Source organism: Acinonyx jubatus, chromosome C2 (assembly GCF_027475565.1).
Source record: "Acinonyx jubatus isolate Ajub_Pintada_27869175 chromosome C2, VMU_Ajub_asm_v1.0, whole genome shotgun sequence".
Classification (NCBI taxonomy): domain Eukaryota; kingdom Metazoa; phylum Chordata; class Mammalia; order Carnivora; family Felidae; genus Acinonyx; species Acinonyx jubatus.
The window spans coordinates 54562112-54815437 of NC_069384.1; the positions used below are offsets into that span (position 1 = coordinate 54562112).

Below are 253326 nucleotides of genomic sequence, written 5' to 3' on the forward strand. Positions count from 1 at the left end.
AACAAATTCAAATAATTTCACTACTGAAAGGCAACCAGTTTATCATTTATATTTATACATACCAATATATCTTAAAGATATGCAGATATATGAATCATTACTTAGTCTGGTTTTATGCTTTTTCCAGGATCTCTTTCCATGTGCCTACACATTATTTTTTTCAAAAGGCTGTTATTTTATTGAATGTATTTTACACTGTATACATGGGTTGCTTCCAATTTTGTTTTTCAAGTGTCAAAATGCACATTCTAAATCTTGTTGAATATCCTTAAATTCCTAGAAGTGCAATTGTCCATAATACATGTTTATTTATTTAAAAAAATTATTTATTATTTTTGAGAGTGAGCGGAAAAGGGGCAGAGGTGGGTTGGGAAGAGAGGATCTGAAGTGTGCTCTGTGCTGACAGCAGAGAGCCTGACATAGGGCTTGAACTCACAAACTGTGAGATCATGACCTGGGACAACGCTGGACGTTTAACCGACTGAGCCACCCAGGTGCCCCTCCAGTACATGTTTATTTTTTAATCACGTATCTGTTTGTGTTTGACTCTCCGGGCTTCTTTTCTGAAAATGTAATATAAAGTTTAAATCTTTTTGAAACACAAGGGGTCTGGGTTTACTGTTCTTTAAGAATCCTTTCAGCTCTAACATGCTGATTAACTGTGGGTTTTATACAAATTAGTTTGTTGTAGTTAATACTAGTTTTTATTTGTGGGTAAATGAAATCCTGCCTAATTGAACGTGAAGTGTTGTCTTTTCCTAGGGTAATCATAAGCCTTTTTATTTGAAGTTTGAGAAAAGCATAAGGCCACTCTAATACATTGTATCTTTTGGCTCTTTGAGATTAGTGAGATGAAATATAATTCTTGGAATAGTGCAGATAATGCAATGGAGAGGCAGAATCATGTTCACTACTAAATCCCTGCCAAATGCTCAGCTACTTAGTGGAAAATTAGTTTTTAATAACATAATGAAACTGTAACCCAACCTACTCTATTGACTTTGAAAATGTCACTTTCTGTGCAGCACTGGCTAGACCTTACGTAAAAAGCCCTTTGCTGTATATTCTAAGAATTATCCATCGTCTTTAAAGATACCAAGAGCATATAAACACTGGGTCCTTGGAGAATTAACTAAAAATGTGCGTTTACTTGAGAGGAAAGTTACTTTGCCTCACATCTAATGACCTTTACAATGGGCTATTTTAACGTGAAGAAAAGCTGGTTTCTGAGAAGTATGGTACCTCTCATTCCTGGTGATAATTAAGTTTTCTTGGGGTATTTTCAAATGGTTAGATGAACAAAAGCATAAACAAAACAAGCCTCATGACAGGCATGACAGGAAGAAAGTCAATTAGCTACAAAGTGCTGAACAGAGCAAGATTTTTTTAAGATTTCAAAGTGATTTGCAGATTCAAAGAAACCCATAATTTTTGTTTCCCCTAAATGTACGGATTACGAAGCATACAATTTCAAGTACTTATCAGGTTCATTATGTACATTATAAAAAAATTAACCATTTACCTTTCAAAGGCATAGGTCACATTTTCATGTGTTCATTTTTAAAAATTAGTTATTTTGAATGTTAAAGTGAATGCAGAAAATACACAATTTGTTTCTTAATCCAAAAGACTTATCATTATGGGTAATATGCATTGAGTATTTACCGGTGATCATGGAGAGAACCAAGGCAAGTGAACAATATTAGGGGGTTTGGGAAGGAAAATACTATCCAAAGGGCCCTGTGGTTAAAAAAAAAAAATTCCACATGCCTAACATACCTATTATTTATTTTCTTAAACTACAGAAAGCAAATCTCAAATTCTTGGCTTATGAGAAGATGCACACACAAAAAGTACACATTCTGTTAAGTGTAAACCTGTAAGTACTATATTTTAGTTTTGTCAGTGATGTAATAGATGATGTAATTTTGATTGCTTTTCCCAGTATATTACAATATTACCAAAATGTCCAATTTTTTTCTATTAGAAAGTAAAACAAGTTAAAAAATGTGGCAACCATCAGAGTAACTTATAACGTATTCAAGGCAAGAATTATCAGTGGATGCTGAGATTTGTAGGTGAAAGGTATAAGAAATAGGGTACTTGCAGTATCTCCCCACAAATTACTAATTATTTCAAAGTGTGTAAACAGGTAAATATATTATGATGTTGAGAGCCAGATATATTTCCATATAATCATTTAGAGGAAAAATTATAACATTGTTTTGGGCACTAATGATACAGATATATGTCATCTATAGCATAAAAGAAGAGGAGAGGATAAGAAGACCAATGCAGTTGCAGGTTTTCTCCAATTTTATACTAAGTAGTACAATATTAACTCCAAGCAGACTGTGAAAGTTAAGGACTTAATTGTCAAGATAGATTAAAAAAAAAAAAAAGCAAGACTCAACTATGTATTGTCTACAATCATAAGTTTTATATATAATGATACAGGTTAAAAGTAAATGGATACAAAAACATATACCAGACCAACAGAAAACATTAAAAGGGTGGAGTGGCTATATTCATATCAAATAAAATAGACCTCAGACCTTAAGCCTAAGTTTACCAAAGATAAAGAGACACAATAGCAAAGTTTTGACAGTTTTGTAAGTAAAGTTTTATTAGAACACAGTTCTATATGCCTATTCTAAATGCCTATTTATTTACCTGCTGTCTATGGCTGCTTTCTTGCTACAGTCACAGAACTGGGTAGTTGTGATAGAGACCATATGTCTCACAAAGCCTAAAATACTATCTGGTCCTTTACAGAAAATGTTTGCTGACTCCTATAAAGTAATTAAGTCACAAACAAGGTATGTGTTTGATTCATCAGTAGGTAAATCAGAAGCAAGGCTGTAAACACAATTCATAACTATTTGAAAAGAGGAAAAGAAGTTAAAATAAGGTTATGAGATTTAGAGAATATACCTTGATTAGACGTACTTTAACACCTGTGCATGAGCCTTGGGTAGAAGTTGAAAGTCAAACATTTTCATTTAACCAACAGTCTTAAGACAGTCTCATTACATCCTTAACATAAATAACTAGTCTTTATAACAAGTAGAAACAACTAAAAGGACATTAATCTGACAATCTACCCTCAAAACACAGGATTAAGTTTTAATGAGTATTTGGTTTTGCCCTGACATTAGGCAGTTTAGTATAAATTTCAATCAGCCAAATTTTAAGAGAAGCTCATATCTGTTCAAGTGGCAAATGTAAATGGCAAAAAGAACTGTGTAATGTACACTTGGACAAACTCTTCATAGCAAATTTTTTTAAGAGAATTTGAGTAATTCTATGATAAGGATGCATTTATTTAGTTTTATTTTCTCTACTATGAAGTGGTCATATATACACAGAAATCATTTGTAAAACTCTGGTAGTGGCTCAAACTTGCTTAAACTAAAATTTTTTAAAACACACACACACACACACACACACACACACACACACACACACACACAATTTTAATCTGAGGTATGGACCTAAAAAGAAAAAAAAAAAAGAGAAAAAGTACTTAACATACTAAGGTTAAGAAAAATAATAGCAACAATATGAAAGATGCTACAAGAGAGAGAAAGACTAGGATAAACAGAAGAAATGAAGTGGGTGATGATTAGTATTCACCTTTAAAGCTGAAGTACAATTTTTTCTCTTTAGAGAAAAAAGATAAGGAATAACTCATTAAAATTGTTGTGTTAAAAAAAGGTTACTAAAAAATACATGGACTCTCTGTCTATATAGATCTTTAAGAATAGGCAAATTGAGTGGCTTAAGTAAATGCACACTTGGAAAAATGGACTAGATCTGAACCATCCAGCAGTATGGCAGTTAAAATTTTAATTCTTCAGTTGCACTACCCTTATTTTAAGTGCTCAAAAATCACATGTGGCAGGGGCACTTGGGTGGCTCAGTCAGTTAAGCTTCCAACTTAGGCTCAGGTCATGATCTCATGGTTTGGGAGTTTGAGCCCCGTGTCGGGCTCTGTGCTGACAGCTCAGAGCCTGGAGCCTGCTTCAGATTCTTTCTCCCTCTGTCTCTGCCACTCCTCCATTTGTGCTCTGTCTCTCTCTCTCAAAAATAAACATTAAAAAAAATTTAAAAACAATCACATGTGCCTAAAGGCTATGATACTGGACAGTGTATAGAACATTTACATCATTATAAAAAGTTCTATTGGGCAGTACTGGGCTAGGCTCAGTGTCTTAAAAGTGTCTAAAGCGTAAAGATAGTTTGATTTTCCCTAGAGGTTTGGTTTGTTTATTTATTTTATTTATTTTTTTATTATGTTTCTTTTATTTTTGAGAGGCAGAGAGAGACAGAGCATGAGTGGGGGAGGGGCAGAGAGGCAGGCTCCAGGCTCTGAGCTGTCAGCACAGAGCCTGACACAGGGCTTGAACTCACGAACTGTGAGATCATGACATGAGCTAAAGTCAGATGCTTAACTGACTGAGCCACCCAGGCACCCCTGGTTTATTTATTTTATAGAATTTTCTCTTTTATTTTACAAAGCCTTTTATTCTTCAGTCATATTTATCCATTTAAACACTTTTTCATGTAAAATTGAAACTGCATGCAATTTCAAGAGAGAAACAGAATGTACCCCTTATAAAACAACAATCTAAAATGTGTTACTCTGTACAATGCTGTTTTTAAAATCTGCAGAACTATACAAAATGTATCCAAGTATGTAAAACTATTATAGTTTGACACTTAATGTAATTAGCAAATTATGAAAATATATTTAATTTCTAAAGATAATTTCAGGTATATTATGGTTGAAAAATAGAAGTAAATATAAGTTCACTTAAGTCACAGGAAGATATAAATAGGGAAGAAAACACTAAGCAAAATTAATGGTTATAAAAAGTAGCAATAAAAATCAACCAAAATACCGATATAAAAACTCTTCTGTTTTAAACACCACTTAGAACATTTGATTCAAATGAAGAGTACTGAAAAAATCCCTTTGTATTAAAGAAATAAATGTATAAGGATATTTAAACTATGCCTTAAAATTAAATGGCCAAATTAAAAACTATTTCAATGAAAGGCAATATATTAAATGCAACTGACATTAGAATCAACAACAAATAACAGATTTCTGAATATGTAGCAAGGGTGGAATCCAAGTTATCCTTATGTAAATCAAAAGAAATTCATAATTGATTGGAAATGATATGGGCATACCAACATAGTACATTTTAAAAAGATTAAAAATTAAGGCTATTCATAATTGTACAAACTATAGTGTTTTTTATGTGACAATGTATTCATTTAACACATCAGATATTTTCTAATTTTCATACATTATTTTTGTAACTATTCATTATATTTTTTTCAAATTTAGAACTAATACCATATATCATACTGTATTTTAAATGCAGTAACAAAATTATTTTAAATTCACTGAATTTTCTTTTGTGCTATTTAGAAAAAAATTTCCCTGGCAATAACATGCCTTCTCTTTTTATACTAGTAATTGTATTTTCAATTTATTAATCTTTAGGATTGTTAAATCAAGAAAGTTTGATTTAAAATCTAATTACAAATGAGAATAAATTAAAAATCAGAAGGAAAATGGAAAAACTTTACAAAAACAATAATGGAGGTCAAGAAAAATATTCTAATATAAGAATGAAAGATAGCTTTAAGCAATAAAAGCCAGAAACAGAAAGTAAAACTTTTAAGACCAAATAAAAATATTTATCAGATCACATTCTTTACTAAATTAATAATTAGACAATAATCTACTACTGTTCTGGGGTCACAAATTACCTTCTCTACCACACCTCCCCAGGAAGATAAATACATAACTTCTATATGCTGAGATTCACAGTTTCTGGACTTATTTTCCCACCACTTAAACTGTGGATCATTGCGATCATATGAGAGTGTTTGTTCAACTCCTCTTGCTGAAGTTTCACCAGCGACTCCTTCTCTTCCAAACGACCTTCTAATTGGGCCTTTTGAACCTCTAGGGAGGAAGCCTAAAGAATTGAGGAAAAGGGGAAGATTTGAGGAAAACAACTTAGCATGTCTTCCCTTCACAGGTATCTTAAGATGTTCTAATTTTCATTTGTAAAACAACCATGTCAAAAGACACATTACAAATATGTACTACATTTAGTTAAATTATATGGTAAGTTTAAGATAAGGAATTATTAATAATACAGATTGGAAAAACACATTCAATGTATCTTTTTAAGTCAATATTAGCAGCTGAAATTTTGCAGAAAATATTACACATTACAATTTGGAATCACTATTAAGATAACCACATTAAAAGAGAACCAGGAAATTGGTAAATGTGGCATTAAATTTTATGCCTCTTCTGTCATTTGTGCTCTGTGGTTGTTCAAATGGTCATTCAATCCTAGTCCTCATCTTCCTGGTAGCAGATGGGCCAGAAAGCACTATTCACAGCTACCACACATAAACAACCAGGACAAGGTGGAATGAGACTAGACCAGATTCAGAATACTGCATATGTCTACTGTTCCACTTAGCTTTGTGACTGACCTTGAGCAAGTAACTCAAGACTCACTTTAATTTGTAGGTTTAAAATACTTATTGATACTTATATATTAATATATGTGTTAGGAGGATTCAGAAAAATGTTTCAAGGGGTCCTTTGCAAATTATAAAGTTCTGAACAAATATGAACTACTCCTAAAAGAACAGAGATGCAGCCATATACAATTATACATGTGGATGTATTTGGCATCCAGAACTGGGAATCCCTTTAGGTATTCTTTGCCTACTTAAAAGGAGTTAAGTGCTGGCACAGAATATATATTTAATAAAGTTTTGGTGATTTTAGGAAATCACCTTTCACATTGTGAAGAGAGTCTTTATAATAAAACAATTGTCAATTTTGAGATTATAGTATCTTCTAAATACAATTACTAAGTAGAACTTTAATTTACCCAAATTCATCTTTTTCACAAAATCAGACTTATTATAAATGAGAACTCAACAGATTCTTACCTTAATGCTCAATTCTTTTCTTATCTGTTCTGTTCTGTTTAATTCTTTTCTAAGGATATCAATGGTTTCTTCCTTATCTTCCCTTTCTTTTTGCAAAACTTTAATCTTTTCTTCTTGTACTTTTGTTTTTTGTTGCATATCTTAAAAACAAACAGAGTCAGCTATATGCCCAGAAGTCCTATAACTGATGTTACCCTGAAAAAGTTTATTAGGCAGTAGGTAATTAGGGCAAAAAAATGACAACTAGGAAGATGAGGAAATATCTTGCTGGAAATAAAAGTTTTACAGTATTTGATTAATAAAAAACACCACCTAACTCTTCCCCTATGCCAGTATTAAACAAAAAATGCCAAATCTCCATGTCTTTCCCTTTTCCTCTGTTCCTATTATATATATATATACATATAGTAATGAGGGGAAAGACAAACCTTAGACCTCAAAGGTTAGAAGAGAGATGGAGAAAAGTATGAAAATTATATAGGCAGATGTCTGTATTCTAAGGCAAGTGAGTTAGAACAAAAATGTTTTTTTGTGGATTTCAGAGCTACTACTATTGAGAAGCTGGTAACTAAAAATTACCTAGCACTGCCACCTGCTGTTACATTCTTTTAAAACTCATTTTAAAAAGAATCCTTTCCTTAACTCCCAGATTAAAAAAAATATATATTGCCTTTTCAATTTAATCAGTCTAACTAAACTGCTCTGTAAAATGTTATGGCAAGAAAAGGGGAGCTGTTTAAAATGTGATTTAATGTTTAAAACAATGAGAGAAGTCGAAAATAATGAAAAAGCAAAATAAAAACCATTCATGCTTTGATTTTTCTTCCAACACAAGATATGTTAAAATATAGACAATTTATTAAATAAGAAGCTACTTACTTGCTAGCTTACATTCTCTGTCTACTAGTTGGTTCTGTACTTCTTTTCTCTGTTCTTCTTTCTCTATTAATTGGGCAATAGTCCTGAAGTTATAAAAATATAGAAGAAAACATCAAGGAAACATTTCATTTCTTTTTCTCTCCAAAAAGTATTTTATGAGACAGTTAATAAGAATAATAATCACCTTCACATTTTGCCAAAAATGTATTTTATATCTAAAATAAGTTATAATTCTATTAATTTATCTGTAAAAATAATGTTCTATATAAAGGGAATCATTGTTTTTGAAAAATCCAAAATAATTAGAATTAAGAACTAGGGATTTTACTTTTCATTTTGTTGCTTGAATGACTCATTCAACTTTTTCACTGTCTCAATTTGTTTATTTAGAGAATCACATGTGATCTGTAAATCTTTATTCTTCTTTTCGGTGGTTTCATTCCTGAAAAGACAAGATGAGTTGATATTTTTATGGAGGAAAACATATGATGAGGAAAACACTGTGTGTCCTTTTATTATTTCTTCAAATCAAACTGCATACACTGAAGGAAAGATGAGGAATGTTATGAACAAGCAAGACACGAAGAAAGAATAGTAACTCAAAAAGATATTAAAGATATGTTTTGGGCGATGTTGGAGGTAATATTTACTATGAAAAGAAAATATGCAGGGCATTTACCTCATATTTATGGATATAGAGCTTTATTTTACAGATAACATTGCCTTACATAATTTGCTATATAGTTATCTTTATAGTTAGGTCCAGAAATTTTTTAAAAACTTCTCTAAAACGATGAAGTCTATTAAAACATAAAACTTAAGTCTGCCATCATTAGCCTCTTGGGCATAATATATGTTTAATTAAAAATGTCAAATTAACAAAGTGGTTGAGGACACAAAACTTCTCTGGTCTCTTTAGAGCTCTGCATCTAATAGTCCTGCTTATTTTACCTGCAAAGTAAACACAGAAATACTTTCTAAAGTGATACTTTGACACCCAAGTATCTTAAGTATAAAATGTCCTTTTCACGTCATTAAGTACAAACTAGTGGCACTGGGCAAATCTGGCCAGAAGTATTTTATTTGTCCCACACAGTTTTAAAATTTTGAATTTGGGGGCACCTGGGTGGCTAAGTCAATTAAGTGTCTGACTCCTGGTTTTGGCTCACATCATTATCTCACACTTCTTGAGTTCCAGCCGTGCTTCAGGCTCTGCACTCATAGCACAGAGCCTGCTCGGGATTTTCTCTCTCTCCCCCTCTCTCTCTGCCCATCCCCTGCTCATATACTCCATTTCTCTCCCAAAATAAGTAAACTTAAAAAAAATAAAATTCTAAATTTGAATGCCTTTAGGTAGTCTCTACCATTATAAATGATCTTTCCCCAGCCAGCTTCATTATTTGTTACCCATATGGCCCTTTAAGGCAGGAGTTTTACCTCTTGGCCCCTTACTCACTATCTGAACATCAGCAGTTCCTGGAAACCACGTATTTCTCTGGGACCACTGCTTACTTTTTCTCACACCCTGACTTAACAACAATAGTCCACTCTGTCAGGGCTGCCTAAAACAATCAAACTTTGGAGCAAGTTGTTGGGAGAAAATATCCCATTTGGGATATTTTAGCATCACAAATTTTCTAGATGCTATACATTTTCTACATTTCATTTTAGCTGATGGGCAAATGAGCACATGGACCTTGCAGAGTTAAAATTTTCTGTATCTCTGTATTAATAGCATAGACAAAACATTTTTTCAAATCTTACCAATCTTAAAATATAAGTTAAAACAAAGAACACATTAAGCAGAATGTTTTAATTTTTATTGTTTGGTAGAAAACACATAACTGTTCCTGGTCTTCCTTATATTTCAGAAGTTTTAAAACTGACCTAAAAGATAGAAAATTTCAACAGAGGAGGAAAACACAATCTCACATTTTGTTAGTGGGCATGTAAGTTATTGTAGCCTTTTTGGAAGGAAACTTGGCAATCCATCAAAAATTTGAAGACACATACCCTTTAACCAACAATTCACCTATAAGAATTTATTCCACATATATAGTCATACATATAAGTAAACCATATTCAACGACATTAAGAAGAAATGCTGACAACAAATTAAGCAATGATTTAAACACTAACATCCGAGTTTCCATGCTATTAGGCTGAATACTATGCAATATTCAACACATTTGATCTGCAGAAATGGCCCATTAAATGGTTCAACTTATTACAAACTGTGGTAACTATGTACTGTTTCAGACCCTAAGGATTTGTCAGACTCGACTTTGTCAGACAAAGCAGACTCAACTTGTTCTTGTGGTGCTAACATCTCAGATGACTAATGACTGCATGAACACATGAAAAAAGTACAGTCAACTGGAAAAAAAAACAAAGAGACCTGAATTGTTTCTGACTTGGACCCAGAGTTTGAGTAAGCAATACTTCATTTACCTGTGATGTAAGTTTCCTGCCAATTACTTAACTTATGGAATTATCAGAACATAGGAATGCTTACAAAAGGATTTTAGGACCACAGGAAAAAAAAATGCTGTGTGTTCATTCTAGATTCTAACTTTACACAGAAATATTTACTTTATTCATTTACCTCTGAACAAGTTCCATGTAGGATTTTGTGAGTATTTCATGTTCTTCAGCCACAGACTCTAATTTTCTATTATGTTGGAAGAGATGCTCAATATCACTCTGGGCTCTTTCTGATTCAACCTGTTGTGCCTTCAGCAACACACCAAGCTCTTCATTTTTTCTCTCAACTTCTCTCAACATACCAGCAAGTGTCCGTGCCTAAAAACAAACAAAACAGAACAGAGGCTTTTCTACCATGTATATAATATGCTCAGTTTCTACAATTTAAAAGGTTTACCAAATATCTAATAGGCTAGCATCTATTGGGTTATATAAAGTTTTATTAGTCACACATACTTATTATTTAACTAGTTCTAACAAATCTGACACTGTTATAGTTTTTTACTTAATAGATTGTTCTGACCAGAACAATCTTGGTATGGTCAGATTCACAGAAATGAACACAATTATAACAGCATGAAGGTACCTCTACACACATTACTCAATTAAAAGGGTAAGTGTGCTCCTTGGGGCTAGCCATCAACTCCAAACCATAAAATTTATACAAATCAGTTTTCTCCATTTTAGGTAGGAATTAAGAAAAAGATCTTAACCATATCACAGATGTTTAAGAAAACACTTAAAATCAGCACAGAGAATACAATCTAAATTTAATATGAAAGTATTTGTGACATGAAACATTAAAGAAACAGAAAACTAGAATGAGAAGTGAACTCTCCCCACCATTCATTAGCCTGAGAAATACTCTTATTTTGAAATGCCAGATAAAAACCTAAGCCCTTCTATATTTTTATGACAGTCTATAAAACAGTTAATACCCCATTATTATTTTTATAAGTCTTTCCAGTAAAATGAGTAAAACATTAAATTCTCCAATAAAATGCAAGACATGTTCAACAGATATAGAATGTAAGAATGCGCTATGGGAAGGGAGAGGACAAAATGATTTTAATATCACTAATTTTTTTGTTGGAATTTATGATAAATTCAACATGCTATTAGTCAAGACAAATGAATCTATGTCAAAAGAAAAGGAAAGCATATGGTTATATTTATTCATATTTTTAAAAATATCTGTACTTAAGACTGTAAAGGTATTCTATGTGTCATTGATTTTAATGCTTCTCTCAAAAGTCAAATGACTTTATTATAATTCATTACAAATGATATCAAACTGTTGAGATTCCATTTGTGTCTGTTAGGAAATTTCATACTACTGCAGTAAGTTCTTACTCCTAGTGATGCACACAGCACAATATCGAACTTTCTGAGCACCTGAGTATGGTGCTTGCTGGGGCCGGGAGATAAAACAGTCTCTGACATCAAGGATCGAGATGGGGTTATACAATTTTCACAAGTGTGGGAAGAAGAGGACCAGAGAAAGCTTCCTAAGAAATGGAGGTAAACTAAAACCTGAAGGATTATTAGGAGTTAGGCAGAGAAAGAGGAAAAGTGTTCCAGACATGGCAGAGCAAGTAAAAAGACAGGGAGACCTAAGAGTATGCCAAGTAACTGCAAAGTAACAGAACTGCGTAAGAAACTGCAAAGTAATCTAATATAGCTGACTGCAGAAAATGCACAGAAATGCCAGGAGATGCGGAATGAGTTAGAATCCTTGTGTGCCAAACTAAGGAATTTAAACTTTCTTCTGAGTAAAATGGATAGCTACTGCAGAGTATTTAACACAGAAGCAATAAAATCAGATTACAGCCTCAGGGCTCACTGTGGAGGAAGAAGGGAGAGTGGAACAAAATACAAGACAGATGACTTGGGATGCATGGGGAGGGTGGTTGAGAAGAGGGCTCCAGCCTGAAGGTAGAAAGTATAGGCTCTGCTATGTTTTCATATAAAAAAATGAAGGATTTGACCTGTAGCAAATAGTGGCAAGAACAGAGACAAGGCAGAAAAAAGTAATATTTAGAAGGTAGAATCAACTGGATTTGGTAAAGGACTCCTTACAGAAGGTAACTGTGTGACTTCCAGGTTTCTTGTCTGGAAAACCCTTCAGAACAACATACAAAAAAGAATAAATTTTTAAAAAGGTTGCTGAGTTCAGGACTGGTTATACAGAATGGGAAGTATTTGCTATTTTTTAAACAGAGCTATATAGGAAGCATTTACTACTGAGCAAAAAGGATCTTGGCTCAGCACATAAAATTGGCGGCATTAACATTCTGGTAATGACTGGAACCATAGACTACCTAATAACAGCAAAGGGCTTAGAACATAACATGGGGAAAAGCCAGTATTTTAGGGTTGAGTGGAGAAAAAGAAATTCATAAAGGATACAGAAAAAGAATATCCATTAATTCAGAAAGAAAACCAGAAATTGACGTTGTGACCAAAATTAAACAGGGGAGGGTTTCAAGATGGAGGGAATAGTCGTGTCAAATGCTGAGAACGGTTTACTTCAAATACAGGAACAAAAATAGAATCACAGTTTTGTACATGTACTACTTAATTTATTTTTCCACTTATCAGCTAGATCTTTGTATTGTCCACACCTCGGTCTCAGCTTGAGTTCTTTGGCAGCGGTACTGAGCAATCAGTCGATCAGCCTGGGCCAAGGCTAGAGCTTTTGCTTCCAAAAGATCTTGTAGCCTACTTTCTTTGGACTATAAGAAAACATACCATCAATCTTTATCACCTCCCAGAAAACACCTTTAATAAAGCTTAACAGTTACATATAGTTAAAACAAGCTTGTACTCACAGCTAATGTGGACAGTTTCATTTCATATACATCCATTATGTCAGATATTCTCACATCATTAATCTGATCCTTTACCTAAGTTTTAACAGTCAAAAATCAGAAAGCTTTCACATTCAACAAAATAAAAAAAATAAATGTCTGTGAAACTAAATCATTAAAATTTAATGAGTAACAATGTAAAAAAATACGAATGTCCTATCAGGTGGTTCACAAACATTTCACTAACCTGATTATTGCAGAAGAGTATCTGGGTAGGATTTGATATGCTTGTGGGATATATTTCTTAGATGGGAGGTAATAGAGGGGTAAGGGTGGGCTGCCCGGGGAAGACTAGGGGGAAAAATGATTGCTGTGCTAAAATGTTATAATTTTATGGCTAATGTTTTTCTTTCTTTCCAAACTTTCTAGAATATTGTTATTTTCATATTAAAAGAAAGGTTTCGGGATGCCTGGGTGGCTCAATCAGTTAAGCGTCTGACTTCGGCTCAGGTCATGATCTCATGGTTCGTGGTTCTGAGCCCCACATGGGGCTCTGTGCTGACAGCTTAGAGCCTGGAGCCTGCTTCAGATTCTGTGTCTCCCTCTCTCTCTCTGCCCCTCCCCTGCTCATGCTCTATTTCTGTCTCAAAAATAAATAAACGTTAAAAAAAAAAAAATTAAAAGATAAGTTTCATTGCTCAAATTTGCATCTAAAGTTGCTTAAATAAATATTATAATCAGGGCTGATATTTAGTTGGTATGTACCACGCAGAATCCCATTTATAACGGCTATTTGCCACTCACCACCATTCCAGCCTGTAGTTTCTCTATTAATTCCTCAATGTTCAATCCAGGAACTCTAGCTTTCAAAAGTGGAGGAGTTAAACATTTTACCGATCTTGGAACACTGTGATTTAATGATTGCAAGGGCATTCTCCTGGGCATGTGTTCTGTTTCCTGTTGTCTATAGGCATTGTTTGCTGCTATGCTTTCTCCAAGTCTGAATTGGAATCAAAAAGAAAAACAAATGATTACAAAAAATAGAGCAAAAGGCAAAGTTAGTATAGAATTAGGGAATCTCTAGAATGGATCTTTTTGGGAATATAAGCCTTCACATGTTTTTGAAATAATCTTGGAGTTTATGATGAAGCCAAATTTTGGAAAATATCCTAAAAATTTGCCAGAAGAAACTCTTTTCTAGTTACAACCCCTTATAATGACAATTCCACCTCTGGTTTGGAGGCACCTGAACTGGTCTTTGAGTGTGGATTAATTGTAAAAATTAAGTACAGTGATATTGCTATTGGTAAGAACATCCTTCTTACCATGGACAACATCACCCGTCCTTTACCTATGTCCTTCAGTCTTGCCCTTTCTCGTCAGTACTTTCTCGCCAACCTGACTATTCTGCCCCTTCTACTTACCATATCTTGTTCCTGCCTCAGGGCCTTTGTATGAGCTGTTCCTTTACCAGATCTGCATAGACTTGGCTCCTTCTTATCATCAGGTCTCAGTTCAAATTCACTTCCTCAGAAAGGCCCCTCCATCCACAGTGAAGTGCACATTATGAAACTTAATTTTTTAAACTTGTATCCCAACTAGAATGTAAACCACATGACAGTGGCTCCTGGTCTAATTTACTGCAGTATCAAAAATGCCTATTAGAGGGGTGCCTGGGTGGCTTAGTCGGTTAAGCGGCCGACTTCGGCTCAGGTCATGATCTCGCAGTCCATAAGTTTGAGCCCCACGTCGGGCTCTGTGCTGACAGCTCAGAGCCTGGAGCCTGTTTCAGATTCTGTGTCTCCCTCTCTCTGACCCTCCCCTGTTCATGCTCTGTCTCTCCCTGTCTCAAAAATAAATAAAACGTTAAAAAAAAATTAAAAAAAAATGCCTATTAGAGGGCCTGCACATTGCTGGCCCTCACCAGATGTTTGTTAAATGTCTAAATAAAACAAACATACACCAAAAACCTACTTATGTACCCACCCACCCAGCATATGAATTCACCTTATTAAACTAAGATGATGTAAACAAAGGCAAAAACAGACATAAATAAAACAAATGAATACCTTAAACAGTGTCAAAAGAGAAACATAGACAACACCAGTAAGAATGGGGCAGCCAAGATATAAAGTGGTAGATTTCACATACAGAGACAGAGGATAAGACTCCCACTTTCAGTGAAGCTGAAGCTTTCCATTCTGAAACACAGGGGCTTTCCTTTATATCAGATTACCAAAGTTGGAGCAACCAAGCCACCACAAAATGAAGCAGCTTCACAGACCACTTTTTAAAAAAAATTTTTTTAACGTTTATTTATTTTTCAGAGAGAGAGAGAGAGAGACAGAGCTTGAGGGGAAGGGCCAGAGAGAGTGGGAGACAACAGAATCTGAAGCAGGCTCCAGGCTCTGAGCTGTCATTCCAGAGCCTGATGTGGGGCTCGAACTCACAAACCATGAGATCATGACCTGAGCCGAAGTCAGACGCTTAACCGACTGAACCACCCAGGCGCCCCCAGACCACTTCTATCTTTAAATTGAGAAGCTCTCTATTTGTCCATTTATTTGTTTAAAAATATTCACTATAAAATGAAGACAATTTTGATTATGTGGTCTTGTTCTCCATAGTTCTTAATCTCTTAATTTAGGATTACTTAAATTATTAATTCTGAAAAATGAGTTTGCTAAATTAAATAGCAGAGGTTAGCAAACTTTTTAAAAGACAATGCAGTAAGTATCTTAGGCTTAATAGTTACAACTACCTAATCCTGATGTCATAGCATGAATGTAGACACAGAAAATACAGACAATATGAAAATGAATGGGTATGTTCTTGTTGCAATAGAACTTTATTTACAGCCTGCCTGCTGGCTATAGTTTTCAGAACGCCAGCATACAGTAATGTCTTACCTGCTTATCAACTTGCTTCAGTTTATTCAAACCACTTTTACAAATTCATTTATACTAGCCACTTAAATGTTTTTTTTTAAGTTTATTTATTTTTGAAAGAGAGAAAGTGAGTGAGCAGGAGAGGGGCAGAGAGGGAAAGAGAGACAATCCCAAGCAGGTGCTGCACTGACAGTGCAGATGTGGGGCTTGAACTAATGAACTGGAAGATCATGACCTGAGCTGAGACCAAGAGTCATATGCTTAACCGACTGAGCCACCAAGGTGCCCCAAGCCCCTTAAATTTTTTAAAATTAAGGTAGACACAACTGGACATTTGGTTAACCATTTAGTTTACAGAGAGCCCAAAAATCTCAATTTTTTTCAAACATAACAGCAAATACTCTCTTAATGTTTGAAATTAATGAGTATAGCGGACAATTCTGCCTGGCCATTATCTATTCCACTTTCTGAAAAAAAGCACAGGATTTTTCTTTAGGAACACTACCACCGCACCCAACCTTTCAGTCCACATAGTTCTTTACGGCTGAACCCTTGGTATCCGTAAAACAATCCAGATCTGGTCAATGAGAGTGATGCTTAGACTTATCATTTATACAACAGGGAAAGTTCTTTGTTTTCTTTTCTGTTTTGTTTTTGTTGGTAGTTTTTTAGTCCTAAACGCTATGTTCTTTATTAAGTGTTTAATCCTTTAGAGCAGGTTCTCATCATATCCTCTGGCAATTCTGTGGTTACCTACAACCCTTAAGCTGAGGAAGTTTTTCCTCAAATCTAACCTAAATGTCTTTTTACCTTTTTTTTTTTTAAGTACAGCTGACACAGGGAAACGTGTTCTATCTTGTAAGAAATAAACTGATAGGATGTAAAGCATGGTTCAGAAGCTGCTATGTTAATAGAGCAACTGAGAGAGAAAGAGGCATAGTGCCTGGATAAAATATTTAACCACCTAAATGTAGTTTTTCCCTGAGTATACACCTGGTCTTTTCAGTTACTGGAATCAAGTTTTCTTTTAGTCACTTGAAAAATTACTGACTGTTACAATGTCTTTAATTCACAAATTTTCTAATCTATCTGTATTGAGGACTACCAAAGAAACATAGCAGGATATTCTAGAACCACGAGAGATATACCGCAAATGACTACAACTCACACTAAGGCAGGAAAATCTGGCAGTGGAGCAGCTTCCAATAGTATTCCCAATCCACACTGTACTTGTTCTCTATTATCTGATGTTAAAGCAAAAGCCAAGGGTGTAATCAGGCGTGGATCCTAAGTAAATCAGAAACCAGAAAACAAGAAGCAGAAAGAATAATGTCAGGCTTTTTAGAGCAAGATGAGTAAATAGAGCTAAATCATAAAATAATTCTAGGCAAATTGTGAACAGTTTCTACCTGATGTTCGAATGTATTTATTAGCCTTTACCTAGTTATAGTTATCTACACAGTCAATATGAACACTAGCTTTAAAAATTTCTGGCAAAAGTTTTGAATGGTTTTGTTGTGCCTATGAAAATCATATTTTCAATATTTGGATGAATTTAAAATATCATCCATAGCTGACTGATTTTTGAATTTTGTTTGTCCAGCTACCCTTAAAAAAAAATCTGGCTATAAGAAATAATAACTAATCATTTCCAAGTAAGAATAAAATTCAAACTAAAAAAATTCTAATTTAGTAACTGAAATAATTATACTTAAAGCATAAGTCTTTCATGCCAGCAAGTATTTTTTATTAGTACTGTAAGCCCCAAATAATTTATTCTGAAAAACATCTCCTAAAGGACATAAAAATCAGTTTGATTCAATTTTTAAGGTGTTAACAGAGAAAAATACTAAAATATGAATCCTTTATAATTATCCACATTTTACTATGTTGAGTGTCTTGTAAGTACTCAGTTACAATTGAAGGCCACAGAACCATGTTAAGAGCTGGGCTTTATCTCCATAACCTTCATGGTAACTCTTTGTAACTGCTCCTATGGAGAGGGATCATTATTTTCATTCTGTAGTTACGGAAACTGGAGTTCAGAGAAGTGAAATAACTTGCTCAAGTCCTCAAGTCCACACTAATAAATGGTGGAGTCAACATCTGAACTCCATCTCTTAAGCATTATGCTCTCAGAGTGTGTAAGTGGCACCTGTGTAAGGTTTCAGTTTTGGCTTCTATACAGGCCCCGGAGCCATCTTTGTTAAATCATTATAGTAACTTAACTCACACATGTAAGTCAGGTTTTGTGGCTATCAAGGTAAACATTTAGAGCTCTTATTCAGCTACTACTATCATCAAAATTTTTGAGTTAGCTATTTTCTGCACACCCTCTCTCATCCTGTTATCATTCACAATCAAGTCCTTTTCTTCCAGATGTGTCCTTTATCCTCTTAATATCCTACCTCATCAACGCCAACCAAAACCAAAACTCCAAAACAAATACCACCCCCTCTTCACTGCAATACTAGTAGAAATAAACAAACATGAAGTAGGACACAAGAAAGGAAAAAGGCTGAGGAAGCACTACTATCATAAACAGCCCATACATTAGAATCAGAAGCATTTATGTTCAATTTCTGCAAAACTATGTAAAATCACCATATACTGGGAACATTACAGCTACTTAAGACAACTAACAATTGTCTTCTGATAGCCAATTCTAAGAGAAACATTTTCTAAAGATTAAGAATATTAAAACAGAAAATCACACATTAGGAAGCATTTATGTATGAATAAACTTCAATATTTGAAGAGTTTAAACTCACCTGCAGGATTTTGTAGAAGCTTACTTCCATGCCAGGAACCAATGGTTTAAGCTTGTTCATCAAATCAAGAGTTTTCAAAACTACATCAGCAGCAAGTTTGCTTTAAAAATAAGTCATATTTCAATTAGATAACTAAAAAACTGCTTAGAGATTTATTTCTGTCATAATTCTAAGAATATTCTGAAAAACCAACACTTTTGTTTCTAAACCTCAGGAAGATGAAGTATTTTATTTATTTATTTATTTTGAGAGAGAGAAAACCCAAGGAGGCTCTGCATGCTGAGTCCGACATAGGCTTGATCTCATGAACTGCGAGATCATAACTTGAGCCGAAATCAAGAGTTGGACGCTTAACCAACTGAGCCACCTAGGCGTACCAAAGTATTGTTTCTTTTGGGAAGTAAAAATACAATAGAGACCAGCATCCTTATAACCCAAGTCCAAAAAAACAAATTGGCATTAATAGTCTAAGTTTAGACAGTGTTTGTTTTTCTAAACTCAAATACCAGCATGCTTCAGTTTTCTGCTCCAAATTACTAGTAGCATTGACAACATGACCTATTTAATTCTTAGCTCTGTCATTGGAATATCAACAATAAAGGGCAACCTTAAGTGGTGTAGAATACCTAATATTTACCAATACACTAAACCATGTTTTCAGCCTTGTACCACAAGGCAGTATAAAAAAGTAAAAAAAGGTAATCCTTGTCCTTGAGGACCACAAATTATTGACAATTTCAACATGGAAATCAGAACAAATCAGTATGTAGCATTTAGCAGGTCCTCACTAAAGACTTGTTAATGGACTTAATTCATGAGGGAGGAGGGGGATAAAATAATCTCATCACTATCAGAGAAAATCCACCTTTAAATGAAAGTCCTGACATGCCAGTGAAAAGAACAACCTTTGTAAGTACAAAAACTACTAATTTCCTCATAATAAAAAAAATGACTGTTTTTCCATGCTTTTTGGTTAAAATGAACATAAAAATAATTCCTGAGGCAATGTCAAAAAAGCCTCCTAAAAAGGAATATAAAAGACCCTTAGATAATAACAAATTAAAACAACACAAAATGAACAATGGAAAACAAATCACATGTTAAGATTATCCTTTCTTTAGAAGCATATAAACTATGAATTGAATGTTTTTAAAATTATGAAAAAACTTTTGTTAATTCTGAGCCATTTGGATTTCATATACGCACCACAAATCAGAATCTGCTACCTTTGTTCCAAACCCCAGATCAATCTTGCCATATGTAAATTGTTGTTCTATCAGAGTGGTACATTTGACAGTAGTCAGAATTTTTGCAACATGCATTTTTAGAGTATCATCTCCACACAGAGGTAAGTTTTGTTAAGGAATATAAAAAATTTTCAAAAAACCGCTTATATTTGTATAGCACTTTATAGTATTTAGAGTGATTTCATACAAAGTATCTTGTCACTCCACTTCCATACAATTATTATTAGCTCAATGGCAGATTAGAAACTAGACCTCAGAGAATTTAAGTGACTGATAAGTGGCAAGAGATGGGACTGAGACCAAAAGTCTGTTACTCTGCCAGATGTTAGTATTAGCAGGTTATCACAATGGTTCAATATTTGCTGAACCAAGGAAAGTTATTTTTTCCTATTTTGTATACTACAAGTTAATTTGAATATCTATATTAAAAAGGGGTCGGCTTTGGCTCAGAATAGTACCAGTTTTGAGGTTTGCATATAACAGCTATCTCTAGGATCAAGCAACATAATCATGTGTCTCTACAGCAGTGGTTTTCAACTTTGGCTGCATGTTAGAATCACCTGGGCAGTTTGAACAATCAATCACAACACCTCCCCCTCCCCCCCCCCCCCCCCCAGGGTTTCACATTACTCCAATTAAATTAGAATTGCTGGAAGGAAGTAAGGTTCAGGTGTATTTTTAAAACATTCTCCAGGTAATTCTAACACATAGCCAGGGCTGGGAATTACTGCGGTAAAAAAAATTAAGAAGCAGCAGCTCAGAGAAGAGAGTAAACAGATGTGGAATTTGCTCTAGGGCAGGACAAAGTTGAGCAAATTCTTGTTGCTCTGAGATATAAAAAAGAAAACCTGACCAGGTATAATATAAGAGATATGGTTTAGATATAATGGCTCCTTATTGATAATAGAAAGCATTAATGAAATATTTTAAAAATGGAACTTGGGCTTCATATGGACATAGAATCAGCTGATCTAAAAGAAAACAGCTAGCACAAGGAAAGACCTAAGAAAAATGCATGCAATATGGAAGTTAGGCAGTGACATTAACTGAACTCAAGCTTTTCTTTTTTAGAAATAAATGAATTTGTCTTGACAACATTTGTCTTTTCTATAACCAAGTGTGATGTCATCTTTATTAAAACATTCCTAGAGACTTTAATTTTCAGTAAAAATTATAATATAAACTAAACTATAATGACTCTACTGATGTTTGTTTATTCTCTGATTTGCTGCTACCAACGGTGGCACCACAAATCGCCCAGGGACAGCAATTAGCACTAGAGTAACAGAGCGGTTCTGTTACTTTAGAATATATCTCCTAATCTCAAATTATGATAAAAATGTCCAAATTAAGTTTAAAAAGTATTCTAAAAATATTATTTAGTTCAAAAGTTTTACAAAGAAAAATAAGGAAAAAATAAAGTCTGGATAACTTTTTTCACACTCTTTATTGAGGATTAGTTCTATAGTTTAAACTTCAGTAATTCTGAATAGATGCAAGCGTGAGAAATGACAAAATTACAAATAAAGACAAAAATGCAGTAAATGTGATGCTAGAAAAAAATGAGCGGTTAGTTTCCATGTTTTAACAGCAAAGGATATTTAACAAAACTTCAGTGGCCTTGACCATTCTTTCGCATTTTTTTCTTAGTAAAGCTTCATTTAGATTTTGTTCTGTGAATTGAAGTTGATCAAGGATTGTAGGCAGTAGAAGGGTCACAAATCGGTCAGCTGAGGAGCAGTTAGCAGTATCTACAACATCCTGGAGAATTAACCACCACCAATGATTAAAAATCAAAATAAAGATGGAATAAAGAACACAGAGCTAGTCATCACTGAGCTGCAACACTCTCATCACATTTCTTATAATTACTTCAATAGTTGATTGACCTGTGTCTCCTATTTAAAATCTACCCAGTTTTGATGGCTATGACTTTTTTCTTAAATGGAACAGGAAGGTTTGGGGTTATTCAACTGTAAACAAGACTTAAAAAAAAATTTTTTTTTTAAATGTTTATTCTTGAGAGAAAGAATGAGTGGGGGAGGGACTGGGAGAGAGAGAATCCCAAGCAGGCTCCAGGCTTTGAGCTGTCAGCATAGAGCCTGATGAGGGGCTTGAACTCATGAACCACAAGATCATGACCTGAGCTAAAGTCAGATGCTTAACCAACTGAGCCACCCAGGTGCCCTTCAACTACAAAGAAGACTTTTAACTAGACTGTATCTGTGATTTCAAAACAAGAATCCTGAATTTGCCAAGTGAAATTACATAATTAAATAACAATCACTGGTCTTAATACTTTACAACCATAAATAATTCCCATCAAGGATCTTGAAAGGCTTTTTAAAACGCTAAAACTGATTAACGGTCAAGACCAACATAAAACAGAAAGAATAATTTGTGCATAATCTTTGACAAATATATTTAATCACTCATATACATTTTTGTTTGTGCCTAGGATCCAGTCATGAAGGGAAACACTCCAGGAAGATACTGTGTTAGGCAGAATGGTATAAAAACAGGGAAAACAGTAGAGAATGCTAAATGACCTAGATAGTAGAAACTACCAGAATGTAATAGCCTCTACAGAAAGAATTTTTGTCTGTATCCTAAGTGCCTCGCATTGTCTGGCATGTTCCACTCCATCTGAGTGACTGAATCCAATGTTCTTATATTAATCCACTCAAAGGATAATAAAGATGGTCAACAGTATCCACTGAGACGGAGAAGCTGAATGTTACTACTGCAAAAAACATAGTCATACAACAATAAACCATACAAATCTCAGCTAATACCTTTACTTATTACACTGAAAGGAATACATATAAGTTATTCAGTGTGAAAAAAGAAAACAGTAATGTCCCTGACTTTGCCCAAAAAAAGGAAATTTAGTAGGTCAATGGTAGGGAGCTTGTTACTTGAAAAGTTTTCATAAAGTATATAAACACTTTGAAATTTACTGTGAATATTTTTGAAAGTAAACTGTTCACTGAGAATCATAAAAATGAAGAGGCATTTTGGTTATCATTATATTACCTCAAATATTTCCTTGAACAAGTCCAAAGCTAAAATAGAACAGTTTTCTGATCCATCCAGAGGTTGGCTTGACCAACGAAGTAGAGCCACAGTAGGATCTAAACATTTAGAACGGCTTCCCAGAATGGTGTTGCCAGATGGAGACTGCTCAAATATCATCTGAGTGAGCACATGGCGCAGCTGAGTCACTGAACAGAAGGCAAGAAGTAATTCTAAAACCTGTGCAATATAAAGTCTTCGTTAAATGTCAATTTCATTGGCCTGTAATGCACAAAGCAACCAAATGATGAAGTTGAAAATGACATATTTTTAAAGAAAATATTCTAAAACAAAAATTAAAAACAGCTTCCAATTTTTTTTACTATTCTTTTTCTTTCTTTCTTTTTTATTCGTTGGTGCAAAAAGGTGATTTTATTAAAGCAGGGGGACATGTGTGCAAGCAGGGGAGGGACAGAGGGAGAGGGGAGAGAAAGAATCCTAAGCAGGCTCCATACTGGGAGTGAGATCATTACCTGAACCGAAATCTAGAGCCAGACACTTAATTGACTGAGCCACCCAAACTCCCTGAAATGACCATACTTTTAAGACAGCACTGTATTAATCAGGAGACCATATGCTATGGTTTGGTTTGACACTGTACTGTGTTCCAGTCCATCCTTACGACAGTATTGCACTGTTTTAACTATTACAGCTTTACGTTAAGTCTTAACATCTGGTAGTGTTAGAAATCCTCCAACTGTGTTCACTTTTTCCAGGATGGCCCTGGTTATTTTTGGACTTTTGTATATCCATGTGAATTTTATAATTAGCTTCCCAATTTCCATATACACCAAAGACAAAAAGAAATATAAAAACAAAAAAACCCACTAAAGCCTGCTATGATTTTGCAAGTGTTCTAATCTATGAACTTAGTATATCTGTATTATTTAGGTCTTTTATAGCTCTCAATGTTTTGAATTTTTTAAAAATATTTATTTATTTTTGAGAGAGACAGACAGAGCACAAGTGGGGGAGGGGAAGAGAGAGAGGGAGACAGAATCTGAAGCAGGCTCCAGGCTCTGAGCTGCCAGCACAGAGCCCAACACAGGGCTTGAACTCACAAACCATGAGTTCATGACCTGAGTTGAAGTCAGACGCTTAACCTAGTAAGCCACCCACGCGCCCCTATCTCTCAATGTTTTATAATTTCAGAGTAGAGACCTTGTGTGCGTTGTGTTGAATTTACCCCCTCAGCATCTGATGTTTTAAAAAATCAGAAAATAGGAGTGCATGGGTGGCTCAGTTAAGTGTTCCACTCCTGATTTCAGCTCAGGTGATGATCTGTTTGTGAGATTGAGCCCCATGTCAGGATCTGTGCTGATAGCATGGAGCCTGCTTGGGATTCTTTCGCTTTCCTTCTCTTTGCCCCTCCCTGGCTCACACACAAGTGTGTGCACTCTTTCTCCCAAAATAAACAAATAAACATTTAAAAAAAAAAAACCCAGGAAATCGTGTCATTTTTAAAGCTGCATTTTCTATGTAATGTTTTGTACATGTCTTTTGATGAGCTTATGGATATGTCTCTCTTAGCTATGTAGCTTAGGAGTGGAAACGCGGTGTCACAGGGTGTATGCATATTCACTAGGCACCGTGAAACAATTTTCCAACGGGAATGTACCAGTGAATGAAGATTTGAGGGTTCTAGGGTATTGGTAATGCTCTATTTTCTGATCTAGGTAATAGTTATATGACTGTGTTCAGTTTGTAAAACTTCAGAGCTGCACATTTAAGATTTTTCTGCACATTACAGTTTTCAAAAATTTAAAACAAAAAAGTTATGTTTTTACACACCTTTGAAGAAGAATCAGGATCCTTTCCATTAAGAAGACCTAATACTTGACTGAGACATGAAGAAAAGTGCTCATACCTAGTTTAAAATAAAAATATACATCAAATGATAAATATGAAATTGATACATCAAAAAGGATTTATATACAAGACAAATATAAAATTTAAGTGATTTCTTTCATCTATTTATTTTGAGCTTCTAATATAGAACAATCTTTGCAAAATTTATACTTGAATGATACATCCTGTATTTGGGAGAATGACTCTGTCGGAGAGCAATGGTTATATGACTGCTGCAAAGAGTTCAATTAGTCCTTCACAATGGTTATATGACTGTTCACTTTGTAAAACTTCAGAGCTGTGCAGTTAAGATTTTTCTGCACGTTACAGTTTTCAAAAGTTTAAATATTCAAAAGAATAAAGGGAGGCAGAACATATTATGTAATGTAAAATGCAACATTATAATGGAGAAATGTATAGGATGCTGGGAGGATGAGTATCAAACCCATACTTGCTGTGGTAGGCCAGATCAGCTGAGGTTTCCCAGACTTGAGTCTCAAAAAACAAACAGGAATTAGACATCAGAAGGGGAAAGTATTCCAACCTTCCAGCAGAAGTACTTCAGAGGGAATAGCACATGGTTACACAAAAGGCATTTCTAGCAAGTTGGGGATTCTATTTATCGTCTGAAATGCTTAGACAAAAGTACCTACAAAAATGTAAAGACACAGGGATAAGAGCTTACCAGAGACCAGATTTTTGATGGCTATGCTGGGAACCTGGATATTTACCTTGAATGCAATGGGAGATCACACACTTTAGCATTTTATTTTTTTTAATGTTTATTCATTTTTGAGAGAGCGAGTGAGCGAGCGTAGGGGACGGGCAGAGAGAAAGGGAGACACAGAATCTGAAGCAGGCTCGACGCGGGGCTCAAACTCACGAACCGTGAGATCATGACCTGAGCCAAAGTCAGATGCTTAACCAACTGAGCCACCCAGGCGCCCCAAGAACACAGACTTTAAAGGGGACATACGGTTGAAGGAAAGTTGAATATAAGTAAAGGGAGGCAATAGAATGGGACACACTGAAGAGACAAGACACTTGAAAAAGAGGACAGAATGAGAGTTAATGCACAGAATAACAAGATGTGTGTTTATGAGCGAAACAGAATGGCACCAAATAAGAATTGGTATAAACACAAGTAAATTGGTTCAGGAGCAAAAATTTGAAACAATTCCAATCAGGTAGGATTCAGGTTGTTGTTGCTGTTGTTCTGTGAAACAAAGATAAGGTCATCTTCTGAGTGAAAAGTGTCAAGAGGAAAGTAGTAAATATTTGAAAGACCACTGTAGATGGGGTGCCTGGGTGGCTCAGGTGGTTACACATCTGACTTCTGCTCAGGTCGTGATCTTGCAGTTTGTGGGTTCAAGTCCCATGTCAGGCTCTGTGCTCACAGCTCAGAGCCTGGAGCCTGCTCCAGATTCTGTGTCTCCCTCTCTCTCTGCGCCTCCCCTGCTCATATTCTGTCTGTCTCTCTCTCAAAAATAAACATTAAGAAAGAAAGAAAGAAAGAAAGAAAGAAAGAAAGAAAGAAAGAAAGAAAAGTCCACTGTAGGAAATGTAAAACAAAGCTGGGAATAAATATGACAGGTGCTGTCCAGATAGAGATAGTGAGTATATGGGATACAAACTCATAAAGTGTGATTTTCCCAGGTTTTGATTGGGAACCCGGCCATTAGACTTTGGGACAGATTCAAGAATAGTTTGCTAAATGGTATAGCAAATGAACAAGACAACACAATTAAATACAAGTTCCTTTCCAGAGGTGATTCTGGAGTTCTAGGCTAGACAGAAAATAGATAGTGAAACTGAGAGATTTATGGAAGAAGAGATTAAGCAACCACTTACTAATGCTAAATCAGATTATCTTTTGGTCCTCCTGCAGAGGTATATCCTGTTTACTTAGAAGTTGTTAAATAAGCACTATTTGATGGCCAGAATGGGTATACTGGGAGGACTCTTAGAACAGATAAAGAGAGAACAGGTAAAGGAAGGGCACTCTGGAAGGTTTTCTTATCCACCTATGCTTAAGAAAAAAAAAATGAAATGCTAACATGAATGCTTCTTGGTTCTGAAAAACATCAGTTAACCACATGGATAGTAATCAACCTTGCCCTAGTGGTTAGCTTTTTAAATTTTTTTAAATTTAAATGTTTTTATTTATTTTTGAGAGAAAGAGAGTGAGAACAGAGAGGCAGAGAGAGAGGGAGACACAGAAGCCTAAGTAGGCTCCAGGCTCTGAGCTGTCAGTACAGAGCCAGATGCGGGGCTTGAACTCAAGAACCATGAGATCAAGACCTGAGCTGAAGTCAGATGCATAACTGACTGAGCCACCCAGGCGATCCAGCTTTTGTTTTTTCAACTTCTAGATTCTATGTTCCTTAAAATTAGGGACTATGTCTTTATACAACTTTTGGATTCTACATTCCTCAAAGATTAGAGACTAAGTCTTCAAATCCCTGCCTCTGCTAATAATCCCTCCTCCCCCAATACTTAACCACAGGAGGGGCTCAATAATTGTTTTCTCATTTGTGAACGACTAAATGAACTCTGAAGCAATCCCTACAACTTCCTAATTCATGATTACAAAGTAGCTAAGGCATTGGGAAATTTTAACTTCAGAAATTAAAAGGCCAGGGTGCCTGGGTGGCTCAGTTGGTTAAGCAATGGACTCTGGATTTGGCTCAGGTTAGGATTTCACAGTTGTGTGATCCAGCCCTGCTTTGGGCTCTGTGCTGACAGTGTGCAGCTGGCCTGGGATTCTCTCTCCCTCTCTCCTCTTTCTCTCTCTCTCTGGCCCTACCCAGCTGTGTACATGCAAGTGCTCTTACTCTCTCTCTCTCAAAAATAAATAAATAAATATTAAAAAAATATTAATGACAGAATCAACATGTAACAAAAAGATGGGTCTGACTAGCAGTTATCTGAGATGTTTATTTAAGAAAAAAGATATAAAAAGGCCATGAGCTCTTTGGAAAACAGTCGCTAACTGATCTCAAAAGATAAATGATTACATGAAATGTCACTGAGATAGAATGGGCATAAAAAATGTGTTCTCATTTTACCTTAAGACACAACAGAGGCAAACAATAATGTTATCCATTTTTATGCAGAAAACAAAAAAAGGACAAACACACTGACATGAATGTTCTTATGGTAACAGTATTCTTTCAAAGAATTCTAATGTCAAGATTTAAAACTGGTGTTGGAAAAGATTAATCAAGATGTGTATATTTAAGAGAATGAGACAACTTTATTCATCTAAGAAACACACACACCTGCCCTGTTCTTACACTTTTACATTTCAGGCCCGAAAAGCAAAATGACTGGGAATAAAGCACATCAAAATATTTCAATTTTATTCCTTGTTCATCAGTAGAATCCAAGTTCACTAAATCTGAAAAGGCAGTTTTATTAATAACAAACATATGTTGGTTGAAAACAAAAAAAAGAAATACCAGTAAGTCTTAAAATTTGTCAGAGAGCCATACCTGGTAAGATAATCAGCAATTTTGGGATTCTTAAGGAGATCCATCAATAGATCAACTGAATACTTCCTAGTAAGTGTGCCATCACCGTTTATGAGAATATTAAATATTAGCTGAAAAGTCTGATGAATGTTTCGAGCATGGAACAGCTTAAAAACAAATCAGGAAAACTATATTATACAAAAAATTTAGGTCAACACCATTCTAAAGTTTAACAGAGTCTCAATGACTTAAAATATCAGAGAATACAAATTCCAGAACTATTTCACAAATAATAAAAAAATCATATTTACCTTTTCCCCAACCTCTTCATTTAATGTCAAACTGGACAATATTGAAAGTGCAAACACAACCACAGTTAAACTACTATGGGCCAGGAAGCTTATAAGAGTTCGATAAAAAGATTTCACATTATTCTGAGAAAGAAAAAAGTTCAAAAAGATATTAAAACAAAAATTAGTATTATATTTTGGTTTAGGATGTCTATCTTGAACAGAGTAGGTAATCTTTTATTAAACATTATCAAACTTGATAGATCATTCAAAAAGTGAGATGGCACATTTTCCATATTGCTTATAGTAATAAAAACAGGTACAATCTCAGTGGAAAGTTGAGTCCCATGTTAAGATATGGAACTATGAGGAAATGTTTATCTTTCCCAAACACTTCCATGGCTCAAGATAACCTTCTGTCTCCAAAGCACCTCCAGTACATGAACAAATGAGATACTGTTTAATTTAACAACAGGAAACAGGTGATACTGGGTACTGCACAGCAGGGAAACTGTTCACAAACTAAGAATCAAAGAATTTTCTTGATTTAACATATTTCTAACAGTGGTTCAGTTAACCTCATTTGTTCACCTTCAGTGATCACAAGGGCTGGTGATTACTGCTAGTCATTTATTCATGGATCTTTCTAGCGGAGTTGCCACTAATTTTGTGGAAATAGAAGACTGAGGTAAACGGAATTGCCAGTGATGTGCATCCTTCCTATTAGCACAAAATAATTTAGAATTTCTCTTATTACTTAATACAAGAAATAGTGGGATGCTATAGAGAAGGAAAACTTTTAGTACTCGTTTATTAATACTTATCATCTTAAATACAACATGTGCAAAGGGTGGAATACTTCAAGTTAATTATGTGTCAATATGATTGTTCCTTAATTCTGATGAGTCAGCTGCATGAGACATGAGAATTCTTGTTAATCTATTTTTAATGAAAAAGATGGATACAATTTTCTTTAAGTTTAGAACCCACCACAAATAAGAAAGATTTTACGCAAAACTTCTTACCAAAGTCTTTATGTATGTTTGAACAGAAAGATTGTGTCGACAAAGATTTGCCAATAATCCTAGACAAGGCATTGTTAACTCATCTTCAGGAGACTGACTGTTGTTTTAAGGAAAATAATAAAAGATAAAAGCATTAAGTTCATTTTAAATTACTCTTTTATAGTAATTCACATTTAAACTCCTTTTTATATGCAAAAACAATGTGAACACAGTCAAGCTTTGAGTAGTATTTGGACCATTTATTTCATGTTTTGAAACTAAATGATCTTATTGAATTGTAGCACAGAAATATGGAAATAACAGAATGACCATGTGCTATCTCATCAGTATATTCTCCTATCAAGATTAAATATAAGCATACAATTTTCAGGGTTGATAGTTTTCTGTCCAAATCAATTCATTTTATAAATTTCTGTTATGAAGACTAAAGCCGCTTTATGCACTCGATCCTTGAAACTATCTAAAAGGAGTAAACAAGAATCAGAGTCTCACTCAATTTAAAAAGCTGGAAAAAATTATCTAAGAAAAACTGAACTATTCCACAGTTTTAGTTTGAAAATAAATCAACAAATTATTTGGTTACATGTTTGGTTGCATACTCACATATGATCTATCAGGAATGTAATTAACTCATCTATATTGGCACCAGAATGGAGAATTTTGATGTTATATGTTAATCTTTGTAGAAGTTGAATGCACTGAGAATAAAAAAAAATAGTAATAAATATAAACATAAAAACATTTCATATGGACTCCTAATCATATTCTGAGTGTGTCACCATTTTAGGAAGCAGAGTTTAGAGCAAGAACTTTTCGATTTCTTAAATGGTTCATTTTTATTTTTAAACATAAAGTAGTGAGACTACTAAGAATTTTAGGGTTCATTTCCTGATTCCACACATTTCCACACAATCTATTTTAAACAGAGCATCTTGTCATCAACCTGGTTCACTTAACCATCTTAAACAAATATGCAAGCTGAAACATATATATTCCATCAATTCTAAGATATATTTTTTCATATTTTTGCCACTTTTAAAACTGCATGTCAGTGTAATTGGTAATGTTTTCCTTTCTTGCAACTGATGGCACTTTAGGTTCAATAAAATATTATCTGTATGAGAACTTCAAGTCTATGCTAAATAAAACTAAATCTATAGCTTCAATTTTTTTGTAGAATGTTTCCTCAACAGACTGAGACTAGATGCCAACTCATTTGCAATTTTAATACGAATAGCTTACATCTCAAAATGCTGACATCTGTGTTTATAAGTCTGTCAAAGCAGTTATAATGTAGATTTGTTTCTCTTCAAAATAATGCTGGATGTGGATAAGCTTCCCTCCTCTAGAAACTTTTAAATTAGTAGTACATGTGTAATCAACCAGCTCTTAAATTTATTAATGGGGAGAACTGGGCCTATTCATGCAGTATTATGCCAGCACATATGCTATAAGCTAGCAATTTCCAATAGATACTGTGAATTTTGATCTGCAAATAAGGAAGGAAAAAGAAGTATTAAGTGAAAAGTACTGTGTGGGTGTATGTACCTGCAAAAACACTGAATCACCATGGCAAGTGCTGCCCCGACAAACCATTCCTGCCAGCACGCTATTCAGGTTGTATGTGTTCTGAAGACAGTCTCTGGTTTCATTGTCTACAGCTGTAAGTTAAGATAAAATGGCACCAAATATTTAAAAAAAAAATTTTTTTTATGTTTTTTAATTTTTTTTTTTGAGAGAGAGCAAGCGAGCGAACAGGGGAGGGGCTCCCTCTCTCAAGAGGGAGACACAGAATCTGAAGCAGACTCCAGGCTCTGAGCTAGCTGTCAGCACAGAACCTGATGCGGGGCTCAAACTCACAAACCATGAGATCATGACCTGAACCAAAGTCAGACGCTTAACCAACTGAGCCACCAGTTGCCCCAAAATGGCACCAAATGTTTTTATTCATGGTTTTCATGAATAAAAGAGAAATAATCTTTAAGTTTATTTTGTATTAAAGTTACTTATCAAGTATGATATGGCTATTTTACTTATAATTACTTTCCAATTCAAAAGTTTAATCAAAGAAATAGTATAAGCTGTAAAAGGGAAGGGAGTATAAGCTTTTCCTTTTCTGTCAATAAACAAATGATTTTTCTATGTAGACTAATTTAAGGGAAAAACTTGCTTTACATACTTGCAGAAATTTTGCAGTTAAAAGATTATCATCTCAATTTTTCTGTAACTTAAAGCTGCTCTAAGGAATAAAAGTCTATTAACTAAAAAGTAAAACTTAAAAAATAAAGACTGTAACTTTAAAAATTTCTAATATATTTAAATGTTGAAAATGACTGCCATTCTCACACAAAAGGTTGGTGGATATTAGAATTAGCATAGCTTTTTTGGAAAGTAATTTAGTAACGATCATCAAATTGAAAAATGACCTGAAAATTCTGAGAATTAACTCAACAGAAATATACTAATATTTGACCAAAAAATCCATAAAATGTTCATTGCACTATTGATTCTGATAGCAAAAAAAACTTGAAAAAGAGCATACATGAGTTTCCACCATTAGGAGCATAGCTGAATAAATTATAGTACTCCACAGTGTGGTACAAGGCAGCTATTAGATAACAACATGGAAAGATAGCTAAGATAAGTGAAAAAAAAAGAAAAATCTGATGCTCTACAACACCATTTTTAAAAAAATAACCAAAATTATCTGTTATAGAATAGAAAAGATCTAGAAAGGGACACCTGGCTCAATTGGTTAGTGCCGGACTTCACCTCAGGTCATGATCTCATGGTTTGTGAGTTCGAGCCCCATGTCTGGCTCTGTGCTAACAGCTCAGAGCCTGGAGCCTGCTTCGGATTCTGTGTCTCCCTTTCTCCCTCTGCCCCTTCTCGGCTCACACTTTGTCCCTCTCTCTCTCAAAAATAAATACACGTTAAAAAAAAAAAATTAAAAAAAAAAAATAAAATATCTAGAAAGACACCTGTCAAACTCTTAAGAATGTTATCCACCAACGTAGAAATGATGAGGAGGTGGTGATGAATAAACACTCATTCTATTTTACTCTGTATCTGTACTAACTTGAGAGATACTGGGCCACAGTGGCTATTTAAATTTAGATTAATTGAAATTAAAGATTTAGTTCTTCAGTGTACTACTCACACTACAAACGCTCAATAGCCTTAATGTGGCTAATGGCTACTATAACAAACAATATACATATAGAATATTTCTATCATCACAGAAAGTCCTACTGGGCATGTTGGTCTATGTTAGTATTTTTGGATCACTGAGATTTTTTTTCATAATAAGCATGTATTAATTTTATAATCACACTCAGAATTATCTCCCCCCCACTCGCAAGCACACATTAAAAAAAAAAAGTACCCATTAAATGAAAATTTAAAAACTAAAGATAGAAGTAGAAAAAGCAACACCTACATTTTTACCCTTAGCTCTGAGTTCAGTGTAGCCTATCGAAAAAGAGTGATTTTTTTCATCGCTAGCTATGACTTTTCCGAGTGATGTAGTTAGCCGAGGTAATATGTGCATGTATTTTTTTTTTTTAATTCAAAAGTAGGCCAGCATGTCTCAAGGTATTCTTTTCTGTAGACCACTGAACCTTTGATATACTTCAGATTCTTTGTTCCAATAATTTTAAGAATGGATGCATACAATATTCTCTTTACAAGGGATCCATAATGCAAAATAGTTTTGAAAGGTCCCACAAGGAAGAAATCTTTTGAATGCGAATCATTCTCCAAAAAATACTATAACTAAATCCACCTTTTAAAAATATTAAATTCAACATCTTCTAAAAACTGGAAAAGAGAAACTAAATACATTACCTAGTTGAGACAGCAAGCTGATGATACTTAAGACCAGTGGTGCACTTATGCTTGGGTCTTCAAGTAGCTCCACAAGGCAGCTCAAGCATTCACTTGGTAGTATCTGATTTGGTGTAAACAATCGTGTGAGCTTCTGCCCAGAAATTACCTACAAAACAGTCATTAAAATGTGTTAGTTAAGATTTGGCAATTTGCATCTCTTCTCCACTTCAAACAAGAACTCAGTTCTTCCAAAGTACCACTGCCTCGCTTTTTCCCAATTTAGAAAAGTCATAAATGCTGTTCCCTCTGCCTGGAAAATTACCCATCTCTTCTCCCACTGGCTAATATAATCATTCAGATCTGAGTTTTAATCCGTTTCTGCCTGAAGCTAACCCTCTTCCACCAACTAGGTTAGGTTTGCCTATTACACTATCCTATTGTCTTTTATACTTTTATTTCACAAGCTGGCAAACTTTGACAACCCAGCAATACTTACCCTTACTACACAGAACACTCTATTAAGTCATAGGGTTTAAATCAACACTCTACTACCAACATATTTATTGAGTCAGTAAGTTCCAGTATATGCACTCCACCTATTTTTAAGGGAGACAATGCAAAGTGAAAACTAGCTAAATCCAAAGGCTTACCTATGGGATTAACTACGTGATCACTCCTTTTGTTCCCTCCAAAGACAGTTGCTGAGCCCAGAAGTTAGAGATGACAAAAAAGGAAGGTAAAAAAAATTATTTTAGGGGCACCTGGGTGGCTCAGTCGGTTAAGCGTCCGACTTCGGCTCAGGTCATGATCTCACAGTTCACGAATTTGAGCCCCACGTGGGGCTCTTTGCTAACAGCTCAGACCCTGGAGCCTGCTTGGGATTCTGCATCTCCCTCTCTCTCTAACCCTCCCCACTTGCGAGCATGCTCTCACTCTCAAAAATAAATTTAAAAAAAATTTAGAAAATTATTTCAAGTAGTCAGGTCAGGCACAAATTTTCTTTTGGGTTATTCAACTTTTTTACTCCCCTCTTAAAACTCTATAAACCACCCTCTCCTTTTCCCCCTGAAAAGGTAAAGCTGAGATTGAAGGCCAAAAACAGTTGTCAGCCATGTATTTTCAAAATGCTTTTTGAATGTTATTAAAAGCCTATTGTAAAAATAAGTATCTTTTCTATAAAGATGGAAAAAGTTATTTTAGAATTAGATAAAATTTTTTTTTGTTAAAAGGTCTAAGCAGGAATCCTTCCTTTCTATATCTCTCTTTTATTTCCTCACCCAGATGTCAGTTTTTCTTCTAAAGCTTTGCTGATAAGAAAGCTTCAGGATATTTATTCCTAAGGAATATTTTTGTTGTTGTTTATTTATTTATTTGAGGGAGAGAGAGAGCGCACAAGTAGGAGAGAGACAGAGAGAGGGAGAGAGAATCCCAAGCAGGATGCCCACTGTCAGTGCAGAGCCCAATGCAGGGCTCAGACCCACGAACCCGTGAGATCATGATCTGAGATGAAGTTGGTTGCTTAACTGACTAAGCCACCCAGGTGCCCCTGAAGAGTTTCGACATTAAAGTAAAAAACAAAAAACAAAAAACATTAAAGTAAATTTGAAAAGACAAAAAAATTTGATAGATATTTGGGGGTAAGGAATCTTCTTATTGCCCTTTTGCTTACTTATATAAAGCTAGTCCTTTAGAAGATAAAGACATTTTCTGCTTTAAAAACTATTTGCCTCAGGACAAGACCTGTATTTCAACAGCATAAGTACTCCAACATGTAATATTTATTACAAGGTAAAACGTAAAAACCACTTTACAAATTTTCTTTACTTGGATGTTTTCATGCAAACAGATTTTAGTAATAACTAATTTTAGCACTTACTTTGGCCTAAGCATTGTTCTATGTACATATGTTAATTCTTTTTATCTTCATAAGAACTGTTAAGTGCTGTTTTGCAGATGAGTAAACTGAGGCATACACCAAGACGCAGCATAACTGAAATTCATTGTTCCCGAATCCATGCTCATAATCATTATGTAACATTAGCACTATAAAAAACCACCAAAAGTGAGACCAGCCCAGCTCTGCCAATCATAAAAAAATTCAAAGCTCAGGTCCTGCATGGGGCTACAAAGAAAAAATATAGAAGTGCAAAATAGCAGAATCAATCATCTCCTTTCACATGATAGCCACTTCTTTGTATCCTCAGATGTTGCTCTCATGAAGTATGAACAAAGATATTCACCATTAGTATCACCCATCAAAATGGTTAAAATTTAGAAATCTGAAAACACTAAGGATCTGTGTGGATGAGTGACAGCAAATTTCACATATTGCTGGTAGGAGGGTAAAAATGGTGCAACCGGTGGAAAACTGCGTGGCAGTTTCAACAAAAAATGAACAAAGATCCACCAAAAGACCTAACAATTCCACTCCTAGGTATCTAAATGAGTGCATATATCTCAAAAAAATATAAAAATGTTTATAACATATTTGCTCTGAATCCTACCCAGAACTGGAAACAACCCAACTGCCCATCATCAGAATGTAAGTAAGCTCTTGCCCATTTATACAGTGGAATTCCTACATAGCAATAAAAAAGAATGAAAGTACTGGCACATGTGCAACATGAATAGATTTTATAGATTTGTAGAGTAGAAGCCAGACACAGAAGTACATATTATACGAGTCCACTTATCTGAACCTTATGAAACGGGACCACTGAAGAAACCTTATAGGGGACTGGAAATGTTCTGTGTCATGAAACAAGTGGTACCTACTTGACTATATACGTATGATAAAAACTCAAGCTCTTCACATAAGATCAGTGCACATTATGTGCTGTATGTATGTTATCTCTCTAAATGGCAAAAGAGTTTTCAGTAAAACCCTTAAAAGTTCCGGAATGCAGTATCAAGCAGTTTCTAAGCCTCAAATTTCTTTGAGTTTCCTTCACTGCAACATGGCTCTCAGATTCAAGGCATGTTTCTGATTAGTATTTAAAATGATGTACTCCTACTTCTTAAATAAAACTGCTTACTCTGTGGCTTCTGGAGCCCACTATCACATTTTTATATTCTAATTGAGAAGCAAAGCTTTAGCATTTAACAGCTAACACTTTATTCGTTTTGCAGAGATTTGTTGAGGTAATGAATGAAAAAAGAAAATGTAGGCACCTGATGGGCACCTGAGATGGGCACCTGAAGTGATAAGAAGGAGCATCAGTGAAGCTGGAGGAAACAGGCACATTTAATGCATTCCAGTATCACAACAGTTATCCAGATTGATGTTGCTGTACTATTCACAATAGTCTTTTCTCTCCAGTAGTAATTTGCTAATCTTTGTAATTTAGACTTTATCTCATAAATATAATAGAATATATTTTAAAATTATGTTCAGTTCTATGTTAACAGAAGCTGTGACAGATGGAATTAAAATAAGCTTTGGCTGAGCTTAATTTTTTTTTTTTAATTAAACTGAGGTTATTTTTAGTTGGAATTCTGTGAATGTGTAAGAAATGAGATTAAAAGCCTAAAAACAAATAGGAACACAGAAAGCTGTGAATAAGTGATCTAGCCATAAATTAGTGGGAGCTAACAGAAAAAGTGAAAGCAATTTAGCAATTCAGGTTTGAAAACTGGGAACAGTATATTTTGGTTAAAAAAAATTATGATTAGTATTTTGATTGCTTTTTAACCCAAGGAAAGTTAAAAAAATTTTTTTCTTTTTCAAATTCGAGTTCAACATGAGTTATAAGAGAAGCAGCAAGCAATTGGTTCAGATTGTAAGCTGCCTAAGGGACAGGAATAAAACAAGTTTTAATCATCACTCCCCATCACCTTCACTCTCGAGAATTGCTGTGTATTCTGCAAGAGCTCTGCTGCGATGGAAAAACCAAAGAAACGAAGGAAAAGAAAGAGCTCCGAACTTTCTCCTCTACCAATCCCCAAACAGCCTAAATCCCCCAACATTTTGTCCCACCCTCCCTCTTCCTAGGACTTCGAGTATCAGTCACTATTCCCTCAAGCTGCAGCCAGCTGAACACGGATGGACTTGGGCGGAGTTAAGAGTGGGAATTCAAGGCTGACTTTCGCCTTCCTTACTAATACAAAAAGAGACCTAAGGGAGCGATGGGCAGACCTTTGCAGGCTGGAGCCGCAACACCCTGGCCGCACCGTGAACTAAGGGTTTCTACAGGGAAGCTTATCTAGTCCCCATCCCGTAGTCCCTCACCTCCAAGTGCCGCAAAAGCTGGGTGGCATTCGCCTCCGACTTAACGGCTTTATACTGACTGATGGTCAGGAGCAAGGACTTCAGGCAGGCGGTGGAGTCCATTGGCACTCGGCACAACCCCACCTGGGGGCCACTACCACCCTGCCGGCACCAGCCTCCAACTTTCGCGGCGCTTTTTTTGATTTTTCAGCCCCACCCCCCTAAGTCCCGATGCTTCCGGTTCCGGTAGCGCTTCGGAAGTCCCTGGGTACCCTGGGAGAGCTGCTGTCAATGAAGAAAGGAGATGCGAGAGGGTCTAGTGGGTCTGTGGGTTCTTCAAGGGGGTTGGAAGCTGTCCTTTCCCGAACTTCTTTACCCATTCCCTCAACCCACCGTCGCTTCGAAAAGCCGCGAGCTTTCAACTTCGAGATCCCGTGGAGACGATAAATCTCGCGAGAAATGCGATTGCGACTCAATTTACGAAGGGGCGGTTAGGCGCAGGGGGGTCCATATTCATTAGAGCTCTCAGTTTTCGTTTGCTTCTTCGGCCTTCACGCTGGATGGCCGGTTTTTCTTTGTGCATGAACCTCTGCCTGAGAAATGGTCGCTTCCCCGTAGTCTAGACACGGTGAGGAGCTCTGAGGAGAATCTTGGCCTCTAGATTTTGAGGGGGCCTGGGAGGGACCTCTTTTTAAATATTTTTCCTGCGTCCACCCTTTCTACCCAGAAATGTTTGTTTTTCAGAGTAAGCCTGGGGCCATTGGGATTCTGTGGCGAGGTAGTCATGCCCTTAAGGTAGTCGTCAAACTTTTTCCAGAAAGCTAGCTCCTGGTGACTTCTGGGCCAGGTATTGCTGCGGAGAGTGTTCTCATTAGCGTCAGTTTTTGTAAGTGAAGGTATCTATTTTTATTTGGCATGATCCATTGCTTTCTAAGCCTCGGTGTCTTCTATGAAACACGGCACCGCCCTTTGCGTTTTTTGTAAGAGATAATATTGTGCGTGTGTATATAATGAAATGAGTTGCTGGTTTTGGAGCTTTTTTTGCTTGAAGTATGCTAATATTGAATTAAGCTTTAAAAACCAGTTTGGAAACAATTGGAAGAGCAAGGCGCATGTCGTTTTAATTAAATCATTCGTCATGGATCATGTTTTGTCAGTTCAAAAAATGTTTTTACATTACATTTTTAAAATGGATTTTTTATATTAAAAGTTTTTAGTTTGCAAGCTTACAATAATCCAGCCAATTGAGACATACATGTAAAAATAGGTAATTAATGTACATATACATTCATTCATTCTGTAAACAGTTATCGATTGTATAACGTGGGTTAGAAGTCGCAGGAGAACAAAGATGGTGAAGTATCCCTGCTGGGAAGCAACTGTCTAATTGGGGAAATGTACTAAATAGGTAGTACATATTGAATTCATATAAGTTAGAGGCACCATGCAGTTATGTTGACCAGTGAAGCCAGGCTTTATGTTTACAAACTCTGGTTCCACCTTTTACTATGTGACCATAAGGCAGATCTCTCTGCTTCAGTTTCTTAAAATCCAGCTAACGGTAGTACGTGTTCAATAAGTTAAATAAATCAGAAATCATTGAGAGCCTACAGTGTACCAGGTACTTGTCTAAGCACTAGGGATTTAAGTGAATAAAACCTATGTTATGGAAATTATGGTCTGATAGGAAAAAAACAGCTTGTAACGGAGGTGAGATGGAGAAAAAAATTTAGCAGAATTATTCTTGGAGAATAATGGTGGTTGGGAAGAAGGGAGTTGGGAGGTCAAGATAGAGCAAGCAATATTTGAGGAAGTGCTTCAAGGAGTTGAAGGAGACAGCTCTGCTCTCTAGGGGCAAAAGTAGAAAAGCAAGGGCAGAGATTCTGAAGTGGGACCATGATGTGGGTCAGGAACACCAAGGATGCCACTATGACTAGGGTAGACAGCAAGGGTGAGAGTAGCAGTAAAGATGAGGTCATGTCAGGTGGTGCAAACCATTATAAAATGAGCTAATCAACTTACAAGAATTTAGAGCAGTTGCCTGGCATAATTACTTTCTCAGCAGGTGTTAGTTACATCTTAGTTCATTAGCAAATGCAGTGATAACCTTTTGGTTGGTGTTAGACTTTTCACTAATAATGACAAGTGTCTCATCTTCATACTCATTCTCATCCAAGGGAAGAGGTCAAAGCTGCTATCTGTAAATGCCATCTTTCTTTACACTCTTTCATTTTAACATAAGTAATTATCCATCTTTCTTTACAATCTTTCATTTTAACATAAGTAATGATACAAATTTTGCATTCTCATCTGTAAGATACTCATTTTAATATGTCTTTCTTAAAAAATCGTTTTCAAAAATTGATGTTGGAAGTATAGTAGGATGTACCATGATGGTAACTGTGAGAAGCCCTAACACATTTAGGCAGAGATACTTGCACATCCTAATATGAGAAACCGTCTTATTTTAGGCACCAAAAAATGGGGAGGAGGAGGAAGTGGTGGTGATGATGGTGATGAAGCTCGGTCCAGATGACTGAAGACCTTATTCTTGATACTGAATTCAGTGGTGATCTTTGGCTTTTAACTGGGGCCTGATCTATTTAGGTTTGTGTTTTAGGTTGATTACTCTGGCAACTGGGCAGCCTGTGATTTTGATAAAGATAAGGGTACGAGTAATGAGAATATTTAATTTGCTGAGTCTTTGCAAAGGATTACCAGGGGTAATTGAAGTGGAGATAACAAAGAGGTGAAAAATTGGAGAAATAAGTAGGTGAAATAGGCAGGATTTAATGACTTATTTCAGATGTGAAGAGAAGCATGAAACTAGAAGGGACTCCAAGTTTCTAGTTGGGGTGACTGAGAAGATACAGATACTGCTGAGATAGTTAATACTATTCAGGTTGTATTTCATGTTCAGTGAAATTTTATGTAATTTATCTTCTAGTCTTGTATTAAGTTTGTTCCAGGGCATTGCATAATTTTTGTTAATGTGAGCGGGTTCTCTTTTTCTCCTTTAAAATTTGGTATTGCTACTGTAAAAAAAAAGATGCTGATTTTGATACATCTTTTATCCAGACCCTGACTAAAATTTCTTATTAGTTTTTATAGAATTTTGCTTACTCTCTTAGACTTTCTCACTATATATCATCTATAAATAATAATTTCATCATGTCCAGTATATGTTGTCTTTATTTCATTAGTGCAAAAACAAATTGGAATAATCATGGTGATACTGAACATCTTTGTCTTATGATTTAATTGAATGGGAATGACCAGTATAATTTGTGCTATTGGCTTGTAGTAGTCTTTCAAATGTTTAGATTGCCCTTTATACCTGTTGTACTTAAAGACTTGCCAAAGCGTCTACTTAAAAACATTATCAAATACCTATGTTTATAGATCACATTTTCCACTTTGACATGATAATGCAATGTATTGTGTTGCTTTTTTGTTCTTGGGATAATAATAGCTAACACTTATTGAGCATTTGTTAGAAGCCAGGCACTATTCTAAGAATTTTGTACTTACTAATTAATCTTCATAACAACTTCATACTTTAGGTACTATTATCTCCATTTTACAGGTGAAAAAACTAAGGAGAGGTGAAATAATTTGCCCAAGGTCATACAGATTATAGTAACAAAACTTGTATTTGCTATGATGCAAATATTTTATTCAGGATTTTGTATTTAAAATTTTTGCATTAATTTTTTCTTTTCTCTTGGAATTTGTGAACTTTTGAAAAATGAATTGGGTGTTTTCTAATCTTTTTTTTTGTGCTACAGAATGAGAATCACATAGGAATCAGGTGGTCCTTGTAGATTGTATACAACTGGCCTATAAAATCAAGTAGCTGATTTAGTGGTAGATCTTTTGAAAATATTTGAATTGGTAATATGGTTCTAGATCTGATCATTTTTTCCACCTTTCCTTAGGTTTGGAAATAAAAATATTCTAATATAGCAACTCTTTCTTTAGATTTAAAGAATTAAAAAAAATTTTTTTAATGTTTATTTATTTTGAGAGAGAAAGTGCACGTGCGAGCAGGGGAGGGGCAGAGAGAGTGGGAGGCACAGAATTTGAGGCAGGCTCCAGGCTCTGAACTGTCAGCACAGAGCGCCATGCAGGGCTCGAACTCACAAACGGTGAGATCATGACCTGAGCCAAAGTTGGACCCTTAATTGACTGAGCCACCCAGGTGCCCTAGATTTAAAGAAATTTTGATATGAAGTTGCATCAGTATTCTAGTAATTTTCTTAATCTCTTCATTGTAGTTTTAAATTTCCTTTTTCATTTAAATGTTACCTATATTTTTCCTTACGGAAAGTTCCTTACTGGAACCTTCTAGGGGTTTATCTACTTCATTCAGCTTTTCAAGAACCAACTTTACTCTTTTCCTTTTTTGTCAGAATCACTAATTTTACATTTAGGTTTATTAATTCCATCCATGTACATATTTTCCCTTTTTTTTTTTTTTTTTAAGGTTTAAGGCTTAGCAGATTTACATATATATTTTTTATAAAGGACATTTATGTCCACAGATTTTAAAAGGATAGTAGCTAAAGTGAGCATCTGCATTTCACTTTTATGTTTTTTAAATATTTGTTTATTTATATTGAGACAGAGAAAGATAGAGGGAGAGGTATCTAGAATCCCAGTCAGGCTCCACACTCAGTGAGGAGCCTGATGTGGGGCCTGGATCTCACAACCATGAGATCATAATCTGAGCTAAAATCAAGAGTCAGACACTTAACCCACTGAGCCACTTAGGTGCTCCTGTATTTTACTTAAAAAAAGAAAAAAATCCAGTTAAATTAGTTTGACCAACCAGGTAAAAAATTTTTTAAATATGAATATTCCTTCATTCTCAAAGAGCTTAGATTCTGTTACACAAATCAGAGTAAGTGTTATTAAGAGAAATGGAGAGTACTATAGGAACACATTTTTTAGGGCAAAATATTAATATCTTCAAGGTTTGGCTTAAAATCCCTTTTCTCCATAGATTTTTTTATTGACATCCTTTGTATTTGCACAGACATTTTCCCTAATTTATAGTTCCAGAAACATATTAAAGGGAGTTAAAAAAAATTGCTTAGGATCTTAGAACTCAGTATTAGGGCTGTCTAGCTCCTTTATTTCTTTTAGAAAAACTTAGCATACCTTTAAGAGTAAAATAGATTTTTTTAGAGAGAGAGTGCTAGCTGGGAAGAGGGGCAGAGGGAGGGAGAGATAGAGGATCTCAGCAGGCTCCATGCTCAGCACAGATCCCATGACCCTGGGATCATGACGAGCCGAAACCAAGAGTTGGAACACTCAACTGACTGAACCATCCAGGCACCCCATAAAGTGGAATTTTTAAAAACGTTTATTTTTTGTGAGAGCGAGAGAGAGCATGCACAAGCAGGGGAGTAGTAGAGAGGGAGAGAGAGATTCTTAAGCAGGATCCATGCCCAGCATAGAGCCTTATGGAGGGCTTGATTTCACAACTGTAAGATCATGACCTGAGCTGAGATCAAGAGTTGGATGCTTAACTGAGCCACCTAGGCCCTCCTGAAAATTTTTAATGTCTCATGACCAGAGCTTAAGTCCTGTTATATAAATCAGACTGAATGAAGATATGAATTTGTGACAAAAGTGCAGAGTTTATAGAATACTGAATGTTGTAGTATGAGAATTATACCAACAGTGTGAACACAGAGCTAATTGTTCATTCACCCACCATACATTTAATGAGTGCTTGAGTGGTAAGTACATTTCCAGGCACTGGGGTTATGGCAGTGAATCAGATAAAAAATTTCTATCCAGGTGGAGCTTTTATTTTAACGGGAGACATAGACAACAAATAAGAACTATAAAAATGTACGAATGTAGTAAGTGCTATGGAGGAAAACAAAGGGAAGAGGGAAAGGAAGTATCAGTCAAGATGGAGTGTTGGAATTTTAGACAGTGTGGCATATTGTTCAGTATTTGCTGCATAGCAAATCACCTCAAAACTCAGTGGTTATAAATCATGAGCATTTATTTCTTGCTCACCAGACTTTGAGTTGACTGCAGTTAGTCTGATCTAGACCTGGCTTGGCTGAGTGGCTCTGCTTCAGCCATTTTGTGGGGAGAAGGCAGTATCTAGAGCTCAGTTTCAGTTATGTTTCGATATCTACTAGACATCCAGGAGATGCTGAATGGGCTGTCGAATATATTATTTGTAGTTAAGGGAGAGGTCAAGGCTAAAGGTAAAAATTTAAAGCCTTGAACCTAAATGATAAAAGGTGAGTGTGGATAGAAAAACTAAACCACAGGGTACTTAAATATTTAGAGGAAACAACAAAGAACACTGAGTAGCTGCCAGAAGACAGAGGCCCTGTCTTGATTCCATGGTTATCTGCAGGGATAGTTTTACAGTAGTATATGGGCTACTTTTGACCTGTAAAGAAGGGCTCAGGTTGGCAGAGAAGGCAGTCTTAATTTACACACAAGCTCCGTCTTCTGCCTTCTGAGGACTTGCGGTATTCAGAAGAAAGGTGGCTTCATTCTTTAAATTAAATATTGAGTGCTTGAAGTGTACCAGGTGCTGTTGTAGGCTCTGCAGATATATAGCAGAGGGATTAAAAAAAAATTCCTGACTTTGTGGAGCTTCTATTCAGTGGAGATGTGAGGCCAGATGTAAATTAGGAGATTATTAAGTATGCATAAATAGCAGGTAGAACAAAAGTTCTATTGGCCCGGGTTCCAAAGATTCAAGGCAAAGAAATCTAGTGGTAGAAAATTGGCAGAGGTCTAGGCATGGACTCATTTGGATACCTTGTCTCTACTATAGTTAAAACAATATTAAATATTCAAATATTCAAATATTAATATTAAATTGATTTTGCCCTTTATGCAGAGCCAGAAAACTAAGTCTGTAGAATTAATGTCAACTTTGATTTTTGAGAAATGTTACCCTCAACACAAAGGCAAAAAACCTGTTAAGCCAACATTGTTCTCTTTTCAATTATTCTTCCTGTTTCTTTTCCCAATCAAGTGTTAAAATTCAACTTACCTCTAAATGATTTGCCAAACCATAAAATTAACTTTTTCACTTTTCAAACAATTCCTGTTTTGTTTTGTTTTTTTTTTCCATGCACATTTCACAGAATTCAACTTTAGTTTAAGTACATGGTTTGGGTAATTTGGGTAAATGTTTTTTACCCCAATTTCACATCTAATTTCATATCTCAGTATCAGAAGGTTGCCTTTTTTTTTTAAACATAAATATTATCCATTGTTTCTGAATCCCAATTTTGCAGATAAAGGTAAGTGACATAATTTTATTTTAAATTAAGGTACAATAATCATTTTTACCTATAGTATTTATTGAAGACCTACTTTATACAGAGCCAAGTCCTTTGCATATCTCATTTTTAAATTTTCAGTCTTTCAGAAAGTAGATATTACTATGTTCATGAAAGATATTATTATGTTCTGTTTCTTTAATTAAAATGTGAAACCATTTTCTAAGATAGTGGCATCCAAAGTGGAATATGCACACCTTGGGATATGTGAAGCTATCAGGGTGTGGGAACAATTAGAAATTTTTACTTATTTTGATATCATTCTTTTTTATTTTATATTATAGTAATATCTGTATATAATTCATAAATGAATTGCTTTTCATGTATTGTCAGTGTATTCTCAGACTTATTGCTTTAGATACATGGTGATCAAAAAAAATTTGGAGACTTCTCCAAAATTGTTAACCTTAACAGAGCATTTAAACACATATTAATTATTGTTCATTTTAGTAGCACGTGTAGTACTGGCATTTTTCTGAGTTGTTTTCTTGAACAAATGGATTTTCTTCGCAAAAACTAATGAGAATAATATATTATGAAATTATCAGATGTCATGATTATCTTTACAGTATCATTACTAGTCAGTAAGGTCACATAAATAGTTTTGTTTCTAAGTGTTTGTCTTTATGCATATTACTCGGTTTAGCTCAAAATTGAACACCACGCTTAAATAGTTAAATATTGCACTTAATGGGACCTAGTGGAAAGAATATGGAATTTGCAGTTAGTGAAACTTGGGCCTGAATTTCTGCTTTTATTAATTTGTTAGCAATATGAACTCTAAATCCCTCAGTTGCTTACTTTTTAAAATGAATTACAGTAATGTTTATTTCACAGTTGTGTGAGGATCAGATGTGTATTCACTGTACATAGGTACTTAGCCTAGAGCCAGACACATAGGAGCTGATGAAAATTAATCTTATTTTTGATGAAACCACAGTTATTTACACCCAATTAATTTTATGAGAGAAAATTCTTCATAACCAAACCTTGACCTACCTTCTCAGCTAAACTCTTCTTACAAATATATGTCTTTCTGAGATAATGAGTCTTCTTACATTGTGGATCAGTCTGGATTTGGGTATTGTAGGCCTTGTCATTGGTGGTGAGAGAGTCAAGTGCATATTATATACTCTACTTCCTGCTTGATTATCATCTCTACATGTGTCATGTGTCAACATTCTGCCTTGTTTCCTTTTTCTCATCATTGTCTAATAACAGTAATGACAACATTGCTGAAAATATTCTGCTTTGGAAAATTTGCTTAGTGGTAACATGCTCCTTCCAAGGGTTTCTAGCTGTGTTTCTGAACAGTGTGATTTTCGCAGTGTTACCTGTAAATAAAAGGAAACTGATGGGTATTTTAATATCTGGATTTTTTTCCCCAGGTAAATCCTAACCTGTGCGTATTCATTATAGGTACATTCCAAATATTAAAAACAAATTAATATATGTTCTTTAGGTTTGCTAAGTGTTGAAGTAACTGGATAGGTCTGAGGGTCTGAGGAAAATTAAAAACCTTCTCCAAACAAACAAAAAACAAACCTACTCCTGACAAGATGCTGGTTTTGACAAGGATATTTCCTATTTTGGCAGATTTATAAGGAAGGGTGCTGGGTGTACATTGCAGGGTTCTTCCTTTCTGATATAAGCTGCCAGACAGTGCTAATAATGATTTTTTTCAAGATGACGAGCTGAGGTATGACAGTGAATTCCCTGATCTTTTAGGGCAAGAATGCTCTTCAGTTTATGATAACTTTTGCAACGATTTTCCAACCATTATCCATGAGTCCTGGAGTTTGCCTTAAACAAACTTTTTTCTTTGTGGTAAAATAATGTTTTGGCTACTTGTGTCTAGCTAGGTATGTTCATTTTGTGGCCTTGCCAGGAAGTCAGATAAAAAAATGGAAGAAATTAATGGAAAATTAGAAAACCAAATAATCAATATATTGTGTTCACTCTTAACACAGTAACAAAATAATGGTATAACCTGTGTGAGTCTAACCTGATGGTCCTAGCAATTCTTGTCTACCTGGAGCTCACACTTGAGTAATAAAGACTTTCAGAGTGCTAGAGTCATAGAGCCTCTACTTTAAAAGCCACCAAGAATGGCTGTTGCTGCTTGCATAGTAAACATAATCAGATCAATAATATTTAAAATTTTGGTTATAAGGAAACTCCCATTACTGATGTCTTGCCTTATTCCTAGAAAGCATCCTCTTCATAATGTTTTAAGCCTTGAAGTAATGACTACTCATATGGAGCAAAACATCTCACATCTCTAAGGAATTTTTTGGAATTCTTTTGGGAAAATCTAGCAGAAGTGTTAACAAGCAGTGTCAGAGACCTGCTTTGCTAACAAACCAATGAACTTCTGAGATACTTCTGTAATTCAGTGCTGATGTCGTAAACCAACTTTTCTGTTCTTGTTTTGAGAGAGCGAGCGAGTGTGAGTGGGGGAGAGGGGCAGAGAGAGAGAGAGAGAGAGAGAGAGAGAGAGAGAGAGAGAGAATCTCAGGCAGGCTCCACTTAGTGCAGAGCCAGACATAGGGCTTTATCTCATGACCTGGGATCATGACTTGAGCCGAAATTAATAGTTGAACGCTCAGCCTACTGAGCCACCCAGGTGTCCTGTAAATCCAGCTTTTTAAAATAACTATCAAGATTTTACCAAGTTGCATGTTCAAGGTTGTTTATTGCAGCATTGTTAGTAATAGCAAAAGAAAAAAAGGGAAGACCAGAGAGGAAGTGTTTATCCATAGTTGTCTGGTGAAATGATACATTTATACAATGGTATATCATACTGTTTAAGGAATATGACATGTGTCATATGTGCTGATGTGAAAAACCCAAGATGCCAAATGTGCAAACTAAGCTGCATTTGTGCCATGTGGGATATATTTGAAAAATGTGTTTTTTGTCCCAGCTCTTAATCTCATTATTTCCTTTCCATATGGTAGCAATTCTCCATCAAGGTAGAGAATTGGAAGAAAAAACTGATTTTGCTACAAATTTAAACAAAATTTGTTGATGATAATGAAGGGATGATAGTAACACATAGTAATTACTATGTGCTAGGTCTTGTTCTATTACATATTTTAAACATTTAATCTTGATGACCCTGTGAAGCAAGTACCATCTTTTTTGTTTTGTTTTGTTTTTTATTTATTTTTAAATTTGCATCCAAGTTGGCATATAGTGCAACAATGATTTCAGGAGTAGATTCCTTGATGCTCCTTACCCATTTAGCCCATCCTCCCTCCCACCACCCCTCCAGTAACCCTCTGTTCTCCATATTTAAGAGTCTCTTATGTTTTGTCCCCTTCCCTGTTTTCGTATTATTTTTGCTTCGCTTCCTTTATGTTCATCTGTCTTGTGTCTTAAAGTCCTCATGAGTGAAGTCATATGATCCTTGTCTTTCTCTGACTAATTTCGCTTAGCATAATACCCTCTAGTTCCATCCATGTAGTTGAAAATGGCAAGATTTCATTCTTTTTGATTGCCGAGTAATACTCCATTGTGCATATATACCACATCTTTGTCCATTCATCCATCGATGGACATTTGGGCTCTTTCCATACTTTGGCTATTGTTGATAGTGCTGCTGTAAACGTTGGGGCGCACGTGTTCCTTTGAAACAGCATGCCTATATCCCTTGGATAAATGTCTAGTAGTGCAATTGCTGGGTTATAGGGTAGTTCTATTAATTTTTTGAGGAACCTAAAGTGGGTCCCATCTTTATTTTCCAGATGAGGAAACTGAAGCACAGATGTTAATTAGTTTCAAGCAAGGTTGCATAGCTAATGTGTATCAAAGCAGTTCTGTATACCCTTGCAGGAGTATTCCAATATTTTTTGTGCTCTTAACTACCAGTGCTATGCAATCTCTCAACTTTTGACATTGATATGAAATCTAAATGAGGTACTTTATGTCATTTTTCTTTCTTGTAGACAAATGATTGTAAATATTACATAATACCAGGATAGTCTTAGTGTTCTTCCTCAGAACAATCTGTTATGTGTTTACTTAATTAACCTTTGTATTTTTTTTTAATGTTTGTTTATTTTTGAGAGAGAGAGTGGGAGAGGGGCAGAGAGAAAGGGAGACCAGGAATCCCAAGCAGGCTCCACACTGTCAGCACAGAGCCAGACGCAGGGCTCTATCTCGCAAACCGTTGGATCTTGACCTGAGCCGAAATCAATAGGCAGACGCTTAACCAACTGAGCCAACCAGGCTCTTTTCATTTTAAATCATTTAGGTGGTTCTCAACTGGGGCATTTTGTCCCCCAGGGGACATTTGGCAGTGCTTGGAAACACTTTTGGTTTTCACAATGGACCTGAGAGGTGGGAGAGAGTTGCTTTTGGCACCTATGAGGTAGAAGCTAGCGGTGCTCCAAAACATCCTTAAAATGCAGAGTATATCTTCCCATAACAAAGCTTCATCTAGCCTAAAATGTCCATAGTGTCAAGATTGAGGAACCCAGATTTAGTGGGCACAAGAGAAGTTCTCACAACTGAATTTCTCTCTTGAAAAATAACTTATATTATTTTGTTTTCAAACTAATAGCATTGAGAAAAATGAGTTGAATTTTAATGTTTTTGCACACGATAACTCCCTTTTTCCATCTGGCATTGTGTGATCTGTAAGGGCCAGAACTGACAAGAGTAGTAAATCCATGGGACATCTATCTACCCACACACTGAAATGTGAATTTTTGGCTAGTTAGAGCCTCTAACTTGGTCAGATGACTTACGATGAGCACTCGAGTAGATTTAAAAAACAGTGTGCTTTTATAATGTTGAGGTGACAAGTGCTGTAAGGTAAACATTTGAATGAATGATTAAACAATTAGAAACAAAACTGTGCCTGCTTTGTTGTGAATAAGCCACCTTTAAAAGTAGGGGGAGGTGGAATACTTTTGCGATTAAAAAAAGTTTGGTACAATTTCAGTAGATAAGAGGGAGCTGGGAGCTCAGAGGGAGCAGTAAGAAAGGCATTTTACTGTTGGATAAGGATAAAGATGGCAGGACTTTGTTTTTGACCAGTAAAACAGCCTGTGGATAAGATCATTTTGCTTGGTGGATAAAGGTGTGCTAGAAATTGACACTGACCTTTAACTTGCCCTCTGATCAATTAGCCAGCATCTGAATAGGTTCCTGTGGACAAGCAATCCCTCAGTTCCAGGAAGGGAGGTAAATTTTTAGTTTCTTGCTGACAGGGAAAGCCTGTTGAGATGAACACACCAGGGGAAACCAGATTCATCCTTTATCCCATGTTAACCCTGATTTTAAAGGTTTCCTTCAGCCTCTTCTAGAATGGTAAGAACCTCTGGATTATTTTAGAAGCAGTGTGTTAATGTTTCGGGCTGGCTACTTCCTTTCTGTTGCTAGGCACTTACGCCTTCCTTCCCAGCAGAGGCTGTAAAGTGCCACCGTCACCGCGGCTGCTGCTATTGCAGTAGGGTTTGCCACACATGATCTGCTTAGCTCCTGGGGAAATGATGGGGTTGATGATATTCTCCTGGAAAACCTTTCACCACAGAGATTCATCTCAGGTTGTATTTCTAAGCAGACTAAAAAAGCCATTAGCTTTTCTTAATTCTTAATTCAGGCTCCAAATATCTTCTGATTTATTAATTAATACTATATCCTTTTCTTTTTCAAGCTGAGCACTGAATAGCTTAGCAGAGGCCTTCCATCTTCTCTACCTTGTTGCCAGAGGACTTTCTTCCCTTTTCAGCCTTGTGATCTGTGCAGACAACTGACTGAAGGAGAGCTTATCAGAGGGGGAGGTATCTGTGTCTGGGCTTTTAAATTCTGGAAATGAGGGGGACTGCTTTGTCTAGAAAAGGTGTGCTTTTGTATAATCTGTGAGATAATGCCTAACTTTTTATTAAAATAAGCAGGGAGGTTATAGAAGCTATAAAAGAAAAGCAGTTTGATCACAGTCCTAGAATTCCCAAAGCCACGTCCTTTTTTATACAGCTTTATTGAAGAGATGAAACAGATCTGATCTAGTGTGAGAGAATAACAACCTCTTCATCATTAGTGTTAGGTTAGATCTTTCATTGGTATTGAACAAAGAATGCAAATTTAAATTGACATATTTGCTTACTGAGTTTTTAAAAATAAGAGTAAAACTATAAAATATCTAGGAGAACTGGATTCTGCATAGGTGAGATATACTGACAGGCATTTTTGTTAGGGATGGGCAAGAAACTAAGAGGTGTTAGAAAACTGTCTTTTAAATGAGGAAATTTATTTTTTAATCTTTTTTTTTAAAAGTATAGTTTACATTTAATGTTATGTTAGTTTCAGGTGTATAACATAATGATTCATTATGTCTATAGGTTATGCTATGCTCATCACAAGCGTAGCTGCCATCTGTCATGATATGTTATTATAGTATTATTCACTATATTTCTATGCTGTGCCTTTTATTCCTGTGACTTATTCCATAACTGGAAGCCTATATCTCCTACTCCTCTTCATGCGTTTTGCCCATGCGTCTTATCCCCTCCCTCTGGCAACCATCATTTCTCTGTATTTATAGGTCTGATTCTGTTTTTTGTTTATTCATTTGTTTGAATGAAATAATGACTTATTTCATTTAGCTAATACCCTCTAGATCCACCCATGTTGTCACAAATAGCAAGATCTCATCCTTTTCAAATATTGAATAATATTTCAGTGTGTTTATGTATATACATCACATCTGTATCCATTCATCTATTGGTGGACACTTGGATTGATTCCATTTCTTGGCTATTGTAAATAATGCTGCAGGGGTGCAAAGATCTTTTCAAATTAATGTTTTTAATTTCTTTGAGTAAATACTTAGAATTATTGGGTCATATGGTATTTCTAATTTTAATTTTTTGAAGAACCTGCATACTGTTTTCCACAGTGGCTACACCAATTTACACTCCCACCAACAGTGTATGAGGGTTCCTTGCGTCCACATCCTTGCCAACACTTGTTAGTAAACGAAGAAATCAGATGGGTGTGTGTGTGTGTGTGTGTGTGTGTGTGTGTGAGTAAATGTTTGCATTTGTGTTTTGATTAGGAAGTATCCATTGGATTGTTGAGAGAATTACCCTTACCTTTGTAACTTAGAGCTGGTGTGAGTCAAATATAGAAAATATCTACAGGCAGTATCATAATTAGGAATATTAGTTTTGCAGATGATCTCCCAGGACTTCTTTTAGTCAGGCACCAAATTGCCCCCTTCCCTATTAAGCTCACTAATGACAGGATACTCAGGCCTCAAGGCTTATGAAGGTTCAGGTCCAGCCGTTACTTCTTTTCTACATGTTTGGTTGGCTTTTTCTGGCTTCTAAGGGAGAGTCAGTATCATGTAAAATAGTGTTTCTTTGAGTAAATACAATCTGAATGAATAGATGACTTGCAAACGATCTTGTGGAACATGTTTTCTTTATTTGCGAATTACCTATGCTGAACTGCATTTTAATAATGGGCCTTCAAAAGTTCTGCTGATCTAACTTACGGCTGTATATTACACATGCTATTAGTGGGGTTTGTTTTGTTTTGTTTTGTTAGTTCTAGTTAATATATAGTGTTCTATTAATTTCAGGTGTACAGTATAGTGATTCAGCAATTCCATACATCACCTGGTGCTCATCACAACACGTGCACTCCTTAATCCTCATCACCTATGTAACCCTACCTACCTCCCCTCTGGTAACCATCAGTTCTCTGTAATTAAGAGTCTGTTTCTTGGTTTGTCTCTCTTTTTTTCCTTTGCTCATCTATTTCTTAAATTCCACATTTGAGTGAAGTCATGTGGTATTTGCCTTTCTCTTGGCATAATACTCTCTAGCTCCATCCATGTCATTGCAGATAGTTGGATTTCATTCTCTTTTATGGATGAATAATATTCCCTTGTATACAAATAGCACCTCTTCTTTATCCATTCATCTCTCAATGGACACTTAGGCTGCTTCCATAATTTGGCTATTGTAGGTAGTGCTGCTATAAACATCTGGGTGTAAATGTGACTAATTTTAGAAGAGTTACTCTTGGAATAATTGAATAGAGAGTTATATAAATAGATGTACAAATGGATATTCTTTTTATTTTCATTTGTGTGGTGGCAGTTTTTTTTTTTTCTTTCAGGTAACATCCACGACATTCATTGATATTTGAACCAGAGAGTGTACATCTCACCTTTCCTATTTTATGAAGACATAGAATCATGATTTTGGGGGAAGGTGGCTAAATGTTACCTTTAGAATAAAGAAAACAAAACAATTAGTGTTAATGAAGATTGCATTAAACAGAAACTCATGTACTCTGTGGAAAATAAATTAGCATAAACTTCTGGGGAAGTAATTTAGCAGTATGCACCAAGAGGCTTAAAATATTTGTCTTTTGACTGAGAAATTCTACTTATGAGAATTTCTTAGAATAATCATAAAGGTGAAATAGGAAACAATCTAAATGTCCATCTATAAATTAATGGTCTAGGAAATCCCAGTCAGCCAATTCTTGTGTAACCATTGAGAATACATACTAGGAGTATAATATCACATGAAAGATGCTTTTGATATAGTGCTCAGTGGTGAAAACCATAATGTAGAACATTTATCCAGTATGATTACAAGTTGGTAAAATATACGTATGCTGGAAAAAGTAAAATATTAAAATGTAGGTAGTGACTTTGGATGGTCAAACTATGTAATTTTCATTTTCTTTACAACTATTTCAACTATTCCAACTATTTCTTTAATGATCATATATATTTTTATAGTGGGGGAAAAGAATGTAATCCTTCTACTTGACCATTAAAAATATTACTTTTCTTGCAGCTTTAAACATCAGTAGTAAAAGTCTGTAAGCATTTGAATAAGACTTTTGCAAAACACAGTCTGCAGCATGGATTCTCTACCAGAGCAGTTTTTTATGAGGTAAGGGATAGGTTGACAAAAACCAACCATATTTGTTGCATTTGAAGACACAACATTTGTCCTTTCCATATAATCTTGGGAAGCTAGTATTGATGAGACACCTTTATGTTTCAAGACAGTTTAGCAACTTTGATTAGTGGGGGATGTAGATGGGGGGAAATCTAATTTCAGGAAATTTCTCTTAAGTACTATACTCTGGCTAAACTCTAGTTCCAGCTTTGCTACTTTCTAGGTATATAACCTCTCTGGACATCAAATTACCCATCTTAAAGTGACTGCCGTAGGGACTGTTGATGTACCTTCCTTTTCTAATATATCAGGAGCATGGTTTGATTCTGTTAATGTATATTGTTCTGTATTAAGTATTATTAATAATAAACGAATAAGATGAATGAGAGGAAGAGGGGTAGTCAGTGGTACAAACTGAGGAGTAGAGAGCTAGGAGGAGAACCAGCAGCCACAAAGAATGCAGAAGTTTCCACAGGAGGTTGGAGGGTATGATGGGCAATGTTAATGCAGAAAGGCTAGGTAGAATGAAGAACTAAGACAAATCTGTTGACATAACAAGCAGGATTTCATTAGTAACCTTTAATAGAGCCATTTTAATATTGGGGAGGGAGTGAGGATTAGTTAAGCTTACATACCAAATTTGTTAGGAAAACTGGTGAATATAGCAGCCCACATCCTACACTTTGGATTAAGAAGCTCTGAAGTAGGGTTTGGACATCAGGTTGTTCAAAAGCTTCACAGGTGATTTTAATAAGCATGTGAGACTGAGAACTGTTGGCTTGAACTCCATGAAATGGAGTTAGCAAGTAGGGTATGCATTTGAGAACTTTATGTACTCTTCTACAAAAATTGAGAGGCTTCAGAATACTGGCGCACTATTTCTTATTCCTTGACAACACAAGAAAATTCCTTATGTCCTTTTTGGAGTGGGGCTTAGAAGTGGATAAAAAGATAGTTAAGAGGTTTTTCTTTGCGATGACATTTTAAAGAGCACTGAGAACCATCTTGTGAAGTATCGTTTGTGTGTATAAATCATCTTTTGTTGAAACTGTCACTATGTGGATAATACTGTACTGTTTATCTGTCCCAGTTTCCCCTGACAAAATCTGTTGGCATAGTGGAAGATGATAAATGATTGTCTATGAAATGAATACATAAATGTGAAGTAAAATGGGATAATTTTTATAAAGTATAATGCTGAGTAAATGAATTGATATGTTTCTCACCTCAGTTTTATCTCTGCTAGTGTATAGAATTCTTATGGGCCCAATATCATGGTTCTGTATGTAGGCAAAAGCAATAAATTTTTTCAGTTCTGTATGTAACACCATATATGTTCACATTTTAAACCAATGCCAGAAGCAAAACTTGTCAAGTTACTCCTTTTTACAAAAATAGTTGGTTTTTAAATATGATATTCTCCCTCAATTTTAAAAAATTATTTTGGAAAACTGGATGACTATAATACCAGGAACCTGAAACAAAATATAAAAGGATCTACATAAGATAGATCCTTTCCAAACCTTTATTATCTTAATAAATGCATGCACATATACACACACACAACATGAGGCTTCTTAAGATCCTTTTTTCTTTATACTGAAGCAGTGCTATAAAGTTTAAATTTCCCCATTATTTTGGTCTATTGTGTGTCTATTCAAGAAAAGCTTTTTACATCAGCCTTCAGTTCTGTTTACCACCATCTAGTAAGGGACAGCATAATTTTTTTCTTTAGCTTGAGTCCCTAAAAGATGTGACAACTACCACTATTATCAGTCTTTGCTATATATTGTTTACACTTTTGAACTTTCAGACAAATTCACTTGTTAGATTCTTTACTACTGCAGTTTAATTGTGTTCTTTGTAAGGAGACCCTCTGAATACACCTTTATTTTTCATTTAAAGTAGGGATCCTCCTGTGGAGGAGCAGATTAAGGAGGACATCAAGAATAAGATAGAAAAATCAACTGATCAACTGGTAAGAGAAGATTTAATTCTCATTGTTAATTAGTAATGATTAATTAGGTATGACAGCATAATTCTAAATCTAGTCAGTTAAAATATTTGTTAAAAATTTGGGGGTGAGTCTACTTTCCTTCCTTTATAAGTAAAAGTATGGTCATAATGAAAGCTCTCTGATAATTGATATGTGTGTCTCAAAGTTATTATAAGCACCAATTCTAACTAGAAGTTAAAATTAGTAGGTGATTGAATTGACTTTCCCAGAACATCCCAACAATCAGTTTTAAGAATCTCTTATTTGTCTTTTAAAAGCAAAATCCAAATAAAATAAAAACTATACACATGAAGAGAAAACACACACACAATTTTATTTAGTAAGGCATTTCAGAGTTGTTTTGAAATTCTCTTTCCTGTTTTTATCTTTACTGTTAGAACTTCCAGTTCAAAATGAAAGAGAATAACTGAAGTATACATTAACATATGGCTTATATTGGCAATGACAATAAATTTTGTCGTAGTTTAAAAAAGACATATATATGTATACACACATATATATATAAAAGCACACATCCACACACATACATAAATATCACATGTGCTTATATTTAACTAAGGTTGGATGAAGAGCTATTTGGTTCCTTTTAGTGCAATTTTAACCATACATAGTTATATATGATTATTGATGTGCACTGTTAACAAAGCTTATAAGATTATCAAGTAATATAGGAAGAGAAAATATAAACGTAAAATAATCATATTATTCACCTGCATGAGGTTATCGCTATCAAAGCTGTTGCAGAAAAAAATACAATATATGCAGATGTACATAGGGAAATATACTTGAACCAGGGAGATTAGATCCAGAATAAATTTTTCTAACTACAGAACTGGAAATACAGAAATGAAATGCAGTAGAAACTTTGACCTGAATTTGGTTTAGAGGCTAGATTAATTTTACAAAAATGATTTGAGCATCAAATATTTTGATATCTGACTTAAAAGATGGAATTTATATAATTTATAACAACTAACTGAAATCATATTTATAGATAAAAATACTTAATAAGTGTGAAGCTTATAGTATGCCCTATTAAAAATTTTTATTCATGCCATAATCTTGCTTATCAATTTGGTAATTAGTATAAGATGAGTTTGTGGTGTTTTTTGACTGCAGAATTGACCTTTAGTTTGAAATGTGTGCAGTACTAACAGTGGTTATTCTTTTTAAGGGTCTATCTATTGTGGAAGTTTTGTTTTTGTTTTTTTGAACTTTTTGAAAAATATCAAACCTACAGAAAAGTTGCAAGAATAATACAAAGGATACTTATATACCCTTCACTGAGATGTAGCAAACTGCTAACATTTTCCTTCATTTTTGGATATAATTTTCATACAATGAAATATTATAAAATGTAAGATTATTTGTTGGGTATTGATGGGAATGGAGGAATCTTAATTTAAGACTCAAATCCAGAAGGGGAGAGTAGGCAGATAGGACTCTATTGTGGACTTTGCTGATTCCTAGTCACTTTCCTGGGTAATTCTAGTCTGTTGGAGACCTGATGGTCAAGGAATCACCCCCACCAGGGCATTTCAGTGACTCAAGTTTTGCATGGCCTCTTTAGTAAGAAACTGTCTGTTCTGATTATCAGAGGTCAGCAACAACATATTCATATTCCCTAAGTTTAAACAGTGTATAGGAACTGAGGTATCATGTTAAGATTTGAAGGAAGGCCATCATCCAGGCACATCTCCCTTTCTGTCGCCCACTCATTCCTCACAACTAATGTTAATAAATAATCCAGCAGGACTTGACTGTATAGCTATTGATTAACCATTAATTATGGCTTCATTAATTTGTAAGAATGAGTTCCTGTAGACCCAAGATTATTATGACTTACTCAGTTCTGACTGAATTAAGAGTCATTCTATTTTACTACTTTGTTTATAAGTATGATGTTTTCTAATTCACTACTCTATAAAAAATAGTATAATTTTCACATCTTAAAATATCTACTTTCATTTATAATTTTCAAATGAATTTATGATGAATGTATTAAATTAATGTATTAAATGAATATATTAAAACTTCCTTAGTTTTGGTCTTAAATTTCCTGTTATGTTTTAAGTTCCTTGAAAGCAGAGAGAATGTCTTATTCTTACCTGGATTTTCTATAGGTCTGTCACAGTGATCTACATATAGTATGTAAAGGTACTTTTTAAAAATATTTGGTCTTAATATTAGAGTAATATGAACATGTGTAATTATGGAAAGTTTTAATAATGTCTTCTAGGATAAACAGGAAAAGGACACACCTACAGATCTTGTCTCTGTTAACCTACTAGTAGAGATGAAGAAGTTATTGAATGCAATTAATACTCTACCAAAAGGTGTGGTCCCTCACATTAAGAAGTTCTTACAAGAAAATTTTTCCTTCCAAATCATGCAGGTAAGATTATAATTTGTTCTTTGAGACAGAAGTGCAACTCTTTGTATAGGACTCTCCAGGGAAAACATACTATTTTCCTTTACTCTCACACTGCTACTACCCTTACAGCACTTTTGACACTAGATGTGTGAATTTATTCCCACACCAATTCTCCTATACTAACTAGTCATCCTACAAGTCAATTCAATTCTAACACTATCTACCTAGAGTTAGTATCAGATCCCACAAGTTAAGGGCTCAGTCCCAGTCCCACAAATCTGCCCCAATTCAGACACCAGTCACAAGTCCTAGGTTGTCTCTAATACTTCTAGACCAACTGGCTATAGATTGGGGCTCCCATGACCCCTTTTGGGTCCCACAATTTGCTAGTATAGCTAGCAAACACTTAATGTTTACCAATTTATTATATAATAAAGGCTATGATAAAGGATTTAGATGAAGAGCCAAATGAAGAGATATATACAACAAGGTCTGGAAGGGTTCCAAGTAGAGGAGCATCTACCTCTGTGGAGTTGGGATGTGCCACTGCTCCCCTGGCATGTGGATGTGTTCGCCAAGCTGGAAGTTCTTTGAACCCTATACTTCCAGGATTTTTATGGAGGCTTTATCATATCATATCATCATTGATAATTACTAATTCAGTGCCCAGCCCCTCTCCCTCTGGGAATGGGGGATAGGGCTAAAAGCTTCAAGCTTCTAATCATGGCTTGGTGTTTCTGGTGACCAGCCCTATCCAGGAGCCTGCTGAGTGTCATCTCATTAGAACAAAAGATACGCCTATCACCTAGGAAATTCCAAGGGCTTTAGGAGCTCTGTGTTAGGACCCAGAGTCAAAGACCAGAAATTATCAGGAACTAGGAGCAGAAATCATGTATGTATTTCTTATTACTTCACGGTGACTCTTTTCCTCCCTCCTTTCTTTCTCACAATAGTGTAGCTACAGTCTTGAAATCTTCATCTTACTTTTTGCGAAGGGCCTTGACTTACAGACTTTTATTAATGAAATAATTTAGTTGGTGCTAGCCTTTCAAGAATAATGGTGGGAATATGGGTTAGTAGCCAGTAAGCCATTGACTGTGAGGTCTAGTGTTTATTTTTATTCTACCAGTAACCCATAACATGCCATCCTGGGACAGGGAATTGCTTTCAGTTTTCCTAATTTGTAGAACGTTAACAACTTTTTCAAGAATGTAAGATGAAGAAAAATAATGTCCTAAACTTTTTTATTTATGAATAAAATAAATACTATAGAGAATATACTGTAGATTTTCATTTTGGAAATAGTTTTTTTAGATAATTTGTGAAACTTTCAGCATAAGATGGATATCAGTTCCTAAATGAATGGAGTTTTTCAAAGTTAAAGAAAATGTTCTCATTTCTTTGTAGCCTTTAATTGGGGCAATTCCACGGTTGCCTTTTCTGTGGAAGAATACATTATTAATTATTTCCATGAAACAAATCAATACTGTTATGATTAACAATTCAAACAAGCTCTACAAATATCCAAAGACTACATACAATTATAACCTTAACTGAGATAATTTTCCAGTATGAATTCTGGTTTGAAACTGATGGAATTATGCCACTGTTTTCCTCTTACCTGTTGGAAATCACCCAGAAACAACAATCAGTAGCCTTTCTATATGCAAACAACAACCAATTAGAAGATATAGATGAAAGAGTACTTATTTATAATAGCAATAAAAAAGGGAAAATACCTAGGAAAACACTCAAGAAATATATAAGATATAAACTAGTATTTCTCAAATTTTTTCCTATACCACCTACATGAGACTATCTGAACCCCATACTAAAATCCTAAAGAATCAAAATCTCTGGGGGTAGGTCTGGGAATCTGCATTTTGGCAAGTATCTACACATTGATTTTTTTCACATTAAGTTTAGAAATCAATACTTTATATTAAAACTAAATAGAGATTTATAAAATTCTAATAAAGGTAAGAAAAAAAGACCAAATGAAAAGCAATACATGTAAGAAGACACAATGTGATAAAGCTTTCTGTATCTCACATAATTCCAATAAAAATGACAAAGTATGTTGTTTTTGGTTTTGTTATTACTGAAAGCTAATTCTAAAGTTCAGATGGGAAATAAAAGGAAAAATAGCCAAGAAAATTAGAAAAGTGTAGGGGAGACAGGCAGGGAATTTGCCCACTTAGATATTGAAACTTAATGTGAAGCTCTCATAAGTACAACATTGTATTACTTGCTCCTGATTCAGTGGACAAGTCTAGAAAACAGAAGAGAAATTCCAGAAGCAGACTCAAATACATACAGAACTGTTACATATGAGAAGGTGAGTAAATTGATAATATTGAATGGGAACTGGACAAATTAATAATCCCAGTAGATTTTAACATGACTCTCTTAATAACTGATAGAACATGGACACAAAATAGGTAGAATGATAGCAAAGTTGATCTAATTGACACACACACACACAAAACATGAAACACGATACCCAACAGTGGCAGAATATACATACTTTTTAAGTGCATTTACAAAAATTGACCATGTGTTAGTCACAAAGCAAGTCTCACCAAAGAATCACAATATATAGAGCATATTCTCAAACTACTGTACAATTCACTTATAAATCAATACAGAAAGATTAACTAAAAAAATCATTGTTCTTAAGAGTACCCCATGGGTCAGAAATCACAATGGAAATTAGGTAAATTTTTGAACTGAATAAAAAGTGTATATCAAAACTTGTGTTATAAGTAAAATATGTGTTTCAAGGAATACTTATAATTTGAAATACATGTATTAGAAAATGAAGCAAGGTTGAATATCAGTCATCTAAACATAAAATTCAGGAGATTAATGGAAGAACGGTAAATTAAAAACAAAGTCAAAAGAAGGAAGTAATAAAGATATCTAAGTTTATTGAAATAGAATAAAAAAAAGAAAGTCAATAAAGCCAAAACTTGGTTTTCTTTTAAAGATCAGTAAAATTGATAGCCCCCTGCTAAAAATCTTAAGAAAAAGGCAAAAATAACTTAAATCATGAATGAACATGAAAACATCAAAACTAATTCCACAGTCATCTAAAGGAAGATAGAGAATTCTGCTACCTGCAGTGGCTGCTAGAGTTGATTTAGAGCAACCTTGCTTTGAGAAGTACTAGAAAAACTGGACAAAATCTTCCCTTAGTAATGCTTCTTTGTGCTTTTCTGGCAGATCACTTCATTCAACTAGGGATTGAGATGTTTCCAAGCTTCTGTTCTGTGAAGAAGGGTCTATTTATGTTTTGCTTTTGTAGTAGATACTGTGAGTGTCCTGCACATAACTCCTGGCCCCTTGGACTCATTTCAGTATGCTCTGGACAATCTCCAGTTTTCCATGTGTCTATGCCTCAAGGTTTTTTTTTTTTTTTCCCCTGAAACTACAGAAGGCTGTACTCATGGCAGTTCAGAAATCCCAAGGAATTAATATTCTCATGTCACCCCATCACCACTCAATAAGCCTTGGGAGTTGTGCAAATATTCCAGTTTTCTCTCCCCTTGAGTTGAATAATACTGCAGCTTGTATTTTTCACTGGTTTACAGAGTCTCTCTGTTCTATTAACCCCAGCTTCCCACTGTGGGTAACTAACTTAATAACTCACCCATTAATTTAAAGCTTGTTTTTCCTTCCCTGCATCACATCTCTATTCTCCACCATTGTTCTCTGAACCTCCCAAATAAACTATTTAAATTCAAACTGGAACAAAAACAGACACTCTTACTTTAAGGGTATATTTCTTCAGGGTCTGCACCAAAGGATGAGGTGTTTACCAGGGTCCCTCATCCTTGATAGGTCATACACTCTGTTTTTTCCCCCAGCTTTGTAAGTTGGCTAAAAGCTACACCTAACATGTTAGCCACAACTGAAAATGTCAATTGCCTTATGGAGAAAAGTGGCTCCAAAAGTCAGTCTCATGTCTGAATGTTGGCTCCAGAGATTTTCAGTGCCTTCATAGCTTTCTGTTGCTTTCAAAAAATGACTTTTACATTTTTTCCAGCTTTTTTAGTTCTAAAGGAGGTGGAACTTCAGTGTTAGGTTTTATATGCCTACTCAAATTCAAGAGCTAGTGTTGAGTGACTGGTTGGATATATGAGTCTGGAATTAAGGGGATGGTTCTGAGCTGGAAATATAAACTTGCAAACTGTCAGTATGTAGACACTACTTAAAAACATGACAGTGGATTACTTTAGGGAATGTATGTGATGATGGGGAAGACGTTCATTAAATTGAGTGCTAGAGAGACGGAAATAAAGTCTCTAGTTATCTAGGAGAAAAACGGAGCAGTATCGTATACTAGAAACCAAGTTAAGAAAGTGTAGGTTAAATTTTCCACACAGATAATATATCATTAAACAGATAATGGAATTTAAGCCAAGCACTTGTAGGTACAAGGCTTGGGAAATGGATGCAAAGATAACACACAGTCCTCCTTTTCATTTCATCCATGGCAGTAACAAACTGTGATATAAGTCATATATTAGCTTGGTTCCAATCAGATCGTAGCTTAAGATGCCTTGCCCTCGTGTTGGTATTAATGCCAAGCATTCCTGCTTACTGCAGGGTCAGGGCTGGAAGATTTTAGCTATGCTTAGAGGATAGAAGGTATGAGAATAAACTGGGATTACTAATAGAAGTGGTTGTGGCCAACCCCTCAGCAGGCTTAGGAATGCTTTTTAAGTGTTTTGAGGAAATAGTTACAGAGAAGATTTGTCAGACTGAAAAATAAACAAGAAAACAATTGTATCTCGCTGGCGTGGATTTTTTCTTTAAATCCTCTCCAGATTTTCTACAACGAGCATGTTTTATTTGTATAATAAAAATAAGTGTAGATATTTGCTTTAACTTAAATTTTGGACCAAATTATTTTCCACAGAGAGAAGTTGCAGCTAACAGTCAGAATGGGGAGGAAATTGTTCCTGTTTTAACTTTACGTTTCTTGATAACACAACTGGAAGCAGCACTTAGGAATGTTCAGGCTACTAATTATACTGTAAGTGTTTTCTTTTGAAAGTTTGAAATAATGGGTTTGGACAGCATTTCTCAATGAGAGGGTAGCCAATGCATGCTTGTTTTAAGGTGTAGACCAGTTTGTATTTTCCTTTTACCTCTAGAGAAAAAGTATGCATAAATTTATTTCCTTCCTGTGTCTTGTACTTTTTGATGACTGCATGTCCATAATAAGCCTAATCTAGTCCCTTCCTTACCATAAAATTGTTCATCTTCAATAAAGAGAAACTTCAATAAATAGTAAAATTGGACTTTCCCAATTGAAATAGTTATAAACTTGAGAAACTACTACTTGCTTTCCTCCTAGTTATTAATCAGCTCCTCTTCTGGTAACTATATTTGTAAAAATTGGAACTTCTGTCATCTGTTATTGAGTACTCATGAGAGATAAAATTAACAAGATATATTTGTATGTTAGAAGTAAATAGAAAATCTGAGGAAGAATAAACCTGGCATCAAAAATCAGAACCAATATGGGGCGCCTGGGTGGCTCACTCTGTTAAGTGTCCGACTTTAGTGCAGGTCATGATCTCGCCGTCTGTGAGTTCAGGCCCTGCGTCAGGCTCTGTGCTGACAGCTCAGAGCCTGGAGCCTGTTTCAGATTCTGTGTCTCCCTCTCTGCCCATGCCCTGCTCACACTCTCTCTCTCTCTGTCTCTGAAAAATGAATAAACCTTAAAAAAAAATCAGAACCAATAGTATAGGACAGTAAAAGGAAAAATCAGTTGCTTGAATAATTTGGATCAGTAAACTAAATTTTGTACATATGTAGAAGATGGATTAGAGTTACTCTCAAGAAAGGACCACCCAGGTACCAACCAAGGTACCCAAAGACACCAAATCCCATATTATAAAGATGTGGAGAAATCATCTTTATTTAGGACTCTCGGGATGGGGGTTCTAAGTGGTGATACATACCACCCTAAAGGAATTGTACATGGAGTCAAAAGAGCCAACAAAATGGAGTTTGTATTAACAAGTATTCAGCAAGAACTTCTGGGATGCTGAAGATGTGCTGTTTCTCCCACTGACCAGGTTGCCAGGAAGTGAAATAAATGAGCATTAACAGATGCTGATTGCTTAGCCAACTGTACTTAGGCATTATTTCAATGATGAGTCTTACGTTAAGAAATGGAAGAGATCCCTCTCCTGGTAGCATTGTTGAGCAGAATTGGAATCGTCATGATCAGAGCAGCCTACTGCTGTATCCTATAGCTCTCACTGTTCCTCAAGGCTACCAAGGCCACCAAGGATAGGTGGAGCAACTTGGTAGGAGGTGGCAGTGGGGTGAGGGCAGGGGACAGTTGCCAATAATATCTCTATATCCATTGAGTTCCAGTACTTAGAATAATCCCTGCTAATAGTGGCGGGGATTGTAGGAAGGGAAGGGCAGAGTCATGTCGGTCAGAAACCTACCACTTACATCTGTAAATTCCTGAGTTCTTTACCTTTTATTTATGATTATAGCATTACCACAATTCCACATCTTATCCTGTTCTCAAAATGTTCTTTTTAGACTTGTGTGAGCCAAAGGCTCTGTTGTATTTATTTGTGAAACCAATTTTTTTAAAGCTATAAAATAATAGCTTACACTTATTTAGTGTTTGCTATATGACAGACACTGTTCTAAGCACTTTTTGTAAGGATTAGCTCATTTGCTCTTCATAACCACCATCCCTCCACCATTATTCCCATTTTATAGATTAGAGACTGAAGCAAAGAGGTTAAACAACTTGCTTAATTCAGCAGGTAGTAAGTAGTAGAGTCAGGATACAAATCCATGTAGTCTTGGCTTTAGAGTCCATTCTCTGAACTGCATTTTACCTCCTCTGCAGAAATGGAAATTTTAAGATGGAAACCGGTGTGTGAACACAAACTCACTTGGTCCATTGAGCGCAAACATGCACGTCTATTTGCCCTGAGATTAATTTGAAGCCAAATTCTAACACTAGCCAGTTACCTCATAAATGTGTACTGTTGGCCATGAGAAATATGCTAAGTAAGAGAATACAGTTAGATCAGTAAAGAAAAAGACTTCTGTCCTGCAGATGCTTATCATCCCTATGTACCTGCAAAAGATCTTATTTATGGGACAGTCTTGTAAAAAGCTAATGTGACAAAAGACAGGGTTATGATCTTAAGTCAATAGAGAGCTTACGAACAGAATGTACAATATCGTTCTCCATGGACAATGTTTAAACTTTTTATTTGAGGTAACTTTAGATGCACAGAAGTTGCAAAAATATAGCTGTACAATACAGAAGTGCAGAAAGGTTTTTGAATACCTTTCATTCAGTTTTCCCCAATAGTTAGATGTTACATAACAGTATATATTATCAAAACCAGGAAGTTGGCGTTGGTACAGTGGGTGTTGTGTCCGGAGTCTCCAAGACCACCCTCCTGTTTTGAAGGACTTCAGGGACTCAGAATGTAGTTGTACTCACTGCTACATCTGTATGGAGATCCTTAGCCATTTGTAGCATGTGGGGGCAGGAGGGGGAAGGAGACAATAAATCCCGATGGCTTTCATTTTCTTTAATCACACTCTAGTGTTTTATTTTGAGATTATCAATTACCCTCTTTCTTCTTCAGGGTTGAATTATCAAATACATCTAGTGTATTTGCTATTTCTCTTATTAGATGATCGATAATATGATAATTTTTACTGTTTTTAATAATTACTGAGTAGCCTAGGATATTTAATTAAACTTACTATACTAAAAACTATTTTCGTCTAAAGAGCCAATTAATTTTTTTTCTTTTTAGGCACATCAGATTAATATTGGTTATTATCTGACATTATTATTTTTGTATGGAGTAGCACTCACTGAAAGAGGAAAGAAAGAGGTATGTAGTATGTATTATTGCCCATTGTAAGTGTTTTCACATACGATGACTTGATTTTAACAAAATGTTGATTTTAGAAATTCTCTAACTCTTAAAAACTGAGAACAAACTGAGGGTTGATGGGGCGGTGGGAGGGAGAAGGGTAGGTGATGGGCATTGAAGAGGGCATCTTTTGGGATGAGCACTGGGTGTTGTATGGAAACCAATTTGACAATAAATTTCATATATTAAAAAAAAAAGAAATTCTCTAAATGTTCATTTTGAAATGTTGGCTAGGGAAGATCTTAAGTTCTTTTGTGAATAGGTATTTTAATCACTGAATATATTATCTATATGATCACATACAGAGATGCTAGGATTAGAGATGTGAATAAATGGCTGCATGACTGGATCAATATTAAAGCTGCCCTAATTTCTCCAGTTTGGAAAATAATTCTTGTAATAGAAAAAAAAATGCTTTTTACATCAGCCAAACCTAGTTTTATGTTACTACAGGATTATACAGAAGCAGAGAATAAATTTCTAGTGATGAAGATGGTGATCCAAGAAAATGAAATTTGTGAAAACTTTATGTCTTTAGTTTATTTTGGACGTGGTTTGCTTCGATGTGCTCAGAAGAGGTAAGAGTTTTAATAAATGGGTAAATCTTTTCTTTCAACCTTTAGCATTGTGACATGGATAGTTTTTGCACTATACTAGGTATGATGACATTTGTGTTCTTCTGGGTCTTCTTTACCTGTTCCTATAGAAATAATTTCTTTAATGTATTTGAGAATATTAAATATCAAATCTAACAGATCATGGCAGTAAAAGTCAGTGTAGCAAAGACATTAGGGACCATAGGCTTTGGAATCTGACAGAACTGGGTTTAAATCCATTTTCTACTATGTATCTAATCAATGACTCTAAGGAATGTAGTGTTGCTCAGCCTTATCTTTTTTTTTTTCAGCCTTATGTTTTTTATCTATAAAATGGAACTAATAATAGTGCCAACCTTATAGGGATGTTGCAAATGATTAAGTGCTCAGGCATCTGGGTGGCTCAGTCAGTTAAGCGTTAGATTCTTGATTTCAGATCAGGTTATGATTTCACAGTTTGTGAGATCAAGCCCTGCATTGGGCTCCATGGTAACAGCATGGAGCCTGCTTGGGATTCTCTCTCTCACTTTCTCTCTCTCTCTCTCTCTCTCACTCTCTTTCTCTCTCTCTCTCTTTCAAAATAAATAAATAAACTTTAAAAAAAATTAGTGCTAAGAACACAAAAATGGTAGGCTTAATAAATAAATGCTGGTTGTAGTTATTAATACTATCACCAGTTGAATAGGTGTTTAAGGTATAAATGAGCTTTTAAAGCATTGAAAGAGTCTAGATGCTATGTTTGGGGAACATTGGGGATTATATGTTTAGTGAAATTGTATGGGGGAACTGATATGGATTGTTTCCTTATTTGTACCCTTAGCCATTTGTAGCATAATTCATTAATTTTATTTGCTAAGAATGTATCATATTCTAGAGACTGTGCTAGCATCTCTAGATAGCATTGGGGATACAATGATGTGCAAAACAGTTCCTATCTTCATGTAACTGACATTATAGTGAATCTTGTAGACCTTAATCAAATAATCAGTTATACAACTAATTAATTTGGAAATATAATAAAGAGCTGTGAAGGAAAATACAGTGAATAATTAAAGTTTTTACTGGGCCCCCAGTCTAGTTATGGGAATCAGAAGTCTTCTTGAGGAAATAATGTTTGAGATTTGAAAGATGAATTAGGCAGTTTAAATCCTTATGCAGTATTACTGCTGTGTCCAACCATGGGATTCCTAGAAGAGTCATCTCTGTGGTAGTTACCTGATTCTTTTGTAAGGTTTATCGTCTATCCTCTGGCATGCTTGTTTTTCACTGGGGTACCCAGAAGACTTCCTGCTTCCCATTTAATAACATGATGTCATCAATATAGTGGACTGGTGTGATGTTTTGCAGAATTTTAGGATGATCAAAATCTCTTTATATTGTAGAGAGAATTCTCATAGCTGTGAGACAAGACAGAGAATGTATATTGCTGTCCTTCCCCCAGATGTGTGAACTATCCTTTAGTCTCTTTACTGATGGGTGTTGGAGAGAATCTGCTTTCCATATCACAGATAACTAGAAACCCCAGTCACACGACAGCATCATTGACTTTCATCCCTGGCCTATAGAGAACAACCACCACTGAACTGCCTGAAAACACTGCTTTAATAGTTAGAGTGTCCTCTGTGCCTTTCCAGGGAACTGTGTTTATTGGTGGCTTCTCTGGTCTTAGGTAGTAAGTCCATTATAATATCCTTACCTCCTTGAACTTTCTTTAATACTCTGCCTTCAAATTTCCTGCATTTCCACCTTAATTGCTATAGGTCAATGTTGGATCCAAGCTTCAAGTAGCCTTCTCAGCAGCATGGTGTCTCAGGTGTCCTAGCTAGGAAAGTAAATCTTGAATTGTGGAAGAGTCCTCCCATATCAACATACACTTCTCTATCCAGTTGTATATTTGTCTATTGGGTCAACACTCTTAAGATCCACTCCCACATGTTTCTGCCAGTACATACTGGTCAAGTTCTGCAATTCTTAGGCTGACTAAGCTTTTTCTTTCAGGGCAGGAACTCTGTTTTCTTACATGGGCTCTGTTTATACCTGACCCTAGAGTTATTGCTCTATGGGCAGTAAGCACAGATGGGAGAGGATCTTGAGAAGGAAGGGCATCATCTTTTGAGATATGAACCTCAGATGATACTTGGTCAGTAAAGGGATTCTGATACTCCTTGTCAGCCAGAGGGTTGAAGGCAATTTAAGGGTTTTACTTAAATGTCTCCATTTGAGACCTCAGGGTCTACTTTCTCCCTGATCAGAGCCCTGATTTTAGCATAATCCACTGAGGCAGTGTTTTTAGTTTTTGCTGCTGTTTTAACCTTATGATTAAATACTGGGCCTCATTTTCAGCACAGTTTGCCCTTATTAGAGTTGGTAAGGGTTCTTTAAATGTTACCGTAGAGGCCTTTTAGCTTTCACAGGGTGTCCTGAATTGGTAATAGACCTGTCAAGGAGGTACATTTGGTCTCTTTTGCAGTTTGTTTCACCTTGTGACTAAATCTGGCCTGATTTTCAGCACATATTATCTTTATGGCTGCAGGAAAGAGTCTCTTTAAATGCTGCCATAGAGTCCTCTGTCTTTCACAGTGTGCCCTGAGTCAATAGTTGGCTGACCTGTGACTGTCATTCTCTTTCTTCAAGGCTTCCAAGACAGTAGACAAAAGCCAACCAACTCTACAATCCCTTTAATTACCAAGGCCCCTATACTGTTCAAGCTTGAGCTACTACATAATCTATTGCCTCCCCTTCCACCTGTATTTCATCCCAATCTACCACAGGTGAGAGTCCTAGTATTTGTATTTCTATAGCATGCCAGAGGTTATCATCACCCTACTTACCACCAAAAAAAAAAAAAAAAAAAAAAAGAGTTGCTCATTGTCTTATTGGTAAACTATCTAGTTAAAGTCCCATTCAAACTAACCTTATTTTAAAATAAATGCCTTACAGATATAATGGAGGACTGCTAGAATTTCATAAAAGCTTACAAGAAATAGGAGATACAAATGATCATTGGTTTGACATAGATCCTGCAGAAGATGAAGATTTACCTACAACTTTTAAAGTAAGAAATTAAGAACAGCATTTCATCTGTGACTAATCAGAATCCTCTGATGAAGTGTGGTCTGTGCTAATTTTGTCGTATTCTATAGCAGCATGTTCTTTTATTGGAAATTAGCTTTTTGTATAAGAAACAACATTAATCCCATTACTTTGTGCAGAATGTATGATTCAACACATAGAAGTGAGGTAGCTGTGTTAGCAAATAAGATTTGTTATTTAGAAACAAGAAGATTAAAAGCTATGCAGGTCCGGTACTTCATGGGGCTATAGCTAAATGTGGTAGTTAATTAACTTACTTTTTTTTCTAATTATACTTACTGTTATTTTGTTGTTGATTTAAATTTAAAAAGCACTAAGAAAACTTAAAAAAAATTATTTCAGAAAATTTGAAAAATGTTTAAGTACTGAAAGATAAAATTTATCCATGTTTCCTCAAAAGGAGAAACTAATACTAGTATTTTTATTTATGTTTTTCCAGACACACATTTATAAACACTTGTACCCTTTATTTTTAGTAAATTGGTATGTTATATACATTGATATATAGTTTAGAAATATATACTCTGAGTTTCCCAGTAATTAGATTATTCTACAGTATGATTTGTTTTCATGGTTCATCATAAAATCATGCTTTAATTTGCATAACCAGTTTCCTGCTGTTGAATATTCAGTTTATCCTAAACATTCCAGTTTTTCATTATTATGTAAAGTCATCTTTGTGCATGTCCCACATAATTCCCATAGGACACATTTCTAAAGGTGGAATTGTGAAGTCTTTAAAACAGTTGTAAACATGTTGGTATTTGTCTTCATATATCCTCTTAGAAAGTTTGTACCAGTTTGTATTCTTAAGGCAAAGTATGAGGGTTTCCATTTCCTCATACTTTCTGGGCATTCTTTACTTTTGGGGTAACTTTCATCCATCTTTTAAGTCATATTACAGTCACTTTTTAATTTGTTTAATATGAAAATAGCTACACTGAGTTTCTTTTGGTTAGTGTTTGAATGACATACATCTTTTCAGACTTTTACTTTAAACCTTTCAGGATCTTTATGTTTGGGCTGACTTTAAAGCCAAATGCATTCCTCAAATAGGTCAAATTGTATATAGCTAATAATAGAGCCTCGAGATGTATGGGACAAAAGCTAATATAACTAGAAGGAGAGATAGAAAACTCTCCACTCTCAGAGTACTATTTTAGTGTAGCTCTCACAGTAATCAATAGAATAAGCAGTTTTTGGCATTTATCAGGATAATCACATGACCTTAAACCTAGACTTAGTAATGATTTTATATATTATTTTTAACATTGAACTTCACTGCTTGCCTAAAGCAGGCCCTACTTGGTCTTACTTTTCTCTTTTTCCTCCTCCTTTTAAAATATTTTTTGTTATTCAAACTTTTTTTAGTGAATTTTTTTATTTCATGCAAAATAATACATGTATGTAGTTTGTCAAATATTAGAAGACTTAAACATTAACAGTCTGTGGTACATCAGCTTTAATTGTAGTTCCTAACTAGAGAAACCTTCTTCCAACTCTCTAGACATTTTTCTCTGATATTTACCTATATTTTTTGAAAAGATGTGCTGCTTTTTGAATATTTCTCCATGGTAGATATTATCTTTGACTACCCATGATGGCAGATGAGGAGGGTTTATTAGTTCTTATACCTCCCCTTTACACATACATTTCCCTTTCCCCATCCTACCAATAGTCAGTCATATGTTTTTATTAAATGTGCCTTAGGTTTTTTTTTATTCCTTGGAATATCCTTCACTTCTATGTAGAATCGTCTGTTTCTTTGATCTCAAGCTTTCTTTTTAGGTTTACTCCCTTGTTTTGGTGGTACAGCTCCTTCAGCAGCTTCCTAGAAAAGGGTACTTGATTGGGAGGTAAATTTTTGAGATCTTTCAAGTCTTTGAAATAATTTCTTTTTTGTACACTTTATTTGTATCTTGCCTGGGCATCCAATTGTAGGGTGCAAATTATTTTCCTTTATATTTTCAGTGTGTTTCTGTTACCTTCTTTGCTTCCAATAGTACTTTTCAGAAATCTGATGCTCTGATTCTCAATCTTTTGCTGGTAACCTGTTTTGTTTTTTTCTTTCTGGGAATTTTTAGGATATTCTGTGTTCTCTAGTGTTCTGAGATTATATTTTGAAAATGTTCTGGTACATTCTAAAAATTTACTTATTTGATAATTTCTTCATTTCCATTTTTTCTTTCTGAAATGTTTATTATTCAGATACTTGACATCCTGAACTGAATCTCTGATTTTATTATTTTTTTCCTTATTTCTTACATTTTATTTTTTTGTACTATTTTCTAGGATATTTTCCTCAGCTTTAGCTTTCTGTGTAGGGCTGATATTCAGCCAGTGCACACTAGTGCTATTATATTAGTTATTATAATGTTAAAATATTTATATACAGCTTCCAAAAATATTTGCTGCCATGAGTTTTTTGGGCACCCAACCACCATTCCAGCTGCTTTGGACTTTCTACCAGCCCTCACTCCCTTACTTCTTTAAAATCCAATAAAGGTTTAATGTCTGACAGAGCAGAATGCTTCAATGACCCTGTTCTGGCTGCAGGCCAGCATGTTCTTAATTTGTTAAGATTGATGCCTGGCAACCCACTGAAAGTCTTGCTTCTCAGACATTATGATTAGTTTCTTTTTAGGGCAATTAGAGGGCGACCTGTACCCCTTTATCCTGGGTGAGTTCCACCAGAGGCCTTCCCTGCCCCAGTTGTTCCCGTCCTCATATATCCCCTTAGATAAACTCATCCTGGTGGGGCAATATAGCACCCTTAGAGATGCTGGCACCCTAGCCAGGGTGGTGTCCTTTGAAATGCTTGTTATTTTTTAACATTACCATTGTTCCTATCCTTCTGTTGAAATTTTAATTTCAATGACTATTTCAGCTATTATCTACTAAGAGTTTTTGTTGTTGTTACGTATTATGTTCTTTGGTTTTTTTTAAATGACCGTCTGTTCTTGTTTCGTAAATGCATAATATAACAGAGGTAAATGTCAGCCACATCATGGAAGGCCTTAATAAGCCAAGTATGGGGTTCAGACCCTATCTTGAGTTTAATGTGAAACCCCTGAAGACTTTTAAACAGTAGAATGATATAATCAAATTATAATAAAATGAGAAAATGGAGAACACGCACATATACACTTGTATACTGTATGTATCTATATTTGTACGTATATATGCGTATGTATATGTGGCCTCTCTGGGAGGTGATACTCAAGTTGGAACCAGCAGATTGAGACTAGAACTAGCTCTGTGAAGACTGGGGGAAGAACAATTCTAGGTAAATGGAATATAGTGTGGCTTTCACAAGCAAGTCTGAGGAACTGAAAAAGATAAAACTGTAAATTTTATAATGAGCAAGGCTAGAGATGAATTTCAAGAGATGGCTAGATATACTGGGTTCAGCAGCACGTTCTGCAGAACCTTGCAGTCCTTGGTAAGGGTTCCCCACTTTGTTTTAGGTACAGTGGGAAGCCATTGATGAGTTTTAAGCAAGTAACTGACATCTTTTGCTTCTGTGTAGAGAGTACCTTGGAGCAGAGTAGGTGGGGAAAAGGGGGGCAGTTAGGCAGCTGTTACAGTTAATAATCTAGGTAACAGCTGCCTAACTGTTAGCTCCAGTGGTAAAAATGGAGATAGAAATGGAAAAATTTGCAATGTATTTTGGAAGAAGACTCAGTAGTTACTTGTTGATATATTACATGCAAAAGGTGATGGAATCTATTATGCAGTGGCTGAGTTCAAGATTTCTGGCTTGAAGCTGAATAGATAGTGGTAGATGACATTGATGTGAGTCCTATGAGGGCTAAGTCTTAGCCTGCTAAGTTTACTACTGTTACCATTAACATACATAACTTCCATAGCAAGCTGGCTTAAAACAGGCATTTTGTAAATATGTTGAATGAATGAATGTCTAAGATGGGAGGCAAGAGATAAGGAATAAAGAATAAGGAACAAAAGGATTAAAAAGGGAAAAAACCTAATAAAATAGTTACAAATTGTAGTTAGTGTTCTAAAGAAGACAAGGGGCTGGCGTAGAGAAGATGGAAAACACAGAGATACACACCCCTGTAGCTAGCTGCATATATCCGTATGTATATATGCCTATAGGCATGTGTGGCATATATTTGGTGGGAGTATCAGTAGATCAATATTGAAGTACTAAGTTTAAGATCTGTGAAACTGCAGTAGTTATATATTTTCTGTGAGTCCTTTGTTGCTGCTGTTGTTGTTTTTAGCATTTCCATTTGGCCATTGGCTATGCTGACAGGATATACTACCCTCATACTGAAAGGTCCTTAAACGCCTCTCATTTCTTTCTCTCTCTTCTTGATACTAAAATGTTTTAGTTAATTTGGTCAAAATATCATTATTATTCAATATCAGCCATCAATTTAAAATTCTGAATGGCATCAAAAGAATGTTATGGTGACTAGATTTATCAAATAGTCTATAGAAGCTTATTAGTCATGTTGTATACTCTCAGTATATTAGAAATACTGCTATTTGAAATCTTGTAATACTGTCTCTCTAAGGGATAAGGATTAAGGACTTGGTGAAAGGACCTCTTTAACATAGACCTGGAAATGTGTTTCATCTACATTTAATCAGCATTTTTAAAATAGGAAATTTCATTCCAAGTTGTAACTCAACATTGGAAGCATATTTCTGTACGCTACTTCTGCCCATAATGGCAGCAAGCAGCATATTGCACCACTCCAGGAGTCCCACTACCAATATGGTGTTCTGGAGACCAGTTCTAGCAGACCCTCCTGGGCTCCCAGTGATTTGTTGTCTCTCTGTATGTATATCAGAGCAAGTAATTTTTAACAGGAACATGCTGGGTGTCGTGCCATGAGTTAGGATGGTGAACAGAGGTATAGACTCAAATAAAGACTTTTTCCTTTCTCCATGTTTATGTTCAGTAAAAAACCCAGTATTTCTAATTTAGGGCCTTCTCATGTATTGTTTACTTTGAATGAGGGAAATATGTTCTATACTGTTTTTTAAGAAAACATACAATGCCTTCAAAAAGGGAGATAATAAAATGGACATATTATTTAAGGTAAAATATTGGAAGTGTTGCAGTCTTGTTACTAATAATTCATAAAATTAAAAAAACCTTTTAATCTAGGATCTTCTTAATGATTTTATCAAGACAACTGAAAGTAATATAATGAAGCAGACCATTTGCAGTTATCTAGATTGTGAGCGATCTTGTGAAGCTGACATTTTAAAGAACACCAATTACAAGGTAATATAATTATTAACTGATTTTAAATTAATATAATTAAAAATTAAACTGATAATTATTTTTATCATGCATCAAAATATTGTTTAAAAAGAGTACTTAGTTTAATTACAGTAGTAATTCATGCAGTTAAGAAGTTGAATATCTCTGAGTACTTAGATTCATAGTGAGCAGGAATTATTTAAATCCTGTGAATCAATAAAAAAATAATCGATTTTGCTAAGGATTTTGTAATATTCAAATGCCTGTAATCATACATGAAAAATATGTGAAATATTCTTTATAGTTAGAAATGTTATAGGTTGAAAATATTAGCATTTTACTAAGGAGAAAGGTTGTTACTCCTGAAGAATTATGTTACTAAGTAAGCGATCATTATCTGTTGTATGGGTCTTGGTCAAACAAAATGAAACCAACCTGGATTTGAAGAAATTTAACAAAGTACTTCAAGTCTAGTTCTCTCTGGATATATCAGAATGAGGCTGTGGGAAATCACAAGATAGGATGAGATGTGACCGTCAGTGCCACCCTGACACCACCTCTGTCATATAGTGGAAATCCAGTGGCAAGGCATGATGTATACAGCGAGTGATGGGGGAGAAATCCAAGATCTATTCATTAGAGTAACACAGGTTTTGGGAAGTGGAGTGCTCAACGTGGGGCAAGTTGGTCTTGGTTTAGGTGATATGGTGATAAAAATCTAAGGTTTGCCAGGGAGGCTTCCAGGGTTCCAATCACAGGGACAGCATGTAGCAGCAGAACCTCCTGGCCAAAAAATTTATGCCATTCATGTAGTTTACCTATTTAAAGGATGCAGGGCTGTAGTTCCCAGGGAGCTCACACTGGGAAGGACAAGAAATTTAAACACTGGGATAATGCAGTAGCTATCACTAAGAGAACAAATCAGGTCTGGTGGTTATTAGCAGAGATGCAGGAGAAAATGGTATGAAATTGGGGCTGGAGGAAAAGAGAAATGTAAAAATGGAGGTGAAGAAGAGGGACAGAGAGCATGTTCCTCTGAAAAGATCACACATCAAATTTTGGATATTTTGTTGTATGCGGTATATGGAAGATGATTACATGGACTTCTTCAAATTGCCTTTTCTTTCTATCCTAATGCACTGTCTTTAGTGATGGGAAAATGGACCTATGAAAAATGACCTATAAAGTTCTTCGATGACCAGTGATCTGTTGATAAATTTTGAATGCCATGTAAAATTCATTTAGTTATAGAATAGTTTTGAAAGTGACTTAAGGTATTCATGTATAAATAAATAAATGAATGAATGAAATGAATGAATGAGACTTATGGTAGTATTTTCTATATCTGTATGAACTACTATTTTCATGTCAACTGCTTACTTTTATCTTTTCCAGGGATTTTTTCAGTTAATGTGCAGTAAAAGCTGCTGTGTTTATTTCCATAAAATTTGTTGGAAAAAGTTCAAAAATTTAAAATATCCAGGTGAAAATGACCAGGTATTTGTTTTTCCTTCAAAGCTTCACAGCATTTCTTCCTTTATCCATTTCTCTTCATTTCTTCCTGTACATATCCTTCTCTCCTTTTTCTTTCCCCTCTATTTTTCTTTGCCTATTGTCTCGTGCTTTTTTCCTCATTATTCTTTGTTCATTATCACCATTTATTAAACACGTCTGTGTTGGGGATACTCTGCTAGTTGCTTTGTTTAGTGATTTTTATCAGTTTGTTTCCTTCCTTTTAGAAGTTTACAGTCCTAAAAATAGAAATATTGTTGCGTGTATTCACGTAAAGAACATAGATTCAAAGGATATATATATTTGGTAAACCAAAAAAAAGGAAAGGGTACATACAATTTTAAGGATAGTTTCTATTTTAAGGAGCGGGGGACAATAATAAATGTTATAGTCTTCAATTATTTATTTATTTGTTTATTTATAGAGAGCACAAGTGGGGGAAGGGGGCAGAGGGAGAGAGAAAAGAGAATCTCAAACAGGCTCCATGGTCAGCACAGAGCCTGATGTGGGCTTGATCCCATGACCTGAGCCGAAATCAAGAGTTGGATGCTCAACCAACTGAGCACCCCTATCTGTATTATTTCTATTTACCTAAGCTAATATAATTAAATTAAATTCTTAAGAAAGTAGAATTCCAAAGCTCAGTTCTATATTGGTTACTCTTTAGTGACCTAATGGCCATAGGTTGGGTCTGTACTGTTTCATTCTAGAGTGTCTATATTGTGCAAACAGCAGAAAACCCCTTATAAAGGAATTGTGGTATAGTAGAAAGAATATTGTATATGGTGTTGAGTGATCTGGGTTCATGTGCAGATTGAGCCACTACTATTTTTTTTTCATTAGGCTGGTGATTTAACGACTCTCAGACTCAGTTTTCTAAACCATTTGAAGTGAGAATAGTAATACCTACCTCTTAAGATTGTTGTGAGGATTGACAGATAAAAAAACTTGCATCGTACACTAAACATCATTGTATGAAGTTTTATGCTTATTTATTTATTTATTTATTTAAAGCAACATGTGAATAATTTTCACCTTCTTTGATTGTTAGGGCAATCAACATAGCTCAACTTCAAGAAAGAGAAGTAAAAGAACACTAAGTAACTTAACCAAGGGAAATAGTAAGGTCAGAGCCAGAGAAAGGACTCAACATTTTTATTCCTTTCCCTGGAATCCTCATATATCTGATAAAAATTCAGTATTCCTTTTTATACTTGTTTAATCAGTACAGTTTACTTGAAGTTGCTTTCCCTGTGGGGCAGCAGATACATTTTAGGCTGTAATATAGCTGCTTGAAGATTTTGAAGTAGAAATGATGAGAGAGAAAAGTGTGATCATGCATTTTAAATAGGAAATCAATTGATACACAAATTGGACTATCTTTATTTTTTTAAAGTTTTTATTTATTTGAGAGAGAGAGACAGTGTGAGTGGGAGAGGGGCAGAGATGGAGAGGGAATCCCACCCTGCACCGTCAGCATGGAACCTGATGTGGGGCTCGAACCCATGAACCATGAGATCAAGCCCTGAGCAGATACCAAAAGCCAGATGCCCAACCTACTAAGCCACCCACGTGCCCTATGGACTCTCTTTAAACAGCTAACTCTCCAGTGTTTGTTCACATCTTTTATCATCTAGCAACATCTGCATTGAACTTTAATCAATTTTGTACATTAGTGATATTTTAAATTTTTATTTGTATTTTTTCTGTTAATAATTTATTGTTTTTTCTATTGAAAAACTCTTTAGAGTTTTAGTGGGAGAAAATGTTTGAAGGAAGGATGTACAGGTGACATGGTAAGGATGCTACAATGTGATGTACCTGGAATTGTTAAAATTTTGGTAAGTATCTTTTTTCTTATTTTTCTTCCCTTCACTGAAATGATATTTTTTACTGCAAACAGACTTGGGAATCATAATAGTATTCTAGTCATATTTTTTCTTTTGATGATGACAAGCTCCCTGACCTTTCTATTGCTTTGATTTCTCCAAAGCAATAGATTTGGACCTTAAGAACAACAAAAATATTTAAAAATAAAGATGCACACAGGGGGAGGGAGGGAGGGAAACAAAGCAGGCAATGACTGTACCAAGAGGGAAAGTCTGTCATAAATCAAAGATGATAATCTAATTCTGTGCCACCTAAGATTAAAATAATTTTAGACTTTCTGAACTTTTTTTAGTTTGTAAACATTTTCCCATGAAAATATCTGTAGAACATCACATATTGTTCCTATTACATACAACGTAGTCAAATTGTATCTACTTAATTTTTTCTAATTAAGGAAGTGTCTTGTCACATCTTCAGTTTACAAGCTAATGGACCAAAATGATAAATATGTATTATTTCTTTTTTTGCATATATATTTTTGTGTGTTTTAGATTTGGCATTTAAATCCTATACTGATATAAAGTTGGACTGCTTTTTAAGATCCACTCGTTTGTTGTTTGATTAGGATTGCGTATGGTTCACCTTGTTACTTCTGTTTTACTTGTTTTAAAGTCTGTTTAGCTTCATTCTCATTGTCTTTTTTCAAATGGTAAGGCAAAGAAGTAACATTAAAGAATTTTGAAAATTGAACTACTTTAGGGCTATTTTTTTCTTTTTCCATCACTTGCAGTTTGAAGTTGTGAGAAAGGATGAATATATAACCATTGAAAATTTAGGAGCAAGGTAAGCTTGAAATAAACTCTTCTTTTTCCTGAGCATGTACATATTTTTCAGTTGCTGCTTTTTTTCTATTTCTGTCCATTGTTGGAGCTCCATTAAGTTTGTGTATTAATTTCTTTTTTGGAGCTCTATTAAGTTTAAAAGAGTATTAGTTGTATGAAAAAAATTGAATTTGATTGACGTTTGTCTTCTCCTCTCTCCCTATGCTGTAGACAATTAAATTCTAAAGCAAGTAAGGGTTAATTATGTGAATGCTTTTCCTCTAGGTATAAAGATAATCTTTTCCTGAAAAGAAAACATATTTTTCTTAAAGTCATTTAAATTAAGTTGTTATGATGTAAAAACTTTCTCCTAGCTTTCAAAACTTATCCAGGCCTCCAAGCTTGCTGGAATGATTAGAATCATCTTATTTCTTGGATGAGAAAACTGTAATGCAGAGGAAGATCTAGTGTTAGTTGGGAACTCATAGAGGTAGAGAGCATTATTGCTATTAAAATTAGAAATTTCGATAGAAAAAGTTCTCCTAATTCATTGATTCTGTTTTCTTCTGTTGAAAGTGTAAACGTCTACCATTTTTCAGACTACCAGGAATATGGCATTGATATCTAAGGCATCAGTTTTCCTTTATAAGATAATGAAACCCAAGTCTTTATCTCTGGCATAGGTTCCACTCCTAAAATTAGATCTATCCACTGGCATACTAAATAGCTCCACTTTTAGTTTTATTTTTTAATTTTTTTTTTAAAGTTTATTTTGAGAGAAAGAGAGGGGAGAGAGAATCCCAAGCAGGCTCCACACTGCCAGCGTGAATGAAGCCTGATGCGGGACTCAAACTCACAAACTGTGAGATCATGACCTGAACCAAAATCAAGAATCAGATGCTTGAGCGACTAAGCCACCCAGGCACCCTCAAAAAGCTCCACTTTTGTTTCCAGAAATAACTGTAGTTCAGCATGTCCATAACTGGACTTAGAATCTTCCTTCCCAGCACTGCTCTGTAATTTTTAAGTCCTTCAATTCAGCTTCTTAAAAATATTGTAAATGCCTCCTTACTTCCACCCCTACATTTGCACTAAACTAAATAACATTATTATTTCTCACTTGGAATTCTGAAACGGCTTCTAAACTGGTCTTTTTGTCCCTAGCCTTACCTTCCTTCAGTCGGTTGTTTACATAGCCATCAAGAATACTTATCAAAAATGAAAATTGAACTGTATCACTTAGGCTTCTCATTGCTCTTAATTTAGTTCGGACTTCTTAGGTTGACTTTTCAGACACTTCGTCCCTGCTGCACTCACTAGTGTCATTTCTTGTCATTCTTTTCTTAGTGTATATGCACCAAGTATACCGGGCTTCTTTTAGTTCTTGAGTATACCATCTATTTTACCTTCAGGCCTTGCTTGGAATACTCTACTCCTTTGGTTTTGCCTGGTTAAAAGTTTTGGAAAGACATTAGACATTAGGTGTTTCTATCACGTGTTCCCTTTACTTCTATCAAAAAATTTAATATTGACCCTTGAACAGCATAGGGGCTAGAAGTACCAACCCCACCCCTACCGTCAGCCAAAAATTTTCATGTAACTTTTGACTCCCCCAAAACTTAACAGGCTACTAATTGCCTGTTTTTGACTGGAAGACTTACTGATAGCTTAAATAGGCAATTAACACATATTTTGTATATGTTTTATATACTGAATTGACTGGATTTAAAAAAAGTTACAGAGCAGTATATTGAAATTTCTAAGCTAGAGAAAAGAAAATGTTATTAAGAAAATTGTAAGAAAGAGAAAATACATTTACAGTACTGCATTGTATGAAAAAGATCCATGTAGAAGTTTGAACCCATGTTCAATTCAAAGGTCAACTCTATGTACTAAGTTTTATTATACTTTCTTGTCTGTCTTCTCCATTTGACTATAACCTCACTGAAGGCAAGAACTTTATCTTGCTTACTAGCATATTTCTAGTGCATAGCGTAATGGCACATGGGTACCTGACATATAGCTGGTACCCAATGAATACATGACAGATGTAAAGGTTCCGAATTCCTGCAATAGGTTCCGTTATTCTGCAGTAGGTAATGTACTTTTGTTTTGACAGTCAATTAACTTGTATATGGACTGTGAACTCTTTTTGGGGGGAGGCAGGTAGTGGTTCCAGTCTCCATTCAGTTCTTTTGCCTTCACCTGAGCTGCTTTGAGTCTGTTCCAAACATGTGGTTCAGCAGTCAGAGGTGTGGGCAGAAATATTTGGGGATCTCTTTCTCTTCTGGGATTCCCCCACTCTCTTCAATAGCCATGGTTCCCTGGCTTCAATTTTCTGGTTCCTACAGCCTAGGAGACTTGTTTTCTGCCAGGGTATAGTTAGCCCCAGGTTAAAAGCTCTAGGATTGGTGAATTTACTAACATTTCACCCAGCCCTTACCTCCTCTCCTCTGAGCACGTACTCTCTCAGCAGAGTTGGTCTTTTACTTCTACTATCCAGTGCCACAGGGAGTACTTTTTGTAATTTGCCCAGGTTTTTTTAGTTGTTATCTGTGGGAGAATCCTCTGGTAACTTGATCACAATACCAAAATTGGAAGAGCTACTTTATGGAGTTTTACGAATGAATAACAGAATCATTCTTTTTTAAACTTTAAAATGTTTTATGGTTATTAAAGTATAAGGAAAGGCTCACAAAATATAAATGCAGAGTTTAAGGAATATTATAAAGCAAACACTCTCATAGCCCTACCCAAGATGGGATTTTGCCCGTACTCCAGAAGCACTCACTTGGGCCCTCTCTCCCTGACTCCTCATCTTCTCCCTAGGTAACCTATCCTGACCTTCACAGTAATCATTTCCTTGCTCTTTTTTATGAAAGTGCCAATTATAAATGCATTTCTAAACACTGAAGTTCTTTCTTTTAGGTCAGTTTTTTCAAGCTGTAGTTTATATACAGTTAAATCCACTCTTTAGAACTATACATTTAAATGAGTTTCTTTGTATACATTTGGGTAACCACTACCATGATCAAGATACAGAATATTTTTATCTTCCCAAAAAGTTCCCCCCCAAATCTCTTTTTTAGTCATTCCCCTTGCCCAACCTCTAGACGCTGGTAACCACTCATGTGATTTCTGTCCTGATGGTACTGCTTTTTACTGACTGTCCTTTAATAGGGAAGCCTTTTGCATTTGAAGTTTTTCACTTAGCATAATGTTTTTGAGATTCATCCATGTTATTGCATGTATCACTAGTTTTTTTTTTATTAAAATGTTTATTCATTTTTGAGAGAGAGAGAGAACGAATGAATGAACGAACCAGAGAGGGGCAGAGAGAGAGGGAGACACAGAGTTGAAAGTAGGTTCCAGGCTCTGAGCTGTCAGCACAGAGCCCAACACAGGGCTCAAACCCACAAACCATGAGATCATGACTGAGCTAAAGACGGACACTTAACTGACTGAGCCACCCAGGTACCCCAACACTAGTTTATTTTTGTTTATTGCTAAGTAGTCTTCCATTGTATAAATGTACCACAACTTATTTATTCATTCAACAGTTGAGGACATTTGAGTTGTTTCTGGCTTGGGCTATTATGATTAAAGCTACTATAAATTTCACTTACATACTTTTTGTATAGACGTATGCTTTCCTTCTCTTGTGTAAATTCCTAGGAGCAAGAGTGATGAGTCTTATGGTATATGTTTAATATTATAAAATACTGCCAAATGGTTTTCAAAGTAGCTATACATTTTCATTCTCACCAACAGTGGAGGAGAGTTCTAGTTTCTCTGCAGGTGTCTAATAGTATATTGTGGTTTTAATTTGCATTTGCCTAATGACTAATGAAGTTGAATATCTTTCCACATGTTTATACATGTGTTATTTCACCTATATATCCTCTTTGATGAATTGTCTATTCTAATTTTTTGCCCATTTTTACATTGGATTGTTTATCTTTGAGTTATAAAATTTCTTTGTGTATTCCAGGTACAAATTACCTAATATGTATTTTTGAAATATTTTATCCCAGGCCATGACTTGTCTTTTTATTTTCTAAAAGGTATCTTTCAAAAATCAAAAATTAATTAATTTCAGTGAAGTCTTAACATTTCTTTTATGCTTAATGCTTTCTGTGTTTTAAGAAAATTTTTTCTGCCCCAAAATCACAAAGATTTTCTCCTATATTTTTTCTAACAGTTTTTTAATAAAACTAAAAACAGTTTTATATTTAGATTTATAATCCACTTCTTTTTAAAAAATTTATTCATTTTTGAGAGGTGGGGAGGGGCAGAGAGTGAGGGAGAGAGAGAAGCTCTGTGCTGTCAGCTAGGAGCCTGACATAGGGCTTGAACTCACAAACTGTGAGCTGAAATCAAGAGTTGGACACTTATCCAACTTACCCAGGTGCCCCGGATTTATAATCCATTTCAAGTTAATTTTTGCATGTGGTATGACATAAGGGTCAAGGTTCACTCTGTCCCATCTATATCTATCTGTCTATCTAAAATCTATAGACTATATATAGTCATTTTTGTATTCCATTCATTTGTATATTTGTCCATTTAACAATACCATACTGTCTTCAATACTATAGCTTTTTATTATCTTTTGAAATTAGGTGGTGTGATTTCAACTTTATTATTTTTCAAAACTACTTTTTTCTGTTCTAGATCCTTTGCTGTTCTTTATTAAAGCTAAGAAACATCTTATAATGTTTGCAAACTTTTTGCTGGGATTATGATTGGGATTATGTTGAATCTGTAGCCCAGTTTGGGGATGATTTGTGTCTTAACAGTATTGAGGCTTCCTATCCATGAATGTGGAGTGTAATTACATTTAATTATAACTTCTTTGATGTCTCACAGGAATGTTTGTAGTTTTCTGTGTATTTGTTTTTTTATGCTGTTGCAAATAATACTTTTGAAATTTTAACTTCTAGTTATTTGTATTATGTGGAATTGGTTTGTATATATTGGACATGTATCCTGTGACTTGGTATTTAATAATTCTAATATCATCTTATAGATTCTTTGAGGTTTTCAACAGATGATCATGTCATTTGTGGCTAAAAACAACTCTATTTCTTTTTTCCAGTTTATATACTTTTTGCTTATTTCTCTTACTGCACTGGCTAGATCCTCTGGTACAATGTTAAATACAAGTGGTGAGAGTAGACATCGTTGCCTTTTCTAGATCTTAGGGAGAAGACTTCAGTTTTTCTCCATTTAGTGTGTTGTTAGCTATCAACTGTAGTTGCCCTTTTTCTGGTTGAATAAATTCTTTTGTTTTCCTAGTTCTCTTACATTTTTTTTATCATGAATGAGTATTGAATTAGTGCTTCTCTGCATGCATTGAGATGATCATATTGTTTTCTTCTTATTCTTTAATCTGTTAATATGCTGAATACATTAATGTATTTTCACATGCTGAATCAGCCTTATTTTCCTGGGGTAAAGAACAGTTGTTCGTGATCTATTTATTTTTTTCTATATTGCTGCTATTTTCTTCTTAGCTTTTAAAAGATATAACTGACATAGAACATTGTATAAGTTTAAGGTATAGAAAGTGATGATTTGATTTATGTATGTATTATAAAAAGATTCCTACAGTAAGGTTAATTAACTGTATGAGGTGATGAATATGTTAACTTTTTTCTTGTGTGTGTGTGATGAGAACTTTGAAGATGTTTCTTAGCAACTTTCGAGTATACAAAAAATACTACCTGTAGTCACCATGCTTTACACTGGAATTTGACCCCTTATTCATTTTCCCCACATCCTTATCCTTGGCAACCACCATTCCACTTTCTGTTTTTGTGAGTTTGGGGTTTTTTAGCTCCTACATTTATGTGGGATCATACAGTATTTGTCTTTCTCCGTCTGGCTTACTTCACTTAGTATAATGCTCTCCAGGTTCACCCATGTGGTCACAAATGGCAGGATTTCCTTTTTTTTATGGCTAAATAGTGTTCTAGTGCGTGCGTGCGTGTGTGTGTGTGTGTGTGTGTGTGTGTATAAAAATCATATTTTGTTTATCCATGCATCTACTTATAGACATTTAGTTGTTTTCATGTCCTGGCTATTGTAAATAATACCGCAGTGAACATGGACATGTAGATATCTCTTCAAGATAGAGATTTCATATCCTTTGGGTATACAATATATACCCAAAAGTGGGGTTGCTGGATTAATTGTATTTTTAATTTTTTAAAATATTTTTTAAAATTAATTTATTAATTTATTTTAATGTTTATTTTTTGAGAGAAAGACAAAGTGCAAGCAGGGGAGGGGCAGAGAGAGAGGGAGACACAGAATCCGAAGCAGGCTCCAGGCACCGAGCTGTCAGCACAGAGTCTGATGTGGGGCTTGAACCCACAAACTGTGAGATCATGACCTGAGCCCAAGTTGGACACTGACTGAGCCACCTAGGCGCCCCATTTATGTTTATTTTTGAGAGAGAGAAAGAGAGAAGGAGGGAGGGGGGAAGGAGCATGCTCAGGCGGGGGAGGGGCAGACAGAGAGGGAGAGAGAGAATCCCAAGCAGGCTCCAGGCTCTGTGCATGTGGAGCTGGAACTCATGAAAGAGATCATGACCTGAGCCAAAGTTGGATGCTCAACTGTCTGAGCCACCAGGGTGCCCCTACTTTTAATTTTTTGAGGAACCTCCATACTGTTTCTCCTAGTGGCTGTATCACTTTGCATTCCCACCAGCAGTGCACAGGGTTCCTTTTCACTATATCTGGCCAACACTTACTGTGTTTTCGGTAACAGACAATCTAACAAGTGTGAAATGATCTCTCATTGTAGTTTTGATTTGCATTTTATGGATGATTACTAACGTTAGCATCTTTTCATGTACCTATTAGTCATTTTGTGTCTTCTTTGGATTAATATTTGCATGGTATATATATTTTTGCATCTTTTTACCTCAACCTATATATGTCTGTATTTAAAGAGAGTTTCTTATGGACAGCATAGGTCTTGCTTCTTTATATCCAACCTGACAATGCCTATCTTTTAAATTTGGGTGTTTATTCCATATAAATTTGCTGTAGTTCTTGACATGGCCAGATTTAAATCTACCATCTTCCTGGTTGTTTTCAGTTTTTCCCATCTGTTCCTTGTGTTTTATTTCCTGGGTTTGTTCTTTCTGTCTTTCTGTCTTTCACCCTCTCTCTCTCATGATTGCTCTAAGACTTACAATATATGTTTTTAACTTGTCAAAGTTCATTTTCCAATACTATACTATTGTATGTATAGTATAGGTATTGTATGAACCTTACAATAATGTTTCCATATCATTCCACCTTTGTGCATTTTGTCATGTTTTACTTCTGGATATAAATTCCATAATATATTGTTATTTATAAGTATAGTTCAATTTTTTTCTGTTTACACTGGTAGAAATACAGGTTATTTCTGAATTCTGACCATAACAACAGTGCTATGATGAACATGCCTGGATGTGTCCCCAGATGTATATGTACAGAACGTTTCCCAGAATATATCCCTAGGAATAGAATCAGTAGGCCATCTGACCATATCTTCAACTTTTCTAGATTTTGCTGAATTGTTTCCCACAGTGGTTTTACCTGGTTACACTCCCACCAGCAGTATAGAATATTTTTTATTCAGTATCTTTGCCAGTACTTCATATTGTTAGAGTTTAAAATGTTTCCATTGTAGTGTATGGTGGGCAGTGTTTTGGTGCTGGAGATAAAACATCTCTAACAACCTCCAACACCTAAATCTCTGTCCTCATTAAACTTAAAACATTCGGTTGGTATTGCCCCATTTTTGTTTTATTTTGTTTTCTGTGGGAGAGTTTATCTCAGTGCCAAGTCTCAAGTTTTTCATGACAACGTTAGTGTTTAGTCTGTTTAATAAATTTTGCTACTTTTACCCCTCATTTTTTTTTGGTCATTTGTATTGCTGTTATGCTAATTTCTTTGTTGCCTTTTTTAAAAAATCACTAGTCCTTACATGAGTTTTCTTCTTGGATTAGTGATTGATAAGATCTTATGTTGGAGGAAGGTCTGGGGGGAGTTATAGTTTTGCTGGCTTTTTACAGTATTTCTGTTGCCACACAGCCTTTTTTTTTGTTTTTTTTTTTTTTTTTTTTTTTGTTTTTTTAGTATGAGATTTAGCAGTTCTATTTGTCTGGTAACTCCAACAAAATTGACAGTGTGGGGTTATCCTTGTTGGTGGGTTTTGTTTGTTCATTCCCTTTTTTCCTTTGCTTTTAAATTTTTCCCAAAGGAGGAGGAGAGGACAATATTCACTTACTTAGCCATGCTGATATCAGAAATCTTAAGTAACTTTGGTATTAATTGTAACTTAAGTTTTTTCTACTTGCAGCTATAAAAAGTTGATGTCTCTGAAAATTACTGATACTGATATAAGACCGAAGATCAGTTTAAAATTTAGTGCAAAAGGTACTGTTTTATTCTTATATGTCTCCTCTTGAAAAGTATATTAAAAGTTTTGACTTGCTGTGTACAGTATCATACCACTGACAACCATGTGTTTATGTTTGTCATTCACTGGGCTTATGTTTACACTAAGTAAGCATCACTTGGCATGGGCTGAAATTCATGGACGAAAAGATCAGCAGGTGTATGGGTCTTACATTACCTTGGCATCATAGAGAAGTTTGCTGGGTCTGGTGTATAACTGTTGACTACACAGTGAGATTAGACTCCAGCAGGTGTTCCCTACCAAACCCTCCTCTCTTGTTGCATTCCCTGTTAATAGAGCGAAATGGAAGGCATGACAATTTGGGACTCAAGGCCAAGTAGTCTAAACTTAAGTGCCAGCTGTTTAGGAATGCCAGCTGGTCAGCAATGCCACTTAGAGGCTTTTAGGGCTCATAGTCCCATGGAAGAATAGTTTGATATCAGTCCTTGCTAGAGGGAATGAGTGTCCTTGATCCCAGCCAGCTTCTTACTAGGCTACCCAGAGAAAGTTCCCTGGGTCATTTGCTTTGTAACCTTGCTTGCTTCCATGGTATATGTCAAGTATATCAAACAAGAATATTAGTTTCTAAATTTCTTGAAACACAGAATCGTGAAGGATAAAATAATAAAGCTACATTTTATGATAAATACATATTTTGATATTCATACAAAAACTATACCATCGTATATCAAGTTCTTACTACTTTAAATTCACCTCAGTCTACTTTCCTCCTTTGGAAGTGCTATTAAACTAGAAAAATCTCAAATAGTTCATTCTCATGCCTTACTCCATTTCATTGATGAATTATCTACTTAATCATTAATTTATCTTTTGAGAGGATAAGAATATCATCATCAGGCCAGTGTGCCTTAAACTTTAATGTATATTCAAATCATCGGTTATACATTGTTAAAATGTAGGTGCCAATTCAGTAGCTCTGGTGGAGTGGGGGGAGGTGGTTGCTAAGATTCTGTCTTTCTAACAGGCTCCCGTGGGGATGTCACTGCTGGTCTGTGGACTACACTGGGATATCAAGGCATTAGATCACTTTATGTTTTTTGATATAGTTCTGTATTGTCTGATATGGTTGCCACTAGCCATATGCAGCTATTTAAATTAATAAAACTTGGATATAATTTCAAATTCAGTTCATTTGTTAGAAAAGCAGCATTTCCAGTCTTCAGTGGCTAGTAGGCACTACAAATCTAAAACATTTTTATCATAGAAAGTTCTACTGGGCAGTGCTGATTAAAATAAAGTTGCCTGAATAAAATATAATTAAACACTGGCAGTTACCATTCTTGAAAGTCTTCAGAATTTCCAAAGGCCTAAAGTTTTATGCCATTTGGTTGCCAAAGTCATTTACTTGAACAAAACCCTGGATGGTTGAAAGGCTTCTGTGGTGATTAGTCTTTGTGATTACTTTTGCTTGGGAACATATTGTTTTTGTTGGGATTTTTTTGATAGCTAGAAGCAGCATGCTTATTGAGCACTGGCTGGGCAAAGCACTATACTGTATTTCATTGTTTTGGAATCGTCCCTGTCCTACAGGAGCTTAGGATGTAATGAGACAGACCACATAGAAAAAAAGCATTAATGTGGAATGTTTTGACTTCTCAAAATTCATTTTCAGATGAAATGCCTATCTTCAAACTTGATTATAATTATTTCTATCATCTGCTTCATATAATTATCATTTCTGGTACTGACATTGTCCGGCAAATATTTGATGAGGCTATGCCACCCCCTCTTTTGAAAAAAGAACTTCTTATACACAAGAATGTGCTGGAACCCTACTACAACCATCTTTGGACCAATCACCCTTTGGGTGGAGCATGGCATCTGCTTTATCCCCCAAACAAGGAGCTACCGCAGTCCAAACAGTTTGACTTATATCTCCTATTAGCTCTCATAAAACATTTGAATGTATTCCCTGCACCCAAAAAAGGCTGGAATATGGAACCACCATCTTCTGATCTCTCTAAGTCTGCCGACATCTTGAGGCTGTGCAAACACAGGGATATCCTCCTTAGTGAGATTTTGATGAATGGTCTCACTGAGTCACAATTCAATTCAATTTGGAAAAAAGTTTCAGATATTCTTCTGCGTCTTGGGATGAAGCAAGAGGATATTGACAAAGTGAAGGAGAATCCCATTGAGAATATCTCCCTTGATTACCATCAACTGTCCATCTACCTAGGCATACCAGTACCAGAAATCATCCAGAGGATGTTATCCTGCTATCAACAAGGTACAAAATAATTATTTACTTCAGCTGGTAAACCTTCACTAAATGTCTGCCATGTGCCAGACACAGTGCTAAGGCCAGGAGATTCAGTGAGCTCACATCTTGGGAGGATAGACTCATCAAGAAGCTACTAAAAATTATAGTACTAGAGATGTTCCAGAATGCCATGGGAGATCCTACCCTGAGAGTCCAAAAAAGCTTTCTGGAGAGTGTAATATTTAAGGAATTCTTAAATGACATGTAAAAGTTAGCCCAGTGAAGAAGATGGAGAAGGACGTTTCAGAAGGAAACAAGAACAAAGGTATAGAAACATAAAAATATATTGTAATACAGGGAACTAAAAAGTTTGGCCTTACTGAGATCAAAATAGGGGAGAGGTAACAAAGAGAATACATTCAAGAGGATTTCCCTGGCCATGTTGAGGAGTTTTTGTTTTCAGAAAGGAATTGTTGAAGATTTTTAACTAAAGGAGTTTTATCACTACTATAAAATTAAGGATGCCTAAAACCATGAAATACAGGTACTGTATGTTTCAAGTATGGCCTTCTAGATAACATGGGTATATGTTTTCTCCTCCTTGCCAGCAGAACCATGACAATTAATTGAAAATTTGGCAACTATTCATTGGCCATGCCCATGAGTAATTTAAAAAATCAGGTAATGTCTAAGGTCAGCAGTAGCCATTGTCCAAATGTCCATGAAGGACATTGTCTCTTCATATAGGAAAGACTTCAGACCTCCTCTCCCACATTCCTGGATAGCTTCTCAGTTGTCATCATGGGGAGTGGAGTTCAAGGCATGTCAGCATCACTGAAACCTTTACTTTGCTATCCGGGGTGACTTTTCCTGGTCCCAAGTTATTAGTCGTACTACCTAGTGAGCAACTGATGACCACACTGATGCTTTGTAAGCATACAACTTATCAGGGTTCTTGTAATTGTTGAGCTACTATTGTTGATAATTGCTAGGCCTCAATAACATTCCTTTTACTAAGGTCCTGGGATACTGTCGTGTTTTCCTGCTTAACCTTTAAGAGCCTTCTCTGAGTGTAAGAGGAGAGAATGCTGACTTCGATAATATGAGAAAGTCATGCAAGAACCCTTGACTTAAAATAAGAGGCTTTTTTTTACATTTACTTTATGAATACTTTATTGTTTATTCATTTATTTATTTATTGAGAGAGCATGAGCAGGGGAGGGGGAAAAGAGGGAGGGAGAGAGGGAGAATCGCAAGCAGGCTCCACTCCCAGTGCAGAGCCTGATTCGGAGCTTGATCTCACAACCACGAGATCATGACCTGAGCCAAAATCAAGAGTCAGAGACTTAACTGTGCCACGTAGGCTCCTCACTTCATTAAGATTTGTATTAACAAATGAGAATAAAGGTAATATTTGGGAAATATTTAAGCACTAAATAAATTCAAAGCATTTCAAGCAATTCCCACTCAGACCCAAAAGCTTTGGTCCCTAATTTAATAGAGGCTTTCCTATCATCTTCTCTTTCCTAGTAGTTATTACAGTTGTTGTTTTCATTTGTTTAATATCCATTGTTCTCACTGAATCACTGTGAAGGTTCTTATTTCTTCACCATTCAATATCTAGAGCTTAATACAACCTTATGCATTGTACATGCTTAATAAATATTAATGGACAAGGGAGAGGGAGGGCTGATCAGGATAATTAATATTGCTAAAACATCCTGACACTTTCAATGGAGGTTTGCTTCATAATTGACTATTGTTACTTTATGACCTTAGATTTTTAAAATTTTAAGAATCTTCTGCTTGTTTTAAAGTGCTTATATTCTAGGCATTATCTATTATGAACTACCAAAGTTTTGTTTTCTTTGCCTAAACATGAATTTATAAACTTTATATTATAATTTAAAGATTATGCCTTGTTTAAACTAGATTTATGAGTGAAACTGGTTGTTTTTACAGTTATAAAAGTAATTGGTACAATGTAAAAATCTTCTAACTTTTCTTAGTCCCAGTCAGATATTTGTTGGTTCTATTTCCAATTGTACATCTAAATTTTTTCTTTATGTATCATAGGAATTGCTCTACAGTCAATAACGGGCAGTCAACGTAAGTATGTTTAGAAACAAATTGCCTCGGTGACCTTTCAACTCGGAATAGCTAAGGGATACTTATAGGAATTTTACTTGGTCAGATAACTATATGATAAACTATTATTTGTTACAAGCTTGGAAAATCATGTGACCAAACTACTACTGGTCAGCTGAATGTAGTATGAGCCTTTTTCCTCCGCTTTAGTCTTAATGCATGTCTCCAGGATTTACCCGAGCATAGTTTATTAACTTTTGACACACTGGACACTTCAACAGGCAAAAATGCCTACCTGCTTGCTCTACCTGCTCATATATGCTACTCTTCAGCTTATGTAGCTTTTATCTAATTAACTATCCACTGTTAGGCTGTATACTTTTTGCCAGGTGGTGAGTTGCTAATTTTTTTAATTTCCATTTTTGTGCTGTGGTTCTTTAAATGCAATTCGTATTCTGTGATTAAAATTATACTTTAGAAAACAACACCATGGGTTTTGTTTGAAGTAAAATTATACTTAAACAATAAAAATATTTAAGTTAAAAATAAAAAAAGATATCCCTATCCTAAAATTTTACTAGGTAAAGTATTAATAGGGTCAATGTCAGGATCCTCAAAAGACTTAGTATTTAGAATCAACTTAAGTTGTACAATATCTAATATTTAGAGTCTACTTAACATAACAGTAAAGTATCTTAGCATTTGGGTTTGTACTGATTGGTTCTAGGCTAGTATCAGTACCTATTTGGTCACTGATAAATGGGCATTTCATTTTCACCTAGTAATTAAAGAGAATAAGATGTCTTTCTGTTCCCGGGATGGTGTTTTTTAGTGATATGAGGGTAAAACTAAATGCGTCCTGATTTTGAGTGTTTTTTAACATTTAGGTATTGAAATAGAAGAGTTACAGAATGAGGAAGAAGAACTAAGTCCACCTCTCATGGAGTACAATATAAATGTGAAATCAAACCCTGAAATACAGTTAGCAGAAATGAATAAAGATGGAGCATCGATACCCAGTGAATCTTCAACAGAATCTACTAAGGATCTCCAGGAAGTATAAGCTCTCATTAATATTTAAATTAAAAGAACTTAATCAGGGCTTTTACTTTGTTACATGTGCTGTATTTACAGCATCCTAGACAATCTTAGTTTATATTTATCAGTGTTCACACAGAGTTTGAATTGGAATGGTTCTTTCTCCAGTACTTCTTCCAAAAATCTTTCCTGCCTTAACCTTTATTTTGTCAGCATTTACCAAACACTTGTTATGTGTCAGACACTATGCTAGATTTCTGAATGTTTCTTCATCCTGAGTGATGGCAATAGAAGTGGGAAGTTAGTAGAAAGTAGAAGAAAACATAATGGGGAAAGAAGAGAGAAAAGAGAAAAACGTGATATTTCAGTGTCATTTGCATGGGAGTAAAATTAAAGTCATGCAGGGTGTAATCTCTGTATTTCTTTAATGTTAATTTTATATGGTCACTAAATTACTCCTGGGCTTAATTTTTCATCTTATGGACTTGAATGTGTTGATTTTTTGAAAGTCCCTCCCTTCCTCCTTTGTTGCTCATGCATGCATGCACATGTGCAAGTGAGGATCTGTGAGCTTTTTTCTGTAGCCTCCTCATTGATATTATGTTATTCCTTTAGAGATCAATGATCTCTCAAGAGCAGAAGACTGAGATTAAAATAAGAGTGAAACTGAAAATAGTTTTCTATAGAATCTAGAATAATGAGAATAATAGAATAATAATCTATAATATTAGAAGATGAAAGATTTCAGTGGTTAGAGGAAATATATTTTGCAAAATAACTTATTGTGTGATTTGAATTGCATATTAATTAAATTATTTATTTCTTGTCAGGTTAAGAGTAAACCAAAGAAAAAGAAAAAGACTAAGAATAAAAAGGTAAGTGACTGTATTAGCATTATAATAGAGAGATGTCTGATTATGAACACTTAGGTTTACATATGGATTCGCTGTTAGAACTTAGTTCAAGTGGGTATATAGCATAAATGACTTATAAACATCAATAGCTTAGGGGTGCCTGGGTGGCTCAATCAGTTAAGTGTCCGACTCATGATTTCAGCTCAGGTCATGATCTCATGGTTAATGGGTTCCAGCCCCGCATTGGGCTCTGTGCTGATAGTGCGGAGCCTACTTGGGATTCTCTCTCTCTCCTCCTTTCTCTGTTCTTCCCCGGCTTGTGCTGTCTTTCTAAATAGATTATAAATATAAATATAAATATAAATATAAATATAAATATAAATATAAATATAAATATAAATATAAATATGAAATATATAAATAAACTTAAAAAAAATAAATGTCAATAGCTTATTGAATATGTGGTTATATATGGTAGATCCTGAATGATTTAAGCTCCTAGTATGTCCTGCTTCACTTCCCTCAATCATAATTATACATTTAAATATACAAATAAGAAACTGAGTTACTTGGAAATTTCATTAATTTCTGCATACCACTCTCATTTAAAAAATGCCTACTCAGTCTTTTATAAAAAGCTTCTCATCATATTTCCAGTGATATATTCAGAAACATTTTTCAAAGCCTTTAGAAATGTTGATTTTCTTCCTGATATCCAAAATTCTGGCAACAGTGCAATAATGTACAAAAATGGTACAAATGCAAGAAGCTTCCTTCATGCTTTGTCTTTGCTTTTTGCCAATTACAAATGAACAACTTACTGTTACTATCTATGGCGGAGTTTTAGCAAAAAGTCTCTTAATTGCTTGGAAAATTACAAAGGAAAGTTGAGTCTTTTTTAGTTTTGTTTTGTTTTTTTTTAATTTTTTTTTAAATAAGACTGTATTTGTAGGGCAATTTTTGTTGTTGTTCAGAGCAAAATTGAGGGGAAGGTAAAGATTTTCCATATATCTCTGACCCCCACATATGAATAACCTCCTGCATTATCAACATCCCCCATCAGAGTGGTACATTTGTTACAATTGATGGAACTACACTGACACATCATAATCACCCAAAGTTCATACTTAATGTTTTAATTCACTCTTGATGTTTGTAGATTCCTATGGATTTGGACTCAAGAGTTTTTTGTTTGTTTCTTGGTTGGTTTTTTTCCTTTAAATCAACCATACAGCTAACTACTATGCTATGCAAACTTTATGGTAAAAAAGAAAAAAAAAAAGTGTTGTTTTTCTGGCCTGAAACATACACTTAAAATCTAGGTATATTCTGTAGATTATGTTATAAATTAATGCAATGAGAATATTTGACCAACTATACAATCTGGTAAGCCAATGTTATTTATTGGAAGTATACACAAATTTTAGTCATAAATGAAATTTAACACAAGGTAAATTTACAAAATGCTTAGGTGAAGAACAGAATACAGATTATTTATGCTGTGATCAATAAAATATCAATATAATTTTCATGTTTATCATAATCATTTATTATAATTTATAATTTCACTCAAAAGTTATTTTGAAAATTAAGATATGTTTTTAAAAGACATGAATAAGAAGACTTACTACTGGTCAGTTCTTATATAATAAAACACAGACTGATCTATTAGTTTAACTGATACTTTTTAATTCTTACCAAAACATTAGTAAATCCCGGGTCTAATACTACAGAAAGCTGGGCAAGTAAATCTGCAACTGTCAGACTATAACTTGGTTCCAAAGGTACGTAGTTTGTCTCTTACAACAAATTAAAATATGATTGTTCAGATTTTCAATTCTAGTTAAATGGAAAACCCAACTTTTATGTCAAATTGAAATGAAACAGGTAATAAACACAATGGAAAAGAAATGTAAACACGACTCAAAAATTCATATGCTAATAATATTAAAAATGTCTTCTTAGGGGTGCCTGGGTGGCTCAGTCGGTTAAGCGTCCAACTTCGGCTCAGGTCATGGTCTCACGGTCCGTGAGTTCAAGCCCCACATCAGGCTCTGTGCTGACAGCTCAGAGCCTGGAGCCTGTTTCAGATTCTGTGTCTCCCTCTCACTCTGACCCTCCCCCATTCATGCTCTGTCTCTCTCTGTCTCAAAAACAACTAAACATTAAAAAACATTAAAAAATAAAATAAAAATGTCTTATTAAATGTCAAGGAGTTTTTTGTTATTGTTTATAACAACCTAAGTTTTAAAATTTTTTTAATGCTTATTTATTTTTGAGAGAGAGGGAGAACATGAGTGGGGGAGGGGCAGAGAGGGAGAGAAAGAGAGAGAGAGAGAGAGAGAGAGGCATAGAATCAGAAGCAGGCTCCGGGCTCTGAGCTGTCACCACAGAGCCCAATGCGGGGCTTGAACTCATGAAGTGTGAGATCATGACCTGAGCCAAAATCAGCCATTTAACCAACTAAGCCACCTAGGCACCCTACCTAAGTTTTTTCTAATTTATTTTTTTAGAAGAAGTTGAGATACTTTGAAAATAAGATAATTTTATGAAGATAAGATGTGAACATTAGAAGAGAGATCTCTCTTTTATCTAAATTTTAAAGTATGGGACCTAAAAATGCTGAAATTTTTGCATATGACTATTTCATATATAGTAGTCCTATTAATATACTTCATTATTATTGATACAAAGAATTGTCTAGTTATAGTGTAAGCAACCAGTTGTCTAGCTAAGTCCATCACATCCTCCAATGAGTTTTCCTCATGAAAAATTCTAGCATACAAAAAATTATCTTGTGTTATACAGAATAACAACAAAGTTTCTATGAATGAAATTGTGTCCTCTGTTAATTATTTGTCTTGTAATATCTCTACCTAACATTAGCTGAAGTCCTGAAAAGATCTTTCAGGGACTCTGGAAGAATATGATGAAAAAGAAATATTTGTATAGCAAATAGAGGAGACAGTACAGATAACTTCTAACCAGTATATATAGAGACATTGTAGTTACTTTTTCTTCAGTTAGGAATTTAGTATTTAGCTTCTAATATATCCAAATTATAAATAACTCTTTTGGGAGTTAATTAGCTCCTCCTTCCCACTCCTACCTCCCACCCAGGGGAATTAAGGGTTAAGAATAGAAAAGGGAGGTAAAGCAGATGGCAGAAGAATAGAAGGCTTTGTGATGATGCCTTGGGGAAGGAAGGAAACATGGCAGGAAATAAATCTAGCCCTTCAAATTGGATGTGCTGTCTATAGCAGGGAAGTTGCTGAGATGCATGTAAAACAGGCTGCTGCATGTGTTGACAAAAAGTTGTCATGGGAAGAAGTAAAAAGAAGTTTCAGAAACTATGCAGCTACACTAGATGTTCATTATGAACAACCAAATAAATGTCTTTCAGTTCAGCTATTCAGGTATACTGGAACCAAGGTAGGAGTTGATAATTCTAAATTGTAGAATCAAATTGGCACAGGACATTGATCAGATGCTGAAATGCAAAATTCTCTTAGTTTATAGGCAATAAAGCAGAATAAGTTTGTAAATACATCATGGAATCTATGGGGAAGGAGATCCAAAAGTTTCTTGTAAACAAGAGGTGGTGGTAGAAGTTAATACTGTAATTTATATAAAAGTAATTAATACTGTTAATAGGGTAATGTAGAAGAGCGATTAATACTATTAATATGTGTTGAGTGTCATTGATATTACCTTTATCTACTATGTAGCTTTTATAGTTTTACTTTAATGAACATAAAATTTAGGGTTTTTTAACATTTCCTTCCAATTGTGATCTCCTTGACACTTCCTTTTCTATAAGATTTCTTAATATATCAATCTGCTTTTACCTTGTATGTAGATTTTCAAGAACTCTTATAGTTAGTATAGTATTCCATAAAGGAGAATTATACATGTCTGTCCCAAGATTACCAGTAGGTACAAACTCAACCCCAATATTTACTTTCAATATCTGAATCAGTGATTTTTAAGTTATTTCATGATTCAGTGGTAGATTACAAAATCAATGTAGCAGGTCACAACTACCATTTTATAAAATAGAATTAGAGTAAAAAAAGTTTCAGAGTTCATTATGTATTGTCTTAGTTTGGGCTGCTATAACAAACTACCATAGACTGGGTGCTTTAAGCAAGAAACATTTTTCACATGTTTGAAGTCTGGGAAGTCAAAGATAAAGGTGTCAGCAGATTCGGTGTCTGGTGAGGGCCCTCTTAGTTTGCAGATGGCTAACTTCTTACTGTGTCATCACAGCAAGTAGAGAGAGAGCACACAGAAGAGCAAGAGATCTAGCTCTCTGGTCTCTTCTTAAAAGGGCACTGATTCTATCATGAGGACTTCATAGCATCATCTAAACCTAATTACTTTCCTAATTAATTTCCCCCTTAATTGGGGGTTAGGGTTTCTGCGTATGAATTTGGGAGAAGCATAAACTTGCAGTCTATAACATATATAATCTGGGTAAAGATTATTTAGTGTGACTTCAATTTCAGTTTTATATTCATGGATAAAGATCTCTGAATAAGTGCATTTACATCATGATGTAAAATATATTTCTTATTTTGGTTGTGGTCAAAAAAGGTTGAGAAACACCTAAATGCAGTCACATCACTGTGCTGTACTGGCATAGTTGATATAGATTACTAATTCTTGATGTTGTTTTTCAGAATAAGGAATCAAAAGAAGAACAAGTGTAAGTATTTATTTAATTTTTAAATTTTTCCTAGTATTCTCAAAGTGTGTTTTGCCAGTATGACACAGCCTTGCCTTGGGAAATGTTCTGAAAGAAGAAAGTACAGTTACTTTTCTTAACTTGTCACTTAAGAGTAACAAAAAGTTAAATTATCATTTACTTCGGGAGAATAGAATCTCTCACCATTTTTCTGTAAGGCTACTCAAAAGTCAAAGACTAATTTGGATCCAGCATAAAATCTTCTACAATATAGTCTAGATTGTGGTTAGTCAAATCTAAATTTAAGTAAGAATTAACCTTAGAGAACAGATCAGTGTTTGTCCTAATGACCTCTTTCCAAAAAGTTTGTTTTGTTTTGGTTTGTTTAATTAACGCATAGGTGGTGGTGGTTTTTAATTCCAGTTGTTTACCGTGAATTTTGAACCTACTGGAAACCTTTTAATGTCTAAAGATCACTGTGTTATACAACTATGTGACTGATGACAGTGCAGTAGTGGATGGAAGTAAGGGAGATAGTAATGAAGAGGCTCATTATACCCAACAGAAAGTTTAATTGAAAGTTGGTAACTTTGGAGAACTCACTGTGGGGACATAAATTATTAAGATATCTTTAAAATGGTAGCAAGAACATATTTTAACTTGAAAGTCATCACTTGTAGTTGATATTTTCTCATTGATAATGGAGGTGATCTACTTGCTAATAGTTCATCATCTAAGGATGAATATTCACTTTCTCTGTCAGTGAGTTGAGCCACTAGAGTGATAGTTTTTTGTTCTACTTTTTTCAAACCATGTCTAGAAACCATAAAAATAACTTACTAAAGAATCATACAGTGCTATCAATCATTTTGCTTATTTTACCTATAGTGTAGACACAAACTGAATGATCATCAGATCACCCAGGGAGCTTTGTTTTTGTATGAGAATTTTCACATATACACAAAAGTAAAAATAATATATCACGTTAATATATGTACCTAATCATCCCGGTTCAACAATTACACTGTTTTTCCACATTTGCTTCACTTTTTTCCCTTAACATTTTGTTCTTTGTTGGTGTTTTCAGTCCCAAATATCATGTAATTTTACCTCTACATGCTTCAGTTTGCATCTCTTACTGTAAGAACATTTTCCTATATTATTACAGTGTCATTATTAAACTTTAAACATTTAGGAATAATCATCTATAGCTTTTCAAAAATACAGATTCATCTATGTATTTACAGTTGTCAGGATACCTGGAAAAATATAATTTTAAAAAGCTCTTCAGGTAATTTGGAAAATTGGGTTTGGGAACCAGTGGTCTACACAAGCATTTGATTTCATTGAACTTTCCAAAATGTTTGAGTCATTCTAGAATACCTCAGTGATACCTAATGAGTGTTTTATAGTGTTTTACAAGTTACTCTACAAGCATGAGATGCCATATTGTTTTCTAGGTCTCCGTGGCCTAAAAGAAGTAATAACGTATCCTAGAGTTACTGATTTTCTATTCACTAATCACGTCATTTATATTGTGTTATAAGTAAAAGTACTATTTCTTGTTACCATTTAATGAGATTGGGAAGGAAATTTATAGCCACTCACTACACCAAGTTGAAAGGATAGTAGCATGCATTTATATTTTAGACATAGGTATAAAAATGAGTTAATTATCATTGCACTTACAGTATCTTCATTCTTTTTTTTTAGTGGTTTCTAGTTACTGAAATCCATGTTACCACTACAGTTTTTTTTTTTAAGTCCTGTTACCAAAGAATCTCCATTTTTAAATCTACTTTATGTTGATATTTGCAGCCCACTATTTAAATGTACACTGGACCTAAGCAATGAAATTGATTAAACCAACCTACTTTTCAAGAATGCTGTGATGATAAAATAATATAGCAGATGTAGAAATGCTTGTCAGTATTTCCCAAAGTATTGTTTCCCAAAGTAACTGATGTTAATAATTATAATTTGAAATATGAACTCTATGGTCTCATAATTCTTGAAAACACTAGGATGAACTGAATAGGTACCTTGATTGAGTGCTGTCTTATATATGATAAATAAATTCATTATGAATCATCAAGAGAAATACACAGTATAAGCATGGTCTAAACTTCCTTTGGCCATGAGCCCTCCTTTCTCATGAGACTAATATAATATTAATTAGGGAAACAGTGGCTTAGATGAGAAACACTATACACCATTATAAAATATTACATTGATTGTCATCACTGTAGCCCAAATATGGTAGGAAAGGAAGAGCCATTGAAGAAAGAGCAAGCACATCTACACCCAGTCAGTAGATTTATGAAAGATGATGCAAGTGATATTCAAGAGGATTCTGCAACAGAAGACAAGTTCTATAGTCTGGATGAATTACATATTCTGGACATGATAGAGCAGGTAAGCCTGACTGGAGAGGGTACAGACCTGCCTTCCTTTTTCTAGAAACCATCGTTAACCACTGTTAGCCTAGTGTTTTATGCTGTGCTTGTGAGGGGCAATAAAAAACAAGAAGGGAGGGTCAGAGGGATAGAGGGAAAAAGAGCCTTAGGAGCTGAAACTTTTCACTTTGGCTCTGAAACCATTTCCTGGATTTAACTATTGGGCAGTGTTGATTATAAATGCATTCCTTGCAAAAAAAAAACTTGGATTAATATTCATGAGAAAAATAGTTTTGTTTAAAAAAAGGTACTTGCATTTTTAAAAAATTAAACTGGTTATAGACATGAAATGTCTACAAAAATATTAACATACAACAGGTTTTTTCCACCCTCTGGTTCCTTTCCTTGTAGCGGTCACTGCTGAGAATGACCTTCCTATATATGAAGGTACATGTGAACATGATTTAAGTGCTCAGCAGAACACTAAATCCGACAAAGCAAAAGACAGATTTTTTTTAGTCACTTGATTTAAATGAGAATTCTATACTAAGGTAATTTTATAACCTGTTCCATAGTACATAGGAATATTGATTGTCTAAGGGTACGGTTAGTAAAAATGATTCTCTGACTGATAGTACAACATTCATATAATTGTCATTATCTTCTTTTTACCATTGCAATTAGAATATTAGGATATTAGTATATTTTATTTGAAATGACATATTCTTAGCTTTGGATGTCAGACTAAAGTTTAAATATGAGGCCTTTGGTTTTCATTCAGTAGCTATGAGAACTCCAAAATAGAATAAAAATGTCACACACATTTTGGAAAATGTTAACGCCCTCATATATTCAAAAAAACATTTAGCACATGCTTTTTGTCAGAGCTATGCTAAGACATTGTTCCTGTGATTGTAGTGTTTACAATCTGGTGGATAAGTTGAATATTGAGCTAAAGTAGTACTGAGTAATAATTAAGTGTTTGGAAATAAAGACTGCCTGAGTTGGAATTCAGGCTTCTCTACTTTCTGTGTAACCTTGGATGAGGTACTTCACAGTTTTATCATCTCTAAAATGGGAGTAAGTGTCTACCTCAGATAAACTTTACAACAATAAAAGTTACCAAAAAGTTACCAAAAGTAACCAAAAAGTTACCAAAAAAAAAAAAAAAACCTTAAAAATATGGTAAGCATGCAGATAATGTTATCCACTAGTAGCAGCAGTAGACGCATACCTGTGGTACTATTTAGTGAATGCTGTAATTGGGGAGAGGTGGGTTTATCTGAACTAATCACAGAAGTGATGTTTGTATTGAGACATAAGCATGAGTAGGAGTTAGATGGCAACTTTAAATCTCCTTTAAAGTCTTAGAGCTCTTTTTAGAGGAAAATAAGGCATGTGTATTCCATTTGCTCATTAGGGCTCAACCAGCAAAGTAACCACAGAATATGGAGAAACTGAGAAGGAGAAGCTTGCTCGGCAAAGGCAGCTTTATAAATTGCATTATCAGTGTGAAGTAAGTACTTTTGCCATTATATCTGAAGCAAGTCAGAGGTAGTTCAGTTGTTCAGTTCAATGGTAGTTTCTTTTTTTTTTAAAGAACACATTTTCTTTTTTCTTTCAATATCTGGTGATTTGAACAGAATTAACTATGAAATAATAATTTTCATTTTCATCAGGATTTCAAAAGACAGTTGAAAACAGTGACTTTTCGGTGGCAAGAAAACCAAATGCAGATTAAGAAGAAAGACAAAATCATTTCATCTCTTAACCAACAAGTGGCTTTTGGAATCAATAAGGTTTCCAAGTAAGTGCAAATCTGTTGTTCACAGGTAATTCTGGATTTGCTCCGTAATGAATGCCATCTTTAAAAGATAATCCTTGTGTAGCCACTAGGTGGCATTGTGACTACACATTAAGAATAGCTGACTACAGGTCTGTACTTGCTTAAAAACCAACTATATATTTGTCTTGCCAGCTGCATTGAAAAATAAGCAACGGCTCACTCTGTATATCAAGCTTTACATGTATTGGCTGAACAAGTGTAATTATAATAGAATTACATGAGAAAGATAATTAACTTTCAGATCATGATTCTAATTTGTAAAAATATGACCAATGATTTGCTGTTTCTTTATAGCATATGATGAATACATTCCTCAAAGACACTGTGAAATCACTTGAATCCTTTTTTATATTGGTCTCTCAGAGTTTTTGTGTTCCAAGACCAAGAGATTGAAAATGAATCAAATTCCTGAAGATTGCTCCTTCCCAACACTCTCATTTTCCTTAACAATCTTTTTTATTTGTATGTACTTTTTTTTTTAATTTTAATTTTTTTTTTAATTTACATCCAAATTAGTTAGCATATAGTGCAACAATGATTTCAGGAGTAGATTCCTTAGTGTCCCTTACCCATTTAGCCCATCCCCCCTCCCACACCCCCTACAGTAACCCTCTGTTTGTTCGCCATATTTATGAGTCTCTTATGCTTTGTCCCCCTCCCTGTTTTTATATTCTTTTTGTTTTACCTTCCCTTATGTTCATCTGTTTTGTCTCTTAAAGTCCTCATATGAGTGAAGTCATATGATATTTGTCTTTCTCTGACTGACTGATTTCACTTAGCATAATACCCTCCAGTTCCATCCATGTAGTTGAAAATGGCAAGATTTCATTCTTTTTGATTGCTGAGTAATACTCCATTGTGTATCTATATAGCACATCTTCTTTATCCATTCATCCATCGATGGACACTTGGGCTCTTTCCATACTTTGGCTATTGTTGACAGTGTTGCTGTAAACATTGCGGTGCATGTGTTCCTTCGAAACAGCACACCTGTATCCCTTGGATAAATACCCAGTAGTGCAATTGCTGGGTTGTAGGGTAGTTCTATTTTTAGTTTTTTGAGGAACCTCCATACTGTTTTCCAGAGTGGCTGCATCAGCTTGCATTCCCATCCCTTAACAATCTTAAGTATTAAATATCTAAGACTTAAAAATTCTGACTTAATAGGAGAAAATGAGTGGCCTTGCTTTACTCTTTTTATACTAGTCACTATCTCCAACCAGTATCATTTGGAATAATAACATGATTTATAACACATTATTTTAATAAATAGTAATGCAACAGATACCAGTTGTCCACGAAGTCTAATTTGAAATCCATTAGTTGCTAGAGCTAGTAGGGAGAATAGACAAGTTCTAGGGAATATCTTACAATAAGGAGTCTACAATACTAATTATGGAGTTGCAGAAATATTTGGCAGATTTAAGTCTTAAATTTTCTCCCACATATTATATCATTCATCCTTGAAGGAATTTTTAGGAAGAACTGGATGCTATAGCATTTGGCAACATAGTATCAGTTACAAACACTTTGTAACTTATCCCTGCTGGAGTTAGATCCTTCAAGTTTAAGGAGGTGAAGACCTAAGGTAGCTTGGACAAATCTAAACTGGCTACAGTCACTTGAGAACCCACACTTCAGGGTTCAAAACTTTGTATTTTAGCTTAGAAGGCAATGACCAATCCAGATATGTGTTCTATAGTATCAGAGATCAGAAAAGTAATGTCATCCATGCAGATGAGCTCTCTCTCTCCTTTACCATCTGAGGGTATCCTTCCTCAACTCTGATAGCTGACCCAGGTGCCCTTGTATGCTTGACCATTTTAGGGGACACATATATCTTCATACAATGAGCCCTCCATGTAGAATATTCAACAAACATTTATCAAGGGCCTACTGTGTGAGAAGAATTAGGGAAGGCACATGTAGAAGATACCAACACATGTCAGACATTGCTAGCTAATGGAGAGTAGAGATTAATGTGAAGGGTTTAAAATTACTTATAACAGAGGGACTTCTAGTTCTACTAAGAAGTAGCTCTATTCCTTGCCATTCATCCTTTTTACTACTAAACTACCCAAGACATAATACAACAAACAACCATAGGAAGCTCTAAAAGGTAGCAGAAAGCAGACTGTCAAGAAGCTTTGGTACTTGAGGAATGATATGGCATGAATTTTCCTTATTTCCTCCTATATATCCTAGACAGAGTGCTGCAGAAATCACCAACCTGGAATAGCCAAGAGGCAGAGGTGGTGGGGGGAAGCCCAAGAAAAGCCTGTTTGCTCTAGTCAAAGGATCAGGAAAAGGAAAATATAACAACAGAAAACTTTTTTGGCACTATCCAACTTACTCTAGTCAAGCACCAATGGCCCCATACCACCCCTTGGAACCAGGTGGTATGATAGCAGATAGCACAAACCAGATTTCTTTACTGAGGTAGTATCGCAGCTGGTCTTCCATTCCCCACGGGACAGAAGTAGGTAGTGTTACAGTTCCTCTGCCAGGATAGTGTCAATGTGATCTAGCAGCAATCTAAGCCTCTGCCTCTACTCAGCATCAATGAAACTTAAGGTAATCTAACTTGGGACTACTCAATATGGGTTTCACTTCTACTCTCCTCATGGGGAGCTGAGTTTCCACCCTTGGTGCTAGCTGGCACTCTATTCTCTCCCCTCACCCCAGGTGGTGCCACAGGGGCCCAACAGGGAGCCCCTGCTCTCCATCCTGTAGAAACAAAGTGATATGAGTCATCCCTCTGCTTTCTCTTTCCCTAGTGTCTGTCAGTAGGGCCGAGCAGGAAGCTGATCTTATACCCTGCTGAGGCAAAGAGCAGAGTAAGTTGGTGCCTCACTTTCATGGGAAATGTCATGGACTGAGGGGACTGAAATTCCACACCACCCATCTGCATCGAGGCAGTGTGTCAGTGTCCACAATTTTGGTGGGATGTTGTAAGCAGGGCCAGATGAGAAGCTAAACATACACACCCACTCAGCCCTCACACTACACAGCAACAGGGGGTCTTCCTGCTAAAAAAAGATTAACTAGAATCCAGAGTCTCATAATACCCAGAATATCTAGGCTACAATAGAAAATCCTCATTATACCAAGAATGAGGACAATTAGAACTTGAAAAAGAAAAGCTGGTCAACAAATGATAACATTAAGACGATTCAGATTTGAGAATTACCTGACAAAGTTTCTAAAGTGACCATCATAACAATGCTTCAACAAGAAAGTTGAAATCTCTTTAAACAGATGAGAACCTAGAAAGTCTTACAAAAAATATATAATAAAGGATGGAAATTATAAAACTAAAAAATACAATAACAAATAAAACCTTGCTGGGGGCACCTGGGTGGCTCAGTTGATAAGCTTCCGACTTCGGCTCAGGTCATGATCTCACTGTCTGTGAGTTCGAGCCCCACGTTGGGCTCTGTGCTGACAGCTCAGAACCTGGAGCCTGCTTCAGATTCTCTGTCTTCCTCTCTCTCTGCCCCTCCCCTGTTCATGCTCTCTTTTTCAAAAGTAAATAAAGATCTAAAAAAAAATTAAAACAAAAACCTTGCTGGATATAATCACTAATAAAGATGACAGAGGATTGAACTGGTAAACTTGAGGAAATACAAAAGACATTACCCAATCTAACAGCATAGAGGAGATAAACTAGGGAAAAGATAAAAAAGAGGACAGAGTCTCAGTGACTTGTGGGACAATAATAAAATAAGTTCTTGTCAGAATCTCAGAAGGAGAGAAGAGAGTGGGGGGAGGGGGAGGGAGAAGCATTAAAAGAAATGAGGTGAAATACATAAATTTACAAATTCAAGAAGCTGAATGAACCCAAAGTAGTATAACTGAAAGAAATCCATGCCAAGACACATCATAACTAAACTGCAAGAAAACTAAAGACAAAAATCTTGAAAGCAACCAGAGAAAACACACATGGGAACATTAATTCAAATGAATCAAATTTCTCATCTGAAACCATGGAGGCCAGAAGGAAGTGGCACATTATTTAAGTGCTGGGAGAAAAAAAAAACTAAAAGAAAACAACTATCTTGAATCCTATATCCAGCAAAAATATCCTTTAGGATTGAAGGGAAATAAAGACAAGTCTCAAAGAAAAACTAGAAGAATCCATTGCTACTAAACCTATGATTAAGGAATAGCTAAAGGAAGGTGTATAATCATAAAGGAAATGATAATAGAAACTTAGAACTTCCAAAAGGAAAGAAGAACATCCAAGTGAGTAAAGGGAGGGGTAAATAATAAGAGTCCATCCTATTCTCATTAATTTTTTAAATCATATTGATGTTTGGATCAAAAATTATAATACCATCTTGGTGAAGTTTATGTAGAGGAAGTACAGCAATTATATTTTAAAACTGTAGAGGATAAAGAGACCTATATGAAAGTAAAGAAAATATCAATACCAGTAGATTACCATATACATATTGTAATACCTGGTGCAACCACTAAAGAAAGCTACAGAGATACATGTATTCAGATACACTATAAATAAGTCAAGATGGAATCCTAAAAAAAAAAAAAATGTTAAAATAACCCACAAGAAGGTAAGAAAAAAGAAACAGGAAACAAACAAAAAATAATGGCAGACTTAAGCCCTAACGTCACTGATTACCTTACATGTAAATGATCTAAATACATCAATTAAAAGACCATGGCAGAGTGTATTTTAAAAACAAAACTGTTGGCACAAAAACAGACACATAGACCAACGGAATAGAATAGAAACCCCAGAACTAGACCCACAAAAGTATGGCCAACTCATCTTTGACAAAGCAGGAAAGAACATCCAAAGGAAAAAAGACAGTCTCTTTAACAAATGGTGCTGGGAGAACTGGACAGCAACATGCAGAAGGTTGAAACTAGACCACTTTCTCACACCATTCACAAAAATAAACTCAAAATGGATAAAGGACCTGAATGTGAGACAGGAAACCATCAAAACCCTAGAGGAGAAAGCAGGAAAAGACCTTTCTGACCTCAGCTGTAGCAATCTCTTACTCGACACATCCCCAAAGGCAAGGGAATTAAAAGCAAAAATGAATTACTGGGACCTTATGAAGATAAAAAGCTTCTGCACAGCAAAGGAAACAACCAACAAAACTAAAAGGCAACCAATGGAATGGGAAAAGATATTTGCAAATGACATATCGGACAAAGGGCTAGTAACCAAAATCTGTAAAGAGCTCACCAAACTCCGCACCTGAAAAACAACCCAGTGAAGAAATGGGCAGAAAACATGAATAGACACTTCTCTAAAGAAGACATCCGGATGGCCAACAGGCACATGAAAAGATGCTCAACACTGCTCCTTATCAGGGAAATACAAATCAAAACCACACTCAGATATCACCTCACGCCAGTCAGAGTGGCCAAAATGAACAAATCATTAGACTATAGATGCTGGAGAGGATGTGGAGAAACGGGAACCCTCTTACACTGTTGGTGGGAGTGCAAATTGGTGCACCCACTCTGGAAAACAGTGTGGAGGTTCCTCAGAAAATTAAAAATAGACCTACCTATGACCCAGCAATAGCACTGCTAGGGATTTACCCAAGGGATACAGGAGTACTGATGCATAGGGGCACTTGTACCCCAATGTTTATAGCAGCACTCAACAATAGCCAAATTGTGGGAAGAGCCTAAATGTCCATCAACTGATAAATGGATAAAGAAATTGTGGTTTATATACACAATGGAGTACTACATGGCAATGAGAAAGAACGAAATATGGCCCTATTTAGCAACGTGGATGGGACTGGAGAGTGTGATGCTAAGTGAAATAAGCCATACAGAGAAAGACAGATACCATATGTTTTCACTCTTATGTGGATCCTGAGAAACTTAACAGAACCCCATGGGGGAGGGGAAGGGAAAAAAAAAAAGAGGTTAGAGTGGGAGACAGCCAAAGCATAAGAGACTCTTAAAAACTGAGAACAAACTGAGGGTTGATGGGGGGTGGGAGGGAAGGGAGGGTGGGTGATGGGTATTGAGGAGGGCACCTTTTGGGAAGAGCACTGGGTGTTGTATGGAAACCAATTTGACAATAAATTTCATATATTGGAAAAAAATTAAAATTAAAAACTAATCCAACAATACATTGTTTACAAGAATCTTCAGTTTCAGCAACTGAAATAGATTGAGAATAAAAGGATGGTAAAATATATACAATGTAAACAATAAAAAAAGAAAGCAGGAATGGCTATATTAATAACAAAATGGACTTCAGAGCAAAGAAAGTTCTGGAGACAAAGAAGGACATTAAATAATGATGAAAGGATCAATCTGCCAAGAAGACATAACAACCTAAAGATGTATGTGCCAAACAACAGAGCCTCAAAATACATGAAGCAAAATTTGATAGAACTGTAAGGAGAAATAGAAAAACCTGCTATTAGAGTTGTTGATTTCAACATCCTACTCTAAGCAATTTATAGAACAACTAGATAGAATCAGCAAAGATAAAGAATTTCTACAACCCAATCAACCAAATAGTATCTAATCAATATTTATAGGACACTTCACTAGACAATAGCAGAATACATATGTTTGCAAGTGGCCATAGGAAAATATACCATAATAGAACATATGCTGGCCCATAAAACCTCAAAAAATTTGAGAGAGTTGAAATCATGCAAATCATGCACTCAGATCAAAATGGAGTCAAACTAGAAATTAATAACAAATGTCCCTGTGTATCAGCACTCCTGTATCCCTTGGGTAAATTCCTAGCGGTGATATTGCTGGTTCATAGTGTAGATCTATTTTTAATTTTTTGAGGAACCTCCACACTGTTTTCCAGAAGGGCTGCACCAGTTTGCATTCCCACCAACAGTTCAAGAGTGTTCCCGTTTCTCCACATCCTCTCCAGCATCTGTAGTCTCCTGATTTGTTCATTTTGGCTACTCTGACTGGCGTGAGGTGGTATCACAGTGTGGTTTTGATTTGTATTTCCCTGATGAGGAGTGACGTTGAGCATCTTTTCATGTGCTTGTTGGCCATCTGGATGTCTTCTTTACAGAAGTGTCTATTCATGTTTTCTGCCCATTTCTTCACTGGATTATTTGTTTTCCGGGTGTACAGTTTGGTGAGTTCTTTATAGATTTTGGATACTAGCCCTTTGTCCGATATGTCATTTGCAAATATCTTTTCCCATTCCGTTGGTTGCCTTTTAGTTTTGTTGATTGCTGATGCATAGGGGCACTATAAACACCCCAATGTTTATAGCAGCACTTTCAACAATAGCCAAATTATGGAAAGAACCTAAATGTCCATTAACTGATGAATGGATAAAGAAGATGTGGTTTATACACACAATGGAATACTACTTGGCAATGAGAAAGAATGAAATACGGCCTTTTGTAGCAACGTGGATGGAACTGGAGAGTGTTATGCTAAGTGAAATAAGTCATACAGAGAAAGACCAATACCATATGTTTTCACTCTTATGTGGATCCTGAGAAACTTAACAGAAGACCATGGGGGAGGGGAAGGGAAAAAAAAAAGGGAGAAAGCCAAAGCATAAGAGACTCTTAAAAACTGAGAATAGGGGCACCTGGGTGGCTCAGTCGGTTGGGCGTCCGACTTCAGCTCAGGTCACGATCTCGCGGTCCGTGAGTTCGAGCCCCGCGTCGGGCTCTGGGCTGATGGCTCAGAGCCTGGAGCCTGTTTCAGATTCTGTGTCTCCTCCCTCTCTCTCTGCCCCTCCCCCGTTCATGCTCTGTCTCTGTAAATAAAAATAAAAAAAAAAAACACTGAGAATAAACTGAGGGTTGATGGGGGGTGGGAGGGAGGGGAGGGTGGGTGATGGGCATTGAGGAGGGCACCTGTTGGGATGAGCACTGGGTGTTGTATGGAAATCAATTTGACAATAAATTTCATATTAAAAATATAAAGATAACAGGAAAATCTCCTGCTGGAAAGTACACAAAACACTTCTAATTAATCCGTGGGTCAAAAAAGAGTTCTTAAGGAAAATAAAAGTATGTTGAACTGAATTAACATCAAAATACAATAGATCAAAATCTGTGGGAAACAGCTAAAGCAGTTCTGAGAAGATTTATAGTGCCAACTATACACATTAGAAAAAAGGAAAAGTCTCAATCTAATCTAAGCTCCCTCCTCAAGAATCTGGAAAAAGGAAAGAAAAAAAACCCCAAAACAAGCAGATTAAATTAATAAATATTAGAAGTAATGCAATTACTTCTAATGAAATTGCAAACAGAAAAACAATAAAGAAAATTCATGAATTAAAAATCTGTTTCTCTGAAAATATCAATAAAACTGATAGACCTCTACCAAAACTGACAAAGAAAAGAAGACACATATCACCACCATCAGGAATGAAACCATGGTAACACTACAGACTCTGCAGACAGAATTATGCTGAGTGAAAAAGCAAATCCCCAAAGCTTATGTACTATTTGATTCCATTCCTATATAATTCTTAAAATGACAAAATTTCCAAATTTAAAATTTTTTAAATGTTTATTTTTTTATTTACAAAAAAATTTTTTTTTTTTACATTTATTTATTTTTGCGAGACAAAGCATGAGCAGGGGAGGGGCAGAGAGAGAGGGAGACACAGAATCAGAAGCAGGCTCCAGGCTTGGAGATGTCAGCACAGAGCCCGACGCAGGGCTCGAACCCACGAACCGTGAGATCATGACCTGAGCCAAAGTCAGACGCTTAACAAACTGAGCCACTCAGGCGCCCCTGAATGTTTATTTTTTTGAGAGAGAGCTAGCAAGCACGCGTGAGGGATGGGCAGAGAGAGAGGAGACAGAATCCGAAGTAGGCTCTAGGCTTTGAGCTGTCAGCACAGAGCCTGACGTGGGGCCAGAACTCACAAGGCATGAGATCATGACCTGAGTTGAAGTCAGATGCTTAACTGACTGAGCTACCCAGGTACCCCTCAAAATTTTTGAAATGACACAATGATGAAAATGGAAAACATTAGTGATCCAAGGTTATAAGGAGGAAATGGGAATGGGAGCAAAATGAGGTTTGTGATAAAACTGTTCAGTGTCTTGACTGTATCACTATTCAAAATACTGGTTATTATACTATAGTTCTTCAAGACATTAACATTTGAAGAACATGAGTAAAGGGTACATGGGATCTCTATTATTTCTTGCACCTGTATATGAATCTATGATTATCTCAAAAGGCTTAATTTAAAAAAAAAGTACAGTTGACACTTGAACATGGATTTGAACTATGTGGGTCTGCTTATATGCAAAATTTTTAAATAAATATAGTACAGTACTATAAAAGTATTTTGTCTTTATGATCTTAGTAACATTTTCTTTTTATTGTAAGAGTACAGTATATAATACATATAACATACAATATATGTATTAATTGACTACGTTATCAGTAAGGCTGGTCAGCAGTAAGCTATTAGTAAAGTTGTTGGGGAGTCAGAAGTTATATACACAGATTTTCAACTGCGTTTGTCAGGGATAGCTATCAGCATCCCTAACCCCTATGTTGTTCAAGGCCCAGCTGTACATGTAAATAACTGTCAAGTGGAGCTATACTTAATAGGGATTTTGTAGGGTAAAAAGAGTACTTTTGATTGTTGTGATAAGGAAGAACTTCATTGAAGATAGTATTGAACCTCGACTACATAGAATGAGATGGGAGAAAACACAGGGCATGTAGGCTGAGCGGAAACATGAGCAAGCACAGTGTGTGTTCTCATATAGCTTTTAAGCCTTTGTTTTATTCACTTGAACATGTCCCAAAAGTATATGATAAATGTATAAGTATTTTTAAATTATAAAATGTTGATTTCTTTTACTTTAGAACATGATGCTTATTGGAAAGCAAAGAAATCTTGTTTCTTTGGCCTAATTCAATGTCAGTCCTACACTAAATGTTTGGTAAATGTTTGTTGATGATAATTGCAGAATTAGCAGAAAGATTTATATAATAGCAACATATTTTGCACAAATTACAATAAGCACTTAATAAATGTTAAGTAACACTGTCAGTAAAACCCATATAAGAAACATGATAGCCAGCCAGAGTAACTTGAGATCTGTCAGAAAAGAACATCTAATCCTGCTCTAATGTTATTCATGAGAAAATAGGACTAAGAAGTTATGACTGCTTGAACATAGATAGCTGTTTCCTATCCAAGCTGGATGATAGAAACTATGCCTACCTTATCCTCTATTATTTGAGAATCCAGGTCTTCTGAATTCCCCACCAAGCTCTGTCAACTCTTTATTGCCGTCTAAACTATAGTTAGGAAAAATATTGACAAAATGGAAGCGTACAAAGGAAAGGAGGATGTCAATTTAAAAAATCTTATTACCTCTTTTTCAACTCTCTACATACTCCTGCATACCTTGCTTGAGTAACAAAGCTTGTCTTTCTTATTCTTTACTTGAGAACATGATCTTTTTTGTATAGAAACAGACCTGATTTCTTTTCATTGCATTTTTAGTTCAATAGAACATTGATTATAAGTCTCTATAGCTTCTAAAAAGCTTGGAGTAAAGGTGAGTGGGTAATCTCTGAAATTTAATAGTAAGCAATACAACCAACATTTAAAGTCATTGTTTTAGGGCACCTGGGTGGCTCAGGCGGTTAAGCATCTGACTTCAGCTCAGGTCATGATCTCATGGTCTATGAGTTCGAGCCCTGTGTGGGGCTCTGTACTGAGACCCCAGAGCCTGGAGCCTGCTTCGGATTCTGTGTTACTCCCTCCCTCTATTCCTCCCTGGCTCATGCTGTCTCTTTCTCTCTCAAAAATAAATAAACATTAAAATATATATTTAAAAATAATAATAAAAAAGTCATTGTTTTAAGGCTATCATTCCAATAATTTATATTAACCAGAATTCCTATGTATCTCAAGTGTCTCAACATATCAGAGACTTAACGAGAAATGCGCTTTTGCTGTAAATGTCTTCATATTGTAGCAAATTAATGGGTTAGTGTAAAAACTTAGTTGTGAGGAGAAATACAGCAACACAATGAAGGAGTATCAGAGATGGTTTGTGAACATACATCAACTAAAAAGTATTACTTTTCACTTCTCGTAGTAGCTTCTTGCATATTAATATTTAAGCTAACTGCAAATGATGTTTTCTGATTTATTTTTACCCAGTCTTCCCATGATTAGGTGATGTCGGTGACTCCCCTGTTATAATTTACTATTTTAATTAAAATTCTTATTTGCACACAGCAAATAATATCGGGTTTCTTTCAGACTTTAACCCTTTAATAGTTTGTATGAATTTGTATGACTTGACATAACAACTTTGTAATCAAGTTAAAGTTACCAGTTCTATCATAGGCCTAGAAAATTAAAACATACCATTGGTGTTTTCTAGTGGGTAAACTAAGGTACAAAGAGCTAAAGACATTTTTCTGAGTCTTTGAAGTGGGGGTACAAGTTCTCTTTAGCTTCTAATTGATGGGGTTCGACCTTAGTACTTTCTTTGGGAAGTCAGTAAATCAGACATCGGAAGATAAATTGCAGCAGGTCTAGTTGTAGGAGTCTATTTTCAGGCTTAATATTTGTGGTTCAAAATGGTCATATTTAGTCCCTCCTCAGCTACAAGTAGAGCTGTTCTGACTGTATTAATGACAATTTCTAATATTTATGACTTACATTTTTTCTTAGATTACAGCGTCAGAGCCACGCTAAAGATCATGAAATCAAGAATCTTAAGGAGCAACTTTCCATGAAAAGGTATAAACTTGGCTGTTGATTTGGTTTAGTATATGTGCATCTCTGAAACTCTTAGGTATTCCACTCAGCATGTTCTGGCCAGGGTAGCCGTATAATTTATTATCCAAACTGGGGCACTTTAGAGCATAAAATTGAGCAGTAGCATTATTAATAATTACACTGGGACAACAGTTATAAATTGGAAGTGCCCTAGGCAAATTGGGACATATATTTGCCTTAGTTCTGGCCCTAGAAAACTGCTGAGGGAGATTAGATGAGCAAAGTTGTAGTGCCACAATAAGCTTGCCAGGGACTAGAGCTTATGTGTTCTTATCGCTCAATAGTGCTAGGTGTGACTGATTTATGAAACTGGCTGAGTTTTATTCTCATTGACATATTTTTGCCTATAGGTAACTTTTTGGGAACTTAGATTCAGTAAACATAGCATAAAATTCACTGTGTTAAGTTATACAATTCATTGACTTTCAGGATGTTCACAGAGGTATACAACCATCACCTTTGTATGATTTCAGAACATTCTTATCACCCTAAAGAAATTCTGGATACATTAGAAATCACTCCTCCTCCCCTCCCCTAGCTTCTGGCAGTCATTAATCTATCATTTGTTGCTCTGGATTTGCCTTATTCTGGACATTTCATATAAATATAATTGTATAATAAATACCCTCTTATGATTAACTTCTTTAACTTAATGTTCTCCAGGTTCATCCATATTGTAGCATGTTATCAGTACTCATTCCTTTTTATGGGTAAATAATATTCTATTGTAGGGATATACTAAAATTTGTTGACCTTTTCATCAGCAGATGAACATTTGTTTCCATTTTTTCACTATTATGAATAATACTGTTATGAACATCTGTAAGTGAATTTTTGTATGAGCATAAGGTTTTCAATTCCCTTGGGTGTATACCTAGGAGTGGAATTGCCGAGACATGTAGTAAACTCTGGTTAAATTTTTGAGGAACTACCAAACTATTTTCCAAGTAACTGCACATTTTACAATCCCACCAGCAATGCATGTGGGTTCTGCTTTCTCCACATCCTCACAGATACTTGTTAGATTATCTGTCTTCATTTTACTCATTGTAGTGGATGTGAAGTAGTTGATCATTGTGGTTTTTTATTTGCATTTTCTTAATGATTAAATATGTTGAATATTTCTCATGTGCCTGTTGGCTATTTGTGTATCTACTTGGAGAAATGTCTATTCAAATCCTTAGGCCATTTTTAAATTTTATTTATTTATTATTATTTTTTTTTAATATATGAAATTTATTGTCAAATTGGTTTCCATACAACACCCAGTGCTCTTCCCAAAAGATGCCCTCTTCAGTGCCCATCACCTCCCCTCCCCACCCTCCCACCCCCCATCAACCCTCAGTTTGTTCTCAGTTTTTAACAGTCTCTTATGCTTTGGCTCTCTCCCACTCTAACCTCTTTTTTTTTTTTCCCTTCCCCTCCCCCATGGGTTTCTGTTAAGTTTCTCAGGATCCACATAAGAGTGAAAACATATGGTATCTGTCTTTCTCTGTATGGCTTATTTCACTTAGCATCACACTCTCCAGTCCCATCCATGTTGCTACAAAGGGCCATATTTCATTCTTTCTCATTGCCACATAGTACTCTTGTGTATATAAACCACAATTTCTTTATCCATTTATCAGTTGATGGACATTTAGGCTTTTTCCACAATTTGGCTATTGTTGAAAATGCTGCTATAAACATTGGGGTACAAGTGCCCCTATGCATTAAATTGGGTTGTCTTTTGTTGAGTTTTCAGAGTTCTACACATGTTCTAGATATAGGTCCTTAATCAGATACATGATTTGCAAATATTTTCTCCCATTCTGTGAGTTGTCTTTTTACTTTCTTGATAATGTGCTTGAAAACACAAAAGTTTTTAATTTTGTTGGAGTCTAATTTATTTTCTAATTTATTTTTTCTCCTGTTCTTGTAGGCGATTTTGTACAATATTCAAGGGCATAATAATTCCTTTTGGTTGAATTAATATATGTCCTTGAATATTTTTTTTCCCTGAAAACACTGTAGCCTTAGTGGTATTAACAATACAGTATATTGTTTTATCAAGCTTCTCATTAATGTTTGTTAAGTATGCAAGTATCCAAGTGTTTCTAATAATGAAACAATGAGGATAGCCTTTGGAAACATCCCTATTACAAGATTATATTTCCATTTGTTTCCTTTAAAGTCATAATTTAGTTTGTGTGCTCTAGAGTTTGGGGCTCAGGTGGGGCGCCTGGATGGCTCAGTCGGTTGAGCAACCGACTTCGGCTCAGGTCATATCTCATGGTTTGTGAGTTTGAGCCCCGTGTCGGTATCTGTGCTGACAGCTCAGAGCCTAGAGCCTGCTTCTGATTCTGTGTCTCCCTCTCTCTGTGCCCCTCCCCCACTCATGCTCTGTCTCTCTCTCAGAAAGAAATAAACATTAAACAAAAATTTTAGAATTTGGGGCTCAGGTGTAGGAATCTGAAATGGGATGGGAAAAAGTCAAACCTTATAGGTAGTCTTTCTCCATAATGTCCTTCATAAGTAGTGTCCTCATCATCTCCCTCTCTCCCTCTCAAGCTGTAGGATTTGTTTTCATTCTAAGGTGTTGAATGTGAGCACTGAGGCAACCAGTGCAATATTTTAATTCAGTGATGGCAGGGATAATAAAAACCTTTTGTAGTTGCTATTTGGGGATACAGAAAGGTTATAGAAACTTTATGTGAAATTTATAAATAATAATAGCTTACATTTATTTAGTACTTAATGTGTATTAAACACAAAATATTTTTATGTATGTTATCTGAATGAATTTTCACAACAGGTCTTTGAGGTAATTACTACAGTATTCTCCATTTTCACATGCAAAGAAACAGGTATAGAGAAGTTAAGTAACTTGCCCAAGGTTTCACATTTATTAAGTTTCAGAAATCAGATTCATCATCGGACAACTTTATTTCAGAGCCAAGTTTTATTTTTTTTATCATTAAAAAAAAGTTTTTAATGTTTATTTATTTTTGAGAGAGAGAGAGAGAGAGAGAGTGAGTAGAGGAATAGCAGAGAGAGAGAGAGGGAGACACAGAATCCGAAACAGGCTCCAGGCTTTGAACTGTCAGCACATAGCATGAAAGGGGCTCAAACCCACTAACCGCAAGATCATTACCGGAGCCAAAGTCGGATGCTTAACCAACTGAGCCACTCAGGTGCCTCTCAGAGCCAACTTTTAAATCATAGCCCCTATATTGACAACTTTAAAACTTCTGCACTCTTAATAGTAAAGGATAACAGTAAGGGTTAAGTAAATGTCTTCTCTTGCTTTAAAAAAAATTTTTTTTTAACGTTTACTTATTATTGAGAGACACAGAGCATGTGCAGGGGAGGGGCAGAGAGGGAGGAAGACACATAATCCGAGGCAGGCTCCAGGCTCTGAGTGGTCAGCACAGAGCCCGACGCAGGGCTTGAACTCACGACCCTTGAGATCATGACCTGAGCCGAAGGGCTCGAACTCACGAACCTTGAGATCATGACCTGAGCCGAAGTCAGACGCTTAACCACTGAGCCACCGAGGCGCCCCTCTTCTCTTACTTTTATATGCTGTAAACTTTTACAAGAAATTATTTCTTACTCATTGAATAGTTTTGTATCTTTCTCCCTCCTGAATAAGGTAGAAAAGCCTATCCTTGCTGCAGTGTTGTTAATTCTTTAATGGTCATATATTTCAGATCTCAGTGGGAAATGGAGAAGCATAATCTGGAAAGCACAATTAAAACATACTTAAACAAACTGAATGCAGAAACTAGCAGAGCTTTAACAGCTGAGGTAATACATAAATACATAAATAACATAAATAAGGAGAGAGAGAGAGATGGGGTTGGGGAGGGAAGTTTTCCTTGTATACTAGTATACTAAAGAATTGAAAAAAAAACCTTATTTCTGAATAAACAAATAAGTCATCTTAGGACCAACCAGAAAACATAACTCCAACTTCTGTGCTCTTTGACTCATTGCAATTTTGTACATGATTACTTCATTGTTGATGATCTTATGTTGTTTTCCTCCCCAGATGACTTCAGGAGATTGGTCTGCTTCAGTATATATAGGAAATACACACATTTTGGGAAAATTCTCATGAAGCCAGGTCACTAAGCCAAGTTTATAAGAATAACATTTTACTGCTGCTGGAGATAATATCTCCTTTCTTTGTTAGTTCCTATGTAGATCTTCCCAAAACACATATACATCATACACTCCCAATTTCAAAAACCAACTTACCTTCTAGACCCCCAGAATGTCACTCACAGTTTGTTCTAAGTTAACTTAGAACACCACAACTAGGGTCTCTTCTAAAAGACATGTGATTGATTATCTGTATGGATGTAATTTTTATTTATAGATATTCAAACTTGATATAAAATGTTTTATTTCAAACGCTCTAAAAATTTTTAGAGAGTTCACTAACATTAAAAGGATTATATATCTTCCTACCTCTGTCATGGGTGAGCTCTATTCTTTAGCAGAATAATTGGGAATCTGGAGGTCAACAATCAAGGAATGATACCTGAACCAAAAATAATCTGGAGAGTAAAATGCTAGCTATAACTGAAAAACCAAACCCTCAGATTACTTTAAGAGCTCAAGTTTGTATATTTTGTTTCTCACTACTTTTACTCAGAAAGTTTCTTTCTGCTTGCATGATTAATTTTATAAACCCTTAATGCTATCCAAGAATATAATCTACTTTCAGTGAATATTGAGTGATTACTGAGAAAAAACAGAGGCCAAGTAACCATGCAACAATAATGGTGCAGAAGGAATTCCTGCTATGGGGGAGACATTGGACCCATTGACTTCCCAAAGTCCATTTGGACTGCATGCTCCTCCTGTGTGGTCTTATTATTTTCTGATCCCTTCCTCAATTAACAAAACAAATAGCAGGATCTTTTGAGTTTTCTTAAACTTCGCTGCATAGTAGAGTTACCTGAGAACTTTAAAAAATCCTAGCACTCAGGCTCTACCTGGTATCAATTAAATTAGAATTTCTGGGACCAAGGCACCATTTTTTTTTTAAAGTTTCTCAGATGATACCAGGGTATGTTCAAGCTTGAAAAACTAATGTTCTGGAATGGTTACCAACTCAGTAACCATTGACTAAAAAAGTTAGAGTTGCAGAATTAGAGTTTTTCTAATGTATTATGGATGGTCAAGAGGCTCAGGTGCTGGAAGAGATTGAGAAATAGTTTCACCTTTACTAGAAATGATTTAGAAAACAACGTGTTCATTTACAAGGACACCTTCAACTTCTTTGTCTTCCTCTCAAAAATCTGTAGGTGTACTTCTTACAGTGTCGTAGAGATTTTGGTCTGCTCCACCTAGAGCAGACTGAAAAGGAATGCCTCAGTCAGCTTGCCAGGGTGACTCACATGGCGGCAAGGTAACATTTTACTCTTCCTTAATGCTTCTTTATCTCAGAGATACTAACAAGAGGCTTTGAGGTCAAACATAATCTGTGTTTTACATGTAAGACACCAGAGTCTTTGGAGTAAACAAACCCTTATTTTTTTTTAAACCTCAAAATTCATTTAATCACTTTGATACCTTTGCTTGGTTGCTTTTCCTGAAGCACTGAGAAATCTGAGCACAGTAATAGCTGCAGACAAATTTTTCCCTTCCCCTTAAGTGAAGTAGATGAAAAATCTCAGAAACATGCATCCAGACTAGATATTTACAAAACGGGGTGGATTCTAAGTGGAAAACCTTTTTTCTAATAGATTTCTCTTCTAATGCTTGATTTTAAATACTTTCGGAATACATTGAGGGAAAGATCAGTATTAACACCTGAAATCCTAAGTTAAAGCCAATTTCTTGCTGTGTGATAATAAGTGATTTTTAAATTTGGGGCAGGTTGCATGAGACTGTCCTTAAATTTATAATTTTATGGAGTATACCTTCATGCTTAAAGAATGAACTAAATTAGAATTTCTGGGACCAAGGCATCATTATTTTTTTAATGATGATCATTTTAATGATCATGATTATTCTTCAATTCTAAAGAATCAGACTCTCTGATGTTTAGCAAGATTCCCAGGATATACTGATGTGCATTCAGGTCCGGGAAGCACTGTTGTAAGTGATCAGTCTATCTTTGCTTGCTAGAGGGAGAAGGGGCACTCTATAAACTAAAATATTATCAAGCCTCTTTGTATAAGATGATCTCAGTGATAACTTATTCTGCTCTTTTAAAACTGGTGTGCTGGGTGACACTGGGGTGGGGATATTTTAATAGAGCCTTTTGAAAGGCCTCATGAAATCTCTTCTAGAGATGGCAGACCTTCCACACCTCAAAGGTGTTCCTACTTAAGTCATCTGGTGGGCATGTTTGGCAGAGCTGCTGTGTTTGTGTAGTTTATGCACTGCATCGAGGCAACAGTCTAATTCATCCTCGCAGAAGAGGTAGTTCTTTCTGATTTGCCCTCCCGTAAGGGTATCTTTTAGGAATTTGCACAAGAGCTGATAGGCCACCTATGGCCCTGGGATGTCAGGGCTACTGTGAAGATAGTCTAAAACCTGCTTCCAAGAGGAATCAGCATCTGGAAGGATGCTCCTGCTTTTGATGGCTAGGGCATTTCCCTGTTCGGCCTTCTCTGCTTCCTTACTTCAACAGAGGGATTCCTGTGTAAAGATTTCATATGTCCTAAAAAATATTGCCACGATAGAAAACCACTTGGTGTTGTGGAAGCAGAAGTTGTATTTGCTCTTGAAAAAGAAAATATATTCCCCGTCTTTGTTTTATTTTTAATAACAAAACCCTTCCATACAACTTTGTGCCCATTTGAGGTAATTGTTGGTGTCGGAGGTAATTTTGTTGCTGTTTTATATTATTTACATACATGCTAAAGAATATAATGGAAATTTTTAGAGACCTATGTGGTATATAAAAAGAAAGAACTTTCTCTTGTGTCTCCTTTCCTACATCAGTAACCTGGAATCACTTCAATTAAAGGCTGCAGTAGAGAGTTGGAATGCCATTGTAACAGATGTTAGAAATAAGATTGCATTCCTCAGGGTAAGTGCTGAAGTATCTTTAGAGTAAATTGAATGTTGTAGGAGGTATATACATAAAGAAAACATGTAACATTAATAACAATTACTGGAGAAATTTAAGGAAGAACATGGTTTTTTTTCAGTTATTACAATTTGTGCCTTTTTAAGGTTTGACATCGATATTTCCATGTAGTTGATTGTAGACAGACTCGTAGGCTAATACATGTGAGTTTTTCAGGTCTTTCAAGTCCTTCATACAATAAAGGAACTCAAAAATTGTGTTTCACACCTAATTTTCCTAGAATTCCAAAGCTGATTCTGCTGTAATCAAAAATAATTGTCATAACTTGATCTGAGTAATTCTGTGTTTATATAATTAAAAGGACAATCAAGCAGACCTGTCTCGGTTTTCAGTCTTAGATTTTATGTTCTTATTCCATAATGCGAAATATTTATTCATTATTTAATAGAATTAGGACTATGCTTAACGTAATCTAAAGAGATAACCTACTGAATATTTAATAATTTCTTCATTTGGCCTTAGGATATTTTTGTATTTATATCTTCAGGTAAATATATAATGTTCAGTGTTTTGTGATTTCACAACACTGCTAGCAAAACAATGACATTTAATTGTGACAACTGCCTCAGAGCATTACCTATTTGTCCAGCTTTTCCGGTGGCTGTCTTGACTGTTTCTTTGCAAGACTCTTGTTATGAGGTCTTCAGTGATGCTTAGCATTTCTGTTGGGTTTACTCACTGGCCTCACAAGAGCAGCTACATCTTTGTCTTCTTTCATGCACAGGTCTTCTGTGTGAAGTTTCTAATGTTTCATTTCTTTTCCAGTCTCTGTGGGTTGTTTACAAAATAATACTGTGAAGTAACAATGCCAAAAACTTTTGAGAGTATGTAGTTAAGCTTCAGAGATTGGAGTCTTAGTTTTGGCAAAATCCATGTGATAAAACAAAGGTATATATGATACTAGAGAAAACTAGAGGTATAACTCTGAGATAAACAAAATGTGGATATTTAATGAGTATTCCATAAAATTTCCCCTCCAATTTTTAAAGTGAACATTTGCAAGTAGCTCAACTCTTCGTTACAAATACTGTTTTCCCATATTTATCAGCCCGATATTACTTACAGCTTCTTAAATCTTTAGACACTATTCACTTTTTATCAGTGATTCCCATTTTGGGGCTGAAAATTATGGAAATACTGAAGAATTATCATAGGATCTGTGAATTATGTGTCTTTGTATGTTGCCAGTACATTTGGGGATAGTGTGTTACAGAATTACTTTATGTCAAAAATTGTTTTTATGTTATTTCTGACATAATTGGTTGAGAATCACTGTTGTGTGTTTTATTATTCAGAACTGCATCGAGTATTCCCATATGCTATTTCTTTGAGGTTTATTTTGCTCTAAAATATTGTTTCTCTTGTTCTACTAGACACAGTACAATGAACAAATTAACAAGGTGAAGCAAGGGTTTGCCTTGAGCACCCTACCTCCAATCCAGCTTCCTCCACCACCACCTAATCCTGACATACTGGTAAGAAATAGGACATTTTGAAAAATTGCCATCTTCATCTTGATGAAGTGCTAAGGGCTATATGTTTAATGTGTGTTCAAAATAGAATAGGCACATACTGTGCATATTGTTTGTAATTATGTCTATTCCTGCTATATTATTTCCAGATGATATAACTAGTTGACTGGCTTAGCCATGCCAATACATAGGTGTATCACTGGATTTTAGTGATGTATTTGGTAGCTAAAGAGGTAATATATTCTCATGCATCCTGTCAATCTCACCTGTAAGGTAAGAGAAAACTGATGGATGGGCAGAATTCCCAATGCTCTCAGGTTACCCCTAGATGACTAAACCATCTCAGTATAGTACCCTAGCAGTTTAGACTTCACCCCTCCACTTCTACTTTGAACATTCCGTTCCTTAACTTTTATCCCTATTCTGCCTTTAGTAGCTTCCATTTATGCCCCTTTCCTGCTTATTGCTGGGAATCAGTGAGTCTCAATCAGCTATCTCTCTGTTGGACTATTTATATTATCCTTCTGGGAAACATAGTACCTTAGCCCAATAAATTCACACAGCTTTTCAAAAGACCTTTCAGGAAAGAACCATTAGGTGATCATTTTTATTATCAAAACACATCTGGGAATAGGAAAAGGAGAAAGGTGTGAGATATTTAGTGGCCAATCACTTTCAACCCCCGCACTTCTGCTTGTAGTAGAACTTTGAAAATGTTATTTCTGTAATTAGTTGAGTGTATCAGAGAACTTGAAAATTATGTGAATTGGGTGGAGTTACACTGTGTTTCAAAAGCAGGATCCAAAGCTAAAAGCATTATATGGTGTACACCATGGTCTTTAGAATGCAGTATTGCCTTTTATATTTTTAGTTCAGTTTTTATAGGAGCACTACATTATGAACATTATTATTCTAGGGTTGGAACTTCATCATACTCAATTACCTCGATAAGAAATATTATATGCAAATGATGGAGAAATCCAAAGAGTCCTTGTAGTTCTACAGGAAGTAACACATATGCTTGTATGATTTCTAGAAACTCTGCTTTCTGCCCATTTTCAAACTACCACCTATAGGTTGTAGTTAAACTCTCCGATAACTCTAAATATAAAATGGCTCCAGAGACTCCAAAGCCACATACAGAGTTGTTCTTTGAAGTTTCTTGAAACCAGATCAGCACAAGCTGTCTGATACCAGTGATAACTCCATAGCTGACATATGTAGTTAAACTTTGACCTCTAGATCCTCATCACTTTGAAGGCTTTCTTATGTCTGATGGGGCTTAACCCAGGTTTAGTCAAGGGCAAAACCCCACTGGCAGTTAAGCTCTGTGCGTCCTTCTGCTAACATCTGAGAGGTACATGTTTATCTTTTGTGCTTCCTAACTAGCATCACCGCTGTGTTTGATCAAAACTAACAGTTGTGTTCAAGTGCAAGCATCAGCGACCACTAAACATTAGTGGAACAGTTTGAGAGTGCAAATGCTAGAAATGTAACGATGCTATTTGCCGTAAGTTAAGATTATTCAATGGAAACATACTAGAGATCTGGGTTTAAGTCCTAACTCTCTGAATAACTATGTTATTCTTGGAAAAATCAGCTATGCTGGACTTTGGTTTTTCCATGTATAACACCAGGAAATTATACTAGATGACCTGGTTACTGAAATACATCTATGGGTATGTATGTAAGTGATGAATCACTAGATTATATTCCTTAAACTAATATCACATTATATGTCAACTAGAATTTAAATAAAAACTTGAAATATACATACATACATACATACATATATATATATACATACATACATACAGAAAAAGAGTTCATCTATCTCTGAGATCCTAGTATTATAAAGAATAGTCAACAGGCTTTAAATGTATAGTAGTCTAACCTGAGAAATCTGAAATAAGGGGTACTCTTCCCAGTTTAACCCAGTATTTTTTATATGTTTTTATTATATCTTGGGTTTTGTACCCTGGCTATCTAATTCTCCCAAGTAGTATTAGGTAGTGGCTGTCTGCAAAGAGAGCAGGAATACTGACTCATACCCACCATCCATTCATTCTTTAAAAACTGTACATTATGAAAATTGAAACACAAAAATAGAATAGTATAACAAACCTCTGTGAACTAAGAGAGCCAACATTTTGTTAATCTTGTTTCATGTCATCCTCTTCTTCCTACTGGGATATTTTAAAGTACGTATCATATAATCTCATCCATGTATAGTTCATCCTAAAAGATGAGGATATTATTATTGTTGGATATAATGATAACACCATTTTTTTTACCTAAGAAAATTAAAAAATTTAATATCTAATATCCATTAGATATTATTATTAGATATAATGGTATCACCATTTTTTTACCTAAGAAAATTAAACATTTTAATATCTAAAATCCAGTTAAAATTTATATTTCCCAGTTGCCTTAAAAATGCCTTTTTCTTACCTTGTTTGCAATATTTCCAATTTGATTATAATTACTCTTTTAATAACTTATTTTTAAAAACAAATAAAGTTTTAACTTCGCATGTGGCTCATTGTTCTTTAAATCTCTAGCAGCTACCCGACCCCCTCTCTTTTACTCATGTCATTTATTTGTTAAAAAAAGTTCAGATTCCCACATTATTGATTTAATTGATTGCATCCTTGTGATGTCATTGTACATGTTCTATTTTCTATAAACTGTTGATTAGATCTAGACCATTGCTTAGAATCAGGTTCAGTATTTTTAGCAAGAGTACTTACAGACAATGATATACACAATGTCTTTCCTTTAGTGCTACTAAATAAGAATCTGGTGTCAACCTCATGTATTCATTTTATTGTTCCCTATTAACCTATGATCTGTGTTGATGTTCATTTTTTTTCCAATTCAAAAAATATTTGAATTTCTGTTTATGCCAGTGCTAGACTTGGCACATAGTAGAAACTTAATCTGTCCTCTTCTGTAGTCTAGTCAGTAAGGTATCCATCCCATTGCTAGATGCTAAGAAGGGCTAGCTTTCCACAGCCCCCTGGAAGGTGCAGTAACACCTATAAGCATGTCTACAAGTCATTGTAAGGGGGTTTATGCCCCAGGCCCACTGCACTTCAGCTTTCTGCTCTCATTGGAGCTAACCATAAAGTCAAAATCCATCAGGTGATACAAGTTCCCTCCAATGCGTAACCAAGGAAAGTAATATTTTCTATAGTCAGCTTTGGTTCTTTATAATTTCTGAGTATCAGTATTATTCATCAGTGTGGACAGTACTCATTGAGGAGCCTCTTAGCATAGTCCTATATTATTATAGTTGGGAGGGAACTTTAAAAATCACTTAACCTAATAACCCTCTGCTTTATAGATTAGTAACTTGGCATCCCTGGTTACCCAGCCAGGTAGAAAGAGAGACTAGAACTCACTTCTCTTCTCTCTCTGCTCTTTTGTATATTCACTACCCTTTGCTTTTCCAAAAATGCGTACATTTAACTGTTATGACAACACCAATTCTAATGCTAGTGCTTTGTATCTAGATTTCAAGTTGTTTTCCCCCAAACATTGCTCTATGAATTTAGATCATTGACTATTTAATATATAAATGTATTGGGTTTTTGTTTTTTTTAACCTTTTCTATTTTAGATGCAGCAGTTCTTGGGAAGACCTCTTATGAAAGAATCTTTCTTTAGACCCATACTCACTGTTCCTCAGATGCCTGCCGTTTGCCCTGGAGTCATCTCTGCACCTGGCCAACCTAGAGCCCCACTGGTACAGATCCCTTTTTGGTGGAATAGTTTTTATCACCACAGTAGACTTTGTGAATGAATGTGTTCTGTTTATTTGATAGGTGGTGATGGTGGTGGTAGTAGTGGAGGGGAGGATAACTGAATGACAGGTAAATGAATAGTTCCATTTGAAGTGCTGTGCTAAGAGCATTCCATATATTATTTTGTTAGCTGATACTGGTTTAGCTTCTGGAGACAAAGATAAATACCTTTTTATAGTAGACAGTCCTTATAGGATTTTATAGTTTTGCTTCTATAATAGGCAATATAGGGTAGATTGATATTTTTAATAGATAATTTATATTTAGCATGTTTGATGGGTAATTAGAAAGCAAAGAAGCCAATTCATAACAAAATTATGCCACAAAGCTAAAGAAAAACTTTATTTGCACAAACATACACACATATGTATAGTAGCACACAAACAATATAATTTGCATCACCTTGGAATATACTATAAAGTGATGAATCGTCCTCCTAGCTACAACTAGCCAGATAAGCCTTATCCAAATCTGAAGAGGCAATAGAGAAAATTTAAATGGCCAGGATTATTAGTTGTAATCTTGGCAAAGGTAAATGTTTTTTAATAAAAAAAAATCTTGTCCCAGAAGATTGATGTTAACTAAGGAAAATTCTCTAATCTTGACTTTCCATAAGTGCATTCTTGTCAGTTTTTTATACCTATAAATAGTCTCCCTTTGAAATATATAGTCAGATGGACTCTTATTTTTGTAGAGGCTGACTCTGCTAATAAATATGTACATAGACCTTAACATGTTAACTGAGTACCACATCTCTTTATTCCCCATGATATCACAGTGTTGTTCATGTGGTTTGCTCCCCCACCATTATATTAAAGATAGTTTTGTGTGTGTATACATGCACACACACAGACACACACACACACACACCCTTATTGAAAACTTTGTGAAGTACCTCAACCTAATAAGATTATTTTCTGATTCCTGGGGAAAAGGTTGATACTAAGGCAAACCCAGATGTCTGGGCAGTTTTCTCCTCTAAGTAGGCTTTGTAGGAGTTACTTCAGTAGCTGTTAGTAATTGCTAATCTTTCATGAGTAATCTTATATTTGAAAATAACCTGTAAAGCCTTAGGTAAAAGTTGTCATGTTTATAATTATCCTAGTAATCAGCTAAAAGTGTTCACTTCCTGATATTAATTAGAGTCTTAAAGTTTCTAAGAAGAAATGCCATAACATGTGGCAAAACTGATGGTTTCATGGCTCAGAGGTGTCACTACAACTTGCATACCACCTTTGTCTGTAACATTCATGAGACATGGGGCAGACATTCTAGTAGTAGTCTCATCTTTATTTCTTTGAAAATTCAACTATAGCATAAACTACTTTTATAATTAGAAAAATCATAAAAAATGGAAATGCAAGCTAGTGCAGGCACTCTGGAAAATAGTATGGAGGTTCCTCAAAAAACTAAAAATAGAACTACCCTACGACCGAGCAATTGCACTACTAGGCATTTATCCACGGGATACAGGTGTGCTGTTTTGAAGGGACACATGCACCCCCATGTTTATAGCAGCACTATCAACAATAGCCAAAGTATGGAAAGAGCCCAAATGTCCATCGATGGATGAATGGATAAAGAAGATGTGGGGTGTGTGTGTGTATACACACACACAATGGAGTATTACTCAGCAATCAAAAAGAATGAAATCTTGCCATTTGCAACTATGTGGATGGAACTGGAGGGTATTATGCTCAGTGAAATTAGTCCGAGAAAGACAAATATCATATGACTTCACTCATATGAGGACTTTAAGAGACAAAACAGATGAACATAAGGGAATAAAAAGAATAAAAGCAGGGAGGGACAAAGCATAAGAGACTCATAAATATGGAGAACAAACAGAGAGTTACTGCAGGGGGTGTGGGAGGGGGGATGGGCTAAATGGGTAAGGGACACTAAGGAATCTACTCCTGAAATCATTGTTGCACTATATGCTAACTAATTTGGATGTAAATTTAAAAAAAAATTTTTTTTTAAATCATAAAAAAGCAAATAACAAATATACAAAGTAGAAAGTAAAATTATTTTGCAGTTAAATCCTAGGAAATAATCAGTTTACAAGTTGTTTATAACTTGAGACCTTTTCTATGCATATGTATTTTTTTAATTTAATATAAAAAGAGCCCTACCGTAAATACTATACCACAGACTTTTAAAAAAATGAAACATAATGGGGCACTTAGGTGGCTTAGTTGGTTAAGTGTCCGACTCTTGATTTCGGCTCGGGTCATGATCTCACAATTGTGAGATCAAGCCCTGCATCAGACTCCGCACTGGGCATGGAGTCTGCTTAGGATTCTCTCTCTCTCCCTCTTCCTCTCCCCTGCTCATGCATGCATGTGCATGTTCTCCCTCTCTCTCAAAAAAACAAAATCAAATGAAACAAAACAAAAACCTTTCATGGGCATGTCTTCTTCTCAGATATATAGATATGTTTCTAAGGACCTGATTAAATATGCTATAATTCACTCATTCCCCTCTTAGCACACTAGTTGTTTCTTTACTATTCTAAAATACAGCAGTAAATACTCTGTATTTCTGTAATTTATTCATATACGGAGACTCACATGTCTCCTTTTCAAAATAAGGGTAATTAAAAACAAGAAGTATTATTGTGCTAGTTAAATTTTTAAAAAAATTCTAAAAAGGGAATGTATAGGTCGATATTCTTCCTCTTCATTCTACCCACTTTCTGAGGTATGGAAATACCATGTTGTCATGGAATGTTACTTCCTAATAACTGAAGCTGATGGGTTATAACTGTGTTCCTTTCAGATGACTGGTATAGCCTGGACTGTACCGGCGCCTGTGGGAGATGCTGGGCCTCCTCCCAGTGCAGGTCTGGGAAGTGACCCCCCCATGATGAATTGGGAGAGGATTATAGACAGGCTGAAAACTGCTTTTCCACAACAAACCAGGTACCTTAATTTTTATTTAGTTGTGAGTACAGATCATACTCTACGTTTTCCACCACCATAATTAGGGGAATGAAACAAACATACACACAAATATATTTCCTTTCCATTGCCTTGGTAAGGAAAATGAAATTTAAAGGGACAGTGTTCAATATAAATGCTAAGCCTCTTCACTAAATAGATTAGTCTTAAATTATGACAGAATAGATTTTTAAATTTAGGTTTGCTCATTTACTAAGAAGTATAACTAGTCATAAGCCTATCCAATTTTAATGCCACCAGTTACAATAATTAATAACCTCTTTCCAAAATGAATTTTGATTGTATGCTATATATATATACATATATATATATATATATATATATATATATACATATATATATATATATATAAGCCCAAACATCAGGTTTTACTTTCCTATTTCCTTAATTTTATTTAGGGCTCTTAGTTTTTGTTAGGGAACACAGTTAAATGCAAGAAATAATTATTTTGCTGTGGTTTTCACAGTTCTGACTTTAGCAGAAAGATATTTTTCTTCTCCAGAAATGAAGTTTTTAATCCTTTTGTATTTAAGGAAATAATTCTAGTTTTTAACCAGTATTTTCATTTGAAGGCTAACACTTTTATTTAATGAACATATTGTTATGTTTCAGGATTATGGTTTTCTAAATATAGTGAACAGACAATGAAAATAGAACTGTAATACAGTTATAAGTATATGTACATATAAAATGTATAAAATGAATACATTCCAAGGTAGTTTACCAGGCTGATGACCTGACACTTCATTTGGGAAAGAAAATATTTCATCCTATTCTATCCTACCAAAAATGTATACAGACTTTGAGTCAACGGAATATGGGATTTGAAAAGGAATGTATTGATTGTGTGATAAAGAAACCTACATTATTTTAATGTGTCTTTTCTGTTCAGTTTTAATTTTGTAAAATTAACAAAACAAAGATTAAATATTAACACAGAAAAGAGACCTATAGTAACCCAAGTTAAAAGGAGTACTTTAGTCCTGAGTAAGAGCAGTTAGAGACATGATATAAAGAGCTTAGTACATAAGTAAGTAGATAACAACCTCAATTTTCATACAGTAAGTTTTCAAAAACAGTTAAAGTTCTTTTTTGGAAAGAATAAATATTAAATAAACTTGAGTTTTCATTTTGGTTTAAGATAAATTTAGGTAGACTTTAGATCAGAGACCTAAAGGGCCACATCTCTATTCTACATACCCATCATACGATAGGATTTTGTAACTTGTATAGAGGGCATGCTCTCAAGGCAGTAGGAAAAATCACCACTGCTCTTTATTTGACCTCTTCCAGAAAGGAGCTTACGGATTTCTTACGGAAATTGAAGGACATTCATGGGAAATCCTTATCTGGACTGACATTTGATGAAATTGTATACAAGATTTCCCAATTTATTGACCCCAAGAGATCACAGGTAAAAAACAAAAACAAAAACAAACCTGTATCAGGTAGTTAGCAGTCTTAATTATCTTCATGTCTGTTCCAATAACCTGTAATCACATTAAACATCTATTAAAAATTGAACTTCAACTTAAATGGTATAGTAAGTCTTTTTGAAATACTACCTGATCATTCTCAAATAAAAATGATCCTCTTGGAATTGATTCTAGGTTACTTTGACTCTAAAGGAAGACATTATTTCTAATTTTTGTAAAGACTTGTTTTAATTAAAAGGGCATATAGAGTTGTTTTTAACTTGGCTTTGAGTATACAAGTAATATTACTAACGTTTTATTTCAGGATTTTTCACAAATCTAATTGACCTTTATCCTTTTGCTAATTCTCACTGTACCCTATTTTCTATGCTATCCTACCAATTCTTCCTGTTTTTGAACACTTCTGAAAAAAAAAAAAAAAGTAAGTATAATATTCTTATTTTCAGAGTCAAGGAAAATCTGTGCCAAATGGTAACTGTGTTTCACCCAGCCACACTCCTCCACAGTCTAATGCTGCCCAGCCCCCCAAACCAGCCTGGAGGCCCCTTAGTTCACAAGGGCCTGCCACATGGGAAGGAGACAATAATTTGGTGAGAATGAGACTGTTGATTCTAAATACATTTAAATTTGGGAGAAAGAAAGGAGCTGAATTGGGCCTTCTGTGTGTATTTTCCCTAGGATGAAGAGGAGGAAGAAGAGGAGCCTTGTGTGATTTGTCATGAGAATCTCTCTCCAGAAAACCTCTCAGTTTTGCCTTGTGCTCACAAATTCCATTCTCAGGTAACCCTTTAAACTTATCTTTTTAAATATTTTGCCATTTAATCAACTAAGCAAGATTCATACTGCCTTACCTGAAGTCATTTATATGTATCATGGCTATAGCTGTGTTACGAATTCCATGGGAAAGAACTCCAGGCTTTGAAGAACCACACAGAAACATTGATGCCTGTTTTCCCCATACGTAGCCCCACTTTGCACCGTGCTTTCTCAGATCTCTACATACCTTACACGAAAAGAGAGACAGTGATGAAATTGAAATAATACAGAGTAGTTTCAAATAGAACTGGAGGGAATGTTGATTGACACAGCAACTGTGTCACTTCATCTCAATTTGCTATAAATAACATATAGTGTCCTTTGTTCCCATTTACTGATGACCCCTTCCCTTAGAAAGCAAAAGACTCACCTTAACAGTCTTTCTGGGCCTTGTATTTGCTTTTTAGGTGCTCAAGTTTCAGTTTTGATATTAGAAAAATCTGAGACTGGCATATCTTTTGTTGATTCTTGGCATTTGTATAGATTAATTTCTGGTGTTGCTGTGCAAATGCTATTGATATACAATTTATGATCCAAGTCTAATGGTGCAAAGATGTAATTTGACCCAGGAAAAGATAATCTTACATACACTTCTCAGGGAAGTGAACAGTAAGTAGCCAGCTCATTCAAGCCGTATATGTATAACGTGACACATAGTTTGTATCTACTCTGATATGAAGAAGTAGACACAGAATGGCTACTCCCAAAAGACCAGGAAAGATACTTAGCCATTTGAAGCTTCCATTTAGAAAATAAATGTTTAATGAAACTTCTTATTCTTTGCCATTGCCTGTAGAATAGAAAGCAGGTGACCCACTGAGGTTACTTTTCTAGGGTTATTACAATTAGTGAGCCTAATATATAGTGCCTATTCTTTTTTCTGTTTGTTTTTAATTTACATCCAAGTTAGTTAGCATATGGTGCAACAATGATTTCAGGGGTAGATTCCTTAGCCCATCCCCCCTCCACAACCCCTCCAGTAACCCTCTGTTTGTTTTCCACATTTAAGAGTCTCTTATGTTTTGTCCCCCTCCCTGTTTTTATATTATTTTTGCTTCCCTTCCCTTATGTTCATCTGTTCTGTGTCTTAAAGTCCTCATATGAGCGAAGTCATATGATATTTGTCTTTCTCTGACTAATTTCACTGAGCATAAAACCCTCCAGTTCCATCCACGTAGTTGCAAATGGTATAGTGCCTATTCCTAATCTTCTCTCATCTGACCTGGCTCTCATTATTTATACAGGTAAAATTGATTTGTTTTTGGAGAGTTTTTACTCAAGCGAATGACTTAATAGATAGTTCATAGCTAAAGAATACTTCCATTTTCACCAAAAAGACATCTGAAAAGTATATCCATCATCTAGGGATTTTAAATTCAAAACACCATTAGCACTTGGTACAGGGTATTAGTCACTTTTGTATTTTTTTCTGGATTATAAATGAGAACAATATATAATTAACTAGAGGAAAAATATGTGGCAGGTTTCCTCAACCTCTTTGTTAGGAAGAATTGGTACTCATCCTGAAAATTGGGTTTGGAGAAAGGATCCTAATAGAATAAACTGGCCAAAAGGTGTTCTGCTATTACCAGCTATATTGCTTAGTGAATCAGAGAAGGTGCCATTATTGCAGCAATTGGCTTGGCAATCTACTAGATAAGGTTTTAAGATCCACCAGAAGACATGTTGGCTGGTAACTGATTATATAGTGTAGCAGTTACCTCTGTTAGTCTAACTCTGAGAGTCTGACATGAATATTTTTGCTCCTTAGTGCATTAGACCTTGGCTGATGCAACAGGGGACGTGCCCAACCTGTAGACTCCATGTTTTGTTACCAGAAGAATTTCCTGGTCACCCCAGCCGGCACTTACCCAAGATCTGATCCAAGAAGGTGACTATGCAAAAGAAGTTCAGTTATCATATTCCAGAATTTAGTTTTGCCTTTTATTATGAGCTGATAGTGTGAGTGGTGTGAAGAAGTGTGTTCTTTAGCTAGCTTCTTTTGCACGATACTAATCTCATCAAAGCTGCAGCCAAAGAGGACAGGATAAATCTTCAGGACTTGGAACTGAACTGAAAGGGCTTAAATTTTAAAAGTTATATTATATTTGCCCTTATCTTAGTAAGCATTTTCTTCTGATGGAAACATCACTGTTAACATAAATCTTGGGATGTTTTTTCTTGTCTTTTTCCTTCTTATTCCACTTACCCTTTACTGAAAACATGCTGCATTTTAATTTTCTGAAATTAAAAGGAAAAGTGGAATAGAAAACAAGTACAAAAATTACACAGATTTTGTTCCTTTTGAGTTTTAAAACTGCTTACAAATTCTGTAATTGAATTATTTAAATTTTATCCCTATCTTCCCTGTTCTTGTCTAGCCTCTTAAGTGTGTACCCACAAAGAGATTACGAGCTACTTGAGGGTGGGGACCATACAGTAGTGTATTGGAGCTTAGCTAATAATAGTTTGTAAGAGATGACTATTGAATTGTTAGGAATTTTGTGAGCCAGTTACCAGATTGTTGGTAGCTTGAAATGGGACATAGGAGTATTTATACCATAGGGATCCATAAATATTATAAGTAAAGGATTCTCTTCCCAAGAAGGGGTTTGTTAAACGTATACCAGCCCACCACTGAAACCATGTCCGATCCTCCTCTGTGTTCTCAATGCCTTGCACAATAGGGTAAGCATAAATATTCCCAGAATCTGAAACAGGAAAGGAGTTAATGTGTAAATTAAGTCACTTGCTCAGTTAATAATTGAGATCTTATGTTCATTTGTAAACATTGTCATTGGACCTTACACTTGTAGGATTCTTTTTTTCTGCCTTAAAAGTTTCTTAATATCACTTTTGTCTTGCTGCAGGGTATGAGGGACTGTTTATATGTAGCTGCTTCTTAGAACAAAGTTAATATCCACTGGGCTAAGCTGCTGCCTAAAGTTTGTCACTAAGAACTTTTATTCTTAGAGGTCAAAACCCTATTTTGAAAATAGTATTGTGTAAATGTTGTAAGTGTTATACATGTCTCTAGTTAAATCTAAAGAATTCAGTTACCATGTAAGATGTTACCCGGTTCATATTTAAATAGTTTCCATAAGTTAATGAAATTGAGACTGTGAATGCGTGTTTTGACTCAGCTATTTTCTCTGTATATTTCAGTGTAAATGTATCTTGAAGTTACTTTAAATCTGTTTGATTATCTATTTCTGTAATTGTATGCTAAATGTTTTCTTCTGTAATGATAATAGACTGGAAAATGTAGAAGAAAATATCCAAAAATGAAGGCAGTCTTCTAGACACTTAAAATGCCAAGAATCTCTCAATTGAAAAATTCAGAAATTATAAGGCCTTTAAAAATTGTCTAATACCTTGAGGTCATATGGCAAATTATCTTGTAAAACAAATGTTTCTTAGTTTGTTTACAACTACGATTTCACTTCATGTGGAAAAGATTTTATCTTTTAATCAGTTCCAATGTATCCTGAAACTGTTTTAAATCTATTTAAAACATCTATATCTGCTTAACTGTGATTTTTTTTTCTGTTATGACAAAGAATAGGAAAATACCCAAGATGGTAGTCATTGAGACTTATAGAATGTCAGAATGATCCTCTAAGACTATCACCTCATTTCATAAGTACATCTTGCCTAAGATCATATGGATAATTAGCATCTGGGCCAGTCCTAATTCTTGAAGGTGCTGGCACTTGGTCACAGGCATTCTTCACAAAATCAGTCTGTAAGAATTTCTTGGTGCTGACTCGGCCATCCTTGAGTCTAAGGATGGGGCCAGAGAACTCACCACAGTAGCTGTTATGTAGTGAGAATGTAGTAGGATTGTACTTTTGAAAGTCATGTCCGATTCTACAGGTGCTGAAGGTAATGGTATTTTTTTCTTTTTGATAAGTATAATCTAACAATGAAGACAACTGTCAGGGACTTTCTATCTTAAACAATACTCACTGTCAATCCTGTGGCTCCTGAGAGATCTAGAATCCCATCCTTCTGGGGGAATACAATGAGGGAAGTGGCAACATTTACATCAAAAACAATCTGTAAACATCTAGTAATATCATTATAGCTTCTGTCAGAAGATATGTCTTGTAATGTTTCCCTTCAAATTTATTTTGTCTATAATTATAACATTTTCCAGCTATTTTGAGATACTTTCAGAATGCTTGTTACCTCATTTGATCCACTGATAATTCTAAAGTGGTTGTTTAGTGGATATTCCTTATTTTACATATGATGAAACTGAGGCCCAAGTAAGAAAAATAATCCAAGGTCATAGCTACAAAATGACAGTTTAATTTGAATGCAGATCTTCTGTCCCTTGGTGTTCTCTTTTAGTACTTCACAAATACATCTCCACTTTGGATTGACTTTGTACAAACAAGAAAAGTGGTTTTTTCTTCTTTGTAAATAATATTCATCAAAATAAAATGAAACAAATGGTAAACCTACTAATTTTTTTTGAATAGGAACATGGTATTGAGTTTATAAAAATACATAATAGTTGTAGGACATGGTGAGAAAAAGTTAGTTTGGTTTTTCCTTCAGATATCTTGGTTTGCTCGGGATGGTTCCAATTAATTAATTCCTACTGTTTTGACATAATTAATAGTGCCCCAATCATGATGAATTATATCTTATGGTTAATTCAGGGAAGGTAGGTTTATTATTTTTACCAGATTCACATTTAACAAGAATCCTCTATACTTATAAAATGTTCCTGGGATATTCTATCATATAGCCTCTTGGGTAAGACTTCTAGGACTCTAGTAGCTAAGGAATAGCTGGTGTATAGCCAGATAATAATAACAAATACTAATTTAAAGATACATGATTTCTGATTTTCTTGAGTAGGCAGTTTTCAGAGTTAATGGACTCTAGTTAAGTATGGATCCTGGACCATATCGCATTTACCTGGTGTGTTTATAAAAGATACATATTCCAAGAGGCCATCTGGATCTGTATTTGGATTGAGCACCCCAATAGTTAGATATTCTAAAGCATGCTAAAATTTGTCTACTATTGGAATAGTAGAAAGTGGCTTTCTCAGGCAGATCTGTGTTTGAATTGAACGCTCATGGTTGGCATGTTACATAATCATGAAAAAATTGCTTTTCTCAACCAAAACTTATGTCAAATGGGGGAAAGACTACTTGCCTGACAGAGTTAGTGTTCTAAAGTAGCAAACTTTCCATTAGTCATTCAACCTGTTGGAATTTGCTCCTTGATAAAATTCTTAAAGATTTTTTTTTAATCTTCAACTACCCTTATTGAGTGAATGGAAGAGAGAAAGTTCAGGGAAGAGAGAAGATGGCAGAGTAGGAGGAACCTGAGCTCACCTCATCCCACAGGCCACCAACATAGCAGCTGTATTTATACAGCTAACTCTGGAAACATCCTGAAGACTGGTAGAACAGACCTCCCACAGTCCATTGTAGAGAGGAGATCACATTGAAAAAGGTATGAAGAGTGGAAACCAAAACCCTGGTGAGAGTAACCACAAATGGGAGGGATACCACCAGAATGGAGAAGCGAAAAGGATGAGACCTCATACCAGGCACTCCAGGCACAGGGGACCCACACTGGGAAGACCAGTCCCCTTATGTGGCCTTGCAGACCAGTGGTGTTTAACTTCAGGAGCATTTAAAATAAGCAGGGCTTTAAAAACATACTTTAAAGATCAGCCACCTTAAGTCTGGGAGAGCAGGAGGGCAATAGGAAAATGAGTCCCTGCCCTTAAAGAGTCAGCTTAGTAACTCAAGACAGCACAGAAGCAGCAATTTGAAAAGTGCCTGGGGTATATGTGAAGGAGATTGATTTACTAATTTCAGAATGTACACTGGAAGGCCAGGGATCTTTAGATTTCTCTGGGGGGTGCGGTGGGGGAGAGGGGTGGAGAACCAGCAGGCACCATTTCTCTTCTCCAGACAGGAAAACCAGATACTTGTGTGAGTCATTGTTAACACTCTCCACCTATCTTGCTAGCACTACATGCCCTGCCCCTGGATTGCCCCACAGACCCACCCTCCTCAGTAGGCATCCAGCCCCCTGAAAGTCCGACCAGCACCACTCCAAAGTGAGGAGAAGGGGGATAACCCCACACACCAGTGTGCCTGCAGTTTCACCAACTGAGCCTCTTAGCTGGCTGCACAGGGAGGAAGCTCAACTGCTTTTGCACCTGCTGTGGCAAAGAGGGTAACTGCAGATGCTTAGTCTGATTGCAGCCTACCAATGAAAGCCTTTCAGTTGGCCTTGTAGGAAGCAAGCCTTACCTTTTGGTGTGCCTGCAACTGGCAGAGAGGCTAATTTCAGTTACCTTGACTGCCAGCCTTGCCCACCACAATGGCCTAGACAGTTCTGTTATCAGCAGAGGGACCAAACCCTGCCCAGTTTGCTTATAGCAGGCAGTGGGTCATTACAGCAGTCTGAGATAAAGACAAGTGGCTTAGCCACAACAGCAGGGCACAAGCAGCCCACAGAAGAGACACCACTGCAGCTCTCAGTTCTGGTGACTAGGGATTGTCACCAGAGATTGTGCTACAGGGCACCACAGGACCTCTTCTATACAAGGCCACCACTTTCAAGACAAGGAGATGTAGCTGACTTACCTAATACATGGAAACAAAGTTAAGCAAATGAGAGGAATATGTACCAAATGAAAGACTAAAACAGTATCAGAAAAAAAGAGCTAAATTAAACTGTGATAAGCAATATGCCTGATAAAGAATTGAAAATAATGGTCATAAAGCTACTCCCTGGACTTGAGGAAAGAATGGATGAACTCAACGAGAACTTCAAGTAGAAAACAAAAAAGAAACAGGTGAAAAATTCAATAATAAATTAAAAATGCACTAGAGGGAATAACAGCAGATTAGAGGATGCAGAGGAGTGAATCAGCAATCTGAAAGAGGATGATTGAAAGCAACCAAGCTAATAGCAAAAAGGGAAAAAAATTTAAAAGTGAGAATAGCTTAAGGGGAACTCTGAAACATCATTAGGCATAATAACATTTATAGGGATCCCAGAAGAAGAAAGAGCAGGAGGCAGAAAACTTACCTAATCTGGGGAAGGAAACATATGCAGATCCAGGAATCACAGAGAGTTCCTAACAAAATGAACCCAAGGAGATCCACACCGAGACACAAAGTAATCAAAATGGCAAAAAGCAATCATAAAGAGGGAATTTTTAGATTAGGAAGAGTAAATAGTTACACACAAAGGAAAACCCATAGGCTTCTAGCTGATTCTCAGCAGCTTTGCAGGCCAGAATGGAGTGGCATGATATATTCAAAGTACTGCAAGGAAGAAATTGCCTGAAACGAATAATGCTTTACCCTGGGGAGGAGCCAAGATGGCAGAACAGCATAGAAGTTTTTTGTGTGTCTCATGTCCATGAAATACAGCCAGCCCAACACTAAACCATCCTGCACACCTAGAAAACTGATCTGAGGATTAATACAACAATCTGCACAACTTGAACCACAGAATTCAGCAGGTATGTGGCATGGAGAGGTGAACTTGGGGAGAGAGAAGCTGTGGAGGGCAGGGAGCCGCTTTTGCATGTGGAGAGAGGACGGAGATGGGGGTGAGGGGGGGGGGAAGAATATGGGAAAAGCACCCTTCCCCAAAAGTAGCTGGAGAGAAAGAGGAAAATTGGAAACAGCTGCAAGGACTGAACTAAAAAGGAAGAAAAGAGAAAAGAGAGGGTTTAGATTCCATTAAGACTAAACAGGGTGAGTGCAGAGTCTGAAACTCCACAGCTCGATACCTGGCAGTGCTCTGGTGGGAAGGGCGAATCCCCAGGAGCAGAGTGGGGTCTGGGAGATTCTTGGGCCACAAGGGGAGAAGCTGGAAGGACATTTAGTAGAAGCTGTGAGGCCACCTGGGCGCAGCTGACCTCAGAGAACAGCCACATTCACTGGTGCCAGAACAAGGTCATTGGGGGTGAAGCCTGGTGCCAGATGTATGTTGTGATTTTCCATAATCCCTGAGGAGCTGCTGCTACACTGTTTCATGAACTTTTTTGGGGGCTGTCTGGCACCTGGCTGCAGTCTCCGGGCATCGGCAGCAGCATGGTCCTGCAAGCGTTCCTGGGTGTGGCCAGCACTTGGCCATTGCTCGGTGAGACCCTCTGCAGAGGGGCGGAATGGGTCAAAGCCACAGTCCCTCAGAAGGGGGGGGCCAGGGAAGGCAGCCGCATCTGAGACAAAACTTGGGAGGGAGGTGCTGCCTGGGTCTTTGTCATGGACAGTGTGGAAGTGAGGAGTGGACAAAAGCTGAAGATGAAGGAAGGGTGCACAATTACTGATCAGGGAGAAGAGAGTTCCAGTACTAGAGACTGAGTAGCTCAGTGACGCCATTTTTACCACTTCCACGCATGCGTATACTCACCTACAAGCGCCACAGCAATCCATCCCAGTAGGCTATCAGCGCCACCTAGTGCAGAAGGAAGCCATTACACTAAGCCCTGCCCAACTGGGCCAACCTCGCTCTGCAAGAACACAAGTCTCACCACCTGCTTAGTTTACGGACTGTAAAGCACTTCACAGTTTGACTTCTAGGGGAAAACAAAGTAATTTCAGTTGTATTTCAGTCTGTTAGGTCCATCTATTCGATTTTCTTTCTTTCTTTCTTCCTTTCTTTCTCTCCTCTCTTTTTGTTTCTTTTCTTGAATACAGAAAGAAGAAATTCATTTTTATTTTCAATTTTTATTAAAAATATTTTTATTTATTTTTTCTACTATATTTTTTACCTTTGTTTAAATTTTTTCAAATTCTATTTTACTTCCATCATTTTATTTTAGTCTACTTCATTGTATTCATTTTTTCAAGTTTTCAAATGATTTCCTTATTTTTCCTTTTTTCTCTAATCTATCAAGCCACTTTCAATACCCAGACAAAACACACCTAGGACCTAGCATCATTTATTCAATTTTTTTGTGTGTATTTGTTTTTAATTCTAATATTTTTATAATTTTAATTTTTTTTATTTTAATTTTTCTACCTCCTTAATTCCTTTTCTACGTTCAAAATGATGAAATGAAGGAATTCACCCCAAAAGAAAGAGAGGAAGAAATGACACCCAGGGACTTAACCAATACAGATACAAGCAAGATGTCTGGACCAAAATTTAGAATCATGATAATAAGAATACTAGCTGGAGTTGACAATGGATTCGAATCCCTTTCTGCAGAGAAAAAAGAAGTAAAACCTAGTCAGGATGAAATAAAAAATGCTATAACTGAGCTGCAATCTCGAATGGATGCTGCAGAGGCAAGGATGGAGGAGGCAGAACAGAATCAGCGATATAGAGGACAAACTTATGGAGAATAATGAAGCAGAAAAAAAGAGGGAGATTAAGGCAAAAGAGCATGATTTAAGAATTAATGACTCATTAAAAAGGAACAACATCAGGATCATAGGCATCCCAGAAAAGGAAGAGAGAGAAATAGGGGTAGAAGGATTATATGAGCAAATCATAGCAGAAAACTTTCCTAACCTGGGGAAAGACACAGACATCAAAATCCAGGAAACACAGAGGATCCCCATTACATTCAACAAAAACTGAGTATCAACAAGGCATAGCAGAGTCAAATTCACAAAACACTCAGGCAAGGAGAGAATCATGAAAGCAGCAAGAGAAAAAATAGTCCATAACCTACAAGGGAAGACAGATCAGGCTTGCAGCAGACCTATCCATAGAAACTTGGCAGGCCAGAAAGGAGTGTCAAGATATATTCAACGTGCTGAATCAGAAAAATATGCAACCAAGAATTCGTTATCCAGCAAGGCTGTCATTCAAAATAGAAGGAGAGATAAAGTTTCCCAGACAAACAAAAATTAAAGGAGTTTGTGACACTAAACCAGCCCTACAAGAAATTTTAAGGGGGACTCTCTGACGGGAGAAAAGATGAAAAAAAAATAGATGATAGATAGATACCAAAGGCAACAAAGATTAGAAAGGATCTGAGAACACCACCAGGAACTCCAACTCTACAAGCAACATAATGGCAATAAATTGTTATCTTTCAGTACTCTAAATGTCAATGGACTCAATGCTCCAATTAAAAGACATAGGGTAATAGAATGGGTAAGAAAATAAGATCCATCTTTATGCTATTTACAAGAGACCCACTTTAGACCTAAAGACACCTTCAGATTGAAAGTAAGGGGATGGAGAACCATCTATCATGCTAATGGTCAACAAAAGAAAGCCAGAGTAGCCATACTTATATCAGACAATCGAGACTTTACAATAAAGTCTGTATCAAGAGATGAAGAAGGGCATTATATCATAATTAAGGGTCTATCCTCCAAGAAGACCTAACAATTGTAAACATTTATGCACCAAATGTGGAGGCACCCAAATATATAAATCCATTAATCACAAACATAAACTCACTGATAGTAATACGATAATAGTAGGAGACTTCAACACCCCACTCACAGCAGTCGACAGATAATCTAATCAAATAATCAGCAAGGAAACCATGGCTTTGAATGACACACTGGACCAGATGGACTTAATGGATATATTCAGAACATTTCATCCTAAAGCACCTCTCCAGTGCACATGGAACATTCTCCAGAATAGACCACATACTGGGACACAAATCAGTCCTCAGCAAGTACAAAAAGATCAAGATTATACTGTGCATATTTTCAGACCACAACACTATGAAACTAGAAATCTACCACAAGAAAAAATTTGGAAAGGTAACAAATACTTGGAGACTGAAGAACATCTTACTAAAGAGTGAATGGGCCAACTAAGAAGTTAAAGAGGAGATGAAAAATTATATGGAAGCCAATGAAAATGATAATACCACAACCAAAAACGTATGGGACACAGCAAAGGCGGTCATAAGAGGAAAGTATATAGCAATCCAGGCCTTCCTAAAGAAGGAAGAAAGATCTCAGATACACAACCTAATCTTACACCTTAAAGAGCTGGAAAAAGAACAGCAAATAAAACCCAAAACCAGCAGAAGACAGGAAATAATAAAGATTAGAGCAGAAATTAATGTGAATAAACCTGAAAAAAAAAACCAAAAAAACAAAAACAAAACAAAAACAGTAGAATAGATCAGTGAAACCAGAAGCTAGCTCTTTGAAAGAATTAACAAAATTGATAAACCCCTAGCCAGTTTGATCGAAAAGAAAAAGGAAAGGACACAAATAAATAAAATCAAGAACAAAAGAGGAGAGATCACAACCAACACAGCAGTAATAAAAACAATAAGAGAATATTATGAGGAATTATATGCCAAAAAAATGGGCAATCTGGAAGAAATGGACAAATTCCTAGAAACATATACACTACTGAAACAAGAAGAAATAGAAAATTTGAACACACCCATAACCAGTAAAGAAATCGAATGAGTAATAAAAATTTCCCAAAAAACAAGAGTCTAGGGCCAGATGGCTTTCTGGGGCAATTCTACCATTTAAGGAAGAGTTAACACCTATTCTCTTGAAGCTGTTCCAAAAAAATAGAAATGGAAGGAAAACTTCCAAACTCTTTCTATGAGGCCAGCATTACCTTGATTCCAAAACCAGACAGAGACACCACTAAAAAGGAGAACTATAGACCAGTTTCCCTGATAAACATGGATGCAAAAATCCTCAACAAGATATTAGCCAACCGGATCAAACAATACATTAAAAAAAATTATTCACCATGACCAAGTGGGATTTATACCTGGGATGCAGGGCTGATTCAATATCTACAAAACAATTAACGTGATTCATCACATCAATAAAAGAAATTTGACAAAATACAGCATGCTTTCTTGATAAAAGCCCTCAAGAAAGTAGGGATAGAAGAATCATACCTCGAGATCATAAAAGCCATATATTAATGACCCAACGCTAATATCCTCAATGAGGAAAAACAGAGATTTTCTCGTAAGGTCAGGAACAAGACAGGGATGTCCACTCTCACCACTGTTATTCAACATAATATTGGAAGTCTTAGCCTCAGCAATCAGACAACACAAAGAAATAAAAGGCATCCAGATCAGCCAGGAGGAGGTCAAACTTTCACTCTTCGCAGATGACATGATACTCTATATGGAAAACCCAAAAGATTTCATCAAAAACTGCTAGATCTGATCCATGAATTCAGCAAAGTTGCAGGATATAAAATCAATGCACAGAAATCAGTTTCATTCCTATTCACCAACAATGAAGCAACAGAAAGAGAGATCAAGGATTGATTCCATTTATAATTGCACCAAAAACCATAAAATACCTAGGAATAAATCTAACCAAAGAGGTGAAAAATCTATACACTGAAAACTATAAAAAGCTTATGAAATAAATTGAAGAAGACACCAAAAAATGGAAAAAGATTCCATGCTCCTGGATAGGAAGAACAAATATTGTTAAAATGTCGATACTACCCAAAGCAATCTACATATTCAGTACAATCCCTATCCAAATAACATGAGCATTCTTCACAGTGCTATAACAAATAATCCCTAAAATTTGTATGGAACCAGAAAAGACCCTGAATATCCAAAGTGATATTGAAAAAGAAAACCAAAGCAGGAGGCATCACAATCCTGGACTTCAACCTATGCTACAAAGTTGTAATCATCAAGACAGCATGATACTGGCACAAGAACAGACACTCAGATCATTGGGACAGAATAGAGAACCCAGAAGTGGACCCACAAATGTATGGCCAATCTTTGACAAAGCAGGAAAGAATATCCAATGGAATAAAGACAGTTTCCTCAGCAAGTGGTGCTGGGAAAACTGGACAGCAACATGCAAAAAAATGAACCTGGACCACTTTCTTACACCAGGCACAAAAATAAACTCAAAATGGATGAAAGACCTAAATGTAAGACAGAATGCCAACAAAATCATTGAGGAGAAAGCAGGCAAAAACCTCTTTGACCTTGGCCGCAGCAACTTCTTACACAACACATCTCCAGAGGCAAGGGAAACAAAAGCAAAAATGAACTACTGGGACCTCATCAAAAAAAAAGCTTCCGCACAGCAAAGGAAACAATCAGCAAAACTAAAAGGCAACCGACAGAATGGGAGAAGATATTTGCAAATGACATAACAGGTAAAGGGTTAGTATCCAAAATCTATAAAGAATTATCAAACTCAACACCCCAAAAACAAATAATCCAGTGAAGAAATGGGCAAAAGATATGAATAGACATTTCACCAAAGAAGACACCCAGATGGCCACCCAACACATGAAAAAATGCCCAACATCACTCATCATCAGGGAAATAGAACTCAAAACCACAATTAGATACCACCTACACCTGTCAGAATGGCTAACATTCACAACTCAGGCAACAACAGATGTTGGCAAGGATGTGGAAAAAGAGGATCTCTTTTGCCCTACTGGTGTGAATGGAAATGGGTGCAGCCACTCTGGATAACTGTATGGGGGTTCCTCAAAAAAATTAAAAATGGAATTACCCTATGACCCAGCAATTGCACTACTAGGTATTTGTCCAAGGGATACAGGTGTGCTGTTTTGAAGGGACACATGCACCCCAATGTTTATAGCAGCACTATCAACAATAGCCAAAGTATGGAAACAGCCCAAATGTTCATCGATGGATGAATGGATAAAGAAGATATGGCATATATATACAATGGAGTATTACTCGGCAATCAAAAAGAATGAAATCTTGCCATTTTCAACTACATGGATGGAACTAGAGGGTATTATGCTAAGCGAAATTAATCAGAGAAAAACAAATATCATGTGACTTCACTCATATGAGGACTTTAAGACACAGAACAGGTGAACATAAGGGAAACAAAAAATATAAAAACAGGGAGGGGGACAAAACATAAGAGACTTTAAGTATGGAGAACAAACAGAGGGTTACTAGAGGGCTTGTGGAGGGGGGATGGGCTAAATGGGTAAAGGACATTAAGGAATCTACTCCTAAAATCATTGTTGTACTATATGCTAATTTAGATCTAAATTTAAAAAAAATAAAAAAATAAAATAAAAAGAATACTTTACCCAGCAAGGTTATCATTCAGAATAGGAGAGATAAAGACTTTCCCAGTCAAACAAAGGAGTTCATCATCACTAAACTAGCCTTACAAGAAATGTTAAAGACAATTCTTTCAGTAGAAAATAAAGGCCATAATCAGGACTAAAACAAAAATTATGAAAGGAAAATTCATGACTAAAAGCAAACATGTAGTAAAGGAAGTACTTTAATCACTTATAAAGGTAGTATGGAATTAAAACCCAAAAGCAGTAAAATCTATATCCTCAAAAAAAAAAAAAACAGTTGAGGGATATGATACACAAAAAGTTATAAACTATTACAACAAATACATGAAACATGGAGGGGGGACTAAAAATTTATGCCTTTAGAGTGTGTTCAAACTTAAGCAACCACCAACTTAACATAGACTGCTGTACACATAAGATGTTATATACAAATCCAATGGTAACCCCAAATCAAAAACCTATAATAGATACACAAAAAATAAAGAGAAATGAATCCAAGCATAACACTAAAGAAATCCATCAAGCCACAAGAGAAAAGAGCAATAGAAGAAGGAGGGAACAGGAAGAACTACACAAACAACCAGGAAACAATTAACAAAATGGCAGTATGTACATACTTATTAATAATTACTTTAAATGGACTAAATGCTCCAAGCAAAAGTCCTAGGGGGGCTGACTAGATTTAAAAAATTAGATGTGTTTTTATGCTGCCTAGAAGAGACTCACTTAAGACCTAAAGACATGTAGGCTGGAAATGAAGGGCTGAAAAAACATACCATACAAATAGAAGGAAAAATAAAGAAGAAAGGGGAGCAATACTTAGACATAATATACTTTAAAACAAAGACTAGTAAGAGACAAAGAACACTATATAATAAGGGATCAATACAACAAGAGGATATAACAGTTATAAATATCTATGTATCTAACATAGGAGCACCTAAATACATAAACCAAATGTTAACAGACATAAAGGGAGAAACTGACAATAATACAATAGTAGTAGGGGACTTTAACAACCCATTTATATTAATAGATCATTCAGACAGAAAATTAACAAGGAAAGTGTCTTTGAATGGCATATTAGACCAGATGGACCTAACAAATATATACAGAATAGCCCATCCAAAAATAGCAGAATACACATTCTTTCCACGTGTATATGGAACATTCTCCAGGATAGATCACTTTAGACCACAATAAAGTCAATAAATTTAAGAAGATTGCAATCATATTAAGCAACCTTTCCAACCACAATGGTATGAAACAAATCAATTACAAGAATATCTGGAAAACACAAAAGGACATGGAGGCTAAACAAGCTACTAAACAATGAATGGGTTAACCACGAATAAAAAAGGAAATTTAGAAAAAAATACATGGAGACCAGTGCAAATGAAAACACAATGGTCTTGGGCACCTGGTTGGCTCACTTGGTTAAGCTACTGACTTTGGCTCAGGTCTTGATCTCTTGGTTCATGAATTCGAGTCCCTCATCGGGCTCTGTGCTGACAGCTCAGAACCTGGAGCTTGTTTAAGATTCTGTCTCTCCCCCTCTCTCTACCCCTCCTATGCTCTTGCTCTGTCTCTCAATAATAAATAAACATTTAAAAAATTTTTAAAAAGAAAGAAAACAAAATGGTCTGAAATCTTGGAGATGCAGCAAAAGCAATTCTAAGAGGAAAGCTTATCGTGATATGGGCCTACCTTAAAAAAAAATAAAAATAAAAAACAAAAAACCTCCAACACCTAATTTTATACCTGAAGCATTAGGAAGAGAACAATGAACAAAGACCAAAGCTATTACAAGGAAGGAAAATTAAGATTAGAGTTGAAATAAATGAAATAGAGACTAAAAACAATATATAGATAAGACCAATGAAACCAGGAGCTGGTTCTTTGAGGAGATAAACTAAATGATAAACCTTCATCAAACTCATCAAGGGAAAAAGAGGACTTGAGGCATGTGGGCGACTCAGTTGGTTAAGTGTCTGACTTCAGCTCAGGTCATATCATGGTTTGTGAGTTCAAGCCCCATGTTGGGCTCTGTGCTGACAGCTCAGATCCTGGAACCAGCTTCAGATTCTGTGTCTTCCTCTCTCTCTGCCCCTCCTCTGCTCACATGTGCTCACTCTCTCTCAAAAATAAACATTTGGGGTGTCTGGGTGGCTCAGTTGGTTAAGCGTCTGACTTTGCCTCAGGTGATGATCTCACAGTTCATGAGTTAGAGCCCTGCATTGAGCTTCTTGCCAGCAGTGCCGAAACCTGCTTGGGATTCTCACTCTATCCTCTCCCTCTGCTCCTCCCCTGTTCACACTTTTTCTGTCTCTCAAAATAAACTTTAAAAGATCTTTTAAAAAATTAAAAGTAAATAAATAAACATTAAAAAATTTAAAAAGGGAGGACTCAGAATCAGAAACAAAGAAGAGAAAATAACCAACACCATAGAAATACAAGGAATTATAAGAGAATATCATAAAATTTATATGTCAACAAATTGGACAACCTACAAAAAAAGGGGGGGGGGTAAATTCTTAGAAGTATAGAATCTTCCAAAACTAAATCAGGAAGAAACAAAAAATTTGAACAGACTAATTACCTGTTATAAAATTGAACAGTACTCAAAAAACTCCCAACAAAGTCCTGGACCAGATCACTTCATAGGTGAATTCTACCAAACATTTAAAGAAGAGTTAATACCTATTCTTCTCAAGCTATTCCTAAAAGAAGAAGGAAAAATTTCCAAATTTATTCTATAAAATCAACATCATCCCAATACCAAAACCTGACAAAGGCAACTATTAAAAAACAAACAAACAAACCCTACAGGCTGGGGCGCCTAAGTGGTTCAGTCAGTTAAGTGTCCAACTCTTGATTTTGGCTCAGGTCATGATCTCATGGTTCATAAGATCGAGCCCCACATTGGGCTCTGTGCTGACAGGGATTCTCTCTCTCCCTCTTTCTCTTTCCCTCCCCTACTCATGTTTGCACGCTCTCGCTCTCTCAAAATAAATAAATGAACTTAAAAAAAACTTACAGGCCAATATCAATATCTCTGATGAACATAGATGCAAAAATCCTCAACAAAATATATCAACTGAATTCAGCAATACATTTTTTAAATCATTCACCACAATCAAGTAGGATTTATTCCAGGGATTCAAGTGTAGTTCAGTATTCACAAATTAATTGATGTGATGTATCACGTTAAGAAAAGATAAAAACTGTATGATCATTTCCATAGATGCAGAAAAAACATTTGAAAAATACATTCATTTATGATGAAGTTTCTGAACAAAGTGGATTTAAAGGGAACATAGCTCCACATAATAAAGGTCATACATGAAAAACAGTTAACATCATACCCAATGGAGAAAAACTAAAAACTTTTCCTCCAAGATCAGGAACAAGAAAAGGATGTCTATTCACTCCCACCACTTTATTCTACATAGCACTAGAAGTCCTAGCTGTGGAAATCAGACAAGAAAAATAAAAGGCATCCATATTAAAAAGTGAAACTGTCACTATTTGTAACTGACTTGATAATCTCTCTATAAAACCCTAAAGACTCCACCTAAAAACTATTAGAAATAAAGTAGTCAGTAAATTTGCAGAATACAAAATAAACATACAGAATCTGTTACATTTCTATACACTAATAACAAAGTAGCAGAAAAAGAAATTTTTAAAAAAGCAATCCCATTTGCAATTGCACCACAAAATATAAAATACCGAGGAATAAACTTAAGGAAGTGAAAAACCCATACTCTGAAAACCATAAAACACTCATGAAAAAATTGAAGATGATATAAACAAATGGAAATATATTCCATGCCAATGGATTTAAGAAGAATTAATATTGTTAAAGTGTCCACAATGTCCAAAGCTATCTGCAAATTCAGTGCAATCTTGATTAAAACACCAACAACACTTTTCACAGAACTAAAATCATACTGAAATTTGTATGAAGCCAAAAAAAAGCTACTCAAATAGCTAAAACAATGTCAAGAAAGAAGAACAAAGCTAGAGGTACCACAATCCCAGGTTTCAAGGTATAAACTACAAAGCTGTAAAAAAAGCAGTATGGTACAAAAATAGACACAAAGATCAACAGAATAGAGATCCCAGATATAAACCCATGTTTATATGGTCAATCTACAATAAAGTAGGCAAGAATATACAGTGGGGGAAAGTCCCTTCAATAAATGGTACTGGGAAAACTGGACCATATGCTTTAATACCCTACACAAAAATAAATTCAAAATGGTTTAAACACCTAAATGTGAGATCTGAAACCATAAAACTTCTAGATAAAAATATATGCAGTAATCTCTCATTGCCTTAGCAACGTTTTTCTAGATATGTCTCCAGGTAAAGGAAACAAAAGCAACAACAAACTATTGTGACTACCACAAAATAAAACTCTTTTGCATAGCTAAGGAAACCGTCAACAAAATGAAAAGACAACCTACTGAATGAGAGAAGATCTTCACAAATGATTTATCTGATAAGGGGTTAATAACCAAAATGTATGAAGGACACAAAATTTGATATCAAAAAAGTAATTTTATCAAAAAATGGGCAGAAGATCTTAATAGATATTTTTCCACAGACATACAGATGGCCAACAGACCCACAAGAAAAAAGATGCTCAACATTGCTGATTATCAGGAAAATGCAAATCAAAACCACAATGAGATATCACCTTATACTGTCAGAATGGCTATTGTCAAAAAGACAAGAAATAATACATGTTAGTGAGGAGGTGGAGAAAAAGAAAATCTTGTGCACAGTTGGTGGGAATGCAAATTGGTACAGCCACTGTGGAAAGCAGTATGGAGATTTATCAAAATATTAAAAACAGAAATGTTACATATTCAGTAATTTCTCTACTGGGTATTTACCCAAAGAATACAAAAACACTAATTTGAAAAGATATGTGCATCCCTGTGTTTATGGCAGCATTATTTATAATAACAAGTTATGGAAGCAACCTATGTCTATAAATAGATGAATGAATAAAGATTCATTGTGGGGTGTGTGTGTGTGTGTGTGTGTGTGTGTATGTGTACGCGCGTGCATGTGCATGCGCAAGCTGGAATATGCTCAGCCATAAAAGAGGTGAAACCTTGTCCTTTGTGACAACATAGATAGACCTAGAGGGTATTACACTATGTGAAACAAGTCATATAGAAAAAGACAAATGCCATATGATTTTATTTACATGTGGGACCTAAAAAACAAAACAAATGAATGAACAAGCAAAAAGACTCTTAAAAACAGGGAACAAACTGGTGGCTGCCAGAGAAGAGGGGGTGGGTGATATAAAGGAGATTAAGAGGTACAAATTTCCAGTTATAAAATAAGTCATGGAGATGAAAAGTAGAGCATAGGGAATATAGCCAATAATATTGTAATAACATTGTATGGTGACAGATAGTGATGACAATGATCATGGTAAGTTGTGAGTAATGTATAGAATTCTTGAACCAGTGTTATACACCTGAAACTAATACAAAATTGTATGTTAATTACACCTCAATAAAAAATAAAACAAAGGGAGAAGATAATACAGTTAGTCCTACTTCCAGGCCCAGGTGATAACCACAGACTTCCAGAAGATTTTTCAATGGCTGACTGGCTGTACATCAGATTGGCTGGACTCACCACCAATGTCCAGACTACTGCTCTGCACCTCAAGTTCTGGATGAACGTGTATGAGCTATAGTATGGCTGGCAGATAAAGCCTTAAACCTTCATGAGCATAGTGGCCAACCTCCTTTCTGAGAAATAGTTTGGCCAGTACTACACTGACCTAGTAATTGCCCAATTAGTTCCCAAAATCTTTAAGCCCTTCATTGCCCTTTAGACCTCATCAGCTACCCCACGGTGACTGACGACTTTCTGGTCATCAGCATATGCGATAAACAAATGTATGGGATATATGAGTCCCTTTGGGAGCCAAACATGAATCTAGAGCACCTGTTTGAATTCATATAACAAGCCATGCTTAAAGCTATGGACCAGGATGCAGTGTCAGACATAGGAGTCATTGTTCACATCATTGAAAAGGACAAAATCACCACCACAACACTGAAAGGGACTTACCCTCAGTACCCAGAGCCCACTTTAAAAAATTAGGTTTTCATTCACACACAAACACTTCTTACATCACACAAAAAATTTACTCAAAATGATTAAACACTTGAAGACCTGAAACCATAAAACTCTAAGAAAACAAAGGCAGTAATGTCCTTGACATCAGTTTTGTCAATGAGTTTTTTGATCTGACACCAAAAGTAAAAACAAGTGGGACTACATCAAACTAAAAAGCTACTGTACAGCAAAGGAAGCAAAGTATATTTAAAAAAAAAAAAAAAAGTACTGCACAACAAAATGAAAAGGCAACAAACCGAAGGGGAGAAGATCACTTGCAAATCATGTATCTGATAAAGAACTACTATTCAAAACAAAGAAATTCTACAACTCAACAACTACAAACAAACTAAACAATATATCTGAATAGACATTTTTCCAAACAAGACATACAGATAGCCAACAGGTACGTAAAGTTATGCTCAACATCACTAATTATCAGGGAAATGCAAATCAAAACCACAGTGAGATAGTTCATACATATAGGAACGGCTGGAATCAAAAAGACAAGAAATAACAAGTGCAGGCATTCATATAGAGAAAAGAGAACACTTGTGCACTGTTGGTAGGAATGTAAATTGATGCAGCCACTATGAAAAACAGTGTGGAATTTCTTCAAAAAATTCAAAGTAGAACTACCATATGATCCAGCAATTCCACTCCTGGGTATTTGTCTTAAAAAAAATGAAAACACTGATTTGAAAAAATATATGCATCTCATGTTTATTGAATCATTATTTACAATAGCCAAGACATGGAAAAAACCTAAGTGTCCACCAATGAATGAATGAATAAGAAGGGATTCATGCACACGTGCGCACATGTGCACATATGCACACACACACACACACACACACAGAGTGAAATATTCAGCTATAAAAAAGAATGAAATCTTGGCACTTGTGACTCAATGAATGGACGTTGAAGGCATAACGCTTCATGCAATTAGAGAAAGGCAAATACCATATGATCTCTTTCATGTGGAATCTTAACAAAAGTAAGCTCAAATGCTTTTTCTGCATCTATTGACAGGGTCATATGGTTCTTATCTTTTCTCTTATTAATGTGATGTATCACATTGATTGATTTGCAAATATTGAACCAGCCCTGAAGCTCAGGAATGAATCCCACTTGATCATGGTGAATAATTCTTCTTATATGCTGTTGAATTTGATTTACTAGTATCTTGTTGAGAACTTTTGCATCCATATTCATCAGGGATATTGGCCTGTAGTTCTCTTTTTCTTCTAGGTCTCTGGTTTGGGAATTAAAATAATGCTGGCCTCATAGAATGAGTCTGGAAGTTTTCCTTCCCTTTCTTTTTTTGGACCAGCTTGAGAAGGATAGGTATTATCTCTGCTTGAAATGTCTGGTAGAATTCCCCAGGGAAGCCATCTGGTCCTGGACTCTTATTTCTTGGGAGATTTTTGATAACTGATTCAATTTCTTCACTAGTTATGGGTCTGTTCAAATTTTCTATTTCTTCCCATTTGAGTTTTGGAAGTGTGTGGGTGTTTAGGAATTTGTCCATTTCTTCCAGGTTGTCCAGTTTGTTGGCATATAATTTTTCATAGTATTCCCTGATAATTGCTTGTATTTCTGAGGGACTGGTTGTAATAATTACATTTTCATGTGTTATTTTATCTATTTGGCTCCTCTCTTTTCTTCTTGAGAAGCCTGGCTAGAGGTTTATCAATTTTGTTTATTTTTTCAAAAAAACCAACTCATTGATCTGCTCTACTGTTTTTTGTTTGTTTGTTTTTTAGATTCTATATTGTTTATTTCTGCTCTGATCTTTAGTATTTCTCTTCTTCTGCTAGGTTTGTGGTGTCTTGGCTGTTATGCTTCTAGTTACTTTAGGTGTGCTGTTAGATTTTGTATTTGGGATTTTACTTGTTTATTGAGATAGGCTTGAACTGCAATGTATTTTCCTCTCAGGACTGCCTTTGCTGCATAATATAGCATCCTTTCTTAATAAAAACCCTTGAGAAAGTTGGGATAGAAAGAACATTCATAAACATCATAAAAGCCATCTGTGAAAAGCCCACAGCTAATATCATCCTAAATGGGGAAAAACTGAGAGCTTTCTCCCTGAGATCAGGAACACGACAGGGATGTTCACCCTCACCGCTGTTTAACATAGTATTGGAAGTTCTAGCATCGGCAGTCAGACAACAAAATGAAATCAAAGGCATCAAAATTGGCAAAGATGAAGTCAAGCTTTCACTTTTTGCAGATGACATGATACTCTGCATGGAAAACCTGATAGACTCCACCAAAAGTCTGCTAGAACTGATACATGAATTCAGCAAAGTCGCAGGATACAAAATTAATGTACAGAAATCAGTTGCATTTTTATACACCAATAATGAAACAACAGAAAGAGAAATAAAGAAACTGATCCCATTCACAACTGCACCAAGAATCATAAAATACCTAGGAAAAAACCTAACCAAAGATGTAAAAGATCTGTATGCTGAAAACTATAGAAACGTTATGAAGGAAATTGAAGAAGATACAAAGAAATGAAAAAATATTCCATGCTCATGGATTGGAAGAATAAATATTGTTAAAATGTCAATACCACCCAACACAATCTACACATTCAATGCAGTCCCAATCAAAATTGCACAAGCATTCTTCTTGAAGCGAGAAAAAAACAATCCTAAAATTTGTATGGAACCACAAAAGACCCCAAATAGCCAAAGTAATATTGAAGAAGAAAACCAAAGTGGGAGGCATCACAATCCCAGACTTTAGCCTCTACTACAAAGCTGTAATCATCAAGACAATATGGTATTGGCTCAAAAACAGACACATAGACCAATGGAATAGAATAGAGACTCCAGAATTGGACCCACAAATGTATGGACAACTAATCTTTGACAAAGCAGGAAATAATATCCAATGGGAAAAAAAAAGTCTTTAACAAATGGTGCTGGGAGAACTGGACAGTGACATGCAGAAGAATGAAACTAGACCACCTTCTTACACAACTCACAAGAATAAACTCAAAATGGACAAAGGACCTTAATGTGAGACAGGAAACCATCAAAACCCTAGAGGAGAAAGCAGGGAAAAACCTCTTTGACTTCAGCTGCAGCAATTTCTTACAGGACACGTCTCCAAAGGCAAGGGAATTAAAAGCAAAAATGAACTATTGGGACCTCATCAAGATAAAAAGCTTCTGCACTGCAAAGGAATCAATGAAACTAAAAGGCAACCGATGGACTGGGAAAATATCTGCAAATGACATATCGGATAAAGGGCTAGTATCCAAAATCTATAAAGAGCTCACCAAACTCCATACCCAAAAACAAATAATCCAGTGAAGAAATGGGCAGAAGACATGAATAGACACTTTTCTAAAGAAGACATCCGGATGGCCAACAGGCACATGAAAAGATGCTCACATCACTCCTCATCAGGGAAATACAAGTCAAACCCACACTAAGATGTGGTTATACAAATTAAAACCTCACGCCGGTCAGAGTGGCTAAAATGAACAAATCAGGAGACTATAGATGCTGGAGAGGATGTGGAGAAATGGGAACCCTCTTGCACTGTTGGTGGGAATGCAAACTGGTGCAGCCACTCTGGAAAACAGTGTGGAGGTTCCTCAAAAAATTAAAAATGCATCTACCCTATGACCCAGCAATATCACCGCTAGGAATTTACCCAAGGGATATACGAATGCTGACGCATAGGGGCACTTGTACCCCAATGTTTATAGCAGCACTTTCAATAATAGCCAAATTATGGAAAGAGCCTAAATGTCCATTAACTGATGAATGGATAAAGAAGATGTGGTTTTTATATACAATGGAATACTATGTGCCAATGAGAAAGCATGAAATCTGGCCATGTGTAACAACGTGGATGGAACTGGAGGGTATTGGGCTAAGTGAAATAAGTCCGGCAGAGAAAGACAGATACCATATGTTTTCACTCATATGTGGATCCTGAGAAACTTAACAGAAGACCATGGGGGAGGGGAAGGGAAAAAAAGTTAGAGAGGGAAGGAGGCAAACCATAAGAGACTCTTAAATACTGAGAACAAACTGAGGGTTGATGGGGGTGGGGCGAGAGGGGAAAGTGGGTGATGAGCATTGAGGAGGGCACCTGTTGGGATGAGCACTGGGTGTTGTATGGAAGCCAATTTGGCAATAAATTATAAAAAAAAAAATTAAATTAAAAAAACATAAAGAAGTAAGCTCATAGATACAGAGAACATACTGGTAGTTGCATGTGTATGTGGTGGGGGAGGGGTATCAAAATGGGTTAAGGCCGTCAAAAGGTACAAATTTCATTCCAAAATAAGTCATAAGGATGAAATGTACAGCATGGTTACTATAGTTAATAAACTGCATTCCCATTTGTAAATTGCTAAGAGAATAGAATTTGAAAGTTCTCATCACAAGAAAAAAGGTAACTATGAATGGTTGGTGACAGATGTTAACTAGACTTACTGTGATTTCATATTATATACAGATAGCAAATCATTACATTATATGCCTGAAACTAATGTTACATGTCAATTATATTTCAATAGAAAATTTAAAAAATTCTCTTAAAAAAAGATGGAGAAGAAAATATGACCATTAGTTTTACATCCAGTTTCACATAGCAATAGATTGTTAAGAAGTAATTTTATTACATAAAATATTAAACCCCATAACATTTCATTGATCCATTTGAACTACATGAACTTTAATAATTTTTAATACTGCCTAGCAAGGTTGAAAACTGACCGATCTAGGAAATTGAAAGTTTTGAAGATTTGTAGGAAAGATGCCATTTCCACTGAGGAGACAAGAACACTGAGGAAGTGGTTTACCCAAGTTTGCACAACTATTAAGCAGTAGGGCCATGATTCTAATCTAGATTCCTGACATCAGAATAAGTGTTCCCTATTTATAACATCAAACTACCTTTTTAAACAACAAATGGCCAGGAGAAATCACATATTAGGCCACAAAAACAAGTCTCAATAAATTTAAGATTAAAATCTTAACACCTTTTCTGACTACAACTAATATAAAACTAGAAATCAACTCTAAGAAAAAAACTGAAAAAACAAAAAAATCCCACAGAGACTAAACAACATGCTACTGAACAATCATTGGGTCAGTGAAGAAATCAAAAAGGAAATAACATACCATGAGACAAATGAAAATGAAAACAATACTCCAAGACCTATGGGACACAGCAAATGCAATTCTAAGATTATAGTGATACAGATCCACCTTAAATAAGAACAACAACAAAAAAATCTCAAATAATCTAATCTTACATCTAAAGGAAGTAGAAAAAGAACAAAGACCAAAATTAGTAGAAGGAAGGAAATAATAAAGATAAAAGCAGAAATAACAGAGATTTAAAAAATAGAAAAGATTAATGAAACTAAGAACTGATTCTTTGAAAAGATAAACAAATTGATAAAACATTTAGCCAGAGTCAAAACAAAAGGGGGGGGGGTGGCAAAGTTAGAAATGAAAGAGAAGTTACAACAAATATAACAGAAATACAAAAGATTATTTAAAAACTACTAGAAACGATTATATGCTAACAAGTTGGACAACCGAGAAGAAATGGATAGAGTCCTAAAAGCATAAAATCTTCTAAGACTAAATCAGGAAGAACTAGAAATTTTGAACAGACCAATTACTAGTAATGAAATTGAATCAGTAATCAAAAAAACTCAGAAACAAAAGTCCAGGACCAGACAGCTACACAGGTAAATACTACTGAACATTTAAAGAAGAATTAATGCCTATCTTTAAACTATTCCAAAAAATTTGAAGAGGAAAGAATGTTTCCAAGCCTATTCTGTGAAGCCAGCTGTACCCTGATACCTAAACCAAAGACCATACAAAAAAACGATTATGGGCCAATATCCCTGATTAACATGGATGCAAAAATTGGCCACAAAATATTAGCAAATGGAACCCAACAATACAGTAAAAGGATTATACTCCATGATCAAGTGGGATTTATTCCAGGGATACAAGCCTGGTTCAATATCCGCAAATCAATGAACGTGCTACACACACCTTTTTAACAAAATAAAGAATAACAATCATATGATCATCTAAATAAAAGCAGAAAAAGCATTTGACAAAGTACAACATCCATTCATGATAAAATTCTCAACAAAATGGAGATGGGGGAGTATACCTCAACATAATAAAGGCTATGTATGACAAACCCACAGCTAACATCATATTCAGTGGTGAAGAGCTGAAAGCTTTTCCCCTAAGATCGAAAACAAGACAAGGATGTCCACTCTCACCTATTTTATTCAACATAGTATTGGAAGTCCTAGTCATAGCAATTAGCCAACAATAATAAATAAATAAATAAATAAATAAATAAATAAATAGCATCCAAATTGGAAAGGAAAAAGTGAAACTGTCACTATCAGCAGATAACAGGTTACTATACATAAAAAAAACTCCTAAGGATTACACACCCACACCCACACACAATTAGAACTATTAAATGAATACAGTACAGCTACAGGATACAAAAGCAATATACAGAAATCTGTTACATTTCTACACACTAACAATAAACTACCAGAAAAAGAAAGAAAACAGTCCATTAACAATCGCATCAAAAGGAATAAAACACCTAGGAATAAATTTAAATTAAGAAGGTGAAAAACCTAGACTCTGAAACTGTAAGTCATTGATTAAATAAATTGAAGATGACACAAATGAATGGTAAGATATACTGTGCTCATGGATTAAAATAATGTGGTTAAAATGTCCATATTACCTAAATCAATCTACAGATTCAATGCAATCTCTGTCAAAATACCAATAGCATTTTTCACAGAACTAGGGCAAATAATCCTAAAATTTGTATAGAACCATAAAAGACCTTGAGTAGCCAAAGAAATGTTGAGAAAGAAGAACAAAGCTGAAAGCGTCTTGTTCTTGGATTTGAAAACAATTTGGTACCGGCACAAAAGCCAATACACAGATTAATGGAACAGAATACAAAGCCCAGAAATGAATTCGTGCTTATATGGTCAATTAAAACAATGGAGTCAAGAACATACAATGAGGGAAAAGACAGTCTCTTCAATAAATGATGCTGGGAAAACTGAACCACTTTCATACATCATATATATAAAAATAAACTCAAAATAGATTAAAGACTAAAATATAAGATCTGAAATCACAAAACTCCTAGAACATAAACACTAAGTTTGACATTGGTTTAATATTTTTGGATCTGTCTCTTCAGGCAATGACAACAAAAGAAAAAATAAACTAATAGAACTACATCAAACTAAAAAGCTTTTCCACAGTGAAGGAAACCATCATCAACAAAATGAAAAGGCAGCCTTCTCCCAAATGAATGACAGAAGATATTTGGAAATGCTATGTCCGATAAGGGGTTAACATTCAAAAAATATAAAGAACTCCTAAAACTCAATATAAAAAATCCAATTAAAAATGGGCAAAGGAGCTGGATAGACATTTTCCCAAAGATGTGTAGATGGCCAACTGGCACATGAAAAATCTTTAACATCACTATCAGGGAAATGCAAATCAAATGTCACCATGAGATATCACCTCATACCTGTCAAAATTGTTATTTCTTGTCCTTTTGATAATGACCAGTGTTGGTGAGGACGTGGTGAATGGATAACTAGACATATTGTGGTGACCATTTCTTAATGTATATAAATATTGAATCATTATGCTGTATACCTGAAACTAATACAATATTGTATATCAATCAGTACACACACACACGACTTGAAAATCACCAGTTGTTTCTTTGGATAAATGCAGAAGTAAAACAACTTTAGAATAATATTATCACAGGGAGTTATTCTAACTCAGAATAAAGTCAAAATTATAGTATTTTTACTTCAAAGTTGATGGTATTTGATCAGCACTTTTAAAAGGCAATGTACAAATGTTTCACCTTTTCATTTCAAAAATCATATTCCATTTTATAACATGTATCTATGGGTTGTATCATTTTCTTAAACCATGAAATTTTACAACCACCATTAGGATTCCAATATTGCAATAACACAGTTCTGCATTGTGAATAATCTCTCTGTCAATGTGCTATCTCAGCTTAGATAAAATGGCAAGGGTGTAAAAAACTAGCATCATATGCCTTGATTTCTGTCTTGAAACACTATTATATGACAAAAAAGTAAGGCTAATTATAAGCTGTAGTTATGAAGTTTGTATTGTTTTAGTCCAAGAAAAACCATTTTAATGCTAAAAGCCTACCACAAAAGCCATTTTTCAGCAACTAAAGGTGATTCACTTTAACTGTAATTTCAATTAAGTCTACTGTTTTAATTATGAACACATTTATAAAATTATCATATCATTACAAAGTAAACCTAAACAAAAGTTCAAAGCCAACATACATTTATTGGATACTTTTTTTTTAGATAGCCAGTGCCTGTCACTGCTCTCAGCCCAACTCTGTAAGTCAAGAGTTGATAAGCTCTTTGAGGGCATGACAGTAGCACAGGTCATTACATCAGATTATGGTCATGAGTGTTTACTGAATATAGTATGAGAGTACTATTTTTTGGTTTTGAGTATATCAAGAGGCAAAAGACAAGGTTCCTGGCAGGAAGTAGCTGAATCTTAAGTGGAAAGCAAGCATCTCAAGTTCTCAAAGATAGCTAGTATTATAATACAACACACATTTGGTCCAAATGAAGGACACAGACAAGCGCTATTATAAGAATTTGGTCATTGAGAGCTGGGAGAATCAGTTTCTTGTTGTAAATGTTGAAATGAATTAGCTCTTACTGATTTTCAATCATATTAGGACCTTACCCTAGGTACTATACACATGGAACATTCTTTCTTTAGGCTACATGTTTCACTCATCTTTCAGTTCTCTGCTCCAATGTGATCTCAGAGTAGCTTTCTTGGACTCCCATGATGAAAACAGACATCTTCTCTACCACAGATACCATTTTCCCCTTTTCACCTAAAACTCAGTTGTTTACTTGTTTATTATCTTTTTCATAATATAAGATTCATGAGAACAGAAATCTTCGTGTCTATCTTGTTTATTATTATTTGTCTTTTGCCTAAATCATTATCTGCCATAACGTAGGTATTCAGCAAATATTGAGTAAATGGGCCTTGTGAATCAAATGAAACTTCTAAAATAGGACAGAATAGCCATTCTAGGGAAAGACAATGGCTTGAAAAACAAGTGCAACCTAAAGAGTCTTTCAATCATGGTCTATAGGTGATTTTATATAGTCTACCTGAAAATTTCAGTAAAATATGGGATACTTATAATATCATTGATACTGCAAATGATTGGGCTTGCCACTATTTTTATAATCCCTGGTCAGTTTGAAGCCAGTGAACCTTCTCCTGGGTCCTTCAATTATCCCTGAGTACACAGAATAAAACTTGTGAAAGAGGACTTGGTTAGATCCCTAGAAATAAAATTTTATAAGGTATAAGACAAAGGTGTTGCTGAAATGTTCATAATGATTGGCTTATTTTTCAGGATTTCCATGAACAAAAAAGAAAGGCTGAAAATTATGAAAGATGAAAGTGAAATCAAGGGATAATTTATTAAGATCAATTAAAACATTTTTCTTTTTCTTTTTCTTAATAATTTATTGTCAAGTTAACTAACCTACAGTGTAGTTTTGGCTTCAGGAGCAGATTTCCGTGATTCATCACTTATATAAAACCCAGTATTCATTCTAACAAGTGCCCTCCTCAATGCCCATCCCTCATTTTCCCTGCCTCCCCAACCCCCCACCCTCATCAACCCTCCTCAGTTTGTTCTCTGTATTTATGAGTCTCTTATGGTTTGCTTACCTCTGTTTGTAACTTATTTTTCTTTTCCTTCCTCTATGGTCTTCTGTTATGTTTTCACTCATATGTGGAACTTGAGAAACTTATCTTTCTCTGACTGATTTACTTCACTTCGCATAATACCCTCCAGTTCTATCCATGTGGTTGCAAATGGCAAGATTTCGGTTTTTTTTCATCGCAGAGTAGTATCCATTATGTGTGGGTAGTTATATATACATATATATGTGTATATATACATATACATATATGTATGTGTATGTAGACACACACACACACACACACCACAACTTTATCCATCTTTATCCATTCATGTTGATGGACATTTGGGCTCTTTTCATAATTCCATAATTTGGCTATTGTTGATAGTACTGCTATAAACATTGGGGTACATGTGACCTATGAATCAGCATTCCTGTATCCTTTGGATAAATTCCTAGTAGTGCTATTGCTGGGTCATAAGGTAATTCTATTTTCATTTTCTTGAGGCACTTCCACACCGTTTTCCAGAGTGGCTGCACCGGTTTGCATTTCCACCAACAGTATAACAGAGTTCCCATTTCTCTACATCCTCACCAACATCTGTTTTTTTTTTCCTGAGTTGTTAATTTTAACCACTCTGACCAGTGTGAAGTGGTATCTCAATGTGGTTTTGATTTGCATTTCCCTGATGATGAGCGATGTTGAGTATATTTTCATGTGTCTGTTAGCCTTCTGGATGTCTTCTTTGGAAAAGTGTCTATTCATGTCTTCTGCCCATTTCTTCACTGGATTGTATGTTTTTCAGGTGTTGAGTTTGGTAAGTTCTTTAGAGATATTGAATACTACCCCTTATCTGATATGTCATTTGAAAATGTCTTCTCCCATTCTGTTGGTTGCCTTTTAGTTTTATTGATTGTTTCCTTTGCTGTGCAAAAGCTTTTTATCTTGATGAGGTCCCAATAGTTCATTTTTGCTTTTATTTCCCTTGCCTTCAGAGACATGTCAAGTAAGAAGTTGTGGCCAAGGTCAGAGAGGTTGTTGCCTGTTATCTGCTCTAGGATTTTGATGGTTTCCTGTCTCACATTTAGGTCTTTCATCCATTTTGAGTTTATTTTTGTGTATGGTGTGAGCAAGTGGTCCAGGTTCATTCTTCTGCACCTTGCTATCCAGTTCTCCCAGCACTATTTGCTATGGAGACTGTCTTTTTTTCCATTGGATACTCTTTCCTGCTTTGTCAAGATTAGTTGGCCATACATTTGTGGGACACTTTCTGGGTTCTCCATTCTATTCCATTTGTCTATGTATCTGTTTTTGTGCCAATACCATACTGTCTTGATGATTACAGCTTTGTAGTACAGGCTGAAGTCTGGGATTGTGATGCCTCCTGCTTTGGTTTTCTTTTTCAACATTACTTTGGCTATTCGGGGTATTTTGTGGTTCTATACAAATCTTAGGATTGTTTTTTCTAGCTTCAAGAAGAATGCTTGTGTAATGTTGATTGGGATTGCATTGAATGTGTAGATTGTGTTGGGTGGTATTGACATTTTAACAATATTTATTCTTCCAATCCATGAGCATGGAATTTTTTCCATTTCTTTGTGTCTTTTCAATTTCTTTCATAAGCTTTCTATAGTTTTAAGTGTACATATCTTTTACCTGTTTGATTAGGTTTATTCCTAGGTATTTTATGGTTCTTGGTGCAATTGTAAATGGGATCAATTGCTTGATACCTCTTTCTGTTGTTTCATTATTAATGTATAGAAATGCAATGATTTCTTTACATTGATTTTATATCCTGTGACTTTGCTGAATTCATTTATCAGTTCTAGCAGTTTTTTGGTGGAGTCATTCAGGTTTTTCATGCAGAGTATCATGTCATCTGCAAAAAGTGAAAGTTTGATTTCTTCTTTGCCCATTTGGATGCCTTTTATTTTATTTTTTGTCTGATTGCTAAAGCTAGGACTTCCAACACTATGTTAAATAACAGTGGTGAGAGTGGACATCCCTGTTGTGTTCCTGGTCTCAGGGGAAAAAGCTCTCAGTTTTTCCCTATTGAGGATGATATTAGCTATGGGCCTTTCATATATGGCTTTTATGGTAAGATATGTTCTTCTATCCCAACTTTCTTAAAGGTTTTTATCAAGAAAAGATGGTGTATTTTATCCAATGCTTTTTCTGCATCTATTGACAGGATCATATGGTACTAATCCTTTCTTTTATTAATGTGATGTATCACATTGATTTGCAAATAATGAATCAGCCCTGCATCCCAGGAATGAATCCCACCTGATCATAGTGAATAATTCTTTTAATATACTGCTGAATTCGTTTTGCTAGTATTTATTGAGAAGTTTTGCATCGATATTCATCAGGGATTTGGCCTGTAATTCTCCTTTTTAGCGGGGTCTTTGTCTGGTTTGGGAATCAAGGTAATGCTGCCTTCATAGAATAAGTCTGAAAGCTTTCCTTCCATTTTTGTCTTTTGGACTATCTTGAGAAGAATAGGTGTTCACTCTGCTTTAAATGTCTAATAGAATTCCCTTGTGAAGCCATCTGACCCAGGACTCTTATTTGTTGGGAGATTTTTGATAATGGATTCGTTTTCTTCACTGGTTCTGGGTCTCCTCAAAATTTCTATTTCTTCCCTTTTGGGTTTTGGTAGTGTGTGAGTGTCTAGGAATTTGTCCATTTCTTCCAGATTGTCCAGGTTGTTGGCATATAATTTTTCATAGTATTATCTAATAATTGTTTTTGTTTCTGTGGTGTTGGTTGTGATCTCTCCTCTTTCATTCATGATTTTATCTATTTGGGCTCTCTTTTCTTTTTGAGAACTCTGGCAAGGGGTTTATCAATTTTGTTTATTCTTTCAAAATACCAGCTTTTAGATTCATTGATCTATTCTACTGTGGGTTTTGGGGTTCTATATTGCTTATTTCTGCTCTAATCTTTGTTTCTCTTCTTCTGCTGGCTTTGAGCTTTCTTTGCTGCTGTGTTTCTAGTTCCTTTAGATGTGAGGATGGATTCTGTATTTGGGACGTTTTTTGCTTCGTCAGATAGTTCTGGACTGCAATGTATTTTCTTCTTAGGACTGCCTTTGCTGCATCCCAAAGGGTTTGGATGGTTGTGTTTTCATTTTCATTTGCTTCCAAATATTTTTTTAATTTCTTATTTAACTTCCTGGTTGACCCATTCATTCTTTACTAAGATGTTCTTTAACCTCCATGTATTTGTAGACTTTCCAAATTTTTTCTTTTCGTTGTTTTCAAGTTTCAAATATGCATGGTATGATCGCAATCCTTTTATATTTGTTGAGGGCTGTTTTGTGACCCAGCATGTGATCTGTTTTGGGGAATGTTCCATGTGCACTTGAGAAGAATGTGTATTCTGCTGCTTTTGTATGAAAATTTCTGAATATATCTGTTAAGTCCATCTGGTCCAATATGTCATTCAAAGCCATTGTTTCCTTATTGATTTTCTGACTAGATGATCTGTTCATTGTTGTAAGTGGAGTATTAAAGTCTCCTACAATCACAGTACTGTTATCTATACATTTATTTATGTTTGTGATTGGTTTATATATTTGGGTGTTCACATTGGGGGCATAAACATTTATAATTGTTAGCTCTTCTTGATGGATAGACCCCTTAATTATGATATAATGCCCTTCTTTGTCTCTTGTTACCATCTTTGTTTTAAAATCTAGTTTGTCTGATATAAGTATGGCTACTTCAGCTTTCTTTTGACATCCAGTAGCATGACAGATAATTCTCCATCTCCTCACTTTCAATATGCAGGTGTCCTCAGGTCTAAAATGAGTCCCTTGTAGGTAGCATATAGATGGATCTTGTTGTTGTTTTTGTTTTTTTTAATCCATTCTGATACCCTATGTCTCTTGATTGGGGCATTTAATCCATTTATATTCAGAGTGATTATTGAAACATGGATTTAGTGCCATTGTGTTATCTGTCGGTTCCATGCTTGTGGTGATATCTCTGGATCTTTGTAGTCTGCTGCTTTCTATTCTCAGAGTCCCCCTTAGGATCTCCCATAAGACTAGTTTTGTGGTCATGAGTTTCTTTAGCTTTTGTTTGTCTGGGAGGCCTTTATCTCTCCTTCTATTCTGAATGACAGCTGTGCTGGATAAAGGATTCTTAGCTGTATATTGAATATTTGCACATTGAATTCAGCACATTGAATATTTCCTGCTACTCCCTTCTGGCCTGCCAAGTTTCAGTGGACAGGTCTGTTGCTACCCTTATGTGTCTACCCTTGTAGGTTAAGGCCCGTTTGCCCCTAGCTGCTTTCAGAATTCTCTCTTTATCTTTGTATTTTGCCAGTTTTACTGTGATATGTCATGGTGTTTACCTGTTTATCTTGATTTTGAAGGAAGTTCTCTGTACTTTCTTGACTTGGATGTCTGTGTCCTTTCCCAGATTAGGGACGTTCTCAGCTATAATTTTTTCAAATAAACCTGCAGTGCTTTCTCTCTCTTCTTCTTCTGTAACTCCTAGAATATAGATATTATTTCATTTCATCGAATAACTTAGGTCTCTAATTCTCCCCTGATGGTCTAGTAATTTCCTTTCTCTCTTTTTCTGAGCTTCATCATTTTCCATAAGTTTATTTTCTATTTCACCTATTCTGACCTCTGCTTCTCCATCTTTGCTGTCACTGCATCTAGTTTATTTTACATCTCATTTACATCATTTCTTAATTCATCATGACTATTTCTTAGGTCCTTGACCTCTGCAGCAATAGATTCTCTGCTGTATTCTATGCTTTTTTCAAGCCCAGCTATTAGTCTTAGGACTACTGTTCTAAATTCTTGCTCAGATATATTGTTTATATCTGTTTTGAGCAATCCTCTGGCTGTCATTTCTTCCTGGAATTTCTTTTGAGGAGAATCCTTCCATTTCATCATTTTGGCTCATTTTCTGTCCTTTATGTGTTTTAATAGCCTGTTTTGTTTCCTGCATCTACAAGTGCTACTATATTAAAAAGATGTCATACACTGTCCAGGGCCTGGCACTTCAGCAAGTGTTTTTTGGTGTGTTGCATGCACTGTTTTTGCATCTTTAGTTAAAACTTTTTTTCAAAACCACATTTTGACAAACAGTTTGCTCAGATTTCTTCTCAATTACTGCTTGACAAGTAGGTATCTACCAGTCTTCTCTTCCCTACCAGGCCTGAGTAGATAAAATCCCACAGAACTGCCAAAAATCCACTGAAGGAATTACAAACCTGACTGCTCTTTATTAATTGTCAGCATCAATGCTGCCCAGTCTATGTCATGAGATCATTCCTGGTTTAGTCTATTTAGGTTAGCAAGTGTCTCCATTTCTTCCTTTGAGATAGGAAGCAGACAGGATGTTCTAACTTAGTGTTCTGAATGGTTAAGCCTCATCAAAGGCTGATTTATGATGGTAAGGGGTGGCCACCAGAGAGTAAGGCTAAACACCAACATATTACAGCTTTCACAGAATTTTACTGAAAAAATTTTTAATAGTATTTTTTAAATGTTTATTTATTTTTGAGAGAAAGAGAATGCTAACAGGGGAGGGGAAGAGAGAGAGAGGAGAGAGAAAATCCCAAGCAGGCTCCACACTGCCAGCACAGTGTCCGACGTGGGGCTCGATCCCATAAACCATGAGATCATGACCAGAGCCTAAATCAAGAGTCAGAAGCTTAACCAACTGAGCTACCCAAGCACCCCAATAGTATTTTTTTATTAAGAAAGTAATGCATGCTGAATCATAAATATTAAACTATAGAAATGTAAGAGAAAAAATGCCACCCATAGTTCCAGCCCCTAGCATATTTTCTATTCCAACTTTTATGTGTATATGCTTTTAAATCTGCAAAATATCAGTGTGTGAACATAACAGTAATAAAAATGTTAATGATCACTTTCAATTCCTTGCTTTAGTAAATCTGTTATTGAACTAATTTTTTCTAGTCCTGATCTATATGCAAATGTTATTTTTATCATTTTCCATAGGAAGAAGAATCTTTGTTACTGTATAAACACAAGGATGAAACCAATAAATACAGATTTATAATTCTTGTGCCTTGGAGAATCATCCTTAGACCTCCGATTTTAGTCTTTGACATGGGGAAAATATTTTTTCAATTTTCTTAAGGTAAATGGTTATTGGCAAGAAATTGATGTTTCCCAGATCTAAATATATTCAGTCTAATGGTTTTATAATAATGGGGTTTGCTCTTTGTCTTATAAAGTTTCTTATCTTCTCATTTCCCTTTCTTTAGTATCTTTTCTTTTCAAATTCTTATTTAAATTCCAGTTAGTTAACATACAGTGCAATATTGGTTTCAGGAGTAGAATTCAGTGATTCATCAATTTTAGTATCTTTTGGACATAAGCAAGCCTTCTTTTTCCTTCTGGAATTGATTTAAAATGAATTAAAATACGATATAAGCAAGGTTTGGATTTTTCTTTGTATTTAATAAATTTCATTTATGCATCTTGCCAAAATTCTTTGTTACTTTTAATTTAGAAAAAGTAATGAAATTTACTCCTTCTAAAATTGGTGTTTCATTTCTAAGGCATTATCAAATATCTATATTTGACAGAGTATAAATTCAAAGTATTTTTTCCTCAGAAATAATTATTTTAAAATGTTATAACTGCATGTTAGTTAATGGTGGGGATTGGAATTAATAAATAACAACAACTTAAGGAACTCAACATACCAGACAAAAAATCCTTAGAGAAGCAGGACTGACATTTTTCATATATTTAGAATTTAGTGTTTATAAAATTAGAAATTTCTTTAAAATGAAATAAAAATGCATTTTAAATCTTCTACATCTGGTTTTGCTGGAGAAGTTGGTATCACTAACAGTTTAGTTTTGAAAAACCATAAAATCTGGATAAAAAATGTTTTCAAGACATCTAATTAAAAGCACTGGAGAATAATGAGGATAGTTAGGAGTTGAGGAGCCATGATTCCAGGGAGAAAGCAAAGCTGTATTTTTTTCCTGGAGGAATTTGTATGCATAGATACTGAGAAGTAACTAACTACATATTGCTCAAGAAAGTATCAGATAAGGGAGACAAAAAATAAAGTGGAGTTCATGGCTAATGACAACCAGAACCTAAGAAACCATACCAGTGTCTTACAGGCAAAACTGTAGAGAGGTGAGACTGACGTTATTGCATTTCCCCCCCTTGAAGCAATGGCCAATTCCTTAGCTGTACATGTGCCAGACAAGAATCCAGAAATCAAAAAGAAATGAGTTGCTGAGACTTTATGCATTGGAGAAAATGTATAAGGCAAAAACACCTCTTAGATGTGAGGGCAATCTGGCTGCAACATCTGTCACCCTATTGATCATCAGGGTTGATCTGGCTGATCAGGCTGGGTAGGCAGGTGTTCCCTTCCTCCCTCACTGCTCCATGTGCATCCCTCCAGAAGCTGTATACTTGGTCAAAGAGGATGGCCTTCTCTGATAAAGAAGGACCTTTCTTTGGTTAAAGATGTACAAGTAACTGCACTCCCCTGCTAGAATCTCCAAACAAGCTCTTGGGGTCCATTTGTAGGAGAATATAGGGTAGTCAAGTTTCCAAGACTCCAGACACATCCAAATGAGGCACTGCAGGTGGCAGTCTGCCTTTCTTTAAAAATGGGGGGGGGGGGAATCTTTTTTCTGTCCATTCACGGAATACTCTAGCCACCCAAATTGTGGGGTTGTTCCTCTCCCATACACAAACACACACAAAGCAATTTTTCCATTTTCTGGTGGACACACATTTGGTGTCCTACAAAGTGAATTTAATCTGATACTATCTACCCGGAGATAACTACCTGGAGATAACATCAGATCCTACAGGTTAAGGGCTCAGTTCCACAAGACTGCCTTCCCACTTAAAGTGTCAGTCACAGGTCCAGTTAGTCACCTGAGCTTCAACCAGCCAGGTATAAATCAGAGGTTTCCATTACCCTGGGGTTTGATTCTATGCTAAAATAACTCACAGAACTAAGGAAAACAGTTTGCTTACTAGGTTGTTGGTTTATTATAAAAGGATAATACCTGGGAACAGCCTGATGGAAAAGATGCATAGGGCAAGGTAGTAGAAAGAGGGACAGAACTTGCATGCCCTCTCTAGGTGAGTTACCCTCTCAGAACTTCCATATGCTCACCAACTGAGGAGCTCTGTTAACCTTGTGGTTCAGGACTCTCATGGAGGCTTCAATACATAGACATGATTGATTAAAATTGGTCATTAGTGACTATGTCAAACTCCAGCCCTTCTCACTCCTTGAATGGTCCAACTCTCTAATCAAATGGTTGGTACCCCTGGCAACTAGTCCTCATTCTTATCTTTAGGGGCTTTCCAAAAGTTATTAATATAAAGCAAGGTATAGTTGAAAGAGGCTTGTTATGAATAAAAAGACACCTTTATCATTCTTATCACTTAAGAAATTCTAAGGGTTTTAAGGGCTCTGTGCTAGGAATTAGGATAAAGACCAAGTATATAATTTATATGATAAATCACAATATCTCAAAACTGAAGTTCAGGGCTCACAAACAATCTAGGCATTCCCTTGAGAATCCTAAGAATACAGGGTAAGGACAAACCAGAAATAGATCAGACTTGATTGGATCAAAGCAATCTGCTTATGTTCTGTCTTCTAGAAAATAAAATTTCTAGAAGAAGATAACCATAATTTGGAGTATCCTTAATTTTTTTTATACATAATAACTGCCATTCCATACACACACAAAAATTACCAACCATGCTAAGAAACAGAACTAAATGACTAGAAAACTAGAGAGACAACAGACAACAGAAACAGACCCACAAGTATTCCAGATGTCATTATGAGACAAAACTTTAAAATAACTATGACTAGTATATTCAGGAAGACAGATGAAAAGAAGATAAATTAGAATTTAAGTAAAATTTCAAAACTAAAAAAAAATTAAGTTTAATCTACTATTAAAGGGTTTAATTTAATAGAACAGCAGAGGAGAGGATTGGTGAATAGGAAGATACAACAGTACAAAATATCTAGGCTGAAGCTTAGAAAGCAAAAAAAAACATAGAAAATGCAGAAAAGTATAAAAGTGAAAAAATCTAACATATATGTAATTGGATTTAAAAAAGGAAAAAAGAGTGAGAATGGGTCATAAATCTCATTTAAAGAGATTTTAACTAAGAATTTTCTAAAATGACACACACACACAAAAGTCCTAGGTTGAGGCAGCTATTCAAACCCCACGTAACATTTAGAAGATGAAGAAGGGGGTACCTGGATGGCTCAGCTGGTTAAGCATCCAACTTCATCTCAGGTCATGATCTCACGGTCCATGGGTTTGAGCCCTGTGTTGGGTTCTGTGGGGACAGTTCAGATCCTGGAGCCTGATTCAGATTCTTTGTCTCCCTCTCTTTCTGCCCCTTCCCCTGCTCATGCTTGCTCACTCTCTCTCACTCTCAAAAATAAATAAACATGAAAAAAAAATAGAAGATGAAGAAAAAGGAAGAAAGGGGGAGGGAAAAGGAGAGGGAGGGGAACGAAAAAATTGCTGCTGCCACATTCAGGTACATCATAGAAAAACTGCTGGAAAAATAAGACATCTTAAAATATTAAGGGATTTTAAAAAGACAATAAAACTGAGAGCTAATTTTATACAGAAACACTGGAAGCCAGAAGATAAAGCACTAATATGTTTAAATGTTGAAAGATAGTAACTGCCAATTCCAAATTCCATTTCCAGTTAACATATCCTTTAAAACTGAGGATGAATCATTATCACTGAGGCAAATGTAAACTGAATTTATTGCCTAAGATGCTCATTTACTAAAGAGAAGTTTGTTTTTTTATTTTATATAGAGAAAGAGCATGAGTAGGGGAGAGTGGCAGAGGGAAGGGGGGGAGAAGGAGAAGGAAAGGGGGGAAGGAGAGAGAGAGGGAGAGTGAGAGGGAAGGAGAGAGAGAGAGAAGGAGAGGGAGAGGGAGAGAAAGAGAGAGGGGGGGAAGAGGGAGAGGGAGAGTGAGAGAGAGAGAATCTTATGTAGGCTCCACATAGTACAGAACCCAAAACAGACTCGATCCCATGGCCCTGAGATCATGACCTGAGCTGAAATCAAGAGTCATACACTCAGCCCACTGAGCCACCTAGGTACCCCTCTAAAGAAACTTATTTAGGCAGAAGAAAAATATTCCTAAATGGAAGACTGTTAATGCAGGAAGGAATAAAGAGCACCCACAGGAGAAAACAAACAAATACAGTTGACCCTTGGATAATGGGTAGTTAAGAACATCGATGCAGTCAAAAATCCACATGTAACATTTGACTTCCCAAAACTTAACTAACAATCTATTTTTTACCAGAAAATTTCCCAATAACATAAACAGCCAATTAGCACATATTTGGCATGTTGTATTGTATTACATACTGTATTATTACAATAAAGTAAGCTAGAGAAATATTCAAGAAAATCAAAAGAAAGAGAAAATACATATACAGTATTAGACTGTATTTATCAAAAATAAATGTGAGTGGACCCGTGTAGTTCAAACCCATGTTGTTCAAGGGTCAGCTATAAACTCAGACTGATAATAAAATAGATACAATACAAAATACAATGTAAATAAAACAAAAATGCCGAGCTTGTTAATGAGTTAAATATTATAAGACTCTTGCATTACTCAGAAAGTAGTAAAGTACTAGCTAGATACAAACTAGTCAGGATGCATGTTATCTCCAGGGTAACTGCCTAAAATTATTTAAAAGAAAGAACATATTACCATCAACCCAATAGAAAAGAAAATGGAATAAAAAATACTTGATTAAGAGGAAGGAACAAAAGAGGAACAAAGCAAAAAAGACAAATATAAAAACATAGAAATATCGTAGATTTAAATGGCAAATATATTAGTAGTTACATTAACTAGCAGTAACCTTAATTTTCTGAGAGGCAAGGATTGCAGGCTGAGATTATAAACATAAGACAAAAGAAACAAAGAAAAACAATAACGATTTTCTATTTTGAAAGGAATTACTTTAAATGTAAGAACATAGAAATGTAGAAATTAAAAATATATTAAAAATCATATGCAAACACTAACTTAAATATGTTTGGCATGATGAATATAAAATAGACCTTAAGAAATATTACTAGGGTTAGAGATGAGATACAATGATAAAAGGCTCATTTCAAGGGAAATATAACAATCCTCAATTTGGGTAGATCTAATAACAAAGCCTTTGTGTAACTAACATAAGTACAAGTAGAAATAGATAAATCCATAATCCTATTGGGATATTTCCTATACCTGTCTCAATAAGTAACAGAATAAGCAGACCTTATTGACCTATATGGAATACTACTGCCATCAACTGCAGAATACATTTTCTCTTTAGCTACACATGAAAGGCTGACCAAAGCGGACCATATGCTGTGCCACAAAGCAACTGTCAACAACTTTCAAAAAGTTGTAATAATGTAGAGTATATTCTCTGACCATAATATTGAGTTAGAAATAAATATCAAAAGTAAACATAAGGACTTCCAGTTTCTGGTCCAACATGTAAAGAGCCTGGAAATTATCACTCCCAGCCTGATAACAAGGAAAACCTGAATAAACCGAAAATCAACAACTCTTCCTAGATCCATCAGAGAATTGAAGTCATGGGAAAACTTTTCTAAAAATGGGAGACAGGAGAATAGAGAGAATCACAGCTTATTAGAAGACGACACTACTGGAACCAGAGAGAGTAAATCACTAACAGGGCAAATGGCTAATTGTTGAAGACTATGCGAACAAGCTTCAGAAATTAACATTACTGGGGCCCCAGCATAACAGAGAGCCCCTCTGTGAATTTTGTGAGGTTTATCTCCAAGACCCCTACCAAGTTATCAGGGTGAAGATAAGAAGTACAAGGGGATTTTTCTCTTAGGACACCAGAAGGTCTAACCATGTAGGAATAGATTAATAAACCATATTTCATTACAATTAAGATTTTTTTAATGTTTACTATAAAAACAGTGACTTGTGGGACATCTAGCTACAATGACATGAATCCTCTTTGTGGAGTGAATCCTCTCTACAAAACCAAAGTATAGAATATACTAAATTTTACCCCTCCAATTTTTGTCTCTGGAAATTAAAACAAATCTAAAACTAGGTTGTAGTGTTTGAACAAATTCACTAAATATTTCAAATCATAAACTTACAGTGGATGAATTTAATGGCATGTAAATTATACCTCAAGAAAAAATTTTTTAAGACCTATTAAGGGAACAAAAAGGGAAGTCACAATCTGGGATAAGTTATTTGAAATACATGTATAAGACAAGGACTCCTACTCATATAATATAAAGAACTTCTATAACTAAGAGAAGTAAACTTTAATATAAACAAAAGAGAAAAACAGATACCTCATAAGTGAGGGTATCTAAATAGCCAAAAGCACATGAAAAATGGTCATCATTAATTCTCAGAAAGCTAAAAAATAGAACTACAAATGAAAATAAGTAAGCAAAAACCTAAATTACCAGATTTTAACAAGAATGTCAAACAAACGGACCTCTCATTGAGTTTGCCTATAGGAATATAAATTGACATAAGCCTTTTAGAAAACTGATTTGCAAGATCTCCCTAAGCTAAGAATAGACCTGCTCTACTATTCATCATGTTCATGCTAGTAATCCACACAACATAAATGTGTATGTATGTACACCAAAATACGTGTAAATGAAAGTTCAACAGTAATATTCATAGTAGCTCTGAACTGGAAATAACCTCACCAATAAGAGAATGGGTAAATTATTGTAAATTCTTACAATAGAGTACTATAAAGAAGGGGAGAAGAGAGGACTATTTTTCCTCATAACAATATGGATAAATAATGCAGACATAACTTTTAATGAAGTAATACAGATAAAAATGCATACATACTATATGATTCCCTTTATAGAAAATTTAAGAAGATAAGATAAACTAACACTTGATGAAAAGGACAAGTGCAGGGATGGACATGAGGAAAGAGTCTAGAATTTATGCAATGTTCTATGTATCTTGAACTTACATTTAAAATGTATGTACTTTGCCATATTTATGTCATATTTTAATAACAACAGACAGTAGTTCAAATGGCAACATAGGAAGACCCAGGACTTACCTCTCCACAGACACATCAAATTTACATTTATTTATAGAGGAGCTCCCCCTGAAGAAGAACTGAGGTTTGACTGAACAGCTTCTGCACAGCAAAAGATAGACCAGAGAGAGAACAGCAAGAGAGATGGAGACATGGTAACAAAGGTAACCACCACTCCTGATGCTACAAATTGCAGTAGGGAGGAATAGTACTGAGGGATGGTGAGAAGATTCATCTGCTCTGAGGCACACAAAAAAGCCACAGTTTAAAAGAATAAAGAATATATAAGATCCAGCACTAGAACTCTTTGAAACAGCAGGGGAGCTGCTAAAACTGTCTCCAGTGGAAGGGGCTGGTGAGCACCATGGTTTACACTCCTTCTCAACCTCGATAGTGCAAACAAGAGCATGATTTAGATGCTGTAGCTGGCCTACCACCTCAGTAAGCCCCAGAACCCTAGTCTACAGAAGCCCAAAATAATCTGGGGCATAGAAAATAAAGCCACAGTTTAAAAGAGGAACTAGGATATAACCCACTTTAGCTTTAAGTGTCCTATGAGGGCACCCTTTGTGTGGAGAGCAGTGAGACCACCCTAGCCTATGCCCACTTCAGTTTAAGCTATCCTGCCACAGCACTCCCCATGCAGATAGCCCCAGGGCTGCCTTGGCCCAAACCCAATGCAGCTCTGGCCATCCCACCAGAGCAACCCCAGCACAGAGTTCCCTAAGATCCCCAGCCCACACCAGTTACAGCTCCAGCCAGCCAAAGTCACCAGGCACACACAGTCTACACAGGGGATTACCATATATAATACCATTCCTTCAAGTTTAGGAAAAGTAGCTGTTCTACCTAATTCATAGAAACAAGCACTGAACGTTAAGCAAAATGAGGAGACAGAAATATGCTCCAGATGAAAGAACAAGATGAAACCTCAGAAAAAGAACTAGATGAAATGGAGGTAACCAATCAACCTGATAAAGAGTGCAAAGTAATGGTCCTGAAGATGTTCACTGGACTGGAGAAAAGAGAGGATGAACTTAGTGAAAACTTCAACAAAGAGAAAATTTTTAAAAGAACCAATTAGAGTTGAAAAACACAATAACTGAAATTGAAAAATACACTAAAGGGAATCAACAATAGTTAGAGGATGCAGAAAATCAGATCAGCAGTCTGAAAGATGGGGTAATGGAGAGCAAGCACTCAAGCTAAACAGCAAAAAGAAAAAAATGAGAAAATGAAATGAGAATACAATAAAAGGTTCTCTGGGACAACATCAAGTAAACACACATTTTGCATTATATAGAGGAAGAAATAAAAGAAAGGGGCAGAAAATTTTGTAGAAATAGCAGAAATCTTCCCTAACCTGTGGAAGGATATAGACATCCAGGTTGAGGAAACACAGTTCCAAACAAGATGAACCCAAGGACATAATAATTAAACACATAATAATTAAAATTTTAAAGATTAAAGATAAAGAGAGGATTTTAAAAGCAGCAAGAGATAAGCAATTGGTTACATAAAAGGGAAACCCCTTGGGCTATATGTTGATTTTTCAGAAGAAAATTTGAAGGCCAGAAGAGCTTGGCAAGATACATTCCAAGTGCTTAAAGAAAAACAACCTGCAACCAGGATACTGTATCTGACAACATTCAGAATTGAAGGAGAAACAAAGAGTTTCCCAGGCTAACAAAAGTTAAAGGAGTTCATCACCAAGAAACAAACCTTACAAGGAATATTAATGGGACTCCTTTAAGTGGAAAAGGCAATAATTAAAAGAAAACTATGAGTAAAATGATATAAAATATGACAACATATATGTAAAAGGTGGAGTGGGGGAGTAAAAAAAAGAATTTCTTGTATAATATATTTGAACTTAAGTGACCCTCAACTCAGTATAGACTGCCATATACTTAGGATGTTATATATGAAGCTTAAGATAACTACAAACCCAAAACCTATAATAGATACACAAAAAATAAAGAGAAAGAAAGCCAAGCATAACACTAAAGAAAGCCATCAATCACAAGAATAGTGAGGAAGAGTAGAAGAGACATACAAAAACAAGCAGAAAGCAATTAACAAAATGGCAAAAAGTATATACCCATCAATAATTACTTTCAATGTAAAAGGACTAAATCAAAAGACATTATGTGGTGGAATGTTTTATTGGTTTTAAAGGATCCACCTATATGCTGCCTATGAGAGACTCACTTCAGATTTAAAGTCATATATAGACTGAAAGTGAAAGGATGGAAAAACATATTCCATACAAATGGAAGTAAAAAAAAAAGAAGCTGGGATGGCAATACTTATATAAGACAAATTGACTTCGTTTTTAAAAAAAGACTCTAGGGGCTCCTGGGTGGCTCAGTTGGTTAAGCGTCCGACTTCAGCTCAGGTCATGATCTCGCAGTTTATGGGTTCGAGCCCTGTGTTGGGTTCTGTGCTGACAGCTCAGAGCCTGGAGCCTGCTTTGGATTCTGTGTCTCACTCTCTCTCTGCCTCTCCCCTGCTCATCCTCTGTCTCTGTCTCAAAAATAAATAAAACATTTAAAAAAAAATTTTTTAATAAAAAAAGAGTCTAAAAAGAAACAAAGAAGGGTATTATATAACGATAAAGGGACCAATCCAACAAGAGGATATAGCCGTTGTAAATATCTATGTACCCAACATTGGGGTACTGTAATACATAAAACAAATATTAACAGACATGAAGGGAAAATTGATAGTAAAACAATAATAGTAGAGGACTTTAACACCTCACTTTTACATCAGTGGATAGATCATCTAGGCAGAAAATCAATAAGAAAACCAGTTTCTTTGAATGACACCTTAGACCAAATGGACCTAACAAATGTATACAGAAGATTCCATCCCCAAACTGCGGAATACACATTATTTTCAAATGCATGTGAAACATTCTCCAGGACAGATCACATGTTGGGCTACAAAACAAATCGTAATAAATTTAAGAACACTGAAATCATATCGAGCATCTTTTCTGACCACAATGATACGAAACCAGAAATCAACTACAAGGAAAAATACTGGAAAAACACTAACGTGTAAAGGCCAAACATACTACTAAACAACAAGTTGATCAATGAAGTCATCAAAATAAATACACAAAGTAAAAAAATATACAAAGAAAATGAAGATGGAAACACAATGGCAAAAAATCTTTGGGATGCAACAAAAGCAGTTCTAACAAGGAAATTTATAGTGATACATGCCTACCTCAAGAAATAAGAAAAATCTCAAATGAAGAATCTAATGTTACACCTAAAGGAACTTGAAAAAGAAGAACATAGGCTCGTGGCTCATTTAAATGTCCAACTCTTGGTTTCAGCTCAGGTCATGATCTCTCAGTTTTCTGAGTCTGAGCCTGCATTGGGCTCCATGCTGACAGTGCAGAGTCTGCTTGGGATTCTCTGTCTTCCTCTCTCTCTGCCTCCCCCCCACCCACCCTGTCTCAGTCTCTCTCAAAATAAATAAATTGAAAAAAAAATAAGAAGAACAAAGCCCAGAGTTAGTAGAAGAAAGGAAATAATACAGACCGGAATATAAATAAATAAAATATAGACTAACAGTAGAAAAAGTAGTGAAACCAGGAGCTGGTTATTTGAGAAGATAAAAAAAATTGATGAACTGAGGGGGGGAAATAATAAAATCAGAAATGAAAGAGGAGTAGTAACCATCAATACTACAGAAATACAAAGGATTATAAGAGATTACTATGAAAAATTATATGCCAACAAATCGGACAACTGAAAAGAAATGGATAAAGTCCTAGAAACATACTATTTTCCCAAACTGACTCATAAAGAAATAGAAAATCTGAACAGACTGATTACTAGTAACAAAATCAAATCAGGAATCAAAAAAGCAACAAACAAAAGTCCAGGACCAGATGGATTCATAGGTGAGTTACAAAAAGTTAATACATATTTTTCTCAAACTGTCCAAAAATAGAAAAAGAAAGCCTCCAAATACATTCTACAAGACCAGCATTACACTGATTCCAAAAACAGACAAAGACATTACAAAACCAAACAAAACTAAAAAAAAAACAAAACAAAACAAAACTCTAGGCCAATATCCCTGTTGAACATAGATGCAAAATTCTGCACAAAATATTAGCAAACTGAATTCAATAATACATTAAAAAGAAAATTCACAATCAAGTGTGATTTATTCTAGAGATCAAAGGATAGTTCAATGTGTGCGAATCAATTAATGTGATACACCACATTAACAAAATGAAAGGTAAAAATCATAATCATCTCAATAGATTCAAAAAAAGCATTTGATAAAATTTAACATTGCTTCATAAAAAATATAATGGGTTTAGAGGAAACATACCTCAACAAAATAAAGACAAACCCACAGCTAATATCATACTCAGTGGTTAAAAACAGCTTTTCCTCTAAGATAGGAAAAAATACAAGGAGGTCCACTCTCACTACTTTTATTCAACACGGTACTGGAAGTGATAGTGACAGCAATCGGACAAGACAAAGGCATCTTAATTGGTAAGGAATATGTAACACTGTTATTATTTGCAGATGACATGATACTATACATAAATAAAAAAGCCTAAAGACTCTGCCAAAAAACTTAGAAATAATAATTCAGTAAATTTGCAAGATACAAAATTAATATACAGTAATGTGTTTTGTTTATATACACCAATAATAAAGTAACAGAAAGAGAAGTTTTTAAAAATCCCACTTTATAATTACACAAGAACAAAATTCTTAGGATAAACTTAATGAAGGAGGTGAAAGACTACTCTGAAAACTGTAAAACATTGATGAAAGAAACTGAAGAGGACACAAACAAATGGAAAGACAGTTTATGCTCATAGACTGGAAGAATTAATATTGTTAAAATGTCCATACTGCTAAAAGCAATCTGCAGATTCAATGAATTCCCTAGCAAAATACAAATAGTATTTTTCACATATTTAGAACAAATAACTACTAAAATTTGTATGGAAGAGTACCTGGGTGACTCAGTCGGTTGAGTGTCCAACTTCAGTCCATGCCATCACTTCAAAGCTTGTGAGTTCCACACTGGGTTCCATGCTGACAGCTCAGAGCCTGGAGTCTGCTTTGGATTCTGCATCTCCCTCTCTCTCCCTGCCCTTCCCCACTTGTGCTTTCTCTCACAAAAATAAATAAACATTAAAAAAATAAAAAATAAAATTTGTATGGAACCTTTAAAAAAAACTCAAATAACCAAAGCAATCTTGAGAAAGAAGAACAAAGCTGGAGATATCACAATCCCAGATTTCAAGATATACTACAATGCTATAATAAAACAGTGTGTATAGTACTGGCATTAGAACAGACACATAGATAAATGGAACAAAATAGAGATCCTAGAAATAAATGCATGCTTATATGGTCAATCTACAACAAAGGAGGCAAGAACATACAGTGAATTTATAGTTAAAAACTTTCCCACCAAGAGAAGTCCAGGTCCAGATGATTTCACTTGGGAATTTTACCAAACATTTAAGAAATGGTACCATTTGTACACAATAGCTTCCGTAAAACTGAAGAGGAATGAGTCCTTCTGAACTTTTCCCGTAAGGCAAGAATTACTTTGATACTAAAGTCAGATGAAGACACTCCAAGAAATTATAGACAAATATCCCTTAATGCAAAAGTCTTAACATTTTAAGAAATTTAATGCAACAGTATATAAAAAGGATAATGTATCGTGATCAAATGGGGTTTATTATAGGAATGCAATGTTGAGTTCGCATTTTAAAAATCAGTGTAATTCATCTTAATAGCAGACAAGAAGAAAAGTCATTATCACCTTAATGCACAAAAAGCATTTGACAAAAGCCGACATCCATTCCTTATTAAAAAAAACTCAACTAGGAATAGAAAGAGACATACTCAATTTGATAAAGACCATCCGTTAAAACAAACAAACAAACAAACAAACACCTATAGCTGACACTGTTTGAAAGACTAAATGTTTTCCCACTATGCTCAGGAGAAAGGTAAAGATATCTGCAGTCACACCTATTCAACATTGTATTGGATGTTCTAGCAGTGAAATAAGGTAAGAAAAAAAGAAAGGCCTTCAATTTGGAAAAGAAGTAAAATTTTCTTTATATACAGATGACATTTTCCAATTTTTTTTTTTTGATAGAGAGAAAGAGCGTGAGCAAAGAAGGGGCGGGGGGGGGGGGGAGAAGCAGAATCTGAAGCAGACTTCAGGCTCTGAGCTGTCAGCACAGAGCCCAACACGGAGCTCAAACCCACGAAACGTGAGATCATGACCTGAGCTTCAGTGGAATCCTTACCCAGCTGAGCCACCCAGGCGCCCTGACATTTTCTGTATAGAAAATCTCAAGGAACCTACAAATATACGAATCTAGGAGTTTAAAAAGGTTGCAGAATGTAAAGTAAATAAACAAAGATTCATTATATTTCTATGCAATAGCAATGAACAATTACAAGTCAAATTTAAAAAGCAGTATCTTTATAATAAAATCAAAATATATTAAATACTTAGGAGTAAATCTGACAAAAGATGTGCAAGATCTTTACACTAAAAGCTACAGACACTGCTGAGAGAACCTAAGAACACCTAAAAATATGAAGAGAAATACCATCTTCATGGATTGGAACACTCCATATTGTTAAGATACCACTTTTTTCCAAATTAATCTATAAACTCAACACAATCTTGACTGAATTTCCAAATAAAGTTTACAATCAGCTTGTAAATTTCTACCAAAAAAAAAAGCCTTTGAGAATTTTAAAGGATTTAAAATAGCCAAAACAACATTGAAAAAAGAAGAACAAAGATGGAGAACCTCCACCACCTGAACTCTACACTAATTTTAAAGCTATAGTAATCAAGACAGAGAAGCATCAGTCAAGACAGAAAAATATTTCAGTGGGAAAATAATAGAGTACAGAAATAAACCCATACATATAGGACAACTGTTTTTTGACAAAAATTCAATTCAGTAGACAAAGGATAGTGTTTTCAACAAACGGTATTGAAACAAATATCCATATTAAAAATAAACTTTGATCCATACCTTATGCCTGGATTATAGAGCTCAATGTAAAATATAAAACTGTAAAAATTTGAGAAGAAAATATAAAAGAAAACTTTTGTGCCCTTGGGTTAGACAAAGTTTTCTTAGATGGAATGCCAAAAGCACAATCCACAAAAGGAGAAATTAATTGGACTTCAATGGAAAGAAAGATGCTCTTTGAAAGATGATGTTAAGAGAATAAAAAGGTAAGCCATAGATAGGAAATTTTATATATATATATATATATATATATATATATATATATATATATATATAGCACAGACCTCATTATGTATGTTTTGAGAGAGAGAGAACATGCAAGCAGGGGAGAGGCAGAGAGAGAGAGAGAGAGAGAGAGAGAGAGAGAGAGAATCTCAACCAGGCTCCACATGCCTCACAAGCCTGACATGGGGCTTGATCCTATAACCCTGGGATCATAACCTGAGCCAAAATCAAGAGTTGGATGCTCAACCAACTGAGCCACCCAGGTGCCCCACAAGAAAATATTTTTAAGTCACATAAATTACATTTATCCGGTATGTATAGTGAACCCTCAAAATGCAATAGGAAAAGAGCTCCACAAAAAGGGCAAAAAAATTAGAACAGATCATACACACACAGACACATTCCATGTAAATATATGAAAAGATGCTCATTAGTCATTAGGGAAATGGTAGTAAAACCACTAGGAGATTCCAGTATACATTTATTAGAGTGTCTAAAATTTAAAATATTGAGCATATCAAATATTGACATGTGTGGAGTATATGAAACTCTCATATACTTCTTTTCAGAATATAAAATGCCACTTTGGAAAACACTTTGGAATTTTCTTATAAAGTTAAACACACACCTTCTATATGACCCAGCATATTTATCCAAGAGAAATGAAGACTTATGCTTATACATAAAATTCATAGAAACTTTGGGTTTTCTAGCTTAGAGGTAATACAAACACACCTGTCTGAGATGTTTTTACTCACAACACCAATAATGTTGTTGTTGTTTTTTTTTTCCCCACATCAACAATGAGTTTGCCAACCCTCTGGATACCAACTGGGCTCAGGCTCACAAGACTTCACAAACTTCAGATTCCAATCACAAGTCCTTGTTACTATTTCTGACTGACTGTACCAAAGGGGTTCTCATGTCCATCTCCTCACGGTTGATAAGTAGCTAGAATTGCTCACAGAACTGTGAAAAGCACTTTACTTACTATTATCAGTTTATTATAAACAACTCAAAAACAGCTACATGGAAGAGATGAATAGGGCAAGGTATGAGGGAAGGGACATGAAGCTTCCATGACTTTTCTGGGTATATAACCTTTCAAAGATCTTGATGTGCTTACCAACTTGGAAGCTTTCTGAACTTCATCATTTAGGAGGTTTTATGGAGGTTCCCTTACACAGGCATGATTGATTTGGTGATTGGTAATTAGTTCAATCTCTAGTCCCTCTCCATTCCCTGGAGATAGGAGTGGGTGGGGCTGAATGTTCCAAAATGCCTTGGTCTCTCTGGTGACCAGCTTCCATTTAAGGACCTTTTAGCCAAGAGTCATCTCATTAACATCCCAAAGATACTTATCCCTCAGAGAATTCCAAGGATTTTAGGGTTTCTGTGTCAAGAACCAGGGACAAAAACCAAATATATATTTCTTCCTATATCACAACCCCTCACCAGATAAATGGGTAAATAACAAAAAGAACAAACATTAAATACATGCAACAATTTGGATGAATCTCAAAATAATTATTGAAAGAAGGCAGACTAATAAAGAACTATACCTTATATGATTCCATTTGCACAAAATTCTAGAAAAGGCAAACTTATCTATACTGATAGCAGATCAGTGGTTACCTGGAAGTGGGGAGTGACAGGAAGGAGTTACTACAATGAAGCACAAAGAAATATTTTGGGGGTGGCAGATAAGTTCATTACCTTGACTGTAGTGATAGTTTCACAAATATACAAATATATCAATATTCATCAAATTGTATGCTTTAAATATGTACAGCTGGTTGCCAATTATATCTCAAACTGTGTTTTTCTTTTTTTAAGTGAGCACTAAATTTCACATAGAAGTATGGTCATTACATTCAAAAGAGATTGCATTTGTCAACTGGAGTAAAGACATTAAAATAAGGTCTTACCTGACACCACCACCCAGGTGGGCGACTCTTGGCTCCTCCAGGTTTCTACTCATCCTATCCCAGGTAGCTTTGAGTTTGGATATTTCTCTACATTCCATTCTGATGATACCTGTAGAATGATCCTGGATAGGGCAATCACCTTATTTCTACCTACCACTTTGGAAATTTTGCTGCTACTTAAAAAAATCTAATATATCCTTGGAAGCCAGTGGGAGAGGAGCAATGGAAACCAGAGAGGAGAGGGTAATGCAACATAGAATGACTTTTGCTGTAAGATGCACAATGTCTACTAGCTACACAACCTTGGGCAAACCACTTTACCTCTCTGAGCCACAATTTTTTCATTTTAAAAATGTTTAACAATTCCTACCTGGCAGTGTTGTCTTGAAGGTATATATAAAAGAATGAAACAATACCTGGCTGAAGGAGGAACTCAAAGAATGCTTCTCTCCTTTCTGCTGTTACTTGGACCTGCCTCCTTAAATCAGTGATTCTGCGTATTCCCATCATCATCATGCATTCAGGACCAGCTTAAGCTGCAGGTATAAATTATAAATGAGGGTCTAAGCTAGTAGTTCTCAAGCATGGCTATGCATTAGAATCACCTGGGGAGATAAAACCCTGATGCCTGGATTCCACTCCTAGAGGCTTTGATGAGAGTCTGTGGAACAGCTGAGCACTGGGATTTTATTTTATTTTTTTAATGTTTATTTATTTTTGAGAGAGAGACAGAGAGTTTGAGTGGGGGAGAGGCAGAGAGAGAGGGAGACACAGAATCAGAAGCAGGCTCCAGGCTCTGAGCTGTCAGCACAGCTGACAGGGGCCCAAACTCATGAGCCGAAGAGGTCATGACCTTAGCCGAAGTCAGATGCTTAACCGACTGAGCCACCCAGGTGCCCTTGAGCATTGGTATTTTGAAAGCTTCCCAAGAGATGTTAATATGGGGTCAAGGCTTCTCTAATGCTGCTCAGATTTTAAATGTTTATTTTCAGAGACGGAGAGAAAGGGAGAGAGAGAGAAGGAAAGAAAGGGTGCACACGAGTCAGGGAGGGGCAGAGAGTGAGGGAGGGATGGGGGCACATGAGTGGGGGAGGGCTGAGAGAGAGGGAGAGAATCCCAAGCAGGGTCCATACTCAGTGCAGAGCCAGATGTGGGGCTCGATCTCACGACAGTGACATCATGACTGTTAGATCATGACCTGAGCCAAAATCAAGAGTTTGTTGCTTAAAGGACTGAGCCACCCAGGTGCCCCATTGCTGCTTAAAGTTTAACTTGCATAGAGTTTTTGGCGATTTGTTTAAATTCAGATTCTAATTTCATAGTCTAAGATTCTGCATTTCTAATAAGCTCCTAGCAAATGTTGACGCTGTTAGTGGTGGAATGACACTTTGAGTAAAAAGGCTAAACCCAGGGTGAGCATCGGAATCACCTAAGAGCTCTTTTTAAAGCTGGGGATGCCCAGGTCCTGCACTTCTATAGATTAACCAGATGAGTCTGATGCACTTCTCTTACAGAGAACCATGGATCTAGTCTCACCCTTTACACATGAAGACACTATCCCCAAGAATCTGTGTGACCTCTGCCCTAATACAGCTTTCTCCCAGGAAAGTTCATCAGTGAACAAAACATATTTTCAACGGAAACATTTTCCCCAGTTGTGTGTAGGTCCCCAGTACTGATTGGGGTCTGCAATCTGCAGCTTGTCCGGAGCGTGACGATTTCATTAACACACAGCTCAGAACCTAGCCAACGAGCAGCCTGTGTGATGAATGGGGTCCCGGGTTCTACTTGAAGCATTATCACATAATATATCAGTTTTATGTCAAATGAACTGATGGTTTTATGGCCTTTCCATTCAATTTGATAGGCCCCTTGTCACGCGCTCTTTTTAATATGGCTAGAGGGCATTTTTTGGTGGTGATGACATAGTGATTTATAAAACCCACTTCATGCATCAGCCACATATATGTAAATCAGAAACATTTGTTTCTGAGAAAAATTGTCATTGCTATCTTATGATAAATAGGTGCATATTCAATGAGCAGGCATTCATCAAGACACAGATTTGAATTCACTTGTATTCCATATGACCAACCAATTAGCACCCTACCTAGGGAATAGTCTTGTTCAGCAGAATCTTTCCAAATGGGGGAAATACAGCAACTGAGCTTGATGCTAACTTGCCCCTCATATTGCTGGAGCAAAGTGGCCAAGGGTTCAGCTGGAGGTATGAGAGCATCAGCTTGGAGGTGGAAGAAAAAGAAAGGAAACATTTTTTTTTTTTAATTTCTATGTTCCAGGTTTGTTAATCGTCTCCACCTTATTTAGTCCTTAAATATGCTGCAAGGTAGGACTTATTATCTACAGCTTAAAGATTAAAAAAAAAAACTAGCATGAAAAGACCTATCTAAAACTTGAAGCCACATCCATGTGACTCAAAAGCCATGCCCCTTCTGCTCCTCTCTCTACAAGTTTGTCACAGAGCAAGAGAGGCACCTGCAGGTCAGCAGAAGCGAATGATATCACTGCGATACCAGCTTTGCTGAGACCAGAAGTCAGTTCTCAGCAAGCGTACCTGTCATCTGCTTCCTGTGCCCAGCTTTGAATCTGTAGAGAAACCATATCAGAAGTGCTAATGCTGTAGCATAAAATAATTAAAATATGAAACACCAGAAAAGTTCTCTTTAATTGATGGATGAAATCAAATCTGTTAAATATTCTTAGCTGCTTGTGTGAAATGATATTGAAACCAAATTTAAAACTTCCTAGAAATAACCGGCAACAGAAATACATGGAATGAATTTGGAAGTAATATATTTTATTTCTTAAATATCTGTGAAATTTGTTGGAAGTTTACTTGCAACATCGCCTCCACAGACTTCTTAAAATATTATACCTATGAAAGAGTCAGCTCATTTAAAAAAATAAAAATTAAGTCTATAAAACTTTCGACATTTGTAAGTCACAAACACAGTGTGAGCCTCATGACATTTCTGTGATGTCGGCAGGTATTATTTAATCCATTTTTAGATGGGGACATCAAGGCTCTAAGACCCATAAATTAAGATACTACCCTCAAAAATAGTCACAACGCAGTAATCTCTTCTGCTTTCCCAAGTCCCCATATCAAAGCAGAGAAACATTTACTGCAATGATTATAGTTATAAATATATTCTTTCCCTTTTGGAGAAGTGAGAAATTTGTTGACCTAAATATTTAACTGGGTAATTCCTGCATAATTTGATGTCCTGAATATTATCCTGAATTGCGTATTTCAAATATCTGTTTTCTTCATTCCATTCTTTCTCTCTAAATATAAAACTAAAGGTGGATCTTTACTACACAGAAAAAAACAGAGGCATCTGGTCTCCAAATTTAGTCAAAGAATATATATAAAGTGAATAAGATACCCCACAAAACACAGGAGAAATGGAGGAGAGAGATCATGGGTCCAGATTCTGCTGCAAAAAAGGGAGGGACCAAATAGGATATATAGCTGAGAGGACTGGCTTAGGGAAAAGATACTGGGACCTCCTTGATGTCAAGGGTATTTGGTGCTTTTATCCCATGGTCCCCCTCAGAGTACTTCTTAAAGGGAGTGAGTTCCAGTTGTATAGAGAGTAGGGCAATAATCTGAAGAAATAATGCAAAGTAGACAAGAAAGAAGAAAAACGCTTCAGGCAGTAAAGTGGTCTGGAGCATGGCAGGAGCGTGACCCTATGGCCTCCCTAGGTGGTCTTGGTGAGGAACTTCATTCCAGAGTTGCTAGGAGCAATCTGGAAGCCATTTTTGTGACTGGAAACCACCAGTCATTTGGGAATATGCTGTTGTATGAGACACTAGGCTTCCATTCCTCTCCCCCTTGCCATTCATTGTTGGCCAAATGGATGAATTAATACAGCTACCACTAATAATATAAATAATAATGCTAGCCTGATCCCCATGACATATTTGTGAAGTGGGATAATTATCCCCATTTTACAGATGAGGAAAGAAGTTTAGAGAAGGAGGGAAATTTCCCCATTGTCTCTTGCCTGGAGTTTGAACCTAGTACATTAAACAGGCAGTTCTGAGGTTGGAGCCAGACTGGAGAAATACTCAGTTACTATTTTCTCTATATAAACCTTTTTTTTTAAATCACAGTCCTAGTAGACACCTGTTTGATAGCAAATACCCTCTTGATTGGCAAGGGTGAAGAAACAAGCCTATCTACACACAGATGGCTAATAGGAGTTATGAAGCATAATGTTAAAATATACAGGAAAACCTGGTAGACCAAACTAGGTGAGAAAGCTTCAGATAGGAGCAGATAACATCTCTGGGTGCATATATGCACCAAAATACCTACATTCTCAGTAGAAGGTAGAGCTGCTCCCTTGGGAGCTCTTTCCTAGCCTCTTGTCAAGGTTTAATCTCCTGGGTACTTACTTTTACAACACCTTGTCCACCCCATTCCCAACACCTGACTTGTATTTGTTTTGTGTCTGCAAACAGAGCTGTTGTTTGTCTGGTTCTCCTCTGGTTTATATAGGGTAACAGAGTTGTTACTGAAGCACTAAAGCAATGCTTGTTAAATTGAAATGGAAAAAAAAATTGTTAGAGAATTTTGGATACTGTGGAAAAATTTGTATAATCATTAAGAGAAAAGGTAATAGGTTAGGAAATTGTGTGAGATTATGATCTAGTTTTTGTAAAAAAAAATGTTTTATATGCATAGCAACACACTGGAAATGTACATTCTAAATATAACAGTGGTTTTCTGGATGGTAGATTACAGATGCTTTCATTTTCTTTCTTTCTTTCTTTCTTTCTTTCTTTCTTTCTTTCTTTCTTTCTTCTTTTTTGCTTGACTGTAGTTTTTTTTTTTTTTAGTGATTACCATGTTTTACTTATGCAGAAGGAAAATATCAATAATAGACTGTTTTTAGACTCTACAGAGGAGAACCAAGACTGCTTCCAATGTGAAGACTGACTGACAGGTAAGCCACACAGCACCACTGATTGGACCCCTGTCCACATGAGTCTCAGAAAAGGCAGCAGGTTAAGCACTGGGCAGGTTAGGAAGATGCTGGAAAGGAGTGAGGACAAAGAAAAGGAGGTAATAGAATGAAAAGAGGGAAAGGGTCAATGAGGGAGGAAGGAATCCAGTCCTTTGAAAACATAAATAACCAAGGGACAGAGTCAACTCTTCTTAGTAATTCTTAATGGTTACAGAGATGATAGTCCTGTTTAATTTGTCTTTACATCATTAAATAAAGTGAGCTAAAGGCAGGGTGACCATGTCCTATGACATATTGGCCTTGTTAAGTAGCACAAGTCAATTTTTTATCAAAAGATCCTGCAGTTCTAGAATGTGATTCACACATCATATAGAAACTTGTGGTTTCTCAGTATTTCTTAATTAAAATTCTGAAACCAGGGGAAATAACTTTCAAAACCATGCTTTTTCCTAACATTTAGGTGTTTGCTATTTAATTCTCTCATTGGCTATAGAGCATGTTTTGGTGGTGATTTTGAGCAGAGACATGAGAACAAACACAAAGGAGAATGGTTAGCTCTGGGTCACTAAGGCAAATGGTGGTTCTTCTCATTTGCTTGCCTCTAACCCCACTGCAAAGAAAAAAAAAGTCCAAGAAGAGGCAAACACACTCATTTGCTTTGAAACAAGAGTCATACAGGCCATTCATATAAACTATCATTAATAAATAGAAAAACTTCTACAAATATTTTGAAAAATGTTTAAAAAGTAATAGAAGCACTGAGAGTAGAAGTATGAATCCCACCTTCATTCATCACGTGAGACCTGGGCCCATGTGCCCATAAGTCCATCTAATTGTTGAGAAAATAGTAAGAGCTGCTGCTTAATTGAAATCCTGCTATGTGAGAGGATTTACGAGTCACCTTACCTCAACTGTGTCTCATCCTCTCAACATCTTTCAGGTTGTGAAATCAATGATTGATCAGTCATCATTGGAGAAAATTTCAAAAGTGGATAAAGGTAAAAATAAATCTACTCTCACCACAAATTTTATCACCCACAGACCCAGATTGGTTTATAAACAATTTAACGTTGAGCTTTATTTTTAATGAGTATGTGGTGTTCCATTTTATGTATGTTTTAAATGTATTCATCTAATTTATTAATGGACATTTAGGTTTATATTTCTCACTAGTTTAGTTTTTTTTTAATTTTTATATACTCTTTCAAAACCAGGAATAGGAGAATATTTGTTAATGTAGTAAAGAATACTTATCTTAAAACATTAGAATGTATTTATGGGGACACAATAGATTTCTTGTAAAATCAAGAGCAAAACAAACATGACTATTCCATTGTTATTCAACATTTTTTCTGCTTAATGCAATAAAATATATAAACAGAAAAGTGGTCTATTAAAAAGCAGGTGAGATCATCATTATTTACAGATGATACAATTACATATCTAGGAAACATAAAAGCATCAGCTGAAAAACTCTTCGGATAAGTGAGCAAAGATATACAAGATAAATATTTGAAAATCAATGGTTTTTTCTATCTGTTAGTCATAACCAGTTATGTGATATAATAGAAAATAAATTCTATTTATAATAGCAATAAAACAAAATATTTAGCACTAACCATAAAAAGAATTGTGCAGAAATTGTATGTGAAGAATGCTACAAACTTTCATTCAGAGATATAGAGGCTTGGAAAAAACGGAAAGGTATACCATGCTCAAGAATGAAAAGATGAAATGTTGGCAAGGCATGAATTCTCCCCAAATTACTTTATAGGTTTAATACAGTTTCATTCAAAAGATAAAATGGGTTGGACCAACTTGAGAAGTAATTCTAGAGTTCATCAGGAAGAATAAATCTTTGAGTATAAGGGCACCTGGGTGGCTCACTCGGTTGAGCCTCTGTCATGATTTAATGATTCATGGGTTCGGGCCCCGCGTGGGGCTCTGTGCTGATGGCTCAGAGACTGGAGCCTGCTTAGGATTCTGTGTCCCTCTCTCTCTGCCTCTCCTTTGCTTGTGCTCTGTCTTTCTCTCAAAAATAAATGAACATTAAAAAAATTAAAAATAAAAAAACACAAAATTTTTGAGTGTAGCTATCTTGAAAAAAAGTGAGGTAATAAGGGGGCACTGGCCCCATCCAATAACAAAGCTTACTGCATGGTTCAATAATTTTAAAAGAGTGCCAATGTTACTGTATTTGACAAGACGCCTCAATAGAGCATGATAAACAAGTTGGAAATAGACTTTAGTTACAAGGACTTACATGTAAGATGATGCATTAACATATACATTCTATTAACATATAAGATAAGTTGCATGTAACAGAAACCTGCTTCTTAGGGTTTGACCACTCACAGCATGAGGGCATTGCTTCTCTTATTAAAACAAGCTGGCCAAGGATGGGTGGAAATTCAAGGATGATGCGGTTACTTAAGGAGCAGAACTTCTTCCTTCCTCCTCACCATGCTTGGAGTGTGTTTTTCATCCTGAGGTTGCAAAACTGGCTGCTATACTTCCCTCATGAAGCCTGCAAGCTTCTGCAGTCACTGTGGATGCCTGTGATGCCCCATGAAGATCCCTCCTCAGCCACCACTGCAGTATTGCAATGTGGCATGATTACAAAGGCTGACAGTCCCCAGAAGCTGCTGTTGGTAAACTGGCGACCTGGGAGAGCCAATGATGTAATTCCAGTTTGAATACTGGCAGGCTTGAGGCCCAGCCATGCCAATCTGCAAGAAGACTAACTGTCTAGTTGGAAACAGCCAGTTAGCCAGGATCAAAGGTGGGTGCGTCTGATTCTCACTATTTTAAATAATGTTAGAGGAACAATCTTATATATATTTTGGGGCTCTTGTTTCCTCAGGAAAATTTTCTATAAAATGCACTCTTTTTGAAGGACTTTTGAAAATTATATTGTCCAACTGTCATTCTGGAAAGGACAGAATCAGTTCCACTCCCAACAGCAGCATGTGAAAGTGCCCTTTTCCTTACACATTCACGTGAACACTGGGTAACACTATTCTTTTAATCTCTGCCAGTCTGATAAATGAAAATGTTATCTTACTTTAATTTGCATTTAATTACCAGTGAGGCTGAAAGCGACTGTCAAGGCAGGTATTTTCCCATTTTATAGGAAATAAATGCAGCATCCTTGTATGTCCCTCAATGATAAGGAATCACGGTGAATGAACTAGCATGAATCACAACAAACTGTTCACTTCAACATTTATTATGTGCCTTTCACGGGCTTAATGGTTAAAAGGTTTTCTTCTCCACAAGTAAAAATCTAGACAGGAGAGATTTTACTTTCTTCATCACTTCCAGAAAGTCCCATTTTCTTTGGATTCTAACACAGATACAGTCACTTAGGGATGTCTTGCATCAAAAGAGGGTTGACTGGCACCCAACAGGTGCTTTCCTATGGGGAGCCCAAGCTTCAGCCCCACATTTTACCCCTCAACAATAGGGACCAGAAGTGCAGGGAGTTTCAGTAGCTTGTTCAAAGCCAAAAAATGATTTAGTGGCAGAGCCAGGACTAGCTCTTGTGCCTTCTTCTTTCTTCTTGTCACTGTAACATTGTCTCCTCTGACTTACGTCACCTCAGATCTGGACCGAAATGAGGCCTTTTTTTTTTTTTTTTTAATTTTTTTTTTAACGTTTATTTTTGAGACAGAGAGAGACACAGCATGAACAGGGGAGGGGCAGAGAGAGAGGGAGACACAGAATCTGAGGCTCCAGACTCTGAGCGGTCAGCACAGAGCCCGACGCGGGGCTCGAACTCACGGACTGTGAGATCATGACCTGAGCTGAAGTCAGACGCTTAACCGACCGAGCCACCCAGGCGCCCCCGAAATGATGCCTTTTGTTTCTGAACTTGTTCTCAGTTTTCCACTTTAATTACTGCCCTTGGGTTGATGATAGCTCTGCAAGTCAATTTTTAGCACTTGCAGAAAGATCCTTGCAGAGCTGTGCCTAACGTTGTGTGGCCAGGACTAGTAACCTTCAGTAAACACCTGCTTGGGGGAAGCCTTGTCTATGTCAGCAGTTCTGCTACAGTTCTATCTTTTCCAGACTGAAACCCCTCACAAATCTCCCAGCAGCTTGCTTTTTAGAATATCAAAATCAAGGCACATTTCCAGTTATCTTGTCTCAGAAATGGTGTGCCTTTGTTGATTGTATAAAACACTTTTTAATCAAAACATTAGGAAATTATTTGTTATATGTTGTTAGTTTATTTTGAATTCAAAGGAAAACAGCCTTTCTCCTTCTGCTGGGGCATTTAATAGTCACTAGGTGATTTGGAGTGTGCTTAATTTGGTCTGAGCTTTGGTGCTCTAAAAAAAAATTTTAAAACATCATTAAAGCCTATAGTATTTGTCCTTAGAGAGCAAGCAATGTTTTTAAATTCCTCATTCTTTTCCAGTCACTAACTAGACAGCTTAATCTAAAATGAAAAAGAATTTTTTTTTGGCTATAACCAACACTAATGAACAATTCCAATTTTCTTCTAAAATGTAAAGCCTACATTTAAACCACCACGGAATGTTAAATTCTTGAAGACGGAGAAAAGAGAAGGCTAAAACTACCAATGAAAAGTTTTCTTTTTTTTTTTAACGTTTATTCATTTTTGAGACAGAGAGAGATGGAGCATGAATGGGGGAAGGTCAGAGAGAGAGAGGGAGACACAGAATCTGAAACAGGCTCCAGGCTCTGTCAGCACAGAGCCTGACGCGGGGCTCGAACTCACGGACCGCGAGATCATGAGCCAAAGTTGGACGCCCAACTGACTGAGCCACTCAGGTGCCCCAAGTTTTCTTTTTTTTTAATCCTGCTAATTACAATTGATTTTCATGAGGGAAGAAAAAGAAATACTATCCCCTTTAAAACCACCCAAAGCCAGCAAAACAAACTATGACCAGAGAATTTCCTGTTGATGGCTCTCTTGTTTCCTGAGAATTATACAACAATTAGAATTGTCTGAATTATTCGACAGAGGTTGTTGCCACATAAAATACCTGGGCTGATTTAGAGTGGTCAGCACTTCTTCAACCGTCTTGATTATCAGCATTAATTCTGGGACCTCTGCTATCCATGAGGCCCCAGCAGATAAATAACATCATTATTCTTAGCTCTCAGCTCAGGTGTAAGTCTCACTCATGGAGCACTTAGATTTATAGGTGATGTAATTTAGAATTCTAGGCTCGTAAGTTAATGCTTCAGAAATGTCTTCTTTATCTTTTCTGGAATGATAAATGGATGGATCCCTGGCCAAGCTCCCCATCTCCTTGCTTAATCACTTTGCTTTTGATGAAGGCCTTATTCTGCCAGATTCACTACTATTTGCAGTATAAAAAGTGATGATTTGGTATAGACAAGAAAGTGATTAATGTCAATGGCAGATAGTAATGTTACTGAAGTGGTACCTTTAGCAAGATAATAATACTCTAGAGCACTTACTATGTACTAGGCTCTGAAATGGTACTTTGGAAAAGTCACTTTATAAATATTAATTCTTTTAATGTTTATTTATTTTTGAGAGAGAGACAGAGCATGAGCCAGGGAGGAGCAGAGAGAGAAGGAAACACAGAATCCGAAGCAGCCTCCAGGCTAGCTGTCAGCACAGAGCCTGATGTGGGGCTTGAACCCACAAACCATGAAATCGTGACCTGAGCCGAAGTCAGACGCTCAACCAACTGAGCCACCCAAGTGCCGCCAGTTTACAAGTATTTTAGCTGCATACACAATTAAAGCTAATATTTATGTAATGTTTTATATATGTCATCTATTCAATCTTTCAACATCCTTATGAGGTATGTATTATTCCCATTTCATGCATGAGGAAATGGGCATAGAGAGATTATACAACTATCTCAAGTTCATGCTTTTTCTTAACATTTAGGGGTTTGCTTTTCAATCCTCATTAGCTATCGAGGACATTTTAGTAGTGATTCTGAGCAGAGACACATGAGAAAAAACAGGACTATGGTTAGTTCCAGGTCACTAAGGCAAAAAGTGTTTCTTCTCTCTGGCTTGCCTGTGTACAGCCCCATCACAAAACAAAACAAAACAAAACAAAACAAAACAAAACAAAACAAAACAAAACACAAAACAAAACCACAAAATGTCCAAGAAGAGGCAAAAGTTCTCATTTCCTTTGAAACAGGAGTCATACAGACCGTTTAGGTTTTTACTAATAAATGGAAAATCTTTCACAAGTATTTTGCAAAATGTTTTAAAAGAGTAATAGAGGCACTGAAAGTAGAAGCATGAATGTCACCTTCACTCACCACATGAGACCTGGGCCCATGTGCCCATTAGGTCCTTCTAATTGGTGAGTAAACAATAAGAGCTGCTGCTGATTGAGAACTTACTATGTGAGAGGTTTTACCGGTCGCCTAACCTCAACGGTTTCTCACCTTCTCAGCATGTTTCAGGTGGTTAAATCAGCGCTTCTCTTATATCTGGGGCAGCCCTTCCACCTAGCGTTTACTGCATTATTTTGAAATTATATTTTTATCACCCTGATTACTCCATGAATAACCAAGAGCAGCAGCCGTATCACCATCATTGTTGTGTACCTAATACTTGCCACAACGTCTGGTACACCACAGACACTAAATAAGTGTTTGTTAAAAAATATTTGATTTTGGGGTGCCTGGGTGGCTCAGTCGGTTAAGCGTCCGACTTCAGCTCAGGTCACGATCTCATGGTTCATGAGTTCGAGCCCCGTGTCAAGCTCTGTGCTGATAGCTCAGAGCCTGGAGTCTGCTTCGGATTTTGTGTCTCCCTCTCTCTACCCCTCCCCAGCTCGCACTCTGTCTTTCTCAAAAATAAACATTTTTTTAAAAGTTTGATTGTAATCAACAAATATTTTAAAAACTCACGATAGCTTTTTGATTTGAACTTTCAATTATTCCCCACAAAAGAAAAAGTGAAGTTGAGGAAACAATCTCTTTTGGGCCAAACTTTTCCTTGTCTAGGATGTAAAACTCCAACCAATCCTCTTTCCGGTGTCCTCTCATTGCTTTTGTTCCTCCCTCAGATGGGAAGGACTCTGATCACTGGGGCTGGGAAAGCTGATTTCCTACGGCTTGCTTAGCACTTTCAAATCCTCATTATGTGAGACAGTGGGCCTTCCAAAGGTCTGACTGAACTGGTGACAAGCTAATGGCTTACGCTGAAGAATATGAACCAGGTTGTGGCCAGGTCCCTGCATGAAGAGGAGAAACAACCTACTTGCCTCAGGTGAGGTGTGACCAGCAGCAAACAGAAATAAGGGTGTGAGCTGTGACCGAAGCAACCCTGGTGCCCCGAACCTCACCATCCTCAGGGGAACTGCTGGTTCATATTCCTCTTTGCATCCCGGAAGCCTAGAACTTTGCTCAGAACAAAGTTCAATAAAGGCTTTTGGAATACTGAGGGGGCTGGGCTTATGGGGTTTCTATCTTGGTTCCCAGAGCATAATTCTCTTGAGTTGAATTGAGAACACTTGGGATCCAGGAGATGTGGCTGGGGGCATCCTCCATGATCACAAACTGGGGTGTGCAAGAAGTTCCATATTTCTTTATGTTCTCTAAGTCAACTTAATTTTGACTCATAGCCCTCATTCTTCCAAGCTTGTAGGAAATTCAACTTCACTCTTTATTGGGGCTATTCACTTTATAATGGAGTAAACATCTGAAGCCAACAAATGGAGAAATCCCCTTTGATCATCAATCATTTACCAGAGACCAGAGCTGTCCCAAATCTATGGTCCCACTGGGGACACCAATTCTGCTGTTTCATGTTCAGGGTACAAAGCTCTCTAGATGCTAGTCTCCTTGATAAATGCGGGGTCTTTATTTTTTGAGGTGTTTTCACCTCATCCAGGTGGAATGAGGAAGGGGAAGTAAGGACAGTCCTACTACTAGGAACGACCTTAGGCCTCTTTCCAATTGTTAGACCAGGGAAGTGTATTCTCCTTGTCCTTAGTATGAGAAAATGTCCTTCTCTTCCTGCCCACTCAATAACACCTTGACTGGCTCACATTGGAAGAGCCATGGGTTCTTTAGTGGGTACTGGAAGATTCATGTACTTGGCACTGCATACTTCTGTCTAGCCAAAGGCCTTGAAGCAAGGATTAACAAAACCTGTCCAACAGCTTGAAATGAGGGAGAAAGGGAAAACATGGAGAAAATAAAAAGAAGTAATTATTTTAGTTCTTAGTTACCATTTCCTAGAGCAAGGAAAGACATAGAGGCAGAAAAATGCAGAGACCATATGTATTACCTGGGCACCAGGCAGAGGGAATTGGGATTGAGAAGACAACCTGAGGGTTAGTTAGGGTTTCCTGATTGGAGTTGAGATTTATTTAAGCATCACAAGAGCAATGTCTTAGCTGTCTTATTCTAGAGTAGGTGGCAGCAACAAGCAGTGGTCCAGTCTAATGGCACATTGGTAGTGCAGATCGTTTCCCATAGGACATTGAGGAGAAATAGCCATAGCCATAAGCAAAACCAATGATGAGGTTATACTACATGGAGTATGGGGCAGAGACAATAGACCTTTTAAATTTGGGAAGAGAGGAATTCTTAACTGCCTACCCTACCTCAAGTCCTGCTAACCCCTTTTCACTTGTGGCTATCCTATCTCTACCTTTGGGAGTTCAAAAAGTATAATGTAAGGGGCACCTGGGTGGCTCAGTCATTTAAGTATCTGACTTTGGCTCAAGTCATGATCTCACAGTTCGTGGGTTTGAGCCCCGTGTCAGGCTCTGTGCTGAGAGCTCAGAGCCTGGAACCTGCGTTGGATTCTGTGTCTCCCTCCCTCTCTGCCGCTCCCCTGCTTGTGTGCTCTCTCTCAAAATAAATAAACATTAAAAATTTTTTAAAAAAATAATCATGTAAGAAGGGGGCAAGAAGCCAGAGGACAGAGAGATAGACTTTCAGATAAACAGGTGGCAAAATATCTTTGAAAAAAAGAGACAAAAGAGACATTAATAGACAGAAGGAGAAGAAAAGGACAGAAACTAGAGATCTATCTACATCACCCTCCATGGAAATAAGGATAACATAAGGGGATTTGGGGATAGTGACTCAGAATCACTGGTCTGGTGCAATGAGATGGTGGGAGGGGAAACAGGTGCTTGGGATTTGGGGTAGTAGCCTGAGCTGGGGGCAGGGGAGTCTTTAAGACAATTTTTCAGAGACCTCACCTACTTCAGTCCCTACAAGAAGTCACTGTGTCCAAGGTTATTCTAGAGACATCTGGGTCATGAATTCCATGAAGAGTGAGAACAATCAGTGCTAGACTTGTTGGTGTCTGGGATCTGGGCATGGATTTGTGGTAGAGTCTAGGGAGCTGAATATGGGTGGGAGATCCCAGGTCACTTACTATGGGAATCATTTACTGTACTATACTCTCACCCACAGCCATTCCTGAGATGTTCTGGGCCCCTTCTAGGGCCACCAGCTCAAGGAAGATGAAAATGAGTACTCGAAGAAAGAGCTTCATCTTTTATATCCTGGAATAGAACAGGAAATGAAGAGTAAAAAATAAGAAGATGCCTTAGGATTGGGGATATGGATACTCCTGAAAAAATAGGGACTGAAAAGCCTTGCAGCCAGGTTACAGCAGGTTGAGGTCTCAGGAGACAGCTGGAAGAAGAAAAAAAACAGTGGGAAAAAAGTACAATGTCACTGACCAGGCATTGGTAAAGAGGTACAGCATTTGGGCTGGCCTGTTAGAGGGATCCTCATTGATGTGATGGTTGGTGGAAGCCACTTCTGAATAGCCAAAAGATGAACATTGGCTCTAAAGTTCCCCTTCAGGCAGAGCAGTTCCCTTTTCTCCCAAGCTCATTCCTAATGTTTTCAGAAATTCCTACTCAAGCCAGCCCTGTCTTTTGACACAGCTTGCACAACCCCCTCAAGAATCTTCTATAATTCAGGGAAGGAACAACTTGTCCATTAATCTCCCTATGGTCTGAGTTATCAAGCTAAGCTAATGCTCCAGGTTGAGTAAGGTCATCTTCTGGGATCACTACCTTGGATATCATTTGACTTGCATATATGCCATGGGCAGCTCACTGTTCTCTGCTTAGACACAAATGTGAATCTATGTGGAGCCTAAATTGCTAGGCAGAGTCTATTGTTTAGCCTGTTCAAATTTTACTTACATAGGAGCTTGGCATATCTAACTATGAAGCACAGAGCATCCCTTGTCTCAAGCATAAGTATATGATTACAGTTCATTTTGGTTGTCTTTCATATCTTTCCTTCAAGTCTGTAATACTCCAACTATCTCTAGCTTATAATTTTGCTTAGTTTTCATTTCACAGTAGTCAACGGAAAGTGATCCCTCGGTCAGTCTGCAGGAAAACCTCAACTATGATACAGCTGTACAATTATTTCAACAAGGCTTGAAGACAAAGACCTGTAGCATCACAAAGAATTAAAACCATATGATAAAGCATTTATAACAAAACATGAAGCAAAAAGCATCCATCCAAGCCAGTGTACTACAAGACTTTTTACCAAGGCTTCCCTCAAGCCCAGTGCTTTTTGTTCACTGACATGCTTTGTTATTGTCAGATGGTTCTAATTACGTCCTATGGTCATTTTGGTTGCTCCCATCTAAACCATGGTCTGGTCACTGAACTCAGAATTACACAAGGGATGGAGACTTAATGTTCAGTTTCATAGTGGTAATGTTTTTATTGGCCTCAGACATTTTTAGGTATGAGGTGAATCCCAAACAGACAAATTTTTGCACCAGAGCCCATTTTTATCTGAAAGGCTAGCTATGCTTATGATTTACAACCAGGTGGCGGTTTCAGAGGCTCAATATCTGGAAGCTTATTACTTATTACTGCTCAATTACCTCATATACAACCATTATTCCAAAGCAATTAGGCTAGAAGCCAGTCAAAAATTTACCTGTCACAACAAGTTCATAATAGACAAAGAGACCTAAACACTATTATTTTACCTAAACATCCTTATTGATGGGGTTGGTAATATTTTATTCTCTGTGGCACTTATTACTCCCATGCACAAAAGGAACATTATATTAATGCTTTTATACCCTTAAAGATAAGCATTCGGACCATCAGATGGCAGGTGCTTTCTTAAATTTTGTTTCAGTTTTTTAATTGTCATGGCAACTTAGCCAGTCTAATTTCTGATTAGTCACCATTTTAAGACATTAGGTCAATACCCAATAAGTATTGACATTTCCAAACTCAATATGTTTTAAACATATTTGAGCCCGGTTGACCTTTCAAGCTCATATGTTCAGGTGTGCTTTCCTTTGCTGTGTCCAGAAGATGGTACAACCCCAGCTCTATACTTCAATCACCCCTCTGTGCAAGAGGGCTAATGGGTATGGTGAAGAGTGATATAGGATATGCCAGTGGATATGCTAGGTGCAATATACATTGGGCCCTGATAAATTCTATCATTTTTAGGTCTGGGTAATGGTTCATTGTCATTCTAAACAGGCCCAATCCACCATACACTCTGACAGTCTGCATTATCTGAATCAAGAATACTTGGCATTTTTGGGGGACTCAAATCATAAATTTATTTAGAAGGCACTCGAAACCATAGTCCAGCCCTTGGTGCTCATCAGCCTACTTTTGGGGGTCAATGAAGAGAAACAACGCACGGTGAAACTTTCCAACTCTGTTGGTTACAGACTGTTCTGTCATCATATGGCCATCTTCCAGTTGTTCCCTTTAAACATAAGCTGATGGATTTTTAAGTGATCACAGAGATCTACCCTACCAAAGAACCAGACTTACTGGAGGCTGGGGTATAGGAGGTCTCTCCGAATTCCTGTAAAGGTAAGGGCAAGATCCTTGTGAAAAGATCCCATCCACCTTAAATGTGCTCTAATGCCTATGGTGTTTTAGATTATAAAAAGGGAGAGGATTTGGTCAGACTTTTGCCCCCCACATATTACCTAACTCATAGCTGAAGAGCTGTGCTATTTGCTATTCAGCTGAAGAGCTGAAGAGCTGGATTCCCCCATGAGGTTCCTATTCAACTCATTATCTTTTAAGGTGCAGTTTATTTCTTCCTCCATCCTGGGAATTTGTGTAAGTACATGCCTTGCTGCTACCAGCGAGACTCCAGCCTTGATCAGGAAGAATTATTTGGGAGATATTTGGCAGAAATATCCAGGCATAGCCTGACTCACAGTTGCTTGCATTATTCGTAACAATGGGGAAATTTCAAGCCTTTGATTCACTGATATTCTTTAAGAGGATCACTTTGAATTATTTGTCAGGCTATTCACAGATCTCCATTTATTTAGGATCAGCTGCTGCAGATTTATTTTGTTCCTTTGAGGTGATGTTTCTGAGTCTTCATGTTCTTTGTAGTTTTGTGTTGGTGCCTGTGCATTGGAAGAAATAGCCACCTCTCCCAGTTTTTATGGACTGGTTTTGACAGGTTCAGAAGACCTTCACCAATCAGCGCTGATAGAGATTCTGCATATTTCTCAAACCTTTTCTATGGATATGTCTTCTCTGGACTTATGCATGTAAATTCCTAATTTTAGGGATTTCTTGGTTTCTTTTCAGGAGCCCATAATTTCTTGCTCCTTCTGGTGTCCATTCCTCTTTCTTTTTTCCTATAGAGAAATCTCAAGTTCTTGTGGTTTATTTTTTTTCCTCAAGCTTGTGGCACTGTCCTGGGCACAGCAAGCCATCCTTCTCTTTTCCTTTGTTCTTAGCTGCTGGTTTCATCAGTGCTCTGGGTGAGGTGAGACAGAATCCAGCCCTTTGGGCAGCATGCTGAAAGTCCAAGACATTGGATGCACACTTCTCTCCCCGGCCTGCAGGGAGAAATTGCAGGCTAAGGCCATCTCTCTTGATGCTGAGGCTGTGCTGGCTTCGGAGAGGGGCTGATGTGCGAAAAGTGAAGTTGCTCTTATGTGTTTCAATGCAGGTATTAAAGGTTCCATGCTCATCTGGAGTACTGCAACTTCTTAACTGGATTTTAGACTTCTCACGAAGATATTGTGGTGTGTATATCATTCTCAAACTGGTGTCTCTGTGGAGAAATGAGGGCTGAAATTTCCTGTTCCACCATCCTCCTGACCACTCCTTACATTTAAAATTTTATAGGGACTGTGCTCCTACCTTATAAGACCACCCCCTCTCACTGGGGATGAAAAAGCAAAGACAATCAACTCTTTATATACCTTTTTTTTAAATTTAGTTACATAGATTAGCTCTAGTAGGATGTTCAGGGCCAAGATCAATGTTTGTATAAGCATCTTGAAAATTTGGTGTTTTATTCTTTACTTTGTCTAACTATGACATTAATATAGTTGAATATATTTATACTCTGTCCAGATAAGGAAGTAACTTATTCTTAAGTAGTCTGACTGATATCCCTCCCAGCATGAGAAAGAAAGAAGATGGCTACCTGACTTAAGTGTCCATTCTGGACTTCTCCCTCTGTCCACCTAAAATGAAATTTTGATGCCTGATATTTCACAGATACTTTGCTTCCTTCTGAAGCAGACAGATTGAAAACAGACTGCCTATAGATGTTAGCAGATATAGGGGGACCTGGGTAGCCCAGTCAGTTGAACATCCAACTCTTGATTTTGGCTCAGGTCATGATCCCAGCGTTGTGGGATTGAACCCCACCTTGGGCTCTGTGCTGACAGCATGGAGCCTGCTTGGGATTCTTTCTCCTTCTCTTTCTGCCCCTCCCCCATTTGCAGACTGGTGGGCATGTGCCCTCTCCCTCTCTCTCTCAAAATAAATAAATAAACATTAAAAAACTTCTATTTTGAAACAGTTTGGACTTACAGAAAAGTTACAAAAATAATAAAGTTCTCCTACACCCTTCATTCAGGTTCCTCAAATATTAACATCTTGTATAATCAGAATTATGAAAACTAAGAAATAAACATTGATAGAATACTATTAAACTACAGATTATTTTTCCTCAGATTTTTCCAGTTTTGTTTGTTTGTTTATTTGTTGTTGTTGTTAATATCCTGTTTTTCTAAGGATCCAGTCTAGAATCCCATACTATATTTGTCATGCCACCTTAGTATCCTTCAGTTTGTGACAATTCCTCAGCCCTTTTTTACTTTGACACTGCTAAGACTACAGGCCAATTCTTTTGATCACCATCCCTCAATTTGGGGTTGTCTGATGCTTTCTCATGATTAGACAGAGGTTATGCATTTTTGGCAAGAATACCACAGAAGTAATGTACACGTCACTGTATCTTGTCAGGGTGTACTGGTGATGTTCACTTTAATCACTGAGTTAAGGTGATGTCTTCCAGGTTTATCTGCTGTACAGTCATGATTTTTCCCTTTGTAACTAATAGTATTTGAGGGGAAATACTTTGAGACTACAGAAACAGTCCAGCTTCTTCTTATGGCTGTACCTGCCCCAGGTAAACAACAGCATAAATTCCATTTCTCCCTCAGAAGATGTTGCTCCTCGGATTTGGGCTAGTTTTTCTGTTCTGCCCTCCAGTGGGTTCCAAAAAAAGGCATGAACTTGCCATCTGTCCACTCTTTGTCTTATTGTAGGTGTGAGAGTGATGTTCATTCTAGTTCTCTATAAGTCAAAACCAGAATGCTATATCCTTTCTTCTTTTTATAAGAAAAAGATTAGCCTCTAGGGTGTAATTTTCAACTTATGCAAGAGTTTAGGGGAGCCATTGCTTATTTAGAAAAAAAGTAAAAGAGATTTAAATACTTTTTGACTGCTATCTGCTTTTATCATGAGAAATGGTGTAAAGTGGAAAGAGTACTGGATTGGGAAATTAAAGATCTGACTGCTGGTGTTTGCTTTCCCACTAGCAATCTCTTTGACCTTGATCAAACCCCTCACCCTCCAATTATCACCTGAAAAAAGATACAGGATGGACTGGATGGTGGCTGGGAGGCTTCCTGGGTACACAGTTTTCCATGATAATAGCTCACGTGCTTCTGATAGCCCCAAGGTAGTACCACTTAATGAGTGTTTTCTATGTGCCAATCACTGTGCTAGGTATTTAGCACAGGAACCTCATTTAATCATTAAGACAACCCTATGAGGAAGGTAATATTTTCTCCATTTTACAGAAAAGGGAACTCAGATTCCTAGAGTAGGTTTTGAAAAAAAGACGAGATGTGAAGGTCCATCTGTCTAATTAAAGCCAATGCTCTGTACACAGTATGTGCTTCCTATCTCTGAAATAAAACACTAAAATAGAGTAGTCAGTCTAGGATCTTGTTTGTACTTCATTCAAATTCAAGAGCATGCAATGATATATAAGAACAGATATGAAACTCCTATACTGTGTAAAATTCTATCCTAAGCACTCGGAAAGATGGATATGACATGGTATTTGCTGTGCATAAAACTCAAAATATAGTAGGAGAAATGAGATATAATACACAAAGAGATAATCAACAATTATAGGAGGCAATCCACAAGTGCAAAATGAAGGTGTAGACAGATATTGGAAACAAGAGGAAGTCGTGGTCATTGTGGGCTGAGGTTGGTCATAAACAGCTTCAGTAGGGATGAGGTTTTTGCTCCTGGCCTTCAAGGGCAGGTAGGCTTTCTATAGACGGGTTGGGTTTGGGGGGATGGAAAAGTGGGCTGTGGCAGTGGGGTGGTAGTTGGGATAGAGGAAATGGATTATACAAAAGTATAGAGGAAAAAGAAGTACAGAGAGTGGATTAGGGCTACCAGGAATAGACACATTTGAGTAGAATGAAGGTCCTCAGAGGATCAGCAGCAGCAAATAAGGTTGGAAGAGTAGACTGGAGTTGCTTTTGGGGGACACTGGAGCAAAGCTGAGGATGGTAAGCTTGGTCCACAGGCAATGGAATGGGTGGGGGGCAGTGAAATTTTTTTGAGTGATTTGAAAAGAGGTGATTTCAGGAGAGAACCTTGTGCAGATGGGCACAGTGGGTTGCAGCAGGTAGGGCAGGATTAGAAAGAGCAGAGGCTAATATGGAGGTCCATGTTGGGACACAGCCTGGCGTAGGGGAAAGGCAGCTTCAGAATCACACAGAACAGGATTAGAGTCTCTCAACTCTGACTTCCCAGCTGTGTTACTTTGGGCAGATTTCTCAGTGGCCCTCAGCCTCAGTTGCTACTGCAAAATGTAGATAATACCTTTACCACAGAAATGTTTATTGACCCATTCAAAACATTTGCTGAGTGCCCCCATGTGTCAGGTAAGGAATAGAGAGGTATCAGGGGTCATCCCAACATATTTGGCCTGAATAATGAGTACAGTGCATCTGCCATTCTTGTGACATTTAAACGATATACTGTGTGTAAAACTCCTGTCATAGTGCTTTGTAAATAGTGGCATGTCAGTATGTGCTAACTCTCCTCAAAAAACTAAGGGCCTGGGCTTAGTTTGTGGCAATGCAATATAAATGAAGCCATCAGCATGAGCTTTCATCAACAGAGAGAGCAGTCAGAGCTAAACTATATGATTATCTAGAATATGTAAGTTCTATGAAGGTTCTAAATGCCTTGTACTCCCTTAGGTATAAGAGGGTGGAGGAGGGACAGATTTATTACTGGTAATTATGTCTGTCAGAATTATAACAAGAGATAGATGCACACCCAAGCTGAGTAACTGAGGAGAATCCAATGAAATGTCAGGAGAAGGAACAGATCCTGAAACCAGGCGAGAGAACAACATAGAAATTAACCCCCTGACAGTAACTCTGGCTTTGGTAAAACACAATGACCCAGTGTGGAAGGAACCTAGCTATATATTCTTTTCCCCAATGGAAACTAAAACCAAAAACATTAGCTACCACTCAGGGCTCTCCATAAAACTTAACGAGGAGAAAAAAGGAAGACAAGAAACAATTAACTAATGTAAAACATAACTTCTAATTTCTCTGCCTCTGTAGCTGGGTCACAGGCTGTGGTTGACAGCTACAGAGTCTTTCCTCCACTACCCATTCCGTGGTCTCTGCCCTCTCACAGAACCTCAGCAGAGGCTAATAACACCAAAGACACAAAACACAGAGAGAGGAAGGGACTGTCTTTACTATTGGTAAAGCAGGGATGTTACAGGTAAAGGGGACTTGAGAAGTCATGGCTTGAAGGAAAGGAGGTGGAGGTTTCCTGGTGGGGGTCATGGTTTTACTGCCTTCATGGTCCCCAGACTCAGATCTCACCTCCTTCACTTAGATGAGGAGGCAGCAATGGGCAGTGTACACCCTACAGGATTGCACTGCTGGAGCAGACATCCCAGGAGCCACAGGCTTGGGCACAGGAGCAAGCCTTCCCCAATTATCTTTTGCCTCCTCCCTTTGGGTGGGGCAGAAACATCATGGGGTTAGATTGGAAGGGGGAAATGGAAGACGCAGAAGAGGAAGGAAGTGATATGGCAGGGTACTGGATGAAAGAAAAGATTGGAGTGGGGCAGTTAAAGAAGATGGAAAGAAGTGGAAAGACATCATCCCTTGGGAGGGATGGATGAAAATGATGGATATAGGCGTTATGATCCAACCCAGTGACATTATAATACTGAGTTTGGAGATAATCTGCTGGTACAGTAATGTGTTGGCAGCCTGAGTGCAGGTATGAGAAAGGGCATGGGATGAGCAAGCATGCCCATCTTCATGTAATTATTTGCATGAGAGGCAGGAGGACAGGTTTTTTCATTAGTGATGCTGCTACAAAAGAGCTATTTCATGCAGTCTGAGGGTTTACGTTATGTAGGAGAGACAAAGAGCTAGGACAGGATGCACACTGGCTAGCCCCCTGCCCCCAATCCCACATCACCCTTCTGTTTATGCAAAGGAGTCAGCGTATCCAGGATTGAGCCACTTAATAGTTGTGTCCTGCTGGATAAATTACAGAGTTTGTCGAAGCCTCAGTTTTCTCTTCTGTATAATGGAAATAGCAGTATTACCTTATAAAGTTGTAGCGAGCAGTTAATAAAATAATAACAGAATGCCTAACAGTGCCTAGCACATGCTAAGTGCTAAAGAATGTTAGATGTAGGCTTCATCACTGACTCACTAGCAGCTCTAAGAACCCATAGGCATGGAGAAGGTAGGGAGTTTGGGGATGAATCTTCCAGTTAGAAGTTGCCATTTGGAGATGGGCTAGGAAATGGAGTAGAGTCAAATAGCAGGATTGAGAATTTGGGATATAACTGCCCCCACCCCCATTGCTACCTCCATTATAAGTCAGCCAGCTCACCCAGAGCTGCTCTTACTTTTTCATATGCTGAAGAATCAGCAGCACTGAGAACACCTGAGCTCATGAGTTGGAAGGCGGGATGAGGAGCAGGTGAGCAGAAGGCTTCATCCTGACGGAAGACAGCATCCTGCCATGAGAAAAAATTGGAGAGAAGATGAAAAAAATTTGGGGGTCTAGAGGGGAGAGGTGGGAAAGGACTGTAGGGAAGCAGCTGGACTAGGGAGAGGCAGAGATGTCAGGGAAGAGAGCTATGCATCAGGCTCACACAGCCAGGTTTAAGGAAGGGCTGCCAAGGTTGGGAGGGCAAGGATGTTTTTCAACATGGCAGCATGTGATGAGGGTATTCCCTCCCCTCCACCAACAAACAGAGGCAGTAAAGGCAGCTGGAAAGGGTCAAGCTTTCAGGAAGAAGCTGAAAAAATCTCCATTGTGTCCGGAGAACAACCAGCTGCCTTTTCTCTGATTCTCTGCTGGGGAAGTCTTTCCATCTTTCTCTTTTCCCCACCCCACTCTTTTTGGCAGTCCCACAAGCCTGGCCACTGGCTTGTCAGGAATTGCCAAGTTTGTTGACATCTCTCATTATAGACCTTTTGTTCACTCCTTCAACAGGAAGAGACAGAAAGATGTGATCTTAGGACTCTAGTTGTCATCTACTCAAACTATTACATTATCCTTGACTAATTCCATCCGTGGGACACTAACAAAAATCCCAACTGGTAGAAGCTTAGAATTGGAATGGAACCTCCATGAATGCAGTAATTTTTGCCTATTTTAGCCACCACTGAATCCCACTGCCAATCACACAGCAGAACTCAATAAATTCTCATAAAAATGAATGAATACAAACGTTGATTATTTACTTATGAAGAAATGAGATTCTACACTTTGTTCAGATTCTCTGTTCTGGCAGCTTCAGATTATTTCCCTCTTTCTTCTTTACCATCCTTGTGGTTTCTCCTCAAAGATCACAAGATGGTTGACTAACTTCATGGTCACAGCTCCAGATCTCACCTCACACCCAAATCCAAAGCAACAAAATTGTCATGGACACTTTTGAGTCTCTGTTTTTCATCTAGGAAGCAAACTCTTTTTCAAAAGACCCAAGAAGAGTTCTCTTCCGTCTTCTTGGACAGATATGGGTCACATTCCCCAACTCCACCCCATGCAAAGGTGTCTAGGAAAGAGAATACTTGGCCAAGAGGAGTAGAAGTTTCATTATTGACTTAAACAATAATTTATCCTTCAGGACTGGGAACATTACCATTCTGAATGAAACCAGGATGATGTTCACACAGAGGAAGGGGAAATTGGCTACTCAGTGGGCAACCATATCAGCCAGTACAACAAAATCCACTTCTGCTTCTACTGTTGCTAACCTCTCTGACTTCCACCTTCATTCTCTGACTTTCTCTTTAGAAGACATACCCTCTGATATTTCTTCTACAGGCACCTTGAGCATGAGACCCAAGGGCCAATGAAACAATGTCTGTCCCTCAGTGACCAATGCTGAGGTACAGGAAGCTGGATAGAAAGCAAGAAAGGGAGCTGACTCAAACTTGATAGTAGGCTAATTTGTTTGTCCATTGCAACTCCTCCATGGGCCAGGTTCTGTTCTAAGCAATGTGGATTCAATGATATCCAAGTTAGACAAAATGTCATCTTTCATGGATTACATGTTTCAAGGGGGAAGATAATATACTAACAGATGAATACATATTTTGAAGCCAGGACTAGAAAGCATTAAAAAAAAATAAAGGACAGGGGTGCCTGGGTGGCTCAGTTGGTTGAGCTTCTGACTTCGGCTCAGGTCATGATCTCACGGGCTGTGAGTTCACGCCCCATGTCAGGCTCTGTGCTGACAGCTCAGAGCCTGGAGCCTGCTTCGGATTCTGTATCTCCCTCTCTCTCTGACCCTCCCCCATTCATGCTCGGTCTCTCTCTGTCTCAAAAATAAATAAACATTAAAAAATATTTAAAAAACAACAAGAAAATAAAGGACAAGATATAGAGCATTCTGGAAAGCTTCTCTGAAATAGATTGACCTTGTGTGTGAAGAACCATGTAACTATGGCAAAGGAGGGACATGAAGTGGAAAGGCCTAAGGAGGGAGGGTGACCATTGCTTATAGGAACACCAAGAACTCAGATGTGGCCAGGGTAAAGGATCCAAAATGAAGTTGGAAGTATAGCCAATGGCTAGATGCAGATAATGTTGGCCATGATAAACATTTGGGATTTTATTTTCTGTGTAATGAGAAGTCACTAGAATGTGTAATTTGGGCAAAAATTTGACATAATTTTCATTTATATTTTAAAAGACTCATTCTTCTTGCCATAAGTAGGGGTACTAAGTTATTATTACACTGATTAATAGCACACAATTGAACAAACATTTATAACAAATTTTGAAAAGTAATAAACACCAATGGTATATTTTAGAAATGTATTTCTTAAATGAGAGAAATGGAGCTGTTTTTTCTTTCAGTAATGTATTTATCCATGAATAAATAATCCTAGAGAGATGAAATTTAGAGCCAATATATTTCTTTTTCTTTTCATATTTATAAGCTTTGAGATAATTTCTTCATAATTAAGTATGTAGGAAGGGAAAATTTTTATTGTAGTAATATTCAATTTGTTTGAATTCCTTTTGAGTTACTTGTTAAAAGTCATACTGAAGCTTATTATTAAAATTATTTTTGGTGGTCTACCAATCGATAACTGGATGATACCCTCTTTCAATATTGTGTCAAACAGTGAAAGTCCTGCAACTTGTGAAAGGACTTGTTACCCAGTCACTGGATCACTCAACATTGGTGCCAGTATTTTGGACCATTCCATTCTGCAGATATTTATATCCCAGGATGATGAATTATGGTAAGGTTCAATGGCAGATAAATGCTGTATTTTTGTTTTGTTATGGGGGAGAAAGACAATGGCAAATTCATCACTTTGATCAAAATAGATCTCTGACACATAAGTTTAGGAAACAGTATATACACAAGCCAGAAATCTAGAAATTTATTCTTTTAAAACCATTCTTACCTGCCTCCACCTTGGAAAATCTGCTTGCACTTAGTTTGGAACCCACTCTTCTATTCAGTGAGCCTCATAGGAGCATGCATGCTATTTACTTTCTCTGTGCCAAGCAAAATGTCTGGCATAATCATTGTCCTTTTGTTAAACAATGAGGGAACTAGGAGGCTGGAATATTAATCTCAAATTTCCCAGTCTCCCCATATTTTTACTAATCCTTGCTGAGATGGAGTAATTGGGACCCTGGAGAAATTTTCTGGCTAGAGGAATTCTAAGCCCAGGGCAGTAATATCAAAAATACAAACACAGAGAGATGCAAAGAGTTGTCTTTACTACCCAAGAAGCAGGCTGTAACAAATGCAAGGGACAGTTTGAGTCAGGTTTCCTGTTTGATGTGTAGTTTCATTACTGTGATGGTCACACAGTTGGGTTCTCATCCTCCTCCCCCTCAGGTCAGGTGGCAGCAGCGGGAAGTGGTCCAGTCTATAGTGCTGCACTGGCAGTGGCATGTGGTTTCTCCCTGGATATCCCAGGAACCACAGCCATAGCCACAAGCACAGCTGGTGACAACCATTCCTATATGGACACATGAGACACAGATGTCAGAATCCTTGGATTTTGAGAGGAGGGAGGTGTACACTTACCATTTTTCATATCTGTGCAGCCCAGGCATAGATCTAAGTTTTGTGGGACTGCAAACTAATTTGATTTTGAGAGCCCTCTTTAAGGAAAAAAATTTAAAAATCACTAAAACAAACTTAGGTATATGGCCATGGAAGAGGTCTGTGAAAATGAGGGGCCTGGGCATTTCTTTCCTTAGATTCATGATATATTTATCTGTGTGCTGGCCCTACTCACCAGACAAGGGAATAGATTGGGAAAGGGAGATGAAGGACAGGGGGAATGGTAGGTAACAGATCATAACAGGACAAGGAGGGGAGGGAGCGCTGACATGTGAGCTCATGAAAGGGAGGTGGGAAGGGGAGAGACATAAACCCAAGAGCCCTCAGTAGCATCATTAAGGGAAATAAGAATGGGTAAGAGATCACTGGGAACCAGAGGTTACAACTCACCTCCAGGCTAATACAATCATGAGGCAAGGAAAGGTATAGGTGCTGGGGGATGGATGGGGTGGGCACAGGGCATCTTACTCACCATTCCTCCTCATGAAGTTACTTAGCTGCAGGGCAGGAAGACAGTTTGCCTGAGCTAAAGATACTGGTACATGAAATCTACTTTGCTGGGGCAGGATTTATTTTTTTTTAATTTTTTTTTTAACATTTATTTATTTTTGAGACAGAGAGAGACAGAGCATGAACGGGGGAGGGTCAGAGAGAGAGGGAGACACAGAATCTGAAACAGGCTCCAGGCTCTGAGAGGTCAGCACACAGCCCGATGTGGGGCTTGAACTCATGGACCCCAAGATCATGACCTGAGCCTAAGTCGGATGCTTAACCGACTGAGCCACCCAGGCGCCCCTACTGAGGCAGGATTTAATTCTGAACAGGAGAGAAGGGGTATTGCCCATGATAGCTGTCTCCGATAGTCCCCTTCCAAATCTCCTTTTACCTCAGAAGTGTCACTGTGTCCATAATCATGCTACTCACTAGGTTTTAAAGTTCAGTTTTCTCATTTATAAAATGAAAGTAATAGTTGTACTTATTTCATAAAGTGAAAATTGAGGTTATCTATGTAAATTTTTGCACTATACCTCGTTTGTAATGAGTGTCCGTAAATTATAATTATATTCCTCCTCATTACCATCATCATCAAGCTTATTATCATCAGAGAAACCTCAAATTTTAGCCAGCAGTCCAAAAATGATATGCGCGCAGAAAAAGCCCTGGGCAGGAAGATTAAGCTTGAGTGGACTTAATAGAAGCTGGGATCTAGGGATGGGACCAAGAAGAAGTTGGGTTTAGGAATAGGTGGCATGATCAGGGGTTCTCTCCCACTCTCTGCCCTCAGTCAGTTACCTAAGCCAGTGAGAGCTTCCTTTATCTTTGTGTCCACGATGGAGTCCAAGGAACACTGAGCATACCTTGGGATCATCAGCTGGAGAAGGAGGATGAGAATGAGAAGGAAGTAAGACGTAAGCTTCATCCTGTAGAACAGCAATGTCCTGGGGCTGGGAGGAAAGATAGAAAGCTGAGATCTCTGAGCTCCAGTATGGTCGAGAAGGAAGGGAACACGTGAACAGTCTCAAGAGAGAACAGATAGGAGAAAATCAGTGCCAGTATGGAAGACTCTGGATCTCTCCAAGCTGTTTGAAGAACCAGGGAGGGTGGCTGCAGAGCAAATTAACTCACAGATGAGTTCAGAAGAGGTCTACAAAGACTGGCCAGGAAAGGATGTTTTATACCTTATGGTAACTGACTTAGGCACCCCTCAACACATAAGAAAGCGCAGACAAACAAACACACTCCCCAGTACACTTTCAAAGAACTGCTTGCTTGAGTGTGACACACAACTGTGATAAACTTCAGTGCATCCATGATAAGCAACAGCTGCCTTTGTTCTGGTTCTCTGCCAAGGGGAGTCCTTCTGCCTTTCTATTCTTCCCTTTCCTTTCTTCTTGGCAACCTGATAAGGCCAGCACCTGAGCCTTCTGTTAACTGCCCCATGTTATAGGTCTCTTGTTTGATCTTTCATCAGCAAGAGGTGATTTTATGGTCTTCTGAGTGAGAGCCCTATATGTCACCTGTTTAGACATCATTTTATTGCCCTGGCTAATCCCATTTGTAGACAAGTAACAGAAACATGATTAGCACTGGTTTGCAAACAAGGAAGCGTACTATTTACTTAACCAGAAGCATAATGTTTGATTGAAGGTTCTTGTTGGAGATCAAGCCTGATGCTTTGCCTTTTTTTCTACCATCCTCAATTCATTGGATTTTCATCCTTGATCTTCTCTTTTCATAGGCCCAAGGTAGCAGGTATCACATCCTCAGCCAAGATCCTGAGCAGGAAGGTGTTGTAGACTCTGGTTCTGGAGTTCTCTCTTGTCCAGCAAAAGAGCAGATGCAGGATTGAAATGCAAGAGAGGCTAATGTCTGGGAGGAGACAAGAACTGCGAGTAAGGGTCCTTGCTCCATTTTTCTTAGGATCAGAAGGCTTACAGGCATGATGGACTTGCACAAAGAGGCAATGAAATTGTGAACATTAACTCATGGGCATGAGGGAAAGGGGTTTTGAAGATAAGCGGTGTTAGGGGTTTGGGTGGATGCAAAACACAGTAGACATGAGGCGCCACCTCTGTTTACCTAAACTTGCCTAGGGGACAAGAAAGAAGAGCAAGCTACCTCAGGATCAATAAGGCTCCTTTCTTTTCCTAATTAGCTCAGCTCTGGGCAACTGGGGTCTATAGCCCTGTTTATCTGTTTTTGTCCTTCCTTCCTTCCTTCCTTCCTTCCTTCCTTCCTTCCTTCCTTCCTTCGAAAGCAACTTTCTGCTACTGTACTAAATTGGGTGGCACTTCTGCCCTGAAAAACCTAATCTTGTTTACCTAATCTTGGTTATTTTCATCCTGAGATTTCCTATTCCTATACCTTTGTCCTATACTGAGGGCCTTTGCCCTGTTTACCTAATCTTGTTTACCTAATCTTGGACGCATTCATCCTGTGGCTTTCTATTTCTTTATGCCTTGTTAACCCATTGGTGCAAGCTCAGGGAATTCCTAAACTTTTTCCCCACAGGAAGGGAGGTTGGGGTAAAACCATTCTCTTTTTGAGGCTTTGCCTTTCTGTTTTGGAAGCAAATTTTCCCCTAGAAACTCAAGCAGATTTCCCCTTGTATTTCATTGTTCAGTTCTGGGTCATATGACCTCCTTTTACATCATTAGTGGCTGAGAAATTAAGTAGATCTCTACAATCCCTTATTTTAGACCACTGGACCTATATATGATACAGTCTCCACAGTGGAGCACATGGTCACCAGGATTGAATCCCATGATTCAAAAGCTAGATGAAGTAGCAGAGAATGGCTGTTGGATGACCACTATTGGAGGCTTTCAGGTGGGAAAGCCTGGATCTACTTCTGCTGTGACCAGCCTCACTGTCCCTTTCCCTAAAGATGCCCCCTGAGGAACAGCTACTTCTACATATCTCTCTCAGGAAACTTTGAGGATGGGGCTCAATGGTGCCAGCAAAAAGGCAAGGATGCTTCCTTAATTCACTGATAAGAGTTGAGGAAATAAAGGAATAATACAGAACACAAAAGAGCACAGGCTTGGATTTGGTATAAAAGTTGGGTAGATTAGTTCATTTGTTAATTCAACAACTATAGAGCTTCTCTATACTAATTCTAGTTCTGGTGACTCATTAGTGGGCAATGCAGGCAAGGTTTTTGCCCTCTTGAGACTATGCTCTAAGGTGTAAGATAACTATACAATATGTCAGATATTGAAAAATTCCCTGAAGGAAAGAAATGAAGGCAAGGCAATTGGATGTGCTTCTGTGTTGTATATAATGCAATGTGTTCAGGGAAGACACCTCAGAAAAGATGACTTATAAGCAATGAGCTGCAGACGTGTGGGGTAAGCCATAGAAAAAGCTGGGACAAATGTTTTGGGCTAAGGGCCAGCAAGTCTAAAGAGCCTAAGGCAGGGGGGTGGGTGGTTGGTGTGTTGAAGGGATACAACAGAAGCAGTGTGTCTGAAGAGAGCAAAGTGAGTAAAGGCAAGAGAAGTGAGAAAAGTGGTCAAAAACACAACTGGGGCCAGGCTGGTTATAGAGCACTTATCAACCAACATAAGGGCTCTGGGTTTATTGCAAATTTGATGAGAAATTACTGGAGCATTTTGCTTAGGGATGATATGACTTATTTATATAAGATCACTTATATTTTATAAATCTTACTAAGGCCACTGCTGTGGAGAAAATAGGTAAGCAAGGAAACCAAATAGCAAGCTCTTGTAGAGTTCCAGATCTCAGATGGCAGTAAAGGAAGGAGTGAGAGCTGGGTAGACTTTGGTTATACACAGCAGGTTGAGCCTCTTAGGGTTTACTGATGCACTGGGTGTGGGGCAAAGGAGGAATAGAGTAGTGAAAGGTCAAGGTTATATTCTGAATGACTTGTTGAAGAGTGATGCCATTTACTAAAATGGGGACCCCTGGGGAAAGCATGGATAATGGCAAGAACATTAAATCATATTTGATCATGGTCAATTTAATATGCCTATTAGACATCCAGGTGGAGCGGTGGCATGGGAGTTGGGTATATACTTCTGGGGTCTGGGGGAAAGGTGAGAGTTGAAGATATAAATTTGAGACTTATCAATCCACAGATGAAAATAATAGCATAGACAATTTAAGAAGAGAAGTGAAAACTTCTTTAAAGGAGCCAGGTAAAGAAAGTGATAGACTGGGAAGTAGATGACCAGAAGAACATGGATTAAAGATGAGTTGAACTGCATTGACTACTGGGTTTGTTAAGAATGGCAAGGAAAGAAACGAGAACAGGATAACAAGAGAATGTGATTGGTTTACAGTGAGCCTGGGCAACAGAGACAGTGACCGTGCCCTTTGGGCAACACTTGTAGTTAGTGGCATTCCTAGCATATTTGACACCTGGAGGGGATCACTCTAACACTCCTCTTCTCTACATAACAAAATTATTTCTAGTAACAACTATGTAATGATCAGTAATAATCATTATTTCTTGACTCATTCTTTGGTTTTAAAACCAACAAAAACTATGAAAAAGACCATATGTCAATCTTAAAGCTACTGTTTATATTCAGCATAGTATTTTTGTGCACTATCAGACAAAAAATATTATACCACTCAGTTTGTATTCACTTTTTAAATTAAAAAAAATTTTAATGTTTATTATTTTTGAGAGAAAGAGAGAGAGAGAGGGAAAGGGAATGAGCAGGGAAGGGGCAGAAAGAGCCTTAATGCATGCCCTCAAACTCACAAATCATGAGATCAGGACCTGTTAGACACTCAGCTGACTAAGCCACCCAGGTGCCCTGAATTTAAAATTTTAAATGCAATTAAACACCATATAATCATATAGAGTGACCAAATAGATGTAATTTAAATCTGCTAATTTTTCTTTACCATCACTGGGCTATCATTGCTTACTTAGATTATACTGTTTAACTGCAGGAATACAGAGCAAGATAGGAGTTTTAAATACAAAGGCAAATGTTTCTGAATGTTTCTGAAGTGTTATGAACTTATTTTAAAAATTGAAATGAAGACATATAACAAACCCCTAGGTTAGAAGAACAAAGATAAGAATAGAAATAAATGAAATAGAGACAAAAAAAATTTTAAAAAATGATTGATGAAATTAAGAGCTGGTTTTTTGAAAAAATAAACAATATTGATAAGCTTGACACATCAGAGAGAGAGAGAGAGAGAGAGAGAGAGAGAGAGAGAGAAGACCTAAATAAATATAATTAGAAATGAAAGAGGAGAATAAATTAATAAGAAGTAAATAATAGAGCTTCTCTTTTTATTAAGTTTGTCTCATTCTTTAACATTTTCTGTTTTTAGTGATTTATAATAAACTTACTTGGACATGTTTACAGTTTATAAATTGTATTTGAATGTATGTTTAACTTTTAAAAACTCATGGTGCATCTGAATAAAATAGTAGGAGACCAGAAAAACCAATAACCACAGGAAGTCTGCAGGTCTCTCAAACACAAGTTTCTAGCTCTATTTTTGGCTAGAGTTGGTTCTCTGATGAGGCATGGAAGTGTTGCTATTTCATCTTATGGATTCATATACTTTAGACAGTACATGAAAAACCATTCAGGTTGATTTTAGATGTAAAAACTGAAATGTGGATAAAAATCGAGAGGCTGACTCTGAAAACAGTATGGAGGTTCCTCAAAAAGTTAGAAATAGAACTACCCTATGATCCAGCAATTGCATTACTAGATATTTACCCCAAGAATACAAATACACTAATTCAGAGGGATATATGCACCCCAATATTTATAGCAGCATTATCCACAATAGCCAAATTACAGAGGCCACCCAAGCATCCCTAGACAGATGAATAGAAAAAGAATATATATTATCCAGCTATAAAAAAAAAAAAAAATGAAATCTTGCCATTTGCAACAACATGGATGGAGCTGGAGAGCATAATACTAAGTGAAATAAATCAATCAGAGAAAGACAAATACCATATGATTTCACTTATATGGAATTTAAGAAACAAAACAAATGAGCATAGGGAAAAATGAGAGGCAAAACAAGAAACAAACTAACTCTTAACTATAGAGAACAAACTGATGGTCACCAGAGGCGAGGTGGGTGGGGGGATGGGTTAAATAGGTGATAGAGATTAAAGAGTGCATTGGTTGTGATGAGCACCGGATATTGTATGTGTTGAATCACTAAATTGTACACTTGAAACTAATATTTGACTGTATGTTAAGTAACTGGAGTTTAAATAAAAACTTTAAAAAATTGAGAGGCTGACCCACCCTGAATAGAGATTAGTGATGGGTTTGCTTGGAGATAGGGCAATACATCCCTCAAAAATTATCTTCGGAATCTGCTCACGTGTTACATAGGTACCTGATTAAGACTGTAGAGTTCTGCACCATCAAGCAGAGAAAAAAACTGGTTCTATAAAACTTGATGATTTGATTCTTTCAATTAGCTGTGAAAGCATAAAGTCTCTTCACTAATCAAGGTTCTAATCAGGTTCAAGTCAGTTATAAGAAAAAAATTTGCATTCCAGTGTCCAAAAAGAGTATCCCAGAATGGCTTACTGAATTTATTTGTCCAAAGGACCAATAATTGGGCCATCCAGGTCCTTTGGATGCTGGAAATGTCTGATAGACAATAGCATGTTGTTGGCATTTGTTGTTAAGTTATTTGCGGTAATGCTAGGCTAACAGACTTAACTGTTGGGTATGGACAAAAGCAGAGGTGAGAAATACGAGGTGGAGATGATTGCAGAAAGGGACACTGGGGAGGAGATAATAAAAGAAGAGGATCTTGAGGAGAGAATAGAGAAGAGGTAATGAAAAGAAAGAAGGTAAGCATGGTGGAAATTAGAGGAGGCACAGACCTGGAAGTAGACAGAGTTTTGGTGAAGTGGTTTAAAGGTGACATAGGTCAAGGTCAAGTCTGCATTATTAGAGTCACCCTGGGATCACCTGTCATGGAGGCTATCCTAGTTTGCTCTCTTCTCCACTTGTTATTTTATTTCTCTGTCTCTGCATGCTAGCTAAAGAGAAGCAATAGAAGATTCCAGCATTTTGATTCAGGAAGGGGGTGGGTCCAGGGGGAGACTGACAGGAGCCCCTGTAAAAGAAAAGAGACCTGTGGAAACTGCCAACCACCCAAGAGGAGGCAGTAAAAGGTAGAGGGCTATTGAAAAGTCTTCTGGTGGGGTGCCTGGGTGGCTCAGTTGGTTAAGCATCTGACTCTTGGTTTCTGCTCAGGTCATGATTTCCTAGTTGGTGAGTTCAAGCCTTGCATCAGCGACTCTGTGCTGACAGTGTGGAGCCTGCTTGGGATTCTCTCTCTGTCTCTTCCCTGCTCTCTCTCTCTCTCTCTCTCAAAATAAATAAATAAATAAAATTAAAAAAATTTTTTAAAAAAGAAAGATCTCTTGGTAGTATCACTCCTGCTATAATTCTAAGAGTACGTGCTCAGCCATTTGACTCTCCAATCAATGCTTTTGTGAAAGAACCTCAGATTGTCTGTCGGTGAAATGGCGTGTAGGGTGAGGCAAGATCCACCATAACTCCTGAAGTTTAGGAACCATGTACCCTTTAATTTTTTAAATTTGTAAGAGGGTCGCTGAGCTGATCCGGGACAAACTGAGAAGCCTGAGCATGTCTCTCTCTCTATACATGTGTATGTAGATAGACAGATAAAATCTTATTAAAAATAGATTTACATATATTTTAATAACATGATTATGGTTGTGCTGCATGGTAATTGGTGATATATGGTAAGCAGCTGACAGACATGACATACACAATAAATATGGCTTTCCAGAGCCTTACCAGGTTTCTGGTTTTTGCATTCTATTCGTTTGACCACCTATAATAAATGTCTATATTGAGAGCATTTCCTGATACCAGGCTCTAATTCCTATCATAATCTCTAAATTAAGTCTAACTGGTAAATCATCTTCATGTACCCAGGAATTGAACATGGGATTGGGAAACATCTGGTTATTTACTGATCCACTCTACTTTTGAGATTTCTGGAATTTGAACTCGTCACTGGAAGAAGGAAAGCAAATTTATAAAGGGGACAAAGAGTTTCCTGAAAGTAAAGGATTGAGACTCCAACACACTGACTTTGAAGTTCAAACTCCTTAGAGTCTTGTGTTTAGAATGAGATTTCAGGACTTAAATAATCCTTTAGCTTTGAGAAAAAAGCCATGTTTTCTGGCTTATTCTTAGTGGTGAGACAAGCTTAATGACACAAATGTTAAACTGTAAGGCTCTCACTGTGGATACATCGTAAGTTCATAGTCTAAATAATTAGATATCATTAGGTGTCTCTTCCCTTCCAAGTTGTTTCTTTTCCCTAACATTAGATGCCTTACTAGATTTTAAGTTGCTTGGGAGCAAGAATCATTACTTAATGCTTCTCTATATCTTTGGTGCCCAAACAGTATCTGGCACATGGCAGATGTCAATGGTTGTTGGTTGGCTGGTTGAATAAATGAATGGATGAATGTTGGCCTACAAATTTATTCTACCTTTTTATGTGGTTCTATTTCACTTCAAGTTGAGGACCAAACTAGAGTCTCTTGGGCTATTGAAATATAACATGCTGTTGAAATATGTCGTGAGGGTTCAGGATCTTTTGTTAATTTTTTAAGGATAACTACTGAGTTTTGGTGGAAAAGGGTCAACCCTGGCATATCCCAAATGCAGTAATGGGTTGCCCAATCTCCCTGGTTCTTATACCCCATGTTCTCCTCATTTAGTTCTACACTGACATCCAGCCAATATTGATTTTCTAAACCTCTCTGATCCATCTCTGCTCATTAAATTAATTCTTTTTTTCTTCACCTCTGTGTACCTTCTCTTGAGCACATATCTTTTTTTCCCTTTCTTCTCTTTCTCTCTCTGCCTCTCCCCTTTACCTTCCTTTCCTCCCCTCCCCTCCCCTTTTCTCCCCTCCCCTCTCCTCCCCTCCCCTTCCCTTCCCTTCCCCACCAGACCTGGTCTCTTGACTCATGAGACATAATTATTTTATCACTTTTAAGTGCTCACATTTGTAGTAAACTACTTACCTATAGGGAAAAGAGGCTGATATAATGATAATTAAGGGGAACACGTTCCATTAAGACTCCTTCTCCATTTTTTTTTCTTGATATTCCCAGAGAGAGACAAGCAATAGACTGGGTTGGTGAGAGAATACAGATGGCTGGTAAAAATGGGAAAAATGTTTAACATTACTGACAATGATATACAAATTGATATAATTATGAATGTCAGTATTTACCTCTCAGACTCAGAAGGGTTAAGGAAAAGGGATAAACAGGGATTTCTTGTATTTCTCTGCTGATAACAGAATATTAACTTTTTTATGGGAAGTCATTTAGCAAAATATCTCAAAATTTAAAAATATATATTTCTTTTGACCTAGCAATTCTACTTTATGGACTTAACCTTAAAGAAATAAACAGAGGCACCTGGGTGGCTCAGTCGGTTAAGGGTCCGACTTCGGCTCAGGTCATGAACTCACAGTTTGTGAGTTTGAGCCCCACATCAGGCTCTGTGCTGACAGCTCAGGGCCTGGAATCTGCTTTGGATTCTGTGTCTCCCTCTCTCTCTGCCCCTTCCCTGCTCATGCTCTGTCTCTCTCTGTCTCTCAAAAATAAATAAATGTTAAAAAAAAAAGAAATAATCAGAGATGTGCACAAAGATTTATATGAAAAAGTTCACTACATGATTATTTATAGTAGTAAAAATATATACAATACATAAATAAATTATGGCCCATTAAATATGATATATTAGGCACATTATGAGGAAATGCTTAGGACATACTGTTGGGTTATAAAAATCAGGGAACAAAACAGTATGTATTTTTTGACCTGATGTAAAGATGTATACAGAAATGTTAGGCATACATGCACTTATATTAATAGCCATTCTCCTGGGATGGAGGGATTAAGAGTGATTTTATTTCTTTACTTGTAATTATTGATACATTCTGCTTTTTCCATGATTGTACTGTTTTACTATTTAAAATCATTTTATTTTTTATGATTTTATTATTATTCTTTTAATGTTTTATTCTCACATTAGATAACATACAGTGTAGTCTTGGTTTCAGGAGTAGAATCCAGTGATTCACAACTTACATAAAACACCCAGTGCTCATCCCAACAAGTGCCCTCCTCAATTCCCATCACCCATTTTCTCCACCTCCATCAACCCTCAGTTCTCTGTATTTAAGAGTCTCTTATGGTTTGCCTCATTTTAAAAGTTGTCTGTGGCAGATGGAGGTGAAAAAAGCAGCAATTCCTACATACATGTCTCTTTGACTTCGCTGTGCCTCCTAGCAAGAGATGGTCTATTTCCCCACCTCCTAACTCTGATCTGGACTTGTGACTTGCTTTGACCAATGGATGCACCAGAAATAATGTACAATTTCTGAGGTTAGGCCCTAAGAAGCCTGTGGCTTCCACTTTGTTCCCTTGAAGTGCTGCCCCAAAACCACCATGTAAGGAAACCAGTCTAGCCTACTAGAAGATAAGAAACCTCACCGAGGAGAACCATGGCCCCCCAGTCAATAGCCAGGGCCAACTGCCAGACATCAGTGAAGAAGTCAGAGACTCTCTCCAGCTGAATGCAGCAAAATAGGTGGGCCCAGGTGAGTCTAGCAGAAAAACCTCAGCCCACAGAAGCATGAGAAATAATAAATTGTTGCTTCAAGCACTGAGTTTTGGGGTGAATTGCTACTCAGAAATAGATGTGAAACAGCAATATAACCTTTAATTTTAAAAAATGAAGTCATAGGCTGGCTATGGTTGTCAATCTAGCTTTCAAGGATCTTAAAAATATTGCCTCAGAAATGTAAATAGAAGCATTATGGCTGTCACAGTATAGTTTATGTTTTGGAAGAAAGACTGATGAGAAGAGACTGTGGTGGTTTGCAGTGGGTCAGGAAATAGGTAGCGAGTATGGCTTTTTATATGTGTGGCTTTTCCTCATTGAAAGAGCACAATGTCTCTAGAGTATCTGTAGATGGCTCCAAATGGACCTCTAGCTGGATGTCAGCAAATCCTTGGATCCTCCTTCCTGTGAGTGCTGCAGAAGGGAGTGCTTGGCCAAATTCCGACGTGTCTTTCAGAACTTTCTTACCCAGTCGAACCTCCAGGGGTAGAGGAGGAGAGTGCCATAATATTTTTGAAGATATTCTCAAAACCTTTATTTCTTATCCAGAGAAATAAGGAATATTAAACAGAAATGGTACAAAAATCTGTTGACTATTTTTTCTGATGTCTATATGAGAAAGTTTCCATGATATCTTCCCAATATTTCAGCCCCTAGTCATCCACATATCATTATAGGAATGAAAACTTGAAGATAAGTCTCATGAGTCTGTCTCAGATGTCAGCGTGAGTTCAGCAGTAGAGTGTTAGAGCTACCAGGGCCCTTGGAGATGATCTAATTCTATGGCATCATTCAAAGAACAACACAGTCTAAGACTGAGACAACTATTGTGGCTTACTTCAGGTCACCAATGAGTGACTTTGTGGCACAGAGCTGGGAGCAAACCTAGGTCTCTCTGTTCCCGTGCTTTGTACTCTGTGTGATGTTGGACTACTTCTTCAAGCCTAAATGAAATCAGAGATGTGGGATGAGACACTGTCTTTGTTAATTTTAGGTACATTTCACATTTCAGCGGGATTATTGGTTGTAAAACAGGGAAGTCCAGAAAGTTATACAGCCAAAATGTTTTATGCAATAATATAATTAAACCATAAAAAATAGCAAAGTGATTCCTTTCTCTGGATGCAAGGATGCTCGCGACCACCAAGAATGAATGCTGTTTGGATTCAGTGGCACAGGTTGTGTTCTCTTCAGCAAAACTGCTTCCAAAGCCAGATGTCTGGTGATGGCTGCTGACTCTCTCCTCTTCCTCCTGGGTAATGGATATTTATTATAATACTAAGCAGGAGCATGTGGGGATTGGTGAAAGAAACCTGACAACATCTAATTTCAATATTCAATATTTTGCAGTTTGTCTCCCCCAAGCATAACCCTCATGAATATCTTACTCACTGACATATTCCTCTACAATCAGTCCCCAGTATTATTTTGTGTCTTCCATACTGAGCTCTGGCCAAGAGCCCTGAACTGGGAATGAGGCTTCAAAGCTGCATCAGCAAATACAAGAATGATGATCTATTGTCACATGCCCAAACCTGGCAGTTATGCCCATAAATCAGAGTCCAGGAGTTAGTTCTGCTCTGAGGTCTCCTCCTTCTTTCTGCTGTACTTCCACCTTGGAATTAAGAATTTCTGGCTCAGAATTAGGGAAGAATTTAAACCACTGGATCTTTCTGGAGTTTTCTGATGCCAACCGAGGCATCTGGGGTGTAACCCCAGCACTCCCTTTTGGCATCAAGTTTGGGCCAAGGCTCCATGATGTCTGAGCTTTCTTCAGTCCTGACAGGCTTTAGTGTTTTTGGCCCTCTGAGTTCTCATTTATCTCACTCTTCCGCCAGCAAGATGATAAGTTATGCTTACACAAATCTGGCAGGGGCCCAGCGTATTTGGGGGCTGTTATTTTTTGTTGGTGTGGAGCCCTGTCTACTTGCTCTTTGTGGGGTCTGGTCTGGAGGTCTGGTGCTAGGATTAGAGGTCTGGGCAACATGTGGATCAAGAGCTGGAAAACCTGATAAGTGAATGCAACCTTTGTTTTTGGAGAAAATTTTCATTAAGGTCAAAGGCATGCATGGCATTTAGAGCAGGAGTCAGAACCCAGGAAGTCAGGAGTTGAGTAGACCCTGAGACAAAGTGAGGGGTAGAAGCATAATTGGGAGCAAAGGAAGAAGGTCTAATAATGCAAAGGATGCAAATTTTGGCTAAAGAGCTCTGTCTGCCTGATACTTTGTAAAAATGAAGTTAGTCGTCCACATTTAACTGTAGGATATTTCACATTCACATCCAGATTTCCATCTCTTCTTGAAGCACCACGTAAGCTCAGGTAAAATAAGACTATCCCATCTAGAGTTTTCCCTCCGACCACTTAATTTACCCCAGAGGAAAATGCTCGTTTCAGGTTTGCATTTCTTGGTCCTCAATTTCCATTTTCTTCACAAAGCATTTGCTAGAGTACAAAAGACACACTATTCTTTTCTCTGAGTTTTCTTCTTGAGGAATGGTTATTGTTTAAATCAAGGACGCTACTTGAGAAAACAGAATTCTATCCAACATTCCTGATGCTGTCTCTTTCTATTTCATATTATGATTTTCTAGTTGCCAAAATCTTTCACATGAATCCTACACTCAAGCCTGTTTTGGGGGGAGAAATAATATATAAAAGCCCATGCTTGGTCTTGGTGTCATCATTTTAAGGAGCTAACACAGGTTTTCCAAGAAATTTCTTTTTCTTTTTTTCTTTTTCTTTTTTTTCTTTCTTTTTCTTTTTCTTTTTCTTTCTTTTTCTTTTCCTTCCTTCCTTCCTTCCTTCCTTCCTTCCTTCCTTCCTTCCTTCCTTCCTTCCTTCCCTCCCTCCCTCCCTCCCTCCTTCCTTCCTTCGTTTCTTTCTTTCTAAGGACTCCTTTTGTGTTCTGGTCCAAGATAGAGGTATAGGAAGTCCCTAAACTCACCTCCTCCACAGACATGCAAAATCTACACCTATTTATAGAGAAATTCCTCCTAAAGAACTGAGGGCTGATTGAACATCTTCTGCACAACAAAAGATAGAGAGACCACATAGAGAAGAGCAAGAGAGATGAAGACAAGGTAATGAAGGGAACCCCACACTCAATGTTGCCAGCTGCAATGGGGAGAAATAGTACTGAGAGACCATGAGCAAATTTGTCTGTCCAGAGGCACAGAAGAAAGCTGCAGTTTAAAAGAGCAACTGATATATAAAGTAACCAGCACTAGAGTCCTGCTAAATGGTGGGGGAGCTGCTGGAACTCTCCCCTCACCGCCAGGGTGGGACTTGCATTGCAAGTCACAACTCCCCCAAGTGCCTGGCCTCCCTATTTCCTTTCCTTGAGCCTTCCCCCTAATAAAAATCCCAGGGTTTTGAATCCCACCTTGGCAGCTGCAGCTCAGAGGACTCAAAATAGCACAAAATGCTTTATTATTTTTCCAATGTGGACGGATGCTGGCATAATAAACACAAACCCTTGAGAGTGTTACTGAATTAATAAGCAGTTTTTGGTTTTTATGTATTTATATTTACATCTCACATGTTTGCACTTCTTTTCAACCCTCCTGCTGTCAACCCTCCTCCAGACTTCTGTCATCTTTCTCCAGGGTCCTTGATCCCCCAAGGGTCTCCCTGAAAGTGTCCTTGCTCCCTCTACTTCATTCCCCAGATGGTACCCAGGGAATGCTTCCTAAATGCATATCTGTAACCAACAAATCCTTTCTTAATTCTTTTAGTGAATGAGCAGGCCTTGGTAGGATAAAATTATTATGAATTTCTGTTCTTTTTCCCCTGGACCTTCAAACCTGCATTTCTGCACCTACTTGTTCTCCATTCCTGGATGAAATCTCGGGCAGATTCTGCAGCTCTTTTGAGTACTCTAGGAATAACCAAATAGGCCTTTTGCTTTTGCAGGTAAAAGCTAGTTCCATCAAATTATTTCCCAACCCCGCCCCCAACTAGGCCCACATAAGTTTGGAAGCCTCCCTGTGGGAGGGGCCTTTGCACTTACCTTCCCAGTCAGATTCTGTTCTAGTCACCTTCAAGTCACATAAATGTCACTTCCACAGGGGAGATTTTTCTGTTTTCATCTTAACCTTCAACAAATGGTAAATATACAGTTATTTCTATGAATCGTTGTTTAATGTTTTCCTCCCCAACTAGACTATAATCCCCATGAGGGCAGAGAATATGTTTATTTTATTGGTGGCCCAGATCCTGGCCCCTTAATAATATTCACTCAATAAATATTTATTTTGATAAATAAATATGAAAAATGTTTCTTAATGGGTACTGGAAAATATGACAACTATCTTGGAAGTGTAAAGGATGTTTAAAAGGGGCCCTTTTGGGGCACCTGGGTGGCTCAGTTAAACATCCAACTTTGGCTCAGGTCATGATCTTATAGTCTGAGTTTAAGCCCCGGGTCCGGCTCTGTGCTGACAGCTCAGAGCCTGGGGCCTGCTTTGGATTCTGTGTCTCCCTTTCTCTCTGCCCCTTCCCAGCTCGCTCTCTGTCTCTCTCTCAAAGATAAACATAAATTTTTTTAAAAAAGGGGTCCTTTTTTTTACTGAAGTAGAGTTGACACACAATGTTACATTAGTTTCAAGTGTATAACATAGTGATTCAACAGCTCTATATGTTATGTTCACCACAAGTGTAGTTACAACCTGTCACCATATAACACCATTACTATATCATTGACTATATTCCCTGTGCTGTACCTTTCATCCTGTGACTTATTCATGTCATCACTGGAAGTCTGTACCTTCCATGCCCCTTAACCCATATGCCCATCCCCAACCCCCTCCCCTATAACAACGACCAGTTTGTTCTCTGTATCTATGGGTCTGATTCTGCTTTTTTGGCTTATTCATTTGTTTTGTTTCTTAGATTCCATATATAAGTGAAATTCTATGGTATTTGTCTTTCTCTTATTTCACTTAGCATAATACCCTCCAGGCCCATCCGCGTTCTGACAAGTGGTAATATCTCATCCTTTTTATGACTAATATTCCATTACACACACACACACACACACACACACGCGCACGCATATAGCTGTGTCTTCTTTATCCATTCTTCTAACCGTGGACTCCAGTATCTTAGCTATTATACATGATACTGCAATAAACATAGGGGTACATATATCTTTTCAAATTAGCGTTTTTGTTTTCTTGGGTAAATACCCAGAATTCGATTTTTAAACAAACTACATACTGCTTTTCACAGTGGCCGCACCATTTTACATTCCCACCAACAGTACGCAGTTTGCTTTTTCTATATATCTTTGCCAATACCTGTTATTTCTTATGATTTTTTAAAGTTTATTTATTTTGAGAGAGAAAGAGAGAGTAAGTGGGGAGGGACAGAGAGAGAGGAGGAGAGAGAATCCCAAGCAGGCTCCACACTGTCAGTGCAGAGTCCAATGTGGGGCTTGAACTCATGACAGTGAGATCATGACCTGAGCTGAAATCAAGAGCTGGATGCTTGATTGAGCCACTCAGGCACCCCTCTTTCTTATCTTTTTGATACTATCCATTCTCACCAGTGTGAGGAAGTATGTCATTGTGGTTTTGATTTGTATTTCCTTGATGATGAGTGATGTTAAACATCTTTGCTTGTGTCTTTTGGCCACTTGTATGTCTTCTTTGGAAAAATATCTGTTTAGGTTCTTATATGACTGTTTCTTTTGGTATTGAGTTGTATAAGTTCTTTATTTTGGATAAGAATTCCAATATCAATATATTGATATATATTTGATCTATTTCTATCTTTATGTCTGTTAATATTTGCTGCATATATTTAGGTGCTGTTATGTTGCATAGGTATTTACAATTGTTATATCCTCTTTTTGGATTGATCTCTTTATCATTATATAGTGCCCTTTGTCTCTTGTTATAGTCTTTGTTTTAAAATCTATTTTGTCTGATATAATTATTGCTACTGTAGTTTTTTTTTTGCTTCCATTTGCATGGAATATCTTTTTCCATTATTTTACTTTTTGTCTGTATGTGTATTTAGGTCTGAAGCAAGTCTCTTGTAGGCAGTGTATAGATAACTCTTCTTTTTTTAACCATTCAGTCATCCTATTTCTTTTGACTAGAACATTTAGTCCATTTACATTTAAAATCATCATTGATAGGTATATACTTATTGCCATTTTATTGTTTTCTGGTTGTTTTTTCTAGGGCTTCTCTCTTCCTTTCTTCTTGCTCTCTTCACTTGTGGTTTGATGGCTTTCTTTAGTGTTACACTTGAATTTCTTTCTCTATTTTTGTGTATCTATTACAGGTTTTTGATTTGTGCTCACCACTGGTTTCATACATAATATCCTATGTGTATAGCAGTCTATATTAAGCTGATGGTCACTTAAATTTGAATACATACTAAAAGCACTAAATTTTACTCCCTTCTCCATGTTTTATGTATATGATGTAATATTTTACATATTTTCATTTTGTGTATCTCTTGACTAATTTTGTAGATATAATTGATTTTATTACTTTTACATTCTAAATATACTGGCTTTATCAGTGATTAATCTACTACCTTTACTACATGTTTGATTTGATTTGTGAATTTTTTCCTTTTATAATTTTCTTACTTTTAGTTTGGCCCTTTCTTTGCACTTAAATAATTCACTTTAACTTTTTTTTTTTTTGTAAGGCTCGTTTCATGGTAATAAAATCCTTTAACTTCTGTTTGTTTGGAAAACTCTTTATCTCTCCTTCAGTTTTGAATGACAACCTTGCTGTATAGAATATCCTGGATTGTAGGGTTTTTTTTTTTTTCTTTTCAGTACTTTGAATATACCCTGCCACTCTCTTCTGGCCTGTGAAGTTTTTCCTGAAAAATTAGCTGACAACCTTATGGGATTCCCCTTGCATTTAACTGTTTCCTTTTGATGATTTTAAAACTCTATTATTATTTTTTGCCATTTTGATTATTATGTGTGTTGGTACTGACCTCCTTGGGTTAATCTTGTTAGGAGCTCTCTGTGATTCCTGGGATCTGTGTGTCTGTTTCCTTCTTCATATTAGGGAAAATTTCAGTATTATTTCTTCAAGTAAGTTTCTTCCTCCTTCTCTCTTTTCTCCTTCTGGGATCCCTATAATGTGAATGTTTCGTGCTTGATGATGTTACAGAGTTCCCTTAACCTATTCTCATTTTTTATTATTCTTTTTTTTTCTTTTTGCTGTTCAGCTTGGTTGCTTTCAATTACCCTGTCTTCCAATTGCTGATCCATTCTTTCACATTTTCTAATCTGTTGATTTGCTCTCCGTATAGTTTTTTCATTTCGCTATTGAATTCTTCAGCTCTGGCTGCTTTTTTTTATATTTTCTATGTCTTTGCTGAGGTACTCATTCAGTCTATCTATTCTTTCCTCAAGTTTAGTGAGTATTTTTATGACCATTACTTTGAACCCTTTATCAGCAATATTGCTTATCTCTGTTTCATTTAGCTTTTTTTACTGTGATTTTGTTTTGTTCTTTCATTTGGAACATATTCCTCTGTCTCCTCATTTTTTCTAACTCTCTGTGTTTGCTTCTATGTATTAGGCAAGTCAGCTATGTCTCCTGATCTTGAAAATAAATAATGGTCTTATGTAGAAGAAGTCATGTGGTACCCTGTAGTGCAATCCCCCTGGTCACCAGGACCAGGTACTACAGGGTGTTCCCTCTGTGAACTGTGTGTGTCTTCCTGTTGTGGCTGAGCTGTGACTGCTTTGCCTGCTGTGGGCACACTGGGCAGGGTTTTCTTTCTGCATTGTTGAGAAGAGTGGCTGCAGCTGGTTGCAGGTTGGTGGGCAGGGCTAGCAGTCAGCCTTGCTGTCTGAATTAGCCTGTGTGCTATAGTTTTATGTGCATTGAAGGGCAGGGCTTGCTCCCTGCACAGCCAGTTAAGAGGCCCAGCTGTGGGAACTATAGATGCATTGGTGTGTGTGTGTTATCTCCCTTTCACTTGGGGCAGGAGTTACTTTGGAGTGGTGCTGGTCCCAGTCAGGGATGTCTGCCAGGTGTGGTGGAACAAGAGCTGCTTTGGTGGGATGCTTGAAGAGGTGGGTGGGTTGGGTGGTGTGGGTACATCATGTGGGGGCAGGGCACATGATGCTAGCAAGATAGGTGGAGATTGTTAGTGCTGGCTCCTGCTAGTGTTTGGCTATCTGGGCTGGGGGAGGGGGAAATGGCACCTGCCAGCACTTTTGCTCCTGGAGAAATCTCCTGCAGATCCCTGCCCCACCAGCACACATTCTAAGATTAGTCAATAGCTCACTATATACATATATGCCAGGTGCTTTTCAAACTGCTACTTATGTGCTGTGTCGTGGGCTTAGCTATTTGGTATGCCGGCTCTTTAAAGGGCGGGAACTCGGTGTTCTTATCATCCTCCTGCTCTCCCAGAGTTAAGTCCTGCTGAAAGCTCCTGGAGTTAAGCTCTACTGGTTTTCAGAGCCAGGTTTATGGGGACTTGTCTTCCCAGTGCAGGTCCCTAGGTTGGGTGGTATCCAGTGTGGGGTATGATCCCCTCACTCCTCTATGCTTTCAATGTCCCTTCTGTTTGTGATTAGTCACACCCAGGGTTTGGTTCCCAACAACATCTCCACACCTCCTACCCTTTTCGATGTGGCATTCTCTCTATGACTAGCTGTAGAAGATGTTTTCTGCCAGTCTTCAGGTCATTTTCAGATAAGTTGTACAGGTGTAGCTGTTGCCTTGGTGTGTGCATGGGATGAGGTGAGCTCAGGATCCTCCTACTCCACCATGTTTCTGGTTCCCTCCTTTAATGAAATTATATAAAAGTTTATTTTGAATGCAGAAGTAGAACAGTGAAAAGAGCAGACAAACTGCATATCAAAAGGGGAACAACATTGCTTGAGGTGGGAACTAATTAGAAGAATGTTTTATTTGCTGATATACACATTCTTTCTTTGCTATTTCAAGTCTTAGAAAATAAAATAATGAACTATTTATGCTAAATAACTATTGTCTTCCAAATTTCAACCAGGGCAGGTCTTGTGTTGAGATACAGGTACTGAAAAACAGATGGGGGTTAGAGAACCTACTCTGGAAGCAATAGCCTCAGAAACTACAAGAGATTCCAGATTAGTTTCAAGTGATTTCATATGCTTTCATCTGTGTGAAAGCCTTTTCTGACTGCTTCAAAGGAATTACCATTAGCACAACACTTGAATATAAAGTTCAGTATCTGTCTCTTCCCCCCCGCCCCCAAAAAATATTTTGGAATCTCTTTCCATAACTGGGACATCACCATTTCTGCATCTCTCACTTAGCTGAATATCACACAGTCCCCTTGAGGGTTGTTATTAAAACATTTAACAATTTACGAAATCACAGAATTTTGAAAAAAAAAGGATATAGGCCAATTTTCCTCTTGATTTAAAATTATTCACAAATAGAGTTTTTGGATCAGCTGGAGCTCCCTCAGCACTCGGTCACATTTACCACTATGTTTGTACTACAAGTCAACTTGTTCTAGAAGATCTTGGTTTGGTCACATCACTCTTTATAAACATAGAAAGCCTAACTCTCACCACAAAGATGATTTATTATTACTTATGATAAACATGTAATATTTGCATACTGTGAAGTATTTAAGTAAATCACATTAAGATAGGTGGACAACATTCTCAGAAGATAATTGTAACATATTTAAACAAATAGAACATGTAATTCTTGCACTGTTCCTGTAAAAAAAATCATTTCTTCATCCAAAACTAGGTTTGGTTACTAACTGTCTGTGATGATGGAAATATTCTGTAATACCTGTACTGTTTAATATACAATACATAAATTCAGAGAAAAGTGAGCCAGCCTTGAATGCTTCATTCATTCATTCATTCATTCATTCATTCATTCATTCATTAGCTGAGAGTCTTGTTTGGCTCAGGCACTGGACACACAATGTCAGGCAAGACACTGCCCCTACCCATAAGTTACATGAGTTGATAACTCATCAGACAAGTGGGATACTATACAATGAGTTGGTTGCAGGGTACTGAAAAAGGGCACAGAGAGACAGACATTTAACCCAGATGAGTAAAGGGGGTTGGTGATTTACAACTTGGAGCATGTTATGCACTTCAATTAATTTTTCATAGTAGATAGGCCTCATTCTCATTTTTTAAATGAGGGAACTTAGTTTCAAAAGCTCTGTGATTTACACCCCCCCTCATGAAATCTATCCAACCAGATTTTGTTGCAAAATTCATACGCTTTCTATTATCCAAAAATGCTAATCAGCAGCTCTTCAAAGAAGATTTTCAAAACCACCTAATTTCTATACTTTTTACTGCACAAATAAAGAAGGGATTTTTGAGTAAGATTAAGGGTGAGGCAACTACTACAGTATTCTATATTAAATTAAATCCACAAATGATTAATGGTATATGCATAAGTATATCATTTATAATTGATTAAATTTTATGTTTGTGGTTATTCTATCAAAAAATAGTGGACATTATACATTATGAATGTGGTTAGGAGGCAGTAATTCAACTTAAATAATTTCTACTCATAGAATATTTCTTGGGAAGTTTAAGGAACCAAGTTTTTTCATATGTCTTCATGAGAACACTTCAGTATAGTCTTTTTGTATTTCCTCATGAAAGCACTTGCTTTGACGTTACACCTTAGTCTCTGGTGTCATTCCCTAAATCAGTTGTTCCTTTTTTTTTTTTCAATTTTTCCATCTGTTGTTTAAACCTCACCCTACATTTGGGAAACTGCACATAACTTGTTCATCACATAACTCACTAAATGAGACTGAACACTTTGCCCAGATGATTTTTTTAAGAAGTGGGTGAAATGTTCAATTTATCAATATATTTCATTTTTGTCAGGGAAGCATCCTTCTCATCAAATTAGGCTTGTGTGTTGCTCATTATAAAATGTCACCAGAAATTGTGTGAATGGACTGAATCTTTACCAAGGATTCAGCCATGATTGATTGTGGATTGACCGGGAGTCTAAGGCAAAATGGAAAATACCCTTTACGATATTTGCTGAATGAAAAATTTTAATCTCCATCCCACTTTTCTCAGTTGTTTTTTTTTTCAGTAAAACCAATGCTGACATGCAACAATTGCTTATATATATTGAAAATTTTGAATTTTACAATTTCTCAATTGTAAGTCTTCTCTAAATTCTTGATATTCAGGACATAAAATATGAGGACAGATTCACTCAGATTTTAGCTAAGTATTCTCCCTTTATACTTATACTACTGAAAAGTGAGTTTGTGGGGCTCAATTCTTGAGTTTTGCAAAGCTACATGATGGAAGAGTTTATTAAAACAAACATATTTCTTCAGTGAATTCTTAGAAACAGGGAAATTAAGCAAGAATCTAAAGGCAAGTAGAAACCACAGATAGTTAAAACAATCTTTGAATGGCAGAAATCAAGTTTCTAAGAAAGGAAGGTGGGAGGAAAGGGATAGATAAAGAACAAACATTTTTATTTTTGGCACCTGTATGCTCAGAAAAGGAAGAAAAAAGCAGATTAAATTTGTGACAGTTTCATTGTCTCTTGGGCCACAAAGTCAGCACTAGGCCTACCAGAGAATACAAGCTACCTTTATTATCATCTTTCATGGCTCAATATGCTGTATGGGTTCAGCTACATGGCTCTCATTTGGGGTTGCTCATGCAATTGCAGCCAGATGTTGGCATCAAAGATTGAACTGGGCTAGGTTCTCAACAGGGCTTGCTTGCATTGCTAGCCATTGACTGGGGGCTTAGATGGAGCTGTTAACTGCAACACTGCATATTCTTCTTCATGAGCTTGCCTTTTTCTCAGCATGGTGGCTGGATTTAGAAATAGAGTTTCCCAGGAGAAAGTATTCTAAGAGGCTCAGGAGGAAGCTGCAAGGCTTCCGATGACTAGTCTTGAACATGCATAAGATCACTTCCACCACTTCCTATTATAATCAAACAAGTCACTGAGGTCAAACCAGATTCAATAAGGTGGAAACTTATGGTAAATGGCAAGGTCACAACACAGAAGAACATGCTGATTAAACAGAGCAAAGAAGAAGTGGATAGTAGGAAGACAGATTTTATTATATCCATCTTTGGAAAATACAATTTGTCACAGTCTTCTATCTCGACACAATTCGCGTCATTCTCACAGGCAAAATATAATTACTCCCATGTCCCATCAGCTCCCAATCCAGATCTTGTCATGATATCAAATTCAAGGGAGGATAAGACTCCTCAGCTCTGGATACACTCTTCAAGCACAGTTCTTTGGGAATAGTTCTTTTCTAGCTTCTGTATCTTCTCCTCTACTTTTCTTCTGCCTGCTAGCAGCTATATACCTAACCACCCCCCCCCCCCCAGAGTAGTAGTGCAGGTAGAGAGAAAGGAGAAGGGGTACAGAATGTTGACATCTAGAACTGCCCTAAGAAAGCTTTGTCCTCCTTGGGCCTGGCAGATGCTTAACACTGCCTCTTTCTCTGTGTGCGCTTTGTGGAGTCTCCAGTCTCTTATTTTGGGCCCCTTCAAGTACCACTCTTGTGTCTGGGCTGTCCACTCCTCATACACTCAGTCTGTCAGTATCTTATTGTCTTCCTCACCAGTCCTTTTGGGCAGGAGTGAAAATGAGTGGCTTCTGATGTAGTTGAATTAAATAATACTTCTTCTTAGCCCATGTGATTTAACCAAAAATGATAAGGAGGCATATTTATTTAAGAACAAAGATAAAGTGTAACCAACCACCTTCTCTTCCATTTTCCCACCTCTGGTCTCATGGTAGAATGGTTTCACTGAAGGAACATTATTTCCTTTGGGAGAACATACAGCTCACCGGGCATTCAGGTGGGTTTGGGTTTCAAAGAAGCATGAAAGAGAAGTGAATGTCATTAATTGTATTGGCTCTGGTATATATCCAGGACTCAGGACTTTTACAGGTTTCCCCATCTTCTATTTCCCTAGTTCCTAATCAACAAAACCATGTCTTCACTGAACAACACTCTCAAGGATCATATCAAAGATTGGGCTCACTTCTCATCACATTATTCCTCAAGGCCCAGGCAGAAGACTAGGATCCAATTATTAAGTATTCAATTACTTCATTTAATGAAAGTAATTTAATAAATTAGACAAAGTGGAATTTTAAGCCAAAAATGCTAAACCAAAGATGGCTAATTTAAGTTATATTCATAAAAATGCAATCCATCAAGAAGATAAAATAGTGATGAAAGTTTTACATAGTGATTAACCTAGCATAAAAATATACCATGTTTTTTAAATGTTTATTTGTTTTTGAGAGACAGACAGATTGTGAGCAGGGGAAGGGCCAGAGAGAGAGGGAGACGCAGAATTTGAGGTAGGCTCCAGGCTCTGAGCTTTTAGCACAGAGCCTGATGTGGGGTTCCAACTCATGAACTGTGAGATCATGACCTGAGCCGAAGTTGGAGGCTTAACTGACTGAGCCACCCAGGTGCCCCTCATTTTTTGATTTTTTAGAAGTTTCTTAATTTTTCTTTATTCTGAGAAAGAGAGAGTGCACGCAAGTGGGGGAGGGGCAGAGAGAGAGGGAGAGAGACAGAATTCCAAGCAGACACTTCACTCAGACAGTGCAGAGCCCAATAAATCAGAGCCCCATGTGAGGCTTGAACTCATGAACCATGAGATTGTGCCCAGAGCAAAAATCAAGGGTTGGATGCTTAACCAACTGAGCTACCCAGGTGCCCCTCCATCAATTCATTTTTAAGTCCTTCCTCAAATACTAGTTTCTCAGTGGGATCTTCTTGTCACAAGGATTAAGCACAACATCTTACATATACCTTTGTCCTGGGCTTATTTCATTGTGCTTTCGGGTACAACTGATTATTTCCACATCTGCTTTCTGATAGATTATAAAGGCAGCAGCAATCTCATCTTTGTATTCCCAGTATTTACCCCAATTCAGGGTGGCTATGAGTGCTCAGAGAACAACTGTTGAAGAATAATATGGCAATGAAGGTAGAACCCCCTTTATCAGTGTAGAGCAGGGACAGCAATAAGAACATTCTCTCATCTGTGAAGATTCATTAACACAGCTGAGGCACAACTGGGGAGAAGACGGTCTTCTCAGTGGCTAGCCCTTTGATCCCACAGCAGAACCATTTTATGGAGATGATTTAATTGCTCTTAAAATATACTTGGGAGTGCCTGGCTGGCTCAGTCAGTAGAGCATGCAACTCTTGCTCGGGGTTGTAAGTTCAAGCCCCATGTTGGGTGTAAAGATTACTTAAAAAAAAAAAAAAGTACACTTACCTGAAGTGCTCTATCACTTCCCATCTGTGAAGGAAATGGTATCAGAGAGCAAAGTTAAAAGCAACTGAGTGGAGAACGTAGGGGGTTCAAGACATTTCAAGAGTGAGGTTGACAAGGAGAGGGTAAATACAGGCCCAGCCACAAAACATAGTGTTATTCCCCTACTGACTAAAATACAGCTTCCAGACAACCACTCAGGTGCGTGGGCTCAGACAGCCTCCACCTCATGTGCCTGTGTGGTTTGAGGTGCTCCCACCCACACTCGCTTTCTGGGAGCTGTCCTGTGCAGCTGAGAGTCAGCTGACCCAACAGCATTACTGCCCCCTGAGACAATGGAGCAGAGAGTGGTCTGTCTGTCTAGGTGCTAGGCTTAGATCCTGTCACCCGGTCACTATGAAACTGGAATAGGGGTGGGGGAATGTCTCCAGAAGACTTACTAGCCACATTCAGCACACTGGTTTTGGAAAGGCCTCTGAGAAGCAACTTGTCACTGTGAGCAGGCAATATACTTGTTTACATAATCTGCTCCATGTCTCACTCAGCCCCCAGGTATGAGCACCCCCTTTACCTACGCACCTCCCACTTCTACAATGGTGGTGACAGATGGGAATTCTCATGAAAAATTCTACCAAGAAACTCCTATAATACAAAAAGAAAATGAACAGGGGAGCGTGAGAGCAAAAGGCAAATGTGTATAAATTTAAATTAATTGATTCATCTAAGAAGTATTTGGAGGGCCTACAGGTGATGAATTCTTCCTAACTTGCTCTGGGAAGGCTTTTCAGAAACAAAGTCTAATGGAACCACCTCATGCAATGGTAAGGGGTTGGTAGTTTGATGTAGTCAAAGGGAAACAAGCTGGTGAAGAACCAGCCGTAGCCAAATCATATCCTTGGGAAGAGTTTGTTCCTTGTCATTTTCCATTCTTGTATGGAAAAAGCCCTAAGAAATAATAGCATGAAGTGGTCCCTTCTGAGGTGATATTTAAAAATCAATCCAGTATAAATCGATCCAATCCTGAAGCCCACATTGTCTGTCTTTGACAGCTAAAAGGTAATTTAAAAGATTTCATAATTTAATCAGTCTCTCAGTGGACCATGCAAGAGGGAAAGACTATTTTACTTTATTTTATTTTTTTAAAGGCCATTTTTTAAGTTTAGTTATTTATTTTGAGAGACAGAGACAGTGTGAGTTGGTGAGGGGCAGAGAGCATCCCAAGCAGGCTCCACACTTGTCAGCGCAGAGCCCACCTCAGGGTTTGATCTCACAAACGTCAAGATCATGACCTGAGCCAAAATCAAGAGTCAGTCACTCAACTGACTGAACCACTGAGGCACCCTTTAGAAAAGTCTATTTTAAAGCAAAGCAAGCATCTTTAAAAATCTTTCACTGTCACTCTCTCCTCTACATCTTTAACCCAAAGTATCTCCTCCCTTCAGGTCTCTCTCTTTCTGCATTTGATCCTCCCAAACTCCTCCCTTCCCCAACTCTTGATACTTCCCCTAAATGAACACAACTGTAGTCCCATTTAATGTCCCTCTATCAATACCATTAATATCATCCATTTATTTAGAGCCAAGGAGTACTTAGGAGGTAATTCAAAACACAAAATCCTTAGAATCCTTAAGAAAGGATTAATATGTGAAAGCTCATGAATTAATCATTTGTTCATTACTAAAATACCTACATTTTGAAACTAAAAAGAAAACAAGAAACCTTGATGAGGAGTCATACCGTAAAATGCACAAACAAGAGAATAAAATTGCCCGACATTTTCCCTTAACATCAGTTTTGGGATTACTATGCAAGGTGGACCTTGTATAAGAGTATAAATCTGATAAGGCACTGTGCTACAGATAAGGCTGGATTCGAACAAGTAGCTGAGAGATAAAGTTTAACTTGAGCCTTCACCATTCGGCTGGATGACAATACAGACAGTAATGATATGGTCACTGCATTGTTTTTGTTCACTACATTTATACCAGTAGCATCTGAAGTCAGGTTAATTTATAACGTACTTGATAAAATAATGGATGAAAATTTCAGCAGGAGTTTCATTGAGCTTGCTGTTGGGTGGAACATACTTGCAGATGTGAGGAGAGTTGGAGTTACATATATAAGGGGCAAAACTCCCCAAGTGGATGTTCACATGGCTACTGAGAATCCCAAATGTGGAAGCAACATACTTTGCCTCAAAGTCTGCCTTTCTATGTTCCACAGAGGTATAAAAATCATAAATTTAAAAGACTTACATGTGAATTTTTTAAAGTATTTTTTCACAAAGATATATGTTTTCTTGGCCAGGAAAAGGTGATGATTGGAGTTTTTAAACTGAAGGATGAATTGGTAATTTTTTCTTCATTAATGAACTAAAAAGTCACCATGGCAAAGGGTAAAACTAGGAAAGGTACATGAATTTATTTCTCACTTTAGGGATAAGTAGTCACTCACAAATTTAGCTTATTCAGCAGATGATTTTTCAAAGCCGAACCTTCAATACATAACTTCAGTGCACTGCAAAGGTATGGGGGCATAAGACAAAACAAATTCAAACCGGAAAACATTGAACAGTTACATAAGAGTTTTGACAATAGAGAAAATGGATTATTTGGAACTCTTACTTCATTTACAGGGTTGGATTTAAAAATGGTACTATCATTAGTCATCCTTCTTGGCTGAAAAATACTTCTTTGAAGGATTAAAAGAGAATGATTGATGGATAAAAAATGAGCAACTCCGTTAGCCCATCATATGACACAGGAAATTGACTTCTCCATAAAAATGTACACATCCAAATTTCTGTTATCAGTTGCCTGAAATCCTTGTTCTTCAGAATCCTGGTCATCACCCCACGGTGATTTTCCTGACCTTGTTTACAAGCACTGAAGTGAACACTGTCATGTACCAGTGTCTAGGGCTTCTGAAACAACGTTTCAGTCTGGGGGGCTTAAACAACAGAAATTTATTTCATCACATTTTTGGAGCTAGAGGTCAAGGTGTTGGCACAGCTGATTTCTTCTGAGCCCCCCTACCCCTTAGTTTGCAAACGGCTGTCTTCTTCCTGTCTTTACATAGTGTCCCTTCAGTGTATGTCTCTGTCCTAATCTCTTCTCATAAAGACACCAGTCATATTGGATTAGGGGCCATTCATACGACCTCATTTTCCTCAATTCCTCATTTACTTAATTACCTCTCTAAAAGGCCAATTCATTCTATTTATTAGCATATTAAAAGAAAAAGGCATCATGACCAAGCATGACTTATCTCCAGAATACAAGCATCACTCAATATTAAGGAATTTGTTAATTTACCATATTAATAGATCAGAGGGAAAAGTCATTTCACTATCTCCAAACATATTGAAAGATCTTTGGAAAAAAAAAAGACGGACATCCATTGCTGATAAAAACTCTCAACAAAATAATAAAAATGATGAAAAGCATATACTTTGGTACTTATAGTAATAATTTTATTTAATGGAGAAACTCTAGAGGCTTTCCCAGTAAAGTTAGGAACAAGGCAAGTTATGAACAAGTAATAGAACATTATTTCTATTGCTATTTAGCAATATATTGGAAGCTTTAAACTAGCAATATTATATTTCTTAATGTGGGTCACTACAAGGGTAATGATTTTATAATCATTCTCTAAATTGTACATGTGTGCTTTGTACACTCTTTTGAATATGCATTATACAATAAAAGGTAAAGAATATAACATTAGAAAACCATATACACATACATTTAAAAAAGCTATCTGACATAATTTATGTCCATTTGTACATTTAAGATTTGTGGCTGAAGGACATAAAACCAGGCATTTTCAGCAAATGAAAGGAAGCCCTGTAGATGTAAAACATACAGCATGAGATGTAAAATGGTTCTGTGGCCTTTTTATTGCTGGTGATAAAAATCTAAATCAATGGCCGTTGATGTATTGTCAAGAAAAACAGCACAAATATTTTAAGATTTCAGTAGGAAACTTTCATCTGCCAAAGACAGCCAGTGAAAGTTAAATTCAGGTTTCAGCTTCAACATTTAAAGAGCTTGGAGGTCATTACTCCAAGCTGCCAAGAAAATCAACACCTTTTCTTGGAGCCATCGGTGAACTGAGTTTACAGTACAAAATACTGCCGTGAAATCTGGAGAGGGGTAAATCCAGCGTCACGGTAAAATTTGCTTACCTAGAGTAGAGGCCACTAATGGCATAAAGTGATAGAAATATTTAAATGGTAGTTTTAATGGATTGCTAGAAGTTGACTATGGATTAATATGAGAGCGAGTAACTCCTGATGGTCTAAGTTTTAGCGGGTACTCCTAAACACACTTTTGTGTACTTTACATCCAGGGACCCCAACATGTTCTTATAGTAAAGATCGGAGAAAGATAACCCTTTTGGCTTTGGCAAGGAGAGTAGAAGAATAATTTGCGTGAAATACACCTGTCTAGAATCTTCCTCCTAACAAAAGTCTACTTTTCATGGGGACAAAACCAAAAAACAAAACAAAACAAAAACGTTTAGCAGAACCGGTTCCAGAACTCTGGCAGAAAGACATTCCTCTCACTCCAGTCCCATCTAGCCCCCCTGCCTCACCTAAGGAAGGTGGCAGGGGCTTGGGTGGGGAGAGCCATATAAGAAGAATCACTTGTGAAAGTCACAAGCCAGAGATGCAGCTCACTGAAAGGCTGAGACTTAATTGGAGGGTTACAGAATGCCCCTCCACCAACACCTTACCACCACACCAACAGGGCTCCAAAAGAACGGCAGTAGATCACAGCTGAAAAACCTAGGAGACACAGATTCCATTGGAAGTGGAGTACTTAGGGAAGCTGGAGTCAACATGGGAGACAGAAAGCGGGGACACTAGAGAATCGGATGCTTTGTCAGCTACAGAAAACATTAAATAACACCCAACTCCTAGTCGAGTTCACATAAATCCTCACATTGAAGGCTTATTTAGCTGAGTTTCTGTTTCCCAATACAATACATCTGGCTTTCAAAAAGACATGACAAAAGCCAAGGGAAAAAAAAAAAAACAGCCTAAAAAGACAAATCATCAGAACCAGATTCAAATATGACAAAGATGTTGGAATTATTAGAAAGTTATAAAATAATTATGGTGAATACGTTAAAGGTTTTAATGGAAAATGTAGACAACATGCAAGAACAGATGGATGGATAATTTAAGCAGAGGATGGAAATTCTAAGAATCAACAGAAAATGCTAGAAAAACTTGACATAGCTGAATAAACAATTGGTGTGCCTGAAGACAGGTTACTAGAAAATTCCCAAGATGAAATGTATGTAAAGAGAATATGGAAGAAAATGAAACAAAATGTTAAAGAACTGTAAGACAAGAAGAAAGAGAAGGAGGAATCAAATATTTGAAATAATGTTATGGAGAATTTTCCAAAATTAATGACAGACGCCAAGTCACAAATTCAGGACGCCCAGAGAACACAAAGCATGATAAATATCAAGAACTACACCTAGCTGTATGGTAGTCAGACTGCAGAGAACCAAAGACAACTTGAAAATCTTTTTTTTTTAATTTTTTTTAATGTTTATTTGAGACAGAGAGAGACAGAGCATGAGTGGAGGAGGGGCAGAGAGAGAGGGAGACACAGAATCCGAAGCAGGCTCCAGGCTCTGAGCTGTCAGCACAGAGCCCGATGTGGGGCTCGAACTCACAAACCATGAGATCATGACCTGAGCTGAAGTCGGTCACTCAACCAACTGAGCACCCAGGCACCCCCAACTTGAAAATCTTAAAAGGAGCCGGGAGGAAGAAAGCAAACAAAAACCCACCTTACCTATGGAAGAACAAAGATGAGAATAACAGTAGACTTGTCAGAAAACAGGCAAGCCAGAGGAAAATATAATGAAATACTGAAAGTGTTGGAAAAAAAGCCTTCAACCTGGAATTCTATATGCGGTGAAATTATACTTTAAAAGTGAAGAAGAAATGAAGACTTTCTCAGACAAATAAATATGTGGTAAACTCATCACCAGCAGACCTACTGTGCAAGGAATATGAAGAGACTTTTTTTCCAGGCAGAAGGAAAACCATATGGATCAGAAACTTGGATTTACATAAAGAAAGGAAGAGTTTTAGAGAAGGAATAAAAAACATTTCCTGGATGCCCAGTGAGTTGTATGTTCTCCTAAAGGAAACAATGAAACCATTCTACCATGAGAGGAGAGGTGGGAAAATGGGAGGGAAGGTAGTTGGTTATACTTTATCTTTACTCTTAAATAAATATGTCTCCTTATCATTTTTGGTTGAATCATGTGGGCTGAGAAAAAGTGTTATTTAATTCACCTACATCAGAAGCCACTCATTTTTACTCCTGCTCAAAAAGACTGGTGAGGAGGACAATAAGTGTATGTGAGTGTGTGAAGAGTGGACAGCCCATACACAAGAGTGGTAGTCCAAGGTAAAATACAGTATATTTTTATTCTTTTTTTAAATGTTTATTTATTTTGAGAGAGAGAGGGGCAAAGAGAGAAAGAGAGAGAATCCCAAGTAGGCTCCATGTTGTTGTCAGTACAGAGCCTGATATGGGGCTCTATTCTACAAACTGTGAGACCATGACTTGAGCTGTTAAATCAAGAGTTGGATGCTTGACTTACTGAGCCACCCAGTGCCCAAAATATTTTTATTCTTAATTGATCTAAAACATAAGTATTTAGAACAATGATAGTAATAATGTATTGGGTATTTATAACACTATGGGGAAATAAATGGATGGGGAACTGGGAACATTCTTGTTCTAAGTTTCCTGCACTACACATGAAGTGGAATAGTTCTTTTAAAGGCAGATTTAAACTGAGAACAAACTGAGGATTGATGGGGGTGGGAGGGAGGGGAGGGTGGGTGATGGGTATTGAGGAGGGCACCTTTTGGGATGAGCACTGGGTGTTGTATGGAAACCAGTTTCACAGTAAATTTCATATATTGAAAAAAAATAAAGGCAGATTTAGTTAAAAATGTATATTACAAACTCCAGGGTAAACAATACTTTTATTTTTAAAAAGTATAACTGGCATGCTACGAGAGGAGTGAAATTGAAAATACTTACAAAACATTCAGTTTGAAGCACTGAAAGCAGAAATAGAAATCTCTGGCAATCAATAGGAAACAGCTCCAAAATTGGCTGATATTAATCCGTATATCTTAATAATCACTTTAAAAGTGAATGGTTTAAAGGCACTCACAAAAAGAGACTGTCAGGGTAGACTAAGAAGCAATACCCAACTATATGTGGTCTAGGAGAAATCATTTTAAATATAAAGACACCAATAGATCAGGGTAAGAGTTGGAGAAAGATACACCATGAAGGCACTTATAATTGTGACAAAGGTACCAATGTGATGTAGGACTATAGGGGAATCTGGGTGTGAGGCATGTGAAAAGTCTCTGTGCTATTTTTGTCATACTTCCATAAATCTAAAAGTCTTCAAAAATTAAATTTACAAAAAACAGGCATATAATAAATTATTTGAGTGAGAAATACGGCAAAAGAGTTAAATGAAAAATTAAAGTTAAAAATAAAATACTCTTGAATTAAAAAAAAAAAAAAGGAGTTGCTCTAAAACGTGCATCTTAAAAATCACAGCATCTCAGGGCGCCTAGGTGGCTAAGTTGGTTGACTTCGGCTCAGGTCATGATCTTACAGCTCTATGTCAGGCTCTGTGCTGACAGCTCAGAGCCTGGAGTCAGCTTCCTCTGTCTCTCTCTGCCCCTCTCCCGCTCATGCTCGCTCGCTCGTGCTCTCTCTCTCTCTCTAAAAAATAAACATTAGAGAAAATATTTTCAAAAAAAGATCACAGCATCTCTTTAGCTTGTTGTGCTAAATATATATATAATTCAAAAACCAGTCTTCCATAAAATCTGCTCATTGTTCACCAAGAACTGATACTAATTGACCCATTTCTATACATCTGAATTTCAGGAAAGATAAAATTCAAAAGTATGTAACAAAATGAAGTCCATTATAACATTTAAATGTGAGACAATAAGTCACTGTATAATTTAGGATTGTCTAGGTTTAGTACTTTGATTTAGCACTAAATCCATTCTGTTAGCAAATGAACACTGGGCAGCTCCCATGTCAATGGAACTGTTTCAGGCATTATGGAGAACCACAAAAATACAAGAGAAATAGTCTCTGCCCTAAGAAGTTTACACAATACAATTTAAAGGCCTTTATATACCACTTCTATATTATTTATCCTTTCCTACAAATCCAGGTTCTTTTTATACTAATAGAGTCACTAAATAAGTTGGAGACTTTGCCTCACAGGGTTTTGTTAGACAATGAGTTTGTGCATTCACCTGTAAGGGAGAAACAGTATTGATTTCCTCTAACCACGTGATAGCTCAGCTGACATTGAGCTATTAATACAGCTGTTTATTTTAAAAAGTTTATCTACATTTGCTTACCTAAAACTATTTTCTCATTTTTCTTTTGGACATAATTAATTCAGTGTTGTTCAAATATGTGGAAAATACGTTCTAAAACAGCTGTGAAATGCCAATATTTACCCTTAGCCACAATTCTCCAAATGATTTGTTAGCCTTTTATATTGTCTGGATGGTTCTAAGTGCTTCAATCTGGCAACTTTTTGATATCAAATGAGGACATGGATTATGAGCAAAGTGATATCCCTATGCCGTGATCTCTTTCACGCAAATAGTTTTGCTTTTATTAATAATGGGGCAATATTGAGCTTATTGTAGAGTTATTGATTGCTAGCAATTTGTTTTGATATTTCTAATAAAAGTCTTCACTGATAGAAGAATGATGACAAACAGGAACAACGTGTGTGAATATTTACTAGAACAATTAGCAAGGGGTGGCTCTCAAGTATTTAAATGAAAATAGGCAAAAGAGCCTTTTTAAAAATTTAAGTCTTTCTATAGTGAGAACAGGCTAAAGTGGAAAGAGTTTGTACCAATGTATGCAAAGCACTTCAATAAGACTAAATGAATAGTAACTGTACACGTAACACTTATATGCTCCTTCCTTCTCTCCTCTTTTTGTCTAGAAATGTAGATGCTTAAAAATCATCATCATTAGTGTTGTTGTTTGCTAACTCTGTTGAGCTTTCTTGGAAATGATGCCAGTTAAGACTCAGTGGTGGCAAGAGGAGGGTGAGGGGCAGAGTGGTGGTTTCCCACAGGAAATCCATCTTGTAGCTTGTAGTAAAACTGATTTCAAGGGCAGGTTAATGAGATTACAGCTTGCTAATCATCCTGAAACCCATCCTTTGCCATTTCCAAACAAGATGGCAATTATCAGGCAGCTTTATCTGATAACACCAAAAGACCTGAGGCCTATCTTTCAAGACTGCTGTTGCAAAGGTACTTACACATACACTTCACAAAGAGTTTCAGAAACTGAATGGGTCTGGTAGGATGGAACACCAACCCCACTCGAGTGAAAACCATGCAAGCTCTTTTGGAGTATTCACTGTAGATGAAATCATAGGGAAAATCCCTTCTCTCAAAGTATACTTGCTGTTCAATGTAGCAAATCCGTAAGAGAATAGTGTGAAATCTTTGAGCTGGGCACTTTGAGGGATACAAAGATAAAAAAGTAAGACCTACAAGCTGTTGGCCATAGCTAAAGAGAAGAGATTAACTGATTGGCAGTGGGAGATGGAACAATTGTTATAATGTAGAAAAATGAAGCTTTTGCTTTTTTCCCCACCCCTATCCTTAGCTATCAGATGACATTTTGTCTAGCTCCACAAATACCCAGGTGACTACACTGCCCACAGCTCTCTACTACAGAGCCACATCCAAACCCAATATCACCTGTCTCCAGAAAAGCCTTCCACCTCAAACTGCTCCTCCCTCTCCATAGCTAACCAGGCACATAATCACTAAAGGAAACACCAGTTACTTTATCCCAGCTTACAGAATTATTCAGCCACCTCTATGCATCCATGCTGAGTTCTACAGAGCAGTTTCCACTGGGACTTATAAGACCAAAACTGACGACTCTCATCCTGGGGTTAACAGCAAAATTCTTGCTGAGTCTTTGAGGCAGTGGTTCTGGATGCGTAGGGTAGTGGTTTGGGGAAATCTCAGAATGGTGTTCCTTTGACTTTTGAAATCTCTTAGTCAAATTAAGACAATGAAAATCATACTTGTGCTTAATAGGCAAGCCTGTTAAATCATGTCTTGCCCCACACTTCCCACAGATGGCAATCTATATTTGTTGAATAAATAAATGCATGAATGAATGAATACAAAGAGCAACTGGACTACTTCTAGGAACAGCAGTCATAATATTTGTTGTTATCCTGTCCTGCATTCTAGGCTGTTTTGAAGTGAAAGGAAAAACATGTATTTCCTGTGGGAAATTTATACCGGATATCCAACTAAATGACGGAATGTCATTCAGGACTGCTGGTTATAATGGTTACTTTTTAAAATCAACACGTATTTGCAGAGCACTTCCTATGTGCAATCACTCTCTAGATACTGGGGAAGCAGCACTGAAGAAGAGGGACATGGGGCCTGACTTCCTGGAGCCTAGAGACTTGTGGAGGAAAGTAGACCATAAACAAAAACATAAGCAAAATAATTTCCATTCTAATGTGTTGCACAGGAAATAGGATATAGTAGAGTAGAGTGTACCTGGGGAGATGAGTGTCCTACTTCAGCTAGAGTTCTAAAGGAAGGCTGTTCTGAATATTTAAATTTTAGCTGAGCCACTGAGGAGGAGATAAAAGAAGCTTTATAAGGAAACATTTTACCCTCTCCAAGCAGTGCAAAGGCTGGAGGTAATAAGGAGCTTATCTTGATCAAGGGGGTAAAAAAAAAAAAAAAACAGGCTAGTGAGGCTCTAGAGAAGGGTTGGCACATTTTTTTCTCTCATGGGTCTAACAGTGACTATTTTCGGCTTTTCAGACCGTATGTTCTCTGTGGAAAGTACTCGACTCTGCTTTGCAACACAAAAGCAGCCATAGAGGTCTATAAACAAGGGAGTATGGCTGTGTGCTAACAAAACTTTATTTGGAAAAACAGGTGATGGGGAGATTGCCCTGTGGGTTGTAATTTGCTCTGCTCTATAGAGCAAGAGGAAAAGTGTTACGTTGAACTTGGAACTCTGTGCACAGTCCAGACAATTGGGGCTTGAGGGCATAGTAAGGATTTGCAATTTTATTCAGAGGGCAATATAAAGCCATTGAGAGCTCCCATGAAGCAGGGAGTGACTTGGTTTAATTCAATTTTTTAAATGTTATTCTGGATGATGTATGGGCAATAGATCATAAGAGTCATCAGTGTAGAAGTGGAGAGGCAGCGGTCTAGGCAAGAGATCATGATGCTCCATCTACAGGGGGCAGCAGAAAGATGAATTAATAATTAATTAATGAATTAATAATTCTTCTCAGTCAGGATATGAAAATAGATTGGATGTGAGGGTAAGAGACATGCCAAGGTCTGCCAAGGATGAATTCTAGGTTTCCGGGTGATGAAAGCGCTGTTATCAAAATGTGGCAGATGGAGAAGGAATCAAAAGTTCAGTTTCAGGAACATTTAGTTTGACGTGTCTGTGAGACAGAAGAAGGATGACTGAATCACTACAAGAAAAGATGTACCATTTAGGTCAAAGAGAAGCAAGGCCAGTTCCCAGTCATTCCCACTAGAGTGACTCTAGAGGGAGTGTCCCACAGCCCCTTCTAGAGGGGCCAGGGTGAGAAGCTGCATGAGCAAATGTAACTCAGGACATTTGTTGAAGTGGCCACCACCATTACTTCCTGTGCCAAAATAGACGACGACCTCCTTCAGCATAAGTTGAGTGTCTCCACATCATGTCTGTTTCTGCAATAAGCAAGCCTACCGGGGAGTGAAAGGGGACTGATTGCAGGCAGATAAAAATAGTGTACAAAGACACAGGATGTTAATTGTGACCAGCAAACAAAGTTTGCAGGCTAGTTGTGACCTACAAATGTGCTGCTACACGTGTTTCTCTGCTAAGCTTTGACCACATCCTAAAACACAGTTCAACGTGTCAATATTTCAGAGCTAGTCTGTTTGCTTGATTAATCCAGTCATAGGCATAAGGGGAAAAAAAAAGTAACCATGTTTTACTGCTTTTGCTCAATTCAATTTGAACTGGGTGCTCCTAGGAATACTACTGCAGAAAATAAGCACAGAAATAGGGAACAGGGTAATGAACCATGGGGTCAGAACACGTGCTACATGTCTCCTAATCCAATCCACAGTAGTAGGTGAAGTTTTAATGGGTGTTTTTTGGTCAAATATGTCTAAGAAGCATAAACTTTGAAATAGATTTATGGCAGAATAACTTTTTTAAAATTAATGTTTATTTATTATTTTTGAGAGAGAGAGTGAGCACAAGCAGGGGAGGGGCAGAGAGAGACACACATAGAATCGGAAGCAGGCTCCAGGCCCTGAGCTGTCAGCACAGAGCCCAACACGGGGCTGGAGCTCACGAACCGTGAGATCATGACCTGAGCTGAAGTCTGACGCTGAACCGACTGAGCCACCCAGGCACCCCTGTGGCAGAACATCTTAAGGCTAATAATATCTTTCATGCTAATATTCAGTATGAAATCCCAGAAGGAAAATACTGTATTTGGTGTCTTCAAACTTGTTGAAAACATACCATGATGTGGTAAACACACACACATACATACTTTAGATATATCAATTATATATTTTCAATAGAGTCATCATCCTATCTTATAACTCAGTTTAGATTACGCTGTGTTACCAATGACAGAATACCATTGTAGCTACTTAAACAATGAGGGGTTATTTTCCTTAAAGAGCAAGAAACCCAGAAGTAGGTTTGTGGCTTTATTCAGTGGCTCACAAATGTCAGAACAAACTCATAAAAATTCTCTTGACCTTTTTCTCTCAGGTGCAAGCTAACTTCTGCCGCTACAAGTACCACAGCTGCGTACAAGAAAAGAAAGAGGGAATCGGGAGGTAGTAAGGGGATATCAGCTTCATCCTTGCCTTTTAACAAGGAAAAAAACCAAATTTTTCAGAATTCTTGTAGCAGACACTGCCTTGAGTCTCATTATCTTATTAACATCAAGCTATTTGACCACACGTAACTGTTGCAGAGCGTGGGAGAGCAGGTGGAAGCTCTACGAAAGCAGTGAACAGGATTCTTAGAATTGGTTTAGACATGCGTGTTATTTCACCTGGCCTTGGCACATCATTGCTTCAAACAAATGAGACCGCAAGGGGGAAGTTGGATCTTGGCTAGGCAACTAATAAGGTCTGCTATATAGACTGTGTTACAAAACACACTTGGTGTAACTCATTCATCATTTACAAATTGTAATGCACACTCTAATATACTGCCCACATTCCCCTTCAGGAATAAAGCACTGCTCACCCGCTGCTAGGAAGACTGCTTAGAAGACAGGCCTCAAGCTACCAACCCCCTTTAGGTATCGTTCCGACTGAAGACAGTCACCTCACCACGGACTCACCCCCTTCCCTGGGGCCATCATCATGAGACTATAGAGGCCCTACTGACTCCTCTGCCCCTTCATGCCCCCCCCACCCCGTTCTCTTACCTCTTTCCCTCTCTCCCCTCGGTTCTTCCCAGACTCAGAACACCACTGGAAGGTCTTCTTTTCTTCGGAGCTAGAGGCCAGCTAAAGCTTCAGTGGAGATCACATTGCAACTTGACCTTTCCCTCTTCCCGAGCCAGCTTTCCCCTCTTATCTTCTGCTAGTAAACCTCCTCCATGCTAATGTCCGTCTCAGAGCCTCCTTCCTGGAGAACCCAACGTGCTTCAAAAACAAAATAGGAAATTAAATGTACTCAAAACATGTACTCTATTTTAGTTTTAAAGTTTATCTGGAATTTTTTAAAGACATAATTTTTTTAAAAAATCAGAGTTACTAAAGTGAAAATGCAATTTTTAAGACTGCCACATGTCAATGAAATTCTTTGTCATTTCAACAATGGCAAATATGAAAATATTTACCATTTGCACCAACTGTTCATGTCCCTAATTGAAAGACATATGGTTTTGTTTATACAAATGTATTTTTTGGAAACAGCTTTACTTTTCTGAATATAAAATGAATTACTCCTCATTGTAAAATCACAAAAACAAAAATACATTAAAAAAGAAAATAATTCACTTATAATCTTATCACGTATCTGTTATTTATCTGAGTGATATCCGTCCAGACTTTTCAAAGGAGTTAACAGCTGTTTCTTTGACATTCGTTTCCTTTAGTCTCAAGGAAAGTCTGAAGATCTGACCCATGTGCCATCCTCCTTGCAATATTAACCGAAACAATTTTAAGAATTTAACTAGAGCATATCTGTATTAAAAAATAATCTGGCCAAGGAATAGGTACAGGACCAAATCATACCGCGCTGTTTTGACCAAGTAATCAGTAATTGGTATTGATGAGACAGAGCTGACGCAGAGAAATGGAGCTGGTAGTACACACCTGAGAGAGCAGGCTGCCTTACCAGGAATAAAAGCTTAAAGGATCCAGAGCGAATGCTTCCCTGAGCTGTGGTAGTGTGCACACTTTGAGCTGCATTTCTTATGACCATGCGTTTTCTCTAAGCAGCATGTGAGGAACGTTGCAAGCCATGCCTGGGAGGTACAAGACCACGGCTTGCTGTTCTGTGTGCTGCACTGCATCCTGTTTGCCTTTTAAAAACTAAATACATTTGGTGCTGGGTCAATGTCCTATGAGTTTGCTTAGGCTGAAATGTACAACGACCTCAGCTAGCAGAAACAGACCTTTTTATTATCACACAAACAATTCAGGACTACCTTCTCATTGTAAAAGATTCAAATAATAGAGAACTTTGTAAACTCTCCACTTCAATTTCCCTCCTCTCTTGTTTTCAGTCACTGATTTCATTATTTTGCATAGGTCTCTTCAGGTTTTCCATTACTTTTCAAGTCAGTTTTGGTAATTTGTGTCGTTCTAGGAATTTATCCATTTCTTCTAAGTGTTAAATTTGTAGGCATATAAAGTTGTTTATGTTTCCTTATAATCCTTTTAATTCCTGTAAGGTGTGTACTTACACGTACCAATTTTATGGGTCTTAACCAAGAACCAGCTTTGGGTTCCACTGATATTTTCTAATGTTTTTCTGTTTCTGTTCCATTGGTTTCTGCTCTGATCTTTATTATTTCCTTCTATCTACTCTAAGTTTGATTTCTGCCTTCTTGCTTGTCAAGGTAGAAGGTACGTTTTGATTTAGATTTTTCATCTTTAACTATGTAAGCATTTTATGACCTATATTTCCTTCTAAGCATTGCTTTAGCTACAACTCCTTCTTTTTGATATATTGTATTGTTATTTTTACTCAGTTTAAAGTATTGTACAATTTCCCTTGGGAGTTCTTCTTTGACCCTCGGTTATTTGGAAGTCTGTGGTTTATTTTCCAAATCTTTGGGGATTTTCAAATACCTTTCTACTTTATATTTCTAATTTATTTCTGTTATGATAAAAATCACTTTGTGTTATTTCAAACCTTTTAATGTTTTGAAGACTTGCTTTAGGGAATACCGTATAGTCTATCCTGAATATTGTTCCATGGTGCTTGGAAATAAAGTATTTTGCTGCTGCCATGTGGAGAGTATTCTTTAAATGTCAGATCCCTTCTCTTTTATACTGCTGGTGGGGATGCAAGCTGGTGCAGCCACTCTGGAAAACAGTATGGAGGTTCCTCAAAAAATTAAAAATAGAACTACCCTATGACCCAGCAATTGCACTACTAGGCATTTATCCACGGGGTACAGGTGTGCTGTTTCAAAGGGACACATGCACCCCCATGTTTATAGCAGCATTATCAACAATAGTCAAAGTATGGAAAGAGCCCAAATGTCCATCGATGGATGAATGGATAAAGAAGATGTGGCATATATGTACAATGCAGTATTACTCGGCAGTCAGAAAGAATGAAATCTTGCCATTTGCAACTCCGTGATATTATGCTAAGTGAAATTAGTCAGTCAGAGAAAGACAAATACCATGTGACTTCACTCAAATGAGGACTTTAAGAGGATGTAAATTAAAAAAATAAATAAATGTCAGATCCTTTTGGTCAATGGTGTTCTTCAAGGTCTATATCCTTATTCATTTTCTCTCTGCTTTTATCAATTG

General features: G+C 36.6%; 3 protein-coding genes, 1 long non-coding RNA gene and 1 pseudogene across 17 annotated transcripts; 2 read left to right on the forward strand and 3 right to left on the reverse strand.

Annotated features, from left to right (window-relative positions):
• Positions 1–2418: 2418 nt before the first annotated feature.
• On the reverse strand, positions 2419–38079 carry CIP2A (cellular inhibitor of PP2A). Of its 3 annotated transcripts, XM_015069178.3 has the most exons (21): positions 37846–38079; positions 33636–33783; positions 31338–31450; positions 30393–30487; positions 29790–29886; positions 28786–28908; positions 28496–28641; positions 24945–25020; positions 23115–23333; positions 21680–21839; positions 20038–20179; positions 18832–18931; positions 17229–17347; positions 13977–14172; positions 13194–13268; positions 12987–13097; positions 10484–10680; positions 8207–8320; positions 7879–7961; positions 7000–7139; positions 2419–5999 (listed from the first exon to the last, which is right to left on the reverse strand). In XM_015069178.3, exons 1-21 carry the CDS (start codon positions 37945–37947, stop codon positions 5829–5831), a joined length of 2727 nt encoding a protein of 908 aa, XP_014924664.1. In that variant the 5' UTR covers positions 37948–38079; the 3' UTR covers positions 2419–5828. The 3 variants fall into 3 exon arrangements, with proteins under 3 accessions (XP_014924664.1, XP_026933482.1, XP_053076788.1); XM_053220813.1 differs by lacking the exon at positions 2419–5999 and having other exon boundaries at positions 7132–7194; XM_027077681.2 differs by lacking the exons at positions 31338–31450; positions 37846–38079 and having other exon boundaries at positions 33636–33771.
• A 65-nt stretch (positions 38080–38144) lies between these two features.
• On the forward strand, positions 38145–136941 carry DZIP3 (DAZ interacting zinc finger protein 3). Of its 11 annotated transcripts, none has more exons than XM_027077674.2 (33): positions 38145–38452; positions 38569–38710; positions 53984–54082; positions 55997–56069; positions 58348–58503; positions 63407–63523; positions 66306–66386; positions 66882–67006; positions 69965–70079; positions 75258–75377; positions 76752–76853; positions 78617–78709; positions 79489–79541; positions 87881–87957; positions 89613–90230; positions 92280–92312; positions 93179–93348; positions 94160–94204; positions 98866–98891; positions 101120–101285; positions 102687–102782; positions 102946–103073; positions 114781–114849; positions 118581–118677; positions 120186–120289; positions 121834–121921; positions 123355–123456; positions 127078–127203; positions 130043–130185; positions 131518–131638; positions 132107–132250; positions 132339–132440; positions 134248–136941. In XM_027077674.2, exons 3-33 carry the CDS (start codon positions 54051–54053, stop codon positions 134356–134358), a joined length of 3633 nt encoding a protein of 1210 aa, XP_026933475.1. In that variant the 5' UTR covers positions 38145–38452; positions 38569–38710; positions 53984–54050; the 3' UTR covers positions 134359–136941. The 11 variants fall into 11 exon arrangements, with proteins under 11 accessions (XP_026933475.1, XP_026933474.1, XP_026933478.1 ...); XM_027077675.2 differs by lacking the exons at positions 38145–38452; positions 38569–38710 and adding exons at positions 40857–50710; positions 50821–50947; XM_053220807.1 differs by lacking the exons at positions 38145–38452; positions 38569–38710 and adding exons at positions 40857–50710; positions 50821–50947 and having other exon boundaries at positions 56000–56069.
• Positions 136942–151949: 15008 nt separating this feature from the next.
• On the forward strand, positions 151950–152828 carry LOC106972217 (proteasome subunit beta type-3-like; annotated as a pseudogene).
• Positions 152829–210607: 57779 nt separating this feature from the next.
• Positions 210608–213313, reverse strand: RETNLB (resistin like beta). Its single transcript, XM_015069159.2, is given in 3 exon segments — positions 210608–211634; positions 212239–212314; positions 213033–213313. Coding segments are annotated over 3 exon segments (333 nt in total). The 5' UTR covers positions 213160–213313; the 3' UTR covers positions 210608–211504.
• A 10649-nt stretch (positions 213314–223962) lies between these two features.
• On the reverse strand, positions 223963–252281 carry LOC113604809 (uncharacterized). 2 transcript variants are annotated; one of them, XR_003426835.2, is made up of 4 exons: positions 251650–252281; positions 250756–250974; positions 226940–226996; positions 223963–224153 (listed from the first exon to the last, which is right to left on the reverse strand). It is a non-coding gene; the product is annotated as an uncharacterized LOC113604809 (long non-coding RNA). The 2 variants fall into 2 exon arrangements; XR_008297653.1 differs by lacking the exons at positions 223963–224153; positions 226940–226996 and adding an exon at positions 227689–231681.
• Between the last annotated feature and the right edge of the window lie 1045 nt (positions 252282–253326).

What these genes read in the sequence shown, in the direction of transcription:
- CIP2A (XM_015069178.3), bottom strand. Translation starts at nt 37,947, where the DNA reads ATGGACTCCACCGCCTGCCTGAAGTCCTTGCTCCTGACCATCAGTCAG. An exon ending in CCAGATTTTCCTGCCTTAGT is followed by an intron (nt 14,173 to 17,228) that starts GTGAGTTGTAGT and finishes ATTCCAATTCAG; the next exon opens with ACTTGGAGAAAGCATAGCAG. An exon ending in AACTACAGGCTGGAATGGTG is followed by an intron (nt 13,269 to 13,976) that starts GTGAGTGGCAAA and finishes GTTAAAACTTAG; the next exon opens with GTAAAGGATCAGATTAATGA.
- DZIP3 (XM_027077674.2), top strand. Translation starts at nt 54,051, where the DNA reads ATGGATTCTCTACCAGAGCAGTTTTTTATGAG. An exon ending in ATTTACCTACAACTTTTAAA is followed by an intron (nt 70,080 to 75,257) that starts GTAAGAAATTAA and finishes CTTTTAATCTAG; the next exon opens with GATCTTCTTAATGATTTTAT. An exon ending in CTCACAAATTCCATTCTCAG is followed by an intron (nt 132,441 to 134,247) that starts GTAACCCTTTAA and finishes TTTGCTCCTTAG; the next exon opens with TGCATTAGACCTTGGCTGAT.